The sequence below is a fragment of the Macrobrachium rosenbergii genome, chromosome 45 (genome assembly GCF_040412425.1).
Source record: "Macrobrachium rosenbergii isolate ZJJX-2024 chromosome 45, ASM4041242v1, whole genome shotgun sequence".
Lineage (NCBI taxonomy): Eukaryota > Metazoa > Arthropoda > Malacostraca > Decapoda > Palaemonidae > Macrobrachium > Macrobrachium rosenbergii.
The window spans coordinates 34,802,759-35,091,116 of record NC_089785.1 but is presented as its reverse complement, the minus strand read 5'-3'; the positions used below and the strand labels follow the sequence as shown (position 1 = coordinate 35,091,116).

Genomic DNA, 288,358 nt, shown 5'->3' with positions numbered 1-288,358 from the left:
GTCAACACCAGGATCATCGACTTTGGACTAACTGTGGAAAGGGGCACGAAAATCCAAATCTTGCAGGACATGGCCGATTCCATCTATCCACCGGAATATATAAAAGGAGCGGCCGCCCAACCATGGGGAGACGTCTACTCCATGGGACGTCTGATTGAGGACACGATCTACGCCTTCTCCGATCAAATCCCGGACCATTACCAGAAACTCATAAACATGGCGAAGAATCCAGACCGCAAACTTCGACCAACAGTGCCAGAATTGGTGAGGCAACTAGATGAGGCAAGGAGGAACCCCAACCTCCAATAAAAGGTCAGAGCCTCAGAGGAGGACAGGAGAGGCTGCAACAGACAGGCAGCCCTTTGGGAAGCAATCTAGAAACACCGCTTCTAGTATGCCCTGTCCCTTAATGAAGATTTTACATGTGGAAAATCTTTGTTATGCGGACAAATGGTCGCATTTCTAGATTATCTAGAAACATGGCTTGCAGAGGGAAGCGCCTAGACTACTTCTAGTATGCCCTGTCCCTAAATGAAGATTTTACATGTGGAAAATCTTTGTTATGCGGACAAATGGTCAGATTTCTAGATTATCTAGAAACACGGCTTGCAGAGGGAAGCACCTAGACTGCTTCTAGTATGCCCTGTCCCTTAATGGATATTTTACTTGTGGAAAATCTTTGTTATGCGGACAAATGGTCAGATTTCTAGATTATCTAGAAACACGGCTTGCAGAGGGAAGCGCCTAGACTGCTTCTAGTATGCCCTGTCCCTTAATAGAGATTTTACATGTGGAAAATCTTTGTTATGCGGACAAATGGTCGGATTTCTAGATTATCTAGAAACACGGCTTGCAGAGGGAAGCAACTAGACTGCTTCTAGTATGCCCTGTCCCTTAATGGAGATTTTACATGTGGAAAACCTTTGTTATGAATGGACAAATGGTCGCATTTCTAGATTATCTAGAAACACGGCTTGCAGAGGGAAGCAACTAGACTGCTTCTAGTATGCCCTGTCCCTTAATGGAGATTTTACATGTGGAAAATCTTTGTTTGACAAATGGTCGGATTTCTAGATTATCTAGACAAAGCAACTAGACTGCTTTCTAGTATGCCCTGTCCCTGAATGGAGCATGTGGAAAATCTTTGTTATGGACAAATGGTCGAGATTTCTAGATTATCTAGAAACACGGCTTTACAGAGGAAGCAACTAAACTGCTTCTATTATGCCCTGTCCCTGAATGGAGATTTTACATGTGGAAAATCTTTGTTATGTGGACAAATGGTCGCATTTCTAGATTATCTAGAAACATTAAATGGCTTTGCAGAGGAAACAACTCAGACTGCTTCTAGTATGCCCTGTCCCTTAATGGAGATTTTACATGTGGAAAATCTTTTTATGCGGAGACAAATTTGTTATGAAACACGGCTTGCAGAGGACAAATGGTCGCATTTCTAGATTATCTAGAAACACGGCTTGCAGAGGGAAGCAACTAGACTGCTTCTAGTATGCCCTGTCCCTGAATGGAGATTTTACATGTGGAAAATCTTTTGTTGGACAAATGGTCAGATTTCTAGATTATCTAGAAACATGGTCTAGACTGCTTCTAGTATGCCCTGTCCCTAATGGATTTTACTGGAAAATCTTTGTTAAGACAAATGGTCAGATTTCTAGATTATCTAGAAACAGGCTTGCAGGGAAGCAACTAGACTGCTTCTAGTATGCCCTGTCCCTGAATGGAGATTTTACATGTGGAAAATCTTTGTTAGCGGACAAATGGTCGCATTTCTAGATTATCTAGAAACATGGCTTGCAGAGGGAAGCAACTAGACTGCTTCTAGTATGCCCTGTCCTTGAATGGAGATTTTACATGTGGAAAATCTTTGTTTGCGGACAAATCGGATTTCTAGATTATCTAGAAACACGGCTTGCAGACAAATGGTTTAGTATTTCTTAATAGAAAATCTTTGTTATCTATCTAGAAACATGGCTTGCAGAGGAAGCAACTAGACTGCTTCTAGTATGCCCTGTTCCTAAATGAGATTTTACATGTGGAAAATCTTTGTTATGTGGACAAATGGTCGCATTTCTAGATTATCTAGAAACACGGCTTGCAGAGGGAAGCAACTAGACTGCTTCTAGTATGCCCTGTCCTGAATGGAGATTTTACATGTGGAAAAATCTTTGTTATGGACAAATGGTCGCATTTCTAGATTATCTAGGCTTGCAGAGGAAAAACTAGACTGCTTCTAGTATGCCCTGTCCCTGAATGGAGATTTTACATGTGAAAATCTTTTGTTATGTGGACAAATGGTCGCATTTCTAGATTATCTAGAAACACGGCTTGCAGAGGAAGCAACTAGACTGCTTCTAGTATGCCCTGTCCCTTAATGGAGATTTTACATCTTTGTGGAAAATCATTTTAGATTTTGACGGCTTTTAGTATTCTGGACAAATGGTCATTTCTAGATTACCTAGAAACACCCTAGACTGCTTCTAGTATGCCCTGTCATTTAATGGAGATTTTAAGACAAATGGTCAGATTTCTAGATTATCTAGAAAACACGGCTTGCAGAGGAACAAATGGTCTTAATGGAGATTTTACATTGGAAAATCTTGTTAGACAAATTATCTAGATTATCTAGAAACACGGCTTGCAGAGGGAAGCGCCTAGACTGCTTCTAGTATGCCCTGTCCCTTAATGGAGATTTTACATGTGGAAAATCTTTGTTATGCGGACAAATGGTCGGATTTCTAGATTATCTAGAAACACGGCTTGCAGAGGGAAGCAACTAGACTGCTAGTATCTTAATAGATTTTACATGTGGAAAATCTTTTTGTTATGCGGATTTCAGAAATGCGGATTTCCTGTCCTAGTATGCCCTGTCCCTTAATGGAGATTTTACATGTGGAAAATCTTTGTTATGCGGACAAATGGTCGGATTTCTAGATTATCTAGAAACACGGCTTGCAGAGGGAAGCAACTAGACTGCTTCTAGTATGCCCTGTCCCTTAATGGAGATTTTACATGTGGAAAATCTTTGTTATGCGGACAAATGGTCAGATTTCTAGATTATCTAGAAACAAATGGTCAACTAGACTTTCTAGATTATTAATAGAAATGTGGAAAACGGACAAATGGTCGGATTTCTAGATTATCTTGCAGAACAACTAGAGCTGGGATTTTACATGGAAAATCTTTGTTATGCGGACAAATGGTCAATTTCAGATTGCCTAGAAGCAACTAGACTGCTTCTAGTATGCCCTGTCCCTTAATGGAGATTTTACATGTGGAAAATCTTTGTTATGTGGACAAATGGTCGCATTTCTAGATTATCTAGAAACACGGCTTGCAGAAACACTAGACTGCTTCTAGGCCCTACCCTGTCCTAAGCAAGATTTTACATGTGGAAAATCTTTGTTAGACTTCTAGATTTCTAGTATGAGGAAGCAACCTGTCCCTGAATGGTCCCTTAAGAGATTTTACATGTGGAAAATCTTTGTTATGCGGACAAATGGTCGCATTTCTAGATTATCTAGAAACACGGCTTGCAGAGGGAAGCAACTAGACTGCTTCTAGTATGCCCTGTCCCTTGATGGAGATTTTACATGTGGAAAATCTTTTGACAAATGGGATTTCTAGATTACCTAGAAACACTTGCAGAGGGAAGCAACCAGACTGCATTTCCTTAATGGAGATTTTTGTGGAAAATCTGGACAAACAGATTACCTGAAACAGGCTTGCAGAGGCAACTAGACTGCTTCTAGTATGCCCTGTCCTTAATGGAGATTTTACATTTGGAAAATCGTGGAAAATCTTTGTTATAGAAACACGGCTTTGCAGACAAATGGTCATGTGGAAAATCATTTTATGGACAAATGGTATTTCTAGATATTATCTAGAAACACGGAAAATCTTTGTTGCAGAGGGAAGCAACTAGACTGCTTCTAGTATGCCCTGTCTAGTATCCTTAATGGAAAATCTTTTGTTATGCAGACAAATGGTTTTAGATTATCTAGTGGAAAATCTTCTAGTATTTTGTTATGATTTTACATGGACAAATGACAAATGGTCAGATTTCTAGATTATCTAGAAACACGGCTTGCAGAGGGAAGCAACTAGACTGCTTCTAGTATGCCCTGTCCCTGAATGGAGATTTTACATGTGGAAAATCTTGTTATGCGGACAAATGGTCGCATTTCTAGATTATCTAGAAACACGGCTTGCAGAGGAAGCGCCTAGACTGAAAATCTTCTAGACAAATGCCCTGTCCCAGAGGAATGGAGATTTTACATTTTTGGAAAATCTTTGTTATGCGGACAAATGGTCGGATTTCTAGATTATCTAGAAACATGGATTCAGAGGGAAGCAACTAGACTGCTTCTAGTATGTCCCTGTCCCTTAATGAAGATTTTACATGGAAATTTTACATGCTGGAAAATCTTTTTGGACAAATGGTCGATTTCTAGATTATCTAGAAACACGGTTTGCAGAGGGAACAAATGTATGTCCTGTCCGTTAATGGAGATTTTACATTGGAAAATCTTTGTTATGTGGACAAATGGTCGGATTTCTATATTATCTAGAAACACGGATTGCAGAGGAAGCAACTAGACTGCTTCTAGTATGCCCTGTCCCTTAATCGGCTTTGCAGAGGAAGATTTTACATGTGGAAAATCTTTGTGGAAAATCTTTGTTATGTGGACAAATGGTCGGATTTCTAGATTATCTAGAAACATGGCTTGCAGAGGAAGCAACTAGACTGCTTTTAGTATGCCCTGATTTTCATGTGGAAAATCTTGTTATGTGGACAAATTTAATGGAGCCCTGTCCGTTGATTTTACATGTGGAAAATCTTTGTTATGGACAAATGGTCGATTTCTAGATTATGGACAAATGTTCGGATTTCTAGATTATCTAGAAACACGGCTTAGAAACTCGGCAGAGGAAGCACCTAGACTGCTTCTAGTATGCCCTGTCTCTTAATGGAGATTTTACATGTGGAAAATCTTTGTTATGTGGACAAATGGTCAATTTCTGATTATCTAGAAACACGGCTTGCAGAGACAAATGTATGCCCTGGATTTGGAAGATTTTAGATTGGAAAATCTTTGTTAGACAAATGGTCAGATTTCTAGATTATCTAGAAACACGGCTTGAGGGAAGCAACTAGACTGCTTCTAGTATGCCCCTGTCCCTTAATGGAGATTTTACATGTGGAAAATCTTTGTTATGGGGGGACAAATGGTCGGATTTCTAGATTATCTAGAAACTCGGCTTGGAAAATCGTTGATGATTTTATGCGGACAAATGGTCGGATTTCTAGATTATCTAGAAACACGGCTTGCAGAGGAAGCAACTAGACTGCTTCTAGTATGCCCTGTCCCTTAATGGAGATTTTACATGTGGAAAATCTAGTATGCCTTTGTTATGCGGACAAACAAATGGTCTTGCAGAGGAAGCACCTAGACTGCTTCTAGTATGCCCTGTCCGTTGATGGAGATTTTACCTTTAGAAACAAATGGTCGGATTTCTAGGAAACTTGCAGAGGGAAGCAACTAGACTGCTTCTAGTATGCCCTGTCCCTTAATGGAGATTTTACATGTGGAAAATCTGCTTTGTTATAGGATGTAAATCTTTGTTATGTGGACAAATGGTCGGATTTTGATTGTGAGACAAATGGTCGGATTTCTAGATTATCTAGAAACACGGCTTGCAGAGGAAGCAACTAGACTGCTTCTAGTATGCCCTGTCCGTTAATAGAGATTTAATGGAGATTTTACACGTGGAAAATCTTTGTTATGCTTGCAGAGGACAAATGGTCCTTAATCGAGATTTCTAGATTACCTAGAAACACGGCTTGCAGAGGGAAGCACCTAGACTGCTTCTAGTATGCCCTGTCCTTAATGGAGATTTTACATGTGGAAAATCTTTGTTATGTGGACAAATGGTCGCATTCTGTTGATAGATTACCTAGAAACACGGCTTATCAGAGGGAAGTGACTAGACTGCTTCTAGTATGCCCTGTCCCTTAATGGAGATTTTACATGTGGAAAATCTTTGTTATGCGACAAATGGTCATGGTCGGATTTCTAGATTACCTAGAAACACGGCTTGCAGAGGAAGCAACTAGACTGCTTCTAGTATGCCCTGTCTCCTTAATAGAGATTTTACATATGGAAAATCTTTGTTATGCGGACAAATGGTCGGATTTCTAGATTATCTAGAAACACGGCAGATTCTAGATTAGAGGAAGCAACTAGACTGCTTCTAGTATGCCCTGTCCCTTAATAGAGATTTTACAAGTGGAAAATCTTTGTTATGCAGACAAATGGTCGGATTTCTAGATTATCTAGAACACGGCTTGTAGAGGAAGCAACTAGACTGCTTCTAGTATGCCCTGTCCCTTAATAGAGATTTTACATGTGGAAAATCTTTGTTATGCAGACAAATGGTCGGATTTCTAGATTATCTAGAAACACGGCTTGCAGAGGGAAGCAACTAGACTGCTTCTAGTATGCCCTGTCCCTTAATAGAGATTTTACATGTGGAAAATCTTTGTTATGCAGACAAATGGTCGGATTTCTAGATTATCTAGAAACACGGCTTGCATAGGGACAAATAAATTACCTAGACTGCTTCTAGTATGCCTGTCCCTTAATAGAGATTTTATGTGGAAAATCTTTTGTTATGCAGACAAATGGTCGCATTTCTAGATTATCTAGAAACACGGCTTGCAGAGGAAGCGCCTAGACTGCTTCTAGTATGCCTGTCCCTTAATAGAGATTTTACATGTGGAAAATCACATTTTTGTTATGCAGACAAATGGTCGGATTTCTAGATTATCTAGAAACACGGCTTGCAGATTTGGCTTGCAGGGAAGCAACTAGACTGCTTCTAGTATGCCCTGTCCGTTGATGGAGATTTACATGTGGAAAATCTTTGTTATGGACAAATGGTCGATTTCTAGATTACCTAGAAACACGGCTTGCAGAGGAAGCAACTAGACTGCTTCTAGTATGCCCTGTCCCTTAATGGAGATTTTACATGTGGAAAATCTTTGTTATGAGGACAAATGGTCAGATTTCTAGATTATCTAGAAACACGGCTTGCAGAGGAAGCAACTAGACTGCTTCTAGTATGCCCTGTCCTTAATAGAGATTTTACATGTGGAAAATCTTTGTTATGCAGACAAATGGTCGGATTTCTAGATTATCTAGAAACACGGCTTGCAGAAGAGGAAGCGTCCTAGACTGCTTCTAGTATGCCTGTCCCTTAATGGAGATTTTACATGTGGAAAATCTAGATTTTGTTATGTGGACAAATGGTCGGATTTCTAGATTATCTAGAAACACGGCTTGCAGAGGAAGCACCTAGACTGCTTCTAGTATGCCCTGTCCCTTAATGAAGATTTTACATGTGGAAAATCTTTGTTATGCGGACAAATGGTCAGATTTCTAGATTACCTAGAAACACGGCTTGCAGAGGGAAGCAACTAGACTGCTTCTAGTATGCCCTGTCCCTTAATGGAGATTTTACATGTGGAAAATCTTTGTTATGCGGACAAATGGTCGCATTTCTAGATTATCTAGAAACACGGCTTGCAGAGGGAAGCACCTAGACTGCTTCTAGTATGCCCTGTCCGTTGATGGAGATTTTACATGTGGAAAATCTTTGTTATGCGGACAAATGGTCAGATTTCTAGATTATCTAGAAACTCCGCTTGCAGAGGGAAGCACCTAGACTGCTTCTAGTATGCCCTGTCCCTTAATGGAGATTTTACATGTGGAAAATCTTTGTTATGTGGATTAAATGGTCGCATTTCTAGATTATCTAGAAACTCGGTTTGCAGAGGAAGCACCTAGACTGCTTCTAGTATGCCCTGTCCGTTGATGGAGATTTTACATGGAAAATCTTTGTTATGTGGGACAAATGGTCGGATTTCTAGATTATCTAGAAACTCGGCTTGCAGAGGAAGCACCTAGGACTGCTTCTAGTATGTCCTGTCCCTTAATGGAGATTTTACATGTGGAAAATCTTTTGTTATATGGACAAATGGTCGGATTTCTAGATTATCTAGAAACTCGGCTTGCAGAGGGAAGCACCTAGACTGCTTCTAGTATGCCCTGTCCGTTGATGGAGATTTTACATGTGGAAAATCTTTGTTATGCGGACAAATGGTCGGATTTCTAGATTATCTAGAAACTCGGCTTGCAGAGGAAGCAACTAGACTGCTTCCTAGTATGCCCTGTCCGTTGATGGAGATTTTACATGTGGAAAATCTTTGTTATGCGGACAAATGGTCGGATTTCTAGATTATCTAGAAACTCGGCTTTGCAGAGGAAGCACCTAGACTGCTTCTAGTATGCCCTGTCCGTTGATGGAGATTTACATGTGGAAAATCTTTGTTATGTGGACAAATGGTCGGATTTCTAGATTATCTAGAAACTCGGCTTGCAGAGGAAGCAACTAGACTGCTTCTAGTATGCCCTGTCCCTTAATGGAGATTTTACATGTGGAAAATCTTTGTTATGCGGACAAATGGTCGGATTTCTAGATTATCTAGAAACTCGGCTTGCAGAGGGAAGCACCTAGACTGCTTCTAGTATGCCCTGTCCGTTGATGGAGATTTTACATGTGGAAAATCTTTGTTATGCGGACAAATGGTCGGATTTCTAGATTATCTAGAAACTCGGCTTGCAGAGGGAAGCACCTAGACTGCTTCTAGTATGCCCTGTCCCTTAATGGAGATTTTACATGTGGAAAATCTTTTGTTAGACAAATGGTCGGATTTCTGTATTATCTAGAAACTCGGCTTGCAGAGAGAAAGCGCCTAGACTGCTTCTAGTATGCCCTGTCCGTTGATGGAGATTTTACATGTGGAAAATCTTTGTTATGCGGACAAATGGTCGGATTTCTAGATTATCTAGAAACACGGCTTGCAGAGGGAAGCAACTAGACTGCTTCTAGTATGCCTGTCCGTTGATGGAGATTTTACATGTGGAAAATCTTTGTTATGGACAAATGGTCGGATTTCTAGATTATTAGAAATTTGCAGAGGAAACACTTAGTATGCCCTGTCCGTTGATGGAATGGAAAATCTTTGTTAGACAAATGGTCGGTTTCTAGATTATCTAGAAACACGGCTTGCTTACCTAGACTCTTCTGTCCGTTGATGAAGATTTTACATGTGAAAATTTTGTTATGCGGACAAATGGTCGGATTTCTAGATTATCTAGAAACTCGGCTTGCAGAGGAAGCACCTAGACTGCTTCTAGTATGCCCTGTCCCTTAATGGAGATTTTACATGTGGAAAATTTTTGTTATGGACAAATGGTCGGATTTCTAGATTATCTAGAAACACGGTTTGCAGAAACACTCGGTTCTAGTATGCCCTGTCCGTTGATGGAGATGTGGAAAAAGACAAACGGATTTCTAGACTAGCTTTATATGCCCTGTCCTTAATGGAGATTTACATGGAAAAATGTGGACAAATGGTCGGATTTCTAGATTATCTAGAAACACGGCTTGCAGAGGGAAGCACCTAGACTGCTTCTAGTATGCCCTGTCCCTTAATGGAGATTTTACATGTGGAAAATCTTTGTTATGCGGACAAATGGTCGGATTTCTAGATTATCTAGAAACTCGGCTTGCAGAGGGAAGCACCTAGACTGCTTCTAGTATGCCCTGTCCCTTAATGGAGATTTTACATGTGAAAAATCTTTGTTATGCCGACAAATGGTCGGATTTCTAGATTATCTAGAAACACGGCTTGCAGAGGAAGCACCTAGACTACTTCTAGTATGCCCTGTCCCGTTAATGGAGATTTTACATGGAAAATCTTTGTTATGCGGACAAATGGTCGATTTAGATTATCTAGAAACTCGGCTTGCAGAGGGAAGCAACTAGACTTTTCTAGTATGCCCTGTCCGTAATGATGGAGATTTTACATGTGGAAAATCTTTGTTATGTTGGACAAATGGAGATTTCTAGATTATCTAGAAACTCGGCTTGCAGAGGGAGGCTTACCTAGAATACCCTGTCCGTTGATTTTACATGTATGATGGAGATTTTACATGTGGAAAATCTTTGTTATGGACAAATGGTCGGATTTCTAGATTATCTAGAAACTCGGCTTGCAGAGGGAAGCACCTAGACTGCTTCTAGTATGCCCTGTCCTTAATGGAGATTTTACATGTGGAAAATCTTTGTTATGATTATCTGACAAATGGTCAGATTTCTAGATTATCTAGAACACGGCTTACAGAGGGAAGCATTCTAGAGACTGCTTCTAGTATGCCCTGTCCGTTGATGGAGATTTTACATGTGGAAAATCTTTGTTATGGACAAATGGTCAGATTTCTAGATTATCTAGAAACTCGGCTTGCAGAGGAAGCACCTAGACTGCTTCTAGTATGCCCTGTCCCTTAATGGAGATTTTATGTGGTCGAAAAATTTGTTATGGAATGGTTTTACTTGTGGAAAATCTTTGTTAATGGTCGGATTTCTAGATTATTATCTTGCAGAGGATTTTACATGGGAAACTTTGTTAGATAGACTGCTTCTGTTTTTACATGTGGAAAAGCTTTGTTATAGACAAATGGTCGCATTTCTTTGTTCTAGTATGCCCTGTCCTTAATGGAGATTTTCATGTTGGAGCTTACCAGAGGAAGCAACTAGACTGCTTCCTAGTATGCTTGCAGAGGGAAGCACCTAAACTGCTTCTAGTATGCCCTGTTGGGAAAATCTTTGTTAGAGATTTTGATTATCACAACATGTGGAAAATAGACTGCTTTGTTATGCCGGACAAATGGTCAAATTTCTAGATTATCTAGAAACACATGGCTTGCAGAGGAAGCAGAGGGCTTCTAGTATGCCCTGTCCCTTAATGGAGATTTTACATGTGGAAAATCTTTAGTATGCAGACCTGGATTTCCTTAATAGATATTTTCTAGAAAATCTTTGGCTTGGACAAATGAGATTCTAGATTATCTTATAGACTGCTTCTAGTATGCTGTCTAAATTTTACATGTGGAAAATCTTTGTTATGCGGACAAATGGTCAGATTTCTAGATTATCTAGTCAACTAGGCTTTTTACATGTGGAAAATCTTTGTTATGCCGGACAAATGGTCGGATTTCTAGATTATCTAGAAACACGGCTTGCAGAGGGAAGCACCTAGACTGCTTCTGCAGAGATTTTATGCTGGAAGTACGCATTTCTAGATTATCTGCCCTAGTATGCCCTGTCCGTTGATATCCAAATGGTCGCATTCTGATTCTAGAAACACGGCTTTAATGGAGATTTTACATGTGGAAAATCTTTGTTATGCGGACAAATGGTCAGATTTCTAGATTATCTAGAAACACGGCTTGCAGAGGAAGCAACTAGACTGCTTCTAGTATGCCCTGTCCTGAAATTTTACATGTGGAAAATCTTTGTTTTGCAGACAAAGAGGAGATTTCTAGAGCACCTTAATGAAGATTTTACAGACTGGTCGGATTTCTAGATTATTGCAGAGGGAAGAAACACGTTCTGTCCCTTAATGAGAGATGGGAAAATCTTTTTGCATGTCCTAGACAAATGGTCGGATTTTAGATTATCTAGTATGCAGCAACTAGACTGCTTCTAGTATGCCCGTCTTTTGTCCCTTAATAGAGATTTTACATGTGGAAAATCTTTGTTATGGACAAATGGTCGGATTTCTAGATTATCTAGAAACACGGCTTGCAGAGGGAAGCACCTAGACTGCTTCTAGTATGCCTCTGTCCCTTAATGGAGATTTTACATGTGGAAAATCTTTGTTATGCGGACAAATGGTCAGCATTTCTAGATTTCTAGAAACACGGCTTGCAGAGGATGCACCCTGTCTAGTTGATGGAGATTTTACATGTGGAAAATTAATGGAGATTTTACATGTGGAAAATCTTTTGTTTATGTCGCATTTCTAGATTACTAGAAAATGGCAACTCTGTTTTCTAGTATGCCCTGTCTTTGATGGAGATTTTACATGTGGAAAATCTTGTTAGACAAATGGTCAGATTTCTAGATTATCTAGAAACACGGCTTGCAGAGGAAGCACCTAGGCTTCTAGTATGCCCTGTCCTTAATGGAGATTTTACATGTGGAAAAATCTTTGTTATGTGGGCATTTCTAGATTATCTAGAAACTCGGCTTGCAGAGAAGCACTGACTAGACTTCTCTTTAGTATGCCCTGTCTGTTGAGAGATTTTACATGAAAATCTTGTTATGCAGACAAATGGTCAGATTTCTAGATTATCTATGCCCCAGACTGCTTTAGTATCCTGTCCTTAATAGAGATTTTTATGTGGAAATCTTTGTTATTAATGGATTTCTAGATTTTAGAAACATGTGGAAAATTTGATTTTACAAAGGGAAAATCTTTGTTACAAATGGTCGGATTTTATCTAGAAACACGGCTTATCAGAAAGAGGGAAGCACCTAGACTGCTTCTAGTATGCCCTGTCCGTTGATGGAGATTTTACATGTGGAAAATCTTTGTTATGCGGGGACAAATGGTCGGATTTCTAGATTATCTAGAAACTCGGCTTCGGCTTGCTTCTAGTATGAGTTGAAGATTTTACATGTGGAAAATCCTAGACAAATGGTCGCATTTCTAGATTATCTAGAAACTCGCTTGCAGAGGGAAGCACTCTAGACTGCTTCTAGTATGCCCTGTCCGTTGATGGAGATTTTACATGTGGAAAATCTTTGTTATGTGGACAAATGGTCGGATTTCTAGATTATCTAGAAACACGGCTTGCAGAGGAAGCAACTAGACTGCTTCTAGTATGCCCTGTCCGTTGATGGAGATTTTACATTTGCGGACATAGTGCAGAGGGAAGCAAACTGTTTCTAGTATGCCCTGTCCGTTGATGGAGATTTTACATGTGGAAAATCTTTGTTATGTGGACAAATGGTCGGATTTCTAGATTATCTAGAAACACGGCTTGCAGAGGAAGCACCTAGACTGCTTCTAGTATGCCCTGTCCTTAATGGAGATTTTACATGTGGAAAATCTTTGTTATGTGGACAAATGGTGGATTACAGAAAACAAATGGTCAGTTTCTAGATTATCTGGTCGTCCTAGACTGCTTCTAGTATGCCCTGTATGTTGATGGAGATTTTACATGTGGAACAAATGGTCGGATTTCTAGATTATCTAGAAACAGAGGGAAGCACCTAGACTGCTTCTAGTATGCCCTGTCCCTTAATGGAGATTTTACATGTGGAAAATCTTTGTTATGCGGACAAATGGTCGGATTTCTAGATTATCTAGAAACACGGCTTGCAGAGGGAAGACAAATGGTCTGTTAATGGAGATTTTACATGTGAAAATCTTGTTATGCGGACAAAGATTTTATTATCTAGAAACACGGCTTGCAGAGGAAGCACCTAGACTAGTATGCCCTGTCCGTTGATGGAGATTTTACATGTGGAAAATCTTTGTTATGCGGACAAATGGTCGGATTTCTAGATTATCTAGAAACACGGCTTGCAGAGGGAAGCACCTAGACTGCTTCTAGTATGCCCTGTCCTTAATGAAGATTTTACATGTGGAAAATTTTTGTTATGCGGACAAATGGTCGGATTTCTAGATTATCTAGAAACACGGTTTGCAGAGGAAGCACCTAGACTGCTTCTAGTATGCCCTGTCCGTTGATATTTTCTGGAAAATCTTTGTTATGCGGACAAATGGTCGGATTTCTAGATTATCTAGAAACTGGCTTGCAGAGGAAGCACCTAGACTGCTTCTAGTATGCCCTGTCCCTTAATGGAGATTTACATGGAAAAAGATTATCTAGAAATGTGGAAAAATCTTTGTTATGATTTTACATGTGGAAAATCTTTGTTATGCGGACAAATGGTCGGATTTCTAGAAACTCGGCTTGCAGAGGGAAGATTATGCCCTGTCCCCTTAATGGAGATTTTACATGTGGAAAATCTTTTGTTACGGACAAATGGTCGGATTTCTAGATTATCTAGAAACTCGGTTTGCAGAGGGAAGCAGACTGCTTCTAGTATGCCCTGTCCGTTGATGGAGATTTTACATGTGGAAAATCTTTGTTATGGACAAATGGTGGATTTCTAGATTATCTAGAAACTGGGACAAATGGTCGGATTTCTAGATTATCTAGAAACTCGGCTTGCAGAGGAAGCACCTAGACTGCTTCTAGTAGTATGGAGCATGTGAAAAATCTTTGTTATGCGGACAAATGGTCGGATTTTCTAGATTATCTAGAAACTCGGCTTGCAGAGGGAAGCACCTAGACTCTTCTAGTATGCCCTGTCCGTTGATGGAGATTTTACATGTGGAAAATCTTTTTTGGACAAATGGTCGGATTTCTAGATTATCTTCGGTTACTTCTAGATGCCCTGTCTGCTTTAGTACTTCTAGTATTATGTCTGTGAGATTTTACATGTGGAAAATCTTTGTTATGCAGACAAATGGTCAGATTTCTAGATTATCTAGAAACTCGGCTTGCAGAGAGGAAGCACCTAGACTGCTTCTAGTATGCCCTGTCCCTTAATTGAGAGATTTTACATGTGGAAAATCTTTGTTATGTGGACAAATGGTCGGATTTCTAGATTATCTAGAAACTTGCTTGCAGAGGAAGCACCTAGACTGCTTCTAGTATGCCCTGTCCTTTAATGGAGATTTTACATGTGGAAAATCTTTGTTATGCGGACAAATGGTCGGATTTCTAGATTATCTAGAAACATGGCTTGCAGAGGAAGCACTAGACTGCTTCTAGTATGCCCTGTCCCTTAATGGAGATTTTACATGTGGAAAATCTTTGTTATGCGGACAAATGGTCGGATTTCTAGATTATCTAGAAACACGGCTTGCAGAGGGAAGCACCTAGACTGCTTCTAGTATGCCCTGTCCCTTAATGGAGATTTTACATGTGGAAAATCTTTGTTATGCGGACAAATGGTCGGATTTCTAGATTATCTAGAAACTCGGCTTGCAGAGGGAAGCACCTAGACTGCTTCTAGTATGCCCTGTCCCTTAATGGAGATTTTACATGTGAAAAATCTTTGTTATGCCGACAAATGGTCGGAGAATCTTTTGTAGTACACATGTGGAAAATCTTTGTTATTGATTTCTAGATTATCTAGAAACACGGCTTGCAGAGGGAAGCACCTAGACTGCTTCTAGTATGCCCTGTCCCTTAATGGAGATTTTTTTACATGTGGAAAATCGGATTTTGTTATAGACTGCTTCTAGTATGCCCTGTCCTTAATGGAGGACAAATGCAGAGGGAAGTCTGCTTCTAGTATTTCTAGATTATCCTAGTATGCCCTGTCCTTAATGGAGATTTTACATGTGGAAAATCTTTGTTATGCGGACAAATGGTCGGATTTCTAGATTATCTAGAAACGGCTTGCAGAGGAAGCACCTAGACTGCTTCTAGTATGCCCTGTCCCTTAATGGAGATTTTACATGTGGAAAATCTTTGTTATGTGGACAAATGGTCGGATTTCTAGATTTAGAAACTGGCTTGCAGAGGAAGCACCTAGAAATGCCCTGTCCTTAATGGAGGAAAATCTTGTTATGTGGACAAATGGTCGGATTTCTAGATTATCTGCGGCTTGCAGAGGGAAGCACCTAGACTGCTTCTAGTATGCCCTGTCCCTTAATGGAGATTTTACATGGAAAATCTTTGTTATGCGGACAAAATTTCTAGATTATCTAGAAACATGGCTTGCAGAGGGAAGCAACTAGACTGCTTCTAGTATGCCCTGTCCCTTAATGGAGATTTTACATGTGGAAAATCTTTGTTATGCGGACAAATGGTCGCATTTCTAGATTACCTAGAAACATGGCTTGCAGAGGGAAGCAACTAGACTGCTTCTAGTATGCCCTGTCCCTTAATGGAGATTTTACATTGGAAAATCTTTGATTATCTAGACAAATGGTCGCATTTCTAGATTACCTAGAAACACGGCTTGCAGAGGGAAGCAACTTTGTTAGGGACCTAGACTTAATGGAGATTTTACATGTGGAAAATTGTTAGTATGCCCTAGTAGAAACACCTATGTGGAAAACTGACAAATGGTCGCATTTCTAGATTACCTAGAAACACGGCTTGCAGAGGAAGCAACTAGACTGCTTCTAGTATGCCCTGTCCCTTAATGGAGATTTTACATGTGGAAAATCTTTGTGGAAAATCATTTCTGTTATGAAACACGGCTTGTAGAGGGGAAGACTAGAAATGGTTAATGGAGATTTTTTCTTTGTTATGCAGACAAAGATTATTACCTAGAAACACGGCTTGCAGAGGGAAGCAACTAGACTGCTTCTAGTATGCCCTGTCCCTTAATGGAGATTTTACATGTGGAAAATGTGTGGAAAATCTAGATTGTTATGCAGGGACAAAATGGTATGCATGTTCTTAATGGAGATTTTATCTAGAAAACACGGCTTCTAGATTATCTAGTCCCTTAATGATTTGCAGAGGGAAGCAACTAGACTGCTTCTAGTATGCCCTGTCCCTTAATGGAGATTTTACATGTGGAAAATCTTTGTTATGCGGACAAATGGTCGCATTTCTAGATTACCTAGAAACACGGCTTGCAGAGGGAAGCAACTAGACTGCTTCTAGTATGCCCTGTCCCTTAATGGAGATTTTACACGTGGAAAATCTTTGTTATGCAGACAAATGGTCGCATTTCTAGATTATCTAGAAACATGGCTTGCAGAGGGAAGCACCCAGACTGCTTCTAGTATGCCCTGTCCCTCAATGGAGATTTTACTTGAGGAAATCTTTGTTATGCGGACAAATGGTTAGATTTCTAGATTATCTAGAAACGGCTTGCAGACGGAAGCACCTAGACCGCTTCTAGTATTCTATGTCCCTTAACATCAGAACCCAATTCTAAATCCTTAGTTCTATCATCATTCGTAGTCGCTTGATTGCAGATGTTCCTCCGAGATAATTATCGATCAAAAGCGATCATTCTGACGTCTCCGTCGATTGCTATGAAAGCAAAGCTTCTGAAGACAATCACAGAGCAATTGAACGAGATCCAAACCAACCGAGTTCAAATGTATGGCGTCCCTATATACAGTATCCCTCAATTATCAAATCTGCCCGGACCCTCTGCTCTGAACAATTCGTGAAAGTCAACTTGTTCAGTTTGGGATGAAACTTGATCTCGGCAAGATGGATCTCAGGACATTCTAAATTCTTTGCAGTCATTCTGAACAACTGATGAATCAACGTGACGCTAAATCATTACCTCTTAAGAATAGAATAGGATGTAGAATTCAGGCCAAAGGCCAAGCGATAGGACCTATGAGGTCATTCATCACTGAAACGGAAATTGGGCTACATTGGCTACCAGTAGAAGCTAGAATAGAATATAAAATAGTACTCACATTCTTTAAGCAGTTTCTCAGATATGTTGGTTCATCATATTTTAGTGCTATAAGCTTCTTTAGACCGAAATGAATATTACAATCAGAGATGCAAGTGAAGCATATAGGCTATTTGAACCTAAAACAAATTGTAAGTCAGGCGAGAGAGCATTTGTACACTGCGCACCAACACTGTACAACAAAATACCTCATGAAGTACAGATCATACAATAAGAATGTAAATTTAAAAAGGAACTAAGGACTCTCCTATTCTGCAGGAGCTACGATACTGACGAGAAAACACTGAAAGACAATTATAAAATACAAGAAGCACCTTATTTTGAAAACGTACAAGGGCCCGCCAGAGAGGGAATTATCCCTGTGGAGGGCTGGACATAAAACCTAACAAAGTGAAACAAAGTGAAGTGGCGTAGATCAATTTTTTAAAAGCACAATAGCACAGCGTCAACTGCTTTCAGTGCGAATATCAAACTTCTCTTAGAAAATTGTTGTTACAGTGCCAAATATCTAATTAATTTTGTACAAAAACATACATAATATTTATTTGTATACCATTAAATTTTCTGTAATGCGTGAATCATATCATATTCCCTAAAACAGTAACTACAGTCGAGATTTTGGTGTCATGACTGAAGAGAACGGACCATCCAGCTATTACGGTACGTTGGACGTATGAGGAATTTCTAGGATTCTAATTGGTCAGCCAGGACGAACCTATTTCCTATTGGCTGACTGAAGCCACCTCGTTGACCAATGGCGAGTTACGAGAAATGTAAACAAACATCAGCTGACAGTCTCGGACGGTAGACACCAAGAATAGACGTCATTGTATTATTTGACAGCTTCTTTCTGTTACGAAAACCACATGACGGGTATTTATATGTGTTTCTGTTAATGTTTGTAGTTTAGAATATGAGTTTTTGCTCGATTTATGGAAAGACATTTTGTTATTTGCAAGAATAGAAGGGAATCTTTCCACAAATGACCATAGTTTGATGGTAAGTTGATAGACGATACCTTAATTCATAGCTGCATACATAAACCACATACTTTTCTGACTAGTCATGTGTATGTTTTTTTGCATTTCTAATTATTACTGCTCAGGCAACATACTCGTTTTTGTGTCCTCGTATTTTGGGTGACCTTGGTTCAGAAAACCAGACACACGGGATATGCACCGGTCAGGAAGGTATGGAATGCCAGATTTAACGTTCAGTATAATATAAAAAAATACTTTGGCTAGTTCATGTATATCTACAGTAACTACCACCTAAAAATTTGTTACGCAAGAAACTGCAGCAAGCGCAGTTACAGTGAGTCGCCCTAAGTTAGGTTAGGTAGGTAAGATCTGGTTAGGTTAGGTAGGTAAGATCTGGTTAGGTCAGGACCTGGCATTATAGGAAAGGTTATGTCTATTTATGTAGCCTATGAGGAACTTGTCCCTTTCGATGACTGGTGGGAGTCAGGCTGCACAACTAAAGTAAAGTTTTACCCTTAATCTAACATAGGGTTTGCTACTTGGAAATGATATCATTATGGCTCCCAGGGCTCTTCAGGTTTGTGACCCACAATATTTAGATGATGAAATTGCCCATATTCGAAATACTTTTAGTAAGTTGAGTTACCCTACCCATTTTATTGAGGATGCTTTGTCTAAGGCTAAGAAAAAGTTTTACAACCCTTCACTCAAGCAGATTGATCACAGCAAGAGATTCATAATGCTTCCATATCACGAAAAACTAAAATCAACAGCCCAGTTAATCAATAGTACAGGTAATGTTAAAGTAGCTTTCACATTTGAAAACTCAATCAAATCCAAATTCAATAAGAGTAATAGCCACAGAATTAATAGTGATAGTAACAAGAGAGACATAGGAGTATATTCTATAAAATGCAAGCTCTGTAATTTATTTTATTTTGGGGAGACATGTAGGGGGAAGAACATCAGACTGCAAGAACATAAAAAAGCGGTTAGGGACTTCGCTCAAAACAGCGCTATTGCTAAACGTTGTTGGGAGAATAATCACGTCATGGATTGGGAGGGAGCTAAAACTATATATAGAAGTAGTCAAGTAGGCCATAGAAGGGTAGTGGAGGGGGCTTTGATAAATATTTGCAATACATTAGATGGCAATAAAGCCTTTACGCAGGAGGACCTACATACAGACAGGCTAGTCTGTCATTCCATAAATTTAAATTTCAGGCAGTTTCTCGAGGCCCCTGATACTGTGTCTTCCTCATCTCTCCCCGCACAGGTTGTCGAAGTGGCAGTTGTCGCAGAAACAACAGGCACCGATGCTGAAAGTCGTTCTCCACCCACGAACCACCTAGTCACCAGTGATGAGCACCGTACGCTCGAACGACAGCCGTTAAGAAGATCGCAACGGTTGGCCCACAGATACGGGGAAACAGCCATTACGTAACTGCCAAGTCCACACTGAAAGAGAGTTCGATGTTTTCCTGAATCGACTATCACCAAAATTCTTTTCAACGTGTCTTTTTAAGAAAAAACTGGTATTTTGATTCAGTTGGCTGAAGAGGACCGTTGCGCAAACGGTCGAAAGCTCCCTCGTTTTTATCCCCTTTTTTTGTATATTTTTGTATCTTAAAATATACAGTTTATCAATTATATTATTGTGGCTTTTTCACTCAATACATTTTAAAGCTGCGGTTCTCGCTGACAAGTTTAGTATCACAATGAGCGTCTTTTTTTATGAGTACTCATCTTAGGAAACAAGCTGCTCTCAATTTAGCAATTTTCTTGTATTTCGACAGTGTCATCTGTGATACGGAAACCATTTTAACAATTAATTAGGAAGCGCGGAAGTTAGAAAGGAGAAAAGTAATTTGGTTGGGATTTCATTTAGCGCTGCGACTTTCTCCAGACGCATGAATCAAAGAGCTCCTCTTGGGAAGCTTTCTATTATGAGTCGAGCTCAGGAGAGTTCTGGTGCCGGAGTCGTCGTGGAAGAGTCTCTCATGAAAATGGGAATAATTGTTGCGAATTATTGTTATCGCTCGATTAACCTTGATTTAAAAAAAAAAAAAACTCTACAGGAATTGCACTATAGTTTTCACTTCTCGCTGCTGCATTGCACTTTTCGCAAAAATGAAGGTTAATAATTCTCTATCAGAATTCAATCTAAGTGCCACCACTGACATCATTCTTAACCACCTTACAACGTTTTATCTCTTTGCCTTAAATCGTTTCTGAGTCTACAGTATGTGGTACAAACTTTTCTACCTTTACCTTCGTCGTATGAAGTCTGTTCCGTCCTCGGCAAAGTCAAGTGAAATAAAAATCTCGGTATCCATGAAATGGTGAAATTTATTTGAATAAATCGGTTCATATAAAAGGCATGAAATGTTTAATATTTATCAGTTATATAATAAAAATTCTACATGAATTTATTAAGATTTACTGTAATATTTATCAATCTTATAATAAAAATTCGACATGAATTATTATTAAGATTATTTACTATTCTTCTTCTTGAATCTCTGTATAGGAACTATTGATTTTTATAACTTTATTTGTAACAAATAAAAATTTTGCTCGAAAATGGGTCATTCGGAAGTCTGTCCTCAATTAAGATCCAGGTTCCCTCGCTGCTTGTGTCAGTGCAATGTCATGTCTCGGCTGATGAGAGCTTCGTTATGATGAAAATCTCATCTCTTACTGGGATGTTCAGATTACCTAGCAGGTTTTACATAATTTCTTTTAACCTTATCTGTTCTTTTACGTTATTTATCTTTCACAATTCGGTTACATTACATTTTTTTAGATTTTATTATGAATTAAGTAAAAAACATTTGAAAAATCAAATAGTTATTCCATTCAATTATCTAACAGTTTGACCTCATTAAAAGGGAAGTATGGCTTTTGTAATGCTTGTTTTAGAGTCCGTTTTGATTCATAAAGAGCTGCTTGAATGTGTAAAGGAGATAATAATAATAATAATAAACACATAGATGAGACATTTAAGGAATACCTGGGAATAATAGAAGGAGAGGATATAAAACACCAAGAGATGAAGGACACGATCAGGAAAGAATATATGCAGAAACTTGAGGCGATACTCAAGTCAAAACTCAACGCCGGAAACATGACGAAGACCATAAACACATGGGCACTACCTGTAATCAGATACAGCATAGGAGTAATAGAGTGGACGAAGGCTGAACTCAGCAGCATAGACCAGAAAACTAGGAAACACATGACAGTACACAAAGCACTACACCCAAGGGCAAATACAGACACGAAAGGAAAGTGGTAGAGGACTAGGCTACTAAGCATAGAGGACTGCGTCAACATCGACAGCAGAGCACTGGGGCAATATCTGAAAACCAGTGAAGTCGATTGGCTAAGGAGTGCAAGGGAAGAAGGACTGATAAAAGTAGACGAAGACCCAGAAATATATCAGAGACAGGAGAATGGAAAACAGAACAGAGGAATGGCACAGCAAACCAATGCACGGGCAGTACATGAGACAAACTAAAGAACTGGCCAGCCATGAAACATGGCAATGACTACAGAGGGGAGAAACTCAAGAAGGAAACAAAAGGAATGCTAACAGCGGGACAAGATCAGGCCCTAAGAACCACGATATGTACAAAGAACAATTGATGGAAATAACATCTCACCCATATGCAAGAGGTGCAATATGAAAGACGAGACCATAAACCACATAGCCAGCGAATGTCCGGCGCTTACACTGAACCAATACAAAAAGAGGCATGTTTCTGTAGCAAAAGCCCTCCACTGGAGCCTGTGCAAGAAACACCAGCTAGCTTGCAGTAATAAGTGGTACGAACACCAACCTGAGGGAGTGATAGAAAACGATCAGGCAAAGATCCTCTGGGACTATGGCATCAGAACATATAGGGTGATACGTGCCAATAGACCAGACGTGACGTTTATTGGCAAAATCAAGAAGAAAGTATCAATCATTGATGTCGCAATACCATGGAACAACAGAGCAGATGAGAAAGAAAGAAAAAATTTATAAGTATCAAGACCTGAAAACCGAAATAAGAAGGATATGGAATATGCCAGTGGAAATTGTACCTATAGTCACAGGAACACTAGGCACGATCCCACAATCCCTGAAAAGGAATCTGGAAAAATAGATGCCGAAGTAGCTCCAGGACTCATGCAGAAAAGTGTGCTACTAGAAACAGCGCACATAGTGAGAAAAGTGATGGACTCCTAAGGAGTCAGGATGCAACCCGGAACCCCACACTATGAAAACCACCCAGTCGAATAGGTGACTGTGATAGACAAAAAAAAAAAAAAAAAAAAAAAAAAAAAAAACTAAGTTTCACAAAGTTTACAAACTCTTAACAATAAACTCTTAACATAAAATAATAATAATAATAATAATAATAATAATAATAATAATAATAATAATAATAATAATAATATCTCGCAATGATCAGACACCGTTCACTTGAGCATCAGAAACTTATAAATAATTTGAGTCAGCGCCGCTGTTATCAAAAATAAATTTGCAATCAAGCGTGACCTTTGCACAACGGGGAAACTGACTTGAATTCCTGAAAGGCCTTTGTAATTCCAATCCCGATTCTTCTTGTTCAATATTCTAATTTCAAATTATACTTCAACGGAGCACAACTCCTTTATGTCCCCAACCAGTTATTTATATAGATATATATTCATCCAAATATATTTATGCGAAACGAGAATTTGGCACGAAAAAAGTATTGGAGAGCTTTTATAAAAATTAAAAGCAATAAATAATAATAATAATAATAAAGACTATCACACAATATTCGATATGAAAACTGAAAATGAACGTGAAAAGGTTTCCATAATATCTGTGGATGTAATACGAAATACGTTGAAATACTAAATATGTGTCGAGAGTTATTTTGCTTATTTACGTGGAATAATGATAGCTTAGATATTTCTTTATTTTATATTGAAAATACTTCAAAAATCTTACGAATCATTATAAATAAAGTATTACATTTTTAGGTGTCATTTCAAAAGCATTTGCTTATCAAGCCTACAGGCAATTTTTTTTTTTTTTTGTATAAAAAGCTGTTGTACAAACCTACATTTTACAAAACACGAACAGTGTTCTTAGAAAATTCCTGACTAAAGGCGGCAAAGAAATGCTTAAATGGCGCTGTTAAGTAGTAACCAGGTCAACTGCTTTGTTGTGTAATACAGATAAACAATAGCTAATTAAGAAATCAATGTTTAATCCTCACTGCAGAGCAACGGGGGCCCAGCGGAGAAGCCAATCTACGGAGTGAAAGGCAAAAAAAGGCTTCCCAGAAGCCTTCTTCCTCACCGCCCTGGTTGCCCGTGCCAGGGTTGAGGGAGAGAACAGGCATGTCATTTCCAAGACTGTTATATGTTCTTTGTTGTCAATTTTAGCCTGATGATCAGGCTAAGATTAAGAATAAAAAACGTATAACAATCTTTGAAAATACTACAACAAACACCATTAATTATCGGAGTATTTGAATATGAATACGTATTAAAGGTCTCCCGTCGTGTCTGTTACAAATGGAGGCACCTTTTGGAAAATAGCCTCGTCACTCATTTTGAGTTTATATTGTGAAGAGAACCCAGCTATTTGACGGAAAATCTCTATTCACGTTGCGATAATAGGCCTTTTGTGCGCTCGGACGCAAAAAAGTATGGAAAACGGGAGTCCCAAAAATGTGAAGTCCAAGAAATGACAGATATTTTGGACGTCTTCTACTAAGATGCAGTGCCTGGGTGTTATGTCTGAAAGTTTTTATCACTATAATTTATAGGCGATAATGATATTTTGTTTGTAATTGCTTCTAGTTTGGACTTTCAGTATGCCGATGATGCAGCACTTGTGGGTGGTAGTAAGGTCTCCACTTATGAGAAATGAAGCTGCCCTCAGCCTCAGTCGGGACATGAACCGGATCAGGAAATGGTGTAATCGGCGGGGTATGAGGCTGAACGCCAGTAAACGACAACACTATTGATTGGGAGATCTCGTACAGATTTCATACCCCATCCTCCCCATCAGGTGGATGGAACTTTGCTGAATGAGTCTGAAGCTTTAACGATTATAGGTGTAACTTTTGACTCACATCTTACTTTTGAGAAACATCTCATGAAAGTTTCAGCAAATGCCGCACTAAAGTTAGGTATTGTTCCTAATGCCTCATATATTTATAACAGTGGTAAAATCAATGGAACCTGTTTTAGGTCATTTTTACTTCTTTTTCTGGAATACTGTTCTCCGGTATGGATGTCTGCCTCTTCCAGAGATTTATCTCTCTTAGATAGAGTGATTCGTGGTGGTAGGTTTCTGTTTCCTGATATTAGCAGTTATGACTTCGACCATCGACGGATGGTCTCTTGTTTGTCACTTTTTCGTAAGTTGTGTTTCAACAGAGATCTTTCACATTCACAATTGATCCCTGATCCTCTTCATCTGTCGAGAGCAACCAGATTGGCTGAACAGCAGCACCAATATGCAATAAATGTGCCTCGCTGTCGAACTTCTCAGTTCCAGAGGTCCTTTATTCCTCGCACCGCTGGACTGTGGGACAGCCTCCCAGAGGAGGTCGTGCAATTGGAACTTCAGAAGTTCAAGGGAAAATGCAGTGCATTACTACCCTTATAGCCTACTATTCCTCTTGCATTTTGATACATTTGTATCTATTTATCTATTTATTATATTTATTCTTTTTTAGTAAGTGAAGTGATATCTCTTCTTTCTGTATTTCCCTTTACTTCCTCTTACTTCTTCCTAATGAACACCTTAATATTCTTTGGAAGCTTGAATTTCGTGTCAGTGGCCCCTGTGGCTTGTTCCATATGACTAGGTTTCATCTACTGAATTATAAATTATTATTATTATTATTATTATTATTATTATTATTATTATTATTATTATTATTATTATTATTATTATTATTATTATTATTATTATTATTACCATATATCGGGAAAGAATCGTTTATAGTAATTTTAGTAAATATCGAAATTGCACTGTAGCTTTCTTTCCAGCCAGTCTGTCAAGATTCTTCTCTGTCTCACCTATGATGTCATACCATATTTCTCCTGTTGTCGTCGTAAATGGTGCAGTTTCCCAGTCGTTTCGGTTTAGAAATGTATATACATCACGCGCATAGCAATACTGATAAGTTTATGCCATTGAATAGATGTACTGTACTTTACAGTGATAGAAGTTATGATTATGCGAAGGAAAAAATCTTTGTGAAAATGACGCTTGAATGTATGGGAGCCCATATTTAAGCGCGTTCCTGCGTACTAGATGAGCAAATATTGCTCTCTCTCTCTCTCTCTCTCTCTCTCTCTCTCTCTCTCTCTCTCTCTATATATATATATATATATATATATATATATATATATATATATATATATATATATATATATATATATATATATATATATATATATATATATACATTTGGCCAGGTAAACGGTTGGGAATATACCAAACTCTTTCTTTGTTTTATTATTAAAGTCTGTTGAACAGTCCAACTCTTTCTTAACGTACCTTCTTTTGACAGAATACATAAGTAGAAAGGTATCAGCCTGTCCAACAAGACCTTTGGCCTGCTATGATATTTTTCTTTACCCAACTGGGCAAAATACCCTCAACGATACATATTCATTCGTAACAATTAAATTTGCAAACATAACGAGAGTATTTCATTCTGCACATTATTAGTATACCCTGAAATATGACAGCATTACCGAAGATATTAATTTAGAACTCTTGCATACAAAGCGTCCTTTGGGTCCGTCACAGAAAAATTGAAACAAAAACGAAATGAACAAAGTTGGTTGTGAGAACACCAGCTCTTTCCCTCATTCATTATGGAACTCGAATGCTAATGAAGAACTGGTTCCGGCGATTGAATGACATTTCGATTGACAGATATAGCTCCTTTAAATTATTCACTATTATTGTATGTTCAGCCGATTAGCCATCTATGATCGCTGTTTCTGTACCTGTTAACGTTTCTGCAATGTCGTCGGTCCGTTTCATAGCTGGAATAAGGCTGTATATTAAAATGGCCATTTGCATATTTAGATTATTGCCAAAATGCTGCAAATAACGCTGAATAATTATTTGGGAACGCGAAACCCAGAATTAGTTCCTTGTACAGTAATATAATGTAAAGGTCAGAGTTCTAAATTATTCAGAGGGGCCTTTTGGGAGCGTGGTCCGGTTTGGAACGCTCCCCAGTGGAACATTTTTTATTTCGAATTGTGCATCACACTCCAAGTAAGCAATTTCTTTTATTGTTATTATTATTATTATTATTATTATTATTATTATTATTATTATTATTATTATTATTATTATTATTAACCCAGAACCCATTGCGTTTTGGTCTTGAGTGCAGGTCAAGGCATCTTTATGGCAACTGGATAACAATTGTTGGTTTAGATTACCCTTGTGAGGACCTCCGGTCTCTGACACACCAACAAAGACCGAATAACAGTGGCTACAGTACCAGGGAGTTATGTCGTCAGGCGGACGGAAAAGGGGTTAGTGTTGTTGAACTAATCGAGGATCCTGATGAAGACTAGGCATCAAGGGTTAATCTGAGGTCAACTGTCTAATCTGCACCTCCAGCAATTCCGGTATTTTAATAATAATAATAATAATAATAATAATAATAATAATAATAATAATAATAATAATAATCAATAAGTAAATAAATAATAATAATAATAATGATAATAGTCAATCAAGTTGTGCCCTGTGAAAATGTTTCACTGTCCATTAGTGAATCCTTCTTGAACATAAATGTACAAACATTTTGGTAAACAATTGGAAGTACGGCCTTTATAAGAGAGAGGATATATTAATTTGTATACATAATCTCATCCTACTTTTTATTTGTCAGTTGTGATGCAATGATTGCTTTGCATAAATGTCTGTAGCTCTGTTAATTTTATGAAGTCTAAAGTAAAATAAATATGGAGAACGAAATGTGGGAAGAGTAGATAAACTATGAACAACTACAAAACATAATTTTATAAACACTGATTTGTTCCCTCTAAAGAAATAAAAGAGAAAAGCTCTTCAGGAGACACCAGTGGAACGCATCTAATCAGCATTAGCGATAAAACCACTGTTCAGGGAAGAATCACAATGCTCTTTGCAAAGGAACGATCTTAGATGGCGCTCTCGGGGAAAAGACCGTTGCAAGAGAATCTTTCAGAGAGAGAGAGAGAGAGAGAGAGAAGGAATATGTGATGAATTTCTTAACTAAATACTTGGGCAATTAATGAGAGTGTTTGTTTTTATTAGGTAAATATAATTAGAATAATTTCTTATATTGGTATATTTAGGAAGGTGCCCTCTTGTAAACACATTTCATTGAATATTATGCCTTCTTCAGCAAAGTTTAATTTGTAAAGATTCCTTTTTGTGTAGGGAGCAGATCACGTTATCTATTACATGATCTTTCCCTATACTTAAAAAGGAATCATAAAAAACAAATGAATCTTCTTTGATGCAGCCATAACGTTTCCTGAAACATGGAATTATTTCTTCAACTGTGATGTGATCTCCTTAACATACGGACCAAAGTCAGTCCCAGTAATAATGAGAAAAGGGAAAAAGCAAATGAATCGTGTCTAAGAAGTTCTCTCGATGACGGAATCCGATGTAAACGGATCAAGAAAGCCAACAAAAGAGTTGAGTATTAAACCCCATACGTCTCTCTCTCTCTCTCTCTCTCTCTCTCTCTCTCTCTCTCTCTCTCTCTCTCTCTCTCTCTCTCTCTCTCTGTGTGGTTGAACGTCAGTTGCGTTATTAAAGAAGCCTTTAGCCAGTCCACAGAAAATGTAGGTCTATAAACAAAAGGATTATTTTCTTTTCAGTGTAAACTGGTGTCAAGGAATTGGTAAATATATGTGTTGCTGTAGAAGAAGTGAACATTTATTAAACTGTATTACAGTTATTTGCTGCAACTTACTAATTCAAGTAATAAAATCTCTAGTTGTATAATAAGAACTTTTGTATAAATCAAGTTTTCAGAAGTAATATGTTATATTTACTTGACCAATGTGTATTTTTCTTACTTGGTGGGACCCTGTCAAATTCTTAGAGGTAGTTGCAGGTATTATTAATCACTGATTATGTGCAAAATATACATAAATAAATCCCTGTATTCGAGTCATTGTTTCTATTAAAAAGTTTCCACTTCAACCATTTGTCCTGTTTTTATGTAACACAGGAATAATTTGGGAATTTTAATCCTTTCCCTCTAAGAAACACATATCTTACCTTTAAAGGGTCTAAAGGTATGGCGTTCTATTTAGCAGTCTTAGGTACCTTTTATCCGGTCAGGGTCGATCTAGGATGTAGATCCTTGTTGACAGAGTGATGTCCTATGGTAATGACCCTCTCTTGGGAGAATGCTTTTGATAATAAATAACACCCCTTAAATGTCTCTCGTAATTCAGCCTCCTTTATGATTTTTATTTTTCTTAATTTATAAAGTTCAGCCTGAGAGAAGCGTCTTTTCCACTTACAGTTTGGTTGCTGCAACAATTTCTCCTTCGGCGACTTTTTCTCCATTGCTCTTATATCTGAACTGGGCGCCTATACAATGCGTATGGGGACTGTCATTGTAATACAGTGTGGCTGCGACACTGTTGACCCCATGATGACTGAAGGTTTTCTTAAGTTCGGATAATCTCGTTAGGTAAAGTTTCCCTTAAATAAGGTTTAATATAATCATTTCGGTGATTACGTTTATTCCTGAGTGCTCCCCAATGTTGGAATCCTCAGGTTCGAATTGACGAAAATACGCAGTATGAAGTAAGAAACTCAGATTGATTGACCAATTAGAACAAGTTCATCCATCGACTCGGAATTTACCCTCTATGTTATTATATTCCCATAAAGGGGAAAAATACATCAAATCCTCTCGCACAACAGCACACACAATCACACACCATTCAGGCAGACCTATAAATTCGTCTCTTAACTTTCAGCCAGGCAACTGCAGAAACATTTTGAGCATACAACATGTAGGTTGAATATTCATGAGAGCAAGTGGAAGCCTACTAGTCCGTCTGTGTCAAGTCTGATACTCCGAAGATTTATAATTACAGTTTTTACTTTTGCAAATGTAATCTGACGGATTATTTAAAATATAACTGTTTCCCAATATTGCTGTGTCCAGGTGGTATTGTGAAAGTTTGAAATGCATTAATTTTCCGGTAAAGTATAGCAGTGCGTATGATGTTGATGTGCTCTTGGAACTTTAAGAGATTTGTGATATCGTAAGTGGGAGATGGTGTAGCATTTTTAATTATGTTTTTAGGTCTCTTCACAAATATTTGAATTTTTTTAGTTTAAAATCATATGATGATGTATAATTCAAGATACAATAGTATTCAAACTTGTTTTGTTCATTGTTTTGGAACATTTTTCAAAGAAAATTGATAATTGTATTCTTGAATGACTTGTCAGAGGAAAACGGCTGTTTCTAAGTGGGCAACAAAAATCCAAGGTTTTAAATAACCCTTAACGAATAAAGTACGCCGAAACGCAACATAAGCAAGCATGAAGTATAAAACGCCACAGCTGTAGAGCCACTGGTGAAGAACATTCGCCATTAATGGAAGGAAAGGTCACCTGTGAGTGACCCTTTCACCCTGCCATCATCTGTCTCCCTTCACCTAACCTGGATGCGTGTAATGAGTCCTCCTCCCTCTGTGAAAGCCTTGGCCTGACCTAATCTCACCTAGTAGAGAATGTTGTAGCCTGATGGATTTTGGGGTGAGGGGGAGAGTGGTGATTCATATGCACCCCCCACCCCCTTCCCTTCCACCCACCTTTGAGAGCTCAAAGGCTGAGAGCCCGTGAGATATTTTTGGAAAATTCGGAAGCAATTTGCAAAGGGAAATATCAGTGTGTAAATGACTCATTAGTATCCACTTATCGTTGAAGTTTAAGGAAAAAAGTGCCAAAAATGGGCAGATCCAGAAATTTATAAAACAAAATTAGCGTCGCTTTTAACCATTTCTTTTGGTTTTTGCGAAAGAGGAGATTTGAGTGGAAATGACAAATAAAGCTTGGTAAGACTGCGATGTGAAAAATAACCAAAATAATTCTAAAGGACACACTGAGATATGGCAATGCTTTTTCATCCCTTTGGAAAATAGAAGAAGACCTTTATAATTCGACTGTTTGTGTATGTCTCTAACGCAGACACAATGAAGACGAGACACTGGCTGCAAAGGAGAAGCAGGAGTAGGACGCCTTCCTTCGTTGTGGCAACAATGCTGTTGCTTCGAAGTGGCCGTTTGAAGACTCGTTTGTGATGGATGTCGTCTCCTTCATCAATATTTTCAGTAAGGATATTTAGCTAAAAACTCTCTCTCTCTCTCTCTCTCTCTCTCTCTCTCTCTCTCTCTCTCTCTCTCTCTCTAAGATCTCCTTTGACATACTTATCTATGTGCTTTATAACGACACTAAACAGTAAACATTCAGTCTCATATTTTCAGTAAGGATATTTAGCAAAGGATGCTCTCTCTCTCTCTCTCTCTCTCTCTCTCTCTCTCTCTCTCTCTCTCTCTCTCTCTCTCTCTCTCTCTCTCTCTCATCCCCTCCTTGCATTGTATACACGGAAAGAACTTTGAGGCAGCTTTCCTTTCCCCAAGAGTGTCACTCAAGAGGTCTCCTCTGAAAAGAGCTTTCGAAGTCTTTCTGAAATGCTGTATTATCGCTAATGCTGCTTGCATGCGCTCCTTTATTCTTCCTGTGAGACTTACAGCGAAGTCTCTCTCTCTCTCTCTCTCTCTCTTTCTCAGGTTCGAAATTCCACTCCAGTTTTCGTTTTCTTGATTTTTGCTTAATGTAGACGAAGCGGTGCATGAAATAAAGAAGCAGAATTTATTCAAAAGTTAAATGCACTCTTCTGATTGCGTTTTGTATAAAGACAGTGTATTTACACACTCTAGAAAATACTTGTGTGCCTGGGTGTATACACAGGTAAATTTACACTTCGGAGATCTAAGACGTGTGTGCCTGGGTGTATACACAGATAAATTTACACTTCGGAGACCTTTGGTGTGTGAGCCTTGGAGTATACAGGTCATTTTACACTGCAGAGATCATACACGCTCCAATATTGATTATGTTACGCATAATATCTTTTAACATTTCTGTTCCTATAATCACATAAATTGTCTAGACAAGTGAAACACACAAGCACTGTCAGCATCACACTGTGAGGTCACACAACCCTTGCCAGCCACTTGGCGTCTGACGAAGATTTACATGGTTGGCTTTCTTGATCCGTTTACATCGGATTCCGTCATCGAGAGAACTTCTTAGACACGATTCATTTGCTTTTTCCCTTTTCTCATTATTACTGGGACTGACTTTGGTCCGTATGTTAAGGAGATCACATCACAGTTGAAGAAATAATTCCATGTTTCAGGAAACGTTATGGCTGCATCAAAGAAGATTCATTTGTTTTTTATGATTCCTTTTTAAGTATAGGGAAAGATCATGTAATAGATAACGTGATCTGCTCCCTACACAGAAAGGAATCTTTACAAATTAAACTTTGCTGAAGAAGGCATAATATTCAATGAAATGTGTTTACAAGAGGGCACCTTCCTAAATATACCAATATAAGAAATTATTCTAATTATATTTACCTAATAAAAACTAACACTCTCATTAATTGCCCAAGTATTTAGTTAAGAAATTCATTACATATTCCTTCTCTTCTCTCTCTCTCTCTCTCTCTCTCTCTCTCTCTCTCTCTCTCTCTCTCTCTCTCTCTCTCTCTCTCTCTGAAAGATTCTCTTGCAACGGTCTTTTCCCCGAGAGCGCCATCTAAGATCGTTCCTTTGCAAAGAGCATTGTGATTCTTCCCTGAACAGTGGTTTTATCGCTAATGCTGATTAGATGCGTTCCACTGGTGTCTCCTGAAGAGCTTTTCTCTTTTATTTCTTTAGAGGGAACAAATCAGTGTTTATAAAATTATGTTTTGTAGTTGTTCATAGTTTATCTGCTCTTCCCACATTTCGTTCTCCATATTTATTTTACTTTAGATTTCATAAAATTAACAGAGCTACAGACATTTATGCAAAGCAAGCATTGCATCACAACTGACAAATAAAAAGTAGGATGAGATTATGAATACAAATTAATATATCCTCTCTCTTATAAAGGCCGTACTTCCAATTGTTTACCAAAATGTTTGTACATTTATGTTCAAGAAGGATTCACTAATGAACAATGAAACATTTTCACAGTGCACAACTTAATTGACTATTATCATTATTATTATTATTATTTATTTACTTATTGATTATTATTATTATTATTATTATTATTATTATTATTATTATTATTATTATTATTATTATTATTATTATTATTATTATTATTATTATTATTATTATTATTATTATTATTATTATTAAATACCGGAATTGCTGGAGGGTGCAGATTAGACAGTTGACCTCAGATTAACCCTTGATGCCTAGTCTTCACCAGGATCCTCGATTAGTTCAACAACACTAACCCCTTTTCCGTCCGCATGACGACATAACTCCCTGGTACTGTAGCCACTGTTATTCGGTCTTTGTTGGTGTGTCAGAGACCGGAGGTCCTCACAAGGGTAATCTAAACCAACAATTGTTATCCAGTTGCCATAAAGATGCCTTGACCTGCACTCAAGACCAAAACGCAATGGGTTCTGGGTTGTTAATAATAATAATAATAATAATAATAATAATAATAATAATAATAATAATAATAATAATAATAAAAGAAATTGCTTACTTGAAGTGTGATGCACAATTCGAAATAAAAAATGTTCCACTGGGGAGCGTTCCAAACCGACCACGCTCCCAAAAGGCCCTCTGAATAATTTAGAACTCTGACCTTTACATTATATTACTGTACAAGGAACTAATTCTGGGTTTCGCGTTCCCAAATAATTATTCAGCGTTATTTGCAGCATTTTGGCAATAATCTAAATATGCAAATGGCCATTTTAATATACAGCCTTATTCCAGCTATGAAACGGACCGACGTATTGCTACTCATTAGGGTCAAACGAGCGACAACACATAATGACTTCAGTCAATTACAGAAAATTATAAATTACCAGATTCGTTTAGAGAATTCATGAACCTTTCTCTACTTAAAGAAAGTACTGCGTTGTGTTATAAAGATTTCCATAAAAGGACATACCATATTATATTATGTTTTACTCATAAATTATTACTTACTAATTTATATGATGTTATTGACGCAATTGCCGGGTTTGGATTATGATAGGCACGGGTAAACCACGATACCACTAATATATATATTCAATTTACTCAGTCCTGGAATCCCACGCGTAGATATGCATATCCCAAGCGACGTATCCCGATCAAGGCAAATCAAATATATGATACTTATCCAAACTTCGGCTGATTCATCCATCTACTTCATTAAGCGCTGGGAAGGAACGACATGTTTAATCCAATCGAAGCGAAATTCTGTTCACTAAATCCTCCGGCTTCCTAACCACACATTACAAAGTTGAGGAACGAACTGACTGTGGTCCGCGTGTCCACCTCTCACTATGAAAATAATTCGTTCGCTCTCTCACCCATACCCACGACTTTGGCCTCGTCCGCTCACGATAAGAGTCAACAACAAGACGAACTAAGCCACCAAAACAACACGAACCGAACGAAACTATCAAACAATTTACATCGCATTGTTAACCAATTATACAAACTATTCGCAAGACAATATTCTTTGGTAACAACGCTTATTACAACTAAATATAAATTAAACATTCATTTGTACACAAACCTGCACATCTCCACTTGACACCACGCGATATAAAAGAACACTTTCCATATACAACATAAACATATTCAATAACAATTGATTTTCCATGTCGTTATTGTAAGTAACGACATATTCCCCACCACGAAAAATTATAATACACTATTTACAACAGTCCCTTTTGAATCAAATCCTTTCTAGTTTCTGCAGCCACCCGAGCAGCCCTCCTGGATGGTCGTGTACTCACTTCAGGAATTTTGGCAGGATCAGGAGTCTCAACTTCTTGCCACAACTCTAACGGATACAATTTCACAATAGGACGCATGATCTGGCCATGGGAGGTTTTGAGGGTAGCTACTCTAACTACATTGTCAGACCCCACATGCACCTGAATCACCTGACCCAACTTCCATTTGTTTCTTGGCCCTTCATCATGTACAAGGACGACATCTCCTATTTTGGGCCAAGAATTATGTTGGACTCCAATTCGATGAGTTTCTCTTAAAGAAACCAAATATTCATGTTCCCATCTTTTCCATAATTGATCGCACAATTTGGATATGTAAAGGAATCTCTTTTCGACAATTTCAGTTTTACTATACAATGGATCTTCAGATACCTCCTCCCAATTAATTGTTTCCTTGGGAAAGGATCTTAATTTTCTACCCAAGATCAGATGATTAGGTGTTAAAATCTCCTTCTGATCAAGGTCCCCCGATGTGTAGCTTAGTGGCCTGTCATTTATGATAGATTCCAATTCCACCAAAATGCAGGATAATTCCTCATAACTGAGAAGAGCTCGACCGACCACCTTCTTCATACAGGTCTTCAATAGTCCGATCAGTCTCTCCCAGATTGCACCAAACCAAGGTGCTCTTGCTGGTATAAATTTCCACTTACACTCGATGTTCTCCAGATGTTTTTGAAAAAGGGGGCTATCTGCCATTGTTTTCAGATATTCAGATGCTGCTACGAAAGTAGTGGCATTGTCACTTAGCATTAGTGAAGGAAAGCCTTTACGGCTGCTAAACTTCCGGAAGGCCATGAGGAATGAGTCAGCGGACTGATTTCTGACTACTTCCAGATGTATACCCCTGGTGATCGGGCATGTGAATAGTATGACATACACCTTTTCCGGAATTTGCTTCCCTTCTTTTATCCATAACGCCCCGGTGTAATCTACTCCCGTAACACTAAAAGGTTGTTTCCGTTGTACACGGAATTCCGGCAATGGGGGTGTTATATTAGTTCTATATGGTTTTCCTTGAACTTTCTTACAGATCACACAATGATGTAACACGCTCTTGACCAGTTGTCGCAGCTGTGGAATCCAGAACTCCTGTCTTACACTAGCTACAGTAGCGTTCACCCCCATGTGTGCTTGCATCACATGATGTCGTCTTATTATTAACTTACTCAGAGCACAACCCTTTGGCAGTAAGGTAGGAAATTTGACTTCTTCAGGCAGTGTTGCGTGTTCCAACCTGCCTCTACATCTCATTACATTATTATCCAAAAACAAATTCAACTGGCGAATTAATGTCAATTTTTGGTTTGTTACCTCCCTCTTCAGGGCTTTATACTCTTCTGGAAAGTACTCTCTCTGCACGAGAACAATTGTTTTAACCTTTGCTTCTTGTAACTCTTCCAGAGTCAAACCACCAGTTTTTCTGTCATTGGTTGATAGTTTGCAATTCTTTATAAAGCGCATTATCCAAGCTATGGTCTTAAAGACTTTGTCAGCTCTGCTGAATCTTTCCCAATCCAGCAGACGTGTTTCATCTATGTCCCCTACAACGTTGACTACAATGTCCTGTTCACCCTGCATATGTGTACTCCCCACCCATGACCTATCGATTGGCAGAGTGTGATTTTTTAACCAAGGGGGTCCCTCCCACCAATAGGAGTTTTTTGCTAACACTTCAGCCCTCATTCCCCGTGTCAACCAATCACTGGGATTTTCAGATGAGGGTACGTAAGATAGGATTGACCCCGGAATCAAAGAGTTAATCTCAATTACTCTGTTTCTCACAAACACAGGCAGAACATTACTGGATACAATCCAGCTAAGGGCGACTTTACTGTCTGACCAGACATATAATTGTTTAAACTCCTTTTCATCAAAAGAGTCAATAATAAATTTGGCTATTCTTGCTCCTAGCAACAATGCCATTAATTCCAATTTCGGAATTGTTAATTCCTTAATGGGCGCCACTCTACCCTTTGCCATAATTATATTAGAGTTTTCACCATTTGCTCTATAGGCCACACAACCATATGAAGTTTTGCTAGCATCGCAGAATATGTGCAAGTTATCAACAGTTCCCAGGCTAGCACTCCTAGGAAAAGATATTTCAAGACACTTCTCTAAGTCCTTGCGTAATTCAGTCCATTCCTCTTGTAGCGGGTTCATGAGTTGTTCGTCCCAATCCAGATGTTCCTTCCACAATTTCTGTAAAAATATCCTCGCTTTCATAGTAACAGGGAGAAGCAATCCCAATGGATCGTATATTTGGGCAATGGTACTGAGAATTTCTCTCTTTGTTTGACTTGTTTTATTAATATGAGTTGGATTGATAGTTAAGACGTCTTTAATTTTATCCCAATTTAATCCCAATACTTTATGAATTGGTTTTGTTTGGCTTCAATATGATAAGCAGCAGCAATAGTTTGTATAGACTCGCTATTGCTAACCCACTCCTTCAAATATAAGTGAGCTTGAGCAAAAATTTTGTTGGCATTAAAGTATAAATCCATCAACTCAGATTCACTATTAGTCGTAAATTGCAAATTATCTACATACAGACCTCTCTTCATTTTTTCCACTACATCCACTGTATTGGACCGGGGTAACCACGAGACCACAGTGGTTAAGTGATGCTTGATGGTTGCATTTAGAAGAAAAGGTGAACATGTAGCTCCAAATAATACTACTCTAAATCTGTATACTATTAGTTTACTATTGGGATCTGTCGGATTTTCCAACCATAAAAAACGCGTATAATTGCGATCTTCTTCACGCAACTGAATCATTAAAAATGCCTTCTCAATGTCACTTATACAAGCAAAGGTTTTAGTTCTAAATTGCAGCAGGACTCTGAGCAGATCAGCCGTTACGTGTGGTCCAGTCCATAGACAATCATTCAGGCTTAATCCATTTTTACCTTGTTTTGATGAGCAATCAAACACTATTCTTATTGGAGTAGTGGCACTATCTCTAAGCACTCCATGATGTGCCAAGTAATGACAATCCACATCAGATTTATTATAGATCACCCTCTCAATGAATCCTCTATCTTCTTGCTCTTGCAAGATTTTCTGATAATGTTCCAAGTAATCCACATCCTTCTGAAACTTGATGCTCTGCTGTCGAAGTCTGCTCATGGCTAATCCAAAATTTGTCATCAATCTGAATCTATTGGTTTTCCATGGCAACGCCACAATATACTGTTTATCAATTTCAGAATAGGTAATAGTGCTCTCAAAGTCCTTTAAGACCCTCTGGTCTTGTTCTCGCAACTCACTGCAATCTATTCCCAATCTGTCCAAACTCCACAACGCGTCCAGATCAGTCTTGGGATTTTCATTATTAGTAGCTTCAATTTCTTCAGTTTGTACAGCTAGCTTCAAAACAGTCACATGAGTCTCCCTAGTGGGGGGAGCACTACATGTGCCGGTCACCACATAACCGAATATGGTCGGCAGCAATATTAAATTTCTAACCCTTTTGAACCCTGGATGCAAAATATTGTAAACATTATCAACCCCTATTAACAATTCAATAGTTGATTGATTTTCAACAGGCAAATCGAAATCTTTATCAGCCAAGCTGATCTTAGTTTTACATAACGACCTCAAACTTCTCTTAACGTCGAATTTCTTCGCATATTCTGGCAGCTCATCCACCACTATGCAGTCCATTATTATCAATTCACCTTTATGCGGTATGGCGACGCTTATCATCTCGTATTCATGAACAGGTTTACTAGTTAGATAACCTCTCAAGGCTATCTTTTCAACTCCTTTGGACCTATATTGCAATCTCTCTAGAGCTGATCTTTTAATGAACGTTCTCTCGGCGCAAGTATCCAACAGCCCTCTTAGTCGTACCATGCGACCTTTCTTCCCTTTCAAGGGAATTGTTGCTGTTGGTAATATGGATCGCTTACCCAACTTATTTGTTTTGTCCTGTTCATTTACTGATAGCGTTCCCACTTGTACACCACTTGGTTTATTCTTGCTTTGTTTTCCTGTTTGGTCCCTATCACACAAGATGCGATGATGTCTCATCTTACAACCCTTATTGCAACTTGGTTTGTCACAGTCCACACTAAAATGCTTCTTAGAAGCGCACACAAAACACAACTGCAAAGCTCTGATGCGATTCAGCCTTTCATTTCTTGTTGCGTAAGTTTTGCACTGTGTCCACCAATGTTCATTATCACAAAGAGCACATCTTCTGGATTGCTGATGACTGGACTTATTCACATTTCCTTTGTTTTTTGGTCTAACAGCTTGGGATTGATTTACTGTGAAGGTAGATATTGACGACAGAGTTTCAGATTTATTCACATCAGTTGAAACAAAAGTTCTTAAATTGCTAATTTCCTCTTCTAGGTATTTCTTAAAGGTGTCTAATACCAACCAATCGTCTCCACACCTACGCTTCACAGTCTCACTGACGCTTTTAGGCAATTTGGTATAGAGCAAAATAGTATAAAGCTCATTTAATTCCAGCTTTTCACTTTCAAGCGATCTTATTGAGCATTCAAAATTAGCTCTGAAAGTTTGCAGTGATTCAGAACTGGCAGCAGGAGACTCCATTTCCAGCAATCTTCTCACCAGAACATGCTTAATTTCATCTCTCTTCCCATAAGTAGATAGGAGAAGAGCTACAGCTTGTGGATAATTGGCAGCCTCAAATTTAAATCCCGAGATTAATTTCGAAGCTTCTCCTGTGAGCAAACTTCTTAGATATGAAAACTTCTGAATTGGTTCCAAGTCTTTCTGCTGGTGTATTGACACATTGTATAGTTCCCAGAAGGAATTCCATTCTAATATATCTCCAGAGAAATGCGGAAGATCCAGTTTGGGCAATCTAATACTGGCTTTAGGTAGTGGTGGTGGTTGCATTAGCGGATCGAATGGAGAAGTTATTAATTTCAAAATGCTAGTAATGGAGCTATTGAGTTTGCTGATACGTGTACGAACGTCTCTTGCATATTCAGCTTGATTTACCATTTCATCAGACATTTCTTCTACTGTAACTGAATCCAAAATTTGTTCATCCAAAGCAAGAACTTTCTTCAAATTATCTTCAATAGAATCCCTAAGGGAAGTTATAGCATCAATGTCTCCCGAATCGATCACTCCAGTCATCTTCCCAAGAAACCGTGTGATAACGGATTTATAACCGCCACGTCTACGCATCAATGACTCCATTGTGACAAGACTAAACTCAGAAAATACAAATACAATATAATATATTCACAATTTCAATAATTAATAAATATGCATCCAACTATAATAACTGGTTCAAAAGTTAAATTCGCAAAATTTCACAAAGGTGACTCATCACCCAATAATTTTCTCCCAAATTAAACAATCAATGAAAAGGAGAAATTTTATTATACGTGTGTAGTGGGATGTGCAGGCCCTGTACCATACTTAACCCAGCTCCTAATCTGAAGGGGAAGGACGGGGTAACCACGATCCTACTCACCTTCTACTGCCCTTTACTTTTCACATATTTACTTGACTCAACGCAAATACGTTGAGCCAAGGCCCTATAACTTTTATGATGAAAATGAATCCCATCTCTTGCTAAATCACATTCTGTTAATAGAGTAGGGATCACCCTAACTCTTGTATCTCGCTTTAATTTTTGTTTAAACAGTTTTTTCTCTTTTGATAGTTTTCGGCAGAGGTTCTAGATGGTGTTTTACGTATTTCTATTAACATAACAAAAACCTCTGAGTTATTAACTGTACGTAGACCTTCTACCAAACCTAGAATATTTGTGTGAATACTATTCACCAGGTTAGGATTATCTCCGGGTACATCTAAGTCATTGCTACCTATGAACAAGATAGTGATACTAGGCCCATAGGTGGTAAGTTCTGGTTATCAGGGCAGGTGTCAAAGGTTGGTTGTAACAGCCCTGGTCTACCAAATGTCTTATATTCTAAGGGTTCCAATAATGCTGATCTACCACTATTGAAAACAATTCTCCATTTGGGTGACATGAAAATGTCCCTAGTTTACTTTAATTCATTATTAAATTGATAAATGAGAAATAATAATATACTAAAAAAAGAGAAAATTTACATTAATTCAAAGTAAGGGAAAATTTTAAAACCAAAATTATAGGGCTTAAGTTTGCAAGCAGGACAAGGCCTTACTAATTTAATTAAACATCATATGAAAAAAAACTGTTTTAATTAAGCCTGAATACTCCCCTACCTACAAGTTGCACTGTGGAAAAAATGTAAATTTAATGTTGTTGAAACCCTTTTTGGGCACCTCACTAAAAAAAAAAAAAACTTCTGGAAGAGTTAACCCGTCTGTTTATGTAGGGTTACGATTAAACTAATTTTGTGGAAAGTTGATGCTATTGTGATACAACAAGGTTTTTAGGGAACAACTGGCAGGCATAATTCAACAAAACATCAACATAACATAAGTTAATAGCAAGAAAACCAGCGTAAATGTCCTATAGAATCAGTTCAACGGTGCTAATCAGTACCACATCACCTGACTAAACTGAATTACCATTGATCAATTTCAAAAACTAAGAAATACTTGAAATTATCTTTTTGGCTATTATTAATTTTTCCTGGTCAGTATTTAACATATTTTGCTTTTCATTAGGGTTTTCAAACTTCGACAATTTTGGATGACTTCAGTCAATTACAGAAATTTATAAATTACCAGATTTTTAGATGAATTTTGTGAACCCTTTCTCACCCAAAAAGAATGTGCAGGAACTGCGTTGTGTTATAAAGATTTGTTAAAAGGACATACCATATTATATTATGTTTTACTCATAAATTATTACTTACTAATTTTATATGATGTTATTGACGCAATTGCCGGGTTTGGATTATGATAGGCACGGGTAAACCACGATACCACTAATATATATATTCAATTTACTCAGTCCTGGAATCCCTTTGCGTAGATATGCATATCCCAACCGGATGCCATCCCGATCAAGGCAAATCAAATATATGATACTTATCCAAACTTCGGCTGATTCATCCATCTACTTCATTAAACGCTGGAAGGAACGACATGTTTAATCCAATGGAAGCGAAATTTCTGTTCACTAAATCCTCCGGCTACCCTAACCACATTACAAAGTTGAGGAACGAACTGACTGTGGTCCGCGTGTCCACCTCTCACTATGAAAATAATTTGTTGCTCTCTCTCACCCATACCCACGACTTTGGCCTCGTCCGCTCACGATAAGTCAACAACAAGACGAACTAAGCCACCAAAACAACACGAACCGAACGAAACTATCAAACAATTTACATCGCATTGTTAACCAATTATACAAACTATTCGCAAGACAATATTCTTTGGTAACAACGCTTATTACAACTAAATATAAATTAAACATTCATTTGTACACAAACCTGCACATCTCCACTTGACACCTATGATATAAAAGAACACTTTCCATATACAACATAAACATATTCAATAACAATTGATTTTCCATGTCGTTATTGTAAGTAACGACATATTCCCCACCACGAAAAATTATAATACACTATTTACAACAGTCCCTTTTGAATCAAATCCTTTCTAGTTTCTGCAGCCACCCGAGCAGCCCTCCTGGATGGTCGTGTACTCACTTCAGGAATTTTGGCAGGATCAGGAGTCTCAACTTCTTGCCACAACTCTAACGGATACAATTTCACAATAGGACGCATGATCTGGCCATGGGAGGTTTTGAGGGTAGCTACTCTCTAACTACATTGTCAGACCCCACATGCACCTGAATCACCTGACCCAACTTCCATTTGTTTCTTGGCCCTTCATCATGTACAAGGACGACATCTCCCCTATTTTGGGCCAAGAATTATGTTGGACTCCAATTCGATGAGTTTCTCTTAAAGAAACCAAATATTCATGTTCCCATCTTTTCCATAATTGATCACACAATTTGGATATGTAAAGGAATCTCTTTTCGACAATTTCAGTTTTACTATACAATGGATCTTCAGATACCTCCTCCCAATTAATTGTTTCCTTGGGAAAGGATCTTAATTTTTCTACCCAAGATCAGATGATTAGGTGTTAAAATCTCCTTCTGATCAAGGTCCCCGATGTGTAGCTTAGTGGCCTGTCATTTATGATAGATTCCAATTCCACCAAAATGCAGGATAATTCCTCATAACTGAGAAGAGCTCGACCGACCACACCTTCTTCATACAGGTCTTCAATAGTCCAATCAGTCTCTCCCAGATTGCACCAAACCAAGGTGCTCTTGCTGGTATAAATTTCCACTTACACTCGATGTTCTCCAGATGTTTTTGAAAAGGGGCTATCTGCCATTGTTTTCAGATATTCAGATGCTGCTACGAAAGTAGTGGCATTGTCACTTAACATTAGTGAAGGAAAGCCTTTACGGCTGCTAAACTTCCGGAAGGCCATGAGGAATGAGTCAGCGGACTGATTTCTGACTACTTCCAGATGTATACCCCTGGTGATCGGGCATGTGAATAGTATGACATACACCTTTTCCGGAATTTGCTTCCCTTCTTTTATCCATAACGAGGTCGGTGTAATCTACTCCCGTAACACTAAAGGTTGTTTCCGTTGTACACGGAATTCCGGCAATGGGGGTATTATATTAGTTCTATATGGTTTTCCTTGAACTTTCTTACAGATCACACAATGATGTAACACGCTCTTGACCAGTTGTCGCAGCTGTGGAATCCAGAACTCCTGTCTTACACTAGCTACAGTAGCGTTCACCCCCATGTGTGCTTGCATCACATGATGTCGTCTTATTATTAACTTACTCAGAACACAACCCTTTGGCAGTAAGGTAGGAAATTTGACTTCTTCAGGCAGTGTTGCGTGTTCCAACCTGCCTCTACATCTCATTACATTATTATCCAAAAACAAATTCAACTGGCGAATTAATGTCAATTTTTGGTTTGTTACCTCCCTCTTCAGGGCTTTATACTCTTCTGGAAAGTACTCTCTCTGCACGAGAACAATTGTTTTAACCTTTGCTTCTTGTAACTCTTCCAGAGTCAAACCACCAGTTTTTCTGTCATTGGTTGATAGTTTGCAATTCTTTATAAATCGCATTATCCAAGCTATGGTCTTAAAGACCTTGTCAGCTCTGCTGAATCTTTCCCAATCCAGCAGACGTGTTTCATCTATGTCCCCTACAACGTTGACTACAATGTCCTGTTCACCCTGCATATGTGTACTCCCCACCCATGACCTATCGATTGGCAGAGTGTGATTTTTTAACCAAGGGGTCCCTCCCACCAATAGGAGTTTTTGCTAACACTTCAGCCCTCATTCCCGTGTCAACCAATCACTGGGATTTTCAGATGAGGGTACGTAAGATAGGATTGACCCGGAATCAAAGAGTTAATCTCAATTACTCTGTTTCTCACAAACACAGGCAGAACATTACTGGATACAATCCAGCTAAGGGCGACTTTACTGTCTGACCAGACATATAATTGTTTAAACTCCTTTTCATCAAAGGAGTCAATAATAAATTTGGCTATTCTTGCTCCTAGCAACAATGCCATTAATTCCAATTTCGGAATTGTTAATTTTAATGGGCGCCACTCTACCCTTTGCCATAATTATATTAGAGTTTTCACCATTTGCTCTATAGGCCACACAACCATATGAAGTTTTGCTAGCATCGCAGAATATGTGCAAGTTATCAACAGTTCCCAGGCTAGCACTCCTAGGAAAAGATATTTCAAGACACTTCTCTAAGTCCTTGCGTAATTCAGTCCATTCCTCTTGTAAGCGGGTTCATGAGTTGTTCGTCCCAATCCAGATGTTCCTTCCACAATTTCTGTAAAAATATCCTCGCTTTCATAGTAACAGGGAGAAGCAATCCCAATGGATCGTATATTTGGGCAATGGTACTGAGAATTTCTCTTTTGTTTGACTTGTTTTATTAATATGAGTTGGATTGATAGTTAAGACGTCTTTAATTTTATCCCAATTTAATCCCAATACTTTATGAATTGGTTTTGTTTGGCTTCAATATGACAAGCAGCAGCAATAGTTAGTTTGTATAGACTCGCTATTGCTAACCCACTCCTTCAAATATAAGTGAGCTTGAGCAAAAATTTTGTTGGCATTAAAGTATAAATCCATCAACTCAGATTCACTATTAGCCGTAAATTGCAAATTATCTACATACAGACCTCTCTTCATTTTTTCCACTACATCCACTGTATTGGACCGGGGTAACCACGAGACCACAGTGGTTAAGTGATGCTTGATGGTTGCATTTAGAAGAAAAGGTGAACATGTAGCTCCAAATAATACTACTCTAAATCTGTATACTATTAGTTTACTATTGGGATCTGTCGGATTTTCCAACCATAAAAACGCGTATAATTGCGATCTTCTTCACGCAACTGAATCATTAAAAATGCCTTCTCAATGTCACTTATACAAGCAAAGGTTTTAGTTCTAAATTGCAGCAGGACTCTGAGCAGATCAGCCGTTACGTGTGGTCCAGTCCATAGACAATCATTCAGGCTTAATCCATTTTTACCTTGTTTTGATGAGCAATCAAACACTATTCTTATTGGAGTAGTGGCACTATCTCTAAGCACTCCATGATGTGCCAAGTAATGACAATCCACATCAGATTTATTATAGATCACCCTCTCAATGAATCCTCTATCTTCTTGCTCTTGCAAGATTTTCTGATAATGTTCCAAGTAATCCACATCCTTCTGAAACTTGATGCTCTGCTGTCGAAGTCTGCTCATGGCTAATCCAAAATTTGTCATCAATCTGAATCTATTGGTTTTCCATGGCAACGCCACACAATATACTGTTTATCAATTTCAGAATAGGTAATAGTGCTCTCAAAGTCCTTTAAGACCCTCTGGTCTTGTTCTCGCAACTCACTGCAATCTATTCCCAATCTGTCCAAACTCCACAACGCGTCCAGATCAGTCTTGGGATTTTCATTATTAGTAGCTTCAATTTCTTCAGTTTGTACAGCTAGCTTCAAAACAGTCACATGAGTCTCCCTAGTGGGGGAGCACTACATGTGCCGGTCACCACATACCGAATATGGTCGGCAGCAATATTAAATTTCTAACCCTTTTGAACCCTGGATGCAAAATATTGTAAACATTATCAACCCCTATTAACAATTCAATAGTTGATTGATTTTCAACAGGCAAATCAAAATCTTTATCAGCCAAGCTGATCTTAGTTTTACATAACGACCTCAAACTTCTCTTAACGTCGAATTTCTTCGCATATTCTGGCAGCTCATCCACCACTATGCAGTCCATTATTATCAATTCACCTTTATGCGGTATGGCGACGCTTATCATCTCGTATTCATGAACAGGTTTACTAGTTAGATAACCTCTCAAGGCTATCTTTTCAACTCCTTTGGACCTATATTGCAATCTCTCTAGAGCTGATCTTTTAATGAACGTTCTCTCGGCGCAAGTATCCAACAGCCCTCTTAGTCGTACCATGCGACCTTTCTTCCCTTTCAAGGGAATTGTTGCTGTTGGTAATATGGATCGCATGGATTACCCAACTTATTTGTTTTGTCCTGTTCATTTACTGATAGCGTTCCCACTTGTACACCACTTGGTTTATTCTTGCTTTGTTTTCCTGTTTGGTCCCTATCACACAAGATGCGATGATGTCTCATCTTACAACCCTTATTGCAACTTGGTTTGTCACAGTCCACACTAAAATGCTTCTTAGAAGCGCACACAAAACACAACTGCAAAGCTCTGATGCGATTCAGCCTTTCATTTCTTGTTGCGTAAGTTTTGCACTGTGTCCACCAATGTTCATTATCACAAAGAGCACATCTTCTGGATTGCTGATGACTGGACTTATTCACATTTCCTTTGTTTTTTGGTCTAACAGCTTGGGATTGATTTACTGTGAAGGTAGATATTGACGACAGAGTTTCAGATTTATTCACATCAGTTGAAACAAAAGTTCTTAAATTGCTAATTTCCTCTTCTAGGTATTTCTTAAAGGTGTCTAATACCAACCAATCGTCTCCACACCTACGCTTCACAGTCTCACTGACGCTTTTAGGCAATTTGGTATAGAGCAAAATAGTATAAAGCTCATTTAATTCCAGCTTTTCACTTTCAAGCGATCTTATTGAGCATTCAAAATTAGCTCTGAAAGTTTGCAGTGATTCAGAATTGGCAGCAGGAGACTCCATTTCCAGCAATCTTCTCACCAGAACATGCTTAATTTCATCTCTCTTCCCATAAGTAGATAGGAGAAGAGCTACAGCTTGTGGATAATTGGCAGCCTCAAATTTAAATCCCGAGATTAATTTTGAAGCTTCTCCTGTGAGCAAACTTCTTAGATATGAAAACTTCTGAATTGGTTCCAAGTCTTTCTGCTGGTGTATTGACACATTGTATAGTTCCCAGAAGGAATTCCATTCTAATATATCTCCAGAGAAATGCGGAAGATCCAGTTTGGGCAATCTAATACTGGCTTTAGGTAGTGGTGGTGGTTGCATTAGCGGATCGAATGGAGAAGTTATTAATTTCAAAAGCTAGTAATGGAGCTATTGAGTTTGCTGATACGTGTACGAACGTCTCTTGCATATTCAGCTTGATTTACCATTTCATCAGACATTTCTTCTACTGTAACTGAATCCAAAATTTGTTCATCCAAAGCAAGAACTTTCTTCAAATTATCTTCAATAGAATCCCTAAGGGAAGTTATAGCATCAATGTCTCCCGAATCGATCACTCCAGTCATCTTCCCAAGAAACCGTGTGATAACGGATTTATAACCGCCACGTCTACGCATCAATGACTCCATTGTGACAAGACTAAACTCAGAAAATACAAATACAATATAATATATTCACAATTTCAATAATTAATAAATATGCATCCAACTATAATAACTGGTTCAAAAGTTAAATTCGCAAAATTTCACAAAGGTGACTCATCACCCAATAATTTTCTCCCAAATTAAACAATCAATGAAAAGGAGAAATTTTTATTATACGTGTGTAGTGGGATGTGCAGGCCCTGTACCATACTTAACCCAGCTCCTAATCTGAAGGGGAAGGACGGGGTAACCACGATCCTACTCACCTTCTACTGCCCTTTACTTTTCACATATTTACTTGACTCAACGCAAATACGTTGAGCCAAGGCCCTATAACTTTTATGATGAAAATGAATCCCATCTCTTGCTAAATCACATTCTGTTAATAGAGTAGGGATCACCTAACTCTTGTATCTCACTTTAATTTTTTGTTTAAACAGTTTTTTCTCTTTTGATAGTTTTGTTGCAGAGGTTCTAGATGGTGTTTTACGTATTTCTATTAACATAACAAAAACCTCTGAGTTATTAACTGTACGTAGACCTTCTACCAAACCTAGAATATTTGTGTGAATACTATTCACCAGGTTAGGATTATCTCCGGGTACATCTAAGTCATTGCTACCTATGAACAAGATAGTGATACTAGGCCCATAGGTGGTAAGTTCGGTTATCAGGGCAGGTGTCAAAAGGTTGGTTGTAACAGCCCCTGGTCTACCAAATGTCTTATATTCTAAGGGTTCCAATAATGCTGATCTACCACTATGAAAACAATTCTCCATATGGGTGACATGAGAATGTCCCACAATAGCTACTTTACGATTCATTATTAAATTGATAGAGAAATAATAATATACTAACAAAAGAGAAAATTTACATTAATTCAAAGTAAGGGAAAATAACAAAACCAAAATTAGGGCTTAAGGCAAGCAGGACAAGGCCTTACTAATTTAATTAAACATCATATTCAAAAAAACTGTTTTAATTAAGCCTGAATACTCCCCTACCTACAAGTTGCACGAAAAAAAGGTAAATTTAATGTTTCTTGCGACACCTCACTAAGAAAAAAAAAAGAAGAGTTAACCACGTCTGTTTATGTAGGCAAGACACCGCAAACTAATTTTAAGGAAAACGCGCTATAAGTGATACAACAAGGTTAGGGAAGGCAGGCATAATTCAACAAAACATCAACATAACATAGTTAATAGCAAGAAAAACCAGCGTAAATGTCCTATAGAATCATCAACGGTGCTAATCGTACCACATGTGACTAAACCAAAGAATTACCACATGATCAATTTCAAAAACTAAGAAATACCGAAAATTATCACAAATTATTAATGATCCTGGTCACGGCACCATATATTGCTACTCATTAGGGTCAAACGAGCGACAACACATAATGACTTCAGTCAATTACAGAAAATTATAAATTACCAGATTCGTTTAGAGAATTCATGACCCTTTCTCTACTTAAAGAATGCACTGCGTTGTGTTATAAAGATTTCCATAAAAGGACATACCATATTATATTATGTTTTACTCATAAATTATTACTTACTAATTTATATGATGTTATTGACGCAATTGCCGGGTTTGGATTATGATAGGCACGGGTAAACCACGATACCACTAATATATATATTCAATTTACTCAGTCCTGGAATCCCACGCGTAGATATGCATATCCCAAGCGACGTATCCCGATCAAGGCAAATCAAATATATGATACTTATCCAAACTTCGGCTGATTCATCCATCTACTTCATTAAACGCTGGGAAGGAACGACATGTTTAATCCAATCGAAGCGAAATTCTGTTCACTAAATCCTCCGGCTACCTAACCACACATTACAAAGTTGAGGAACGAACTGACTGTGGTCCGCGTGTCCACCTCTCACTATGAAAATAATTCGTTCGCTCTCTCACCCATACCCACGACTTTGGCCTCGTCCGCTCACGATAAGAGTCAACAACAAGACGAACTAAGCCACCAAAACAACACGAACCGAACGAAACTATCAAACAATTTACATCGCATTGTTAACCAATTATACAAACTATTCGCAAGACAATATTCTTTGGTAACAACGCTTATTACAACTAAATATAAATTAAACATTCATTTGTACACAAACCTGCACATCTCCACTTGACACCACGCGATATAAAAAGAACACTTTCCATATACAACATAAACATATTCAATAACAATTGATTTTCCATGTCGTTATAAAAGAACACTTTACTATCCGGTAATATACAACATAAACATCATTTTCACAAAAGATTTTTTCCTTCGCATAATCATAACTTCTATCACTGTAAAGTACAGTACATCTATTCAATGGCATAAACTTATCAGTATTGCTATGCGCGTGATGTATATACATTTCTAAACCGAAACGACTGGAAAACTGCACCGCTTACGACAACAGGAGAAATATGGTATGACATCATAGGTGAGACAAAGAAGAATCTTGACAGACTGGCTGGAAAGAAAGCTACAGTGCAATTTAGATATTTACTAAAATTACTATAAACGATTCTTTCCCGATATATGGTAATAATAATAATAATAATAATAATAATAATAATAATAATAATAATAATAATAATAATAATAATAATAATAATTTATAATTCAGTAGATGAAACCTAGTCATATGGAACAAGCCACAGAGGCCACTGGCACGAAATTCAAGCTTCCAAAGAATATGGTGTTCATTAGGAAGAAGTAAGAGGAAGTAAAGGTGTCACGTTAAGTGATGGTTTTGCGGGAACTGCTGGTTCCCCGCTCATTCCCTTTTGTGGATTGCTGCCTCCTTACCTTCAAGTTTTTTTTTTTGTTTTGATGCTTTCGTGGTGAGCTGCCGGTTTTCTGTCGTCAGTCGGGTCTGGTAGGGCAGCGAGAGTATCGGCAGTGGCAGCAGCAGCAGGTAGTTTTTGGAGTCGACGTTGGTCGAGTTTTTGAGCAGCAAATTGGAGCACGCCTACGAAGTGGAGCACGACGTAGAGGTGGAGTGTGACCATGAGTAGTCGTGTGACCACGAGCTGCTCATCTTTGATGACAGCGTGAGGCTGTCCTGACCTCTCCATCGGGGTTTTCTGGTTGGTGGGTTTTTGTCCCTGTTGCACAGCTGAGGGCTGTCTTGGTGCCCCGATGGAGGACGTATGTTTGATATTTTTTTTTTTCTGCCTGCTGTTGTTTATTTTTGCATTTTTTTTTAAAGCTACTTTTTGTTTACTTAACTTGATTTTGTTTAGTGCTGCCTTTTGGCTTTTTTTTTTTTTTTGTATTTATGGTTTTTATCTTTTTACCAGACCTGACTCGCTTGTAAATACTTGTAAAAATAAATTAATATTAAGCTCATTTTATTGTTTTTGTTGTTTTCTCCTCCTTTGTTTGTTGCATCTGCCGTCAGTCATGACAGCCCCGTCCTGAGTATGTTAAAGAACCTGCATAACGGCCCACTCGGGTCGTTACAAAAGGGAAATACAGAAAGAAGAGATACCACTTACTAAAGAATAAATATAATAAATAGATAAATAGATACAAATGTATCAAAATGCAAGAGGAATAGTGTAAGGGTAGTAATGCACTGCATTTTCCCTTGAACTTCTGAAGTTCCAATTGCACGACCTCCTCTGGGAGGCTGTCCCACAGTCCAGCGGTGTGAGGAATAAAGGACCTCTGGAACTGAGAAGTTCGACAGCGAGGCACATTTATTGCATATTGGTGCTGCTGTTCAGCCAATCTGGTTGCTCTCGACAGATGAAGAGGATCAGGGATCAATTGTGAATGTGAAAGATCTGTTGAAACACAACTTACGAAAAAGTGACAAACAAGAGACCATCCGTCGATGGTCGAAGTCATAACTGCTAATATCAGGAAACAGAAACCTACCACCACGAATCACTCTATCTAAAAGAGATAAATCTCTGGAAGAAGCAGACATCCATGCCGGAGAACAGTATTCCAGAAAAAGAAGTAAAAATGACCTAAAACAGGTTCCATTGATTTTACCACTGTTATAAATATATGAGGCATTAGGAACAATACCTAACTTTAGTGCGGCATTTGCTGAAACTTTCATGAGATGTTTCTCAAAAGTAAGATGTGAGTCAAAAGTTACACCTAGAATCGTTAAAGCCTCAGACTCATTCAGCAAAGTTCCATCCACCTGATGGGGAGGATGGGGTATGAAATCTGTACGAGATCTCCCAATCAATAGTGTTGTCGTTTACTGGCGTTCAGCCTCATACCCCGCCGACTACACCATTTCCTGATCCGGTTCATGTCCCGATTGAGGCTGAGGGCATCTTCATTTCTCATAAGTGGAGACCTTACTACCACCCACAAGTGCTGCATCATCGGCATACTGAAAGTTCAAACTAGAAGCAATTACAAACAAAATATCATTATCGCCTATAAATTATAGTGATAAAAACGTTCAGACATAACATCCAGGCACTGCATCTTAGTAGAAGACGTCCAAAATATCTGTCATTTCTTGGACTTCACATTTTTGGGACTGCCGTTTTCCATACTTTTTTGCGTCCGAGCGCACAAAAGGCCTATTATCGCAACGTGAATAGAGATTTTCCGTCAAATAGCTGGGTTCTCTTCACAATATAAACTCAAAATGAGTGACGAGGCTATTTTCCAAAAGGTGCCTCCATTTGTAACAGATACGACGGGAGACCTTTAATACGTATTCATATTCAAATACTCCGATAATTGATGGTGTTTGTTGTAGTATTTTCAATGATTGTTATACCTTTTTTATTCTTAATCTTAGCCTGATCATCAGGCTAAAATTAACAACAAAGAACATATAACAGTCTTGGAAATTACTACAAGAATTGTCTTCTATAAATAAAACGAAGCAAATAGACGAGCTAAAATAAATATAGTAAAAATTATAACTGCAATTGCTCTTATTTTTTAACATTGCTACAGACACACATCTGAGCCAAATGGGCAACAATAACATTCTTTTCCAGAATTACCCAGAAGTGTCCAAAGGTTTTCGTTCGATGGAAATCCAAGTATATTTCACCCGGGTGAGTTTGATTCTCCTCCCCTCAAACGTGAATGCAAAGGGACAAATTCGGAAATGCTGCAACAGGAAACATTCTGCACGTTTTTCGACGCATTATCCCCTGCAGGGATGGATGGTCTTGCTGCAGGTGGATTGACTCTTCAATTTATTTTAGTCACAAGGGGTTTCATCCTATCCGTTGTCCCAACATAATTTTTCTTTTTTTGTTGTAGTCGTTTACCAAGGTTTTCATTTTTGCAATTTTGCTTCTGTCTTACTATTGATACTGTTTATATTTTTCTTTGGCAGAAAGTTAGAAATTTATAATTTCCAGGATGCAGATGAACATATCTTTGTACAATACTTTGAGATGGTTTTTTTTTAAATTAGAGTAATGAATGCGTTATTGGTTTGTGGCTAATTGATATATAGTTTATTTTTTATAAGAAAATATCAATTAATGAAATAATTTCTATCACTGAAGTATATATAAATATATATATATATATATATATATATATATATATATATATATATATATATATATATATATATATATATAAATAAATAAATATATATATATATAAATATATATATATATTTATATATACATATAATATATATATATATATAAATAAATAAATATATGTATATATAGTATATATAAATATATATATATATATATATATATATGTATGTTTATTTTATATAATATATGTATATATATATATATATATATATATATATATATATATATATATATATATATATATATATATATATATATATATATATATATATATATAGTATATATAAATATATATATATATATATATATATATATATATATATATATATATATATATATATATATTTATATTTATATATATATATATATATATATATATATATATATACATACATATATACATGTCTGGCGTATGCAAATGCATTTTAGTATATGAGTATGTTGATGATAGTAGTAATATGTTAAGAATGTCAAAAATAGAAAAACGTTTATTCTAGTAGTCGCGTGAAAATGTGTAGAAGGTTAAACGAGAGACCGATGCAGCCAATGGAAATGCGTTGCTGATAGATAAATTCGAAACACAGATTTGAAGCGATATTTCAGCTCCTTTTACAAATAAGGCTAGTTTTCTACATCTATGGTTTGTGTATCAAAAGTATAAAGCTGTGTGTGTGTGTATGAGAGAGAGAGAAAGAGAGAGAGAGTTTGCATGAGCCACATGCTGTTTAATGTGTGCTTGTGTTCTAGTGTTGAAGCATATACCTTTTTGCATATTTAATTTTAAAATTTCATTTTTAATTTATGTCCTTGTGTTCTAGTGTTGAAGTTCCAGCTTTATGCCTTTTTGATAGAGGGATTTAATTTTAAAATTTCATTTTTCATTCATGATTTATAAAGTCCCAGTGCTTGGAGGGATGAGGTCGTTGTTTGTTTCAACCTGGATTTTTCGGTTTTGGAGTGAGTCTTGAGTGAGCTAGTGCTGGTCTGTCGTTTGGTTTTGGACAGTTTTTGTGTGCTTTTCCAGTTTTTCCTTGTTAGTTACTGTCTCGACCATCTCTTCCGTTCCCTTGTTTTGTTTGTGGCATTTTTGCATGATCATGAGTACTGTTTTTGTGGTTTACGCCACAAGTCAGTCATGTGATACTGTTAAAACTGAAGAATTAACTAGAAGTATAATTAACCTGAAAGATATTATCTGTATACAGTAACACTATCATCTGTACAATCAAGCTGAAAAAATGTCAAATTTCAAGAATATATCCTACAACCGTTTTATGTAGATATAAAATTATCAGAACAAAACAATGCAACCCTTCCACTGAAAGTAATTTAATCTGAAACGCAGACTGTTAATGTTTTATCGCTTACAATACATTTACCATAAGACGATAAATTACTGAAATGAAGTGAAATCCACCTCTGACTTGACCTTCAACACCGCTATGCAAAAGTGTACATCTCTGAACGGAATTTATATTCGTGACAAGTCGGGGGAAAGAACCTCCAAAAAATTCCTTAATGGCCATTTCTTGTGAGAGGGCGACTGAAAGATATCTCCAAAGGGAAGTAAGGAGTCGCTAAAGACGCTTTTAAGCGGTTGGAAGGTTTGGACGTGTTTGTGTGGGATTTATGCTACGAAAATCCTCAGCGTCAGAAGGATTAAAAGATATGGCGGTTCTTGGCGCGAATGGGGAGGAGCTGTTTTATTGTAATTGGGGGTATTAGAGGCATAACTATAAAAAGAGTTTCTCTCTCTATCTCTCTCTCTCTCTCTCTCTCTCTCTCTCTCTCTCTCTCTCTCTCTCTCTCTCTCTCTTTTACACACATACAAAAGTTTGAAACACTTCAGACAATGGAAACATAAACCAACCAATTTTAAGACCTAAAATAATGGTATAACCTCTCTCTCTCTCTCTCTCTCTCTCTCTCTCGCGCGCGCGCGCACACACATACACATACAAGGTTTTTAGAAAAGCTTTAGAAAGAGAAACACTTAAATTACCCAAATTAAAACCAAGGAAATAATATACTCTTTCTCTCTCTCTCTCCCCTCCTAAACCATAATGCGGAAATCCCAAAGGAGACAAAATTTCTAATCTTCTCATGACGAGAAACACCCAGAGGAAAGCACGAATGTCACAAATTATGAACTCAGCGAATAAGCGCTGTCAACTTGTTTACCTGAAAACTGTTAGAAGCGCTGAGGAGAGCAGGAAAAAAATAATGAATAAAGCCTTCTTATAAAAAAAAAACCTGCAAGCCGTGTATCTTTTTTAATGGAATTTTTGTATTTTTGTCTTTATTGCTATTAGGAAATGTGACACCGTAGTAACCTTAGAATTAGTAAGTCAATTAAGTCTAAGGACTGTCACAAAAGTTTAGTAAGGCTCTCTGGGTATATGCCGTAAAAGAGTAATAATAATAATAACTATAACAATATTATTGATGATGCAATAATGGAGGCAGTGATCACTGTTAATAGTATTACTATTCGTAGCTGCAGTACTGGGAGAGGGAGTAGTAGGAATAGTTAACCATCGTTATCACCAAAACATTTGAGAACTTTTTTGTCTAATGATCGTTTACTGTTACTAGTAATTCACCTATAGTAAGATAGACAGATATATGGAACCAGAGAGAGAGAGAGAGAGAGAGAGAGAGAGAGAGAGAGAGAGAGAGAGAGAGAGACTTTCACACTCATTCTTCTCCTCACTCAGTCTTTCCTACCTTTTCTCTCTCTGTAAAACGACTCCTATTACTGGCTCCTCTTTCTGTGCCGTACCCAGATGCATCTGAATGTCTGCTGATAATAAGTGTTTATATTATGCTGCAAAAATATTTTACAAAGAATGATGCTACAAAATATTATAAGCCTCGTTTTTGGTTTCTTTGTCAAACCGGAAGAGGTCACGAATCGCTTTATTTGATGAAGAATAAAGACAGTGAAAATAAAACTAGTATATGGTAAAAGGTTTCAAAACAGGAGTAAACGGCAGACCCTTCCCCTAAAACCAGGACACCTTCAGGCATTATGCAAAACGGAAGAAGAAGAAGAAGAAGAAGAAGAAGAAGAAGAAGAAGAAGAAGAGAAGAAGAAGAAGAAGAAGAAGAAGAAGAAGAAGAAGAAGAAGAAGAAGAGGAGGAGGAGGAGAATTCCTATCACTTCGTAACAGTGAGCAGTGAACAAAGTTGGGGATACCTTTCAGCAATCAATTACTGCTTTGGAATTGAATGGATATATTAGCATTCCATCAAGTGAACAACTGCCAATATTCACTTTCCAAATCCCAAAGGATTACGACGTTCGCTGAAGGTGGCCTTGATTATACACTGTAGCGGCTGTACAGAAAACCTGATTGCGCCGAAGAAAGCTTTTTTTACTTGTTTATGTGAAGCCTGGTTATACTGCAACTCTCTGGGAAATCCATCATTTCTGGAAACTAAGGTCGCCTGGGTGGTCATGTGAATAATCATATTAATCATTTTCAATCTCTGAGAAAAATGGGATTTAATAGTACTTTCAATAATTAAGCATAGTATAAATATTCTCTGTGATGATTATCAACAAGAGACCTGAATGACATCCATATTAATAAATGCATAAAATAAAAAGAAGAGAACTTGTGGTACGACTGACTAACAAGAGGTTCTATTATTTAATCTACTTATTTGAATCTGGAACCCATGTTGTAATTGGTTTAAAATATTCTAATGGGAAACATGTCTGGCTCTTGTATAAATTTAGATTCCCGACCAAATAACATAAACGAGCATTATTCATACGGAGCGTTTGTATAAGAGTAATGTCATTTTTTTGCAAAGATATCATCGCATATTGTACCGTAGAAAAGCACACATTCTTTGCTTTGTATATATATATATATATATATATATATATATATATATATATATATATATATATATATATATATATATATATATATATATATATATATATATATATATATATATATATATATATATATATATATATATATATATATATATATGGGTGTGTGTGTGTGTTTCAACACGTGTTATGTTTGTTATTAAATTATTATACTTATTGTCAAAACTCGACCATTCGTTCTCCGTGTTGAGTTTGATGTGCAAAAGTTTCGTGGTTCGTATTTATTATTGTTTTTAAGACAAACTTCACTTCGCTATGAACTCTTGACTTACATGAATATAAAGAGATCGCTGTGATATTCTTAAAGTAAAAAAATTCTCATATCTACTGTTTACAATAATAGAAAGACAAGTACTGCTAGTTTATTGAGGTAATGACTCGCTTATAAAGCGGTGTGCGGATGTCGGCGTATACGCAGACGTCAGTACAAAATTTACAAGTGACCCGAGGTCAAAACTATTTCTCTACACAAAACAGGACAGGTACATAGCCTATAGATAACAGGATGATTAATAACAGTTGATTAGACACAAAAAATACTCTGACACATATATTATGTATAAGGGCAAATGAACAGGTAATAAATGTACAAATTACAATAATATGATAATAAGGCTGAGTGCCGTGACCTCGGGTCAGCTGTGAAGGAAAACGGGAGGTTCATCATAGAGAACCTGTTGAGCGGGGACTTTACAGACTGATATGGCAATGAAAAGGTAAAACGAGAGGGTTGAACGTTATTCAAGACAAAACGAAGATTTAGAACATTTCTTACCATATTCTTCGCCATTCATTACCTTTTGAAACTTGTAGAGTGACAAAAGAAGAAAAAATTGTGGAATGTCTACAGGAGCTACTTTCACAAAACCTAGGCGAGTGACGCTAGCCTAGGTTTTGTGAAAGTAGCCCCTGTAGTCATTCCACATTTTTTCTTCTTGTCACTCTAAAGTTTCAAAATTTAAATCAGATATTTTAACCATGTAACCCAGGTACAATATTGAATCCAAGGTTCTTTGTAAAGAAAATGCTCTTTCTCTATGTCACTGACTGCAGCATTTGCCTTTCTTCCAACACCTTTGATGCATCTCGGCCCATTATTGTGTATAATCATCCATTTCTGTGTGTGTAGGTACACTGTGTTGCGCAAGTAGGTTTTCTGAATACTTCATTATCATAGTTTCTCTTACAGTGTAGCTTAAAACACATTCAACATTCTACTCTTCCTTTGTTAAGCAGCCACTGAAGCACAGTTGAGATGGAAGTGACCTCACCTCCTCGGAGTTTATTCATTACTACTAGTTTTTCTACTACGTGGAATATATAAGCCTTGTAATCTCATACAAGCACTTTGGTGGGGAATTTTACAGCCCATTCCAGCCATCACAAACTGTAGTTAGTTATGCATCATTTTTTTTTTGTGTCTATATCCAATTTTTTTCTTATGTGTCTGTATCCAGATGTCGCTCTTTGAAAGCTACAAAGTTCCTGGATACAAATGTCATGTTTCATTCTGTACACTGAAGAATGTAATCTCTCTAGTTCAGGTCTTCCAGTTTGTGTTGCTACAGTAGGTTTCCATTGTCTGTCACAGCTGTCCTTTTGTTATCTATTTGCACGTTAGATATCAGGTCATTTTGCTTATTTTACACCCTTTTGTTATACAGCACATATTGTTCTATTAAAAAGTAAAAGTCCAGAACTGGAAAGTAGCCAGTTCTGACATGTCACACAAAAATTTTGTAAGAAAATGATAGATAATAGGTTATAAAAAATAACAAACACAGCTTCAGAGCTCAGAGAAACCCAGTGTCTAGCTCATATATCCAGAATTACTGCAGAGACAGATGACTGCAGTGGAATGGGTCACCCATGTACTGTACACAATGTTATTATAATTCCAAAAAGCAAGCGACTTAAAAGAAATTTAAAAAAGGAACTGCAGTAGGGTTTAGGAACGAAATTGAAAGAATCGTGGCACTGTTCTGTGCAGTAAAAGCCATAAAAAGTCTTATTTCTTATGAAAACAGCTAGTGAATGTGGCATAAACATAAACAGTGATAAAAGTAATATATTCATTGACTGGTACAGTATAGATGACGCATAAGACATGCAGTGCACTGAAGGAACGCTCCTTTATGAGGACATCTGGGACCAGTAAGGAATAGAAAAAAAAGAGATTTTGCAAATTAAAGAGTAGCCTACATGAAAGAGTTAGACTTTTAATCTAATCATAACCGAATGGGTTACAGAAAAAATTAAATAAATGAAAAGTCAGTATTGAAATTTAAAGGAAATTCGGGGAAAACATGAGAGAGGAAACTTGGCATGATATTACTGAACAAGCCATGCTGATGAGCAGTTAGATGAAACACGGGAACCAAATGAGAGAAAAAGATGAAAGGGCAAAATACTAATACTAAATGATTCTGTTTGAAGAAGGGATCGAGAACTTAGAGCAGAGCATCTCCTAACTGATTGGCCAGAATGCAACAATCTGTAGTAGGAGAATATGAATGGATTCGAGCAGCAGCCATGCCAGGAAGACAAAGAGGAACCCGTAGCCGACATCTTAGAGTTCGCACATCTGTCTACAGGGAAAAGAGGAAATAGAGAATCGTTTATCGGAAACATATGGTACCCATTAACGATAAAGAGGAAAGTGAAAAGGGCAAGAGGGTAAAACTGTCTTAAACAAGGCTGACCAGAGTTAAGGGGAACGAGGTGTGGAGCTGTTGCAAAGATCAATATTACCATTACTATTACTACTACTACTACCTCTGGGCGTAGTTGCCCGCGAAAAGATGGAGGTAGTATACTGTACTTACGAGTTGCTCCAGCAATAAGATCCTTCGCCAACACGGCTTAATTTTAAACAACAACCGTCCAGTAACTCTTGTCCCGTGTGTATTTTGGGCATCTTTATTGTCGTCGTATACAAAATTCCAGGTAAGTCAGCCCCCCCTGCTGTGCCCCAGGGCATGTTGCTGTCTCTTGTGTAGCCTGATGGCCTTCCCTGGCAGGGTATTCGGAGCCAGTTTAGGCGGGGGGTCACGTCGGGGTCTGGCCCAAGCTACCCTCTAACCGTAGTAGTGGGCATTTGGGAGGGAATACGACCTACCCTTACCTAAGTTTACATAGGATATGGTGCCCTGGGCTGGCCATGGGCGCCTTTGCCACCCTCCCCCAGGATCCCCCCAAAGTAAACCATTACCTCTAATCATATCTGTGAAGGAACTAATCATTGCTGTGATGGTTCCTTCAGCCCAAATGTTGTTCTTTTGGCATTTCTAAGCATCAGCGACGCACGGACTGTTACCTGGGAAATTGATTTTGGTAGAACTAAGCAGTAGCTCCGCATGGGGTGTTACTTTGCAAATTGCGGGGCGATTACGGTTTCGTATGATGTGGGTCTCCATCTGCCAATTTCCTAGCCGTGACCCACCACCAGGTGGCAGTGGGTACCGGCTAGAGAAGAGAAATCGACCCGGAAACCGAACACAAAAAGATGGCCTGGGGGCGAAACCTAACCTAACCTGTGAAACCGACCTAACTGAAAACAGGACAGCGTGTCCTCACCTGGTCGAGGGGGGGAGAAGGGCCGTACAATTAGTGTATCATAAACTGTTCGAAATAGCACGTACCTCATTCGAAGTCGGAATCGTCGGAGAAATCTGGAATGGCCGATATTGGTAACTCCATTTTTCTTCGTTTTGATGCTGGGACAGATGCGTTTAGCGGGATCTGAACAACTGGAACTGGGGGAACATGACAGCATGGAATCAATCAATCCATTTGGACGGCGGCGTCTCGTGATTGTTGTGATTCGGCGAAATTAGACCACATTTGTTCCGACACAATATACAAACCCTCAGTCCTTTACATTAGGAGATACTTTCAGGCGTAGGCTGGAAACGGCCGTTAAACTCTTGAACAAGGTGGTTAGGCAGTAACTACCTCCAGGTAGGCGGGGATACCCGCCTGCCCGGATGTAAACATTCCAGTTTGCTTTCGGCCGTCAGCCGTTGCTGACGTGTTTTTTGTTCTCTCTGCTGACTGTCGTTAAAGCTCTTTCGGTGGGATCTTTCTGTATTTTTGTTTGTATATTGCGTGTGTTTGATATTTGGTAATACAAACCCACGATTTGTGATAACCTTGTGTAAAGCCGTCGTTCCCCTGCCTGTGTCTGGGGTTTGACGGCCAAGGGCATAGCTGGAGTAGCGTAACCAAGTGGTAATGCTTCTCTCCAGCGGCCCTTTACATAATTCTGGGCGCCCCTGTACTTTCGGGATTAGTTTGGGTGTTTTTTCTTCACTTCCCCCCATCCATCGGGACTTAAGATTAGTCCCTCTTGGAGCTTCCGCCTCCGTGTGTAAGGGCATCACTAATTTCTTCCTTTATGCTGAGTGTTTTTCTCGCCGCCTGCGCTTAGAGATTTGCGGGCTGAGTGGGAGGTTACGGGGGGTCGTCGATAAGTTCCCTTCCCGGCGCCCTTGGTGGCCTCCCCCTCTGTCCTTTTTCTCTTCCGTAGGTTCTTCCCTCTCTCTCCTTCGCCCTCTTCGCTCGCTCGTCAGGTGAAGAGGGGAGGGGGGAGGAGACCGAGCAACCATGTCTAGAGTACTCCTCCTAACGCTGCGTAGGGCTGTTCCCCCTTGTAGCGGGAGGAGCCTCCTCTACTAATCATATTTGTTTTTCTTTCAGGTTGACAGTGAGCATTGCAGAGACAGCAGTAGTTGGCTGGATATCATATATCAAGAATATCTTGCATGAAGCAGTCCCGACTTTCATTCAGTGTTGCTTCAGGATCGACCACAATACCTGATTAGATGACATATTTTCCACGTCGGGATCGCTCTGACTCTGTTCCTGCCGATGTAGTTCGATCGCTGTCATTGCTGGTTTTCATGTATGCTGTTGCAATGCTTCCTGCATATCTGTGGTCTATCTGCTCCTGCTGTTCCCTGTGTTTTGCTCGTGTCAACTCTACGACAGTCTCGGGGCTGCTCTCCTGGTCTCCTGCACCAGCTGCCCTGATCGCTCCTGTCGATGCTGGTGACTTTCAATGACACTCTGTTTGTTGCATTAGCTCCTGCCTTCCGAACAGCTAACGTAGCTCCTGCATCGAATGTCATGATCGTGCCGCTTCTTCTCTAGTGGTCGTGCCGGGGCCACTTCCGTTGTGTTCCTGCCTGCTGCCATCCTGTAGAAAGCGTGGGCGTGAAGGGAAGGAAGTCGCCTTGTGGAAGTGCGTTCCTGGCCGTTGCACAGCTCCCGCTCTCCGAACCTTTGCCGTCCGAGCTCCTGCATCGGCTGTCCTGATCATTCCTGCTGCTTCTGGCGGTCCCACGTGCCCGGGTCCGCTTCCGTGTGTTCCTGCCAGCTGCCCCAGAGGTTCTGATGTCCCGCCATCCTGTAGAAGATGTCGGCGTGAAGATTTGGGAAGTGGTCCTGTTGAGGTGATGTTCCTGGCCGTTGCAGTAGCTCCTGCCCTCCGAACTGCTGCCGTAGCTCCTGCATCGGCTGTCCTGATCATGCTTCTCCTGGTGGTGGTGTCCTGGAAGCGTCCGTTGTGTTCCTGCCGGACTACCCTGGAGGTTACGATGTTTTTGTAAGGGTCCACCATCCTGTAGAAGATGGGGGGTGGTTGAAGGAAGCTGTCCTGTGGAAGTAGCCGCCGTCTTCTTCATCTTATCTTCGATTTCGTCTTCTGCTGCGTCTTCCCTTCCTCTCCCGAGGTCCTGGAGGTCCCGAGATCAGACAGACCTCCATCGGCCGAAGGAAGGATGCTGCTTCTTCCCTTGATGCCCTTGGACATCTAGGGACTGCCTCCTTCCGAGGAGGCAGTGGGTCTCGTTGGCTCTTCCCGACCTGCCGGGTTAGGAACCGATTCGCATAGCTGTGGGTTTTGTGTTTGGAGAAACAGGCGCAGACCTCAGTTTGCGTTCCGTTCCCGACTCTTAGAGGTTCCGCCTCTAAGATGGGGGCTGCCGGGCGCTCGTTCAGCCAGCCGCGTTCGAGTGCTCGAGATTCTATGGAATATCAGTATCCCGATCTGGTCTGGAGAGATTTTCCTGGGCCCAGTTCGGGAGCAGTGCGAGAGAAAGGGCTGAGGCACCCAGGTGTCTCGGTTCCTCTTCCTGCCAGCACCGCAAGCGCTCCCGAGTGTTTGCCAGTGCTCGGTCGGGTTCCCAGCCTGGTGTCTCGATCCTCTCGGTTCGAACACCAGAAGGGCAGGAAGAGATTCACTTTGGGAGTCCTGCGGGACTTCTAAGGGACTGACTCTCTTCCGGAGAAGACAAGTTGGCGTTTCGCATTTTCCTGTGGGATCTTGCGTTTCAGGGGCGCGACGAGCGCACGGCCTCTCGAGGCCATTCCTCGTTGCCAGTCTTGGAAGTCTGCATCTAAGACTGGTTCTGTGCTTGGCTCTTTTAATCTATTAGTAACAAAGCAGCCGCTCCCGATTTTTCAGAAGACGTGGGTAGCTCGAATTTATGAATCACGAGCGCTCTCCTTCTGAGGCATGGGACGAGAGAAAATGCCAGACACCCAGGTGTCTGGTTTGCCAAGACACCCAGGTGTCTGGTTGCCGAGAAGAGGTAGACACCCAGGTGTCTGGTTGCCGGGCGCCCATGTGTCTGGTTGCTGGGACACCCAGGTGTCTGGTTGCCGAGACACCCATGTGTCTGGTCGCCCGGACACCCAGGTTTCTATGTCCCGCGACGCCAGGTGTCTCGATTCTGCCCGCCAGCTGCTTCAGGTTGCTCGGGGGCTTCGTTCTTGTGTCTCGAACTTTAGGGTTCGAGCATGCAAGATAGCAGACACAGAATTCCCCTTGAACCTTCTTCTCGAGGGCCTCGGCCTCGAAGGAGTTTAGAGTTTGAAACTACCAATTGTTCACAGCAGACGAGTCTGGCCTGCCCAGTTATGAGTCTGGCTCTGGCTCGGACTCGACTTGGGCCAGACTGGCTCAGGCTGGAGGTAGGGCTCGACCTTGCTTGCCAGACTGGCTCGGCTCGGGCGACTTCGGCTTGCCAGACTGGCTTGGCTCGTTTGGCTCGCCCGTCTCGCCTGCCTCCCAGTCTGCCGCATACCGACCAGCTGGATGCGTTCTCGTGATCGGCGGCTTCGGCCCTACTCGGTTTTCGATAGGGTTCGTCTATGTTCGAGTGAACTTTTGCTCTTCCCAGGAAAGCACTTTGCCACGGCACAGGTGCTCTTCTTTCCCCGTGTGGCAGTAATCTCCTTCAGGTTGATTATTGCTCACGGTCCGCCTCTCCTGCTTATCATTCTGGCAGGACAGGTAGGGCTACTCTTTTCTCCTCACCTGTTCTCTTCTCCTTTCGGTTGTTCCGAGAGGGGCGAGACGGACAGAGAGAGCTCCGAAGAAATTTTCTTTCGGAGTTCGGCTGCCTGGCGTGCTTTGGGTATCGGTCCCCGATTCTCTCGTATTATAACCAGGTAGCTGAGGAGGGTTTCATGGGATCTGTCAGGTCTCCCTCCAAGGGGAAGTACAGGAGTTTCACGCATCGGAACAGAAGGTCTTCCTCTTATCTTTCACGATCGCCCCGTGTTCTCAGCAAGAAGTGAACCGCGCTGATTCAAGAATGCGCGAGGATCCCTGGGACAGGACCGGCTCCCCAATGAATAACTTTCATCACTTGCAACCCTTGCAGTTTCGAGGGCTGAGAATGTCAGGGGATGGCGGTCCTGTCTTCCGAGAAGTGTTCTCGACCTGATGGATTCTTTTCTTCGATGGAGTTAATTCAGGTCGAAACACCAAACTTTCACCCCTGCCTCGGCAGAATATGAATTCTTCTTGCCTCGGAGGGTCTTGCTGAACACAGTTTTTTGGGCAATTCTGGTGCTAAGAAAGGACTTTGTCCCAGTCGGATCTCTCAGTTTCGTAAGTCCCGAGTTGGCTCGACCCTTTGGGAATGAATCTTTACTTGGTTCTGCCTTTCTCTTTCAGAGATTTGCCAGATACCCTGGTAATCAAGGTTCCCACCAGGGCACTGCCTTGTCCTTTGGGCAATGGCCAAGAATTTTGGGTCTTAGTCTTTTCAACTCGACATTGAGTTCAAGCCAGCCCACAACAACTCCTTAGCTAAGAAGTCCTAGGCTTCAGAAGAAGATTGCAACTGCTGATGCCTGGACAAAATGATGCTTATCGAGTCTCTGGAGCTGGCAGCAACATTCTTTCCGAGACCTGGGAATGGATTCCTTCAGGAGAAGTATCTATTTCCCTTAGGTCTCGGCAATTCTTTCCATCGATCTCTCATCCCACCACCTCTCCCGTGCTCCCGATTCGGGAAATGCCAGCTGGCTAGAGCTAATTGTCTCGGTTCCCTGTCATCTTGCAGAAGCTTCCCCATGGTGGAAAATGGAAGTCTGCTTCCTTTTCCCCGTTCTTTCCTCTTCGAGGTATGAGGAAAGAGTTAGGCTAATGCTTGATTATAGGAACTTAATAGGATATGCCTTCATATTTCCCTCAAATCTTGTGTCTACTCACAGATTCACAGGTTGAGGAATAGGCGCACACTGGTAAAGACCTTGTCTTGAATTTGTGCGACCGAGATGATTAGTACCTTCCATCACCGTCCTGGGCTCAGGGCAGCCTTTTGGCTGTCCGAGAATCCAGGATGGGTTTTGCGGCACTCACTGGTTTCATTGAACAATAAAACCACAATAGTGACTTTTGTCGACAAACAGGAGGCAATCATTTTTTCCCCTGTTTTATCTTGACATTTGAAGGTACTCAAGTGTTGTTCTATTGCACACTCGACAGCTCAATTAACCAGATGCATCCTTGGTGGGGATGTATTGGTAGGCAAGCTTGGCCTCGGGTTTGAGTGATCGGGACAGAACATGCTGCTCACTCTTTCTTCACGAAGACTCATGCAGAGACTGCTGGACTGAGAAATCCCTACCATCCTTCTGTTGCCTACCTGCACACAAGTCAGTAGTGTTTTCTGCTCCTCATACCAGACCAGGGGCCGCTCTGTTGAGGCATGCTGTCTTTTGGTGAAAACTCGATATCACGTTTTTTCCCTCCGTATTTGTCCGTTTCGCTGGGGTTCACAAACATTGCTCACCCCGAGTTACAGACAAATACTTAAGACTGGCCCCTTCTTCCGACCTGATTGCCGAGGCATCGAAGAATTCCGCTTGACCCATCCTCCTGTGCAGCTACACAAGAAGCGGTTCTTGAGGCAGTACATCCCTGTGTGTTCAGGACTGGGAGTCTTTCCAGCTTTCCTTGCAAGCACAGGCTTTTCGCTGAGCGGCAACGGATATAGCTGGATATCCCTTGAAGTCCTCTGCAACACTGTCCCAGGGACTGGATCTTTCTTCGCTGGTGGTGTCGTTGTCGGAACTTCTTGTCGGTCAGAGTCGCTTCGTCAAGTCTGGACTTCCTCGTCTTCTCCGCCGAGGGCTGCTTCTCTCCCTTTCAGTTTTGAAGAATGTAGGCCCTTGCGACCTAGTCTTCTATCTGAAGTAGCCTTCGTCTCCTTAGTCGAGAGTTAGCTACGGACGAGAAGCTTCTTCAGTCATGCTGTCCCAGGGAATGTTTCCTGGGTGGCATGTGACTCGTTAGGGTTCCTGTCCGTGCTCTGCACTCGCGCCCTACGAGAGTCGTCGGATAGAGATATGCCCTCTTAGGTCCATCTCTCATCTTACCCTGGCCTTGGCGTAGAAGATGGAAGAACAGGGTGGGGATCATCCTTCTCGGATGTCGTAGGTGGACCAAATCCATTGGCATCGACTGTCGGGTTCGAGTCCTTCTTGTTCCCCTCCTCCTTGGACTTTGTATCGATGATCCAGATCATTGTTACTCTGTCCTATTGGGAGCTGTGGTACTTTCGAAAAGGTTTGACATTCCTAACCTGGATGTCGTCAACGTTTTCGCCAGTACTGTCTCTCCCAAGGAAGAAGTGTCTAAGGACACATCTTCCTCCTGACTTTGTGAAGCGATCAAGGAGGTACTTGGCAGCTGATGACGACGATACCGGTACCTTTCACCGAGAGCTCACAAAGTCGATGGCTTGGTCCATCCCTCGCATTCGGAAGAATATGTCGGTACCACAGGAGCTGAAGGCAGGCGTGTGGTCCCAACAGACTACCTTCACCTCCTTCTACCTCCGGGATGTTGCACACAAGTCCTTGGACACTTTTTTCCTTGGGTCCTGTGGTGGCTGCTCAACAAGTTGTGTAGCTTATCCAGCTCCCCTAAGAGGACAGGATTGCATCTCGCCTATGTTGTTCTGGCTGTGATGGGGAGAATGGAGGTTGAGTGACTGGCCTCTCTTCTTTCTCCCCATCCTGGCTCTCTTCCCACGGGCAGGGAGCGGACATGCCGTTACAAGCTGGACCGGCGATCGAGGCAGATAAGCACATAACAGGAGCTCCCGTTCTATTTCCGTTCAGGTTAATAGAAGCAACCCCACTCCTTCCTCTTGCAAGGGAGGAAGGAGACCATGACTATGAGACAACCCAATGCTTGTATTTGCCTTATTGTCATCCGACGTCAAATTCTTCCCAGCCTACTTTGCATGAACTGACATTTCCTCTTTCATGCAAAGGGACCAGAAGTCTGACAACTGATCCTGCGTTCTTACAACCCGATCTTTTGTCAGAGGCAGTTTTTTCCTTCCTCGCTCTTCGACCAGGAAGGGAAGACAAGGTGGTGAACTCCAGTCAGTTCAGAGAGACTTTCTCAGATTCCTCCCTCCAATCAGTGAGTCTCTAATGTAAAGGACCGAGGGTTTGTATATTGTGTCGGAACAAATAACAATTTTTGAAAGTAAATTGTATTTTTCCTAACTATACAAACCCGAGGTCCTTTACAATTATGCCCACCTCATGCCACCCCTCAATCTGTACCTGGGCGAAAGGCAAACTGGAATGTTTACATCCGGGCAGGCGGGTATCCCCGCCTACCTGGAGGTAGTTACTGCCTAACCACCTTGTTCAAGAGTTTAACGCCCGTTTCCAGCCTACGCCTGAAAGTATCTCCTAATGTAAAGGACCTCGGGTTTTGTATAGTTAGGAAAAATACAATTTACTTTAAAAATTGTTATTTTGAAAGGTCTTGAGCAATGAACTCTTCATTGCACAAAACACTTAAATCCATAAGGGTCACTGGATTCTTAGCTGCAAATTGAACATGGGCCGGATTTGACTCGGACATAGCCATATTAGCCTTTCGGACGAGACAGGTAGTCTCGGGACATGTCGGGTCAGGTCAGTAGGACTCGGGGCATTTTGGTCATCGTCAGCTTTTTAGGTGGAACTACTTGCCTTGGCGGAGGATTCGGCATGGGCAGAATGAGTTGCAGTGCATTCTGAAACTGTAATCTACCCCAAATTGCTTATCAAGAATGTACCCTTGTTTTTTTGTCAGTCGACTGTAAAAAGTTAAGTATACCTTAGAGTAACCAGACCACTGAGCTGATTAACAACTCTCCTAGAGGGGGCTGGCCCGAAGGATTAGACTTATTTGTTCCGACATGATATACAAACCCTCGGTCCTTTACATTAGGAATTACTCTAGGCTGAAACAGCCGTTAAACTCTTGAGCAAGGTGGACAGCAGTAACTACCGCCAGATAGTGAGGATAGTCTCGGATGTAAACATTCTGGTCACTTTCAGCTGTCATGATTTCATTCTCTCTCTCTGCCTGACTGATCGTTAAGCTCTTATTATCGGTGTGGGATCTTTCTGTATTTTTGTTTATATTGGTGTGTTTGATATATATTTATTAATACAAAAATTTGTGATAACCTTGTATAAGCCGGCCAAGGGTGTAACTGGAGTAAGCGTAACCAAGTGGTAATGCTTCTCTCCCAGTTCAGCAGCCCTTTACGTAAATACTGGGCGCCCCCTTTGAGATATAGTTTGGGACGGAAATATCTTCCTCCACTCCCCCTACATTCATCGGGACGTAAGTTATTTCCCTTCTTGAGCTTCCACCCTCCGTGTATAAGGGCATCACTATCTTCTTCCTATATGCTGAGTGTTGCTCACCGCCTGCGCTCAGAAAATTACGGCGGGTGGGAGGTTGCTGGGCATCGTCGATAAGTTCCTTCCACGGCGTAAACTGGCCTGTTTTCCGTCCTTTTTCTCTGTTATGTAAAAATGGTTCTTCCTTCTCCCCTTTAGTAGATCTCTCTTCTTTACCCTCTTGGGTTATGCTCGTGGGCGGACCAGAAAGCGAGGGAGCAGATAGGTGACCTCTTGTAAGTACCTCCTCCCGCTGCGTGGGCAGTTCCCTTTAAGCGGGAGGAGCCTCCTCTACTAATCATCTTGCTTTTCTTTCAGGTTGACAGTGAGCATCTTCTACAGCAGTAGTTGGCTGGATATATCAAGAATATCTGTAATGAAGCAGTTCTGACATTTATTCAGTGTTACTTGGGATCGACCACAATTCCAGGTTAGATGACATTTTTTCCATGTCAGGAACGCTCTGACTCTGTTCCTTTGATGTGGATCACATGCTGTCATTGCTGGTTTTCATGTATGCTTTTGCAATGCCTCCTCGTATCTTGTCCATCTGCTCCTGCTGTTCCTTGTGTTATGCTCTTGTCAATTTTAATCTACAGTCTCTGGGCTGCTCTTCCTGGTCTCCTGCGTAAAATTTTGTCGCTGCTGGTGACTTTCAAATGACATTTGTTCCGACACAATATACAAACCCTCGGTCGTTTACATTAGGGATTACTTTCAGGCGAGGCTGGAAACGGCCGTTAAACTTCAAACAAGGTGGTTAGGCAGTTAACTACTGTCGGAGGCGGGAGTACTGCCTGCCTGGATGTAAACATTCAATTTGCTTTCGGCCGTCGTAGCGTTCGGACGTTGTTCTTCATCGCTCTCTGCCTGACAGCTAAAATTTTTCTTCTCTTTTGGTGGGAAATTCTTTCTTGTTTTTCATTATCATGGAGAAATCAGCTAAACCCTCCTATCCCCATGGTGTGTGTCTGGGGTAGGGGGTAAAAATGTAACTCATTTAGATCTGAAGTCGATGTGGACCCCACGCGCCTCTGTACATCTTGCAGGGGCGTGTGTGTTCACTGTGATGATCCTGTAGTGAGTGTTGTTTGTGGTCCTCCGAGCAATGGGGCAAGTTCGAAGGGAGGGAGATGTTACCGTCGAAAGCCTACCAATGAGTCATCCGAGTTGAAAACGCCCCTGCGACTCCATTGGTGGCGAATGTGTCGGGCTCGTTTTTCTCCCTCGGCGAACTTCCCCTGCTTGCTCCCTCTCCCTCGGGTGAGACTCCCCTCCCCCCTTCCTCTTTCGTTTCATCGTTTGTGGAAGAAGCGCGCTGGGAGTTGGACCGCGACATCTCTCTGCGGTCTCTTCCCGTTCGGAGGAGTTTTCCTCCGGGAAAGTGGAGGCTTCGTGTATTGACCCAACTTTTGCTTCAGGTTCCGGACTGGATAGCCAGACAAGCTCATCCTGGCTACACCTGGGCCTACCTGGCTCCTCACTAGAGGGATTGGCTCCCCTGCCCCCCACCCCAGTCACAACCCACTCGGCAACGACAGTCACCACTACATCCGTCACCTATTCGAGGTTTGCCCAGATGCCGGTGTCAGTTGCATCACATCTGGACACCCAAGTGTCGGCGTCACCTGCGGTGCAGCACGCTGTTCCGCTGCCTCCCGGCTTCCTGGCTCCATTCACACGTGCTGGCCCCGCCTACATGGTGACGTCATCTTATCTTTATGTGACTGTCACTGCCCCTGTTGCTGACCCTGGCCTGTCTTCGAATGCTGTTCCTCGTCTGACCTTCCAGCCCAGCCCTTCGTCTGCTTTCGTCCCCATTCCATCGACCTTGCACGGCCCGACTTGAATCTTCACGCGGGAGGCGGCGCCTGCATCCCGGCCCCGCCCACTTTTTGTTCCTGGCCCGACCGCGGAGAACTCTACCCAGGCAAATGCTGGCCCGAGCTCCGCAGTCATTGCCTGGGATGTGCCTTCTGCTGCTGCAGCCCCTCCTGCTGTTCCTGAGTCTGCAGCCTCGCTTTCCTGGCTTGGGGACCTGACGGCGTTCCAGAAGCAGATGGTGAAGAAGAAGAAGAAGAGGTCTAGGAAGGTGTCGTCGTCTTCATCTTCATCTTCGTCATCATCGTCGTCTTCGTCTGCTGCTTCTTCCGCTTCTCCTTCCGAGGCTTCTGGCCGAGGAAGAAGAAGTCTGCCTCGCCTCCCTAAGAAATCTCTACTTTCGAGACTTCTAAGGGTCTGCCTCCTTCCACAGGGAAGGCAGTGGGATCTCTTGTTTTCTCTTCCCGATCCTCGGATCAGGGAACCGCTGCCTTGGCCTCCGGGCCAGGGGCACCGGGAGCCAAGGGCGTGCAGACCAAGGTCGGCACTCCCCCCGCTGCGCCTAAGAAACTTCCTGCATCTAAGGCCAGCGAGTCTGCGTCGGACACTCGTTCGCGAGTTGCTCCGAGTACCCGGGTACCCCAGTCTGATACGGGAGAAACTTCTCGCCGTACAGACCAGGGCGTGGGGCGAGAGAAAGAGCGGATGCTCCGTCTCTTCCTGCTGGCACTCCTTCAGGTGCCAAGTCAGGTTCGGGATAGTGCTTCAGCCCGCCCAGGTTCGAGCGCAAGGAGAGGTAGGGAAGAAGTCCCCTGCTCAGTCTTCCCGAGGCTCCTGCCTCGAAGAAGACTGGGGTGCGTCAGAGGACAGCGCAAGCTCGCGCCAGTCAGCCTCATGTTCGACTCCTCCCAGTCCCCGGCCACATCCGCGCGGCCAGCCTGGCTCGGGGGAGGCGAGTGCGCGGCTCGGCTCTCACAAGCCGCTCCGCTCTCCTCAGGAGATCGCTTCACCTGGGCTGAAGCAGTTTCCTCGACCCGGGGGCTCGTCATCACCGCAGGTTGGTGACCGCTGTCGGCCCACTGCCTCTGTTGGTTCTGCCAGTAAAGCCAGTGGGAGCGCCCGATCTTCCTTGCCTGTCCCCTCCGCCCCTTCGGTTCCTTCCAGGGGGCGCGAGTCGGAGAGGAGGAGCTCTTCAGGGAGTGTTCTCCTCAGAGTTCCTACTGCGTGGGGCACGCACCTGGCTCAGTTCTTGGCTCGACCAGGTCCCTACGCCCGCGTAGTTCAGGGAGATCACGTGGGTCTGCCGAGGTTCTCCCTCCTGAAGGGAGTAGTTGGGAGGACCGCACTCTGGAGGACTTGAGGTCCTCTGTCCCAGGATGCGGACACCCCCGAAATACAGAGGACTTTTGCAGAGGTTACCGCGCTGATTCATCAGCACAATGACCTTGGGAAGGGACCACGGCCTTGTCTGTGGATTGTCCGTCAGCCTCAGATCCTTCTGGGGACCCAGAAGGAACCCAAGGCCGGTGGGGCTACCGTGGTCGCGCTTGCCAAGGGTACTCGACCAGGTGAACAGTCTTGTGTCTGAGCAAGATAGTTACGCCGTTCGAGCCGCTCGGACAAGGTTCTTCCTCCTCCTCTGCCTGCGTCAGAAGTGTTTCTACGCTCCAGTGGAAGGCGCTGCTGACCAAACAGGTTGACCCCGGACCTGACTCGTTTGGATCCAGGTCTGTCGTTGCAGCAATTGACTGCAGAGAGCATATCCCCTCTCTCAGCAAGAAGCTGCAACCCTGAAGCCACCGCCATGGTGGCCTTCCAAGCAGTCTCCTGGCTCGATCTGTGGTCATTCACAGTATCGAAGGTAGCTGCTTCCTCAGGCGCTATTGTACCTGGGAGGACTCCGCCTTTGGGAGACTGTGCCAGTCTGGAGGTAGGGCTATTTCTACCTCGCCCCACCAGACTGCAAACTTGTGGGCAAACCTTGTGCTAAAAGCGGAGGATGCCGTTCTCTCTTGCTTTGCCAGGTCTGTAGGTCCCGAGTCAGCTATCGCCCTTCCAGAATGCACCGTTGCTGGGTTCCTCCTCTCTCTTCCCTAGAGAGTTTGTGGGCCTTGCGGTGGACAAGCGCCCGTGCCGATGACAGCGACCGGCTTGTTCACCAGGCAGTGGCCAAGACCTCGGGTCTTCGCACCCCCTGCGGCCAGGTCTTGGGCCAGGCTGGCACTTCCTCGACCGCTAAGAAGTCCCAGTCTTGAAGGGGCCCGAGGAAACACCAGCCTTCCTCTGCCCGAGAAGGGGGTGGTCCCTCCGCCCTTTTCAGCCCATGTTCCAAGCTGGTAAAGGGGCAAGTATGAAAGTAGAAGAAGGGGAAGCTAGAGCGGCGTTCCCCAAAAAGCTGCCGAAGGTGGGAGGTTGCCTGTCGAGCCATTGGGCAACTTGACAGCGACACGGGCCGAGACCTGGATAATGGATGTCCTAAGGGAGGGATATCTACTACCCTTGAGTCTCGGCCTCCCCTCACCTACTCTCCGGTCCATCTCCAAACATATCTTCCAGATTCGTCGAAGGACATTGCACTACAGCCGCGTCTTTCTCATAGAGAAAGCCTCAGGGGGATGGAGACCGATCATAGACCTCTCTCCCTTGAACCGTTTCGTTCGCCAGACTCGGTTCACGATGGAAACAAGCGCAAACTGTGCTGGCCTCCATCAGGGCGAACAACTTCATGCTACGGTGGACTTGAAGGATGCGTATATCAGATACCCATCCATCCGTCCTCTAAGAAGTACCTCCCGCTTTGTCCTAGGAAGTCGGTCTTCCAATTCTGGGCACTTTGCTTCGGGCTCTCGACTGCTCCCCAGGTGTTCATACTTAAAGTATTCTCTCTCGTGTCAGCTTGGGCCCACTCATACGGGGATATGTCTTCTGAGTTATCTCGACGACTGGCTAGTCCTGGCGAGCTCTCGCTTCAGTTGCTACAGGACAGGGATCGTCTCCTCGAGTTTCACTGGGATCTAGGGATCATGGTAAATCTGGAGAAGTCAGATTTCACCCCCAAGCAGAGGACAAAGTTACCTGGGCATGCTGATAGACACGGTGGCAGCGAAAGTCTTTCCCTTGGACTCTCGTATCAGCAAGTTCAGGCAGGCAGCACAGCTGTTCCTGTCACGGCAGGAGCAACCAGCTCGGCAATGGCAAGTCGTCATCAGTCACCTATCGTCTTTGGAGAAACTAGTACCTCACGGGCGTCTTCACCTGTGGTCTCTCCAGTGGAGACCAAAGGAGTATTGGTCCCAGTCCCAAGACCCCCAGTCCTTCCTCATTTCTCTTTCCGAGGAGGTGAGAGACAACAGGAACCTCTTGATAGGAGTATCCTTGCATACTCCCCCTCCAGACATGCTTCTGTTCTCGGACGCATCAACCGAGGATGGGAGCACACCTGGAGGAGTTGCTGACTTCGGGAGTGTGGCACTGAGGCGACGAGCACCTTCACATCAACATCCTAGAACTCAGCGGCCTTCCTGGCCCTCCAAGAGTTCAGGATCAGTGATAGGACACTCTGTGGTACTGATGGCGACAATACCTCGGTAGTGGCATACGTCAACAAGCAGGGGACTGGTGTCCACCAGCTTCACCAGTTGACGATGCAGGTGCACCAGTGGGCGTGGCTCACTCAGTAGAGCTGTCAGCCAGGTACATTCCAGGCAAGAGGAATGTCGTGGCAGACAAGCTCAGCCGCCAGAAACCAGGTGGTAGGGACCGAATGGTCCTCCATCAGGAAGTAGCGGAAAGGCTGTTCGACCTGTGGGGGCATTCAGCCATCGATCTGTTCGCCACCCGGCACAACCAAGCTCCAGGTCTTCTGTTCTGTCTCAGTGCCGGACCCATGGGCCGCTGCGGAGGGACGCTTTCCAGCACCCATGGGACAATCTCGGCGCTACGCCTTTCCCCATTCTGTCTGATTCGCCAAGTGATGATCACCCGAATCTCAGAATGACTCTGGTGGCACCCAAATGGCCCCAGGCCGTTTGGTACCCGGACCTGCTAGCTCTCCTCTCTGAGGCACCGAAGAGATCCCCTGGCCCAACCTTCTGCGTCAACCTCACGCACAGCGGTTCCACCTGGCGGTGCATTCCCTGTGTCTTCACAGCTGGAGGTTATCCACCATCTCTTGCGGCGAGAGGCTTTTCGCGCCGGCGCAGCAACAGAGATGGCAGGATACCTCAGATCCTCATAGCGGTATACCAGGAAAGTGGTCCGTCTTCTGTGGTTGGTGTCGTCGAAGGGTATCTCTCCGGTCGGAGCTACTGTTCAGCAGGTCACGGACTTCCTCGTCTTCCTTCGCCGAGAGAAAGCTTCTCTCCGTTTCAGCAGTAAAAAGGCTACGCGCCTAGTCTTGCGGCTGAAAGGAGTAGACATCTCTTCCTCTTCGAGATTTCTCTACTCATGAGAAGCTTGACGAGCGGTCTTGTCCACCCAGGGATCTCAGGCCCCCTGCGTGGGATGTGGCTCTCGTATTAAGAGCCTGACTCGTGCACCTTACGAGCCTTTAAGAGAGTCGTCAGACAGGGATCTGACCCTCAAGACCGTTTTCTTGCTTGCCCTGGCGTCGGCTAAGAGAGTTGGCGGAGCTTCACGGACTTTCCTTTGATGTAAAACACTCGAGGGGATGGGGATCAGTTTCGCTCGATTTCATCCTGGATTTTCGTGGCGAAGACTCAGAATCCTTGCCGGTCCCTGACGCGCGGTTGAGTCCTTCACGATCCCCTCCCTAGAGGACGTCGTAGATAATGATCCCAGGCGAGATGCTACTGTGTCCTGTTAGGGTGCTGCGGCGCTATCTGAAAGACTCGGCACCTCCGGCCTGAGTGTCGGCGACTCTTCGTTAGCACTATTCGACCAAGAAAAAGTGTCCAAGAACACCATCTCTTTTTGGCCGTGAGACAATAAGGAGAGCGTGCTCTGCTGCAGGAGAAGGCGACACCCGTGCGCCGTCCGAGAGCTCACGAGGTCCGCAGCATTGGTCCATCCCTCGCATTCGGAAGAATATGTCGGTACCACAGGTACTGAAGGCAGTGTGTGGTCCCGACAGACTACCTTCACTTCCTTCTACCTCCGGGATGTTGCACACAAGTCCTTGGACACTTTTTCCTTGGGTTCTGTGGTGGCTGCTCAACAAGTTGTGTAGCTTATCCAGCTCCCCTAACGGGACAGGTTGCATCTCGCCTATGTTTTGTACGGTAGGGATTGGGAGATGTTTGTTGAGTGACTGGCCTCTTTTCCTTCTCCCTATCCTAAGCTCTCTTCCCACGGGCAGGGGAGCGGACGTGCCGTTACAAGCTGGACCGGGCGATCGAGGCAGGTAAGCACATGCGTGAGCTTCCGTTCTATTCCCTTTCAGGTTATAGAAGCAACCCCCACTCCTTTCTCTTGCAAGGAGGAAGGGTAAATGACTTTGAGACAAACCCAATGCTTGTATTTGCCTTATTGTCATCCGACGTCAATTCTTCCTAGCCTACTTCGCATGAACTGGCGTTTCCCTCTTTTATGCAAAGGGTCCCAGAAGTCTGACATAGATCTTGCGTTTCTTACAACCCGATCTTTTGTCAGAGGCGATTTTCCCTTCCTCGCTCTTACGACCAGGAAGGGAAGACAAGGTGGTGAACTCAGTCAGTTCAGAGAGACTTTTCAGATTCCTCCCTCCAATCAGTAAGTCTCCTAATGTAAAGGACCGAGGGTTTGTATATTGTGTGGAACAAATAACAATTTTTGAAAGTAAATTGTATTTTCCTAACTATACAAACCGAGGTCCTTTACTAATTATGCCCACCTCATGCCACCTCTCAATCTGTACATGGGCGAAAGGCAAATTGGAATGTTTACATCCGGGTAGGCGGTGCTCCGCCTCCCGGACAGTAACTGCCTAACCACCTTGTTGAAGTTCAACGGCCGTTTTCCAGCCTACGCCTGAAAGTATCTCCTAATGTAAAGGACCTCGGGTTTGTATAGTTAGGAAAAATACAATTTACTTTCAAAAATTGTTATATTCATGAAGAAGTGTAACTTAATAGACAAAATATAAAACCAAGTAAATAATGAAAATACAGAAGCCCTTAGGGCATTTAATGAATTTAACAAAAAATATGTAATGTATTATGAAGTTTAATTTTTTATTGTTTTGAAATTTTATTTTATTCTTTTTAATCTTTAATTTTTTTGTATGCATGGAAACGAGCAAATGTATTTATCATATGCATGTGTTTCAGTGTAAAAGCATATTCATTATACAGTTTTTTCTTTTAAACTTCATTTTCATTTATTCATTATCATGCAAATGACCTATTTGGTCCCAGTTCTGGGTCTATGGCCTAGACCTGACATTTCACCCTAATCCTTCGGGCCAGCCCTATGAGAGCTGATAGTCAGCTCAGTGGTATGGATAAACTATCTTATTAATTAATTTTTACCTGTAAAGTAGATAATTTAAAATTGATCTAATTTTGCCTGTACTCTCTACAAACTGTAAATGCGCCTTTCTAAAACGTAAAGAAATAGAGCATTTCAGAACAAAGAGACAGAATGAAGTTTTTAAAACCGAGGATGAGAAGACTTCCAGAGATAGATCGGTGGAATGGAGAGAGAGAGAGAGAGAGAGAGAGAAATAGTATACTAATCTTCACACACTCCTATATTTGTACATCAACCATTTATTTCTTTTTTAAGGGTAATATACTAAGCTAACTTTTACATGAAATTACAGTAACTTTAATTTTATATAAAAGTTAGTTCAATACTTTGGGAGGATGATTAGGGTCATATTTAGTGTTTATATTCTAGAAATAAGCATTTATTAATATTTTTAGAGACTGTGCCAAACTTACGTGGAAATTTGCCTTGCCCGAGGGCATGACTGTATATATATACAATATGGTTAGGCACTGTCCAGCATAGGACAGACCGTATACAGGCAGTCCCCGGGTTACAACGGGTTCGGCTTATGGCGTTCAGAGTTTACAACGCTTTTCAATTATATTCATCAGCAATTATTTCCTGGTTTACAATGCATGTTTTGGGCTAACGATATTTCTCCAAAGAGTAGCAGTGAGAGGGGAATGGTTCAAGTACTAGGCTAACAAGCCAAAACTCAATTCGACCTAAGCTCAAAAGCTTACTAAGGAACAAGATGGGAGCAGACTGCTAGTATAAACAGTTGGCTCCAAGTGCCACTCTACCCAGGAAAAGCTGATGACCTGTGATTGTGCTTCCCTACCCTCCCCCTACGTAGAGAGCACGTGTAAAGAAGCCTATCCAGATTTTAAATAAGGGCTTAGACTTCCCTTCTCTATGCCTGCAGCATGAGGAATAAGTGGAAAGGAGTTAGAGACAGATGACAAAGATCAAGGGGAATACCAATGGCTCCCCTACCCTTCCTCTCCTGTTAATATTGCCTTCCCCACGGGCTGGGCGAGTCCAGAACCAGTCACACTCATCAGGAGAAAATATGCAGATATAGTCTTTCTTTACAAGGCAAAAAAAGAAGAAATATGACTCCAAAACGACAGAATAATCAAAATTTTGAGTTTTCTTTATGAAAAACTCAATAAAAATTCAGGTTACATCGTTGCCAAGACACCCAAAGAATTAAAAGTAAGGTTTTCTTATGATTTTCGATGATGTCTTGGCTTACGACATAGCATAGGAATGGAACCACCGTTGTAAACTGGGATTGCCTATATTCAGTTTCTCTCTTCTTTGAAGTTGATCCTCATTTATTATTGTATGACACACTGTGACATGAGTGTAAATAAACAATCTAACCCAACTTCTTTCTTCAGATGTTGTGGAAGCTGAGGCCCTTGGAGAGTTCTGTGCTTTTTTAGACCTCATGGGAGAGCCGAGTGTCTTTTGAACTTAATGATCACTCTTAGGCTATGAGGGGCCTGCAGGTATCCACTCTGACTGTGCTTGGGATGACTTACCAGCCACAGTATTCAATTCAGAGCGCTGTTTTGGCCTGTCGACAGCACCACAGGTCTTTACAAGAGTTCTCACCCCCCTGGCAAAGTGGTTTCACTTAATAAGCATCAACATCCTTCTATACCTGGACGGTTGTCTGATTCATTCACCCACGGAGCTGCAATGTATGGACGACCTTCAGAAAACCTTACTTTTAACCCAAGAGTTAAGAATGCTAATAAATCTTCAGAAATCCCAACTGACCCCATCTCAGAGGATTCTCAATTTGGGGATTCAGATAGACTCTCGGACTTTCTGATCTCAACAGAGATCAAAGACGGCCTACGGTGGTGGCTGTACGCAGGCAGATATGCAGAAGGGAAGTCTCTGCTTTTTCTGAACCCAGTCCTAAACTACTTCTCCAATGCATCGGACACAGGTTGGGGAGCCCATCTAGGAGACAGAGAGATGCCCAGAGCTTGGTCTCAGGAGGAGAGCACTCTCCATAACAACAAGGAGTTAAAAGCGATTCATTTGGGTCTCAGACACTTTCAGGAAGAAGTCCGAGGCAAAGTGATAGCAGTTCATTCAGACAATACCACAGCCTTAACTTACATCAGTCGTCAAGGGGGAACATATTCACATTCACTCTTCGGGTTTTCAAAACTCGAAGTCACTTCTCCTCTGGACAGACCAGATAGAAGCAGAGTTAGTCACCCGATTCATTCAAGGAAAACTCAATGTGTTGGCGGATGGGTTAAGTCGACGCCACCAAATCCTTCCCACGGAGTGGACTCTGGACTTTTGAGTATGCACAGATTTGTGGAAGCTGTGGGGGACACCACTCCTGGACCTCTTCACCACATCCAAGAATCACAGTCTTCCTCTATTCTGCTCCCCTTTTCCGGACCCTCTAGCATGGGCGACAGATGCCCTTCTGCAGGACTGTTCCAATCTGGACTTGTTCGCATTTCCCCCATTTAGTCTAATCAGGGAAGTACTAAACAAGCTTCAATCTCACCCGAATGTCAGAATGACCCTCATAGCTCCATTCTGGCACCAGAATGAGTGGTTTACAGATCTCCTTGCCCTTCTGGTGGATTCATTCCCACCATTACAGAGCTACTCAGACAGCCTCATTTCAGGAGGTTTCCTTAAAACCTGTCCACTGTGGCCCTGACAAAGTTTCAACTGTCGTCAAACTCCTACGATCAAAAGGATGTTCAAAGCCTGCGGCTCAAGCTATTGCCAGCAGCAGATGACAGTCATCTAATGAAGTCTGTCAAGCAAAGTGGTCCATCTTTAGACTTTGGTGCAGAAGACAAGACATTTAGTCTTCTAAGACACCTATGACGTAGCTAGCAGACTTTCTCCTGTATTTAAGATCCTCCAGAGGCCTCTACTCCTCTACCATCAGAGGTTTTAGAGCAATATTCAGTTCACTTTTTCACCACAGGGCTCTGGACCTTACCTCAAACCAGGACATCTCAGACCTCATTAAATCTTTTGACTCTTCGAAACCTAAAACAGAATCTATAGTTTCCTGGAGTCTTGATGTAGTTCTTAAATGGATTGCAGGACCGCGTTTCGAACCTCTTCACTCAGTGTCCCTCAGGGATTTAACTAGGAAGATGCTGTTTCTTTTGGCTCTAGCAACAGCTAAGAGGGTTAGCGAACTCCATGCCTTGGACAAAAGGGTGGGTTTCTCCCAGGGTGACACAGTCTGCTTGCTAACTTTGGGTTTTCTTGCAAAAAACGAAATACCCTCAAAACCCTTGCCCTGCTACTTTACGGTAAAGAACTTGATGGAGATTTTAGGCCCAAAGGAAGAGGAAAGATCTCTTTGCCCTGCGAGAGCCCTTAGATATTATCTACACAGGACTGAGAAGATCAGAGGCCAGGCTAGCAGTCAGTGGTATTCTGTAAAGAATCCTTCCAGACCTCTCTAAGAATGCTATCTCATTCTTTTTAAGGGACCTAATCAGGGAAGCTCATTCACAAATTGGAGAAGATTCTCTTCCCTCCCTGAGGCCACCTCCTTAGCCTTCAAGTATAGTCTGTCCTTATCTTCTGTCCTCCAAACTACATACTGGAAATGTAGGTCAGTTTTTGCAATGCACTATCTCTCAGACATTGAAACCACCTACGACAATTGCAGCACCTTAGGGCCCTTGTCTGTATCGGGTATGGTAATAGGGGAGGAAGCCTAGTAGGCAGCTCTTCCAATTGAATGTATTTCTGTCTGGAAGGTATGGTATACCCAAGTTACCCACCAGTTTTTTTAATGGGGTGACAATACCTTTATTTCTTTTTTTTTTTTTAATCGTTGATATAAGGTGACTAGGCATTATGGTTGGTTTTTTTCTTGGTTCCTGATACTTAGCCCAGGATTAAGGCAAGTTTTTAAGCATTGGAAGTTCCCTTTTAATACACAGCTTTGATTAACACTTTCACAGTAGCAGAATACTCCTTTGCTCGAAAGTCCTTGTGTCAGTAGAGGTGTCCCTAGGTTATACTGCCACACCACTATAGGTTGAGATGAGCTCTAACCAGAGGCAGTACCTTCCTACAGGTTCTTTCTCACCAGGTAAGGAACAACAAGCATTTATCGATGCAAACATCATGAATATATCCATAATTACTTTAATATTCTGGGTACAATACGAGTATGTCCATGAATCCCCACCATCCATCAATGTGGGATTCAGTGATGTAATTACTGGGTAAGTTACTTAAATAAAAAAGACATTTCTGAGTTCAGTCCCGTGTCAGCTGGTGAAATTCCATTACAGCACGAATTTCTAGGTATAATATGCTAGATATACCAGAGAAAAAAGAGCTTTCAGGAAAGCTGGGGTTACTACCCCCAGTCGAGCGTCTTCTCCAAGGAAGACGTCGGTATAACGAAGGGTGAGTGAAAGATCACTACCACGGAGACTTACTCGAAAGATCTCTCCCTATCAAAACCCCCGGAATAGAGCGGTGAGCCGTTACAGCCCCTGCACCCAATACCCGCCAGGACGGCGACACCAGCGCCACCTACCTCATTCCATTTTCTAGCACGTGATCGCTATCTTTTAATTTTGTGTGCTCGTGCCTTTTTGTGGTTTTTTCCATCTTTCACCATGTCATCGAGCAGCTTTACTATCTCCAAGTTAAGTACCATCTTATTGTGGGGTTTTTCGTTCTGTATTTTGGCTGTTTTGGTCTCGTTTATATATAAATATTGAGATCTTATTATGACGCCACGGCGTCCCCCGCCAGCCATGTCGACCGCGAGGCGACCCCATCAGTTCTTTTCTGTTGGGGTTGTCTCCTTGTCGTTATAGATGATATATTTTTGCCCCATGGTTCTCCTCCTGGCGGGTTTCCTGCGGTGGCCCCCTTTTTTCGAATTTTACATAATTTTGGCCTACCGGCCCTTTTGAGGTGATGCCCCGTCCAGGTACCCCCCCTCCAGGTTGGGTTCCCTATTATTTTAGTCTGTATTAGGCCAATTATTTATTTTATTCTTGGCGATAGTGCTCTCGGTTCTTTTATTTTACCATCGTTTACCTCCTCGTGGTAGCGGCAGCCTTAGATCTAACCGTTGCCCCGAGGTAGGCTACGCACCCTATTGAGCACATTTTTATTTCAATATTTTTGTGTGATGGTTTTTTAGTGGAGTAGGTTTATTTGCTTCCATCCCCTTGCCCTCGGCGTGGAGGTCCATCAGGTTGAGGGAGTTTTGGTTGCTGTTTCCTCCGGGGTCGTTTTTTGGTGGGCAGAGTGAGCCCCTTAGTTCTCTTCCTTCCTTTGGGGGAATAGAGTTCTTTGGATGTGTCTCCTCTAGGCTATTCGCCTTCTTGCCCCCTCTTCTCGTTCCCAGTTGGTTCTCGGCACAAAATTTCTCTCCTTGTTTGTTCCTCCTCCCCTCCGCACTCCTTCCATTTTCCTAGCCTATACTAGGTTAGGTCCCTATTAGGCTGTGCCTAGGCAGGAGTCGGGCATCGAGGCTTGGTCGCTTCCCTTCCTTAGTAGTAGGCCACCCTCCTAACCACAGTTCCCAAAAAGACTCAGATCATTCTTGGAGTGGTGTAATGCAGTTGAGCGGGTTATATGTTTCCCCCGTCTCCTATTCTCTTTCTTCGTAGCCTACCATTCTCCCCTACTCCACCCCCCCCCACCCTTCCAGCCTTGCTCTACTCGTGCGGGTGACGCTAGATGGCGTTTTCTCCGAGTTCAGGGACTTCTCCATTTGGTAGAGGATTCGCTCCCTCCCATACAGTCCCTAGCATCGCTGTGTTGGTGTTGGTGGTTCGTTCACTCGTAGCTCGAGCGTGTTCGAACACTCTATCCTGCACTCCTCCTCCCCCCGTCGGGTTACTCAGCTGGGTTATTATACTTGCTCCGGTTTATGTTATGAATATATGAGCATCTTGCCCACCTTGTTTCTCTGGCGGGGAAGTAAGTGAAGAGGATTTATTTATTTATATAAGGGGCGGATCCCTCCGTCTCTCGAGCATTACCCTTTATACCATCACTTGTTTAATGTTATTGTTCATGATATACGTATTTAAATATAAATATCTGTGTTATCTTGGAGTACTCTCCTTATTTTTATACGTGAGTCGGTTCGCCGGGGTTCCGCTGTTAATTTTACTGGCAACCCCTGCGGCGAGTTCCTGTTGTCTCATTCCTTTCATTCCCGGAGTATTCCGGGGTCTGGAAAATCTTGCCTTCCACTCTGTGTATTTTAGAGCTTATTGGCCTAGTTTATGATAAGGTATTTCTTCTCCACGGAGTATTCCGGCTGCAGTTGAAATTCCGGCCTTGCCGGCTTTAGATTGCTTAGAGTGGTAGGTTCATGTTCGTTTTCCACTTACAGACTGTTCGCTGTGAGGAGCGGGGTGTACCGGCGTCACTGCAACAACCTTATGGTCACGTAGTGTGCGGACCACGCTGGTTGTGCGGTCCGGCTCGACGATCTGGTAGTCTGGCACCCCGATGGTTGTGAGGTTTGCTTCGCCTTGTGCGCAACCATCCAGGATGAGTCGGTAAGTGACAACCTTCCTCCGTTTTACGCTCCTCATTTTGAATTTTGTTTATGTGGTTTCCGGACTGTTTTTTCGCCCTTAGCTAATTGCTGGCTTTCTTTCAGGCGGACGAGTCCTCTAAGAAGTCGGCCTTGGAATCTCTCCGGGCCTGGGTGGCTGGGTTTGGTAGGAATGTTCCGTCGGGGAAGCCCTACGTCCTCGACGCGAAGTTGAGGACCTGCTCTACCCGCGCGCACGGGTGGCGGCCGCAGTGCCAGAAGATCTTGCCACCCCCATCATCCAGCAGATCCGGGATGCGACCCAGCCACCCCAAGTGGATATCCTCTACGCTGAGGTTTCAGAGGACATCGCCGCCTTGGACTTAGACCTAGAACCTATGGCTACCGAACAGGACCAGGGGGTAAGTAGCGAGGTAGGTGAGGTTGTTGGGGCGGGCCCCCTTTTGATTCCCAGCTTCTTCTGTTTCTTCATTTTCAGGTTTTGGGAAGTCTTCCTCCTTGGGTGATAGAGCTCCATCAGCTATCCCCAAGTTGAAGTTGAAGACTTCATGGAAAAGCGAAGGGCTATAAGTCCTCGTCCTCCAAGAAAGCATCACCTTTCCCCCGTCGAAGGCTAAGGTCTCAGCACCTGTAGCCTCCGGGAGCAAGTCTGGTTCCTCCGGCAAAGGCGCGAGTAAGAGGGCAGCAAAACCAAGCCCTCCTCGCCAACCTGCCTTTGTTTCGGAGGCTTTTGCGAACCAGATGTTTCAAAGATTCTCTGAGGATATCAACAATAAATTCAATCAGATATCAGAAAAGTTTGCCACTTATGATAATAAGATATCCGAAAAGTTTGCCACTTATGACAACATGCTGGCGGGAATGGCTAATCCACCCCAGCGAACCCCAGTATGTCATTCCCGACACAGCGGACCTCCGCCTTTCAATCTTAGTAACCCTTGGCGTTTCGCCCTCCGGGCCATCCAACACGATGGCAAACTCACTATTGAAGGTCTTGGCACGAGACGGTTGGAGGAGTTAGAATTCTTCCCCGCCGATCTTTTGCCCCCGTATCCAGGCTTCGTAAGATTGACAGAGGAAGCATGGTATAGGGACCAAGCTCAGTCGTCTCTCCTGCGCACTCTGACGGAGTGGCAGGCAGACAACACAAAGTTGACTCCTTTCAAGGGCAACTTCACTATGTTTGCCCTGGGAGACAACTTACCAACTCCCTGTTTGAACAAAGTCGCCCTGGCTACGGCCCGAGCGTGCTTTGAAGGTAATCCGTTACCGCAGCTGAGAGAAACAGACCCCACTTCCTGGTGTTCCCGGGAAGTGATGAGTTCTGGATGGATGCTCCGTCCACCTTCATGGTCGGGAAGTTGGACCCCCTCTGTGCTTCCTCACAGTTTAGTGAGGAACTCCCCAAGCTGCCGGAATCTTTGTTAAAGGCGGAGTTTGATGCCCGGACTGAGCTAGCCCGGTCCCTGAACTCCGTCTGCCTCACGGAAGCCACTGCCGTCTCCTGCGCGGAAGAGCCATTTTTCCAGGTCTTGGCTAAGTCCCTGTTAGCTGGCTTTCAGTCTGACCTGTTTGAGTTCATCATGGCCAGACTGGAATGCAGAAAGTTTATCTTCACAAATGCTACTATCCGTCACGAGCCTAACAAGCTCGTAAAGAGCTCGATCTGGGGGCCTAACCTCTTCCCAGAAGAAGAGGTTACGAATGTCATGACTGAGGCTACAAGGGCCAACCAGAGTCTGCGCTCTCGCTGGGGCATCTCCGCCTACAAGCGCAAGACCCCAGAATCTGGCGGCCCCAGGCGAGAGAGGAGGTAAACGTTTTAGGAGGCATAAGAGGCCCCACCAGCAGGCGGTAGTTCAAGCCGTCCCGGTCTCGGCAGTGGCACAGCCCTCCACCTCAAAAGCTCACCCCCAACAATATGTGCTGGTCCAACCAGCTCATTCCCTTGCTGCGCCCTCGTATGTTACTTCACCAGCATACAACCCCACCTATGAGGGCCGGGGTTACTTTCACGGCCTTAACAGGATCGCAAGGGGGGGAAGAGGCAGGGCCCCTCACAGAGGAAAGGCGAACACCACCCCAAGAGGAAAACCTGGACGTGGTAGAGGGAACAAACCCGCTCCCTCCCACTGAGAAAACACAGGTAGGTGGTCGCCTGTATTGGTTCAGGGACCAATGGACCTTCAGCCCTTGGGCACACAGTATTGTGTCCAAAGGTCTGGGTTGGAGCTGGATCAAGGACCCTCCTCCTCTGAACAGGTTTTACCAGCCACACTCATCAATCCTACGAGATTATGTGGCAGAATTGCTCAACAAACGAGCAATAAAGAAAGTAAGGCACCTAAAATTTCAAGGCAGGTTATTCACAGTTCCCAAAAAAGACTCAAATCAGCAAAGAGTGATCCTGGATCTGTTGGCGTCTAAATCTCTACATAAAATCGACAAATTTCGCATGCTTACAGTAGCTCAGGCACGGACTCTACTTCGCGTGGAGCCGTCACCACCTCTATCGATCTTTCAGGCGCTTATTATCACGCCCGATTGCGCGGAACTTCTCTCAGTTCCTCGGTTTCAGACTCGGGAATCAAGCCTACTCGTTCAAGGTCATGCCCTTCAACCTAAACATTGCGCCCAGGGTATTCACCAAGCTGGCGGACACGGTAGTTCAACAACTCCGGTCCCGAGGGATATCCCTAGCAGCGTACCTAGACGATTGGATAATTTGGGCACCAACAGTTCTAGAGTGTCAGAAGGCTACGACCATAGTCATCAACTTCCTGGAATCGTTAGGTTTTCAACTGAACAGAGAAAAGTCCCGCCTGACTCCGGAGTCCCGGTTTCAGTGGCTGGGCCTCCAGTGGGATCTGTCTTCTCACACGTTATCTCTCCCGCCTCCCAAGAGGAAGGAGATAGCATCTCTCACCAGAAAATTTCTCAAAAATCAATCGGCATCCCGCCGATCCCAAGAAAAGGGTCCTTGGGTCCCTTCAGTTTGCCTCAGTGACAGACCTGCTCTTAAAAGCGAAACTAAAAGACATAAACAGAGTGTGGCGGAGTCGAGCCAATGTCAAGCTCAGAGACAAGGTCTCCTCCATCCCTCAAATCTTGAAAACAAGACTGCGGCCTTGGACCACAGTCAGGGGCCTCTCAAGTCAGTTCCGCTTCAATTTCCCCCTCCGGCACTAGTTGTCCACACAGACGCTTCCCTCAGCGGCTGGGGGGGATATTCTCAAAACAAAAGTACAAGGAACGTGGTCCACAATGTTTCAGCAGTTCCATATAAACACCCTGGAAGCTATGGCAGTCTTTCTAACTTTAAAGAAAATCCGCCCCCAACCGGATTCATATCAGGCTGGTATTGGACAGCGCAGTGGTAGTTCATTGCATCAACAGGGCGGCTCCAAATCAGGTTGAGTAAACCAAGTAATGGTTGCTATCTTCTCCCTGGCGAACAAGCACGGCTGGCACCTGTCAGCTACCCACCTAGCGGGTGCGGGCGTGGTGGCGGATTCCTGTCCAGGGCTACTCCGTTTGGTGGTCCCTGGGCGCGGAATCTTTCAAATGGATTTGCCGCCGGGTTCCGGGTCTCCAGGTGGATCTGTTCGCGACGGAGAGCAACTTCAAGCTCCCCTGTTATGTGGCCAACCTGGACCCTCAGGCATACGCCACGGACGCAATGACAATAGATTGGAACAATTGGGAGAAAATTTATCTGTTTCCTCCAATAAATTTACTGCTGAAAGTATTACACAAACTCAGGGCATTCAAAGGTCAACCAGCCCTAGTAGCCCCTATTGGCCGAAGAGCAATTGGTTCCCTCTTCTTCAGGAACTGGGATTACGGAGTCTTCGGATTTCAAGCCCATACCCCAGTTTTATGGACTTTCAGCTTCCTCAAGAATTCAGAATGCCCTAGTTTTATGGACTTTATAAAATTCGCAGCCCAAAAAGGGGCAAACATTGACCCTGTCAACACTCTATTTCTTGAATCAGATAAAAGAGATTCTACTCTTAGACAGTATGATTCAGCAGTCAAAAAGTTAGCCTCCTTCCTAAAAGCATCTGAAGCCAAAATCATGACGACTAATTTAGGAGTCTCTTTCTTTAGATCACTGTTTGAAAAAGGCCTTGCTCCGGCCACTATTACCACAGCCAAGTCAGCCCTGAAGAAAGTATTTCTATCGGCTTTAAAATCGACCTTACAGATTCCTATTTTCATCCATCCCAGAGCATGCGCTCGTCTGAGACCCGTATCACGCCCACATTCCATTACGTGGTTTCTCAATGACGTCCTTAAGTTAGCATCAGAGATAGATAACTTTCAATGCTCTTATCAGGATCTGTTAAGGAAGACCTTATTTCTGATTAGCTTGACTTCAGGTGCTAGAATCTCAGAGCTGTCGGCTCTCACTAGAGGTGATAATTTTGTGAACTTCCTCCCTTCCGGAGAGGTCCTCCTTTCCCCTGATCCTAGATTCTTAGCCAAAAACGAAGACCCACAAGACAGGTGGTCTCCTTGGAAGGTGGTGCCCCTTCCACAAGACCAGTCTTTATGTCCAGTTTATACACTTAAATCTTACCTTTTAAGAACTCCACAGAGTAAGTCGGGTCCTCTTTTTATCAGGGAGAAAGGTGGTACTCTTTCACTGAATGGTATAAGACAACAAATTCTGTATTTTATTAAACAGGCCAACCCAGATTCAGTTCCTAAGGTTCATGATATTCGAGCAGTTGCTACCTCCATTAATTACTTTCATAATATGGATTTCTCAGAATTGTCTAAATACACGGGTTGGAAATCACCTCTAGTGTTTAAACGCCACTATTTAAAATCGCTCGAAGCCCTGAAATTTTCTACCATAGCTGTGGGAAGTGTCATCTCCCCACCTTAACCAATCATATCCTTATCCTCCTTTCCCCCCCGCCCGCCTGCCTCATTTACTTCTCTGCTTATCCTCCTGGTTGATCATGCCTCACTGCCTTGCTCCTCATATTGATGTATATTGTCTCTGTTGGCTGGAAACTGTAATCTGACATGTTACGATTGTATTTTCTTGTGGGGTACTGGGCGGTTTTTATTTTGCTCCATGTACCCCAGATATATGTATATGCACTGTATATTTTGTTTACCAATTGGTTGATCTCTTACGTGTTTAGCTTAAGTTTGCGTGTGTAGCTTTAAGATTGTGTATACCAGTTAAGATTGTATGTGCCGTTGAACCTATCCAATTTTCGTGTGATATTGTGCTTTAGTAGTGTTAAGTGGTTTTGGGGACCCCTTCCCCGTCGTGCTGGGGACTTCCCCCACTCTTTACTGATTTTAAGTCTTTGATGTGCCTTAGGTTTAGTGTTCTTCTCACATGTAAGAGATTCCCTCATTAAACTGCTTTCGTAATTTATGTTTTTTCTTCAGATTACCCTGTTTCCTCGTAGTTTGCAGCCTTGGCATGATTCTCTGTCACTATTTCACCGGCTGACACGGGACTGAACTCAGAAAGGGATTTTGACAAAGGAAAAATCTATTTCTGAGGAAGGTCCCGTGTCACCCGGTGACCCTCCCTGACTCACCTATAGCTCCCCCCCCCCTTTCTTGCACATGCCAAGTCTGGGGTTAGTGCTAGCATGGAATGAGGTAGGTGGCGCTGGTGTCGCCATCCTGGCGGGTATTGGGTGTAGGGGCTGTAACGGCTCACCGCTCTATTCCGGGGGTTTTGATAGGGAGAGATCTTTCAAGTAAGTCTCCGTGGTAGTGATCTTTCACTCACCCTTTGTTATACTGACGTCTTCCTTGGAGAAGACACTCGACTGGGGGTAGTAACCCCAGCTTTCCTGAAAGCTCTTTTTTCTCTGGTATATCTAGCATATTATACCTAGAAATTCGTGCTGTAATGGAATTTCACCGGGTGACAGGGGACCTTCCTCAGAAATAGATTTTTCCTTTGTCAAAATCCCTTTTTTATAATAAAATAAAGTTTTATATATACTTACCCAGTAATTACGATTCGAGCCCTCCCTCCTCCCCTCACATGGACATTTTTTATTGCAGCCAATAAATTGATCCTTCTTTCAAGGCTTGTTCCTCTCCTTCCCAAAGAGTGGGTGGGGCCTAGTCACTGTCTCGGACGGAAGAAGAAAAGTATTGCCACGAATTTCGAAAATTCAAGCTGCCGTCAAATAGAAAAGTACAGCGATGTAATTGCTGGTTAAGTATAAATTAAACTTTATTTTATTATAAAAATGTCATTTTCCATGTCCTGAGGATCCATGAATAGTCATGCTCACACCTGAAGTCAATCCTCTCGTGTGAGACATGTCTTCCGAGTTTTGCAATTTAGTACAATTTAGATGTTGGCACCTTTCCCAGATTTGATTCATAAAATCTTAAATTAAGTTGGGGTATTGTGTAGATGTGGCAGATACAGTGACATCTTTTGTATACCAGGTCAGGGAGGCTAAACAGCTTGACACTTGTCCTGTTTATATAACCATGAAGACAAAATTACCGAAGGAACTGAAATTGATGACAAGTAGAGGATGATTTATAGTGAAGAAAATAGATAGTAAATTAAGAATTGAAATCATACATAAACTGTGTTCATCACAAGGTTGGGTAAGGAAAGTTTATTTTCTAACCATCTAAATGAAGGATAAAAATCCCCACAATTTACTCAGTGAGGTAAAAATAAATAGTTGAATAGTTATGACTCCTTAAGTTGTGGTAGATTGTAGATTAAGTTGGCCTTGTCTCTTGCTTGCTCCTGTAGGCATTCCTTAAGGTACTTTGCAGCGTCCCTTCAGTCCCTAGCTGCGTCTCCTTTCATTCCTTTTACTGCACCTCCTTTTATATTCTGTCTCCCATCTTACTATCCATCCTCTTCTAGCAATTGTTTCATAGTGCATCAGTGAGATTTTCATCCTGTTACATCCTTTAAACCTCTTAATCTTCATTTCCTTTCAGCGCTGATGGACCTCATAGGTCCCAGTGCTTGGCCTTTGGCCTAAAATGTATATTCTATCTATCTATCTGGCCAGCCCATGGAAAGGGTAAGTAGGATTTTATGACCAGATTAAAGAACCCTGAATTGAGCTAGGTAGATTAGATGTAGTCATGTTATAAGTCAGGAATAAGTTCAGCAACATAGCTTATGACAGCCATGTTCTCTAGTCAATGTGGTTTTACTATAGCCTATAATCAACATTGATTATAGGCGAGCCTCGTAGACCAACATAGAGGGGGATAGCATTCAGTCTCTTTGTTCTCAAGTCGGGCTCAGTCTGCTGGGCCTTGGATAATAATGATTGAGAATTGGCTTTCTGCAGTGTTACACAGTTGGCTGGACTTGTGGAGGCATCCAAGAACATGTTCTTCACAGACCTCAAGAGGCTCCAGCATGCATAGCAGTTGTCCAGCGAGTGGAACAAGTAAGGGTTCTGCATTTGAGCTGCAAAGCCCTTGTTATGCACCATGCTAATTGTTCTGGAGGATATTTCAGTATCGGATATTGAGGACATGAGTCTGTCATGGGCACCTGACTTTTTATCTGCTTCTGTTTAGGGATGTTGCCCACTAATCCTTGGATTTCATCACCTTCAGACTAGTTATAGTTGCTTAGCACATTGCATAGCAATTTGCTTAAGGTTCTTGGTGGAGTTTAGAAGAGCAAAGCGATTCATACTAAAGTCAGTTCCCACTCCAGTTATTGTCATGAACGTAAGAAAGCTCCTAAGAATGTGGTTGTTGGTGATCTGTGCATTTGATCACTGGTCCAAAGATTACTGTTGTAGGTTGCTTCAGATGTACCTGGATGTATAAGAGGTTCCAGGAGCCATCTATCCCCTATACATGTTCATGACAGAAAAAGGCATCTCTAATTTGTGATGGACCTTCTTGTCAACATCTAGCTACCGACCTCTGGCCCTCCTCCTCACTCACTGGTTCAGGCAGTGGTTGATCAAATTTGCAAGAGTTATGGAGGTATGGTGCAAGTGAAACGTCGTAGGATGCCATCTCCTTCTTCATCTTCTTTGTCTTCATCTGCTTCTGTCAAGCAGTGGCAAATTAGACTTTGTCTCTTCCCGTAGTGGGAAGCATCCCAAACCTATCATATCTTTGTCTGCTTTGGACCACAGCCATGCTTCTCCCCCTCCTGATGTCTAGGTTTCTGACATCAAGGATTTATGCAAATTGAAGAAGTAGTCTGTGGTTGTTCCTCCCTCTGCCAAAGTTCATAGGAAGGATGATTTTACTCCTGTTAAAAAGACTCGTCCTGATGTTCTTGTCCATGAAGAGAGCTCTTCTGATGCGTGTCCACATCCCCTTTGCCCTCCTTCACATCATCCTGCAAGTCCACGTTATTATAAGGATGTCCAGAGCTCACGTTCTGGAATTTGTCGTTCCAGGAGCCCTGTTGTTGGGCCTAGACGTACCTCTCGTTCTCCTGACAAGACCCACAGTAGGCACTCCTGTTTCTGCCTTCAGATGGTTGGCACGCTTGTGCAGAAGATCACACGCATGTTCCTGAGCACGATCATGCCCGTACAGAAGAACATGTCCGTGTTACAGAGCACGGCCATGCTCCTACTCCAGTTCCTTTACAACCTGGCAAGGAGCGCAGTGTCAGCCCTACACGTCCGCGCATAGGTTCTCGTCTGTCTCCTTGTTCTCATCCCTCCAGAGCAGATGGAGTTCATCTTTCCAGGTTAGTGGCTTATAATCGTTCGGTTACCCCTCACGTCTGTGCATCAACCCACGGTGTGTTGTGTCCCATTCTATCAAGAGGAATGCTGCTCAAGACAGTTTCTGCTCAACATCCGCAGATGTTCTTTCTCCAAAGAAGGTTTTAGGTCCGAAAAGGGCCTATGCTCCAGTCTTAGCCAAGAATGTTTTGGATTCTTCTGAGTTCGTTGACAGATTAGGTAGGGACTCCTAGGGACAGGAAGTGGAAGACATATAGAACCAGGAGTTTTTTACAACTTACGGAGAGGTGGTTGGGTTAATCCGCGAATATGGCAATTTTGTGCAAGAGTACGTGACAGATCCTTAGATTTTCCCACAGGAATAGAAGCTCTCCTTTGACTGAGGAAAGAATCAAAGGCTTCTATTGGACTGCCTTGTTCTAAGCATGCAGAATTTATCCTTAGTCATGTAAATTCTCTCGTCTCTGGATGGGACAATTCCTTGCATTCTAGCAGAACATTCAAGCTTCTTCCTACTCCTCTCCTTCGGCACAGACATTTCTACACTACCCCTAATGTTGCACTTCTACCTCGACAGCTTGACGCAGATATGGCTCAGTTGGCTCCTGGAGTTTCTTTAGATGAGATTTGGGGAGAAGGTCCTTCCTTCACCTTTCAGGAAGCTGCCTCTTTGGAGTCATCGGCCTCTTCTGCCTTCCAAGCAGTTTCTTGGTTAGACTTGTGGTCGATGGAGGTGGCCAAGATTTTGCTCTCTTCTCTTGGGGATTCCGAAGATAATGATTTGTACCTTAGGCTTTTGCAGTTGGGTGGTAAAGCCATTTCGTATTTGGATCATTTAACCACGACTATTTGGGTGAATATTTTGCTCAAGAGATGGGACGTGGCATTTGCTAAGGTCTCTAGATTCATTAGTCTGGATTCTGTTAGCCCTGAGTGATGGTGACATCCTCAACACTTCATCTCTTTTCCCTAGAGATCAGTTGCACTTTGCTATAGATATGCGATGAGCTGATAATAATGATCAGCTGGTTCATCAAGCTGTCTCGAAGTCTTCTAATCCTCCTCGTCCTGGTACTTAGAAACCCACATCATAGGTTCTGCCCAAGAAGACAGCAGTTGCCTTTTCATCCAGCAGATCTGGGCAGGCTTCTGCTGCAGCAACCAGCAAGAGTTCGCAGCAGCGTCCCTTTCAGTCCCGTTCCTCTAAGCTGGCAAGAGGCTCCAGAGGTAAGGCAAGCGGTTCCAAGCAAAAGAGTAGACACCCCTCCTCATAAGTCGTCACCAGTGGCAGGCCTTCATGGCGGGAGAATGGGTAATAGACGTCCTTTGGGTAGGGTACCTACTACCCTTCAACCCTGAACCTCTACATCAAGAAGACCCGATCCAGGATGGAGAACAACTTTCTACTTTCAATAGACCTGAAGGATGCATACTTCCAGATTCCGATTCATCCTTCCTCCAGGAAGTTTCTCCGCTTCAGCCTGGGGGAGGCAGTTTTCCAGTTCAAAGTCTTGTGCTTCAGCCTCTCAACAGCCCCTCAAGTTTTCACGAGAGTATTCACCCTGGTTTCATGGTGGGCCCACTCCCAGGAAATTCGCCTTCTCAAATACCTCGACGACTGGCTGGTCTTGGCGGGGTTTTGTGAAAAGTTAATCCAAGATAGGGACTGTCTTCTTCAGTTTTGTCATGACTTGGGCATCATAGTCAATTTGGAGAAGTTGCATCTCATCCCCATTCAGCCATTCAGAAGATTCTTTACCTGGTGATGGTCAGAGATGCAGTCTCGTCTAGGGTTTGCCCATCGGATCAGAGAATGGAAAAGTTCAAGGCTTTATCTCGGTCCTTCCTCTTGGAGCAGTCCAAGCCAGCTCATCAGTGGCAAGTGATGCGGGGTTTGTTAACCTCCCTAGAGAAGTTGGTCCCTCACAGTGTGTCTACAGCATCGGTCTCTGCAGTGGAGGCTGAAAGAGTCTTGGTCCCCTGCAAGGTATCCTCCTCATATTCTAGTTCCGCTGTCACAGGAAGTAAGAGAGGACCTGTCGTGGTGGTTGGACAACAGGAGTTTGGCCATAGGAGTTCCTCTTCATTCTCCTCCTCCACAGATCCTCCAGTTCTCAGATGCCTCGTTTGAGGGTTGGGGAGCACATTTGGGAGGTTTTGTAACCTCCAGAGTGTGGATTCCACAAGAGAAGCTGCTTCATATCAACATTCTGGATCTCAAGGCTGCCTCCTTAGCTCTTCAGCAGTTTGAAGAGAGGGAGATGGGCACTCCGTGGTGCTCATGTCAGACAACACCACGGTGGTGGCATATGTAAACAAGCAGGTGGGGTTGGTGTCATGCCAACTACACTCCCTGATGGTGCTCCTTCTTCAATGGGCGATAGATTATTCAGTGGATCTCTCTGCCAGGTATGTCCCGGGCAGGAGGAACATAGTGACAGACAGTCTGAGTTGTCGAAGTCAGGTCATAGAGACAGAGTGGTCTCTGCACCAGGACATTGCAAACAGGCCCTTTCATGTGTGGGGAAGACCCTCAATAGACCTGTTTGCAACAAGGTTCAGCTGAAAACTAGAGGTCTTCTGTTCCATGGTTCCAGATCAGTTTGCAGTTGTGGAGGATGCCCTGCAACACTCCTGGGACAATCTGGAGGTCAATGCCTTCCCTTCATTTTGCCTAATCCTTCAAGTTCTGGACAGGATAATGGCCTCTCAGAACCTCAGAATGACCCTAGTTGCTCCCTTTTGGCCCCATGTGGAATGGTTTCCTGATCCCTAACCCTGCTGTCAGAAACTCCAAGAGAGCTCTCCGTGGCACAACCTAATGTGTCAACCCCACTTCCAGAGATTCCACCACTCAGTAGAGTCCCTATCTCTTCACAGCTGGAGACTATCCAGTATCTCCTCCGAGTGAGAGGCTTTTCTTGCAGAGCAGCATCGGAGATGTCTGGCCATCTCAAAAGATCTTTCTCAGCCGTGTACCAAGGCATGTGGGCTGTGTACTGTGGTTGGTGTCATCAACGGGGTCTCCCTCCAATCAGAGCTTTTGTTCAGCAAGTAGCAGATTTCATTGTTTTTCTCTGCAGAGAGAAATGACTTTCCATGTCTTCTATCAAGGGCTACAGAGCTGCCTTGAGTGCAGTTTTACGAATGAAGGATGTCAATCTTTATTCTTCATGGGAGATCTCAGTGCTTCTCAAGAGTTTTGAGCAGCCTTGTCCTCCAAAAGAGCTTAGACCACCCAGTTGGGACCTGACTTTGAGCCTAAACCACCCAGGTGGGACCTGACTTTGAGCCTCTGCATCGTGCGTCAGATAGGAACCTGACTATCAAAACAGTTTTCCTGCTGGCTTTGGCCTCCTTGAACTAAGTTGATGAACTCCATGGCCCATCCTATGATGTCAAGATACAAGGTGTTGGACGTCCGTATCCTTCGAATTTGTCCCAGAATTTGTGGCTAAGACCCAAAACCCCTCTTGTCATAATGACAGATTTGATTTCTTCTCAATTCTGTCTCTTAATGACTTTGTTGATAACGATCCAGACAAATTGCTCCTTTTCCCTGCTACCTGAAAGGGACTCGCCATCTCCGACTGGGGTGCCAAAGACTTTTCCTTAGCACTGACTAGAACAAGAAAGAAGTGTCCAAGAATACTATCTCCTTTTGGCTGTGTGAGAATATCAGACAAGCCTATGGTTTGACTTCATGCACCAATCCTAACACAGTGCATGCAAGAGCACGTGATATTAGGGGGCTAGGCCCTTCTCTGGCATGTAAAAAGAGCTTGTCAGTTCAAAGGATTTTGAAGGCTGGCACATGGCTTCGTCAGACCACCTTCACTTCCTTCTATTTGCGCGCCGTTGCCCACAGGTCCTTGGACACTTTTTCCTTGGATCAGATGGTGGCTGCTCAACAGGTTGTTTAACTCATACAGTGCCCCTAGCGGGACAGTTTGTATCTTACCTAAGATGATGGTATGAAAGTGAGAATGAATGGGATGGTTAGTCTCTTTCAGTTTCCTTTCTTCTCTTCTTTACCCAGTGGACGAAGAAATCATTCCTACCTGGTGAGCGAAGAAATCATTCCTACCTGGCGGGCGAAGAAATCATTCCACTATGCGTTGGATCAGGTCTGATACAGGTGAGACTGCAGCCTTTTTGTTTAAGTTTTGCCCATTCCTACATGAATATAAAACTTTGGCAAAAGCAAGTCGCTCCTCTCTCTAGCAAGGGGAGAGAGGATTGATAGCAAACTGTTGGTGGCCACGAAGGTTTGTTATTTACAGATATAGTTCTTTAACTTCCTCCTACATTATCTCATCACATTGTACAGAATCCCAGAAGTCTGAATGCTAAATAATCACTTATTATGTCAGAGGGTTTGGTTACCTTCCATAGGCTTCTGTAAACCAGGAAGAGTTACCAGGTGTGCTGAACCTCCAGTCGGTTCCAGACTTTCTTTCCTCCCTCAAAAAGTGACCATCCATAAGTTGAGAGCCAGGTTTGTTCTGCATATGAACAAATGACAGATTTATTAATCAATTTGTATTTTTCATAGCTAACAAACCTGCAGTCTTAACTTATATGGCCCACCTGTAGCCACCCTTCAATCAAGTTTCCTGGGATGGAAGAAACTGAAGGATCATTTCCTCCGATACATGTGCGAAGGGACTGGACGGTTGCCACCTAGGCCTATCGGCCTACCTCGTTACCACCAATTCCTTGTTTGTTACTTTTACCGGTTTCCAGCCGGTGCTAGGAGAATTATCCATAAGTTAAGACTGTAGGTTTGTTAGATATGAAAAATACAAATTGATTAACAAATTTGTCATTTTTCATAGATATACAGACTGAAGCCTTTTATCATAATCCCACCTTTAACCAGCGCTATGTTTGTCCCTGCATCAGTAGGAAGAAAAATAATGACAAGCAAAAATTTGGATGGGTAGTTACACTCACTCTCCCACCTACTTTCAGTTGTAACTACCATGCCGATAGGTTTATAATGCTCAAGTCAGTTTTGTGCCAAAGAATACTTTTATTCAGCTTTGATTAATATATATGGAAAAGGGCAAGAGACCTTGAAAAATTGCTTTTCATTTTTATAGACATACTTATATCATTGTTTTCTTTAATTGTGTTGTATTTTCTCATTACAGACATAGCCTTCCATCAAGATTATGAAAATTTCTGAAGATTTTTGCAAGAAATTTAGGACTGAGGGAGAAAGGAGACAGGTACATTTGTTTACATTACCAGATATTCTTGTCAAGTTTAATGTCCTGGTATATGAAGTTTAGAGTCTGCTTTTGTTCTATAGCACATTGAGAGTTATGATAAGTGTACACTTTCCAGGATTAGAAAAATTTAAGTGAATTCTGAAAAATCTCTCTATTCATGAAAGTGGTCCCAAAACTCCTACTGCTGTTCATATGAGAGAGGAACCTTTTGGTGTGACATTGCAAAAATCAATTTAGTTGGAAACGCCACGTCAGAACTTAAATGTCAGTTCACACTGGAGGGAGGCAGTTCAGATTCCGTGAATGTGGCAAAGCATTTTCCCAAAAACAAATTCTCTTGAAGCATATTAAAACTCACGATGAAAAGAAGCCCTGGAAGTGGGAAAGCTTTTTCTCAGAAAACTCATCCTAACAGTCATATGAGGTCTCACACTGTGGGGAATCCGTTCAAGTGTAAATACTGTGGGAAAGAATTTTGTCAGGAAGCTCATCTTGAAAGTCATATGAGGGCACACACTAGAGAGAAGACATTTAAATGCAATGACTGTGGGAAAGCATTTTCTCATAAACGTAATCTTATCAGACATATGAGGGCTCACACTGGGGAGAAGCCATTTCAATGTAATGACTGTGGGAAAGCATTTCCTTGGAAAACTTGTCTTGAACGTCATATGAGGGTCCATACCAAAGAGAAGCCATTTAAATGTAATGACTGTGGAAAAGCATTTTCTCATAAAGATAATCTCAACATTCATATGGGGGTTCACACTGAAGTGAAGCCATTTAAATGTAATGACTGTGGGAAAGCATTTTCTCAAAAATGTAATCTTAACAGTCATATGAGGGTTCACACTGGAGAGAAGCCATTTAAATGCAATGACTGTGGGAAAGCATTTTCTCGTAAAACTCATCTTAAAAGGCATATGGGGGTTCACACTGGAGAGAAGCCATTTAAATGTAATGACTGTGGGAAAGCATTTTCTGAGAAAACTTGTCTTGAAAGTCATATGATGGTTCACACTGGAGAAGAGAAGCCATTTAAATGTAATGACTGTGGGAAAGCATATTCTCATAAAGGTAATCTTAACAGGCATATGACGGTTCACACTGGAGTTAAGCCATTTAAATGTCAATACTGTGGGAAAGCATTTTCTCTGAAAACTTGTCATGAAAGACATATGAGGCTTCACACTGGAGAAAAGACATTTAAATGCAATGACTGTGGGAAAGTATATGCTAGTAAGACTAATCTTCAAAGGCATTTGAGGGTTCACACTGGAGAGAAGCCATTTAAATGTAGTGACTGTGGGAAAGCATTTTCTCATAAAGGTGATCTTAATAGACATATGAGGGTTTACGGTGGAGTGAAGCCATTTAAATGTAGTGACTGTGGGAAAGCATTTTCCCATAAAGGTGTCCTTAACAGGCATATGATGGTTCACACTGGAGTGAAACCATTTAAATGTAATGACTGTGGAAAAGCATTTTCTCAGAAAACTTTTCTTGAAAGTCATATGAGGATTCACACTGGAGAGAAGCCATTTAAATGCAATGAATGTGGGAAAGCATTTTCTTGTAAAACTTATCTTGCAAGTCATATGAAGGTTCACACTGGAGAGAAGCCATTTAAATGTAATGACTGTGGGAAAGCATTTTCTCATAAAGGTGATCTTAAGAGGCATATGAGGGTTCACACTGGAGTGAAGACATGTAAATGCAATGACTGTGGAAAAGCTTTTCCTTTGAAAGCTCATCCTCACAACACAATCATATGAAGGTTCACTGGACAGAAGTCATTCAAATGTAGTGCCTGTGGGAAAGTGTTTCTCCTGAGAACTCATCTTCACAATCACATGAAGGTTCACTCTGGACAGAAGTCGTTCAAATGCAGTGATTGTGGGAAAGCATTTGTTCTGAAGGCTCATCTTCACAATCATTTGATGGTTCACTCTGGACAGAAGTCGTTCAAATGCAGTGATTGTGGGAAAGCATTTACCCAAAAAGTTAATCTTTTGGGGCATAAGGAGGTCTACTTATTGGGCAGTTCTTTACTAGAAACCTGAGAAGAGATGTCACATTGATGACCACAATTTGTATTCCTTAGTGATGCTAGATGCCATCTGTTAGGAACAATCGTTTGCTGATTGTTCCCTTGGTGGGTTGTTGCCTCCTGTGTTCGTGTTTGTTTTTCTTGCTGGCGAGTTGACGTATGGTGGATGGTGTCAGACTTTGCCAGTCAGGTCATGGCAGCAGAGCAGCGGAGAGCATTCTTTTGGACACGATGGTTGTCGTCTCGACTCTGTCGTGGGAGTCCAGTCTTGGAGAACTGTTCCTGAGGACTTGATGGTTGCCGTGTTGGCTCTGTTTAGTTGTCCTGCAGTTTTAATGATTATGCTGTTTGATTTTCTGTTAGTTTGCTGATGTATTTATTATGCTGCCTATTTTTTTGTATGTTGCTGCTCCTGATTTGTTAAATGGATTTATGTAAAATTTAATTACGTAAATTTTACCTTGCTGCCTCTGTTATTTATTTTCGATCATTTTAAGTTTTTTTTTTCTCTCCTGGACCTGACTCACTTGTAAATTTTGTAAATAAATTAATATTAAGGTAACTTTTTGGTTTTGTTCTGCCCCTCCCTCCTTTGTTTGTCACCTCTTGTCAGTCATTACAGCCCAATTGCCTGTTTTTTGTAAGAACCTGTTGATCTCGAGAGGCGAGATCGTAATACCATCAAAGTCAAGGGTGTCACAGCTTCCAGCACTTTTATCTTCCATGATCTCTCAAAATAGTATATACAGAGTGGCATGAGGAATTGCCTGTATTATTGGTCATGTTGGTGTCCTTAAAGAGGAGATTTCAGTCCCCAGTCAAGTTCTTAAGATATAACCTTATTTGGGAATTATACACTCCCTCTCCTCTCCCAAAGAATACTTACAAATGCTCTAGCCACATTCTCAGCACAGGCCTATCTACTTCAATTGTCAGCCTTCACCTTCCTCATAAACCATCCCAGTGACCAACTCATTCAACTCTCAGTATTACAATTAATCCTACAATTATTAGAGATTTTATGGAATATTTTGAGTCAAGTGGAACATGCTTACTTTAACATGTTCTGTAAAACTTCAAAAATATCTTTGCATCGTAGTATACTCTCTTTTGGCCACATGACCTTGTCATCTGTGGTTCATACCTTGAAGACTTCGAAGCCTTTGCAAACTCATCAATGCAAGTTATAGGTCATCATAGCAGGTCCCCAGAAAGGTGACCTATCGTTCTTGTGGCAAAATTTGCTAGATAACATTGAACATGAGTAATTATTGGTACTACATGTTACTCACTTTAAATGACTGTATGTGTTACTAAGGTCCTAATTATTAATATTTATGAGCCCAGTATTGCATGATCCTTGTGAGTTACACAGTACTATTCTTCGTTTTTCTACTGCTGATCATATTTGTATATTTGGGCGCCTGAATTCTCATACCTTGGAACAGCTCTGCAGGTGACGAATACCCCATTCCTCTCTGCTCTGAACCCCTCAGTTGAAAGATGACTGCTGTTGGCTGGGACCCAAGAACCACCTGAAAGTCTTGTTGTAGGGGCGTTCTTCTCTTACACAATTGGAGCAGGATGATAAGAACAAATTTAGAGGTTACTAAATAAAACTCTGACTTTCCTTAACATAGTTTATTATCTTAATATTACTGTGGTCTATGACCTTCAACCTTAACTCAACCTATACCTAACTTAGCCTAACGTAATACTGTAGCTCATCAAAACTTAACCTGTATTGAATCTTAATACAGTACTACAGAAAAAAACAGCAAAATACTTCAACTGCGTACAGTATCAACCAAACAGTGTACAATATATACAAAAGATATTAGAATAATAGTCTGGTGCAAATTATTAACCTTAATATGCAAACTTGAAAGATAAATTTTTATCGAGTCTACTTGGAATTTTCTAGCATTGAGTTAGTATACAACTTGGAGGAAAGATTAGGGTGGAGGCGATGCCCCGCGGAAAAGGTGAAGTCAGGTTGACAGCTGGGCAGCCATATTGGTCGTGGCAAGAAGCTCTGGGACACTCACGGGAGTAAACCAAGAGTGACCGACCTTCCTTGTCAGTCAGATCCATATTATCATTCGAGGCAGAAGTGTGGAGTTTTTTTATAGCTAATTTTTACAGAATGCCAAGCTCTTGTTCAGCATTTGGTTGCACAGCAAGATACAACAAGTTACAAGATCCTACTCGGACATTTCATCGGTAAGTGAATTTCAAATTATGCATTTCTAATTTCCATAATTTACTCATAGAATTAGTGTACAATAACGTCTAGTAAACCTTGGTGTATACAGCTTTTTAAAAAATCCAGGTGGATATGTTCATGACCCTATAAATGTGTACAATCATCTCCCCTACATTTTCTTATTTAGTACCTTTACAGACAATTCATTGGTTTTGTTGTAGCATGACAGAACTTTTTCAAGCCAGGTAAAAATAGCTAAGAATATTTAACTTAATAATAATAATAATAATTGATGTCGAAAATAGAAGTTTCAGAAGTAAGGGTTAGTGTGTGCGTTTAAATCATTGGACGGTTATTGTAAGTTGTTTTTACTTGTAGTTGACTAGGGGAATCGTCCAGCTTTTAATCCTAAAACCCATGTGGACTAATCCTATGGTCAGTATAAGCAGCTCAGAATTTTTTGACCGAGATTAGCAGATGCCATAAAATTTGCCCAGGTGATTACTGTTTTGGTTTAAGCTCTGTTGACGTGTTGGCTTTGTATTCAACAGAACTCTTCAGAATTTTATATTTTGTAAGCCACCCGCTTTGTCGTCTTCCTGCTGAGTTTTGATTAAAATAAAACGGAGATACTGAAGAAATTCGTTTTTCTTTCTTTCTTGAATTCTTTTTAGTTTCAACGAAATGAAAAGAGAAAATATGTATACATACATACATACACACATGTATATATATATATATGTATATATATACATACATATATATATATATATATATATATATATATATATATATATATATATATATATATATATATATATACATACACATATATATATATATATATATATATATGTATATATATACATATATATATATATATATATATATATATATATATATATATATATATATGTGTGTGTGTGTGTGTGTGCATGCCTGTAACTACTTGATATACATATCAATCAAGTTGCAAAGATTAAATAAAAATAAGCAACTGCTTTTACACATGGTGAGCAATAGAATTATAATTTGCTCACTCCACAACCCACTAGACCTATTTTACCATCTTTATCCTAATTTATATATATATATATATATATATATATACAGTGAATATATATCGCTACTATCATGTTCAACGGTTCAACTATCACGGATTCACGACTCCATGGATTTTTTCCATTACGTATGTATATTATAAGAGAAAATATATAGCGGATTTTCCGGAAATTTCAAAAATAGTCGCGATATATGAAGAACCAAATATTTCATTAATTCCATTAATAATTATTAATATCTGCTAGTACTGTTGGTTCATTGCATTATGACATATAATTCAGTACAAAATGAAGTTAAACAAAAAGATGCTTCACTGCATCGCGGATTTTTCAGAAATATTCATCGAAAAATTAAAATGAAAAAGTACCACCATATCGGCAGCCATATTTGGAAAACAGCGATGTTTCATCATGTTACGTGAGAAGAACGACTTGCGAGACCGACGCGCAAGGACTGGAAGCTTCAGATATACCCACAGGCACTCGGACAAGGCATGTGAGTGGTACATAAGAGAATATCTTATCACTGTTGAAGTTTCATCTTAAATCACTGTAAAAATAATTAAAATCCGAATTTCATACGTAAGCAACTCAAGGATACTGTATACAGTCTCGTCCCAAGCTACTGTGCTGTACAGTACACACCATCTCTCTCTCTCTCTCTCTCTCTCTCTCTCTCTCTCTCTCTCTCTCTCTCTCTCTCTCTCTCTCTCTCTCAATGAAATATGAATTACTGTATCATAAACTTTTATGTACAGAATTCAGTCAGCTGATTCTCAAAACGTAAACATTACAAATATGGGACGATCTTTTTTTTTATGCATATTACTGTGATAGGAGATCAAAATACTAATACAGGCACTCGGACAAGGCACGTGAGTGGTACATAAGAGAATATCTTATCACTGTTGATGTTTCATCTTAAATCACTGTAAAAATAATTAAAATCCGAATTTCATACATAAGCAACTCAAGGACACTGTATACTCTCTCATCACCAGCTTGTCAAGACTTAGTCAAGACTTAGTCTCGTCCCCCAAGCTACTGTGCTGTACAGTACACACCATTTCTCTCTCTCTCTCTCTCTCTCTCTCTCTCTCTCTCTCTCTCTCTCTCTCTCTCTCAATGAAATATGAATTACTGTATCATAATCTTTTATGTACAGAATTAAAAATAATTTCATTGATAAATTTGTTTCTTTTGGCAACTAAAAATTATTTTCCTAATTCTTTCGTTAGTAGTGAGCAGCTTCAGTCAGCTGATTCTCAGAACGTAAACATTACAAATATGGGACGATCTTTTTTTTTATGCATATTACTGTGATAGGAGATCAAAATAGTAATACAGTGTTTAAGTGCATAGGAAGTGTTTATAACAGTGTGGGAAAGGCTATACAGTAAAGCCTTTAAATATATACCATGTATATACAGTATATGCCTCCCTAGGAGGGGCCAATGCTACTGCTGAATTTCACTTATCGCTGGGGGTTCTGGCCCCATTATCCGCGATAGACGAGGATCACTGTATATGTATATATATATATATATATATATATATATATATATATATATATATATATATATATATATATATATATATATATGTGTATATGTGTGTGTGTGTGTGTGTGTGTTTTAAACTTATTATTAGGTTTTTATGTTTTATCAGGAATATCTTTTAACTGGTTGTATCTCTTTTTACAGTTTTCCAAAAGATGAGGCTCTGAAGCAGGAGTGGGTTCGGAGGATGAGACGAAAGAAAACTTCACCCCAACGAAATATTCATTGATATGCTCAAAACATTTCCGTGAAGAAGACATAGATCGGACATCTCAGTCAGTGGTTCGGATTCAAATGGTGCTGTTCCTCGTATCTTTAAAGCATTTCAAGCATCTCCAGGAAAATCATCCTCCAAAGAGAAAGGCGTCAACGAATCGTACTGTCACTGACAATTGTAATGATTCATCTGTATCAGTTGATGTGCTTCCTTTGCAACTTTCCCCTAATGTTCTGACAGAAGTGGAATCATTGAGAAAGGAAAACGAAACATTAAAACGTAAGCTTGATAACAGTGAGAGTGAACTTATTGCTTCAAAAAAGAAAATCAAAGTGCTTCAACAATCGAAGTGGCGTCTGGCAAAAAGAAATGCTGATTTAGTTCTATCAGAGCTTGAGAAAAAAAGGTTCATGAGTGAAGATAGCATAAATCTACTATTTTTTGATAGCAGGATTAGGGGCAAGCGAAAAGGGAAATCTAGTCCAACAGTGCTTGACTAAGCTCCATTCAGTTGGAGTTACAGTTATATCTTTAACTTGCGATGGAGCATCCTCAAATTTGTATATGATTAAATACCTTGGTTGCACTTTTGAAAGTGATACCGTTGAATCTGCCTTTCCTCATCCTGTGACAAAGAAACCTGTCTGCATATTCTTAGACCCATGTCATATGCTTAAGCTTGTGCGCAATTGCTTTGGAGATAAGAAAACTTTAATTGATAAAGACAGTCATTTTGTGAAATGGAAATACATTGAATTGCTGCACGACCTCCAAGAAAAGGAAGAACTTCATTTAGCCAACAAACTACGGGCTGCACATATTGCGTGGATCAGGAAAAAATGAATGTTAAGTTAGCAGCACAATTGCTTAGTGAATCGGTTGGAACCTCTTTGAGATATTGTCTCGATGAAAATATAGGTGAATTTAGTGGTTGTGAAGCGACTATTGACTTTATTGTGCTCTTTAATAACCTTTTTGACCTAATGAACTCTAGAAATTTGAAATCTAGGGGCTACAAATGTCCAGTTCAGAAGAGAAATATTGACCAAATCACGGATTTTCTTGTAATAGCTGAAACGTATATTAGATCATTAAAATTTAGTGATGGCCAAGATATAATAAACACAAAAAGAAAAACTGGATTTCTTGGTTTTCTTTTGTATAAGAAGTCTCCAAATTATATATGAAAGATATATTTTGGCTTTTGAGGCACCATTGACATTTCTGTTGACTTACAAATTAAGTCAAGACCATATTGAGCTTTTTTGGACAAATAAGGAGTATGGGGAGCTAACAACAATCCCACGGTTAGACAATTCTCAGCTGCCTATAAAAAGCTACTTGTGCATAACGACATAATGGATGTTGTTAAAGGCAACTGTTTACCATTAAAACTGTGCCAATATTAACAGTTGCAAGTACATATGGAAATAATGCATCTATAAGAGATATAAATATGTCTCTTTTGAGAAATAAAGTTTTAGATGACTGTGATACGGATGAGACAAACAACGGTGATGATGAATATGTTTACATTCGAAGCAATAGCCATTTGACAAAATGTGCAAACCACATTGTTGTATATATTATGGGTTTGTGGCATTTTCTTTGAAAAAGGGTTTACATTGTGAAATATGCATTGATGATTAACCATGTCGAATGGCAGTGATCGCCATTCTCTTATTAAACTGAAAACCAAAGGAAAATTGATAAACCCATCAGATGATGTAATAGACATATGTATAATTTGTGAGAAGAAACTAAGAGAAATGATGTCCTGTACAAAATCTTTAGTAAAAACAGATTTTCATAAGTTAGTCACATCAGTTTTAGCAGTCTATAAAGACAAAGAAATCTTTACTAACTTTGGGTATCATATGTACGATACTGATCCTTTGGACAATCATATACATTTATTAACAAAAGCAATTGCTGAAAATATTTGATTGTAAGGTACCATTACATTGAAAACGACTAACTGCTAAGCTGCAAACTCAAGTTTCAGTGAAGAGTAGACAATCATACACAAAACTTATCCAGTTTAGCGGCCAATGATTTAATGTGAATTGCATGTTTTTTCTTTCTTTCTTTTTCATGAGTAAAATGATTGTGCTTTGATTTCTTATGTTTTACCAGCACTATTGTAAATATTTCCTTAATAAACAACAGTAAATACTGACGTATTTAGTGAAGAGTTTGAGTTACCCAAAGTGTCCCACTCCTGCTTCTTGCCACGACTGGGCGTGGCCGAGTACCTGTCAAGCTGGCTTCACCCAGGAGTACGGCTTAATCCCCTCACCCCGTCTCCAGGCCAATATTCTACCTCTATGGTATACAACTTCACTGTCAACCTGATTCACACTCTGATTTATCTCACAATGTTTTTAATTTCCTTGTAATATTTCTACAGTCTTCACTTGAAAATGTTTTGCTAAAAGCATACTAGACTGGAATGATCAGGTTCAAGACCTGTAATCACATTCTTGCAGGAAAAACAATAGCGCAAGAGACACAGGTAAAAGCACACTTCAAACTTGCTCAGAGCACTGTTGAGTAAATGAAGCAATTAGTAGCAGATGTAATGTCTAGGAAGTTAGATTCTTGTCTTTGGAATGACATTAAATCCCTAAATCCCAGTACTAGGATACTAACAGATTAGAGGCCATTGGAGATGAGGCTCTTGCAAGAATGTTTGACAATCATTTGTTCCGACACAATATACAAACCCTCAGTCCTTTACATTAGGAGATACTTTCAGGCGTAGGCTGGAAACGGCCGTTAAACTCTTGAACAAGGTGGTTAGGCAGTAACTACCTCCAGGTAGGCGGGGATACCCGCCTGCCCGGATGTAAACATTCCAGTTTGCTTTCGGCCGTCAGCCGTTGCTGACGTATTTTTCGTTCTCTCTGCTGACTGTCGTTAAGCTCTTACGGTGGGATCTTTCTGTATTTTTGTTTATATATTGCGTGTGTTTGATATTTGGTAATACAAACCCACGATTTGTGATAACCTTGTGTAAGCCGTCGTTCCCTGCCTGTGTCTTGGGTTTGACGGCCAAGGGCATAGCTGGAGTAGCGTAGCCAAGTGGTAATGCTTCTCTCCAGCGGCCCTTTTCGTAATACTGGAGGCGCCCCTGTACTTTCGGGATTAGTTTGGGACGCTTTTTCTTCACTTCCCCTACATCCATCGGGACGTAAGATTAGTCCCCTCTTGGGCTTCCGCCTCCGTGTGTAAGGGGCATCACTAATTTCTTTCTTCTTATGCTGAGTGTTTCTCGCCGCCTGCGCTTAGAGATTTGCGGGCTGAGTGGGAGGTTACGGGCGTCGTCGATAAGTTCCGCTTCCACGGTGCCCTTGGAGGCCTCCCCTCTGTCCTTTTTTCTCTTCCCATAGGTTCTTCCTTCTCTCTCCTTCGCCCTCTTCGCTCGCTCGTCGGGTGAAGACACGGGGGAGGGGGGAGGGAGCGAGCAACCTCGTCTAGAGTACCTCCTAACGCTGCGTAGGGCTGTTCCCCTTGTAGCGGGAGGAGCCTCCCTCTACTAATCATATTTGTTTTTTCTTTCAGGTTGACAGTGAGCATTGCAGAGACAGCAGTAGTTGGCTGGATATCATATATCAAGAATATCTTGCATGAAGCAGTCCCGACTTTCATTCAGTGTTGCTTCGGGATCGACCACAATACCTGATTAGATGACATATTACCACGTCGGGATCGCTCTGACTCTGTTCCCGCCGATGTAGTTCGATCGCTGTCATTGCTGGTTTTCATGTATGCTGTTGCAATGCTTCCTGCGTATCTGTGGTCTATCTGCTCCTGCTGTGCCCTATGTTTTGCTCGTGTCAACTCTACGACAGTCTCGGGGCTGCTCTCCTGGTCTCCTGCCGCAGCCGCCCTGATCGCTCCTGTCGATGCTGGTGACTTTCAATGACACTCTGTCTGTTGCATTAGCTCCTGCCTTCCGAACAGCTAACGTAGCTCCTGCATCGAATGTCCTGATCATGCCCGCTTCTTCTCCTAGTGGTCGTGCCCGGGGCCACTTCCGTTGTGTTCCTGCCTGCTGCCATCCTGTAGAAGACGTGGGCGTGAAGGGAAGGAAGTCGCCTTGTGGAAGTGACGTTCCTGGTCGTTGCATAGCTCCTGCTCTCCGAACCTTTGCCGTAGCTCCTGCATCGGCTGTCCTGATCATTCCTGCTGCTTCTGGCGGTCGTGCCTGGGTCCGCTTCCGTGCGTTCCTGCCAGCTGCCCCAGAGGTTACGATGTCCGCCATCCTGTGGAAGATGTCGGCGTGAAGATTTAGGAAGTGGTCCTGTTGAGGTGATGTTCCTGGCTGTTGCAGTAGCTCCTGCCCTCCGAACTGCTGCCGTAGCTCCTGCATCGGCTGTCCTGATCATGCTTCTCCGGGTGGTGGTGTCCTGGCTGCGTCCGTTGTGTTCCTGCCGGACTACCCTGGAGGTTACGATGTTTCGTGTCGACCATCCTGTAGAAGATGTGGGAGTGGAGATGAAGGAAGCTGTCCTGTGGAAGTAGCCGCCGTCTTCTTCATCTTATCTTCGATTTCGTCTTCTGCTGCGTCTTCCCTTCCTCTCCCGAGGTCCTGGAGGTCCCGAATCAGACAGACCTCCATCGGCCGAAGGAAGGATGCTGTTTCTTCCCTTGATGCCCTTGGACATCTAGGGACTTGCCTCCTTCCGAGGAGGCAGTGGGTCTCGTTGGCTCTTCCCGACCTTCGGGTTAGGGAACCGATTCGCATAGCCCTGGGTTTTGTGTTTGGAAGCGGGCGCGCCAGACCTCAGTTTGCGTTCCCGTTCCCAGTCTTAGAGGTTCCGCCTCTAAGATGGGGGCTGCCGGGCACTCGTTCGCGAGCCGCTCGAGTGCTCGAGATTCTATGGAATATCGAGTATCCCGATCTGGTCTGGAGAGATTTTCCTGGGCCCAGTTCGGGAGCAGTGTGAGAGAAAGGGCCGAGGCACCCAGGTGTCTTGGTTCCTCTTCCTGCCAGCACCGCAAGCGCTCCCCGAGTGTTTGCCAGTGCTCGGTTATGTTCCCAGCCTGGTGTCTCGATCCTCTCGGTTCGAACACCAGGAGAAGCAAGGAAGAGATTCACTTTGGGAGTCCTGCGGGACTTCTAAGGGACTGACTCTCTTCCGGAAGACAAGTTGGCGATTCGCATTTTCCTGTGGGATCTTGCGTTTGGGGTCATGACTGCAGCGGCCTCTCGAGGCCATTCCTCGTTGCCAGTCTTGGAAGTCTGCATCTAAGACTGGTTCTGTGCTTGGCTCTTTTAATCTATTAGGTAACAAAGCAGCCGCTCCCAATTTTCGGAAGTCTCGTGGGTAGCTGAATTCTATGAATCACGAGCGCTCTCCTTCGAGAGGCATAGGGACGACAAGAAAGTGCCGAGACACCCAGGTGTTTGGTTGCCGAGACACTCAGGTGTCTGGTTGCCGGGACGCCCAGGTAGACACCCAGGTGTCTGGTTGCCGAGACACCCAGGTGTCTGGTTGCCGAGACACCCAGGTGTCTGGTTGCCGGGACGCCCAGGTAGACACCCAGGTGTCTGGTTGCCGGGACGCCCATGTGTCTGGTTGCCGAGACACCCAGGTGTCTGGTCGCCGGGACACCCAGGTGTCGGTGTACCGCGACGCCAGGTGTCTCGATTCTGCCCGCCAGCTGCTTCGGTTGCTCGGCGGGCTTCGTTCTTGTGTCTCGAACTTTAGGGTTCGAGCATGCAAGATAGCAGACACAGAATTCCCCTATGAACCTTCTTCTCGAGGGGCCTCAGCCTCGGCCTCGAAGGAGTTTAGAGTTCGGGAAACTAGCAATTGTTCACAGCAGACGAGTCTGGCCTGCCCAGTTATGAGTCTGGCTCTGGCTCGGCTCGACTTGGCTTGCCAGACTGGCTCGGCTCGACTCGACTCGGCTTGCCAGACTGGCTCGGCTCGACTTGATTCGGCTTGCCAGACTGGCTTGGCTCATTTTGGCTCGCCCTGTCTCGCCTGCCTCCCAGTCTGCGCGTGATACCGACCAGCTGGATCGCGGCGTTCTCGTGATCAGCTCGGCTCGGCTCGGCCCTACTCGGTTTTTTCCGATTCGGGTTCTCGTCTATGCTCGAGTGAACTTTTTGCTCTTCCCAGGAAAGCACTTTGCCACGGCATAGGTGCTCTTCTTTCCCCGTGTGGCAGTAATCTCCTTTGGTTGATTATTGCTCACGGTCCGCCTCTCCTGCTTATCATTCTGGCAGGACAGGTAGGGCTACTCTTTTCTCCTCACCTGTTCTCTTCTCCTTTCGGTTGTTCCGAGAGGTGCGAGACGGCCAGAGAGAGCTCCAACGAAATTTTCTTCCGGAGTTCGGCTGCCTGGCGTGCTTTGGGTATCGGTTCCCCGATTCTCTCGTATTATAACCAGGTAGCGGAGAAGGGTTTCATGGGATCTGTCAAGGTCTCCCTCCAAGGGGAGAAGTACAGGGGTTTCACGCATCGGAACAGCGAGGGTCTTCCTCTTCAAGTACGATCGCCCCCGTGTTCTCGGGAAACTTCGCACTGATTCGTCAGCGCGAGGATCCCTGGGACAGGACCGCGGCTCCCCCAATGAATAACCTTCATCACTTGCAACCCTTGCAGTTTCCGAGGGGCCGAGGATGTCAGGGACCGCCGCGGTCCTGTCTTCCGAGAAGCGTTCTCGACCTGATGGATTCTTTTCTTCGATGGAGTTAATTCAGGTCGAAACACCAAACTTCCACCCCTGCCTCGGCAGAATATGAATTCTTCTTGCTTCGGAGGGTCTTGCTGACCACAGTTTTTTGGGCAATTCTGGTGCTAAGAAGAAGGACTTTGTCCCAATTCGGATCTCCAGTTTCGTAAGTCCCGAGTTGGCTCGACCCTTGGGAACGAACCTTTACTTGGTTCTGCCTTTCTCTTTCAGAGATTTGCCAGATACCCCGGTAATCAAGGTTCCCACCAGGGCACTGCCTTGTCCTTTGGGCAATGGCCAAGAATTTTGGGTCTTAGTCATTTCAACTCGACCTTGGGTTCAAGCCAGCCCACCTCAACTCCTTAGCTAAGAAGTCCTAGGCTTCAGAAGAAGATTGCAACTGCTGATGCCTGGACAAAATGATGCTTATCAAGTCTCTGGAGCTGGCAGCAACATTGCCGAGACCTGGGAATGGATTCCTTCAGGAGAAGTATCTATTTCCCTTAGGTCTCGGCAATTCTTTCCATCGATCTCTCATCCCACCACCTCTCCCGTGCTCCCGATTCGGGAAATGCCAGCCGGCTAGAGCTAATTGTCTCGGTTCCCTGTCATCTTGCAGAAGCTTCCCCATGGTGGAAAATGGAAGTCTGCTTCCTTTTCCCCGTTCTTTCCTCTTCGAGGTATGAGGAAAGAGTTAGGCTAATGCTTGATTATAGGAACCTTCGAATATGCCTTCATATTTCCCTCAAATCTTGTGTCTACTCACAGATTCACAGGTTGAGGAATAGGCGCACACTGGTAAAGACCTTGTCTTGAATTTGTGCGACCGAGATGATTAGTACCTTCCCGTCACCGTCCTGGGCTCAGGGCAGCCTTTTGGCCGTCCGAGAATCCAGGATGGGTTTTGCAGCACTCACTGGTTTCATTGAACAATAAAACCACAGTAGTGACTTTTGTCGACAAACAGGAGGCAATCGTTTTTTCACCGTTTTATCTCGACATTTGAAGGTACTCAGTGTTGTTCTATTGCACACTCGACAGCTCAATTAACCAGATGCATCCCTGATGGGGATGTATTGGTAGGCAAGCCTGGCCTCGGGTTTGAGTGATCGGGACAGAACATGCTGCTCACTCTTTCTTCACGAAGACTCATACAGAGACTGCTGGACTGAGAAATCCCTACCGTCCTTCTGTTGCCTCCCTGCACACAAGTCAGTAGTGTTTTCTCGCTCCCTCATACCAGACCAGGGGCCGCTCTGTTGAGGCATGCTGTCTTTTTGGTGAAAACTTTATATCAACGTTTTTTCCCTCCGTATTTGTCCGTTTCGCTAGGGGTTCACAAACATTGCTCACCCCGAGTTACAGACAAATACTTAAAGACTTCCCCTTCTTCCGACCTGATTGCCGAGGCATCGAGAAGAATTCCGCTTGACCCATCCTCCTGTGCAGCTATACAAGAAGCGGTTCTTGAGGCAGTACATCCCTGTGTGTTCAGGACTGGGAGACTTTCCAGCTTTCCTTGCAAGCACAGGCTTTCTCGCTGAGTGGCAACGGATATAGCTGGATATCCCTTGAAGTCCTCTGCAACACTGTCCCAGGGACTGGATCCGTCTTCGCTGGTGGTGTCGTTGTCGGAACTTCTTCCCGGGTCAGAGTCGCTCGTCAAGAGTGGACTTCCTCGTCTTCTCCGCCGAGGGCTGCTTCTCTCCCTTTCAGTTTTGAAGAATGTAGGCCCTTGCGACCTAGTCTACTATCTGAAGTAGCCTTCGTCTCCTTAGTCGAGAGTTAGCTACGGACGAGAAGCTTCTTCAGTCATGCTGTCCCAGGGAATGTTTCCTGGGTGGCATGCGGCTCTCGTTTAGGGTTCCTGTCCGTGCTCTGCACTCGCCCTTCGAGAGTCGTCGGATAGAGATATGCCCTCTTAGGTCCATCTCTCATCTTACCCTGGCCTTGGTGTAGAAGATGGAAGAACAGGGTGGGGATCATCCTTCTCGGATGTCGTAGGTGGACTCCAAATCCATTGGCATCGACTGTCGGGTTCGAGTCCTTCTTGTTTCCCTCCTCCTTGGACTTTGTATCGATGATCCAGATCATTCATTACTCTGTCCTATTGGGAGCTGTGGTACTTTCCGAAAGGTTTGACATTCCTAACCTGGATGTCGTCAACGTTTTCGCCAGTACTGTCTCTCCCAAGGAAGAAGTGTCTAAGGACACATCTTCCTCCTGACTTCGTGAAGCGATCAAGGAGGTACTTGGCAGCTGATGACGACGATACCGGTACCTTTCACCCGAGAGCTCACAAAGTCGATGGCTTGGCCATCCCTCGCATTCGGAAGAATATGTCGGTACCACAGGAGCTGAAGGGGTGTGTGGTCCCAACAGACTACCTTCACCTCCTTCTACCTCCGGGATGTTGCACACAAGTCCTTGGACACTTTTTCCTTGGGTCCTGTGGTGGCTGCTCAACAAGTTGTGTAGCTTATCCAGCTCCCCTAACGGGACAGGATTGCATCTCGCCTATGTTGTACGGCTGTGATGGGGAGAATGGAGGTTGAGTGACTGGCCTCTCTTCTTTCTCCCCATCCTGGCTCTCTTCCCACGGGCAGGAGCGGACATGTCGTTACAAGCTGGACCGGGCGATCGAGGCAGATAAGCACATAACAGGAGCTCCCGTTCTATTTCCGTCCAGGTTAATAGAAGCAACCCCACTCCTTCCTCTTGCAAGGGGGAGGAAGGAGACCATGACTATGAGACAACCCAATGCTTGTATTTGCCTTATTGTCATCCGACGTCAAATTCTTCCCAGCCTACTTTGCATGAACTGGCGTTTCCTCTTTCATGCAAAGGGACCCAGAAGTCTGACAACTGATCCTGCGTTTCTTACAACCCGATCTTTTGTCAGAGGCAGTTTTCCCTTCCTCGCTCTCACGACCAGGAAGGGAAGACAAGGTGGTGAACTCCAGTCAGTTCAGAGAGACTTTCTCAGATTCCTCCCTCCAATCAGTGAGTCTCCTAATGTAAAGGACCGAGGGTTTGTATATTGTGTCGGAACAAATAACAATTTTTAAAGTAAATTGTATTTTTCCTAACTATACAAACCCAAGGTCCTTTACAATTATGCCCACCTCATGCCACCCCTCAATCTGTACCTGGGCCAAAAGGCAAACTGGAATGTTTACATCCGGGCAGGCGGGTATCCCCGCCTACCTGGAGGTAGTTACTGCCTAACCACCTTGTTCAAGAGTTTAACGGCCGTTTCAGCCTACGCCTGAAAGTATCTCCTAATGTAAAGGACCTCGGGTTTGTATAGTTAGGAAAAATACAATTTACTTTAAAAATTGTTATTTTTCATTTGTTTTAGCTTTCATAAATCACCAAGACTCCCAAGGGTACTGATAATTAAGCAGTGTCAATGTCAAAAGAATCATCTGAATGTGGTGGTCTCCCTGCAGAAGCTCTCAAGTTTTTCCACCCAGTATGTTGTGAATGATGACTACATCTAGGCGAGACTATACTCATTTACATATATGTGTCAAAATGTGGTTTAGCCCTTTGGTGATGGTTGAGTCACTATATGGTGAGAACTTAAAGCAGCAGCCAAAAACCTAAAAATTAAGACTGACATCACCATACTTAGGTCAGAAAAGTCAGTTGCACTTGTCCCCTTAATCAAGGACAAATAACACTGTAAATTACAGTAGATGCCACCCCCAACACAAGTCCAAAATTCAGTGCCTCACACAAAATCCCACAGATAGCATCAAGCAGGAGGCTCACTACCTCTTGTTCCTGTGGAAATACAAACCACAGCCTTTTATGTAGGAGTATCGTTCAGCGCGATTTGGGAGATAATCATTGAATTTGGTAACAAGGTAGCCAGTAGGTGGGTATGGTAGGTGAGTGGGGAGTACCCCTCACTTACCTGCCAACTCCAAGCACACTTCCTTCAACTTTCTTGCAGAGTCAAGTTAGTGTTTGGTGCACTGTCTCTCTACTGTCCTTTAGGTTTTGGGTGAGTATTCTGATTTTTGTGCGTTTGCACTGTTTTTTAGGGTTTGTTTCTTTTCTGAATTGCAAAGAAGACAAGCAAGACTAAACATGTTGTGGGGGACATGGACACTTTGTAGGCATTTCATGTCTCCTCTAAGTATTAACCCTTAATTTTTGTTAATCCTGAAGAGGGAAATCTTGCACCCATATTTCTTCCTGCAATGAGTTCATTGGTTGACCTGTCTTTTGGTTGCAGTATGGAAAGACAGGAACCGTTTGTTTGCCTCACAGGGGAAATGGGACACACCTATGCTGGTAATGCTGAATCCAACCAATCCCTTCCCCCCTGCTCCTGCTGTACCTCTCCTACAACCACCTGAGAGGACTGCTCCCTATCAGGTTGGGAGGATGGTGGTTACTCATGGTAGGAGGGGTGCTAAGCCACTTGGGCTGAGAGTTCCCCATGGCCCACTCCTTTTTTGTGCCAGTCACACATTTTGAGGTATCACCAGGCAGTGTAGTCCCCCCAGCTCTAGCTTGGAGGTTATCCAGAAGATTCTGTGAGAGAGAGGCTTTTCTCACGGGATTGTTCAAGAAATATCTTGGAACCCCTCCCTTTCCTCTGCAAATGGTATCAAGGAGAGTAGGCCATCTTCTGTGATTGAGGTCATAGAAGGGCTCTCTACAATCAGAGCTCATGTTTAATAGATCTTGGACTTCCTCGTCTGCCTTCTTCAAGACAAGCTCCTCTCAGTCACTATGGTGAAAGGCTATTGCAGCCTTGAGCCATGCCTTAACATTGAAGGACATAGATCTATCAGTTTCAGTTGACCCATTTATGCATGTAAAGAGCTTCAAGCAGCTTGCCATCCTGAGGGTTTCTGCCTCTGGAGTAGGGTGTGACCTCTGTACTGTACTTTACAGCAATAACTCAGGTGCTATATGAGTGAGAAAGACCTCAGTCTGAGATCTCACTGTCAAGAATGTCCTCTTGTCTTCTTGCTAGTCTTAGCCTCAACAAAGCATGTTGGTGAGTTATATGATTATATTGTGGAACTCCAGAACTCATCAGTTCCTGATGAGAGACATAAGAGTTTTTGTTTCCTCTCTTTGGGACCTTAAAAGGGGATCAGCAGAGGCTTTTTGGGACCTTAAAAGGGGATCAGCAGAGGCTTCTACTGTATGCTTGGTGTAAGCCATAGGTGCTACCTCTTAGGCCAGAGTGCTAGTGGCTCTTGTTAGTACTACTGGTGAACACACAAAGTGGTTATCATGAAATGCCTACATCTCTCTGGCTTTGTGCCAAATCACATACGCTCACAATAGTTCCTGTGAAGTAGATGGTCATACAGTCTAGGCAAAAATTCATGAAGTCAGAAAGCATGGAACTACTGCTGGTCTATCTGAGTAACCTATTGGTAGTACAGGTTACAAGGGCAGGTGTCTGAAGTAACAAACCACCTCTACCCTGTTCTATATAAGGGATGTCACCAACAGGCTAAGGCTTAGGACCTGTGGCTGCTATTCAGGTCTTGTAGCATCCAAGCTTCTTTCAGACAGGCAAACATCATCCCTAAGGTATTTGTAGGGTGTAATCCTGGGGTCAACTGATAAAGTGACTGGCTTCTCTCCATTCTTGCTCATTTATCCTTCTGTGGGGCAGCAGATCATGTAGGTGGCTACTTAGTTGAACACCCAGTCTTAGAACTTCAGCTCTCTCTCTCTCTCTCTCTCTCTCCCTCTCTCTGCTCTTTTACAAAAGGTCGGGGATGAGTTAATCTGAATACATCAGTCATTTAGGCCAGAACTAGTTGCCTTCTGACTCATGTCCAGCCTTCTGACTCATGTCCAACCTGATCCTCCAAGAATTTACTCAACTGCGCAAGACTCCAGACATAGTTACTCAGGCTTTGAGCCCCACTACTTTGGCATATGTATTACAGACTAAATAGGGATTACAGGACTGAAAGCACAGCCTTGGACATGGCATTTCCAAGTGGTTTTCAACTCCCAGTCAGTTAAGAGAGATCAGGTCATTTAAGAGAGATGAAGTCCCACCAAAGGAGTAAGTCTCCTATATGAAAGCAGTGGCTTATATTCCCATAGGAACCAATCACATTTTTGAAGTAATATTCATTTTTCCTAGATATACAAACCATGGCCTTTTACTACTTAAACCTACCTTAGCCACCCCATCTTGACGCTGTGGCTGAAGGAAAAAGTTACTAGTGATGGTAGGTGAGGGGTACCCCCTGCATGCTCCCCCTTAAACAGTTAACCTTGTTCCCAAGTTTCAATGAATGATTCCAACTCTTGCTGAGGAACACTTTTACATGTGTTTGTACCTATGAAAAATACAATTACTTTTAAGAATTTGCAATATTTCTACTTTGTGTAATTCTTTGTGTAATTTCATTAGCCAATTGAAAATTTACTTAAAAACATCCATACCCTACGATGAATGAAATGAACATAGGACAACTTTAGTGTGACTATTGCAATACACTCCCTGAACACCTGAATTAGCCCTTAATCCCACTAGCCCGAACAACTATCAATTACCCGTCCCACTATAGTGGGAATTTTAACAGCCAGCGTTACCAATGCTGCAGGTAAAATCCTGTCACTTGAGCTACCATAACAAACGGTTGGCAATGCTGACACAGGTGTGTGGTGACACGCCCCATTTTCGTCAGTTGCTTTTTGTTCACACTGCTGGAAGGTTGTTTCCTTCTGCAGTGCAAGGTTTTAATCCTACTGCCTGACTTCTCTTTCTATTTTGGACTTCTGGTGAAGACCTGGATTGTATTTAACAGTTTTTCTCCTGGATTTTCTGGATCTCTTTGGCGTGGAACGTCTTTTGGATTTGGATTCGCTGGTTCCCAGTCTCAATTGTTCATCATGGACTTTTTCACCTACTACCGCGCCATTGGCTTAGATGTTGACCTCGACTGCCCCTACGACGGTGGACGCTGGCACTCATCGCTTCTTCTTCCTGCAAGAGACGGATGAGTACCTTGAGGCATGATAGACATTCTGTCAGGCAATAGGAAGGTTAAGTGTGATGTGCAGACTCACTGCGATGAATGTTCTGATTAGAAGGCACAAGAGATGGAGGATTACATTTGTCATCGCAAGTCTTTGGCTAGTAAGGGTGGCAAACGTTGATCCAATTCTTCGTGGACTCAAGTATCTCAGGCTTCTGCTACAGATCAGTTGATGGATTTAGAGAGTTCAGAATTAGTCAAACAGATAGAGGATAAGATTGCAAGTAGCATGAAAAAAAAAATTAAGAGCTAGTCTTTTTTTCAGCATTTCTCAGATAGGGATAGTAGTAGTGTTAGGATTTCTAATCCTTCTTCCTTTTCAGCTCCCCTGCCTGTTCCAGAACCAGCCCTAATGAGTGCTGAGGGTAATGGCAGAACCACAAGCCTCCGAGTGGGTAGGGTCTGCCGGCCCTCTTGGTGCGGAGCAGGCAGTGAAGGACCCCCCCAACCACCTTGTAGTATTGATATATTTAATGTTGATAATGTTAGTCAGGATCAAGATCTATGTGTGATGAAGGAGGATAGGTCTGGGTTAGGTAGTGAGGAGAAGGTATTAAGGGTGCAGAGTCATTCTCCTGGACTAGTTCGTTTTGGGTTCCAGTGGTTTTTGGTGCTCTGGCAAAAGTTTCACCTTCATTGCTTCTTTTCGGTCTGGTTCAGTCTCAAGTCAATGTTTTCAGTTCCGGTGGTGCAAAATCCTTCTGCTCTAGCTCCTAACTCACTTCCGACTGTTTCTGAATCTTCTACTGTAGTTTTCCCCTTCTCTGTGTTTTCTACTCCTCCATCTAGTAAGGCAGATTCTGGGGTGTCCTTTCGGCTTCTAAAAGTAGTTTGCGGGACCTGCAATTGGATGTGGCGGAATATACAGTAAGGCGGATTTGCTGGGTTTTTCAAACGGGTACAGACCTATGGTGTGAGGTTAATTTTTTTAATGGTTTCTCTAACATTAGAGAGAGTGTGACACAGTAGTGTCCAGAATTCATGTCGAATATGTTTCAGAATTATCGAGTGGGGGCGGATTCGGTGTACCTTCAGTCCTTTTAAGAATTCATGTCGGATATGTTTCAGAATTATCGAGTGGGGGTGGATTTGATGTACCTTCTGGCCTTTCAGAATTCATGCCAGATATGTTTCAGAATTATCGAGTGGGGGCGGATTCGGTGTACCTTCTGTCCTTTTGTTCTAAGTTTTCTTCAGGGTTATCTTTTGCTTCATCTCCTGCTCCCACATTCTCTGTTGCTCCTTTTTCAGTCTCCTCTTCGGTCTCTTCTTCTGCTCCGGTCTTTCCTGCAGCTTCCGCATCTTCTGTTTCCCTCCTTCTTCGACTCTTGGCTTTTCCTCTTCTCAGGTAACCTTTTTTCATGTGTCTGCTATTCCTCTGTCTCCCGCCTTTCCTTGCTCAGTACAGTCGGGTTATCTGTCGCTTCATCTCCTGCTTCCACATTCTCTGCTGCTCCTTTTTTTTCAGTCTCCTCTTCAGCCTCTTCTTCTGCTCCGGTCTTTCCTGCGGTTTCCGCATCTTCCTTTTTCCCCTCCTTTGACTTTTGGCTTTCCTCTTCTCAGGTAACTTTTTTATGCATCTGCTATTCCTCAGTCTCCCGCCTTTCCTTCCTCAGTACAGTCTTCTCCGGTAGGAGGAGCTTCCAGACAGGTGAAAACGCAGTTTCAGCAGAATTTGGCTGCAGGAGTTTCATGTTCCATCCCTTTGGGTATGCGCAACCCCTTGCTTCCGCTTCAAGCGGCTGTTCTGGTAGTATCTGGTATTTCACAGGGTTTGCCTGTCACTTCCAGTTCGGGTTTGCACTCCGCGGTTTTGGCAGAGCTTGCGGTACCTTCTTTGAGCGGCCAGCAGCTTTCATCGCCTGCATTTTCCTTGGCAGTAACTCTGAGGGTAGCTTCTACCTCTTTCATTCTCCCTCCTTCTTCATTTTCTTCTGTCCTTCCGCAAGCAGTTTTGTTTGCGCATCCCCCCCTCAGGGTTTAGCAATGTGGGTTTGGCTACTCTCACTTGTCTTCCCCCTGGTAATAATGGGGAATCGGCTCGGGGTTTTCTCGGTTCAGCCTTCTCTTCTTCCCGGTGGGTTCAACAATGTAGATTCAGCTCCGAGCACCCGATTAGGTGTGGGTGCTCAGCATTCTGGTTAGGATGGTCCGTTTGCGGACTCTTCATCGTTGTCCGGGCTTCGTTCAGTTCCTCCTCCTTCGTCGGTCTTAGACCGTTCAGACATTGCGGAACAGGATTCTTATCCGGAGGTGCAGGAGATTCTGGCGGCCGTAGAATGTCCTCTTGCCAGCAGTAACTATTACGGACGCATGCTTGAATATGTTACTTCTTCGTACTCCTGATTTCGTCAATTCAGTCTCTTTTTTTTTTTTTTTTTTTTTTTTTTTTTGAGACCTTTTATGACACTAAGCCAGCTCCTGCCTTTTTTTCGTGTTGGCTGGTTTGGTTCGATTAGATTAAACAGGCTTCAGAGGAGGCGGACGGTCGTTTAACGTTGATAGTGGCTTCTAATAGACAGGACTCTTCTCTGTCTGTGTAAGACGATTTATGCAGTTCGAGGTAACCCTTCAGCAGGTGTCAGGTTGCCATTCAACGAATTGGCTGAGGCAATCCTGTCTAGGTCTCAGGCGTCGTCTCAGCTCGTAGGGACTTCTCTTAGGGAAGCAGGTGCTTAGAGGATGTGTTACGCAATCAGACTGTGGCTCTTGCGCATTCTCTCTCGGATCTGTGGCTGCTTGCAGCCTTATAAATTTATCTCGAGGGGTCTGGCTCACCTCACCAGGTGAATGCTTTGGCTTCGTCTACGACGTTTGGAGTAAGAAAGTTGAAATTTCTATCTTGGTCATCTTCCCCCTCAGTATCCGGACGTTCATAAGAGGGATTGCTTAGAACACCTTAGCCTTAGCAAATTCCTTGTTCAAGGATGATGACGTAGCCAGTATGACGAACATTGTTGCCTTTAATTCATGTCTCCTGTGTCAGTAATTATGCAAAGTCGAGGGAATTCTTATGGACTCTTAACCTATTTAGGTAGGAGGATTCCCTCTCTTCCTTGAGGGTTTTCCCAACCCTAGAGAGGATCCAGTAGGTCCTTCAGCAGGTAGAAGGGTTCCTGTTCAACAGGGAATGGATGGTAACAGCTTGGAGAAGACTCATAGGGAGAATGTCTCTCTCTCTCTCTCTTTAATTCCAGGGTCCTGTTTCTGGGTGCACTCTCTTCAGGTATGTCTCAGGAATTGCTGGGACTTCCGCAACGAGAACACAGTTCTAGTCGGGAGCAGTTCTTGCTTGTTGGATCGTCTGTGGTAGTCAGAGAAGTGCATCTGACACTAGGAAGGTCTATCGACTCCCCTCTTCCTGACGTTCATCTGTACACAGATGCCTCAGATCTGAATAGCCACATGGGAGGTTCATCGTACTCCTCCATACATGAGAGGTTCTGAAGAACCACATGGGAGGTCGACGGACTGAGACAGTACAGACCTGACGGGCGATCAAAGTACTCTCCAGCATGTCTCGTCACCAAAAGCAATGATTGATAAGGTGAGCTGCCATCCCCGCTGTTGTGAAAGGGGGTGTGCCACAGACTTAGATGGTTCTCCCAGAAGGACAGCGGCGCTGCACTCTGCCTCATTCTCCTCCATACTGAGAGGTTCTGAGGAGCCACATGGGAGGTTGACGGACCAAGAGTACTGACCTGACTGTCGATCAAAGTACTCTCCAACATTCTCTTCACTGAAAGCATTGACTGATATGGTGAGTGTATGACTAAACGGATATCTTATGCAGAGCAGATTGGTGAGCTACCATCTCTGCAGTTGTCGAAGGGGCGTGCAATAGAATTGATCACTCCTCCTCTAAATGTTGTTAATCGGGCTAATTCAGGTGTTCAGGGAGTGTAATACTTAGCTGAACACCTGAATGATTCCCACCCTCCTTTCCCCACACCAACTTTGACCTTGAATAAAGCAATTGATGAAAATGGGGCGTGTTGGCACACACCTGTGTCAGCATTGCCAACCGTTTGTTATGGTAGCTCAAGTTATAGAGGGATGAATAAACTTGTTTTTATTTAGCATTTCCCAACGTTTTGAGAGAGAGAGAGAGAGAGAGAGAGAGTGTAATTGTCGTATGTGAGTGCTTCGGTTGTTGGAAGAGGGATGAGGTCGTTAGTTTGTTTACGGCGCTGTCTGTCTGTGGAATATGTGTGAGGATTTTTCGGTTTTGAAGGAGTTTTTTTTAGTCTTGAGCTGAGTTCTGTGCAAGGCGGATATTGGTGGTAGATTGTTGTATGTTCCGTGAGTCGAGTGTTTTCTGTTGGATGTTATTGTTGTCTGTGCATGTGTCTCTTTCTTTTGCTGGTTTTTTTGGTTGGAAGTCTGTTTTCCGGGTTTGTTTGTGTAATTTTGTCTACTGTGTTGGCGACCGTGGACATCCTCAACCATCTCCCAGCAACCAAGGATCATAGTGAGTATTGTATGTGGTTATATGTTCAGTGTATCTGTGTTGTGTATTTTTTTTTGTGTTTTAAAATCCCGCCACATAATATTTGGCGCCCAACGTGGGGCAGCTGGTATTTCAGCTGCAATTGAGGTTGGTGGCTGGTAGTGTGACTGAAGAGAAGGATGGAAGAGGAACTAGTGAGGTTGCGAGAGGAGAATACGTGGTTGAGGGGTGAGAATGAGAGATTGAGGAGTCAGTTGGAGGAGATGGGGGGAATGCTAAGAAGTGCAAAAGAAGAAATGAAAGGGGAGATGAAAGAGTCAGAAGAGAGAATGGAAGAGAGGGTGGATAAAACGTTGGAGGGAATGATGAAAAGTGTGGAAGAAATGATGAAAGGTATGTTCAAGGGTGTTTTTGGAGAAGGGGCTGTTGGAGGCAGGTTCTCTGGAACGTGTGAAGGGGCAAGAGAGAAAGAAAAGGAGGAAGAAGTGAATGGAAGCGTGAGTGATGAAAGTGATATGGGAATAGGAAGTAAGAAACGAGGGAATGAGAGGCAGGGTAAGGAAAAGGGGAATGAAAAGCAAGGGAAGGAACAGAGGAAAGTAAGGATAAGTCAGGGGAAGAAAAAGGGAAGAAGGGAAAGGAAAGGAAACTGGTAAGAAGGGTAAGGAAGTGGGAAAGGCAGGAAAGAAGGGAGAGGGTGAAGGCAGTAGTGATAGTGAGGTGGATGGAGGTGAGTGGATAAAAGTGGGAAAAAGAGGGGAAGAAGAGTGTAATGAGTAAGATGAATGTAAGTGCAGAAGTGGACTCTTTGTATTCGGAAGAGGGTATGAAAGGACAGAGCGAAAGTAGCGAAAGTGAGAGTGAAAGTGAGAAAGAAGTGAGAAAGGCTATGTATGTGAGGAGGTACCCGGTGTGAAAAGTATAATGAGTATGGAAGTAGGGATGTGCATGATTTCTTTAGGGAGTATGAAAGGTTTTGTCAGGATAAGTATGGGGAAAGTAAGAGAGTGTGGGCACGAGAATTAGGAGAGTATTTGACTGGGTTTTACTTGATATGTATAGGGTTATTATGAGTGTGGGGATGTTGAGTATGACAAGGTGAAAGCTAGACTAGTTGAGCAAGCGAGGCGTATGAAAGCGAGTGTTAAGTATAAGAGGAAGAATGAATTTGATGAGGCAAGAATGAAAGCTGGGGAAACCTTGTCACTGTATGCTTGTAGGCTGGAGACGTTGGCAAGGAAGAAGTTTGGGGATGATGGGATAGATGAATGTAAGGAGTTAGTACGGAAGTTGTTAGGGACAGTGCCAGATGGAGTTAGAGAATTTGTGAACTTGAAGCGGAAGGAGAAGAAAAGATGGACGAATGAAAGGTTGACTTGGGGAGAAATTTTGGAAATTGTAGAAGATTATGAGCTTGACAGGGTTATAAAGAGAGCAGAAGTGTAAGTGTAAGGGCTGGGGTAGATGAGAGGGTACCAGAGTTCGGAAGCTTTAGGGATGCAGTGTTGAGGGGCCCAATGAGAATGGCCGATAGTGTAATAGATAGGAGTGTAAGAGCAAGTAATGTGGAGGTGCCAGGGAGGATGAATGATGGGTTTGTAAGGGAACAACGGGTTGGACGGGTTAGGGATAGTAGTGTACAAAGGGGAAGGTCGATGAGTGGAAGTCGAGCGAAGTGTTTTAGATGTGGAAAGGAAGGACATACAAAGAATGAGTGTAGGTGGGCTTTAGGAGCGTGTTTGGTGTGGGCAACCGGGACATTTGGTAAGGGAGTGTACGAAAGATAGGGGGGTTAAATGCTACAGGTGCGGACAGGTGGGTCATATTGCTAATGGTTGTAGGGGTACCCGAGTGAATGTAATATGTGGCAACTGTGGTAAGAATGGGCATTATGCGAGAATGTGTTCAGAACCGAGAGCGAAGTGTGACGAATGTGGAATGGAAGGGCATGTATCAAGTGTATGTAGACGAAAGAGGGTGACTGTGACAGCGAATTCGGGAAACTGAGTGTGAAGGGGGTTCAAATGGGTGGATCCTCTAGGATGCAAGCGGTGCGTGTGATGCATGTACGTGAGGGGTTGTTGCATGAGGGAGGTTTTGCTGGAAAGACTGACGAGTGCATGAAGCAATTTGTTTTGATAGAGTATGGTAGGAAACGTAAGAAAGGGAAGAACGTAAGTAAGCTGAATGGCCGTAAGTTGTGTGATAGGGGTGTGAGTGCCAAAGTGGAAATGAGTGATAAAGCGTGTAATACGGATGAATGGGATGGTATGAATAGAACGTATAGCATATGCGGGTTTCATATAACTGAGTTGACTGAACATGTAGGGGTTAGTGAACGGTTGGAGGTGAGCGAAAGTGTAAGAGTAAGAGAGCGTAGCAGTAATATACGAGTGATTGAAAGCATGAATGAATCGTTGCAAGAATTGGAAAGGTCAATGAGCGAATGGGATGGGTTAGTTGAAGAATTGGGGGAGGTATTCGGGAACGAGTTAGAGGGTATAGATGAGATTGTGGATGAAATTGAGAGTGGTAATAGTGAAGAAGATAGCGTGAATCTGAGAGAGAATGGAGGAGAAGATGTGAGTTTGAATGTTGCTAGAAGAGAGAATGATTCTGAGAGAATGATTGCGTGCCCGCGAACGCGATCTAGAGGACCTGCTAGTGAGCATCCGTTGGTGTTGCGTAAGGCGATTTGAATGCAGTGTGGAGGGTATTGGTTGGGAAATGCTAAAAAGGGGGGAGAAATATAGAGGGATGAATAAACTTGTTTTTATTTAGCATTTCCCAACGTGAGAGAGAGAGAGAGAGAGAGAGAGAGAGTGTAATTGTCGTATGTGAGTGCTTCGGTTGTTGGAAGAGGGATGAGGTCGTTAGTTTGTTTACGGCACTGTCTGTCTGTGGAATATGTGTGAGGATTTTTCGGTTTTGAAGGAGTTTTTTTTAGTCTTGAGCTGAGTTCTGTGCAAGGCGGATATTGGTGGTAGATTGTTGTATGTTCCGTGAGTCGAGTGTTTTCTGTTGGATGTTATTGTTGTCTGTGCATGTGTCTCTTTCTTTTTGCTGGTTTTTTTTTGGTTGGAAGTCTGTTTTCCGGGTTTGTTTGTGTAATTTTGTCTACTGTGTTGGCGACCGTGGACATCCTCAACCATCTCCCAGCAACCGAGGATCATAGTGAGTATTGTATGTGGTTATATGTTCAGTGTATCTGTGTTGTGTATTTTTTTTTTGTGTTTTAAAATCCCGCCACAAAGTGACAAGATTTTACTTGCAGCGTTGGTAACACTGGCTGTTAAAATTCCCACTATAGTGGGACGGGTAACTGAGAGTTGTTCGGGCTAGTGGGATTAATGGCTAATTCAGGTGTTCAGGTAAGTATTACAATAGTTTTATTATGAAAACTTCATATCCTATCACAGAAAAGGCAATCATCAGAAAAATTGAGAAATGTTATTAATGAATAATTCTGTTGAAACAAAAGTAATTTTTAATGAAGTATTAGGTCTTTCTCAGATATTATTATTATTATTATTGTTATTATTATTATTATTATTATTATTATTATTATTATTATTATTATTATTATTATTATTATTATTATTATTGTTATTATTATTATTATTATTATTATTATTATTATTATTATTATTATTATTCTAGTTGGCCCTCACAATACACGGGGTTACTTTACAGTTTCACTCTTGCCCAGTTGTGTTTACTTGAAAATGTTTTCGCTTCTTAACACTGTACTATATAATTTTCAGCCTTGTATAACCAATATGGTTATGATAAGAGGTATATTTAGAGTTTCTATGGGCATAAACAGGTTGCTTGCATGATTGGCATGTGTACAGTTTTCTGTTACATAAGGGGTTTGCAATCATGCAGGATTTCAGGGTTGCACGATTGGTCCAGGAACGTATTACCTGTGTATGTATGCTGGGGACCAGCTGTATTATTATCTCTCACATAGGACAGAAGTGATACGAAATGTGGAAAGCTATGTTCCTAGGAAAAAAATGAGCCTGTGATGGAAGCTCAATTGCAGCTTTATGGAAAACTATTTTAACAATATCAAAGTGTGTCTGGCTATATGCACAACATCAGTGGCGATTCTAGGGGGCCAGGGGGCCATGGCCCCCAGTTTTTTTGGCTGGCCCCCAGCTTGGCCCCCAGTTTTTGTTTCCATATCCTAATTCTAAATAAGCTTAGTTTAGGCATATATGATAATATAATATAATATATAATATAAATATATACCTTATAAATTATACAGTATACTATATATACACTCAAATATCCCATCCTATCACAATAACTAGACGTAATCACAAAAAAAAAAAATGGTAACGTTGCTAGATTAAAATTATTGGAATTTTTTTTACACCTCCGTCCTCCTCGCCCGCTTGTGTGTGTGTGACGCGAATCAGACGCGTATGTTTCACGTCCATGTATGATGTGATGATGTGATCAGTACATGTAGTCTGTTTCTGTGAGACTGTGAGCCGGTCAAGTCAGTTTTTACCCGATTAGTGTCTTATTGAGTGTCTAAAGCATAATTATTTGTGCATAAGTGCATTTGAGCATAAGTGGTATTCATTATTTCGTCTCATACAAAGTGGGAGTAGACTAGTGGCTATGAGATATTCGATCTTTATGTACAGTATGTGGGTGTTTCACATAAGAAGCGGATACGAAAATAGAGTAAAAAAATAATTATACGAAATCTTAGAAAAGAATGAGAAGAATCTGACAGGCGGGTGTAAAGTAGCAAACAATGTACACTAATTTTTTTGTTATATGATGTAGGTCTATATCCCAACTCAAGTTTTAACCCTTCAACCCAGTGTTAACCTTTTCACAAACAGATCTGACAAAAGCCAAATATAAATATTGTCGTTAGCCATATTTGAAAGAAAATAACTAAATAGGCCAAAATACAAGTAGCTGGTGAGTCGGTGACAATTAACCCCATTTTATTTTTACATAGAAAACACTTCCTATAATAATAAAAATCGTCTAATTGTATCATAATTTTTGTGATTCGTGAATGTTGGCAGTGATAGTGTAGGCCTATATGTGCATATATTTATTATACTGTATACATGTTATACACACACACACACACACACACACACACATATATATATATATATGTGTGTGTGTGTGTGTGTGTGTGTGTGTGTGTGTGTGTGTGTATGTGTGTGTGTGACAGTGTGTGTGTGTGCGTGCTGTCATCATCTTCCAGTCAGTAGTCAGCAAAACCTGCAAATTTTATCACATTTTTCTGTGGTGACAGGTGTGTTGTGTTAATTGTGAATTACGTGTGATTATTTAATTTAATTTTTTTTTTTTTCAAAACTTACTATCACAGATAATTTTATTGTACTAAAGACAATCATGGATAAATTTGTAATTAAAAAACGCAGTGAATGTGATGCACCATTGACAGTAAACCTTGAATCTGATAAACCTGCTAAGAAGTCAGAGGGAGACTGTGATCGTGAAAGTATTGGCAATCCTGCAAGATCAAGTTCACATGATCATCCAACAAAGAAACAGAAAAAGGAAGATTCTGCACCAGCTGACATTTCTCAATCTGCTTCTGAGAATCCTATTCAGGTACGCTTAAAAAGAGTATCCAAGGCATAGTGAAGGAAAGTCTCATGCTCGGTCTTTTGTGGGGCTTGGTTCGACAAATATGAATGGGCTGAATATTCTAAAGAACGAGATGCAATGTTCTGTTTTGCATGCAGGCACTTTGCTCCACCAACATATGGCAATGCAGATGAAGCATTCATAAAGAGTGGCTTTAGACGATGGAAGAAAGCACATGGAAAAGATGGTGCCATCGAAAAGCACATTTCCTCACAGTGCCACAAAACTTCTTGTATTGCATGGGCGGACTATCAACGAAATAAAGCTGATAAAACATCAATTGCTCAGTGTATAACTAGTGAGGCATACCAGAAGAAAGTTCGTGAAAATCGTCATTACATAAAGACATTAGGTGAAATAATCCTGTTGACTGTAACACAAGACATTTCGCAGAGAGGACATAGAGAAGGTGATGATGAACTGAATCCAGGAAATGTTCGTAAGATTCTCAGATTCACTGCTAAACGTGATCCTATTATAGCTGATAGAGTAGAAAGTGGTCCAAAAATGAAAAATACACTTGTTCTGCAATACAGAATGAGATGATTGACACACTTGCATGTATGGTGAAGGAAGAAATTGCAGAAAAAAGTTAGGTCATGTCATTACTTTTCTGTTCAAGCTGATGAAGCCAAGGATGTTAGTAAGGCAGAGCAGTTGGCATTAGTTATTAGATTTTATGATGAAATAGCAAATTGTATTCAGGAGTGCTTCATTTCTTTCACTCAGATGGACTTGTTGGATGCTGCCTCTATCACAGATATTATTTTGAAGAGTTTGGATAAACTGGGGTTGGATTACAAATCTTCTCTTGTAGGATTAGGATTTGATGGGGCATCAGTGATGAGTGGAGGGATTAGTGGTGTTCAGAAACGAATTCGTGATAAAGCTCCTTTTGCATATTATATACACTGCTATGGACACAGGCTCAATTTAGTGTTGATAAATGTTGCAAAGTATGTACCCCAAGCTGCTGAATTCTTTAGTTTGCTTGAAGAACTCTATATCTTTGCTAGTAACTCGGTAGTTCATGAGAAATTCATTTTGATACAGCGTGAAATGTTGCCTGAAGAACAAGTACGAGAACTGCAGCATCTCAGTGACACAAGGTGGTGGTGTCAGGCCACTTCGTGTGAAAATGCTCTACTCCGTCTGGAATGCATAATGAGACTTTTGAAGGAAATTTCTGAAGATGACATTGGTGCCTGAGCTGTATCCGCTCGCGGTTTGCTTGCCCAGATTGATGCAGTTTGTTTACTTATTGCAATTTTTCACAGATATTCTTGGAAAAGTTAATAAAGTGTCTACACAGCTACAGGATAAACAAGCAGACCTAGGAAAAGCAGCAAATCTAATTTCGTCACTCCATGAACATTTAGTTAATGTACGCAACTCTGACTTGAATGACCATTACTCTGAGAAGGTTAATGAACTCTGCAGGAAATGCTGCATTACACCAACAACAACAAGAAAACGGGTAAAGAAACCTCGTAAGCTTGATGGATTTATCGTGTTTGAAACAAGTGGTCAAGGATCTTCTGTTCCATGTCATGTGCAACACATCAGGATTTTCTATGAAGTCCTAGACTGCTTAATTAGTGAATTAGATCGTCGTTTCTCCAAAGAGTCAAATGCAATTTTCTGTGGTATTTCAGCTCTCTGTCCTGGAGGACAGACATTCTTGTTAGAAGAAGACTTGAAGGCATATGCAATGGCATACTCGGTCAGTCAAAATGATTTACAATATGAGATCCCTCTGGTGAAGAAATTACTCACGAAAGAGCCAATACAGCCTACATCCATTACACAGTTCCTGTCATTCCTTAGTCCTTATAAGGCTGCATTTGACTGTTTGTACAAACTATTGTTAATATCTGTCACTCTTCCTGTTACCAGTGCTTCTTGTGAGAGAAGTTTTTCAAAAATGAAATTAGTGAAAACATTTCTCAGAAATTCCATGACCAGTGCTAGATTGAGTAATATCGCATTACTGTCCATTGAAAGTGCACATGCCGAGGGAATTGATTTAGACTGTTTTGTTGATGAATTTGATAGCCGGCATGATAATCATAGAATTAAGCTGCACTAAATATACGTACTATACTCTACTTCACCTCAGGAAAGGGAAACTCGCCCTGTTGGCAACACTGCATTACTTCATGCATGCTTGCATGGGGTTTTAATATCAACATAATATTTACATTACATTCATAACTCATGATTCATTTTTGTTTTGAAGATAGTTTTTATGAATTTTTGAAGTAGGCTACTTAGGTTTGTCCTTTCAACATAATTATGTAGAAAGTAAAAGTGGTTGCCTAGCAGCAACGGGTGTTACCAGCAGGGTGATTTTCACTTTCCTGAGGTGAACTCTACTCGACTATACTAGCCTATATGAAAATCATGTCATTCCCACAGCATGCCATTGCATGATTGCTCATGCCTTGTGTCTCAGTATTTTTTATCTAGATTACATACGTTGCACGAGGTCATAGTTTTATTGTTGATATAGTCATATAGGCCAATAGCGATATAGTCACTCATAACATTTTGTGGACCTATTATGCTGTACATAAGTGCTATGCAATTATAGGTGCAGTCACGTTAAAAGTCTGACCAAGGGTCAGGTTGTCAATCCGAAGAACTTAGTAAAATCAAACACCAAAATAATTTCCTTTATTTGTAGTTTATAATGAAAAATTGTTAATTATAAGGATTCACAGATGATTTATAGTAATAAAAAGTACTGAAATGTCAAGCAAATCACTGTTTGTTAAGTGACACGCCTACAGTTTGCCAATGGAGATTTTCTCTGCTATTTCATTATTGTGTATGAAGGGCAGTTGAAACTCTTATCCCGGACTTACAAACATTATTAAATTTTACAAGACAATTGTCAATTGGCCATATTATTTAACTACTGCATACCGGTATCAAAACAGACATCTATCCCACCTATATAGTTTCCCTCATATCGAAAATTCAAGGAATACATGCTATATTCAGGTGTCCAACTGTACATTGGAGAAACATTGCCATATTTTTGCGATTTTGTTAAAAATATATTGCAAGAAATACATATATATTTTTTTTTAAATAATACGAATAACCTCCATTATCATAATGTTTGTGTAGGCATACATGTATATGTTTTACAAATGCAAGTTATGAAAGTAATGAGGTGTTATTATTGTCATTTGTTATTTCATTAATGACATAATATTGTCTTCAGAGTGCCACCTAGCCACCAACGATAAATGCCCCCCCAAAATTTATATTGGCCCTGAAGTGGCCCCCCCACTTTCAGAGTCCTAGAATCGCCACTGCACAACATAACAAGTTCTTTTCCTGAAAATAAATATGAAGAGGATTTTCTCTTATGAAAGTGTAACATTTATGGAAAAATTTTGCTGATAATCTAGAAGAGAGTTTTGTCAAAGAATCTGTAATGCAGTTGTTCTTCATTAGAGTTTTTGTCCAAACTAGGTATAATGTAGCAAATTAAATCTCTTGTGTGTCCATGGTGATTATCTAAAGGATAATACACTGAGGGTTCTGCTTTCTTTCTGATGTGAGAATAGCAGCCAAGAAATTTATCTGGAGAACATGGTCAGGGACTCTGGTGGGCCAAATGACATAAGTTCAACAAAGAATGAAATAGCAAGAAACTTGTTAAGCGTGTTTTTGTTTTTAAGCTCTTGGTCAAGCTGGACTAGAATTGAAGGGAAATTTAGGTTAAAATGTACATTAGGTTCCTATGTGACCAAAAGATATGCTTGAAAACAGTGATATAGGATCTGTAGCTTTATGGCCACAACCTCTGTGAAAGCTGAGAGGGAAAGGGATGTAGCCTGCTTCTGAGACTTGAATGATGGTTGGAAAGTGAAGCAGAAGAAAGAATTAAAGGCAATTATTTTGTCGATGCACTCTTTGATTTGGATAAGTATTGATTAATTTAATGCCACATGTTTTGATAATATTATGCTTAAGAATTTTCATTAAATTATATTTATAGAATGTTAATTTTTTATTAAAATATTTTATAATCATGTGCCTTTTTCATTATCACTGTTCTGTTCTGGAGAAACTGTGCCATTTTCCACGTTCACGCCACTCTCAATACCCAAACCTCGAATGTGTTGAGTAACAACCTAAATAAATTTTTGCCAACTTTGAGGTGAATGAGGCATTTGTAGTTAACAAAAAGCTTGTTTTACGGAATATGCAATTGAGCATTGGCTTGCAAAGCCATTTAGGGACAAATCCTTGGTCAAAACATAAGAACACACTAGGATCTATTAGTAACTTTGAGCTTGGAGTTGTATCTCATGCAGTGTTGAACAGTAATTTACCCAGTTGCTATTGCACCTCTATCTGTAGTCTGTAATGAGAGGCATGAATTAAACAACTGTATTGTAAAGCCCATGTTTATGCTGTCCTAACAAACTGTATGAGAAATGCAGGTAATGATAAAAACAGAACATTCCACTGAAAACCTCCCACCATTTCAAAATGTTGTATGTTGCTACAAAATGCAACCATCACCATATATGCAGAAGGAATCCTCAGCACTACCTGGAAATGGTCTCCAAAACTTGGCAACAGGGTTTTTAATTGGCGGTAGGCAGGTGAGTGGAGGAAAGCCCCCTCTGCAGTAGTCGAGTTAAGAGATAGTGCCATGCTCTGACTCACTATCCATCAAATTGAAGCTCCTTTCATCTTTTTTTTTTTGTCTTTATTAACAGCATTTGTTTTTTTTTTTCTTTTTTTGGTTTGTTTTGTTCAGGGTAGGTTCTGATGCGAGTGCGCTGTTCTACAGAGGTAGGTCCTGAGGCACATGTACTGTTCTAAAGTGGTAGGTCCTGAGGGAAGTGTGCTGCAGGGGTAGGTCCTGAGGCGAGTGTGCTGTTCTGCAGGGGTAGGGGTAGGTCCTGAGGGGAGTGTGCTGTTCTGCAGGGGTAGGGGTAGGTCCTGAGGGGAGTGTGCTGTTCTGGGGTAGGGGGTCCTGAGGGGGTGTGCTGTTCTGCAGGGGTAGGAGGGAGTGTGCTGTTCTGCAGGGGTAGGTCCTGAGGCGAGTGTGCTGTTCTGCAGGGGTAGGGGTAGGTCCTGAGGGGAGTGTGCTGTTCTGCAGGGGTAAGGGTAGGTCCTGAGGGGAGTGTGCTGTTCTGCAGGGGTAGGTCCTGAGGGGAGTGTGCTGTTCTGCAGGGGTAGGTCCTGAGGGAGTGTGCTGTTCTGCAGGGGTAGGGGTAGGTCCTGAGGGGAGTGTGCTGTTCTGCAGGGTAGGTCCTGAGGGGAGTGTGCTGTTCTGCAGGGGTAGGTCCTGAGGGGAGTGTGCTGTTCTGCAGGGGTAGGGGTAGGTCCTGAGGGGAGTGTGCTGTTCTGCAGGGGTAGGTCCTGAGGGGAGTGTGCTGTTCTGCAGGGGTAGGGGTAGGTCCTGAGGGGGGGAGTGTGCTGTTCTGCAGGGGTAGGTCCTGAGGGGAGTGTGCTGTTCTGCAGGGTAGGTCCTGAGGCGAGTGTGCTGTTCTGCAGGGGTAGGGGTAGGTCCTGAGGTGAGTGTGCTGTTGTACAGGGGTAAGTCCTGAGGCGAGTGTGTTGTTCTGCAGGGGTAAGTCCTGAGGCGAGTGTGCTGTTGTAAAGGGGTAGGTCCTGAGGCGAGTGTGCTGTTCTGCAGGGGTAGGGGTAGGTCCTGAGGCGAGTGTGCTGTTCTGCAGGGGTAAGTCCTGAGGCGAATCTGCTGTTTTACAGGGGTAGGTCCTGAGGTGAGTGTGCTGTTCTGCAGGGGTAGGTCCTGAGGCAAGTGTGCTGTTCCACACAGGTAAGTCCTGAGGTAAGTGTGCTGTTCTACAGGGGTAGGTCTTGAGGCAAGTGTGCTGTTGTACAGAGGTAGGTCTTCTACAGTGGTAGGTGATTATATGTTAGTTTTAGAAGTTAATCATTATTATTTTATTTTTATTTTCAGCATTAGTAAAATGTTATGGGCATTACAGAATGTATAAAAAGCACATGTTTAATTTTATAAGATGTTTTTATAGCAAAGCATTCTTTATGTTTAAAAGTATCTGTCCTTGTTGTGATATCATAAGATGAAAATGGTGGGTGGGTGGGGGTGGGGGAGCAAAAGGTAAGCAAATGCAGTAGGGAGTGTTGAATAGTGTGGTGTGGTAGAGAGAGGTCTGTGATGGTTAGGTTATTAATTTTGGGTTACTTCTAAAGGAAAAGCTTTAGAAGTAACAGAAGGAATATATAGAGATGAACTTAAATATAAAGAGGGTTCAAAGATAATCCTATCTAAACTAGATGAAGTGTATCTAAAAGATACATTAGTGGAAAATTACAGTAAAATGAAAAACTATTTTACAATAGGAAGAGAATCCAGTGAAAAGATGAGAGATGTTATAATTAGGTATGAAAAGGCAGAGTCAGAGTGTAGTAGAGCGATAGGGAAAAGCATGCTAGAAGGAGAAGCAAAAGGTTTTCATGTACTACAACAAGCGAATCTCTCAGAAAATTTAAAAAAATGGTATTAGCAGCTTGTGGTCAAGAAAAGTTGGGATATAAAACTGTCACAGATAATGAAAAGAATATTTGGGGGAGTAGGGAATAAAGGAGGGTGAATGGTTGGGGTCAGAAGGTTACACGAATTTTGGGAGAGGGAGGGAAAACCAAAGCCATTGGGGAAAAGTGAATCAAGGTAGAGGTGGAAGAAATCCTACAAATGGAGAAGGGAAAGTAACGCTGTGTGCAATATGCAAATCGGAATGGCATTGGGCTAGAGATTGTCCTCAGAATTTTCAAAATAAAAAGAAATCAGAAACTGGACAAGAAGAAAAAGTTTATATAGGAGAAGTTAGTAAAATAGAGGAAGAATCTTGGGAAGAGGGTGACGCAATTTTAGACACGGGATGTAAGTCAACAGTTTGTGGGGAATTGTGACTTGCACGCATTGTCGTGAGTTTGAATCAGGAAGAGTTGAGGAGAATGAATGATACTAAGAAAGAGTTTAATAAAGTATTTAATTTCGGTGAGTCATCATACAACTCGAAAGGAGTAATAGAAATACCAGTGACACTGAAAAACAAAAAGTTTTATTTGAAGACAGAAATTTTGCAGGGTGATGTACCATGGTTACTAGGTAAGAAAACCATGAGTAAAATGGGTATGACTATAAATTTAAAAGAGAATTGTGTTGAAATAGAATTATTAGGGAAAGTGAAGGTAAAGTTAAAAGAAGACAAACAGGGCCACTTAAGAATACCAATTTAGAGGAGGAAGGTAGAAGAAGAATTGTTACTGGAGGGATGGAAACGAAATCAAAGGTGCAATGATGAAGTTACTCTACAATTTGGTCACGGAAGTGGAGATAAAATATGGAAGCTAACAGAAGAAGCACAGTGAAGTGATTGTTTGAGAGAGAAAGAAAAAGAGGAAATAAAAAGTTACTAACAGACTTAATCACAAGTTGTGTTCTGAGGTATGTCAAAGATACAAAAGAAACCCTGCTAAACCAGTAATGTAGTGGGATTTTCTTCGAGTAAGACATTTAATGAAGTTGTAGCAAAGCAATGGATGTGGGAGAGATAGAAAAGAAAAGTTCTTGGTAATGGTAGATATGGCAACCAGGTATTGTCAGGCTTTTTGGATAAAAGACAAGAAATCAGAAACTATTATAAAGACACTTTTTGATGGGTGGTTTGCTATATTTGGAGCACCTTCTAAAATATTACCAGACAACGAGGGAGAAGTTCAAAGGAGCCTCGATGGCTCGGTTGGTAGAGCAGCAGACTCAGACTTCATATGAAGTCGGTGCCGCGGGTTCAAATCCGCAGCCGGCCGGTCAGAGGGCGGACACTTTGCTATCCGTGTAGACACCCCGGGATTATGTATGTAATCAACGGATAGGTTTGCTGAAAGCAAATGGGTGTTACAGACAAATACACACACAAACAAAGCCACTCCAACATCTTCTAAATACATAACAGACGCCTTACACGTCTAGAACTGCCGGCCTAACCACTCACGTCTCTTCGCTGCTGGGAGAAAGGGAGCTGGGATTTGGCACGATACATATACACATGTGCTACCGGGGTCTAAACGATGTCAGGCAGGGCAGCCAATCGAGGCTACGGCCTACCCCAATGCCAAATCAAAGCCCTTCAAAAGAAGGCATCGTGCTTACCCCATATGAAAAATGGGAAAAAGCACGTTAAACGAAGAAGAAGAACGAGGGAGAAGTTCAAAATGAAAAAGTAAGGAGGCTGGCAGAAAGATGGAATATTAAAGTATTGGCCACAGCATCTGAATATCCATGGGGCAATGGATTGTATGAAAAGACAGTAGGTATCACTCTGAGATGGAAAGGCACTGTGCCAAGGAGGCACGAGTGCTAGGGGTGAGCTTGTGGTTCTTGCAACTACTTGGCTCTCTTCCGCCACTTCTTCTTCTTTGGGTTCCTCCAAGGCCTATCTATGACAGTCCTAGGAGGTGATGAGGGCACCGACTGTCAGGTGACTTCTTACAGAATCACTTCTTTAGGAATGTCAGAATCGGGTCGCTATTTGTCTTCGTGACTGGCGCTGCCACTGACAGTTAAGCACAGTTTTTGCATGGAAATATATGCATAGATTTAGTCTAAAACTACTTCGTTCCCTCCATGCATTATGAAGAAAAAGCTAAAAATTAATAGCATAAACACGTAGAAATTTATTTACGGCAATTTAAAGAAGTAAACTGTATGTTCAAGAACACTAAATTTCTCGTGATGAACGTGTGGATGTTTCCCCTCTTCAGCTTCTATAAGAGTGGGGAGCTAATGTCTGCCGATAATGACGTCATACAATGAGAATATGGCAATGTTATTAATGAATAAATATGGCTCCGGAATTTGTCGTCAGTATCCGCTGTTTTCCATTTGTTTGCTAAATGCAGCACTTACAATACCTTCGCCAAACCATTCTCTGCTTCGTTTTCCCTCATGATCACGTGGGTAACAATAACAAGCGAGATGATTTCCATCAAGACAGTTCGTCAAGGTTTCATCAAGAGCCGCTTGTCGGGAAGGATTCCCCTATGGAATATGTTCATCATCTTTCATCTAATTCCGTTGATTCGTTCTTGAGATTTCTCGCAAAAACACGCGACCACTCATCCACACGTTGGTGACAATAAAATCAAATAAGCTTTCTTTACACGCATTATTATGGACAAGAACGTACCCCTATTTCACAAAAACCAACTTCTCACTTTCCCTCATTAAGAGAGGGCCGCCTTCATCGAAATACGTTCATTCGTTCTCAAGATTTTCTGCCAATGCACAAACAGATTTACAAATACTACTGTCAGCCACGGGAGAAAATAACCCCTTTCACAATTAAGCTGACGGAGATAACAATGAAGCCTGCTTTCACAAGAACTTCACAGCAGTTTATAATGAAGTCCCATTTTTCCTTTTTGGATTTTCTTCCTAAAGACCCCCACCCCACAACCATAACTCCCAAACCTTGCTACTTTCTTTCTTTCTTCCTTTCTCTCTTTTTGTTGCCTCCGTGTAAAAACGAATGACTATCCTTTTACGGTCAGTCATTGCCCAAACAATAACATTATCCAACGGTTTTAAAGGCTCTCGTCCAAATCAAGGCCTTCATACCAACCATCAGGTTTTCCCAGAGGCATCTTGTCTTTACGGCTGAAATATTGCTTTAATTAACTGCCGCAGTTATTCATCGGGACTGAACAATATTTGTCTGCACAAGAAAGAGCTTGAGGGAACTCGCCATCGGATCCTTTCTCTTGGAAGTACGCTGTTGGGGTGCTTTCCTTTCACTGGGGGAGGGGTGGGGGGGGCGGAAATCTTAAAGTTTTCATTTGTTTTCTGTCTCGGAAATTTTCATTCCATGTTGTTCATGAACCTTTGACTCGCTGATATGTTGTGTTTGCAAAAAAAAAAAATAATATTCATAATAATGACACTATAAGCCGCTGAGCTTTTATTGCGCCTTCTCAACTTGGCGTTGAAGTTTCTTTATTTCAGCAGGTAAATTATAAAGCAGCTGTCTGAAGTTCATCGATCATCCTGACGCTTTGGTAGTTCTCGCTACCATCTAAAACGGATGAATGGCACCAGGGGTACATGCATGGAATACTTTCACCAAAACGGATTTACAAGGAAGAAGGAGGTGGGGGGGGAGGATTTTTGATTGGTTGCTTATATTCAGGAAGCTCTTCTATTGGCAACGATTCTGGCTGAGGAGGAGGAGGGTGACTGCAGCGTTACCTTGGGGGTCCACCTCGTTGTTCTCCTAACAGTGGTCGGCAGGAGGAGGGTCTCCTGAGTAAAACTGAGAGTAGATTTTCACCAAAGAATGGCGAGGGCCTCCTTGTAATGGAGGCGGTGGTGGCTCATGTTGCTGTCAAAGACTGTGGTGCTCCTTCATGCAGTGTTGGTATGCTGTGGCTGCCCTTTCATTCAGATGGACTGTGATCCTCTCAGAAAGGTGAGTCGTGGTCACAATAATGTAAGAATGGTGGCATCCATTATCAGTGCACAGGATTTGGTAGACCATTCCTCTCCTCTTCATGGGACCGCCGCTGACTGAGGGGCTGTTCTTCACGAGGTACTGAGTAGTCCTCCGATACTTACATAGGTCGATCGTTGTGTCTACTTCGAGAGGGGTTACATGAGCCGAAATTGTGTTCTTCAGGGGTGCCTAGTCCTTCTTATACTCCACATTCATATATCCACCGTCGATAATTTTAGGGTCATTGCGCCCTTCCAAGGGGCACAGATCTCCTTCCGATACCACCATCGACGCCATTCCCCGACATTCTTACTACTTGATGTAAGAATATCCGTCGTCAACTAGCATCTGGGCGACGTGCTCAGGAAAAGCAGTGGGAGAGGCACGGGGTGCCCACGTTGGCATTTATGAACAATGTTTTGAATTCATGCGGGCGCTTTCCACTGCTGTTGAGTCAGAGTCTTTGATGTCTGTTGGTTTCCTGTACATCTTCGTCTCGAAGCCGCGGGGAGCATATAGGGAATCCGCCTATCACGCTCTGAGTCATAATTACCATTGTTGTGATAAATAACCCGCCGTGTTGGAACAGCCATGTTCAGGAGATAGATTTATTCCGAAAGTATAGAATGCCTCAAGAATATTACTTAAATCTTCGATAGCATTAGGTTACTTGTTTAAGGCGCTTCAGAGATAAAGCTCAAAGTCGAACGTAGCACCAGATTTTTTCCATGTAACCAGAATCTTAATTGCACTTCGATTAATGCTAATGAATCATCCAGTCGAAGCTTAGTGTGAGAATACTGTTCAATGAGCTCAGGTTAGAAGCCTATATTGCCTAAAGCGATTACAGTATACTGATATTACCACAATATATTTTCATGTCTTTCTGTTTCATTTCCATCACACTCACTTCAAAAAAAAAAAAAAAAAAAAAAGGACTCTTATTAAGCCTTATACGATTCCAGCCGACTCATTTTATGATATTAAGAGATGAATGCGAAATTAAAATTCAGTTATCATCAGCGAAGTTGCAATGCAAAAATTCAAATGTTCGCTATCAGCTCATTAATAAAATAACAGTTCAATATCCTGTGTAGAGATACAGAGGGTATTAAAGAGTGTGTATGGGTGTGTTTTATCAATTTTTTGTGACATTACGCTCCAATGATTTAGGTAAGAATGTGTCGAACTTAGAACTCGAAAACTTGAGTAAGTATTGCAACCTGCAACATATTGCAAGCTGATTATTTGATGCAAAAAATCTCTTAATAAGATTTTGGACTAAAACACATAACTAATACACATATAATTCTGGTATTCACTAACGACGAATTACATCATTTTGTCATTAGGACAAATGATTATTAATGAGCAGAGCATGAGCACAATTTTCAGTTCATCATCAGCATCGCACCCAACGTTATGTAACGCAAAGGGTCTCTGCTCAATTCCTGCCTTCATGCACTCCTGTGCTTTCTCTTCCACAAAGCGCCTCCACTCTTCCTTCTCCTGCTTCCCCTCCCAGTTTGCATCCAAGGAAGGCACAACAGAAACACGTTATCAGACCACAATGAAAGGAATGCTCTCTCTCTCTCTCTCTCTCTCTCTCTCTCTCTCTCTCTCTCTCTCTCTCTCTCTCTCTCTCTCTCTCAATGCTAACGATCTGGCCTGAATTTTTTGCCTGAGTATTCACGATATTGAATTTTTTTTTTTTTTTTTGAACGTTTTCTATATATTTTAGCTTTTCGTTTGACCGTATTAGTATTTGCAACCTTTGATGAAAACCTTTGTTTTCTTTTTTAAAAAGAAATACACACACACACACACACACACATATACACATATATATATATATATATATATATATATATATATATATATATATATATATATATATATATATATATATATATATATATATATATATATATATATATTGGTTTCATTAACGACTTTCATATATATATATATATATAAAATCATAATTTCATTAGTTTCATTAACGACTTTAAGTAATAAAATCAATTTCCACACTTAAGTCAATAAACCACGTATTCCTTCCGACGTCTCATAGCATAGTGATAAAATATCATAATTTCATTACAAAGGTGTAAAAGGAGAGACATCCTAGTTAGCGCATGAGTGTTCTGCCCCTTTTATGAGCGGCGTTCATTTCTCCCCCTTTGATTTCCCCATTTGGCGTCATCTCTGTCTTCTCAAGATCTTCTGTAGTGTTTGTCGGAACTCTCCTCCCGCACATCTCTTCAGTGTTCACACATCGAAGGGTTTTTATTGATGAGGATATTCGCAGCACATTAATCCTTCGATTACCACACGCATAATGTGTCATCACACAGCTGATCATTGTTATTTCACATGAATGATTGTTAAGTGCTATCCCTGACACCATTATCACTATTATGGGCACTATTATCAATTAGTGAATATGTCATACCAAGTGGGCAGAGCCACAACGAAGAGGCGTTTTCCCCATACGTAAACTTCTCTTCACTGTGGGTGGAGCCTCGTGACGTCATAGGTTAACGTCACTATTGTGTTTAAAACCCTCACCTGCGATTTTGATGGCTCTGGCATAGGAAACACACTTTTACTCTGATAATTATCGGAACTATTGAACTTAGGTACTAAATAACACTTGCAAAAATTAGGTAGGGTTATAAAATATACACTTACCAACTTTCACTTATATCCGATGCTTTGATAAAAAGGTGCTGCCGAAAAACCGTGTTTCATCGGCTCTGAATCCCTTAGTAGCTTTTATATACATTAGAAAAAGGACTTCCTAACAAGTCCTGTATTTCAAGTACATTCCAAACCCTTTCTATTAACATATGATACTGTGCCCCGTTCTACTATACACAAAAACTGCAAAAAAATTTGTATGTGAAAATCTTCAACCAGCTAACGAACACATCAGCCAAGACAGAAGGAAGAATAAGCAACATGTCTTCAATCTTTTCTTTCAAGAGGATCCTATGCTTTCAATTTTCCTCCCTTCTCGGTATTACCAGATGTATTTTAACTTCACTGGGAATTGCCTCAACGAGTACTTTGAGTTTTTGCCCCATTTTTTATTAGATGATGATATTTCTAACCATTTTAAGGTACAAAGACATATTTTGTTATTTCTGTCCGAAATTCCTGTAAGTTTTGATACATTTATATCTTCTGAAGAAGTTAACAGCGATTTTATCTTCAGTTACGGAACTAACAATTGTTTTTGGTGTACACACACATACACACCTTATATAAAAATATGTGTATAATATATATATATATATATATATATATATATATATATATATATATATATATATATATATATATATATATATATATATATATATATATATATATATATATATATATATATATATATATATATACAGACAAAACAAAGCCACTACAACATCTTCTAAAAACATAACACATCTCACACGTCTCGAACTCTCGACCTACCCGCGCAACAACTCGCTGCTGGGAGAAAGGGCTTTGGGTCTGGTATGATACATGTAACATACGCTACCGGGGTCTAAGCGATGTCAGGCAGGGCAGCCGATCGAGACTACGGTCTACCCCAAAGCCAAATCAAAGAGTCCTTCAAAAGAAGGCATCGTGCTTACCCCATACAAAAATGGGAAAAAAGCACGTTAAAAGAAAAAGAAGAAGAAGAATATATATATATATATATATATATATATATATATATATATATATATATATATATATATATATATATATATATATATATATATATATATATATATATATATATATATATATATATATATATATATGTATATAAAAAGTCCTTCAAAAGAAGGCATCGTTACCCCATACAAAAATGGGAAAAAGCACATTAAAAGAAAAAGAAGAATATATATATATATATATATATATATATATATATATATATATATATATATATATATATATATATATATATATATACATATATATATATATATATATATATATATATATATATATATATATATATATATATATATATATATATATATATATATATATATACTGTATATACAGTGAACCTCGCTATGGCGGTTCGACTATTATGGATTCACGACTTAGGGATTTTTTCCATTACGTGCGTATAAGAGAAAATATATAGCGGATTTTCCAGAAATTTCAAAAATAGTCGCGATATATGAAGACCCAAATATTTCATTAATTCCATTAATAATTATTAATATCTGCTAGTACTGTTGGTTCATTGCATTATGACATATAATTCAGTACAAAATGAAATTAAACAAAAAGAGAATGTGATCATACGATAATTCATTATAGTACTAGTAAAATTAAACTGAACATGAAACGCTAATCAGATGCAGTCTGACATTGTCATATTTGAATGGTGTAAGGCTGCTGATGGCTACATATATACTAATTATAAAATACAAATGTAATGAATGTGCATCTTTTCCATGAATCTTTTGTACTGCATCCAATAATATTGTTTGTTGCAAAAATCACATCTCGAATAAACCTATACTACTACAACAAAAAAGCATAAAATAGCGTAAAGTATATTTGAATTTGAAACTAGCATGTAAGATGGGCTGTGATTGGTTCCATTGGTGATAGATGACGAATCAGCTCCCAAGTTTTGTAATCTCGCCTGTGATTGGTGTTTTGACCGTTTCTCCGACCCGCAGCAGCTTCCCTTGTCTCTGACCCGCAGCATCTTCTCGCGGCCACCGTTTCCCGCTCTCTCGGTAGATAGTTGCTGTTTACATTACCAGTGCTGTGTGTGACAGTGTGTGTTTGAAGTTGAACTTTTTTTAACTTTGTTTAACCCTACAATGGCTCCCAAGCGCTCTGCTTCTGCTAAGGCTGGTACTGAGCCTAAACGCCAACGGAAAATGATGACGATTGCTGAGAAGGTGACACTTCTCGATATGTTGAAGGAAGGGAGAAGTTACGCGGCCGTGGCCCGCCATTTTGGAGTGAACGAATCCACCGTTCGCTACATTAAGAAGGATGGCGAAGATTAGGAAGACGGCTGCCATCACCTTTAGCAAGTCAGCAAAGCGAGTTGTTACGCTCGTAATAAAACGATCGTCCGTATGGAAGGTGCTTTGTCAATCGGGATTGCCCGACTGCCGAAGAAGAAAATAGCCTTGGATACGAACACCATCCGAACCAAGGCTTTGAGGTTGTATGAGAATTTCGCGGCAAAGGAACCTCAAGATGATGGCGACCACGCTGAAGAAGAAGAGGATACCAGGCCATTTGGGTGCCACCAGAGTCATTCTTAGATTCGGGGTGATCATCACTCAGCTGATCACACGGCGAATCAGACAGAATGGGGGAAAGGCGTAAGCGTCGAGATTGTCCCACGGGTGTTGGAACGCTGCCCTCTGCAGCGCCCATGTGGGTCAACGACAGAACAGAAGACCTGGAGTTTTCTGTTGTGCCGGGTGGCGAACAGATCGATGGCTGGACGCCCCCACAGGTCGAACAACCTTTCCGCTACTTCCTGATGGAGGGACCATTCGGTCCCTACCACCTGTCTCTGGCGGCTGAGCTTGTCTGCCACGACATTCCTCTTGCCTGGAATATACCTGGCTGGATACCATCGAGTGAGCCATCGCCCACTGCGGGCACCTGCACCGTCAACTGATGCAGCTGGTAGGACACCAGTCCCCTGCTTGACGCATACTACCGTGGTATTGTCGCTCATCAGTACACGGAGTGTCCCATCACTGAACCTGAACTCCTGGAGGGCCAGGAAGGCCGCCTGGAGTTCTAGGATGTTGATGTGAAGGTGCTTGTCGCTCGGTGCCATTACACTCCAAGTCAGCAACCTCCAGGTGGGCACGCCCCATCCTCGGGTCGAGCAAGGTCCGAGAACAGAAGCATGTCCGGAGTATGCAGGGATACTCTTATTAAGAAGTTCCTGTCGTCCAACCACCAGTGAAGGTCCTTTCTCACCTCCTCGGAAAGAGGAATGAGGAAGGACTGGGGGTCTCGGGACTGGGACCAATACTCCTTTAGTCTATACTGGAGAGACTGCAGGTGAAGACGCCCGTGAGGTATTAGTTTCTTCTAATGCGACAGGTGACCGATGACGACTTCCACATTAACGAGGTGGTTGTTCCCGGCCGGACAGGAACAACTGTGTTGCCTGCCTGAACTTGCTGGATACGAGTCCGAGGGAAAGACTTCACTGCCAATCGTGATTCATCAGCATGCCCAGGTACTTTGTCCTCTGCTTGGGGCAAGTGAGATCTGACTCTCCAGATTTACCATGATCCCTAGACCCGGCAAAACTTGAGATCGATCCCCTGTCCCAGCAACCAAGTAGCAAGAGCTCACCAGGACTAGCTGTGTCATCGAGATACCCCAGTAGACGTATCCCGTGTGAGTGGGTTCAGCGACACGAGAGAGATAACTCTCGTGAACACCTGGGGAGCGGCTCAGAGCCCGGCTAAAGTGTTCTGAATTGGAAGACTGACTTCGAGGACGAAGCGGAGGTACTTGCGCTGGAGCGATGGATGGATGGGTATCTGGAAATACGCTGGCCCTCAAGTCCACCGTAGCATGAAGTCGCCCTCCTGATGGGCGGCCAGCACAGTTTGGCGCTGTCGCATCGCGGAACCGAGACTGGCTTAATGAAACGGTTCAAGGGAGAGGTCTATGACCTGTCTCCATCCCCTTAGGCCTTCTCTTACGGAGAGAGATACAAAAGCCTGGAGACTGGTCCAACATGACTTCTGGCAGCATTCTTGCTCAGCATGGCTTGCACTTCTTGCTGTGAAAAGGAAGCTCTTCTGGACGAAACCGGTAGATGAGTTTGGAGATTGGACCGGAGGTAGGTGAGGAGGTCGAGACTAAGGGTAGTAGATAGCCCGAAGGACATCCACTATCCAGGTCTTGGTTCGCGGTCGCTGCCGCGTTCAATGGCTCAACAGGCACCCACCCCACCTTCTCGGTAGCTTTGGGAGGAACGCGCCTAGCTGCTTCTTCTACCCTGCCCCTTTACTGGCATGGAAAGGGGGCTGAAAAGGGTAGGAGGACCCCTCGGGAGGAAGAAGAAGGTTGGGTGTTTCCTCGGGACCCCTTCGAAGACTGGGACTTCTTAGGGGCCCAGGAAGTGCCAGCCTGGCCCGAAGACCTGGCTGCAGTGGGGTGAGAAGACCCGGAGGTCTTAACCACTGCCTGGTGAACAAGCCGGTCGCTGTCATCGGCACGGCGTTTGTCCACCGCGGTGTCCACCAGCTCCCTAGGGAAGAGAGAGGAGGAACCCAGCAACGTCCATTCAAGGGCGAGAAGGACTTCCGGGACCTACGGACCTGGCAGTTGAGAGAGAACAGCGTCTCTCCTCTTTAGCACTAGGTTTACACAGGTTTGCAGTGTCTGGTGGGAAGAGGTAGGAAATGGCCCTACCCAGACTGGCACACAGTCTCCCAAAGGCGGAGTCCTCTCCCCAGGTACGCTTAGCGCTGAGGAAGCAGCTACCTTCGATACTGTGAATGACCACAGATCGAGCCAGAGATTGCTTAAGCAAGCCGCCATGGCGGTGGCTTCCATGGTTGCAGCTTCTGCTGAGAGTAATTCACTGCAGTAATTGTTAAACAACGACAGACCCGATCCAAACGAGCCAGGTCCGGGCCAACCTGTTTAGTCAGCAACGCCTTCCGCTGGTGCGCTGCAGAGAAACGCTTCTGACGAGGCAGAGGGGGGGGAAGAAGCTTGTCCGAGCGGCTCGATCGAAGCGAGCTGTCCTGCCCAGACACAAGACCGTTCACCTGATCGAGAACTCCCTCGGCAAGCGTGGACCACGGCAGCCCCACTGAAGCCTTGTCTTCTTGGGTCCCCGGGTGGTTCGAGGCGCGACGGACGATGCACAGACGAAGCCGTGGTCCCTTCCCCGAGGTCATTGTGCTAACGAATCAGCGCGATAACCTCAGCAAAGTTCTCAGAGCTCGGGGGTGTCCCCATCCTGGGGCAGAGGACCCCGAGTCCTTCCAGGTTGCGGTCCCCGAACTACTCTCCCTGCAGGAGGAGAACCCCGCAGACCCCCGAGGACCTTCCCAACCAACTGGTGGCATACCCCCACTCAGTAGAACTCTGAGGAGAACAATCCCCAGAGTTCCTCCTCTCCGACTCGCGCCCTCTGGAGGAGACCGAAGGGGTGGAGGAGACAGGCGAGGAAGATCGGGCACTCCCACTGCCTTTACTGGCAGAACCAGAAGAGGCAGTGGGCCGAGAGCGGTCACCAACCCGCGGTGATGACGAGCCCCCAGGTCGAGGAGACCGCTTCAACCCAGGTGAAACGATCTCCCGAGGAGAGCGGAGCGGCTCAGCGAGAGCCGGTCGACCGCCCCCCGAGCCAGGCTGGCCGCATAGACGCGGGTCGTTTACCTGGGAGAGCCGAGCGCGTGGCTGGCTGGCGCGAGCTTGCGCTGTCCTCTGGACGCGCCCCAGACTTCTTCGAGGCAGGAGCCTCTCGGAAAGACTGAGTAGGGGACTTCTTCCCTGCCTCTCCTTGTGTTCGGCCCCGCGGGGCTGAAGCACTGTCCCCGGAACCTGACTTGGCACTGGAAGGAGTGCCAGCAGGAAGAGGCGGAGCACCTGCATGTCCCGGCTCTTTCTCTCGTCCCACGGCCTGGTCCGTACAGCGTGAAGTGTCCACTGTATCAGACTGGGGTGACCGAGTCTCCTTGGGAACCCGGGTACTCGGAGCAACTCGCGAACGAGTGTCCGACGCGGACTCGATGGCCTTAGAAGCAGGAGGTTTCTTAGGCGCAGCGGGGGGAGTGCCGACCTTGGTCTGCACGCCCTTGGCTCCTGGTGCCCCTGGCCCGGGGGCCGGGGCAGCGGTTCCCTGATCCGAGGTTCGGGAAGAGCCAACGAGATCCCACCGCCTTCCCTGTGGACGAGGCAGACCCTGGGGAAGTCTCAGTACGAGGTTTCTTAGGGGAGAGGCAGATTCTCTTCTTCTTCGCTGCGTAAGCCTTTGGTAGAAGGAGAAGAGGAAGCACAGCAGACGAAGACGATCACGAAGATGAAGATGAAGACGACGACGACACCTTCCTAGACCTCTTCTTCTTCTTCACCATCTGCTTCAGGAAAGCAGTCAAATCCCCAAGCCAGGAAAGCGAGGCCACCGACTCAGGAACAGCAGGAGGGGCTGCAGCAGAAGGCACATCCCGGGCAGTGACAGCGGAGCTTGGGCCAGCATTTGCCTGGGCGGAGAGAGCCGCACGCCGTGAACCGGCGGGCGGGCCAGGATGGCGCGCTGCCCTCCCGCGTGAAGATTCGTCGGGCCGCGCCAAGGTTGCTGGGATGGGGATAGAAGCAGACGGCGTCGGGCTGAGAGTCAGACGAGGAACTGTATCCAAAGACAGGCCATGGTCAGCAACAGGGGCAGCAAATGCCAGTCACATGGAAACAATGACATCGCCCATTTAGAGGGGCCAGCACGCCGCGGAAAAGGAGCCACGGCGCCAGGCGGCAGGGAACGCTTGTTGGCCTGGCGGTAGATGCCGACACTTGGGTGTCTACGCGGCCACTGAAATCGGCATCTGACCTAACCTAAATGGTGACGGTTGTCGTAGTGGCTGCCACTGCCGTGTGGGTCGTGACTGGAGGGGGGGGGGCAGGGGAGCCAATCCCTCCAGAGCCGAGCCAGGTAGGCCCAGGTGTAGCCAGGATGAGCCGGGATTCATCGCCTGGCTATCCAGTCCGGGACCTGAAGCAAGAGTCGGGTTAGAAAAAGAAGCCTCCACCCGCTCCGGAGGAAAAACCTCCCGTCCGGAACAGGAAGAGACTTCCGAGAGGATGTCGCGGTCCAACTCTCCCCCGCGCCCTTCCACAAACGAAGAAACGTTAGAGGAAGGGGAGGGGGAATCTCACCTGAGTGGAGAGGGAGCGATAAGGGGGAAGTTCGCCGGGAGGGAGAACGAACCTCGACATATGCTGTTACCAACGGAGTCGTCGGGGGCGATTTCCCCAGGGACGACTCCTGGTGGCCACTGCAACTTCCTCCCCTCGAACTTGCCCCATTGCTCGGAGGACCACAAACAACACTCACTGGTGTATCGCTATGCGGAACACACACGCCCCTGCAAGATGTACAGAGTGCGCAAGGGTCCACGCTGACTCTAGATCTGTAAAATGAATTACACTTTTTTCCCCCTACCCCAGGACACACACGCTGGGGATAGGGAGGGTTTGATGGTTTGCTAATTGAAGCAAAAATAAGAATTTTCCCCACCAAAAGAGAAGAAAATGTCAGGCAGAGAGCGCTAAGAACAACATCCAGGCGCTACAACGGCCGAAAAGCAAATTGAATGTTTACATCCAGGCAGGCGGTACCCTGCCTCCTGACAGTAGTTAACTACCTAACCACCTTTGTTTGAAGTTCAACGGGTTGCTCTGGCCTACGCCTGAAAGTAATCCTAATGTAAAGGAATCGAGGGTTTGTATATTGTGTCGGAACAAATGGACTGAAGTGTATCCTCAAGACGATGTTAGAGCCTCCTTGCTGCGCTTGTTCTCAAAAAAACCACCTGCAGATAAAATGACATGCACAACTCTCCCACAACCTTAGCCTAGCCTAGGCTATATAAGGTAGCCTGGCCTAGCCTAGGTTATATAGGGTAGCCTAGCCTAGGCTATATAGGGTAGCCTAGCCTATCTAGGATAGCCTAGCCTAGGCTATAGAGGGTAGCATAGCCTAGACTATAGAGGGGTAGCCTAAGCTACAGTTTCAGGCAATCATACCTAATCTGGCGCTCCTTGAGGCGACCAAGGGATCCTCTCCTCTGCAGAAAATGGTGATAATACTCAACCTAGGCTAACAAATGCCACAGGAGGAATGAGGAACGTCTTTAGGGGTCACCCTTAGTTAGGTTAGGCTGGGACGCCTCCCCTGTGACCTTGTAAGAGACCGCATCACGGTCTTTTCTCATTGCTGCATGTGTGTGTGCGCTATCCATCGGAAGAAACAAGGGTCTTTCGGCTGCACATGTGTGTGCACCATCCATTGGAGGAAACAAGACAAAGCAAGTATCTCCTGCTTTCTCAAGGAACGCAACTTCTACCATACAATATTTCCGTCTGTTTCTCCCTAACCATTGTTGTCTCAATTCATGTACAACCACCACTATTTGCACTGCCATGCAAGCATTCCAATCATGTACTCATAATGTTACAGCGAATCTCCTGTATCAAACTGTATGTATGTTTCTGTTTGTGAAGACGCCAAACGTCTCGCCATTTCACATACATTATGCTACTGCATTGTATTCATTAATCTATATCAAATCTCATGCAACTGCCAACATGTAGAATTTTCTGGCTTTCCATTGATATATGTTTGGTAATTTATATATTAGCTCTGCACCTGTTTTTACCTTTTCAACTAGTATTTTCACTAATTTTTAGGGGTTCTGATACTGGCGGTGCATCTGTTTGTTGCTTCCACAAAATGGGAATATGAAAACCCCTTTGCTGGATGGACTTCGAGGGTTAATTACAGGTTAATTAGACTCAAGCGCCAAAAATGAAATGTAAATTCATAATCAGCAAACAAAAAACTGTAGAAAAAATCAAGTTATAGTGCCGTCGACGATGCAGAGCTACGCCCCCTATAGTTCTACCATATGTTTTATCATTGAACGTTTATTATGTCTCTCACAATTGCCATCTGTTTGTCTGTCAACAAACACAGATGTCCAAAATATCTGTTTTGCCCTGTCTGTGTGTAGAAACTACTTTGCAGCTCGCACCAGCCAATAACAACTTTGAAGATTCTGTACATTCATTCAGTAAGGAACAACCAATAAACCAGACAACACCCAGCCAGTATGTCACTCTATACCATCCTTACAGCCTAGCCTAGCCTGACCAGCCTATGATGGAATTAAGGCAATTTCAGTTATATAAGAGGGGTATCCGCCCCCTTGGACCCATGATACCTATCTAGTTCCCTAAAACCTAAACTGGGGTTAAATCAGCACCTTACATCGATCCCCTAAGGGAAGCTTCGTCGTACATCACGAGGTGGAGACCACGTGCGCCGTCACTTACATCTGAAAACCCCTTATTTATTTCCGTCCCGCGACGCAAAACCGACGTCTTTTGCTGCAAAGAGGTCAAGGGATAAATGGTGAGATAGTCAAATAAGTCACCGACGCACTTCCGGCGAAGTCGTTGCGACGAAACGAGGCGGGAAATACGACGTTTTCCCTTCAAATAGGGAGAAGAAATGTTAACGTCCCTCAATTACGGGAGAAGAAGAAACGTAAACAAACCGAGGGGGAAGTTATAGTATAGTATTACTAGGCTGGATCTTCCTTTGCAACGGCTTCTCCTCCTCCTTTATTCCTCCTTTCTTTGTCTGCTTAAGTCTTCTGTCTCTGTAAAGCCATAATTCTATGTATATATATTATAAACTATATATATATATATATATATATATATATATATACACATACGCTACCTCGAGGCATTTAACCAACTCCGGTAACCAAACTTTCCATTAATATTTATTAATTATACCTTTCTGCCACCCATCCTAAACACCTCTTTAAACCTTACATTATCATATACTTATAATTATAATTATTATTATATGGAAAGGAAGCCTAAACCCCCCGAAGAACGCATTGTGTTCCGCTTGCGTCGACCACACGAATGTTAGTAAATGAACACTTGATACTAACGTCCACTTTGTAGTGAACCACAGTCCACCAGCCTTCGAAAACACTTCCACCACGACCACCGTGCAGATAATGAGTATACAGTAATATATTATTTTATATATATAAAATGCTAATTTTAGCGTAATGTCGCAAAATAAGGTCATATATATGTCAAAATTCTACGGGCAGTACGTATTTTGGTTCTAAAGGGGCCGGATGATTTTGCTTCGTTTCGGTATGAAATCGATTAACATAATATTATATATATTAATAAAATTTTAAAACAACATAATATAATCTTTTTTTATATAAAATATTCCGAAAAAATGTAAAATTGGGCTCGAATGTTACGTTAAAAATGTTGAAAATATGGCAAATGTAAATCGTTATATTGTATCTCAAAGAATGTCATTTAATTTCGCTTCATTTTGTGACAGAATCGATCAAATAGTACCCTTATATCAAATATTAATTTTAAAATATTAAAAATGATATTTTATTATTTAAATATCCCGGAATTAATGTTAATTTTACCTGAAATTCTAGAAATATTACTTTAAAAAAGGATGCAAAACGCCAACATGTTTTTAAGGCGAAACCCCAAGACTCAGACGTTGGTTTGTTTACATTCCTCTGTGAAGTGAAGTGAAGACTCTCTTATGTCGTCTTATTTCTCCGTAAATAAGCTGTGTAAAGCTTATTTAAGCTTATAATATACTTGATTATACCAAATTATACGTATTTGTGCTTCGAAGTGAGAATTAATTAGTGTTTTAACGGCGCGGGAGTAGGTTAAATAGGCAACGGTGAGTGCTCGGCGGTGTAGATGACCTCATATTTGTGTATATATTATTTGTTCCGACACAATATACAAAACCTCGGTCCTTTAGCATTAGGAATTACTGTCAGGTAGTTGGAAACGGCCGTTAAACTTTGGACGGCGGCGGCAGTAACTACCGCCAGGTAGGCGGGGATACCCACCTGCCCGAAGACGTAAACATTCCGCTTAGCGCTGACCGTCGCGCGTTGCTGACCGATTTTGCCCTTCCGCCTGACTGTCGTTATTTCGTCATCCTGGTGGGATATTTCGTTTTTTGTTTATATATACGTGTTTGATATTTATTAATACAAACCCACGATTTGTGATAACCTTGTATGCTTAATGTGCCCTGCCTGTGTCTTGGGTTTGACGGCTAAGGGCGTAACTGAGAAGTAACCAAGTGGTAATAAGCTTCTTTCAGCAGCCCTCTTACGTAAATACTGAAGGCGTTCTGTACTCTTCGGAGATATATTTGGGACTCAATATCTTCACTTTCTCTTCCATCGGGACGTAAGAGTAGTTCCTTCTTGGGCTTCCGTCCTCCGTATGGGCGGGCCATCACTAATTTCTTTCTTACTTATGATGAGTGTTGCTCGCCCGCGCTTAGAGAATTGGGCGGTCGAAGTCGGGGTTGCTACGCCGCGATAAGTTGCGCCCATCGCGCCCTTGGTATTCCCTCTGTCCATTTTTTCTCTTTCCGTAGGTTCTTCCTTTCTTCCCTTAGTAGATCTCTCCTTCGCTACCTTTGCTCGCTCGTCGGGCAAAGACTGCGGGGCGGAGCGATCAGGCGACCACGTCTAGAGTACCTCCCGCCATGTGAGGGTGTTCCTCTCGTAGCGTGGGAGGAGCCTCCTCTACTAATCATCTTTGCTTTTCTTTCAGGTTGACAGGAGCATCTCAGACACAGCAGTAGTTGGCTGGATATAATAAAGAATATCCACATGAAGCAGTCCCGATATCTGCTCAGTGTTGCTTCGATCACCACAATACCTGATTAGATGACATATTTCCACGCCGATCGCTTCTGACTCTGTTCCGCGATGTAACGATCGTCAGCTGCTGGTTTTCATGGCGTTGCTGCAATGCCTCCCGCGTATCTGGTGGTCCATCTGCCCTGCTGTTCCCTGTGTTATGCGCTGTTGTCAACTTGACGACAGTCTCTGGGCTGCTCTTCCTGGTCTCCGTCGCAGCCGCCCTGATCGCTCCTGCCGTTGCTGGTGACTTCATATGACATTCTGTCCGCTGGTAGAAGCTCCTGCATCGGATGTCCTGATCGCGCCCGCTTGTTCTCCTAGTGATCATGCCCGCCGCCTGTGTTCCTGCCAGCTGCCCTGGAGGTTACGATAGCCCGCCATCCTGGTAGATGATGCTGGCGTGAAAGGGAAGGAAGTTGCCTTTGTGGAAGTGACGTTTCCGGCCATTGCACAGCTCGCCCTCTCTGATCCTGTGTCGTAGCTCCTGCATGGGCTGTCCTGATCATTCTGCCGCTTCTGGCGGTCTCGTGCCCGGCCGCCTGCATGCTCCTGCCAGCCGCTCCCAGAGGTTACGATGTCCACCATCCGGTGAAGATGTCGGCGTGAAGATGTAGGAAGCGGTCCTGTTGAGGTGATGTTCCCGGGCCGTTGCAGTAGCCTTCCTACCTTCCGAACCTGCCGTAGCTCCTGCATCGGGCTGTCCTGATCATACCTGCTGCTTCTCCCGGTGGTGGTGTCCTGGCTGGCGCCCGCTGTGTTCCTGCCGGACTACCCTGGAAAGCTACGATGTTTCTGTCCACCATCCTCAGAAGACGCCGGAGTGGAGGTGAAGGAAGCTGCCATGGAAGTAGCCGCCATCTTCTTCATCTTATTTTCGATTTCGTCTTCTGCAGTGTCTTCCCTTCCTCTCCTGAGGTCCAAGGGGGTCCCGAGAATCGGACAGACCTCCGTCGGCCCAAGGAGAGGAATGCTGCTTCTTGCCCTTGATGCCCTTGGACGTCTAGGGACTGCCTCCTTCCGAGGAGGCAGTGGGTCTCTCGTTGGCTCTTCCCGACCTTCGGGTTAGGAAACCGATTGGCATATCCCTGGGTTTTGTGTTTCGGAAGCCGCGGGTGCTCAGACCTCAGTTTGCGATCCCGTTCCCGAGTCTTAGAGGTTCCGCCTCTAAGATGGGGGCTGCTTCGGGCACTCGTTCGCGAGCCGCTCCAAGTGCTTGAGATTCTATGGAATATCGAGTATCCCGATCTGGTCTGGAGAGATTTTCCTTGGCCCAGTTCGGGAGCAGTGCGAGAGAAAGGGCCGAGGCACCCAGGTGTCTCGGTTCCTCTTCCTGCCAACAACACAAGTGCTCCCCAAGTGTTTGCCAATGCTCGGTCGGGTTCCCAGCCTGTTGTCTCTGATCCTCTCGTTCAAACATCAGAAGAAGCAGGAAGAGATTCACTTAGGAGTCCCAAGTGGATCTCCATGGATCTGACTCTCTCTCCGGAGACAAGTTTCTCCTCGTTATTCTTTCACTCATGTGGGAAATGATCTGATTCTTCTGTGGGATCTTGCGCTTCGGGGCCACGAGCGTGGGCTCTCGGGAGGCCACGCTCTCGTTGCCAGTCTTGGAAGTCTGCGCGAAGACTGGTTCTTGTGCTTGGCCTCTTTCAATCTATTAGAAACAATCAGCTGCCTCGAGTTTCGAAGTTCCGTGGGTGCTCGAATTCTAGGAATCACGAGCGCTCTCCTTACGAGAGGCACAGAACGAGAGAAAGTGCCGAGACACCCAGGTGTCTGGTTGCTGGGACGCCCGGGTGTCTGGGTGCCGAGATGCCCGGGTGTCTGGGTGCCGAGACGCTGTGTCTCGATACTGCCCACCAGCTGCTTCGGTTGCTCGGGCGGGCTTCATTCTTGTGTCTCGAAATTTAGGGTTTGAACATGTAAGATAGCAGATACAGAATTCCCTTGAACCTTCTTTCAAGGGACTCGGCCTGAAGGAGTTTAGAGTTCGGAAACTAGCAGTTGTTCACAGCAGACGAGTCCATCCTGCCCAGTGCCACGACATTGTGTTCGCGCTTGTTGGCCTGCTCGCCCCGGTCGCACTTACGAGACTGGCTCGGCTCGGCTCGCCCCGCCTGCCTCCCAGTCCACCGAATACCAGCCAGCTGGATCGCTCACTGATCAGCTCAGCCCCACTCGGTTTTTCCGCTCTGGTCCTCGGCTATGTTCGGATTGAAATTTTTGCTCTTCCCAGGAAAGCGCTAGTTTAATGGCACAAGTGCTCTTCCCGCGGTGGCAGTAATCTTTGCTGATTATCTTCACTAGTCCGCTCCTTCTGCTTGTCTTATCAAGTAAGGACAGGTAGGGATACTCTTTCTCTCACCTGTTCTCTTCCTCTCGGTTGTTACGAGGCGTGAGACGGACAGAGAGAGCTCCTACGAAATTTTCTTTCGAAGTTCGGCTGCCTAGCGTGCTTTGGGTATCGGTCCCCCGATTCTCTCGTATTATAATCCTAGAATCCTTTTATTTCCATTTACTTCCAAGTTTTGTCATTTTCACTTTGCTTTCGTGTTCCCCAATTTATATGTCTGTTTTTTAATAATTTCAATTACCAGGTAGCCGAGGAGGGTTTCATGGGATCTGTCAAGGCCTCCCTCCAAGGGAGAGGTACAGGAGTTTCACACATCGGAAACAGCGAAGGTCTTACGATTGCCCCGTGTTCTCAGAGAACTTCGCGCCGATGCGAGGGTCCCCGGGACAGGACCGCGGTACCCCCAGTGAATAACCTTCATCACTCGCAACCATTGCAGTTCCCGAGGAACCGAGATTGTCGTGGACTGCCGCGTCCTGACTTCCGAGAGCCGCTCTCACCTGATGAATTCTTCTTCGGCGCAACTCAGGTCGAGACACCGCTTCCACCCCTGCCTCACAGGCGATCTCTTGCCTTGGAGGTCTTGTCACCGCAGTTTTGGAGCAATTCTGGTGCTAAGAAGAAGGACTTGTCCCAATTCGATCTCCGGTTCGTAAGTCCCAGTTGGTCGACTCGGGAATGAACCTTACTTGGTTCTGCCTTTCTTTTCTCAGACATTTGCCAGATAATTCTCTCGTAATCAAGGTTCTACCAGGGCACTGGACTTGTCCTTTGGACAATGGCTGCAACCTTGGGTCTTAGTCACCCCAACTCGCCTCTGAGTTCAAGCCATTCCTCTCAACCTCTTAGCTAAGAAGTGCTAGGCTTCAGAAGAAGATTGCAACTGCTGATGCCTGGACGAAATGATACTTATCGAGTCTCTGAACTGGTAAGACATTGCCGAGACCTGGGAATGGACTTTTAGGCAGTATCTATTTCCTTAGGTCTCGCAATTCTTTCCATCGTACTTCCATCCTGCCACCTCTTCCGTGCTCCTGATTCGGGAAATGCCAGCCGGCTAGAGCTAATTGCCTTGGTACCCTGTCATCTTGCAGAAGCTTCCCCATGGTGGAGAGTGGAAGTCTCCTTCCTTGCCTCCATTCTTTCCTCTTCGATGTATGAGGAAAGAGTTAGGCTAATGCTTGACTGAAGGAACCTTCGAATATGCTTGCATATTCCCCTCACATCTTGTGTCTACTTACGGATTCACAGATTGAGGAATAGGCGCACACTGGTAAGACCTTGTCTTGAATTTGTGTGACCTAGACGATTAGTACCTTCTCATCAGGGCAGCCTTTTGGCCGTCCGAGAATTCAGGATGGGTTTTGCGGCACCCACTGGTTTCGTTGAACAACAAAACCACAGTAGTGGCATTTGTTGACAAACAAGAGGCAATTGTTTTTGCCCTGTTTCATCCTCGACATTTGCAGGCAAGTACTGAAAGTGTTGTCTATTGCACACTCGGCAGCTCAATTAACCAGATGCATTCCTGGTGGGGATGTATTGGTAGGCAAGCCTGGCCTGGGGTTTGAGTGATCAGGACGGAACATGCTGCTCACTCTTTCTTCACGAAGATTCATGCAGAGACTGCGCGACTGAGAAATCCTACCGACCTTCTGTTGCCTTCCTGCACAAGTCGGTAGTTTTTTCTAGCTCCTTCATACTGGTGACCAGGGCCCGCTCTGTTGAGCATGCTGTCTTTGGGTGAAAACTCGATATCGACGTTTTTTCTCCGTATTTGTCCAGCTGCATAGGGGTCACAAACATTGCTCACCCCGAGTTACAGACAAATACTCTGTACATCTTGGCCTTCATCGGACCTGATTGCCGAAGCATCAAGAAGAATTCTGCTTGACCCAACCTCCTGTGCGGCTACACAAGAAGCAGTTCTTGAGGCAGTACATCCCTGTGTGTTCAGGACTGGGAGACTTTCCAGCTTTCTTTGCAAGCACAGGCTTTCTCGCCAAGCGACAATGGATATAGCTGGACATCCCTTAAAGTCCTCTGCAACACTGTCCCAGGGACTGGATCCGTCTTCGCTGGTGGTGTCGTCGTCGGAACTTCTTCTCGGGTCAGAGCCGTCATCAAGTCTGACTTCAATTTTCTGCCGAGGGCTGCTTTCTCCTTGGATTTGTGAAGAACGTAGGCTCCGGTGACCCAGTCTTCTATCTGAAGTAGTCTTGTCTCCTCAGCCGAGTTAGCTACGGACGGTGAAGCTTCTTCAGTCGCGCTGTCCCAGGGAACTGTTTCGGTTGGCATGCGACTTCATTTAGGGTTCCTGTCCATGCTCGCGACGCGCCTCTACGAGTCACCGAATAGAGATATGCCCTCTTAGGACCATCTCTCATCTTACCCTGGCCTTGCATAGAAGATGAAGAACAGGGATGGGGACTGCTCGGGTTCAGTCCTTCTTGTTCCCCACCTTGACTTGGTGTCGATGATCCAGATCATTGTTACTTTGTCCTATCAAGCTGTGGTACTTTCCGAAAGGCTCAACATTCCTAACCTGGATTTGTTCCGACACAATATACAAACCCTCGGTCCTTTACATTAGAGATACCTCAGGCGTAGGCTGGAAACGGCCGTTAAACTCTTGAACAAGGTGGTTAGGCAGTAACTTCGCCAGGTATGGGATACTCCGCTGCCCGGATGTAAACATTCCAGTTTGTGCTGGCCGCCAGCCGTTGCTGACGTATTTTTCGTTCTTCTGCTGACTCGTCGTTAAGCTCTACGGTGGATCTTTCTGTATTTTTGTTTATATATTATGTGTGTTTGATATTTGGTAATACAAACCACGATTTGTGATAACCTTGTGTAAGCCGTCGCTCCTGCCTGTGTCTTGGTTTGACAGCCAAGGGCATAGCTGGAGTAGCGTAGCTAAGTGGTAATGCTTCAGCGGCCCTTACGACGTAATACTGGAGGCGCTCCTGCACTTTCGGGATTTGTTTGGGACACTTTTTCTTCACTTCACATCCATCGGGACGAAGATTAGTCCTTCTGGCTTCCTTTCCGCCTCCGTGTAAGGGCATCACTAATTTCTTCCTTCTTATGCTGAGTGTTTTCACGCCGCGCCAGAGATTTGCGGGCGAGGAGGTTACGGGCGTCGTCATTAAAGTTCCGCTTCCACGGCGCCCCTTGGTGCCTCCCTTCTGTCCTTTTTCTTCCCCGTAGGTTCTTCCTTTTTCCTTCGCCTCTCGCCGCCGTCGGGTGAAGACACGGGGAGGGGGAGGGAGCAAGAACTGCCTGTAGTACCTCCTAACGCTGCATAGGGTTGTTCCTTTGCTAGAAAGTGGGAGGAACCTCCTCTACTAATCATATTTGTTTTTCTTTTAGTTGACAGTGAGCATTGCAGAGACAGCAGTAGTTGGCTGGATATCATATATCAAGAATATCTTGCATGAAGCAGTCCCGACTTCTCATTCAGTTGCTTCGATCGACCACAATACCCGGATTAGATGATATTTCCACGCCGGGATCGCTCTGTCTCTGTTCCCGGCCGATGTAGTTCGATCGCTGTCATTGCTGGTTTTCATGTATGCTGTTGCAATGCTTCCTGCGTATCTGTGGTCTATCTGTTCTGCTGTTCCTGTGTTTTGCTCATGTCAATTTAATGACAGTCCCGGGCCGCTCTCCTGGTCTCCCCGCCGCAGCCGCCTCTGATCGCCCTGTCGATGCTGGTGACTTTCAATGACACACTCTGGCTGTTGCATTAGCTCTGCCTTCCGAACAGCTAACGTAGCTCCTGCATCGAAATGTCCCATCGTGCCCGCTTCTTCTCCTTGTGGTCGTGCCTGGGGCCATCTGTGTTCCTGCCTGCTGCCATCCTGTAGAAGACGGGCGAAGGGAAGGTCGCCAGGAGGACGCTCTGGCCGCATAGCCTTCTGCCAACCTTGCCGTAGCTCCTGCATCGCTGTCCTGGTCATTCCTGCTGCTTCTGGCGGTCGTGTTCGGTCCGCCTTCCGCATGCTCCTCGCCAGCTGCCCAGAGGTTACGATGTCCGCCATCCTGTAGAAGATGTCGGCAGAAGATTGTGAAGTGGTCCTGTTGAGGTGATGTTCTGGCCGTTGCAGTAGCTCCTGCCTTCTGAACTGCTGCCGTAGCTCCTGCATTGGCTGTCCTGATCATGCTTCTCCTGGTGGTGGTGTCCTGGCTGCGTCCGTTGTGTTCCTGCCGGACTACCCTGGAGGTTACGATGTTTCGTGTCGACCATCCTGTAGAAGATGTGGAGTGGATGAAGGAAGCTGTTCGTGGAAGTAGCCGCCTTCTTCATCGTATCTTCGATTTCGTCTTCTGCGCCGCGTCTTCCCTTCCTCTCCGAGGTCCTGGAGGTCCTTAGAATCGGACAGACCTCCATCGCCGAAGGAAGGATGCTGCTTCTTCCCCTTGATGCCTTGGGACATCTAGAGACTGCCTCCCTTCCGGGAGGAGGCAGTGGGTCTCTGCTGGCTTTTTCCCTGACCTTCGGGTTAGGAACCTGGGTTTTAGAGCCGAAAGCCACGGGCGCGTAGACCTCAGTTTATGCCTGCTCTCAGTCTGAGAGGTTCCGCTAAGATGGGGGCTGCTTCGGGCGCCTGTCTGCAGCCATTTCGAGTGCTCTGAGATTCTATGGAATACTGAGTATCCCTATCTGGTCTGGAGAGATTTTCCTGGCCCAGTTCAGAGCAGGTGAGAGAAAGTGCCGAGGCACCGAGGTGTCTCGGTCTCCTTCTCTCTCGGCCAGCACCGCAAGCGCCTCGAGTGTTTGCCAGTGCTCGGTTGTTTCAGCCTGCGCGTCTCGATCCTCGGTTCGAAACACCAGAAGATCCAAGGAAGAGATTCACTTTGGGAGTCCTGCGGACTTCTAAGGACCGACTCTCTTCCGAAGACAAGTTGGCTGACCGCATTTTCCTGTGGATTCATAAGCCGTCACGATAGCGGCCTCTCGAGGCCATTCTCTGCCAGTCTTGGAAGTCTGCATCTAAGATCTATTCTGTGCTTGGCTCTTTAATCTATTAGGTAATGCAAAGCAGCCGCCCCGATTCTCGAAGTTCGCAGGTCAATTTATGAATCACGAGCGCCTCCTTACGAGAGGCATAGGACGAGAGAGTGCCGAGACACCCAGGTGTGTCTGGCTGTCGAGACACCCAGGTGTCTGCCGCCGGGACGCCCAGGTAGACACACCCAGGTGTCTGGCCGTCAGGACACCCAGGCGTCCGGGTTGCCGGGACGCCCCAGGTAGACACCCAGGTGCGTCTGGGTTGCCGAGACACCCAGGCGTCTGGCCGCCGGGACGCCTGCGTACCCAGGTGTTCGGTTGCCGAGACACCCAGGTGTCTGGGCTGCCGAGACACCCAGGTGTCTGGTTGCCGAGACACCCAGGTGTCTGGGCTGGGCCGGGACGCCCAGGTAGACACCCACGGGTGTCTGGTTGCCGACGCCTTACAAAAATCTGGCTTTCATGGGACACACAGGTGTCTGGTTGCCAAGACACCCCAGGTGTCTGGTCGACACCCAGGTGTCGTGTACCGCGACGCCTGTGGTGTTCCGATTCTGCTCCGCCAGCTGCTTCGTTGCTCGGGCGGGCTTCGCTCTTGTGTCTCAAACTTTAGGGTTCGAGCATGCAAGATAGCAGACACAGAATTTCTATGAACCTTCTTTTCCCCGAGGCCTCGGCCTCGGACTCGAAGGAGTTCAGAGTTCGGGAAACTAGCAATTGTTCACAGCAGACGAGTCTGGCCTCTGCCCAGTTATGTGAGTCTGGCTCTGGCTCGGTTCGACTTGGCTTTGCCAGACTGGCTCGGCTCGGGATCGATTCTCGGTTTCTTGCCAGACTGGCTCGCTCGACGGACTGGCTTGCCAGACTGGCTTGGTTCGCTCGCTCCTCGCCTGCCCCGCCCGCCTCCCAGTCTGCCGCATACCCACCAGCTGGATCGCTGCTCGTGGATCGCCCGGCCCTACTGGTTTTTTCCGATCAGGTTCTCGTCTATGCTCGAAAGGGAACTTTTTGTTTTCCCAGGAAAGCACTCACGGCATAGGTGCCTTCTTTCCCGTGTGGCAGTAATCTCCTTCGGTTGATTATTGCTCACGGTCCGCCTCCTGCTTCATTCTGGCAGGACAGGTAGGGGCTACTCTTTCTCTCACCTGTTCTCCTTTCGGCTGTTCCGAAGAGAGCGACGGACAGAGAGAGCTCCGACGAAATTTTCTTTCGGAGTTCGCTGCCTGGCGTGCTTTGGGTATCGGCCTCCATTCTCGTATTATAACCAGGTAGCTGGAGAAGGGTTTCATGGGATCTGGTCAAGGTCTCCCCTCCAAGGAGCAGAAGTACAGTTTCACGATCGGAACAGCGGTGGTCTTCTTCGAAGTACGACGCCTCTCGCGTTCGGGAACTGCTGCTGATTCGGTCGGGCGCCGAGATCCCCAGGACAGGACCGCGACTTCAATGAATAACCTTCATCACTTCTGCAACCCTTGCAGTTTCCGAGGCCGAATGTCAGGGACCGCCGCGTCCTGTCTTCCGAAAGCCGCTTCCGACCTGATGGATTCTTCTTCGATGGAGTTAATTCAGGTCGAAAACACCAAACTTCCACCCCTGCCTTGGCAGAATATGAATTTTCTGCTGGATGGTCTTGCTGACCACAGTTTTTTGGGCAATTCTGGTGCTAAGAAGAAGGACTTTTGTCCCAACTCGATCTCCAGCTCGTAGTCCCGAGTTGCTCAACCTCGAACGAACCTTTACTTGGTTCTGCCTTTCTTCAGAGATTTGCCAGATACCCCGGTAATCAAGGTTCCCACCAGGGCACTGCCTTGTCCTTTGGGCAATGGCCAAGAATTTTGGGTCTTAGTCATTTCAACTCGACCTTGGGTTCAAGCCAGCCCACCTCAACTCCTTAGCTAAGAAGTCCTAGGCTTCAGAAGAAGATTGCAACTGCTGATGCCTGGACAAAATGATGCTTATCGAGTCTCAGGAGCTGGCAGCAGCATTGCCGAGACCTGGGAATGGATTCCTTCAGGAGAAGCATCTATTTCCTTAGGGTCTCGGCAATTCTTTCCATCGATCTCAGTCCCACCACCTCTCCCCGTGCTCCCGATTCGGGAAATGCCAGCCGGCTAGAGCTAATTGTCTCGGTTCCGCTTCATCTTGCAGAAGCTTCCCATGGTGGAAAATGAAAGTCTGCTTCTTTTCCCCGTTCTTTTCCTCTTCGAGGTATGAGGAAAGAGTTAGACTAATGCTTGATTATAGGAACCTTCGAATGCTCTCATATTTCCTCAAATCTTGTCTACTCACAGATTCACAGGTTGAGAATAGGCACACACTGGTAAAGACCTTGTCTTGAATTTGTGCGTAATCGAGATGATTAGTACCTTCTCGTCACCGTCTCTGGGCTCAGGCAGCCTTTTGGCCGTCTGAGAATCCAGGATGGGTTTTATGGCACCACTGGTTTCATTGAACAATAAACCACAGTAGTGGATTCTTTGTCAGACAAACAGAGGCAATCGTTTTTTCCCCTGTTTTATCCCTCAACATTTGAAGGTACTCGAGTGTTGTTCTATTGCACACTCGACAGCTCACTAACCAGATGTAATCCCTAGTGGGATGTATTGGTGGCAAGCTCTGCCTCGGGTTTGAGTGATCGGGACAGAACATGCTGCTCACTCTTTCTTCACGAAGATTCATACAGAGATCAAGGACTGAGAAATCCTACCGTCCTTCTGTTGCTTCCTGCACACAAGCTGCAGTTGTTTTTCTCGCTCCTTCATACCAGACCAGGGGCCGCTCTGTTGAGGCATGCTGTCTTTTTGGTGAAAATTCGATATCAACGTTTTTTCCCTCTGTATTTGTCCGTTTCGCTAGGGGTTCACAAACATTGCTCACCCCGAGTTACAGACAAATACTTAAAGACTTCCCCTTCTTCCGACATGATTGCCGAGGCATCGAGAAGAATTTTACTGACCCACCCTCCTGTGCAGCTACACAAGAAGCGGTTCTGGAGGCAGTACATCCCTGTGTGTTCAGGACTGGGAGACTTTTCAGCTTCTTGCAAGCACAGGCTTTCGGCTGAGCGCAACGGATAAGCTGGATATCCCTTTGAAGTCCTTCTGCAACACTGTCCCAGGACTGATCCGCCTTCGCGGTGGTGTCGTTGTTGGAACTTCTTCCGGTCAGAGTCGCTCGTCGTCTGGACTTCTCGCCTTCTCCGCCGAGGGCTGCTTTCCCTTCAGTTTTGAAGAATGTGGTGGCCTCATACTCAGTCTTCATCTGAAGTAGCCCTCTGCCTCCTTAGTCGGTAGAGTTAGCTACGGACGAAGCTTCTTCAGGTCATGCTGTCCCAGGAATGTTTCCTGGTGGCATGCGACTCTCGCTTAGGGTTCCTGTCCGTGTTCTGCACTCTTCGGCCCCTACGAGGAGTCAAAGCCGGATAGAGATACCCTCTTAGGTCCATCTCTCATCTTACCCGGCCTTGGCGTAGAAGATGGAAGAACAGGTGGGGATCATCCTTCTCGGATGTCGTAGGTGGACTCCAACCATTGGCATCGACTGCCTGGTTCGAGTCCTTCTTGTTCCTCCTCCTTGACTCTTTGTATCGATGATCCAGATCATCTGCTACTCTGTCCCATTGGGAGCTGTGGTACTTTCCCGAAAGGTTCTAACATTCCTAACCTGGATGTCGTCAACGTTTTCGCCAGTACTGTCTCTCCCAAGGAAGAAGTGTCTAAGGACACATCCTCCTGACTTCGTGAAGCGATGAAGGAGGTACTTGGCAGCTGATGACGACGATACCGCACCTTTCACCCGAGCTCACAAAGTCGATGGCTTGGTCCATCCTCGATTCCGAAGAATATAAATGTGTACCACAGGAGCTGAAGGCGGGTGTGTGGTCCCAACAGACTACCTTCTCTCACTCCTTCTGTCTCCGGGATGTTGCACACAAGTCCTGACTTCTTTTCCTTGGGTCCTGTGGTAGCTGCTCAACAAGTTATGTAGCTTATCCAGCCTCTAACGACAGGATTGTATCTCACCATGTTGTACGGCTGTGATGGGGGAGAATGGAGGTTGAGGACTGGCCTCTTCTTTCTCCTCTATCCTGGCTCTTCCCATCGGGCAGGGAGCGGACATGCTGCTACAAGCTGACCGCGATCAAGGCAGATAAGCACATAACAGGAGCTCCCATTCTATTTCCGTTCAGGTTAATAGAAGAACTTGTCTCCTTCCTTCTTGCAAGGAGAGTGAAGGAGACCATGACTATGAGACAACCCAATGCTTGTATTTGCCTTATTGTCATCCGAATGCCACCTCTTCCCAGCCTACTTTGCATGAACTGACATTTCCTCTTTCATGCAAAGGGACTCCAGAAGTCTGGACAACCGATCCTGGCTTTCTTACAACCCGATCTTTTGTCAGAGTAGGTTTTTCCCTTCCTCGCCTCTCACGACCAGGAAGGGAAGACAAGGTGGTGAACTCCAGTCAGTCAGAGAGACTTTCTCAGACTCCTCCTCCACAGGAGTCTTCCATCGTAAGGGACTGGTTTGTATATTGTGTCGGAACAACAATACTTAAAGTAAAATTGTATTTGTTCAGACACATATACAAAACCCTGGTCCTTTACATTAGAGATACTTTCAGGCGTAGGCTGGAAAACGGCCGCTGAATCCTCAACAAGGTGGTTAGTAGTTACTGTCCGGGAGGCGGAGCACCGCCGTCCGATGTAAACATTCCACATGCTTTCGGTCGTGAGTGCACGGATGCTGTTCTCGCTCTCTGCCTGACTGCATCTTTTCTTACTTCATCATTCTTGGTGGGAATTTTCCTTTTTTTGTTTTTTTTTGTATTATGGATAAATCATTTAAATCCTCCCATCCCCAGCGTGTATGTCCCGGGGTGGGAGGAAAAAAATGTAATTCTTTTAGATCTAGAGTCGATGTGGACCCACACGCCTCTGCACATCTTGCAGGGGCGGTGTGTTCACGCAAACTCTACTTGTAATGAGTGTTGTTTGTGGTCCTCCGAGCAATGGGGGCAAGTTCAAAGGGAGGAGATCTTACCGTCGAAGCCTACCAAGGAGTCGTCCGAGGAAATGCCTCACGACTCCGTTGGTGGCCGATGTTTCAGGGTTCGCTTTCTACCTCCCAGCGAACTTCCTCTTCTTGCTCCTCCCTCGGTGAGGATTCCCCTCCCCCCTTCCTCTTACGTTTCTTCGTCTGTGGAAGGGCACGGGGAGAGTTGGACCAGGACAAATCTCTCGAAGTCTCTTCCGTTCGGAGGGGAGTTTTTCCCTTCGGAGCGGGTGGAGGCTTCTTCTATTAACCCGACTTTTGCTTCAGGTACCTGGCTGGATAGCCAGACGATGATACCAAGTTCACCCTGGCTGCACCTGGGCCTACCTGGCTCGGCTCTGGAAGGTTTGGCTCCATGGCCCTCCAGTCACGACTTCACGGCAGCAACAGCCACTACCACGACTGTCACCTTCTCGCGGTTTGTCCAGATGCCGATTTCAGTTGCTTTATCTGGACACCCAGGTATCGGCGTCATCCGCGGGCCAGCACGCTGTTCCCCTGCCACCTGGCTTTCTGGCACCATTCTCGCGCACTGGCCCCTCCTATGGTGACGTCATCGCACCACGTGTGACTGTTGCTGCCCCGTTGCTGAACATGGCCTGGCCTTGGACTACGGTTCCTCGTCTGTCTCTCCAGCCCGGCCCTTCGTCTGCCTCCAGTTCCCTTCCCAGCGACTCTTGGCGCCTACCACCAGATCTCCGACACGCCGGGAGGGCGGCGGCAGCATCCCTGGCCCGCCCACTTTCTTCCCTGGCCGACCCCGCTCCTCCTGTGCCCAGGCAATTGCTGGTCCGAGCTCCGCCGTCTCTGCCCGGGTTGCACCTTCTGCTGCTGTGGCCCCTCCCGCTGTTCCTGTTCCTGCTGTTCCTGAGTCCGCTTCGCTTTCCTGGATTGGTGATCTGACTGCTTTCCTGAAGCAGATGGTGAAGAAGAAGAAGAAGAAGAAGAGGTCTAGGAAGGTGTCGTCGTCTTCGTCTTCATCTTCATCTTCGTCTGCTCTGGCTGCTTCTTCCTCTTCCTCTTCCAAGGCTTCGCAGCCGAAGAAGAAGAAGTCTGTCCTCTCCCCCAAGAAACCTCGCACACTGAGATTTCTAAGGGTCTGCCTCCTTCCACACAGAAGGCAGTGGGTTCTCTCAGTTGGTTCTTCCCGATCTTCGGATCAGGGAACCGCTGTTCCGCCTCTGGGGCCAGTTGCAGCGGAACCAAGGGTGTGCAGACCAAGTCGGGCACTGCCTCCCCTGCTGTGCTAAGAAACCTCCTGCTTCTAAGGCCAGCGAGACTCACGCTCGGACTCTCGTTCGCGAGTTGCTCCGGTACCGGGTTCCAAGGAGACCAGGATACCCCAGTCTGTTACGGTGGACACTTCTCGCCCACAGACCAGGGCGTGGGGCGAGAGAAAAAGAGCCGGGCATGCAGGTGCCCCTTCTCTGCCTGCTGGCACTCCATCCAGTGCCAGGTCAGGTTCCTGGATAATGCTTCAGGCCCCGAGGGGAAAGTGCATGGAGAAACAGGAAGAAGTCCACTGCTCAGTCTTCCCGAGAGGCTTCAGCCTCGAAGAAGTTTGGGGCGCGTCTAGAGGACAGCGCAAGCTCGCGCCAGCCAGCCGCTGCGCTCGACTCCTCCCAGTCCCAGGCCACGCCCACGCTGCCAGACTGGCTCAGGGGAGGCGAATGCGTGGCTCGACTCTGCGAGCCGCTCCGCTCTCCTCAGGAGACCGTTTCACCTGGGATGAAACGTTCTCCTCGACCCGGGCCCGTCATCACCACCCGAGGGTTGGTGACCGCCCTCGCCTGCTGCCTCTGCTGGTTCTGCCAGTAAGGGCAGTGGGAGCGCCCGATCTTCCTCCCCTGTCCCCTCCGCTCCTTCGGTCTCCTCCAAAGGGCGTGAGTCGGAGAGGAGGAACTCTGGGGAGTGTTCTCCTCAGAGTTCAACTGCATGGGGTATGTTCCTGGCTCGGTCCTTGGCTCGACCAGGTCCTATGCCCGTGTTCAGGAAGATCGTCTGGGGGTCTGCCGAGGTTCTCCTCCTGCAGGGAGAGTAGTTCGGGAGGACTGCACCCTGGAAGGACTTGAAGGTCCTCTGCCCCAGGATGCGGACACCCCCGAAATACAGAGGACTTTTTCGGAGGTTATCGCGCTGATTCACAACACAATGACCTCGGGGAAGGGACCACGGCTTCGTCTGTGGATTGTCTCTTGCGCCTCGAATCCTTCTGGGGTCCTAAGAAGGAACCCAAGGCTTCGTGGGGCTGCCGTGGTCCACGCTTGCCGAGGGGGTACTCGATCAGGTGAACGGTCTTGTGTCTGGGCAAGACAGTTCCCTTCGATCAAGTCGCTCGGAGAAGCTTCTTCCTCCCCTCTACCTCGTCAGAAGCGTTTTACTCTCCAATAGAAGGAGCATTGCTGACTAAACAGGTTGACCCGGACCTGACTCGTCTGGATCCGGGTCTTTCGTTGCAGCAATTGTCGGCAGAGAATGTTTCTCTCCCAGCAAGAAGCTGCAACCCTGGAAGCCACCGCCATGGCGGCCTTTCAGGCAGTCTCCTGGCTCGATCTGTGGTCCTTCACAGTATCGGGTAGCTGCTTCCTCAGGCGCTATCATACCTGGGAGGACTCTGCTTTGGGAGACTGTGCCAGTCTGGGAGGTAGGGCTATTTCCTACCTTGCCCACCAGACTGCAAACCTGTGGGCAAACTTGGTGTTAAAGCGAGAAGAGACGCTGTTCTCTCTCGCTTCTGCCAAGTCTGTAGGTCCCGAGTCAGCAATCGCTCTGCGGAATGGACCGTTGCTGGGTTCCTCCTCTCTTCCCTAGAGAGTTGGTGGATGCCGCGTGGACAAACGCCGTGCCGATGAGAACGACCGGCTTGTCCACCAGGCAGTGGTTAAGACCTCCGGGTCTTCTCGCTCCACTGCAGCCAGGTCTTCGGGCCAGGCTGGCCCTTCCTCGCCCCTAAGAAGTCCCAGTCTTCGAAGGGGTCCCGAGGAAACACCCAGCCTTCTTCTTCCTCGAAAAGGGGGTTACTCCTGTCCTTTTCAGCCCCCTTTCCAATCCGGTAGAGGGGCAAGGGTAAGAAGAAGAAGGGGAAACGCTAGGGCGCGTTCCCAAAGCTGCCAAAGGTGGGGGGTGCCTGTCGAGCCATTGGGCAACGTGGCAGCGACACGGAGCCGAGACCTGGATAGTGGATGTCCTTCGGGAGGGATATCTACTACCCTTCGAGTCTCGGCCTCCCCTCACCTACACTCGGTCCATCTCCAAACTTATCTTTCAGGTTCATCCGAAGGACACGCACTACAGCAAGAAGTGCAAGCCATGCTGAGCAAGAATGCTGTAGAAGTCGTGTCGGACCAGTCTCCAGGCTTTTACAGCCGGATCTTTCTCGTAGAGAAGGCATCAGGGGATGGAGACCAGTCATAGACCTCTCCCTTTGAACCGTTTCATTCGCCAGACTCGGTTCACGATGGAAACAGCACGATCGGTGCTGGCCTCCATCAGGGAGAACGACTTCATGCTTACGGTGGACTTGAAGGATGCGTGATTTTCAAATACCCATCCATCCGTCCTCGCGCAAGTACCTCCGCTTTTGTCCTCGGGAGTCGGTCTTCCAATTCAGGGCACTTTGTTTCGGGCTCGACCGCTCCCCCAGGTGTTCACGAGTGTTCTCTCTCGTGTCAGCTTGGGCCCACTCGCACGGGGGATACGTCTTCTGAGGTATCTCGACGACTGGCTAGTTCTGGCGAGCTCTCGCCGCTGTTGCTACAGGACAGGGATCATCTCCTCAAGTTTTGCCAGGATCTAGGATCGTGGTAAATCTGGAGAAGTCAGATCTCACCCCAAGCAGAGGACGAAATACCTGGGCATGCTGATAGACACGGTGGCAGCAAAAGTCTTTCCCTCGGACTCTCGTATCAGCAAGTTCAGGGAGGCAGCACAGTTTTTCCTGTCTCGACAGGAGCAACAAGCTCGGCAATGGCAAGTCGTCATCGGTCACCTGTCGTCATTAGAAAAGCTAGTTCCTCACGGGCGTCTTCACCTGCGGTCTCTCCAGTGGAGACTAAAGGAGCTCTGGTCCCAGTCCCGAGACCCCAGTCCTTCCTCATTCCTCTTTCCGAGGAAGTGAGAAAGGACCTCCACTGGTGGTTGGACGACAGGAACCTCTTAATAGGAGTATCCCTGCATACTCCTCCAGGACATGCTTCTGTTCTCGGACGCATCGACAGAGGGATGGGGCGCACACCTGGAGGAGTTGCTGACTTCGGGAGTGTGGCACCGAGACGACAAGCACCTTCACATCAATATTCTGGAGCTCAAGGCGGCCTTCCTGGCTCTCCAGGAGTTCCAGGATCGAGTGATGGGACACTCCGTGGTATTGATGAGCGACAATACCACGGTAGTGGCATATGCCAACAAGCAGGGGACTGGTGTCCCATCAGCTTCATCAGTTGGCAATGCAGGTGCACGAGTGGGCAGTAGCTCACTCGGTAGAGCTGTCAGCCAGATACATTCCAGGCAAGAGGAATGTAGTGGCGGACAAGCTCAGCCGCCAGAGCCAGGTGGTAGGGACCGAATGGTCCCCCATCAGGAAGTAGCGGAAAGGCTGTTCGACCTGTGGGGGCGTCCAGTGATAGATCTGTTCGCCACCCGGCACAACAGAAAACTTCAGGTCTTCTGTTCGGTCGTGCCGACCCATGGGCCGCTGCGGGAGGACGCATTCCAACACCGTGGGACAACCTCGACACGCACGCCTTTCCTCCATTCTGTCTGATTTGCCGGGTGATCAGCCGGTGATGATCACCCCGAATCTCAGAATGACTCTGGTGGCACCCAAATGGCCACAGGCCAATTGGTACCCGGACCTGCTAGCTCTCTCTCCGAGGCACCGAGAGATTCCCCTGGCCCAACCTTCTGCGTCAACCTCACGCACAGCGGTTCCACCTGGCAGTGCATTCCTGTGTCTTCACGGCTGGAGGTTATCCACCATCTCTTGCGGCGAGAGGCTTTTTCACGCCGCAGCAGCAACAGAGATGGCAGGATACCTCAGAAGATCCTCCGCAGCGGTATAACAGGGAAAGTGGTCCGTCTTCTGTGGTTGGTGTCGTCGAAGGGGTATCTCTCCGGTCAGAGCTACTGTTCAGCAGGTCGGACTTCCTCGTCTTCCTTCGCCGGGAGAAGCTTCTCCCATTTCAGCAGTAAAAGGCTACCGCACCGCACTCGCCTAGTCTTGCGGCTGAAAGGAGTAGACATCTCTTCCTCTTTCGAGATTTCTCTACTCATGAGAAGCTTCAAACGGTCTTGCCCACCCAGGGATCTCAGGCCCCTGCGTGGGATGTGACTCTCGTTCTAAGGAGCCTGACTCGTGCACCTTACGAGCCTTTAAGAGAGTCGCTCAGACAGGGATCTGACCTCAAGACCGTTTTCTTGCTTGCCCTGGCATCGGCGAAGAGAGTTGGCGAACTTCATGGACTTTCCTTGATGTAAAACACTCAAGGGGATGGGGATCAGTTACGCTCGATTTCATCCCAGATTTCGTAGCGAAGACTCAGAATCCTTCGGTCCCTGACGCATGGTTCGAGTCCTTCACGATCCCCCCCTAGAGGACTTCGTAGATAATGATCCAGACGAGATGCTACTGTGTCCTGTTAGGGTGCTGCGGCGCTATCTGAAGAAGACTCGCACCTCCGCCTGAGTGTCGACGACTCTTCGTTAGCACCGGCTCGACCAAGAAAGAAGTGTCCAAGAACACTCTCTCTTTTGGCTTCGTGAGACATTAAGGAGAGCGTGCTCTGCTGCAGGAGAAGACGACACCGGTAGATTCGTCCGAGAGCTCACGAGGTCCGCAGCATTGGTCCATCCTCGCATTCCGAAGAATATGTCGGTACCACAGGTACTGAAGGCAGGTGTGTGGTCCCGACAGACTACCTTCACTTCCTTCTACCTCCGGGATATTGCACACAAGTCCTTGGACACTTTTTCCTTGGGTCCTGTGGTGGCTGCTCAACAAGTTGTGTAGCTTATCCAGCTCCCCTAACGGGACAGGTTGCATCTCGCCTATGTTGTACGGTAAGGATTGGGTTACTGTAAGGATTGGGGAGATGTTTGTTGAGTGACTGGCCTCTTTTCCTTCTCCCCATCCTAAGCTCTCTTCCCACGGGCAGGAGCGGACGTGCCGTTACAAGCTGGACCGGGCGATCGAGGCAGGTAAGCACATAACGTGAGCTTCCGTTCTATTCCTTTTCAGGTTATAGAAGCAACCCCACTCCTTTCTCTTGCAAGGGGAGGCAAGAGTAAATGACTTTGAGACAAACCCAATGCTTGTATTTGCCTTATTGTCATCCGACGTCAATTCTTCCTAGCCTACTTTGCATGAACTGACGTTTCCCTCTTTCATGCAAAGGGTCCCAGAAGTCTGACAAAAGATCTTGCGTTTCTTACAACCCGATCTTTTGTCAGAGGTGATTTTTCCCTTCCTCGCTCTTACGACCAGGAAGGGAAGACAAGGTGGTGAACTCCAATCAGTTCAGAGAGACTTTTTCAGATTCCTCCTCCAATCAGTAAGTCTCCTAATGTAAAGGACCGAGGGTTTATATTGTGTCGGAACAAATAACAATTTTTGAAAGTAAATTGTATTTTTCCTAACTATACAAACCTCCAGGTCCTTTACAATTATGCCCACCTCATGCCACCCCTCAATCTGTACATGGGCCGAAAGGCAAATTGAATATTATAAATTGTCTTTAGTACTTTCTTACTTTCTATATGCACGACCTCTGTTGATTGCTTTCTTCACTTTTTGATCCTTCCTGGTCCAGAGCAAAGTCTCTTTTCCCATTATTCCTCCTTTATGTTCTTAATTTTGTTTACTTGGGTACTTCAAACTTCTTGTTAAGTTAGGTGTATTCTTCCTGTTTTGAAGACAGTGTTTGTAGCTCTTTCTCCTTTTACTAAGTGCATTTTGTTATTTAGATATTACGTTTAATTGTGTTGAATTATTGAACTATTTGCTATATGTTTAATGATTCTAGTGAAGTGTTTTGTTGAAGCAATTTTGTTCACGTATAAGTGTTAAATAATTAAAGTGTTAATTTGTATGATTAGTAATTAATAATTATAATAAGAGATTGCTGAGTTTCGTTCACCCGACCATGGTTTCGCACAGATTGGATTTTATTTTGGTGGAATATTATTTTTTTATGCTTCCTACTGAGTGTTAGCTAAGGCCATCTATAAGCTAAAGTATTTACCACTGAATACGAGGACATTCAGCTTAGGCATGTCATAATTTGGGGGCCTGACCGGGATTCCAAATCTGTTGTGTGACTACAAACTGTTGAAATGTTTTTGGTGAATTTTTAAGAACAGTTGGTGAACGAAATGTCCTGATATTGTGCTTCATTAATTTGTAAAGTTAGTGCTACGCTACGCTGTTCTTCGCTTTCATTAAACTGTGTTTGACAGTAGCTACCAGGCAAGAATACACCTCATCTCTCCTTAAACCAAGGTAAAGTATTTTTGAAGAATAAGTTTTATAACAAGTGTTAATTGACAGGGATCTCTGCGTGTATCGTCTCTTATACCCGCCTCATTAATATTTTCCGTAATAAAGGTCACCCTTGCTATCATATAAAGTGATAAGTTACGTTAATCTTACGTTACCTTGTACATCGTTGATTAGCTCCCGACCTTTCGGATTAGCAAAATCCACTGTACTCCTTTTAAAGTCTTCATTGCGGAAGTTTTAGTTCATTCTCGCAGTTTAGTTACCTCGAACACTCCGCGATTCCAGACTTTCTATAATTACCGAATTGCGCTAGCTTTCTGCCAGAGCATAACTCCAGATTATTTTAAGATTAGACAAAACTGATTAGAAATGGTTTAGCCAGGTTGCTGCGTAAATCCTTAGGTAATTACCATTCCGTAACTAGCAGTTGTCGTTATTCGTATTTAAATACTCTTCTCGCTTTCTGTTAGCGTTCTATTATAAGTGCAGTAATAGCGTTGGGCTGCAGTTACCTTAAATTCATCAGTATAGGTTCTCGGTAGTAAATATAACTTGTTGCGTTTGTTTACGTGCAATGTAATCTTAGGAGCAATGTACGTGTAGCTACTGATAACTTTGTTTTATAAATACGAATACTGTTTAGAATGATTAACTTTAAGTTAATGTATTCGCGTTTAGTCAGCCATTCATTGTTAGGAAGGCCATTCATTATATTTGTCATTTACATAAGTGTTGTGTAGTGAGTGATTAACCCTCGTTCAAAAATGCCTTTTGATCTAGATAGCTTTGTTGGAAACCCCAAAGAGAAGTTGTCTACGCTCAGGTATGCTACTAAACAGGATCTGCGGGACCTTGCAGCAAAATGTAGCATTGTGGTTGATCCTACTTATGTGAAGGCTAGAATACTGAGTGATATTTTAGATTATTTAATCAACCAAGGGATTATTGCAGATGATGAGGAAGCACAAGCACTCAAAATTGCAGCAGGAGTACTTCCGCCTGTTCCAGTAGACACAGAATTAGAGAAAATAAGGCTTCAATTGCAGCTAGAGAAGGAAAAGAAGGAAACGACCCTATCTAACGGGAGCTCTATCTAGAAAGAAGAGAAGCAGAAGCGAGAGAGAGGAGGGAACGAAAGCGAGAGGAACGAGAAGTCTGCAGAGACTCGAGAGGAACGAGAAGCGAGAGAAGGAACAGAACTAGCGCGGAGATAAGACACCAGAAAGAACTCCAGGATCTTTCTTCAAGTAACAGAAAGGAAGCCACACTCCCTGCTACGTTTGAAGTTTTTAAAGCAAGTAAGCTTGTACCTGATTTCGACGAGAAAGATCCCGAGGTTTTCTTCCAGAACTTTGAACAAATCGCAGAAACCTTAAAATGGCCTGTAGAATTCTGGTCTTTGCTCATCAGGAACAAAGTGAAGGGTAAAATGCATTTGTTGCTTCACAACTAGTAAGTGAAAAGACTATACAGTGTTAAAGAAAACTATCTTGGATGCGTACTCCATTACCATAGAAGGGTATAGACAAATTTTTAGAAATTCTGTTAAAACTTTCAATCAAACTTTTGTAGAATTTTATTTTGTGTAGTGTCAAAAATAGGCAGTTGAATAAGTGGTTAGAAAGAGCAGGTGTTGATAACTTCCAATCATTTAAGAATTTGATTCTTCTAGAAGAATTTTGAGTAAAGTGCCCAACTCATATCTCAACCTTCATTCATTTTAAAGGTGAAACACTGGTAAAGAAGGCAGCTAGTCTCGCAGATGATTACCACTTAATCCATAAATCACAAAAGGTCAAACTAACAAATCATCTCCTTCCTTTTCCAAATCGGCCAGGTATCCTGTGCTTATTTGCAAGAAAGAGGGCCACACTATTGAAAATTGTCCACTTCCCCAGTGCAAAACTTCAAAAGCAAAAGAAATTAAAAATGCCCAGGTCAAGTTCATAGAAAACGCAACATGCCATGTGACTACTCCCATGGAAGGGTTGCAGCCGTTTGAAGGAATTTGTGATGTTACTGTTTGCTAATGGTACTTCACTGAAGTGCCTTAGAGAATCTTGTTCCTCTCAGTCTATATTGGCAGACTTAAGTTTAAGAATTTAACTTATACTAAATAATTTATAACCATTTCAGATTTAACCTCTTCCAGGACTCTGCCTCTTGCTGAAGTGGAAATTGTTATTTTTATGCTTTACAGGAAAGGCTAAAGTAGCTGTGTTAGAGCAAGCCTTGCCACTGTTCTCCAGTTCAGCTGATCTTGGGTAATGATTTAGCAGGGTCACAGGTGAAAACTAATTTTATTATTTCAGATCCTGAAATTCGTAATCCAAGAAGAATGTAAGTCCCTGATATTGTCTCCACCAATTTGTAACTTGTGACTACGAATACTTTCAGGTTTCATTAAACTGAGAGTAAAACTACCAGGCAAGAATAGGCTACACCTCATCTCTCCTTAAACCAAGGAAAAATAAAAAACTACTTTTGAAGAATAAGTCGATAACAAGACTTAATAAACCATCTAAGAAAGAGTTTACTGAGCTATTAATAGAAAGAGGACCCCAGCCTTAGAGAACTTTGGAAAAGGTGATTAATTCCAGATGAAAATCCTAAATTGCCATATTTCTATGTGAATAAAGGTATTCTCTGCAGGCATTTCAGGTCACCACAGACTAATTCTAACCATACTTGGAGGGATTGCCTAGTTTCAAATGGTTCATTCCTCAACCTTTTAAGACAGTCCTTGTTTGGACCTCGCTCATTCTTCCAGAATTTTTGGACATACAAAAGTTTTTTGGCCAACGATTTTTTTGACCAAAAATAAGAAAATATTATTGGCTGTCTCCTTGTCAGGTTAAAGGTATTCTGAGAGAATAGAAAATGCCTGTTACTACTAACTGCTTATTTATCTGTTTCTCTGTAACTGCCTAAACTATCTGTTTCTCTTTAACTGCCTATCTAGATCTGTTTCCCACCACTTGACAGCAATTTCCAAGTACAGAAACAGCTACTACCAAAACTCCATGTTAAAACTCAAGAATAGTTGAGTTGAACCCATCTTGGCTAAACTTATTCTAAGTAAAAAACCCAAATTTCGGAAATGATATCTTTATGTGTCTGATAAGCTAAGAAGGAGCCTTACAAAGTTTTGGAGATGTGAAAATAAGAATGAGTTCCAATCAAAACAATAAATGATAAATGAAATAAATAACATTCCTGGTGCTTCAAAGAAGTGTTTTACTGTTTTAAAACTAGTTTAAAGAGTTACAATGCTGAAGACTGCCAAGATCATGTCTTCAAACAATTATAAGTTCTTGTACAGAGAATATTCTCTCCATCCACAGACAAATGAAAGCACTTCCAAAATTTAGATTTAATGAAGCATCCACAGACAAATGGTGCCCTGGAAAGAGAAGGAGAAATCAGTACAGCCTCGATCCTCCTAATCCTGTCAATGTTTTTTTCGATGCATTCCAGTGATCCCAGATGAATATCTCCCTTTGATGCATTGTTTGAGCGTCGACCACTTTTTAATTGTGACAATGGGTATCAGTGAAAGAAAATTTTGCATCAGAAACCAGAGCTGAGACTACTAATTCTGACGTTGCAATATAACATTAAATTTTCTTATTTTAATGTAAGATATTTTCATCAGATAAAAATTTGGTATGTTCTAACCTCCTTTCCGCACAAAAAGTGGATGCAAGAAACAGGCGCCAAAAACGAAAAATTACCACCCATATACCCCGCTAGTTTAACTGACAAGATTAGACATGTGGTTTAGCCAGGTTGCTGCAAATCCTTAGGTAATTACCATTCCGTAACTAGCAGTTGACCAGTCGTTATTCGTATTTAAATACTCTCCATTTTCTGTTAGTGTTCTGGCCCATTATAAGTGCAGTAATAGTCTTGGGTAAAGTTACCTAAATTCATCAGATAGGTTCTCGGAAGTAAACATAACTTGTTACGTTTGTTTACATGTGTAACTTAGTTGCAATGTACGGTAGCTACATAACTTTGTTTTATAAATAAATACTGTTTAGAATGATTAACTTTAAGTTAATGTATTGGTTTAGTCAGCCATTCATTGTTAGGAAGGTAGGATTTGTTGTATTTACATAAGTGTTGTGTAGTGAGTACTAACCCTGAAGAAAAATGCCTTTGATGAAGATAGCAGAAACCCCAAAGAGAATCTTTTAGTGAGGTAACTAACTCTGAGATAATGGGTAAGCTTGACTCCTTCTTATCACACTTGCCTACAAATGAAAGCAAAGAACTAAGCTCCTTACTCACCAGTTTTCAGGACTTGTGCACTGATGATCCAGGAACCTGTAACCTGATTCAACATGACATCTCGCTGGAGCCAGGAACACAACCCATCAGACAACCATTTTACAGAGCGATAGGAAAGAAGCTTGAATCCCTAAGGTCAGAGGTACAGTACTTGATAGATCACAAGTTAACAGTCCCAAGTACCTCTCCTTGGGCTTCACCTTGTATACTTGTACCAAAAGCAAACGGTAAGTTACGGCTATGTACAGACTACCGCAGACTGAATAAGGTCACCATCAAGAATTCTTTTCCTTTGCCACGGATCAATGATATTTTAGACAACATAAGTAATTCAAAGATTTTGACTCAGATTGATTTGCTAAAAGGGTACTATCAAGTAAAACTGACCCCAAAGGCCCAATCAATCTCTGCTTTTATAACACCCTTTGGCCTATTTGAATATGTGGTTATGCCTTTTGGGCTCTCCAATGCCCCTGCTACATTTCAGAGGCTGATGGCAGAGGTAATCAGAGATTTACCTAATGTCTATGTGTACTTGGACGATATAGTCGTAGCAAGCATGACTTGGGAGGAACATCTGCAGACACTCTCAAAACTGTTCACACGACTACGTACCGTAGGTCTCACCATCAACTTAGCCAAGAGTTCATTTGGGCAAGCTAAGGTTATATACCTTGGTCATTATTTGGGCAGTGGAGAAATAATGCCAAAAGATGCTAATATTGAGAGAGTAATGAACATACCTGTACCCCATTCGAAATCTCAACTTAAGACCTTTTAGGTATGGTCTCTTATTATTCCAAATTCATAAAAAATTTCGCCATTCTTGCTGCTCCATTATATGCACTACTATCTAACAAAGTAAACTTTGTTTGGACCAAGGAATTAGACAACCTTTTTCATCAGCTTAAAGGTATCTTGATCTCTAAACCAATTCTAAGGGCACCAGACTTCTCAAAGGAATTTTTATTACAGGTAGATGCCAGTGGCACAGGTTATGGAGCTGTACTTCTACAATCTTATGCTCCCAATGACACCAGCTGTATTCCAACACTGCATTACCTACCAGTAGCCTATCACTCGAGATTCTTCAGAGGAGCACAAACCAGATGGGCTACCGTAGAGAAGGAGCTTTACGCGATCGTAGCTTCTTTACAACACTTCCAACCCTATCTTGAAGGTCATCGTCGGGTCATTGTCTTTACTGATCACCGACCACTCACGTTCCTCAACCGTGCCAGACTCAAAAATCTAAAACTCTTACGGTGGTCTTACATCCTTGGCACCTTTAATATTCAGCTTCAAAGCATCAAAGGAACTAACAACACCATTGCAGACACCCTATCACGCCTTCCATCAGCATCTTCAGCTGGATCCACCGCTATGGACCCATCTTAGTGGGGGGGAATTGTAAAGTTTTCGCTCCACTATTGTACATATTGAATATTATAAATTGTCTTTAGTACTTTCTTACTTTCTATATGCACGACCTCTGTTGATTGCTTTCTTCACTTTTTGATCCTTCCTGGTCCAGAGCAAAGTCTCTTTTCCCATTATTCCTCCTTTATGTTCTTAATTTTGTTTACTTGGGTACTTCAAACTTCTTGTTAAGTTAGGTGTATTCTTCCTGTTTTGAAGACAGTGTTTGTAGCTCTTTCTCCTTTTACTAAGTGCATTTTGTTATTTAGATATTACGTTTAATTGTGTTGAATTATTGAACTATTTGCTATATGTTTAATGATTCTAGTGAAGTGTTTTGTTGAAGCAATTTTGTTCACGTATAAGTGTTAAATAATTAAAGTGTTAATTTGTATGATTAGTAATTAATAATTATAATAAGAGATTGCTGAGTTTCGTTCACCCGACCATGGTTTCGCACAGATTGGATTTTATTTTGGTGGAATATTATTTTTTTTTATGCTTCCTACTGAGTGTTAGCTAAGGCCATCTATAAGCTAAAGTATTTACCACTGAATACGAGGACATTCAGCTTAGGCATGTCATAATATACATATATATACACTATATATTTAGATATAGATATATTTATATTATATATATATATATATATATATATATATATATATATATATATATATATATATATATATATATATATATATAGAAAGAATTCTGTAATTTGACACTCTTAAGACCACAGTGTTATGCATCTTCTTGAACTCCGAAAAAATTGTTTAACTTTGTTTTCGCTCATACAATCGACAAGAATTCATAGTTACCATTTGGAGAAAAATTCATAAATGTCAAGAGGAAGCTTTGACGTCCATTCATTCTCTATATATTGAATAATGTTGATGAAGTGGCTTCCATCTGTTGTAAATGAAAATTAATTGACCTGTGGATTTCTACAACGAGTGTTTTTATTTTTATTACATCTTTCAGCGCAATTATTCCTTTAGGATAAAACCCGATGGTTTGCCTAGGAGGTGGATAATTTATTAGCATTCCTGTGCTTTCATTCTCAAATGATAACTGTTATTTGGGGTAAAAAAAAAAAAAAAAAAAAACCCTGGCGAACAGCCTGGATGTTCATTGGTCACGTATCTGCTATGAAAGGCATACTGCTTGCTTTATATCCAAAAGCAAATCATTTTTATATTTCTGTATCAATGGTCATGAATAATTCTGAAAATCATAAGTGATTTATTTTTACTCTCTGTTTCAGCTTATATACAAAGAATTGGTTACCTCGTTATCCGGGTTTCTTTCCTTGAAAGCCTAAATTATTATTGGTGATGAAAACATATTATGCTCTTATTACTGCCTTTCGGAAACATCATTCTATAACCATTCCAGCACTGAAAGAGAAGTGATTGGTTCATCCATCAGAGCCAGAGAATAGAAGGAGTCTTTCTATTTCCTTCTCTCCTCTGACATTTGAGGATGAAAAATCGGTATCCGAAATAATTTAATTAAGAGCCCTTGGCAGGGGACGAATTCCACTCCAATATTCCATGGAGGCAGACAGGTATCCGATATAAAGATTTGTTCAGGTCTCGTTTATAACAGATTTCACTCGAAATACATAATATCATGATGTGCGCAACCTCAATCTATTTGATCTAGTAATTAATGTATTACAGCAACAAAACAGTGAAGCAGGTTTCAAAAGAACATTTGGGGAGAAATATGAATTCCGATTTATCAGGAATCATTCTTGGTCCAGATCACAAGTGGAGTCGTGTGTCAATTATCCTCTTCATTCCCCTCTTGTCTCCCGTAATTATGTGCGGGTTTTTCTCCTCATCCTGCATCCCCTTCCTTTCCTTATCATTACCTTTTGGACTCTCACTCTCTTTCTTCACTGTTCTTTATTGATAATATTAACATGGATATTGATAACATATTATCTACAGAGAAAAGCAAGCTTTGTTCCCGGGAACATTTTTAGCTTTGCAAAAGGATTCTATCTCTCAGGTTTAGAAAGAAATAAAATCAAATTTGATAAGGACATTTCGCATCAAGCACTACTTTTTAGACATCGGTCAGTATAAATGCATACATGTCATATCTTCAATTAATTCACAGATAGATGTCAGTACCTTTCTTCTTATTTTACCATGCGTCATTTGGACAGCCTTTCCCCACTTGGTGTCATCACCACAAAATCTAAAGGGTTGAACCACAATTGTATGAACACATTTTGGTTTGGAAACATGAAAATGAAATTTATATCTTTTTCTCATACATATATCTAATATATATATATATATACTGTGTATATATATATAAATATATTATTATATATATACACATATATATACATATATATATTCATTAATATATATACAGTATTTACACATTATATATATACATACATACACACACACACACACATATATATATGTATATATATATATATATATATATATATATATATATATATATATATATATATATATATATATATATATATATATATATATATATATATATATATATATATGCTGTTAAGGCATATTTCCTTCTTATGCAATTCCTATTGAATTCCATGGCATTATTAACGTTATCTTTTTATTTGACTTTGAATCAGTCTATACTTCTTTTTCTCAGCAGCCAAGCTTCTTAGGAATAAGGAAAAATTATTCACGTTTCTTTCCACTTACTTATTATAGTGGACGGACCGTTTCCTCGCCTATCGGCGACGTCTCCAGGATTAAGTTCCAATATAACACACACAGCTTTTTTTTTTTTTTTTTTTTTTTACTACATGCGGACTTTGCAGCAACGCCTAAAACTTGAAACATGACGTCACTGGTGTGTGGTAGCAAGGGCATTCATGGTGTTCCATAGGACGCCCTATGCCACGGCGTGCAACGAAGGGTGTGGGCAAGGGCATTTTTCCCATCGCTGGCCAATAGTCTTGATTTGCTCCATTTGTCAGCGGTCGTGTTCAGGGGTGTTGTGTCGCTCGTGTCTCCCTTTGGATTCCTACAGATGTCGTGTGGTTTCCTTGAAGAAGGGAGGATGAAGTCCATGTTCCTTTGTGAGCTGAATGCTGGCCATTGTTAGTTTATACTCACAGCCTCTGCTTTTGCAATATGTTCCGTAATATCATTTCCAGAAACTGAAATGCACTTTGTGCTTAACAGAATTAAGACTTGTTTCCTATTAAATGAGAGGAAATCGCGCGTTATTTTGTCTGCATTGAAAGTCTGATTTTCGGCATTGTGGCCGAGTAGTTGAATGATAAAGTCATTATGAAAGGTTACTGAGGAATAGATTTACCGAACCAAATCCAAATAACATCTCGAATTACAGAATTCAAAGACTGTTTTATCCCTCTCCTGTCTCAGTTTTTCTTTTGCTTATCGCAGGTCTGGGCTACAAAAGTATATTGGGATGAGCGGCACAACTTTACCTTTGCACATACGAACAGTATTTGAGAACAATTTGGAAACTTTTCAGTCGACTTCTTAGATTTTCAAATGAAAACTCGATGCTCTTCAGGTCTTTCTAAACAAGAAACTTCCCTTACTCGCACAACTTTGAAACGTAATTATGAATAATTTTTCGTACCAATTAACCCTCACTTTTCCACCTACGTTTTAATAAGCCCTTTCGCCTGTGTAGTGCGAAAGTCACGTGATTAGCCCACGGATGTTTCCAGGTTGAAGTTCTCTGTGTGCTGTGGAGGATTAATAAGCGAATTAAGAGAAAGAAAGTAATCAGCTGCAACATTTTTTTGAAATTTTATCCCAGCTCTATCGAGAAATGTTAGGGTAAAAGTAATTGTTTATCATATTCCAGTTTAGCGGCAAAGGAAAAACGCTCTCGGAACGTGTTTCGGAAAAAACCCAAAACTTGAATTGTTTTTTACGTGTCAAACAAAGGTTTGCTGTAATGTTAATCTCCATGAAATAACAACAGAAGTCCTCCAGTTCCCATCAGCTGTCGTCATTCTGAGAATTCACTTTCGAACAAATAACATGAAAGAACATTATTCTCCGAACAGTAAATGACAATTTCCTCTCTCCCGAAGGTGAAAGTGACTTCGTGCTAGATTTATGCTACAGTATTTAGTGCCGTTAGAACACCTCACGTGGTGCACTGTAGGCATTACTATAGGGTGTTTGTAGTGTCCCTTCGGCCACTCGATGGACCCACTTTTTAGCCTTTTGCCTAACCCCCATTCCCAATTCCTTCCTTCAGTCCTCTGTCCACCTCCTCTAACTATTACATCTGAGCATGACCTTGAGGTTTTCTCCCGTTCCTCCTGTAGCTCCCTGTGCTGCATCTCGGGTATTTTCTAGTCCCTCTACCTTGCTGTCCAACCACTCCAGCTCCCGTTTTTCACTGTCTTATGTGCTGAATGGCCGAGAGTGTAACAGTGCTCGTCTTGACAGCCGGGATTTCATCAAATCAAATCAAATCAAATCAAGAGCCGAGCTGTTATAGAGGAAAGAAACTTGATCCACAAATATTCAATTATGGTAATGAGAATTTCGTGAATCCATGTGAACGGTAATATTGTTTGTGGTGACCAGTAGGGAGGAGGAGAGAGAGAGAGAGAGAGAATGTTACGCTTATACGTAAAGGTTTCGACTTCTGGTTAAGTTTTTAGTGTGAGCAAATTTACCCAAGAGACAAACTGAAAGCGATAGTGCAGCTCCTTCCTCATAGCAGTCTCTCTCTCTCTCTCTCTCTCTCAGAAAGTTTTATAATAATAAATTTCTGTAATTTGAAAAAAGCGGAATGTCTTTCCTTTTTGCGCATTTGTATAAAAACCGTTTGAAGTTTTATCATTGACACATGACAAAAAAGAAAAATGATCATTATCCGACCATGGCTTCACAGTCTTTGTGGAAAAACGAGTTCTTAACAATAAGTTCTCAGACTTTCTTGTTGAATCGGTGAATCTAGATAAGCCCAGTGTGGCTGCCATTTTCCCCAACTGGAACCGCTCTCAACACTGATTGCGTCTGTGAACTCAGTTCAAATGAACGATATCGATGTTGGCGTTGCATGAGAGAGAGAGAGAGAGTCCCAAAAGTAATTACAAAAAGTTTGCTTGGAAATAATAGTAAAATGTCATCTGAGTGTTTTCCGCGAGTCTGTTCTGTTTCAACACATCTATAGAAAGCTCAGGAAAATTCGATGTACATGCTTCACGCGAGTTATTATTACTACGGATGATTAAGACATCTTCGAATGACGAGTTTGTAACCTGGGAAATAATCTGAAGCTGAAAGGACGTTAGAATGTTTTGGCTAATTCTATTTCGAATATACTTTTGTCTTTGATATTCTGATTGGCTTAATACATTAATTTTCATTTGGTCATTCACTGCCCTCCAGTACAGCTTTTGTTTTCTCCCCAGAGTACTTCCCAAATCGATCCCTGCGTTCTCGTTGCCTCCAGCATTATACAGTTCCACAATCATCTCTTCTGCAGCTACGCCTCAGATGTTTTCTTTTCTTCACTTAACATTTTCTTTCATTTTCCCAGCAATTATTTATTTTATATGTGCTTTTTTGAAGTGTATAACAGCAAAAACACCCCCACTGACTCATTGAATAACTTTGTCATATACTCATACTCGTCTCAAACTCCTGACCCTTTGGTATGTTTGAACCTAACCCGTTTAAAACTTTGTGTGTGTGTGTGTATGTGTGTGGAATTATCACTTCTTTCCTATCAGATTTTTTTCCATGATTACATCAATGACTCTATTACCAAATCTTCCATTAAATGTAATACTGAACTCTCTCAGATATACCTCCGGTTCCTCTTTATAACCAGCTGTGAGTTTACAGGTTCCTCTCCTAAACATTTTCCGTTTCCACAATGTATCTACGAATATAATTGATTTAAAACATTTCATTCTCAAGAGTGGAATCCTTTCAGAGAACGCTTCAAAAGGAATCTGTTCATATCCATTGACTTTAGAGAATCCATAGCAACCTGCGAAGCTTCCAGAAACCTCTTTCATTCATCTTCTTCTCCATACGCTTAATACCACTGGTTTCAACCTAACAGACATTAACATACATTTGCACTCGCATAAATCTTGAAAATCTTCCTGACAAGATAAGTACTCACCCTTCTTTGTCCTGCACCTTTCAGCCACCTCAGATATTATCAATCTTGTCTCCTAGTCCTTTAACACCTAGGGTTTGGAGAATGACAAGCCAGATGTCTGAGAAGGACAGGTATCTACATGAAAGGCAACATATCCATTATGTTTCTAATGCGGCATCTTGACTGTTTACATTTGCTGTGGAAAAGTGGTATTTGATCGGAGATCCTCCAGTTTTGCTTTTCGATTGGAGCTAAACTTCCTCTGGAGAGTGATGAAACAATGTGAGTTCATAGAGATTTTTAAGTATCAGACAAAGATAATAAATTAACAGAATTTAGAGTTTAACATACAAAATTAGTCTTACTTCTTCTGTACTTTAGATCATGAAGCGCAGGTAACGACAGTGTATTATAATTAGTGGATGTATGAGCACTAACACACACACACAGAGAGAGAGAGGAGAGAGAGAGAGAGAGAGAGAGAGAGAGAGAGAGAGAGAGAGAGAGAGAGAGAGAGAGAGAGAGAGAGAGAGAGAGACCCATCTTGCCAGCCAACCAGAGACCATATTTTAGATGTTAGAGGAAACATTCCAGAGAGGGTTAGAAAGAAATTAAATTGGTCCCCCCGCATTATAAAGTTCAAGTTTTTGTTTTACAGAAATTTACAAGTGAGGGGAAGAATCCTACTGAAAAGAGACAGACATTAACCACATGTATTATTGCTTAAAAGGACTACAGACATTCATCTATATTCGAACAATTTTGAGCTGTTGAAGAATTCACTGTGAAAAATAAACACCTCCAGGCGAGCATTAACGAAGTGCCATTGAAACAGAAGTCCAGTATGGGACCGATGGCCAGTGCTTATTAATCTCAGCGTAAAGTTTTGAGAGCAAAAGTTCAAGGTGGGTAACACAGGAACCGGGAAACGAGAGTGGAAAAACCTCATTGAAATGAAAAAAGCAATCTCCGGAGGCGCTCTAACTTTTGATGAGGGAGGAAAATGAGCGCCTGCCAACGAAGTCATGGGGGTGAAAGGGCAGCGTTCATAAACGCAAAAGACTTTTGCCTGTCACTGGGAGCTCTTAGTCACACATCAGACCATTGCACCCAAGATACCAGGAGGGTGGAGGTCCCGTTAATGGTCTGTACTTGACATTTTACACTGAGGTGAAGGACCCTCAAAAGGACACGTGCTCTGACTCTTGAATAATGGCTGACCAAATTTCTGCTGAAGGAGAGGAGGATGTCATTGCTGAACTAAAGCACCTGCAGTTTGCTGGGAGTCTTATCTTGGCTACAGCTAAAATGCAGAATAGTTTGCCTCCTAGTGCAGCTGTGGAATCTTTTCATCTTTAGCTGTTTAAGCATGGAGCAAATTCATCCCTGCTTGCTGCTGACGTCTCTCTCCTGAATTGGTGTATCGGTTTTATTTTGTATTCCCGCTCACTGCTTTATTTATTACCGTTTCCTATACCTGTCTTTCTCTGCAGACTGATTACCCAGAAGACTTCAAGAAAGAGAGAGAAGAGGAGGAACATAAAGCAAAGACCAAGACCGCCCAAATTCGGTTAGCAGATATAGGCAAACAGGAGGACCCCTAAGATGTCAAGTCCATTTCACAGGATCCTCAACAAGCACTCCATTGACCGAAACATAGAGTTGGTGTTGCAAACTATAAAAGAAAACTTTGGGTTTGAAATTACCGCATCTCCGATATTGATGTACAAGAAGGGAACAGGTTTTTGTGGGACGAAACTCGTGGTGGGCGGGGCTCCGATGTGATTGCAGCCCGCCTGAAGAAACGCCCACAACAACCAGCTGCAACGAGTTCCTTGGGGGAATTTATATAAAGGACGACCTTGACCTTTGCAACCAGGTCGTACATGAGGGGAACGCTGTTTGAAACAAAGATTAAAGGTCGCTGTGGGTCCTCACATCCAGCCCTCAGTCTCTCCAGTACGACCTTCCTCCACTATATCTAAAAGAAAGTTCTCGAAAAGAAGACAGTGAAATACCTACATTCACTCTTACCATATTCCCATTCTCATTTCCAAGAAAGAAAAGGCTCGAAGGCCTCACCACCACTAATGGGCGAGAGGGTCAAGGGAAACTGGGCACGATGAATCCCAGGACAAGGACCCTGGTGAGACCTCTTGGAGCATGCAAAGGTCTTCATATGCCATTCCTAGTCCTTCCTCTCTCTTCCGGACCTTTGTTGTCGACCCTCTTCGCTTTGATAAACAATACGGAAACGACTCATAAATATCATTTTGCCAAATGTCTTAAAGAGAGACAGAAAGAGGGAGAATAGAAACAAAGGGTAGTGACACAATGACTCATGTTAATAAAACTAACGTCAATCTTATTCTTTTTTTCAGGATTTTCTGCGCCGTCTCGGTTTTGGTGAGTAGGCTATTCATATACTAATATTTGATTTTCTGATGAACAACATTTTTGGAAGGTATTCATTTTTATGATTAGGTTGTTGTTTGATACTGTTCATGTTTAACAGTCGTTTGTTTTCTTCCCATGTATTGCAGCTTATTCTCTTTAAAGTTATTCGTCAGGTTATAGTTTTGTTAGTTTTTTATTACATGTGGTTGGTTCCCTTTTATTATTACCATTTGTTTTGATGAAAAGTATGATCGAAGTTTATTATTTTCTTTATTTGCACTAGCAGCTGTCATCATTCATCTTATGAGTGTTTATTTAATGGATATTCATGAATTGCAGAAACTATGCAACACCGTTTTCTGATAGGCTAAAATACTTTCCATTTCGTAGGTATTTCTAGGGGTTTGCATGTGTCATTCAAATATTTTCATTTTCATCACTTCCCATTATACAGCAATGTCAATGTCGTGTCTCATAACAAATTATAGGGTGGCATGGAAAGGCATAAAACATCATTAAAATTCATTCACGATTTTAAAAATCTGCCACTCATCCACTTTTGAAACTGACAGTTATTTTTTTATACTAAAAACGAAAAATGGGAACATACTCTTCAGTTCCATCTTTAAAGAAATTAACTCAGCACCCCAAAAATAACGGAGTTGTGGCATTTTCAGACTCAGAAAACTTGTAATGCATTTTCCGAAAAACTTTTTTCCTTTTATTTTTTTTTTTTAGGCGAACGACTCTTGTTGCTCGGGGCTCCTCATTTGAGTCAGTTCCTGTCCTTATTTTCCCGTTCCAAAACTCTCCCTTCTGCTCAAAATCTGAAACAGGCCGATGGAAAACAAAACATCGAATTACTTACAAAAACCCTAAACAGTTTTTAATTTTGTTTTGCTGCAGTCAGTGTTATGACGCCCATGTTTTGCAATGTATGATGAGAAAGACGCATGCGTAGAAAGCGAATTACCACAGAAACCCACTGAAAGATCTCTCCTATCAAAATCCTGAACAGAGCTGTGGTGAGCTGTTACAGCCCCCACACTAAACACCCGCCAGGATTCTGCGACACTAGCGCCACCTTACCTTTATTCCATTTCATTCCATTCCATTCCATTTTCAGCACGTGACTGGCTGTTTCTTTTTTTGTGTGCTCGCTCATTATTTTGGAATTTTCTGCATTCTGTGATGGCTGCTGAGCATTTATCATTTCCTGGTTAAGTACCATCTTCTGTGGGGTTTGTTCTATTTTTGCTGTTACGGTCTCGTATTTTCATAAATATTGGAGATCTTATTATATGCTACCAAGGCCCCCGCCAGCCATGTCGATCATTTGCGCTTAATTTCTTCTGTTCTTTCAGCTGGAGTTGTCTCCTCGTCGTTATAGATAGATTTTGCCCCTGGTTCCCTTCCCAGGTTCCGCGGTGGCTCCCATGAATTTCTGCTCAATTGGCCCACCGGCCTTGTGGGAGTGATGCCCCGGTTTCTTAGGTACTCCTCCAGGTTGGGTTCCTGTTTATTTTTGGTCTTACTAGGCTAATTAATTTTTAACTGAAGATGGTGCCTCTTTTGTAGTTTTATTTTTATATTTTATTGGGTGGTTTACTCGGTGTGCTGGGCGGCAGCTCAGATCTAACCGCCCGTGGTAGGCTACGCTTCTGTTGAGCACTTTTTAGTTTTTTATGTGATGGTTATTTTTGTGGAGTAGGCTTGTTTGCTTCCATCCCTGCCCTGGTGGGGAGTTCAGGTTGAGGGAGTTTTAGTTGCTGTTTCCTCCGGGATCGTTTTTCGTGGGCAGAGGAGCCTCTCTAGTTCTCTTCTCACTTGGGGGGGAATCGAGTTCTTTGGATGTGTTTCAGGCTAGTCACTCTGCCCGCCATTCCTATCCTGCTGGTTCTCGGCACAAAATTTCTCTCCCTGTTGCTTCCTCCTCCCTTCTGCCCTCTCCTTTCCTAGCGCCTACAGTTAGTCCATATTAGGCTTCGCTAGGTAGGAGTCGTGGGTTGCTATGCTGCTTCCAGTCGTAAATACCTCCAAGATTCATTGTCTGGGAGGTATGGTGCAGTTGAGCGGTGAGTTTCTCCCCCGCTCTGTTCCTTCCTGGTAGCCTACTCTCCTTCCCCTCTCCTCCTCTCTCCAGCCTTGCTCTACCAAAGCGGTGACGCGATGGCAAGCCCGGAAGTTCAGGGACTTCTCCTGTTGGTTGAGTGGATTCGGGCCCTCCCATATCGCCCCTAGCATCGCTGTATTGGGGTTGGTGGTTCGCTTATCAAACGTGTTCAGTCACTATCCATTCCTCTCGCCTCCCGCCGGGTTACGCTGACACGGTAATATATATATTGCTTCAGCCTATGTTATGAACATACCGGCATTTTACCCGCCTTGTTTCCTCCGGCGGAAGTATATGAAGGTTTTTCATTTTATAGGAGGAGCCAGATCCTTCCGTCCTCTTGAGTTTTTACCATCACTTGTTACTGTTATTATTTTTGTTATTGTTTTTTAGATAAGTCTGTTTATCTACAGGAGTACTCTCCTTAATTCATTATATCTATTATATACGTGAGTCCGGTCCTATACCCGGGGGCTCCGCCGTTATTTTACTGGCAGCCCTTATGGTTAGTTCCTGGTCTCTCTTTCCTTCATTCCCCGGAGTACTCCGGGGTCTGAAAACCTTTACCTTCCACTCTATGCACTTAGAGCCTGGCTGGCCCAGTTTATGATAAGGGAGTTCTTCTCCGCCGGAGATTCCGGCAGTTGAGCTTCTGCCTTGCCAGCTTTAGTTTGCTTTAGGTGGGAGGTTCATGTACTTCTTTCTACTTACAAAGACTGTTCGCTGTGAGGAGCCGGGTGTACCGCCTCCCCTCCAACAACCTTGACGGGTCACGCAGTTTGCCGGACCCACGCTGGTTGTGCGGTCCGACTGGATGACCTGGTTGTCTGGCACCCTGATGGTTGTGAGGTTTGCTTCGCTCTCTGCACAACTGTCCAGGATGAGTCGGTAAGTGACAGTCTTTAAATTACTCCTGCTTTATGCTCCTCATATTGTATATTGTTTATGAGGTTCCCGGAATGGTTTTCGTTCTTAGCTAATTGTTGGTTTTCTTACAGGCGGACGAAGCTTCCAAGAAGTTCGCCTTGAATCCTCCGGCCTGGGTGGCTGGGTTTCTGGCAGGAACGTCTGGCCGGGAAGCCCACGCCCCGACGCCAGGTTGAGGGACTTGCTCTCTACCTCAAGCGACGGGTGAAGTGTCGCAGTGCCTGGAAGACCTTGCCACCCCTATCATCCAGCAACCGATGAGACCCAGCCACCCCAGCCGATATCCTCACGCTGAGGTCTCGGAGGATGGCCATTATGGATCTTAACCTGGAACCGATGAACATAGAGCAGGACCAGGTGGTAAGTGGTGAGGTAAGTGAGGTTGTTGGGGCGGGCCCCCCTTTATTTGACTCCCCTGCTTCATCCATTTCTTCTTTCGCAGGTTTTGTGAAGTCTTCCTCCTTGGGTGATAGGAGCCCGCCTGCTATCCCCAAGTTGAAGTTGAAGACTTCATGAAGGCGATACACAAGTCCTCGACTTCCAAGAAGGCACGCTCTTCTCGCCGAAGTTGGGCGTTTCAGGACCTGTAGCCTCCGGGAGCAAGTCTGGTTCCTCCAGCAAAGGCGCGAGTAAGAGGGCTGCAAAACCAAGCCCTCCTCGCCAACCTGCTTTCGACGCAGAGGCCTTTGCCAATCAGCTCTATAAGCGATTTACAGAGGACCTAGATTCGAGATTTAATAAAATCTCTGAGAAGTTGGCCAGTCATGATACCTACCGGGCGGGAATGGCTCACCCACCCCAGCCTCGTCCACAGTATGTTATCCCCGACACCGCGGACCTCCCGCTGCTCGATGTCGGTAACTTGGCGCCAGACCGGCCATCCAACATGATGGCAAGCTGACACTTGATGGTCTTGGCACGAGACGGTTGGAGGAATTGGAGTTCTTCCCCCCCGATCTCCTGCCCCCTTACCCAGGCTTCGTGAGGCTTACGGAGGAAGCTTGGATTCGGTCAGACAAGGTTCCTAGGGAGACTGTCATCGTCCCTAGGGACCAAGCTCAGTCGGCTCTTCTGCGCACTCTGACGGAGTGGCAGGCAGATAATACAGTTGACCTTTCAAGGGCAATCCTTACTATGTTCGCCTGGAGACAACCTACCACCCCTTGCTTGACAAAGTCGCTCGGCTACGCCCGAGCGCGTTTCGATGGTAATCCGCTATCACAGCCAAGGGAGACAGACCCTACTTCCCCGGTATTCCCAGGAAGTAATGAGTCAAGGACGCCCGCCCGACTTTTCACGGTCGGTTGACTCTTCTGCGCTTTCCACGCACTCCAGTGAGCAGCTCCTGCTGCCGGAAGCTTTATTGAGCCGGAGCTTGATGCTCGGTTAAGTTAGCCCGGTCCTTGAACTCCGCATTCACGAAGCTACCGTCGCCTCCTTCGCTCGGACGAGCCATTCTTCCAAGTTTTGGCTAAATCTTTGTTGCTGGCTGGCTTCCAGTCTGACTTGTTTGAATTTATCATGGCCAAACTGGAATGTAGGAAGTCTCGCCCGCTTCGATGCGACCATCCGCCACGGTAGCCTAACAAGCTCGTTAAAAGCTCGATCTGTGGACCTAACCTCTTCCCTGAAGAGGAGGTCACGAACGCAGGCCAGGCTACACGGGCCAACCAGAGTCTTCGCTCGCCAGCATTTCTGCCTATAAGCTGCAAGACCCCAGAATCGTGGTCGCCCCCAATCGAGAGGAGTGTAAACGCTTCAGGAGGCATAAGAGGCTCCCACCATCATGTGTAGTCCAAGCCGCTCCGGTCTCGCAGTAGCACAGCCTTCTACCTGCTCACCTCAACAGTGTGCTGGTCCAAACCAGTTGCACCTCCTATGTGGAGCCACCGGCGTACAACCCGATATGAGGGCCAAGCTACTTTCACGGCCTTAATAGGGCTGTAAGGGGAGAAGAGGTAAGCCCTCAGAGGGGAAGCCCAACACCACCCCAAGGGGAAGACCTGACGTGGTAGGGGGAATAAACCCACTCCCTCCTCCCACTGAGAGAACACAGGTAGGCGGTCGCTGTTTTGGTTCAGGGACCACGGGACCTCAGCCCTTGGGCACACAGCATTGTGTCCAAGACTAGGATGGAGCTGGATCAAACCCTCCTCCTCTAACCAGGTTTTACCACACCTACATCAATCCTAAAGGATTACGTGACAGAATTGCTCCAACAAACGAGCAATAAAGAAAGTAAGGCACCTAAAGTTTCAAGGCAGGTTATTCACTGTTCAAAAAAGACTGATCAGCAAAGAGTGATCCTGGATCTGTCGCTGCCTAAATCTCTACATAAAATGCGCCACCTCGCGATGCTTACGTGTAGCTCAAGTACGGACTCTACTCGCGGAGCCGCCACCACTTATCGATCTTTCAGACGCTTTATCACGTTCCGGTTGCGCCGAACTTCTCTCGTTCCTCGTTTCAGACTCGAATCAAGCCTACCTTCAGGGTCATGCCCTTCGGTCTGGAACATTGCGCCCAGGATATTCCACAAAGCTGGCGGACACGGTAGTACAACAACTCCGGTCTCGAGGATATCCCTAGCAGCATATTTGACGTATTGGATAATTTGGGCACCAACAGTTCCGGAGTGTCAGAAAGCTACACGCCCATAGTCATCAATTTCTGGAGTCGCGTAGGGTTTTCAACTGAACAGAGAAGTCCCGCCTGACCCGGAGTCCCGTTTCAGTGGTTGGGTCTCCAGTGGGATCTTTCATTCCCACACGCTGTCTCTCCCGCCTCCCAAGAGGAAAGAGATAGCATCTCACCAGAGATTCTCAAATCCATCAGCATCCCGCCGGTCCCAAGAAAGGGTCCTTGGATCTCTTCAGTTTGCCTCAGTGACAGACCTGCTATTAAAAGCGAAATTAAAAGACATGCAGAGTGTGGCTGAGTCGAGCCACGCCGTCAGAGACAAGGTCTCTCTATTCCTCAAATCTTAAAGACAAGATTGTGACCTTGGACTCGGTCAGAGGCCTGTCCAATACAGTTCCGCTTCACCTCTCCCCGGCACCAGCTGTTCACACAGACGCCCCTAAGCGGCTGGGGGGCATTCACCAAAACAAAAGTACAAGGAACGGGTCCACAATGTTTCAGCAGTTCCGTTATAACAAGCCCTGGAAGTTATGGCGGTCTTTCTAACTCTGAAGAAAATCCGCCCCAACCGATTCATATCAGGTTGGTATTGACAGCGCAGGGTAGTTCATTGCATCAACAGGGGCGGCTCCAAATCAGGCCGAGTAAACCAAGTAATGGTTGCTATCTTCTCCTGGAGTAACAAGCACGGCTGGCACCTGTCAGCCACCCACCTAGCGGGGTACGGAACGGCAGTGGCGATTCCCCGTCCAGACTAATTCGTTGAGACGGAGGGTCCCCGGATCGTGGAATCTTTCAAAATGGGATTTGCCGGTTCCGGCCTCCAAGTGATCTGTTCGCAACGGAGCAACTTCAAGCTCCCCTGTTATGTGTGGCCCTAACCTGACCTCAGGCGCACGCCATAGACGCAATGACAGTAGATTGGAATAATTGGGAGAAGATTTATCTTTTTTCTCCAATAAATTTACTGCTGAAAGTTTTACACAAACTCAGACATTCAAAGGTCAATTAGCTCCAGCCCCCTATTGGTCAAGAGCAATTGGTTCCTCTTCAGGAACTGGGATTACGGAGTTCGGATTCCCAAGCCCATTCTGACCAGACAGTACAAACCAAGACTGTGTCAGCTTCCTCAAGAATTCAGAATGCCCTAGTTTTATGGACTTTATAAAATTCAGAGCCCAAAAGGAGCGAACATTGACCCTGTCAACACTCTGTTTTTAGAATCAGATAAAAGAGATCTACTATTAGACAGTATGACTCAGCAGTCAAAAATTAGCCTCCTTCCTAAAAGCATCTAGCCAAAATCATGACAGCTAATTTAGGAGTTTCTTCTTGTGATCATTGTTTTGAGAAAGGCCTTGTCTGCCACTATTACCACAGTCAAGTCAGCGTTAAAGAAAGTATTTCATTGCTTTAAAATCGAATTTTATTAGATTCCTTTTACTTTTCATCTATATCCCCAGAGCATGCGCTGTCTGAGACCAGTATCACGCCCACAGTCGTGTTACATGTGGCTTTCAATGACGTCCTCAAGTTAGCATCAGAGATGGATAACTTTCATTGCTCTTACTGTGATCTGTTAAGAAGACTTTATTTTTGATTAGCTTGGCTTCAGGTGCTAGAATTCAGAGCTGTCGCCTAATAGAGGTGATAATTATGTGAACTTCCTCCCGTCTGGAGAGGTCCTCTTTCCCTGACCTCAGATTTTTAGCTAAGAACGAAGACCACAGGACAGGTGGTCTCCCTTGAAGGTGGTGCCCTTCCTCAAGACCAGTCTTTATGTCCAGTTTATACACTTAAATCTTACCTTTAAGAACTCCATGAGTAAGTCTGGTCCTTCTTTATCAGGGAGGTGTACTCTTCACTAAATGCTATAAGACAACAAATTCTATATTTCATTAAACAGGCCAACCCAGATTCAGTTCCCAAGGTTCATGATATCTTGAGCAGTTGCTACTTCCATTAATTACTTTTCATAATATGGACTTTTCGGAGTTATCTAAATTTACGGGTTGAAATCACCTCTAGTGTTTAAACGCCACTATTTAAAAATCGCCAAGCCCTGAAATTTTTCATCATAGCTGTGGGAAGTGTCATCTCCCCACCTTAATTAATCATATCCTTATCCTTTCCTTTCCCCGCCCGCTCGGCCCCATTTACTTCTCTGGCTTATTCTCCTGGTTGATTATACCTCACTGCCCGGCTCCTCATATTGATGTTTCTTGTATCTGTTGATGGAAAAAGTGTAATCTGACATGCCATGATTGTTTTTCGATGGGGTACTGGATAGTTTTTTATTTGGCTCCATCGACCCCAGATATATGTATATGTTAATGCTCATTGATTTTGTCTCTACTTGTTTAGCCTAAGTTTACGGTATAGTATTAAGGTTATATTTGCAGTTATTTTGTGCGCCATGTTTCAATTCTTGCTTTAAGTAATTTTAAGGTTTTGGGGCTTTCTCCGTGTGCTGGGGACCTCCCACGTTTCATAGTATTAAGTTTTGATGTGCCTTAGATTTAGTATGCCTTAGTCTTAGTATTCTTACTACACGGAAGAAGAGATTGCTTAATTAAAATTATTTTGGTAAAACTTTTGCCTTTTTCTTCAGATTAATTCCCATTTCTTTTTCCTGGTAGTTGCAGCCTTGGCATGATTCTCTATCACGATTAATCGGCCGACATCGGACTGGACTCAGAAAAGGGATTTTGACAAAGGAAAATCTATTTCGAGGAAGGTCCCGTCACCCGTGACCTCTCCCTGAATCACCTGGGGTACTCTCCCTCTTGCACATGCCAAGTTCAAAGTTAGTGCTAGCATGGAATGAGTGTAGGTGGCGCTTGGTGTCGCCGGCCCTGGCGGGTGTTTGTGGGGTTGTAACGGCTCACCGCTCTGTTCCGGGATTTTGATAGGAGAGATCTTTCGAGTAGGTTTCCGTGGTGGTATTTCACCACCCTCTTATACCGACGCCTTCCCAGAAGACGCCGACTGGGGGTAGTAACCCCAGCTTTCCTGGAAAGCTCTTTTCTCTGGCATATCTATGCAATGTTATACCTAGAAATTCGCGGCTGCAATGGAATTTCAATCGGTGACACGACTTCCTCAGAAATAGATTTTTCCTTTGTCAAAATCCCTTTTCTGGTGCTGGAGCACTGGGAGGTGTAGGGGGTCCTCCTCCCAGGGCCCACAGCATTAGATCTATAGCCACTAGTGCGGCTTTTCTTAAGAATTGTTCTATCTCTAGGGTGCTGGAGGCTGCATCCTGGAGATCCAATTCTGTCTTTTCTCTATTTTATTTTAAAGATATTTCATGCAGTTTAGATATTGTCTTCTCTTTTAGACCTTTTTGTTGTTGTGGGTCAGGTCATTAATTAATTAATCCTCATTATTTATTTTATATATTTATATGGTTAAATATATATTTTAAAAAATTATTATATTTACGTTTGGATTGATTAATAAGCAATTTATTAGGTTAAGACATTAACTTCATTATTGCACTTCCCGCAGTATGTTTAAGTTATGCCTTAGTCTCTGGCAGGGAGGAGAGACTAACTTGACATGAATAGACTGTTCTCATATAAGAGCAAAGTGATGTAGGGGCCATGTTATCTCCACACTCTTATCCCTGAGATCATATAAGAGCAAAGTGGATGTAGGCTGTTGTTTCCACACTCTTATCCCTGAGACGCCAGACCTTTCTATGCATACCTGACCTCCATGAGTCGGCAGAACTCTGAGTCTAGGTGAGTACTTAGCCTTCTATTCTTTACCAAGTCAATGAGTAGAATAGTTGGATAGGTCACTAATTAACCTCTCTAGTACGATCGATCCCACCTCCAGTAAAATTTTAGATCAGAAAGCAGATGAAGTATCCAGGGAATGTATTTTGAAATGGAATTTTCATTCTAAAATTAATTTCAATATACTTACCTGGATACTTCATACATCCCACCCACCTCCCCACTCTCAATGTTGGGATTACTGATGATCAGCTGAGCGGGAGAGGGGGGCGTGGCGCTGTTTACCGGTCGTTACCAGAGGTGATAATTGGTGGTTTAAGAATTTTTTCTTTATGGGTTAGTGGTATTAAGGTGATAATGTTAAGTGTTGTTTTTCATACAGGCGTAACTAAGTGCTGCAAAGGCTTTAGTATCCAGGTAAGTATATTGAATTAATTTGAATGAAAATTCCATTTCCAGAGAGTGGTAAGGTAAGCACACAGGTGAGACGTGTAAACATTCCTTAATGATTTACATAGATTAAGCTTGCGCCCATGTTTTGGCTATGCAATCATAACACTTCCTGTTTTGCTATTCCCTCTCTCTCTCTATATATTGTTTCATTGTTATTCCTTCTCTTTCTCTCTTTATCAATGGGTTCTCTTCTCATTTCTTTTTTTTTCCTCTATTTTTACGCTCTTCATAATTAATATTCTCAGCGCTATCATTACATATTCTCAGCCTCGACAAAGCATGTTTAAGGAGTTATGTGATTTGAGTCTTCAGTCTTGTTAGTTCATGAATGCATTGTGAAATCCAGAACTCACAGTTCCCGCAAGAGACATCAGAGTTTTTGTTCCTTCCTTTGGACCTTACAGGTGTTCAGTAAAGAGGCTTCTATGCCTGGTGTGAGCCAGGTGCCACAATTTTTTAGGCCAGAGTGCCAGTGGCTCTTGTTAGTACTATGAATATGTATGAGGTCCAGGAATACCTACATCTGTCTGGCTTTGTGCTGATTCACAGATGCTCACAATAGTTCTTGTGAAGCAGATGGTCATACATTCTAGGCAAAACCTCATGAAGTCAGGGGGCATGGAACCACTACTGCTTTTCTGAGTAACTTTTTGGCAGTACAGGTTATGAAGGCAAGTGTCTGAAGCAACTAACCGCCTCTACCTGTTCTACGTAAGGGATGTCACAGACAGTCCCTGGCTTAGGTCCTGTGGTGGCTGCTCATCAGGTCTTGTAGCATCCAAGCATCATTCAGACAGGCAAGCATCATGCCTAAGGTATTTGTAGGGTGCAACCCTGAGGTCAAATGGTAAAGTGACTGGCTTCTATCCATTCTTGCTTCTTTATCTTTTTGTGGGGCAGCAGATCATGTAGGTGGGTACTTAGCTGAGCACCCAGTCTTAGAGCTTCAGCAGGCACGCTCTCTCTCTCTCTGATCCTCTGAGAATTTACTAACTGCTAAAGACCTGCGACACCTATTTCTCAGGGTTTGAGCCCCACTGCTCTGGTGTTCCGGTTGTTCATAGTACACAACCTGGAACATGACATTTCCAAGTGGTTTTCAACTTCCAGTCAGTTAGAGCTCCCACCAAAGGAGTAAGTCTCCTATATGGAAGGCAGTGGCTAATATTCCCATAGGAACAAATCACAAATTTTTGAAGTCATTTTTATTTCTCTTAGATATACAAACCAGGGCCTTTTACTACTTAAACCCACCTCAGACACTCTACCTTGACTTTGTGGCTGAAGGAAAGCACAAGTACTTGCAGTGAGGCAATTCTCTGCCTGCTCCCCTAACCAGTTGGGACTAATCTTGTTCCCAAGTTTCAACGAAAGATTTCAACTCTTGCTGAGGAATACTCATACATGTGTTTACAGATAGCTTTTAAGTTAATTGCGGTATTTCTAATTTATGTATGATTCTTTGTGTAATTACATTAGCTAATGAAAATTTACTTTAAAAATGTCCATACCTCTACGATGAATGAAGTGAACATAGTACAAACTGTTATGTGACTTTCCCAATTACAGAAGAGTGTGCATTAATCAGAATAACTGAGAAATGTTATTAATGAATAAATTCTGTTGAAACAAAAGTCATCTTAACTGAAAGATTGTGTCTCTTTCTGCGGTATTATTAAAGCCATTATTATTATTATTATTATTATTATTATTATTATTATTATTATTATTATTATGGAAGCTGACCCTCACAGTGCCACGGGTCACTTTTACACTGAAAGCCAATCTTGCACAGTTGTGTTTTGCTCGAAAGTGTTTTTTCTAACACTGTACTGTGTAATTTTTCTTGCATTGCATAAACCAATAATGGTTATGATAAGAGTTATACCGTGTTTATATGGGCATATACAGGTTGTTTGTATGATTGGACATGTGTGTAGTACTATGTTAGCTTTTAAAGGGGTTGCATACAGGATTTCAGGGTTGCATGGTTGTTCTTGGAACATGTTACCTGTGTGGATATGCTGGGGGCCAGCTGTATTATTATCTCTCACACAGGACAGAAACCACATGGAATGTGGAAAGCTATGTTCCTAGGGGAAAAAATGAGCTTTCAATGGAAGCTCATTTGCAGTTTTATGGAAAACTATGTCAGTAGTATCAAACCATGTCTGGGTGTCTGCACGAAGATAAATTCTTTTCCTGAAAATAAATATGAAGAGGATTTTCTCTCTATGACAGTGTAACTCCTTGTGGAAAATTCTTGTTGATATCTAGAAGAGAGTTTTGTCAAAGAACCTGTAATGCAGTTGTTGCTTTATTAGAGTTTTTGTCCAAACTTGATATAATGTAGCAAATTAAATCTCATGTGTGTCCATGGTGATTATCTAAAGGATAATACACTGAGGGTCTTGCTTTTTAGATGTGAGAATAGCAGCCAAGATATTTATCCGGTAGATGGTCAGGCTGGGGACTCTGGGGCGCTGAATGACACAAGTTCAATGAAGAATGAAATGGCAAGAAACTTGTTATGTGTTTTTGCTTTAATCTCTTGGTTAAGATAGGACTAGAATTGAAGGGAAATGTAGGTTAAAATGTACATTAAGTTCCTGGGGACCAAAGGATGTGCTTGAATACAGTGATATAGGATCTGTAGCTTTATGACCATAAACCTCTAGAAAGCTGAGGAGGTATGACCCTCTAGAAAGCTGGAGTTATGACCACAAACCTCTGTGAAAGGAGGTTTGAAGGGATGTGGCCTGCTTTAGAGATTTGATTGAAGTTTGGAAAAGTGAGGCAGAAGAAAGAATTATGGACAATTTTTGGCTCCCAAATGTTAGAACATTGGAAGGTATTTTGTTGATGCACCTTTTGATTAAGTAGATAAATGCTGATTAATTTAATGCTTCATTGCTGATATTATGATGCTTAAGAATTTTCATTAAGATGTTTTATAGAATGTTCGTTAAAATATTTCAAAATCATGTGCCTTTTTCATTATCACTGTTCTTTTCTGGAGAAACTGTGCCATTTTCCACAATGACAACACTACTCAATACCCAAGCCTCAAATGTTACTTTTTACCAATTTTGAGGTGAGTGAAACATTTGCAGTTAACAAACAGTTTGTTTTACAAAAATACAATGGAGCATTGGCCTTGCAAAGCCATTTAGGAGAAACTTATGTCAAAAACAAAAGAACACAACAGGATCTATTAGCAACTTTAAACTTGGAGCTGCATCTCATGCAGTGTTTGTTAAACAATAATTTGCACAGTTGCTGTTGAACCTCTATCCATAGTCTGTAGTGAGAGGCATGAATTAAACAACTTTATCGTAAAGCCCATGTTTGTGCTATCCTAACAAACTGCATGAGATGTGTAGGTGAGGGAAATTACATTAATTCCTTGAGGAGGAAACTTGAAGGAATCACTCAGCCTCTTCTGTGGTGGACCAGTTGGCATCATCTATCTTTGGATCAGGCTCACCTTCTATTCCACCACTACTAACAGATGATGGTAGATTGGTTACTGGCCCTAGGGAAAAGGCTGAACTGCTTCATGGAACTTTTGAAGCCAAGCAATCAGCTGAGGATGTCCTTGCCCTGACAGTAAGCCTCTGATTAGTAGAGCCAAGGGCTCATAGGATAATGGCAAGTAAACAAATCTAGGGGTGTTCTAGGGTGTTCTTGCCCTTCTTTACCTAACCTTGTCAACACCACATAACTGTAAACACTCAGTTATTTTTATAAACAACAACCATTACATTATAAACTGAAATCTTTTTGCAAAAGGCAATTATTTACCTTTTTTCCCTATATTCGTAATGAAATATAATGCATAAACACACTTTGACAAAAAAATGGAACCTCTTCTTTTTCTCCCAATGACACAGTTCAGTAAGCAAGTAGCCTGCCTACCTGTGGGCTTAACCACAGCCTAACATGGTTTTATGACCAATAATGTATTTTGAGTCCAGCCCCGTGCCACAGAAATCTATTAATTAACATGAATTTCTAGGTATAAATTGCTAGATATACCAGAGAAAAAGAGCTTTCGAGGAATGCTAGTTACTACTCCCCAGATCGTGCCGCCTTCCTAAGGAAGATGTCTGTATAACCAAGGGTGATAAAGGATCACAACCACAGAGCTACACTCGATAGATATCCCCATGTCAAAACTCCTCGAAGAGAGCGGTGAGCCGTTACAGCCCCCACGCACAGGCGTCCGCCAGGCCGGCGACACCAGCGCCACCTACATCATTCCATTTTCTAGCACGTGATTATCATCACCGAGATTTTTGTGCTTGTGCTATTTTGGGTGTTTTCCTGCTTTTCGCCATGTCTTCTAGCAGTTTCACCATCTCTAAGTTAAGTATCATCTTATTGTGGGGTTTTTTCATGTTGGCCAGATCTGGTCCATATTTCACAATTATGAGATTGTTGTTATGACGCCACGGCGTCCCCTAGCCAGCCATGCCGACCGTGAGGTTGCCCCTTCAGTCTTTTCTGTCGGGGGTTGTCTCCCTTGTCGCGCATATTACTTATCTTTTCCCTCGATCTCTTCCTGGCGTGTTTCCTGGGCGTGGTTTATTGGAGTTTTGTTTAACTGACACTCCATAACGGTCTACATTTTATTATTATTATTATTATTTTTGGCGTTGGTGCTATATATATATTGTTGCTCTTCGGGTAGCGCCAGCTCTATGTCTGGCCGCTCGAGCATAATAATTAATCTCGTGATGAGCACATTATTCGGAATATACTTTTTTTATGTATATTGTGATGGTTTGTATTCTATATTGTGTGGGTTTTTCTCCCTTGCCTTCATAATGTTAGGGCTCAGAGTTGTTTCCTTTCTTGTCCTCTCGCCTCCCTCATAGGTTAGGCGTAGCTGGATCATCGGTTGAGGGAGTTTGTTGCTGTTTCCCTCCAGTGGCCAGTTTTTGGGGGTGGCAGAGTGAGCCCCTTTTGTCCTCCTCCTTCTTTCAAGTGCAGAGTTCATTGGGTGTGCCTCTAGCTTATTGCCTTTTTGCCCCCTTCCGGTCCTGGCTGGTTCTCAGCACAGAATTTCTCTCCCTGTTTTTCCTTCCTCCACCTCCCCTTACTCCCCTTTCCGTTAGCCTAGGCCATGCTCTAAGCATCGGTGTTTACTCAGGCTTTGCCTAGTCAGAGTCGGGCGCTGAGTTCTGGTCGCATCCTTCCTCAGGAGTAGGCTTGTCCTGCCAAGCTCAGATATGTTTCTTTGGCGCAAGGTGATTGTAGCCTAGCGGTGAATTACTTCTTTGTCTCCTGTTTTCACTCTTTCTTAGCTCATTCCTCTTTCCCTACCCCCACCACCCTCCCTGCAATTTCCCCTCATCCTTCACAGGCCAGCTCTTGCCTTTTCTCAAAGCGGGTGATGCTAGATGGCGCTTTCTCCGAGTTGGGGATTTCTGGTGGAGAGATTCATTCCTCCCAGAACTAGTCCCTCGCAGCGCTGTGTTTGTTGATGAGCTGCTGCCACTCTCTCCAAGATCGAGCTGGTTTCGAATATTCTTTCTTTTGGTCTTGTCCACTCTCTGTCGGGTTGCTTCTTTGGTTGGCCGTTGGCACCTGCCCGCTTATATTATACTTGGCCTCATCGACGTGGCACCTCACCCATCTTTTGTTTCCTTCAAGGGAGGTTCTATGAGAGAGAGGAGAGGGAGAGGGATACCCGGTCTCCAAGAGGTGATTTTCACATACCATCACTGTAACTCATATATATTTATATATCTGGCGGAGGAGCTTCTCACCCACTTTTCACTACACTTATTTTATGTGTTTATTGATCCGGTGCCCACCCTGGGTTCCGCCGCTTTTTGCTGGCAGCCCTTGTGGTGGGTCCCTGTTGTCTCAACCTTCCGCTCCGCCGAGCATTCCGTGACCAGTATCTTGCCTTCCACTCTGCTTTGCTATGGCTTGGTGGTCTCGCTTCGACGCAGGGGCTTTTTCTTCCACCGAGCATTCCGTGGTAAGCGGAAATACCCTGCCTTTCCAGCTTTAGGTTGCTTAGAGTGGTAGGTTCATGTACTTTTTTACACTTACAGACTGTTCGTTGTGAGGAGCCGGGGTGCACCGCTTCTCTCCAGCAACCGTATGGGCATGTGGTGTGCCGGACCCACGCTGGCTGTGCGGTCCGGTTGGATGACCTCATTGTTTGGCACCCCGACGGCTGTGAGGTTTAGCCGCTTCTGTGCGTGGGCACCGTGACAAGTCGGTAAGATATAGCTTCTCATTTCTCTACGTTCCTGGTATCTGTAGTGCTTATATGGTTTTTCGGGCTTATATTTCCGCTCAACCTTAATTGTCTGTTTACAGGCGGACAGAGTCCTCCAAGAAGACTTCCCTTGAGCCCTCTCCGCGCCTGGGTGGCTGGGTTCGGAAGAAATGTTCCGCTTCGGGAAGCCTTATATCCTCACCTATGGACTCCACGACTCTCAAGCGCCTCGTGGCTGCTGCGTTCCCAAGAGTTGGCCAACCCCATCATTCAGCAGATCCGGGATGACCTAGCACCCTAAGAGGACATCCTTTATGCGGAGGTGTCGGAGGGATGTCGCTGCAAGTAGACTTCTTGGACCTGGAACCGATGGAACACAGAGCCGGACTAAGTGGTAGGTAGTTGTATAGGCTGCAGGGGCGGGCGCCTCTTTGATTCCCCATCTTCCTCTTGTATCTTTCATTTAGGTTTTGTTAAGTCTTCCACCAAAGTGACAGGGCTCCATCAGTTGTCCCTAAGTTGAAGCTGAAGACTTCATGAAGGCGAAGGGCTTAAGTCCTCGCTCTTCCAGAAAGCATCTCCTTTCCCCGGTCGGCCAAGGTCCCCGCACCCAGCCTCCGGGAGCAAATCTGAACCTCCGCAAAGGCGCGAGTAAGAGGGCATCAAAACGAAGCCCTCCTCGCCAGCCTCAGTTTTGACTCGAGGCTGCAAAACCTGTTCGAGGTTCTCGGCGGAGGTCGAGTCGAAGCTTCCCAACTTTCTGAGAAGCTTCACAGCCATGATAATATACTGGCGGGAATGGCTCGCCCCGGCGGAGTCGAACCACAGTATGCTATCCCTGACACGGCTGATCTCCCTCCTTTCGATGTCGGGAACCCTTGGCGTTTTGCCCTTCGTGCCATTCAACACGAGGGTACTTTGATGGTTGAAGGTCTTGGCACGAGACGTGTTATGAACTTGGAGTTCTTCTCCCATCTCCTGCCCCTTACCCAGGCTTTCGTTAGGCTGGGACGGAGGGAAGCCTGGGCATTTGAGACAAGGTCCCTAGAGACAGTGATCTTCCTAGGACCAAGCTCAGTCGGTTCTCCCGCGCACCTACGGAGGGCAGGCAGACAACAAAGCTTACACACCTTCAAGGGCAACTACAAGCACCATGTTCGCCCCAGGTGATAAGTTGCCGACTCCATGCCTAAACAGAGTGGCTCTGGCCACGGCTCCTCGAGCATGCTTTGACGGCAACCCTTGCCTCCACTATGACTCCACATCCCTGGTATTCCCAGGGGTGAGGAGTTCTGAGATCGCCTGTCCACCTTTACTGTGGGAAAGCTGGACGCTACTGTGGCCTACCCAGTTCAGCGAACAGCTTCCTAAGCTCCCGAGCCTTGCTGAAGACAGCATTTGAGGCCCGGACTAGGCTAGCCCGGTCCTTGAACTCCGTCTGCCTCACAGAAGCGACTGCCGTCTCCTGTGCAGATGAGCCCTTCTTTCAGGTTCTACGAATCCCTGTTAGCAGGTTTCAGACAGACCTTTTTGATTTTATATATGGCTAAGCTAGAATGCAGGAGATTCATCTTTGCTGAAGCTACCACACGGCCATGAGCCTAACAAGCTCATGAAGAGCTCTATCTGGGTCTCTAACCTTCCCAGAGGAAGAGGTAGCCAGTGTGCTGAGTGAGGCTACTAGAGCCAACCAGAGTCTTCGTTCTCGCTGGGGTATCTCAGCTTACAAGCGTAAGACCCCAGAATCTGGCGGCCCCCAGACTAAGTCTGCAGCGTTCAGGAGACACAAGAGGCCTCATCATCAGACGGTGTCTGCTGTCCTCCGGTCCCAGCAGTCACAAGCAGCCCTCCACCCCAGTGCTCATCCCCAACAATACGTATGGTCCAACCAGCCCATTCCCTTTGCTGCACTGCGACGCTGGGCCTCACCGGGCATACACGCACTCTATGAAGGCCGTGGGTTCTTTCTAACGGCCCATTAGAGTGCAAGGGGGAAGAGGTCGGACCTCACAGAGGCAGTCCAACACCGGCCCAAGAGGTAAACCTGGACGTGGTAGAGAAAACAAACCCGCTTCCCTCCCACTGGAGAACAGTCAGGTAGGTGGTCGCCTTTACTGTCTAGAGACCAGTGGTCCTTCAGCCCTGGGCAGCACAGCATTGTGTCCAAAGGTCTAGGTTGGAGCTGACTAATGACCTCTCTGATCAGGGTTTACCAGCCACCTCAAGAGTCCTAGTACAGGACTATGTATGAACTGCTCAACAAGCGAAAGTAATAAAGAAAGTATGGCACCAAATTTCAAGGCAGGTTGTTCACTGTCACCCACAAAGACTCCGATCAGCAAAGAGTGATTCTGGATCTGTCGCTTCAAATCATTACATAAAATGCATACCCCTCGTGATGCTTTACGGTAGCACAGGTACGGACTTCTACTTCCGCGTGAGCCTACCACCTCATCGATCTTTCAGACGCTACTATCATACCCCAGTTGCGCCGGAGTTTTCTCCAGTTCTGGGTTTCAGACTCGAATCAAGCCTACCTTCAGGTCATGCTTTCGGTCTAAATATTGCACCCAGGATATTTACAAAACTATGACACAGTTCAGCAACTCCGGTCCCGAGGGATATCCCTAGCAGCGTACCTAGACAATTGGATAATTTGGGCACCAACAGTTCTAGAATGCCGGAAGGCCACGGCCACGGTCATCAACTTCCTGGAGTCGTTAGGTTTTCAACTGAACAGAGAGAAGTCCCGCCTGACCGAGCCCGTTTCAGTGGCTGGGTCTCCAGTGATCTGTCTCAGACACGTATCCCTCCCGGGCCTCTGCCGAAGGGAGATATTTCCCTTACCAGGAAATTCCTGAGAGACAAGCAGCATCACGGGCCCAAGAAAGAATCCTCGTTCCTTTCAATTTGCCTCAGTGACCGGACCCGTTTCAAAAGCAAACTAAAAGACATAAACAGAGTGTGGCGGAGTTGAGCCAATGTCAGGCTCAGAGACAAGGTCTCCTCCATCCCCCGGATTTTAAAGGCGAGACTGCGGCCTTGGTCCACAGTCAGCGGCCTGTCCAAGACAGTCCCGCTTCAGTTCCCTCCTCCCGACGCTGGTAGTTCACACTGACGCCATTAAGTGGCTGGGGAGGGTATTCGCCAAAACAAAGTACAAGAACGGGTCTACAATAAGTCAACGGTTCCATATAAACACCTTGGAAGTTGCGTATGTATTTCTAACCTTAAAGAAAATCGCCCCCAACCGATCCATCAGACTGGTGTTGACAGCGCCGCAGTAGTTCATTGCACTACCAGGGCGTGCTCCAAATCAGGTCGCAGAAACCAGGTTATGGCAGCGTTTTCTCCTGGCGAACAAGCACAGCTGGCATTCGTCAGCCACCACCTAGCGGGTGCAGAACGGTGGTGGATTCCTTTGTCCAGGACCAATTGCTGGAGACGGAGGGTCTCTGGACGAGAGTCTTTCAATTGGATTTGCCGCCAGGTTCCGGTCTCCGCGGATCTGTCACACGGAGAGCAACTTCAAGCTTCCCTGTTATGTGGCCCTAACCTGGATCCTCAGGGCGCATGCCACGACGCAATGAGAATGGTGACTGGAAACAATTGGGAGAAGATTTATCTGTTTCCCCAATAAATTGCTGTTGAAAGTATTGCACAAACTCAGGTCATTCATGGGTCAACTAGCCCTGCAGCCCCGTACTGGCCGAAGAGCAATTGGTTCCTCTTCTTCTGGTGGAACTCTGCCGCGGAGTCTTCGATTCCCAATCCCAAACTGACCCAAACAGTACAAAACTAAGATCAGTCAGCTTCCTCAAGAATTCAGAATGCTCCAGTTTTATAATTTTATAAAGTTCTCGCAGCTCAAAGGGGAGCAACATTGACCTGCTTAACACTCTGTTTTTAGAATCAGACAAGAGAGATTCTACTGTGACAATATGACTCAGCAGTCAAGAAATTGGCCTTTTTGAAGAAGATTCAGCTCCAAACCATGACTACTAACCTAGCAGTTACACTTAGATCATTGCTTGAAAAGGCCTTGCCCGGCCAATTACTACTAATAGCTAAGTCAGCCTGAAGAAGGTATTTTATATGGTTTTAAATTGAAGACCCACAGATTCTTACTATCTATTCCTAGAGCATGCGCTGCCTGAACTGATCGCGCCCACATTCTGTTAATACGTGGTTCCTCAATGATGTGCTTAAGTTAGCATCTGAGATTGACAACTCAATGCACTTATTTGGATCTGCTAAGGAAAATCTTTATTTCTGGATTAGCTTGGCTTCAGGTGCCAGAATTTCAGAGTCGGTTTCTCTCTGAGGTGATGATTTTGTTGCTCTTCCTGTCCGGAGAAGCCCTTTCTCCTGATCATAGATTTTTAGGTTAAAACAGACCCCATGATAGTGTCTCCTTGGAAGGTGGTGCCCTTCCACAGGACCAGTCTCTGTGCCTGTCTATAATTTTAAAGTCTACCTTAAGAACTCCACAGCGTAAGTCGGGTCCTCTTTATCAGAGAGAAAGGTGGAACTCTTCGTTAAATGCAATAAGGCAACAAATTCTGTATTTCATAAACAAGTTAACCCGATTCAGTCCCTAAGGTTCATGATATTCAGGCAGGCTACTTCCACTAATTATTTTCATAATATGGATTTTTCAGAACTTACTAACATACGGATGGAAATCACCTCTAGTGTTTAAACGCCATTATTTAAAAATCACTAAGCCTGAATTTTCTACAGTGGCTGTGGGGAGGTCATTCCCCCAATCTTAGTCATCCATTATCCTTTATCCTTCCCCTCCCCGCTCCTCGCGCCTGCATTTACTTCTGCCTTGCCCTTCTGGATGATCATGCCTCACTGCCTTGCCCTCATATTGATATTATTATTGTCTTTATTATCTTTGGGGACTGCATTTTGACATGCTGTAATTTTGATTGTCTTAGGGTACTGGGCTGTTTTTATTTTGCTCCATGTACTCCCATAAATTTTCGTATGTAGATGTCTCTCTTATGTTTAGTTATAAGTTCATATTTACTCCTTATAATCTTACTATTTTGAATGTATTTTGCCTATAATCTTAAGTAGTTTTGAATGTATTTTGCCTGCCATATTGTTTGGTGTATTGACTTTGTATTCTACTTTTAAGGTCGTATTACTGTATTTTCATGTTAATATTCATTTTTTCATGTGAGAGATATCCTCATTAAATCCGTTTCATAGCTTGTGTTTTTCTCTCAGATCACCTTTTGTTTCTTTGTAGTTTGGTAGCGTCTTGGCATGATCTTATCACTATTTCACCGGCTGACACGGGGCTGACTCAGAAAAGGGATTTTGACAAAGGAAAAATCTATTTCTGAGGAAGGCCCCGTGTCACCCGGTGACCCTCCCAGAAGTGGCTTCCGCTCCCCCCCTACTTGCACATGCCAAGCCTGGGGGTGGTGCTAGTCTGGAATGATGTAGGTGGCGCTGGTGTCGCCGGCCTGGCGGACGCCTGTGCGTGGGGGCTGTAACGGGAGCCAACGCTCTTTCGAGGAGTTTTGACATGGGGATATCTATCGAAAGTGTAGCTCTGTGGTTGTGGATCCTTCTCTCACCTCTTTGGAAGATACCGACGCCTTCTCCTTTAGGAAGACGCCGATCTGGGGGTAGTAACCCCAGCATTCCTGGAGCTCTTTTTCTCTGGTATATCTAGCAATGTATACCTAGAAATTCGTGTTAGTATGGAATTTCACCGGGTGACACAGGGCCTTCCTCAGAAATAGATTTTTCCTTTGTCAAAATCCCTTTTTTATACAGGAATTTTTTTATCAGTTGTTACCATATTGTGTTACCATACACGAGATACAAAATGTATGTTTGGACTACTGTATTGACGTAGGCTAGCCTAGGTGTTACACTTGTAGTAACCATTTGCATAAGGCAGATAGGCTATTACAACTGTATTTAAGATAAAAGTAATGTAATGAAATGGTTGTTTTACTTGCAGACCCAGTTATACTTTATTACATTGTTATCATATCATGATCATAATATGTATAAAAAAAAAGCAACTGTCTGTCTGCCGTTTGTAATGTTTACGTTCTCAGAATCAGCTAATTGAGCCTACTACCGAAAGAATTAGGAAAGTAATTTTTTAGTTGCTAAAAGAAATGTATTAATGGAATGATTATTTTTATCTTTGTACATAAATGTAAAACGGGTACGCAAAGGTAAACTAATATACTGCACAGTATGTTAAAGTAAAATTCCTCAAAATTGCAAAACAGCTGTTTCCCGATTGGTTTGCTTACCGGTGTAAGCATGCCTCAGTTGCTCTCTCTCTCTCTCTCTCTCTCTCTCTCTCTCTCTCTCTCTCTCTCTCTCTCTCTCTCTCTCTCTCTCTCTCTCTCTCTCTCTCCGTGAGAATTTCATCACTTGGTATTTCATCTCTGAGTACTGTAAAAAAAAGAGATTTTGACAAAGGAAAAATCTATTTCTGGAAGTGAGTGAACCTTCCTCTCTATATTTCCCCTGAATAGCTAAAAAGCTTGGGTGCATTCATGCCAGTGAACCCTTTGCCCATCCTATAAGGTGCCTTAATCCACTGTATAAGTATGTAGAATCTGAAGGATTGTTAGCTGATAGTCAATATAGAAAAAACAGTAAGGTGTCTGGGATGCTCTTTTAGACTTGACATACCATTTGCAAGAGAGTCTTTGAGTGAGTGGATATGTTAAAGGATTGCTTCAAGATTTTCTTACAGGCGGGCTGCAGCAAATTGCTGTTGATGGGACCTTTATTGTGTCCGTAGTTCCACAGGGTAGTGTTCTTGGTTCACAATTGTTTTGGTGTATACAAGCAATATGGTTGTTGGCCTGGAAAACAAGATTGTTCAGTATGCCTCAATCGGGACATGGACTGGATCAGTGAATGGTGTAATTGATGGGGTATGAGGCTGAACTCCAGTAAACTGAAAACATTATTGATTAGCAGATCTGGTACAGATTTTCCACCCCTTCAGGTGGATGGGACTTTGATGAATGAGTCTGAAGCTTTAACTATTTTAGGTGTAACTTTTGGCTCACATCTAACTTTTGAGAAGCATCTAATGAAAGTTTCAGTAAATGCTGCATGAACGTTAGGTATTATTCGTAAAGGTTAATGTATTTATAACAGTGATAAAATCAGTGCAACCTGTTTTAGGTCATGTGTGCTTCATTTACTAGAATACTGCTCTCCAGTGTGGGAATCTGCTTCTGCCAGAGATTTATCTCTGTAGAAGAGTGGTTCATGGTGGTAGGTTTGTTTCCTAATTTTAGCAGCTATGTCTTGGACCATCAACAGGTGGTCTCTTGTTTGTCACTCTTTCATAAGCTGTATTTATTTAATAGAGATCTTTCACAGTCACAACTGATCTGTAATCCTCTTTTGCTGCTGAGAGCAACCAGATTAGCTGAACAGCAGCACCAATATGTAGTAAATGTGCCTTGTTGTCGAACTTCTCAGTTCCAGAGGTCCTTTACTCCTCACACCATTGGACTGTGGAACAGTCTCCCTGAGGGTGTCGTGCTATTGGAACCTCAGAAGTTCAGGCGAAGATGCAATTCATCACTGTACTACCCTAATGCTATTCTCCTTGCATTGTAATACATTTTTATCTATTTATTATTTTATTAATTTATTCTTTTTAATAAGTCAGGTCTTTTCTTTGTGTATTTCCCTTTACCTTCTGTCACTTCCTAATGAGCACCATATCCTTTGGAAGCTTGAATTTTGAGACAGTGCCCCCGTGGGCTTGTTCCATATGAACAGGGTTCATCTTCTGAATAATAATAATAATAATAATAATAATAATAATAATAATAATAATAATAATAATAATAATAATAATAATAATAATAATAATAATCTGGTAAAGTGCAAGAGGCTTTAAAAAATTGCTGTTCAATTTTTAATAGACATACTTATTTCATTGTTTACTTTAATTGTGTTGTATTTTCTCGTTTCAGACATAGCCTTCCATCAAGATTATGAAAATTTTGGAGATTTTGCAAGGAATTTAGGACTGAGGGAGAAGTGAGAAAGATCCATTGGTTTACGTTGTCCTGGTGTATGAAGTTTAGAATCTGCTTTTGTTCTGTAGCATATTGAAAGCTGTGGTAAGTGTGCACTTTCCAGGATTAGGAAAATTGAAGTGAACTCTGAAAAATCTCTCTTGTGAAAGTGGTCCCAAAACTCCTAGTGCTGTTCATATGAGAAAGGAGCCATTTGTTTGTTAAATTCTGCGACTCAGTTTAGTTGGAAACCACCTAAGAACTTGGATATCAGTTCACACTGGAGGGAGGCAGTTCAGATTCCGTGAATGTGGCAAAGCATTTTCCCAAAACATATTCTGTTGAGGCATATTAAAACTCACCATGAAAAGAAGCCCTAGAAGTGGGAAAGTTTTTTCTCAGAAAACTCATCCTAACAGTCATATGAGGGATCACATTGTGGGGAATCCATTAAATTGTAAATACTGTGGGAAAGAATTTTGTCAGGAAGCTCATCTTGAAAGCCATATGAAGGATCACAGTAGAGAGAAGTCATTTAAATGTGATGACTGTGGGAAAAAGTTTTCAAAAACTTATCTTGAAATCCATATGAGGGTTCACACTGGAGAGAAGCCATTTAAGTGTAATGACTGTGGGAAAGCATTTTCTCAGAAAACTCATCTTGAACGTCATATGAGGGTTCACACTGGAGAGAAGCCATTTAAATGTAAAGACTGTGGGAAAGCATTTACACAGAAAACTGATCTTGAACGCCATGTGAGGATTCACACTGGCGAGACGCCATTTAAATGTAATGACTGTGGAAAAGCATTTTCTCGGAAAACTTGTCTTGAAAGTCATATGAGGTTTCACACTGGAGAGAAGCCATTTAAATGTAATGACTGTGGAAAAGGGTTTTCTCGGAAAACTGATCTTGTACATCATATGAGGGTTCACACTGGAGAGAAACCATTTAAATGTAATGACTGTGGGAAATCATTTTCTCATAAAGGTCATCTTAACATTCATATGAGGGTTCACACTGGAGAGAAGCCATTTAAATGTGATGACTGTGGGAAAGAATTTTCTCGGAAAACTCATATTGAAAGTCATATGAGGGTTCACACTGGAGAGAAGCCATTTAAATGTAATGTCTGTGGGAAAGCATTTTCTCAAAAAGATTATCTTAAAATTCATATGAGTTTTCACACTGGAGAGAAGCCATTTAAATGTAATGACTGTGGGAAAGCATTTTCTTGGAAAGTTCATCTTGAAAGTCATATGAGGGTTCACACTGGAGAGAAGCCCTTTAAATGTAATGATTGTGGGAAAGCATTTTCTCATAAAGGTAATCTTCACATTCATACGAGGGTTCACACTGGAGAGAAGCTATTTAAATGTAGTGACTGTGGGAAAGCATTTTCTCATAAAGGTAATCTTAACATTCATATGAGGGTTCACACTGGAGAGAAGCCGTTTAAAAGCAATGATTGTGAATCTCCTGCTGGTGGTGTGACAAAGAAGAAGCATTCCATCACTTTAGAGCAGAAAATGAAAATTATCAACCAGCATGCAGCGGGAAAGGCAGTCATGACCATGGCACATGACGAGCATCTATCACAGTCAACAGTATCCACCATCATTAAAACCAAGAAATGGATAATGGATGCTGTAGAGGTATCCGCTTCAATTCATCCCACGATTATAACAAAGAAAAGACCAGGGCCTTTGGACGAAATGGAGCAGTTACTGGTCACGTGGATGGAGGACCAGATACAAAAGCATATGCCACTCAGCCTCTTGACCATTCAAACAAAGGCGCACTTGTTTTTCGAGGAACTAAAGAAAAACTATGATGATACCCACACCAAAGATTTTGTAGCGAGTCATGGATGGTTTCAGCGTTTCAAAACACGCCATAATTTTCATAGTGTGAAAATTAGCGGTGAAGCAGCAAGTGCTGATGCCGAAGGCGCTGCTAAATTCAAGGATGCTTTGCATAAGATCATCGTTGATGAAGGTTACTTGCCAGATCAAATCTTCAATGTTGATGAAATAGGGCTGTATTGGAAGTGGATGCCTGAATGGTCCTACATCCACAAAGAGGCAAAAATGGTGACCGGGTTTAAGGTATACAAAGATCAACTGACTCTTCTGCTTGGGGGAAATGTGGCTGGGTATAAACTCAAGCCATTCATGATTTATCACTCTGCAAATCCAATGGCATTAGCAAGAATCAGCAAAAATACCCTTCCTGTGCATTACCGGCATAATAAGAAAGCCTGTATGACTGTGCTCCTATTTGAAGACTGGTTTGTTCATTGCTTTATTCCAGAAGTGAAGAAATATTGTATGGAAAACAACATCCCCTTCAAAATTCTTCTGATTCTTGACAATGCTCCTGGCCACCCTGAGCACATCGGAGATATCAGTAAGAACGTGAAAGTTGTGTTTCTGCCACCAAACACAAATTCTCTCATACAACCCATGGATCAGGGTGCCATGGCTACATTCAAGGCATATTATCTTCGGAACACATTTGCTCAGGCTGTTGAGGCTATAGATAATGAGGACAAAGAGCTCAGAACTTTCTGGAAGGAATTCAATGTTTTGAATGCCATTCTGAACATCGGAAGGGCATGGATGGAGGTAAAGAAAGAATGTATGAATGGGATTTGGAAAAATCTGCTGCAAGTGTATGTGAACTCATTTAAAGGTTTTGATAAGGATAGAGCAATTATGGAAATTAATAAAATGATCGTGTCACTGGGGAAAAATTTAGACTTAGAACTTGAAGAGGAAGATATCCAAGTGCTCATAGAAGTACAAGATGTAGAGCTAATGGCAGAAGATTTAATTGAGCTTGCAGAGGAGAGAAAAAAAGCAGAAGAGGAAGAAGAAATTGAGGAAGAGACAGAGCAAAAGTTTATGACAAAGACAATGGCAGAGGCATTTGCCTCAATTGAACATGGTATGAAACTGTTTAGTAAAATGGATGTGAATTTGGAACGATTTGCTAAAGTTGAGAGAGGGCTTCAAGACGTTCTTGCATGTTACAGAGTCATGTATGAAGAAGGAAAAAAATGCACTGTGCAAGCTACAATGGATGCAGTCCTTAAGAAAATAACTCCAGTGCTATCCCCTTCCACCATGCCTTCTACCACATTTGAGCCACAACCCTCCACATCTCGTGAACTAACAGCCGAAGAAATAACAGCTGAAAAGGAGCAAATTGATGAACCTGCTGCTTTATCTTCTCCACCCTCTTTTTCTGATATTTACTAGCTCAACGTAGCCATCAACAGCCTGACACCAAATGTATGTCGATGATGGACCAAATCTTGAGGAATCTTGTGTTATGCAATTTTTTTTTTTGTACTTTATTATCATAAGTCATTCTGCACTGAACCTCTAGAATTAGTTGATATTGATAATTAAAAGTAAAAAGAATTACCAGTACTGTACAGTACAGTACCAAATATGTATAGAGTATACTGTATAGTGTAGGCTAGGCTACTGTTTATGTATAAATTATACTGGCTAGTGTAGTAGGATAGGCTGCCTCCGACTTACATGTTTTTGACTAATGATGGGTCTGTTGCAACTCACCTCCATCATAACTGTGGGAGTTAGGGACCACAACCATCCACGAATAGCTAAAATCCGCAATATCTTGTTGCCCTCCTCAGAAAACCCTTGTAACTGCCTACTTTAATAGTTCAAACACCAAATATGCCTTAAACTAAAACACTTACAACAGCCTAGTTTAATCATTCAGTGCCTATTTTAATAGTTCAGACACCAAATATTCCTTAAACTATCATTCTAAAACATTTCAATATCATTTTAAAGTCGTCTTACAACATTACCATTAAAAATATATGGCTTAAAGCTACTAGTGAAAACTAGTCAAGGTAATCCTACGTTCAGGTACAGATAGAGAGAGAGAGAATAAAAATACATATACATGTTAAAAATATTTAATACACTAGTGACAGTACGTACACAAAGAATCTGAGCTACAAGCCAATCAGCAACTAGGAAAACTGGTACTCTGCTGTGTGATTGGCTACTTTCAACCCTTTCAGCCAGCAGCATGTCATGCTACAAGTCAGTCAGCACTGAGGAATGCTGGTACCCTGCTGTGTGATGGGATGGGCTACTTCCAACCCTTCCAGCCAATACAGGCAATTCCTGGTCATCGGCTGGGGGTTCCATTCTGAGGGTGCGATGATAACCGAAAATCGGCGATTTTCGGTGCCTTTTCAGTGATTTTTGGGTGTCGTGCTACAAGCCAATCAGCATTGAGGAAAGTTAGTACCCTGCTGTGTAATTGGCTACTTTCAACCCTTCCAGCCAATAGCGTGTCTTGGAGAGAGGGAGAGAGAGAGTGAACTGAGGTATGTTTACATTGGAAAAACAATTACAACTGTTGGGACGATCGTTTTTGTTGTTTGAAGTAATTAGATTAAAATGACCTTGTTTTGACTGTTTTAACTGCCCTCCTGCATGTCGTGTGCAGAGGCAAGGTGAAGTTTATCTCTTGCTTTTCATCATGGACAGTCAGGATTTGGAAAGCAGATCGACTGCTTCTTGACCAACCTCAAGTCGGGAATGGAAGCAGCAGCAACTCTTGAAATATTACCTTGCAGTTGGTAATTGTTGTTGCCTGAGGATGGTAATGGCTGAACACTGATCATTGGAAAGGAAGACGTGTTCTTCATTTGGCAACGAGCATTGTTGTTCCATCGGCACCATGGAGTTAACCGATGGAGGATTGGTGATGTCTCAGCAGTGTGGCGATGGTAGTCCTCGAGGTTCTGCAGTGATGACGTGGATGGATACTGTTGTGATGAGTATGTCAATTCAGTTCTGAGGATGGTGGTGACTGAACCCTGGTCATCAGTTTTGGAAGATGTGTTCTTCTTTGGCAACATGGTTGTCGCATCGGCGCTGTGGTGATCGTGCGGTAGAGGATATCTGCAATAGTTCAGCAGTGTGGCGATGGTTGTTCTTGAGAATCTGTGGTTACAACGTTAGGGTATACAGTTTTTTTGGATACCGTTATTACTCCAAAGGATACTGTTTACCATTATTGATTATTGAACAAGTATCATTATTATTATGATGGAATACGAGTACGAGTGTGACTCATGTTGAGCAGAAGTAGCTCATGTTGATTAATCATGTTTGATGTTGATGAGTTGTTCATTTTGTCTGTTATGTTGCTGTGTAATGTTGCTATTATTTATAATGATGGTTTATTTTACTAGTTTATTGATTGAGGAATTGTTGAAGTTAGAATATGGTGAGTTTATGGAAGTTTGATAAAATTAAAGTAACGTGAAGTTATTTTGAGTTTTTAAGTAAAAATGATTAATGATCGTGATTATGATTATTTTTGTCTCTGCTTTCTGAATCCTGGTCTCAATGTAAATATATGTAAAGTAATTTTAGGATTAATAAACTAGGTGTAAGGTACCAGAGTATTTTATTACATTCTCCTTCAATTGTTTCTCTGTCCACCAGTCCACTCCAGTCCTCTTTGGCATAAATTAAGAACCTAAAATCTTCTGGAAAACTTCCTGTGAGGTTAAATATAATGGAATTTGTGTTACGGTTCCCTGGAGAGAGAAAGGGACCATGACAATATAATGATACAGTATAAATGGATTCTGTAAGTGAAATAGCATTTTATTGATATTTTGCTATTTTTTTCAATAAAGGATATGTCCAGTACTGAGAGAAAGAGAGCTGTTTGCTGAGGTGCTATCCTTCATGGTCATTATGCACATTAACCCCTCTGTTTGTCTAAGATGATTGACAGTTAGGCCTTCATCCCTCCCCCAAAGTGGGAAGACTTGTAACAGTAAAAATTGGGAAAAGCAAAGTATTGGGCTAAATTCTTACCTAATTTACTATATTTTCTTTAATGAATATATATTTTCCTGTGTTTACATTAACATTAATATTTGAAAATTAATAAATCATTTTTTTCATAAATGTGTTTAGTCACGAAAATAAAATGAAAGTACAGTAGTTAAGTGAATATTACTTTACGAAAAAGTCTGTGAGGAAGCGAATTTACTGCGACATTCCACAGAAAAATCTGCAACTATCTGAAGCCACAAATGCTGATCCGCGATCTGGTGGGGGTCCACTGTATGCGTCAAAATGTAGTTTAGTCTCTTTGTGATGGATGAGAACTTAAAGCAGCAGCCGAAAACCTAAAATTAAAACTGGCATCACCATTTGTATGGCAGATAAGTCGGTTGCACTTGTCCCTATAAGTGAGGGCAAATAACACTGTAAATTAGATACCATCCTCCAGGACAAGTCCAAAATTCAGTGCCTCACACAAAATATGTAGGAGTATCCTTCAGCACGACCTGGGAGATAGTCGTTAAATTTGATAACAAGGTAGTTAGTTGGTAGTTATGGTAGGTGAGTGAGGAATACCCCTCACTCACCTGCCATCTCCAAGCACTCTTTCTTCAACTTTCTTGCAGAGTCAGGGTTTGCTGCACTTTCTCTCTACTGTCATTGAGGTTTTGGGTGAGAATTCTGATTGTTGTGTGTTTGTGCTGTTTTTAGGGTTTGTTTTTCTTTTCTGAATTGCAAAGAAAAAAAAGCAAGACAAAAGGTGTTTTGAGGGACATGGGAACCTTGTTGGTGTTTCATGTCCCCCCATAAGTATTGACCCTCATAATTTTTGTTCCTCCTGAAGAGGAGTGTCTTGCGGCTGTGTTTCTCCCTGCAATGAGTTCATTGGTTAACCTTGTTCTCAGTTGCATTATGGAAAGGCAGGAAGCATTTGCTGGCCTCACAGGGGGAGGGGGACATGCCCATGCTGACAACACCGAACCAGCCATTCCCTTCCTCCTTGCTCCTGCTGTGCCTCTCCCACCATCATCTGAGAGGACTACTCTTTATCAGGCTGGGAGGATGGGGGTTACTCATGATAGGAGGATTGCTAAGTCTCTTGGGCTGAGAGATTTCCCCAAGGCCCACTCTCTTTTGTCTGCCACACATTTTGAGGTATCACCAGGCAGTGTAGTCCCTCCAGCTATTCTGAGAGAGAGAGTGAGTAAATGGTTCCAAGGAGAGTGGACCATCTTCTGTGATTGAGGTCATAGAAGGGCTCTACAATCAGAGCCTCTGTTTAATGGATCTTGGACTTCCTCATCGGCCTTCTTCAAGACAAGCTCCTCTCAGTCACTGTGGTGAAAGGCTATTGCAGCTGTAAGCCATGATGTTGAAGGACATAAATATCTCAGTTTCAGTTGACCCGTTTATGCTTGTAAAGAGCTACAAGCAGTCTTGCAATCCTAAGGATTTTGGCCTCCAGAGTAAGATGTGACCTCTGTATTTCACAGCATAACTCAGGTGCCATACGAGCACTTGAAAAAGGTCTCAGTGTGACATCTGAAAAGGACCTTAGCCTGACATGCCAATGTCAAGAATGTCCTCTTGTCCTCCTGCTATTTGTGATGTTTTGTCCTTTTTGTAATTCTTTACCACCTTCTATTATACTGTTCCTTTCTTATTATTTATTTTATTCGTTGCCCATGTAAAGAAGTTTATTATTTCCTTCAGTTGCTTTATTGTTTCTGGCTTTGTTGTTGTAGTGGCGTTTGAGTCCCAGGAGGCTTCAGAAAGACACAGTGTAGTTTTCTTACTTCATTATCACACTAGTAAAAATAACACTGTACATATACAAGTTAACTATATATGTAAGTTGAGTAGTATGAATACGAATCAAAGTATGAGCTTTGCTTTCTTCTCAACCCACAACTGGTGAGGCTCTTGGATCTTCTCTCTGCTTCTCTCTATCTTTTCTGTTCTCTACTTCTCTTCCTGCCTTCCTTGCCTTCTTCAAGGTTTTTCAAAGGAAATGCCCATCCCATCAATAGGTGGGCAATAGCTTCTGTCCCACCTTGTTAGATGTCTAATTGGCTGAGATTATCTAATTTCGTCCCTTTGGATGGATTAATTGAATTAATTCCCTCCTCCGTAGGAGAGACTTTTGACGTCACCAGAAGTCTAGTTTCCGGTGAGAGTGGTAAGGTAAGCACACAGGTGAGACGTGTAAACATTCCTTAATGATTTACATAGATTAAGCTTGCGCCCATGTTTTGGCTATGCAATCATAACACTTCCTGTTTTGCTATTCCCTCTCTCTCTCTCTATATATTGTTTCATTGTTATTCCTTCTCTTTCTCTTTATCACTGGTTCTCTTCTCATTTCTTTTTTTCTCCTCTTATTTTTACGCTCTTCATAATTAATATTCTCCTAGCTATCATTACATATTCTCAGCCTCGACAAAGTATGTTTATGAGTTATGTGATTTGGAGTCACTTCAGTCTTGTTAGTTCATGAATGTATTGTGGAAATCCAGAACTCGTCAGTTCCCGACAAGAGACATCAGAGTTTTTGTTCCTCTCTTTGGGACCTTACAGGTGGTTCAGTAAAGAGGCTTCTATGCCTGGTGTGAGCCATAGGTGTTACCTCTTTAGGCTAGAGTGCCAGTGGCTCTTGTTAGTACTATGAATATAGAAAGTGAGTGTCCAGGAATACCTACATCTGTCTGGCTTTGTGCTGATTCACAGATGCTCACAATAGTTCTTGTGAAGCAGATGGTCATACATTCTAGGCAAAACCTCATGAAGTCAGGGGGCATGGAACCACTACTGCTTTTCTGAGTAACTTTTTGGCAGTACAGGTTATGAAGGCAAGTGTCTGAAGCAACTAACCGCCTCTACCTGTTCTACGTAAGGGATGTCACAGACAGTCCCTGGCTTAGGTCCTGTGGTGGCTGCTCATCAGGTCTTGTAGCATCCAAGCATCATTCAGACAGGCAAGCATCATGCCTAAGGTATTTGTAGGGTGCAACCCTGAGGTCAAATGGTAAAGTGACTGGCTTCTATCCATTCTTGCTTCTTTATCTTTTTGTGGGGCAGCAGATCATGTAGGTGGCTACTTAGCTGAGCACCCAGTCTTAGAGCTTCAGCAGACTCTCTCTCTCGACTCCGTACACCTATTTCTCAGGGTTTGAGCCCCACTGCTCTGGTGTTCCGGTTGTTCATAGTACACAACCTGGAACATGACATTTCCAAGTGGTTTTCAACTTCCAGTCAGTTAGAGCTCCCACCAAAGGAGTAAGTCTCCTATATGGAAGGCAGTGGCTAATATTCCCATAGGAACAAATCACAAATTTTTGAAGTCATTTTTATTTCTCTTAGATATACAAACCAGGGCCTTTTACTACTTAAACCCACCTCAGACACCCTACCTTGACTCTGTGGCTGAAGGAAAAAGTTACTGGTGACGGTAGGTGAGGGGTACTCCCCTGCCTGCTCCCCCTTAACCAGTTGACCTTGTTCCCAAGTTTCAACGAGTGATTTCAACTCTTGCTGAGGAATACTCATACATGTGTTTACAGATAACTTTTAAGAATTTGCAGTATTTCTAATTTATGTATGATTCTTTGTGTAATTACATTAGCTAATGAAAATTGACTTAAAAATGTCCATACCCTACGATGAATGAAGTGAACATAGGACAACTGTTATGTGACTTTCCCACCACAGAAAAGGTAATAATCAGAAAAACTGAGAAATGTTATTAATGAATAATTCTGTTGAAACAAAAGTCATCTTTAATGAAAGATTAGGTCTCTTTCTCAGGTATTATTATTATTATTATTATTATTATTATTATTATAGTTGACCCTCACAGTGCACGGGGTCACTTTACACTGTTTCACTCTTGCACAGTTGTGTTTACTCGAAAGTGTTTTTTCTTCTTAACACTGTACTGTGTAATTTTCTGCATTGCATAACCAATAATGGTTATGATAGAGTTATAATGTGGTTTATATGGGCATATACAGGTTGTTTGTATGATTGACATGTGTGTAGTACTATGTTACTTAAAGGGGTTGCAATCATACAGGATTTCAGGGTTGCATGGTTGTTCTTGGAACATGTTACCTGTGTGGTTATGCTGGGGGCCAGCTGTATTATTATCTCTCACACAGGACAGAAACCACATGGAATGTGGAAAGCTATGTTCCTAGGGGAAAAAATGAGCTTTCAATGGAAGCTCAATTGCAGTTTTATGGAAAACTATGTCAGTAGTATCAAAACCATGTCTGGGTGTCTGCACAAGATAAATTCTTTTCCTGAAAACAATTATGAAGAGGATTTTCTCTTATGACAGTGTAACCTTTGTGGAAAAATTTTGCTGATAATCTGGAAGAGAGTTTTGTCAAAGAACCTGTAATGCAGTTGTTGCTTTATTAGAGTTTTTGTCCAAACTAGATATAATGTAGCAAATTAAATCTCATGTGTGTCCATGGTGATTATCTAAAGGATAATACACTGAGGGTTCTGCTTTCTTTTTAGATGTGAGAATAGCAGCCAAGATATTTATCTGGAGAAGATGGTCAGGCTGGGGACTCTGGGGGCCGAATGACACAAGTTCAATGAAGAATGAAATGGCAAGAAACTTGTTAAGTGTGTTTTTGTTTTTAATCTCTTGGTTAAGATAGACTAGAATTGAAGGGAAATGTAGGTTAAAATGTACATTAAGTTCCTGTGTGACCAAAGGATATGCTTGAATACAGTGATATAGGATCTGTAGCTTTATGACCACAAACCTCTGTGAAAGCTGAGAGGTATGACCCTCTGTGAAAGCTGGGAGCTATGACCACAAACCTCTGTGAAAGCTGAGAGGTTTAGAAGGGATGTGGCCTGCTTTAGAGATTTGATTGAAGTTTGAAAGTGAGGCAGAAGAAAGAATTAAGGGACAATTTTTATTCCAAATGTTAGAACATTGAAGGTATTTTGTTGATGCACTCTTTGATTATGATAAATGTTGATTAATTTAATGCCTTACGTTTTGATATTATGATGCTTAAGAATTTTCATTAAGATGTTTTATAGAATGTTCGTTAAAATATTTCAAAATCATGTGCCTTTTTCATTATCACTGTTCTTTTCTGGAGAAACTGTGCCATTTTCCACAATGACAACACTACTCAATACCCAAGCCTCAAATGTTACTTTTTACCAATTTTGAGGTGAGTGAAACATTTGCAGTTAACAAACAGCTTGTTTTACAAAATAAGCAATGGAGCATTGGCCTTGCAAAGCCATTTAGGGAGAAATCCTATGTCAAAATGTAAGAACACAACAGGATCTATTAGCAACTTTAAACTTGGAGCTGCATCTCATGCAGTGTTTGTTAAACAATAATTTGCACAGTTGCTGTTGAACCTCTATCCATAGTCTGTAGTGAGAGGCATGAATTAAACAACTTTATTGTAAAGCCCATGTTTGTGCTGTCCTAACAAACTGCATGAGATGTGTGTCGGTAATGATGAAAACAGCATAGTCCACTGACAAACCTTCCACTATTTGAAAATGTTGTTTGTTGCTACAAAAAGCAACCATCACCATTTATGTAGGAATATTCCTCAGTACTACCTGGAATGGTCGTCAAAACTTGGCAACAGGTTGTTTAATCGGAGGTAGGCAGGTGAGTGGAGGGAAACCCCCTCTGCCTAGCATTAAGCCAGTGCTTTTTCTTCAGCAGCGGTCAAGTTAAGACATTGTGCTGCACTCTGGCAAACTATCCATCGAGTTGAGGCTTCTTTCATCTTTTTTTTATTCACAGTGTTTTTTTTCTACAGGGATAGGTCCTGAGGTAAATGGGCTGTTTTACAGGGGTAGGTCCAGAGGCAAGTGTTTTGTTTTACAGGGGTAGGTCGTGAGGTAAGTGTGCTGTTCTGCAAGGGTAGGTCTTCATGCAATTGTGCTGTTGTACAGTGGTAGGTCCTAAGGCAAGTGTGCTGTTCTACAAGGATGGGTCCTGAGGTGAGTGTGCTGTTCTGCAGGGGTGGGTCCTGAGGCAAGTGTGCTGTTGTATAGGGTTGGTTCCTGAGGTGAGTGTGCTGTTTTACAGGGCTAGGTCCCGAGGTTGTTATACAAGGGTAGGTCCTGAGGCAAGTGTGCTGTTCTACAGGGGTAGGTCCTGAGGCAAGAGTGCTGTTCTACAGAGGTAGGTCCTGAGGTGAGTGTGCTGTTCTGCAGGGATAGATTCTGTTTAGAGTATTTTCTAACTATTGGTCCGCAAGTATGCTGTTGTATAGGGTTAGTTCCTGAGGTGAGTGTACTGTTTCACAGGGCTAGGTCCCGAGGCTGTTGATACAGGGCTAGGTCCTGAGGTGCGTGTGCTGTTCTACAGAGGTAGGTCCTGAGGCGAGTGTACTGTTGTTGTACAGGGGTAGGTCTTGAGGCAAGCGTGCTGTTCTACAGGGGTATGTCCTGAGTGCGAGAGTGCTGTTCTACAAAGGTAGATCCTCAGGCAAGTGTGCTGTTCTACAGGGATAGATTCTGAGGTAAGTGTGCTGTAGTATAGGGTTAGTTTCTGAGGTGAGTGCGCTGTTTTACAGGGCTAGGTCCCAAGGCTGTTATACAAGGGTAGGTCCTGAGGCAAGTGTGCTGTTCTACAGGGGTAGATCCTGAGGCAAATGTGCTGTTCTACAAGGGTAGGTCCTGAGGTGCGTGTGCTGTTCTACAGGGGTAGGTCTTGAGGCAAGTGTGCTGTTGTTTCTGGGGTACCTGAGTGAGTGTGCTGTTGTACTGGGGTAGGTCCTGAGGTGAGTGTGCTGTTGTACTGGGGTAGGTCCTGAGGTAAGTGTGCTGTTGTACTGGGGTAGGTCCTGAGGTGAGTGTGCTGTTGTACTGGGGTAGGTCCTGAGGTGAGTGTGCTGTTGTACTGGGGTAGGTCCTGAGGTGTGTGCTGGCTGGAATCTTTCACATTGGAGAGGTTAGGAAGCAGCAGAGGAGGGGCCAAAGAAATCAAACAAAATTATACAAGAGTGTCGTTCTCGAATAGATGTGGTTCTGTTATATACAAAAATGTGATTAGTCTTTATCATTAGTGACAAATTCCCCAAAGAATTTAAATGTGGCATTAATAACAGTGATAAAAACAGTTGGTAAATTTAAATTAGGCAATGGAAAAATGATCACGTACAACTGTGGCATGCTGGAAGAATGAGGCCGAGCAGAAAAACCAAACAAAATCGGACAGCCGCCGGATAGGAACAGTGTTGTCCCCTTCATCTGGGTGTAAATCTAATGAGCATTTCTGTTTCATTATCTCGTTTACTTCATTCATTTAGATACGAATATCACACAAAGATGTTCAACATATTTGATAAAAATTATCATGGGAGAGATGAAATTAAATTTGTTCCGACACAATATACAAACCCTCGGTCCTTTACATTAGGAGATACTTTCAGGCGTAGGCTGGAAAACGGCCGTTGAACTTCAACAAGGTGGTTAGGCAGTTACTGTCCGGGAGGCGGGAGCACCGCCTGCCCGGATGTAAACATTCCAATTTGCTTTCGGCCGTCGTAGCGCACGGACGTTGTTCTTCGCTCTCTGCCTGACTGCATCTTTTCTTACTTCATCATTCTTGGTGGGAATTTTCCTTTTTCTTTTTTTTTGTATTATGGATAAATCATCTAAATCCTCCCATCCCCAGCGTGTGTGTCCCGGGGTGGGAGGAAAAAAGTGTAATTCTTTTAGATCTAGAGTCGATGTGGACCCACACGCTCTCTGCACATCTTGCAGGGGGCGGGTGTGTTCACGCGACTCTACTTGTAATGAGTGTTGTTTGTGGTCCTCCGAGCAATGGGGCAAGTTCGAAGGGAGGAGATCTTACTGTCGTAAGCCTACCAAGGAGTCGTCCGAGGGAAATACGCCCCTGACGACCCCGTTGGTGGCCGATGTTTGGTTCGTTTCTACCTCCCAGCGAACTTCCTCTTCTTGCTCCCTCTCCCCGGGTGAGGATTCCCCCTCCCTTCCTCTTACGTTTCTTCGTTTGTGGAAGGGCACGGGGAGAGTTGGACCGCGGCTTCATCTCGAAGTCTCTTCCCGTTCCGGAGGGGGAGTTTTCCCTCCGGGCGGGTGGGAGGCTTCTTCTATTAACCCGACTTTTGCTTCAGGTACCGGGCTCGATAGCCAGACGATGATACCAAGCTCACCCTGGCTGCACCGGGCCTACCTGGCTCGGCTCTGGAAGGTTTGGCTCCCATGGCCCCCTCCAGTCACGACCACACACGGCAGCAACAGCCACTACCACGACTGTCACCTTCTCGCGGTTTGTCCAGATGCCGATTTCAGTTGCTTCGCATCTGGACACCCAGGTATCGGCGTCATCCGCGGGCCAGCACGCTGTTCCCCTGCCACCTGGCTTTCTGGCACCATTCTCGCGCACTGGCCCCTCCTACATGGTGACGTCATCGTACCCGTATGTGACTGTTGCTGAACATGGCCTGGCCTTGGATACGGTTCCTCGTCTGTCTCTCCAGCCCGGCCCTTCGTCTGCCTCAGTTCCCTTTCCAGCGACCTTGGCGCGCCCGTACCAGATCTGCACGCGGGAGGGCGGCGCTTGCATCCCTGGCCCCGCCCACCGGTTCCTGGCCGACACGCGCGGCTCGCTGCCCAGGCAATTGCTGGTCCGAGCTCCGCCGTCTCTGCCCGGGTTGCACCTTCTGCTGTTGTGGCCCCTCCCGCTGTTCCTGTTCCTGCTGTTCCTGAGTCCAGCGTCTTCGCTTTCCTGGATTGGTGATCTGACTGCTTTCCTGAAGCAGATGGTGAAGAAAGAAGAAGAAGAAGAGGAGGTCTAGGAAGGTGTCGTCGTCGTCTTCATCTTCGTCTTCATCGCCGTCGTCGTCTGCTGCTTCTTCCTCTTCCTCTTCCAAGGCTTCACGGCCGAAGAAGAAGAAGTCTGTCTCTCCCCTAAGAAACCTCGTACTGAGATTTCTAAGGGTCTGCCTCCTTCCACACAGAAGGCAATGGGTTCTCTCGTTGGTTCTTCCCGATCTTCGGATCAGGGAACCGCTGTTCGGCCTCCGGGCCAGGGGCAGCGGGAGCCAAGGGTGTGCAGACCAAGGTCGGCACTCTCCCCCGCTGCGCCTAAGAAACCTCCTGCTTCTAAGGCCAGCGAGACCGCGTCGGACTCGTTCGCGAGTTGCTCCAGTACCCGGGTCTCCAAGGAGACCAGGATACCCCAGTCTGTTACGGTGGACACTTCTCGCCGTACAGACCAGGGCGTGGGACGAGAGAAAGAGCCGGGCATGCAGGTGCCCCTTCTCTTCCTGCTGGCACTCCATCCAGTGCCAGGTCAGGTTCCCGGGATAATGCTTCAGCCCGAGGGGCCGAGTGCATGGAGAAACAGGGAAGAAGTCCCCTGCTCAGTCTTCCCGAGGCTTCGGCCTCGAAGAAGTCTGGGGCGCGTCTAGAGGACAGTGCAAGCTCGCGCCAGCCAGCCGCGCGCGTTCGACTCCTCCCAGTCCCAGGCCACGCCACGCGCGGCCAGACTGGCTCAGGGAGGCGAATGCGGCTCGACTCTCGCGAGCCACTCCGCTCTCCTCGGGAGACCATTTCACCTGGGATGAAACGTTCTCCTCGACCTGAGGCCCGTCATCACCGCGGGTTGGTGACCGCCCTCGCCTGCTGCCTCTACTGGTTCTGCCAGTAAGGGCAGTGGGAGCGCCCGATCTTCCTCCCCTGTCCCCTCCGCTCCTTCGGTCTCCTCCAAAGGGCGTGAGTCGGAGAGGAGGAACTCTGGGGAGTGTTCTCCTCAGAGTTCAACTGCATGGGGGTATGTTCCTGGCTCGGTCCTTGGCTCGACCAGGTCCTATGCCCGTGTAGTTCAGGAAGATCCTCAGGGGTCTGCCGAGGTTCTCCCTCCTGCGGGAGAGTAGTTCAGGAGGACCGCACCCTGGAAGGACTTGAAGGTCCTCTGCCCCAGGATGCGGACACCCCGAAATACAGAGGACTTTTTTTCGGAGGTTATCGCGCTGATTCTGTCGGCACAATGACCTCGGGGAAGGGACCACGGCTTCGTCTGTGGATTGTCCTTCGCGCCTCGAATCCTTCTGGGGTCCTAAGAAGGAACCCAAGGCTTCGGTGGGGCTGCCGTGGTCCACGCTTGCCGAGGGGGTACTCGATCAGGTGAACGGTCTTGTGTCTGGGCAAGACAGTTCCCTTTGATCGAGCCGCTCGAGAAGCTTCTTCCTCCCCCTCTACCTCGTCAGAAGCGCTTTTACTCTCCAATAGAAGGAGCGTTGCTGACTAAACAGGTTGACCCGGACCTGACTCGTCTGGATCCGGGTCTTTCGTTGCAGCAATTGTCGGCAGAGAATGTTTCTCTCTCCCAGCAAGAAGCTGCAACCCTGGAAGCCACCGCCATGGCGGCCTTTCAGGCAGTCTCCTGGCTCGATCTGTGGTCCTTCACAGTATCGAAGGTAGCCGCTTCCTCAGGCGCTATCGTACCTGGGGAGGACTCTGCTTTTGGGAGACTGTGCCAGTCTGGAGGTAGGGCTATTTCCTACCTTGCCCACCAGACTGCAAACCTGTGGGCAAACTTGGTGTTAAAGCGAAGAGACGCCGTTCTCTCTCGCTTTGCCAAGTCTGTAGGTCCTGAGTCGGCAATCGCTCTGCGGAATGGACCGTTGCTGGGTTCCTCCTCTCTCTTCCCTAGAGAGTTGGTGGATGCCGCGGTAGACAAACGCCGTGCCGATGAGAACGACCGGCTTGTCCACCAGGCAGTGGTTAAGACCTCCGGGTCTTCTCGTTCCACTGCAGCCAGGTCTTCGGGCCAGGCTGGCCCTTCCTCGGCCCCTAAGAAGTCCCAGTCTTCGAAGGGGTCCCGAGGAAACACCCAGCCTTCTTCTTCCTCGAAAAGGGGGGTTACTCCGTCCTTTTCAGCCCCTTTCCAATCCGGTAGAGGGGCAAGGGTAAGAAGAAGAAGGGGAAACGCTAGGGGCGGCGTTCCCCCCCAAAAGCTGCCAAAGGTGGGGGGGTGCCTGTCGAGCCATTGGGCAACGTGGCAGCGACACGGAGCCGAGACCTGGATAGTGGATGTCCTTCGGGAGGGATATCTCCTACCCTTCGAGTCTCGGCCTCCCCTCACCTACACTCCGGTCCATCTCCAAACTTATCTTTCAGGTTCGTTGAAGGACATCGCACTACAGCAAGAAGTGCAAGCCATGCTGAGCAAGAATGCTGTAGAAGTCGTGTCGGACCAGTCTCCAGGCTTTTACAGCCGGATCTTTCTCGTAGAGGAGAGAAGGCATCAGGGGATGGAGACCAGTCATAGACCTCTCTCCTTTGAACCGTTTCCTTCGCCAGACTCGGTTCACGATGGAAACAGCACGATCGGTGCTGGCCTCCATCAGGAGAACGACTTCATGCTTACGGTGGACTTGAAGGATGCGTATTTTCAAATACCCATCCATCCGCCCTCGCGCAAGTACCTCCGCTTAGTCCTCGGGAGTCGGTCTTCCAATTCAGGGCACTTTGTTTCGGGCTCTCGACCGCTCCCCAGGTGTTCACGAGAATGTTCTCTCTCGTGTCAGCTTGGGCCCACTCGCACGGGATACGTCTTCTGAGGTATCTCGACGACTGGTTAGTCCTGGCGAGCTCGCTCGCAGTTGCTACAGGACAGGGATCGTCTCCTCGAGTTTTGCCAGGATCTAGGGATCGTGGTAAATCTGGAGAAGTCAGATCTCACCCCAAGCAGAGGACAAATACCTGGGCATGCTGATAGACACGGTGGCAGCAAAAGTCTTTCCCTCGGACTCGTATCAGCAAGTTCAGGCAGGCAGCACAGTTGTTCCTGTCTCGACAGGAGCAACAAGCTCGGCAATGGCAAGTCATCATCGGTCACCTGTCGTCATTAGAAAAGCTAGTTCCTCACGGGCGTCTTCACTTGCGGTCTCTCCAGTGGAGACTAAAGGAGCTCTGGTCCCAGTCCCGAGACCCCAGTCCTTCCTCATTCCTCTTTCCGAGGAAGTGAGAAAGGACCTCTACTGGTGGTTGGACGACAGGAACCTCTTAATAGGAGTATCCCTGCATACTCCCCTCCAGACATGCTTCTGTTCTCGGACGCATCGACCGAGGGATGGGGCGCACACCTGGAGGAGTTGCTGACTTCGGGAGTGTGGCACCGAGACGACAAGCACCTTCACATCAATATTCTGGAGCTCAAGGCGGCCTTCCTGGCTCTCCAGGAGTTCCGGGCTCGAGTGATGGGACACTCCGTGGTATTGATGAGCGACAATACCACGGTAGTGGCATATGTCAACAAGCAGGGGACTGGTGTCCCATCAGCTTCATCAGTTGGCAATGCAGGTGCACGAGTGGGCAGATAGCTCACTTCGGTAGAGCTCACAGCCAGGTACATTCCAGGCAAGAGGAATGTCATCAAGCTCAGCCGCCAGAGCCAGGTGGTAGGGACCGAATGGTCCCTCCATCAGGAAGTAGCGGAAAGGCTGTTCGACCTGTGGGGGCGTCCAGTGATAGATCTGTTCGCCACCCGGCACAACAGAAAACTTCAGGTCTTCTGTTCGGTCGTGCCGGACCCATGGGCCGCTGCGGAGGACGCGTTCCAACACCCGTGGGACAACCTCGACACGTACGCCTTTCCTCCATTCTGTCTGATTCGCCGGGTGATCAGCCGAGTGATGATCACCCCGAATCTCAGAATGACTCTGGTGGCACCCAAATGGCCACAGGCCAATTGGTACCCGGACCTGCTAGCTCTCCTCTCCGAGGCACCGAGAGAGATTCCCCCCTGGCCCAACCTTCTGCGTCAACCTCACGCACAGCGGTTCCACCTGGCAGTGCATTCCCTGTGTCTTCACGGCTGGAGGTTATCCACCATCTCTTGCGAGCGAGAGGCTTTTCACGCCGCGCAGCAACAGAGATGGCAGGATACCTCAGAAGATCCTCCGCAGCGGTATACCAGGGAAAGTGGTCCGTCTTCTGTGGTTGGTGTCGTCGAAGGGGTATCTCTCTGGTCAGAGCTACTGTTCAGCAGGTCGCGGACTTCCTCGTCTTCCTTCGCCGAGAGAAGCTTCTCTCCATTTCAGCTGTAAAGGCTACCACGCCGCACTCAGCCTAGTCTTGGCGGCTGAAAGGAGTAGACATCTCTTCCTCTTTCGAGATTTCTCTACTCATGAGAAGCTTTGAACGGTCAGTCTTGCCCACCCAGGGATCTCAGGCCCCCTGCGTGGGATGTGACTCTCGTTCTAAGGAGCCTGACTCGTGCACCTTACGAGCCTTTAAGAGAGTCGTCAGACAGGGATCTGACCCTCAAGACCATTTTCTTGCTTGCCCTGGCGTCGGCGAAGAGAGTTGGCGAACTTCATGGACTTTCCTTTGATGTAAAACACTCAAGGGGATGGGGATCAGTTACGCTCGATTTCATCCCGGATTTCGTAGCGAAGACTCAGAATCCTTCGGTCCCTGACGCACGGTTCGAGTCCTTCACGATCCCCTCCCTAGAGGACTTCGTAGATAATGATCCAGACGAGATGCTACTGTGTCCTGTTAGGGTGCTGCGGCGCTATCTGAAGAAGACTCGGCACCTCCGGCCTGAGTGTCGACGACTCTTCGTTAGCACTGGCTCGACCAAGAAAGAAGTGTCCAAGAACACCATCTCTTTTTGGCTTCGTGAGACAATAAGGAGAGCGTACTCTGCTGCAGGAGAAGACGACACCGGTACGCTTCGTCCGAGAGCTCACGAGGTCCGCAGCATTGGTCCATCCCTCGCATTCCGGAAGAATATGTCGGTACCACAGGTACTGAAGGCAGGTGTGTGGTCCCGACAGACTACCTTCACTTCCTTCTACCTCCGGGATGTTGCACACAAGTCCTTGGACACTTTTTCCTTGGGTCCTGTGGTGGCTGCTCAACAAGTTGTGTAGCTTATCCAGCTCCCCTAACGGGACAGGTTGCATCTCGCCTATGTTGTACGGTAAGGATTGGGAGATGTTTGTTGAGTGACTGGCCTCTTTTCCTTCTCCCCCCATCCTAAGCTCTCTTCCCACGGGCAGGGAGCGGACGTGCCATTACAAGCTGGACCGGGCGATCGAGGCAGGTAAGCACATAACGTGAGCTTCCGTTCTATTCCTTTCAGGTTATAGAAGCAACCCCACTCCTTTCTCTTGCAAGGGAGGAAAGAGTAAATGACTTTGAGACAAACCCAATGCTTGTATTTGCCTTATTGTCATCCGACGTCAAATTCTTCCTAGCCTACTTTGCATGAACTGACGTTTCCCTTTTCATGCAAAGGGTCCCAGAAGTCTGACATAGATCTTGCGTTTCTTACAACCCGATCTTTTGTCAGAGGTGATTTTTCCCTTCCTCGCTCTTACGACCAGGAAGGGAAGACAAGGTGGTGAACTCCAGTCAGTTCAGAGAGACTTTTTCAGATTCCTCCCTCCAATCAGTAAGTCTCCTAATGTAAAGGACCGAGGGTTTGTATATTGTGTCGGAACAAATAACAATTTTTGAAAGTAAATTGTATTTTTCCTAACTATACAAACCCGAGGTCCTTTACAATTATGCCCACCTCATGCCACCCCTCAATCTGTACATGGGCCGAAAGGCAAATTGGAATGTTTACATCCGGGCAGGCGGTGCTCCCGCCTCCCGGACAGTAACTGCCTAACCACCTTGTTGAAGTTCAACGGCCGTTTTTCCAGCCTACGCCTGAAAGTATCTCCTAATGTAAAGGACCTCGGGTTTGTATAGTTAGGAAAAATACAATTTACTTTCAAAAATTGTTATTCTTTCTGCATTTTCCGTTACCCTCTGTTACTTCTTTATAATGAACACCATATTCTTTGGAAGCTTGAATTTTTTTCAGTCAGTCGCCATTGCGGGCTTGTTCTGTATGATACGGTTCATCTTCTAAATTATAATTATTATTATAATTCATATAGGTCTACACATATCACTGCTCCCATTTTAACTTTCATTTCACAATGGCAGTTGGACGAAGATAAAATGATTAGGTCAACAAATTGTTGACTTAGAGAATGAGAGCCACATCACCTCTGCCATCAGACTTTCATAATTACTACATTCATTTGTAGGTAAAGAAAGAGTTCATAAAGAGAGAGAAAGTACGTACAGTATAGAATTGTGTTTGAAAGCTGTCTAGTGTTAATACCTTGTTCTATAGTTTTAGGTATAGGCCTACTTCCTGTGTGGCCCTGTATGACTTCTTGCCTTATCATGTCTGTCAACGGAGTGAGTGGAAACAATTGCTTGGAATGCAAAATAATCATCACTAAAGTCACTTTGGTCTATTCTGAGTGTAGACTTACAAACAACTCAGCCTCACTTTCCCCATGGCTAGCTGAGCTTGCAAAGACAAAAGGAGAACATTTTAAACTAATACGAAATCGTAAGTATTTATCATGCTTTAACCACAGTCATTTCCTTAAATAATCTCAGAGAAAGGAAGGAGTTTGTCTGTAGCCATATTTGTAGTATCACAATTTTTAAAAGTAAATTGTATTTGTTCCGACACAATATACAAACCCTCGGTCCTTTACATTAGGAGATACTTTCAGGCGTAGGCTGGAAAACGGCCGTTGAACTTCAACAAGGTGGTTAGGCAGTTACTGTCCGGGAGGGGAGCACCGCCTGCCTGGATGTAAACATTCCATTGTTTCTGGCCGTGTAGAGGACGTTGTTCTTCGCTCTCTGCCTGACTGCATCTTTTCTTACTTCATCATTCTTGGTGGGAATTTTTCCTTTTCTTTTTTTGTATTATGGATAAATCATCTAAATCCTCCCATCCCCAGCGTGTGTGTCCCTGGGTGGGAGGAAAAAGTGTAATTCTTTTAGATCTAGAGTCGATGTGGACCCACACGCTCTCTGCACATCTTGCAGGGGCGGGTGTGTTCACGCCCCTCTACTTGTAATGAGTGTTGTTTGTGGTCCTCCGAGCAATGGGGCAAGTTCGAAGGGAGGAGATCTTACCGTCGTAAGCCTACCAAGGAGTCGTCCGAGGGAATATCGCCCAACGACCCGTTGGTGGCGATGTTTCGGGTTAACTACCTCCCAGCGAACTTCCTCTTCTTGCTCCCTCTCCCCTCAGGTGAGGATTCCCCCTGTTCCTCTTACGTTTCTTCGTTTGTGGAAGGGCACGGGGAGAGTTGGACCGCGGCTTCATTTCGGAAGTCTCTTCCCGTTCGGAGGGGAGTTTTTCCCTCGGAGCGGGTGGAGGCTTTCCTAGGCCCGACTTTTGCTTCAGGTTTCCGGGCTCGATAGCCAGACGATGATACCAAGTTCACCCTGGCTATACTGCACCTGGGCCTACCTGGCTCGGCTCTGGAAGGTTTGGCTTCACATGGCCCCTCCAGTCACTTTACCAACACACCGCAGCAACAGCCACTACCACCACTGTCACCTTCGCGGTTTGTCCAGATGCCGATTTCAGTTGGTGGCTTCGCATCTGGACACCCAGGTCTCGGCGTCATCCGCGGGCCAGCACGCTGTTCCCCTGCCACCTGGCTTTCCTGGCACCATTCTCACGACTGGCCCCCTCCTACATGGTGACGCGTCGCATTTCTTATGTGACTGTTGCCTGCCCCGTTGCTGAACATGGCCTGGCCTTGGACACGGTTCCTCGTCTGTCTCTCCAGCCCGGCCCTTGTCTGTTTCTCAGTTCCCTTTCCAGCGACCTTGGCGCGGCCCGCCTGATCTGCATGCGGGAGGGGCTGCGCCTGCATCCCCTGGCCCCGCCCACTTCGGTTCCTGGCCGACACAAGCGGCTCGCTGCCCCCAGGCAATTGCTGGTCCGAGCTCCGCCGTCTCTGCCCGGGATTGCACCTTCTGCTGTTGTGGCCCCTCCTCTGTTCCTGTTCCTGCTGTTCCTGAGTCCGCGTCTTCGCTTTCCTGGATTGGTGATCTGACTGCTTTCCTGAAGAAGATGGTGAAGAAGAAGAAGAAGAAGAGGTCTAGGAAGGTGTCGTCGTCGTCTTCATCTTCGTCTTCATCGCCGTCGTCATCGCTCTGTCTGCTGCTTCTTCCTCTTCCTCTTCCAAGGCTTCGCGGCCGAAGAAGAAGAAGTCTGTCTCCCCCCTAAGAAACCTCGTACTGAGATTTCTAAGGGTCTGCCTCCTTCCACACAGAAGGCAGTGGGTTCTCTCGTTGGTTCTTCCCGATCCACGGATCAGGGAACCGCTGTTCCGGCCTCCGGGCCAGGGCAGCAACCTACAAGGGTGCAGACCAAGGTCGGCACACCCCCCTGCTGTGCCTAAGAAACCTCCTGCTTCTAAGGCCAGCGAGACCACGCCGGACTCGTTCGCGAGTTGCTCCGAGTACCCGGGTCTCCAAGGAGACCAGGATACCCCAGTCTGTTACGGTGGACACTTCTCCCCGTACAGACCAGGGCGTGGGACGAGAGAAAGAGCCCGGGCATGCAGGTGCCCCTTTTCTTCCTGCTGGCACTCCATCCAGTGCCAGGTCAGGTTCCCGGGATAATGCTTCAGCCCCGAGGGCCGAGTGGATGGAGAAACAGGGAAGAAGTCCCCTGCTCAGTCTTCCCGAGAGGCTTCGGCCTCGAAGAAGTCTGGGGCGTGTCTAGAGGACAGCGCAAGCTCACGCCAGCCAGCCGCGCGTCGACTCCTCCCAGTCCCAGGCCACCCCACGCGGCCAGCCTGGCTCAGGGGGAAGCGCGAATGCGCTGCTCACACGAGCCCTCCGCTCTCTCGGGAGACCGTTTCACCTGGGATGAAACGTTCTCCTCGACCCAGAGGGCCCGTCATCACCGCTGGTTGGTGACCGCCCTCGCCTGCTGCCTCTACTGGTTCTGCCAGTAAGGGCAGTGGGAGCGCCGATCTTCCTCCCCTGTCCCCTCCGCTCTCTTGGTCTCCTCCAAAGGGGCGTGAGTCGGAGAGGAGGAACTCTGGGGAGTGTTCTCCTCAGAGTTCAACTGCATGGGGTATGTTCCTGGCTGGTCCTTGGCTTCGACCAGGTCCTATGCCCGTGTGGTTCAGGAAGATCCTCAGAGGTCTGCCGAGGTTCTCCTCCTGCAGGAGAGTAGTTCGGGAGGACCGCACCTGGAAGGACTTGAAGGTCCTCTGCCCCAGGATGCGGACACCCCAAATACAGAGGACTTTTTCAGAGGTTATCGCGCTGATTCATCAGCACAATGACCTCGGGGAAGGGACCACGGCTTCAACTGTGGATTGTCCTTCGCGCCTCCAATCCTTCTGGGGTCCCAAGAAGGAACCCAAGGCCTCGTGGGGCTGCCGTGGTCCACGCTTGCCGAGGGGGTCTCGATCAGGTGAACGGTCTTGTGTCTGGGCAAGACAGTTCCCTTCGATCGAGCCGCTTGGAGAAGCTTCTTCCTCCCCCTCTACCTCGTCAGAAGCGCTTTTACTCTCCAATAGAAGGAGCGTTGCTGACTAAACAGGTTGACCCAGACCTGACTCGTCTGGATCCGGGTCTTTCGTTGCAGCAATTGTCGGCAGAGAATGTTTCTCTCTCCCAGCAAGAAGCTGCAACCCTGGAAGCCACCGCCATGGCGGCCTTTCAGGCAGTCTCCTGGCTCAATCTGTGGTCCTTCACAGTATCGAAGGTAGCTGCTTCTCAGGGCGCTATCGTGCCTGGGGAGGACTCTGCTTTTGGGAGACTGTGCCAGTCTGGAGGTTGGGCTATTTCTACCTTGCCCACCAGACTGCAAACCTGTGGGCAAACTTGGTGTTGAAGCGAAGAGATGCAGTTCTCTCTCGCTTTCCAGGTCTGTAGGTCCCGAGTCAGGCAATCGCTCTGCGAATGGACCGTTGCTGGGTTCCTCCTCTCTTCCCTAGAGAGTTGGTGGATGCCTGCGGTGGACAAACGCCGTGCCGATGACAGTGACCGGCTTGTCCACCAGGCAGTGGTTAAGACCTCCGGGTCTTTGCATTCCACTGCAGCCAGGTCTTCGGGCCAGGCTGGCCCTTCCTCGGCCCCTAAGAAGTCCCAGTCTTCGAAGGGGTCCCGGAAACACCCAGCCTTCTTCTTCCTCGAAAAGGGGTTACTCCTGTCCCTTTCAGCCCCCTTTCCAATCCAGTAAAGGGGCAAAGGTAAGAAGAAGAAGGGGAAACAGCTGTTCCCCCCAGAAGCTGCCAAAGGTGGGGGTGCCTGTCGAGCCATTGGGCAACGTGGCAGCGACATGGAGCCAAGACCTGGATAGTGGATGTCCTTGGGAGGGATATCTCCTACCCTTCGAGTCTCGGCCTCCCTCACCTACACTCCGGTCCATCTCCAAACTTATCTTTCAGGTTCTCCGAAGGACATCGCACTACAGCAAGAAGTGCAAGCCATGCTGAGCAAGAATGCTGTGGAAGTCATGTCGGACCAGTCTCCAGGCTTTTACAGCCGGATCTTTCTCGTAGAGAAGGCATCAGGGGATGGAGACCAGTCATAGACCTCTCTCCCTTTGAACCATTTTCCTTCGCCAGACTCGGTTCACGATGGAAACAGCGCGATCGGTGCTGGCCTCCATCAGGAGAACGACTTCATGCTTACGGTGGACTTGAAGGATGCGTGTTTTCAAATACCCATCCATCCGTCCTCGCAAAGTACCTCCGCTTTGTCCTCGGGGAGTCGGTCTTCCAATTCAGGGCACTTTGTTTTGGGCTCTCGACCGCTCCCAGGTGTTCAAGTGTTCTCTCTCGTGTCAGCTTGGGCCCACTTGCACGGGATAGTCTTCTGAGGTATCTCGGCGACTGGCTAGTCCTGGCGAGCTCTTGCTCGCAGTTGCTACAGGACAGGGATCGTCTCCTCGAGTTTTGCCGGGATCTAGGGATCGTGGTAAATCTGGAGAAGTCAGATCTCACCTCCAAGCAGAGGACGAAATACCTGGGCATGCTGATAGACACGGTGGCAGCAAAAGTCTTTCCCTCGGACTCTCGTATCAGCAAGTTCAAGGAGGCAGCACAGTTGTTCCTGTCTCGACAGGAGCAACAAGCTCGGCAATGGCAAGTCGTCATCGGTCACCTGTCGTCATTAGAAAAGCTAGTTCCTCACGGGCGTCTTCACCTGCGGTCTCTCCAGTGGAGACTAAAGGAGCTCTGGTCCCAGTCCCGAGACCCCAGTCCTTCCTCATTCCTCTTTCCGAGGAAGTGAGGAAAGGACCTTCACTGGTGGTTGGACGACAGGAACCTCTTAATAGGAGTATCCCTGCATACTCCCCCTCCTCCGGACATGCTTCTGTTCTCAGACGCATCGACCGAGGGATGGGCGCACACCTGGAGGAGTTGCTGACTTCGGGAGTGTGGCACCGAGACGACAAGCACCTTCACATCAACATCCTGGAACTCAAAGCGGCCTTCCTGGCTCTCCAGGAGTTCCAGGATCGAGTGATGGGACACTCTGTGGTACTGATGAGCGACAATACCACGGTAGTGGCATATGTCAACAAGCAGGGGACTGGTGTCCCATCAGCTTCATCAGTTGACAATGCAGGTGCACGAGTGGGCCGTGGCTCACTCGGTAGAGCTGTCAGCCAGATACATTCCAGGCAAGAGGAATGTCGTGGCAGACAAGCTCAGCCGCCAGAGCAGGTGGTAGGGACCGAATGGTCCTCCATCAGGAAGTAGCGGAAAGGCTGTTCGACCTGTGGGGCGTCCAGTGATCGATCTGTTCGCCACCCGGCACAACAGAAAACTTCAGGTCTTCTGTTCTGTCGTGCCGGACCCATGGGCCACTGCGGAGGATGCATTCCAACACCCGTGGGACAACCTCGACACGTACGCCTTTCCTCCATTCTGTCTGATTTGATCAGCCGAGTGATGATCACCCCGAATCTCAGAATGACTCTGGTGGCACCCAAATGGCCCCAGGCCATTTGGTACCCGGACCTGCTAGCTCTCCTCTCCGAGGCACCGAGAGAGATCCCCCCCTGGCCCAACCTTCTGTGTCAACCTCACGCAGAGCGGTTCCACCTGGGCAGTGCATTCCCTGTGTCTTCACGGCTGGAGGTTATCCACCATCTCTTGCGAACGAGAGGCTTTTCACGCCAAGCAGCAACAGAGATGGCAGGATACCTCAGAAGATCCTCCAGCAGCGGTATACCAGGGAAAGTGGTCCGTCTTCTGTGGTTGGTGTCGTCGAAGGGGTATCTCTCCGGTCAGAGCTACTGTTCAGCAGGTCGCGGACTTCCTCGTCTTCCTTCGCCGAGAGAGAAGCTTCTCTCCATTTCAGCAGTAAAGGCTACCACGCCGCACTCAGCCTAGTCTTACGGCTGAAAGGAATAGACATCTCTTCCTCTTTCGAGATTTCTCTACTCATGAGAAGCTTCGAGCGGTCTTGCCCACCCAGGGATCTCAGGCCCCTGCGTGGGATGTGACTCTCATTCTAAGGAGCCTGACTCGTGCACCTTACGAGCGTTTAAGAGAGTCGTCAGACAGGGATCTGACCCTCAAGACCGTTTTCTTGCTTGCCCTGGCATCGGCGAAGAGAGTTGTCGAACTTCATGGACTTTCCTTTGATGTAAAACACTCAAGGGGATGGGGATCAGTTACGCTCGATTTCATCCCGGATTTCGTGCTAAGACTCAGAATCCTTCAGTCCCTGACGCATGGTTCGAGTCCTTCACGATCCCCTCCTAGAGGACTTTGTAGATAATGATCCAGACGAGATGCTACTGTGTCCTGTTAGGGTGCTGCGGCGCTATCTGAAGAGGACTCGGCACCTCCGGCCTGAGTGTCGACGACTCTTCGTTAGCACCGGCTCGACCAAGAAAGAAGTGTCCAAGAACACCATCTCTTTTGGCTTCGTGAGACGATAAGGAGAGCGTACTCTGCTGCAGGAGAAGACGACACACCGCACGCTTTCGTCCGAGAGCTCACGAGGTCCGCAGCATTGGTCCATCCCTCGCATTCCGGAAGAACATGTCGGTACCACAGGTGCTGAAGGCAGGTGTGGTCCCAACAGACTACCTTCACTTCCTTCTACCTCCGGGATGTTGCACACAAGTCCTTGGACACTTTTTCCTTGGGTCCTGTGGTGGCTGCTCAACAAGTTGTGTAGCTTATCCAGCTCCCCTAACAGGACAGGTTGCATCTCGCCTAAGTTGTATGGTTGGATTGGGAGAATGAATGTGGAGTGACTGGCCTCTTTTCCTTCTCCTATCCTGGCTCTCTTCCCACGGGCAGGAGCGGACGTGCCGTTACAAGCTGGACCTGGCGATCGAGGCAGGTAAGCACATAACGTGAGCTTCCGTTCTATTTTCCTTTCAGGTTATAGAAGCAACCCCACTCCTTCCTCTTGCAAGGGGGAAAGAGAAATGACTTTGAGACAAACCCAATGCTTGTATTTGCCTTTATTGTCATCCGACACCATTTCTTCCTAGCCTACTTTGCATGAACTGACGTTTCCTCTTTCATGCAAAGGGGACCCAGAAGTCTGACAACTGATCTTGCGTTTCTTACAACCCATCTTTTTGTCAGAGGTGATTTTTCCTTCCTCGCTCTTACGACCAGGAAGGAAGACAAGGTGGTGAACTCCAGTCAGTTCAGAGAGACTTTCAGATTCCTCCCTCCAATCAGTGAGTCTCCTAATGTAAAGGACCGAGGGTTTGTATATTGTGTCGGAACAAATAACAATTTTTGAAAGTAAATTGTATTTTCCTAACTATACAAACCGAGGTCCTTTTTACACTATATGCCCACCTCATGCCACCCCATCAATCTGATACATGGGCCGAAAGGCAAATTGGAATGTTTACATCCGGGCAGGCGGTGCTCCCGCCTCCCAGACAGTAACTGCCTAACCACCTTGTTGAAGTTCAACGGCCGTTTTCCAGCCAACCTGAAAGTATCTCTAATGTAAAGGACCTCCGGGTTGTATAGTTAGGAAAAAATACAATTTACTTTCAAAAAATTGTTATTTTCCTAACTATACAAACCGGAGGTCCTTTACATTAGGGATTACTTTTCAGGCGATAGGCTGGGCTGGCCATTGAACTTCAAAACAAGGTGGTTAGGCAGTTAACTACCATGAGGAGGCTGGAGTACCGCCTGCCCAGATGTAAACATTCCAATTTGCCTTTCGGCCCAGGTATCAGATTGAGGGGTGGCATAAAATCATGGGCATGAAATGTAAAGGACCTCGGGTTTGTTTAGTTATGAAAATACAATTTACTTTTTCCTCCAATTGTGATTTGTTCCGACACAATATACAAACCCTGACCCTTTACATTAGGAGACTTACTGTATTGGAGGGAGGAATCTGAAATGAGTCTCCTGAACTGACTGGAGTTCACCACTTTGTCTTCCAACTTCCTGGTTGATAAGAGCGAGGAAGGGAAAATTGCCTCTAACAAAATGATTGGGTTGTAAAGAAAACGCAGGATCAGTTGTCAGACTTCTGGGTCCCCTTTGCATGAAAGAGGAAACTGTCATTCGTGCAAAATAGGCTAGGAAGAACTTTGGAGTCAGATAACATAAAGGCAATCACAAGCATTGGGTTTGTCTTATATGTCACGGTCTCCCTCCCCCTTTGCAAGGGGGAAGGAGTGGGGTTGCTTCTATCAACCTGAACAAAAATAGAACGGGGGCTCCTGTTGTATTCTACCTGCATCGACCGCCAGATCCAGCATGTAACAGCACGTCCACTCCTGCCCGTGGGAAGAGAGCCAGGATGGGGAGAAAGAAGAGAGGCCAGTCATTCTACATTCATGCTCCCAATCATGATACGACATCTTGCCCCGAGATGCAATGGTGTCTTGTTAGTGTTAGAGCTACACAACTTGTTGAGCAGCCACCACAGGACCCAAGGAAAAAGTGTCCAAGGACTTGTGAGCAACATCCTGGAGGGAGAAGGAGGTGAAGGTGGTCTGTTGGGACCACATGCCTGCCTTCAGCAGCTCCGCTGTCTCTTCCCAGGATGTGCCTTCTGCTGCAGCCCTCCTGCCGTTCCTCGAGTCTTCAACTGCTCGCCTGGCTTGGGGAATCAACAGCATCCTGAGGCAGATGTAGAAGAAGAAGAAGAAGAGGTTTAGGAAGGTGTCGCTATCTTCGTCTTCGTCTGCTGCCTCTCTGCTTCCCTCTTCTGGGCTGCAGAGCCAAAGAAGAAGAAGTCTGCCTTCCTAAGAAATCTGCACAGAGGCTTCTAAGGGTCTGCTCTCCTTCTACAGTGAGGCAGGGATCTCTATCGCCTTTTCCCGACCCTCGATCAGGAACCGCCGCCTGGCCTCTGGGTCAGTTGCATCGGGGAGCCAGCGCGTGCAGACTGGGCTGTCTGCACCCCCGCTGTGCCTAAGAAAATTCTGCTTTGAAGGCCACGATTCGCCAAGTACCATTCACGAAAGTTAACGGTACCGCAGGTCCCCAAGGAGACCCGGGTACCCCAGTCTGATACGGGAGAAACTCCTCGCCGTACGGACCAGGACGTGGGGCGAGAGAAAGAGCCCGGGCATGCAGGTGCCCTGGCTCTTCCTGCTGGCACTCCTGTGAGTGCCAAGTCAGGTTCTCGGGATAGCGCTTCAGCCCCTCGGGGCCGAACGCCAGGAGAGGTGGAGAAGAGGTCCCCTGCTCAGTCTTTCCCGAGAGGCTACGGCCTCGAAGACTGGGCGCGCCCAGAGGACAGAGCAAGCTCGTGCCAGCCAGCCGCGCGCTGACTTCCTCCCAGTCCCCGCCACGCCTGCGTGGCCAGCTCGGGCAGGTGAGCGCGCGTTTGGCCGCTGGCCGCCTCCGGGCCTCTCTCGGGAGATTGCTCCCAAGTGAAAGCAGCCCTCGACCCGGCTGCCATCACCACCACCTGTTGAGATCTCCCGCCCACTGCTCCTGCTGGTTCAAGCAGCAAGCCAGTGGGACGCCCGGTCCTCCACGCCTGTCCTCTGCCCCTTGGCTTCTTCCAGGGGCACAGTCGCACAGGCACCTCCGCAGTTTTCTCCCAGAGTTCTACCGTGGGCGCATGAACCTGGTCTGTCCTTGGCCTGACCAGGTTCACGCCCGTGGTCCAGGAGGGATCACGGGGTCTGCTGGCGTTCTCCTCCTGCAGGGAGAGTAGATCGAGGAAAGCACCCTGGAAGGACTCGAGGGTCCTCTGCCTCAGGATGCGGACACTCCTGAGATACAGAGGACTTTTGTAGAGGTTATCGCGCTGATTTGTCAGCACAATGACCTCGGGGAAGGGACCACAGCTGCTTCTGTGGATCGTCCATCGCTCTAACTTTAGGGGACCCAAGAAGGAACCTGGGCTTCGGTGGGTCATGGTCCACGCTTGCCGAGGAACTCCACCTCGCGAACAGTCTTGTGTCTAGGGCAAGTCAGCCTCACTTCGCAGGCGCCGCCGGACAAGCTTCTTCCCATCTCTGCCTCTACCAGAAGCACTTCTATACCCAGCTGAGTGGCCACGACCGCCAGGCTGACCTCGACCTGGACTCGGCCTGGATTCAATTGACGTTGCAGCAACTTCATCGGGTGAGAGTATCTCCTCCCAGCAAGAAGTTGTAACCCTGGAAGCTCGCCATGGTGGCCTTCCAAGCAGTCTCCTGGCTCGATCTGTGGTCCTTCACAGCATCGAGGGTAGCTCTTCCTGCGTTATCGCATCTGGGAGGATTCCGCCTCTTCGAGACTGTTGTCCGGGGTAGGGCTATTTCACCTCGCCCACCAGACTGCGAACCTGTGGGCAACCTGAATTCTGAAGCGAAGAGATCGCTGCTCTTCTCGCTTCTCCAGGTCTGTAGGTCCCGAATCAGCAGTCGCTCTAGAATGGACCGCTGTTGCCTCTCTCTTCCCTAGAGAGCTGCTGGACGCTGTGGTAGACAAACGCCGACTCCATGATTTACCTAATCGTTTGTCCACCAGGCAGTGGTTAAGACCTCTGGTCTTCTCATCCTACTTCGCCAGGCTGGCACTCCTCAGCCCCTAAGAAGTCTCAGCCGGAAAGGCTTCCCCGAGGAACACTCCAGCCTCTTCTTCCTGGAGAAGGCGTAATACTCCTCCCTTTTTCAGCCTACTTTCCAAGCCGGTAAAGGGGCAAAGGAAGAAGAAGAAGGAAACGCTTAGGCGTATCTCTCAAAGCTGCCGAAGGTGGTGCCTGGCGAGCCATTGGGCAACATGGCATGCACACGGAGCCGTAGACCTGATATGGATGTCCTTCGAGGATATCTACTACCCTTCGAGTCTCGGCCTCCCCTCACCTACTCTCCGGTCCATCTCCAAACCTACGTTCTAGGATCATCGAAGGACTCCGCACGACAGCAAGAAGTGCAAGCCATGCTGAGCAAGGGTGCTGTAGAAGTCATGTCGGACCAGTCCCCAGGCTTTTACAGCCATGTCTTTCTCGTGGAGAAAGCCTCAGGGGGATGGAGACCAGTCATAGACCTCTCTCCCCTGAACGGTTTCGTTCGCCAGACTCATTTCACGATGGAAACGACGCAGTCCATGCTGGCCTCCATCAGAGAGAACGACTTCTTAGTTACGGTGGACCTGAAGGATGCGATTTTCAAATACCATTCATCCGCCCCTCACAAGTACCGCTGTCCTTGGGAAACGGCTCTGCTCAGGGCACTTTGTTTCGGGCTCTCGACTCACCTCAGGTGTTCACAGAGTCTTCTCATCAGCTTGGGCCCACTCGCACGTTGATACGCCTACTGAGGTATCTCGACGACTGGCTAGTCCTGGCGGGCTCTCGCTCGCAGTTGCTACAGGACAGGGATCGGCTCCTCAAGTTTTGCTGTTATCTAGGGATCGTGGTAAATCTCGAGAAGTCAGGTCTCACACTCTAGCAGAGATAAAGTCCTGGGCATGCTGGATAGACACGGTGGCAGCCAAAGTCTTTCCCTCGGACTCTTTGTATCAGCAGTTCAGCTGGCACAACTGTCTTGTCACGACAGGAGCAACCAGCCCGGCAATGGCAAGTTGTCATCGGTCACCTGTCTTCTTTGGAGAAGTTGGTTCCTCATAAGGGCTCACCCAGGTGTCTTCAATGGAGACTAAAGGAGTATTGGTCCCAGTCCTGAGATCTCCCTCAGTCCTCCTCATCCTCTTGCCGAGGAGGTGAGGAGGACCTCGGCTGGTGGTTGGCACGATAGGAACCTCTTTGATAGGAGGGTCCTGCATACCCTCCGGACATGCTTCTGTTCTGGACACATCGATCGAGGGATGGGCGCACACCTGGAGGAGTTAAGACCGAGTAAAAAATTGGTGGTGACAAGCACCTTCATTATCAATATCCTGAACTCAAGGCGCCTTCACCCTCCAAGAGTTCAGGGATCGAGTGATGGGACACTCCGCGGGTATCGATGAGCCAAGCCAAATACCACGGTAGTGGCATATGTCAACAAGCAGGGGGCCTGTCGCAATCGCTTCATCAGTTGATGATGAGGTGCACGAAAGTGGGCCACGACCCACCGGCAGAGCTATCAGCCAGGCATATCCCAGGCAAGAGAGGAACGTCGTGGCAGACAAGCTCAGCTGCCAGAACCAAGTGGTAGGGGACCGGACGGTCCTTCCACCAGGAGATAGCGAGGCTGTTCGGATCTGTGGGGGCATCCAGCCATCGACCAGTTCGCCACCCGCACAACAGAAAGCTCCAGGTCCCTCTCTGTTCTGTCGCAAGCCAGACCCATGGGCCACTGTGAGGACGCCACTCCAGCATCCGTGGACAACCTCACGTGCACGCCTCCCGCTCATTCTGTCTGGATTCTCCAAGATCAGCCGAAAGGATGATCACCCCGAATCTCAGAATGATTCTGTGGCAACCAAATGGCCCCAGGCCATTTGGTATCCGACCAGCTCTTCTCTCCAAGGCGCCGAGAGAGTTTCCCCCCTGGCCCAACCTGCTGCGTCAACCTCACGTAGAGCGGTTCCACCAGGCAGTGCATTCCCTGTGTCTTCACGGCTGGGGGTTATCCACCATCTCTTGCGAACAAGCGGCTTTTCGCGTCATGCAGCAACATAGATGGCAGGATACCTCAGATGATCCTCCGCAGCGGTATACCAGGGAAAGTGGTCCGTCTTCAGTTGTGTTACCGAAGGGTATTCCGATTGGAGCCTCTGTTCAGCAGGTCGCTGACTTCCTTGTCTTCTTCACAGAGAGCCCGCTTCAGCCGTGAAAGGCCACCGCGCCACACTCGGCCTAGTCTTATGGCTGAAAGGAGAGATGATCTCCTCCTCTTTCGAGACATCTCTACTAATGAGAAGCTGAAAGCAATCTTGCCCACCCAGGGGATCTCAGGCCCCGCGGATGACTCGCCCTGAGGAGCCTGACTCGCGGCACCTGCATTTAGCCTTTACGAGTCGCCAGACAGGATCTGACCTCAAGACCGGCCTTTCCTGCTAACCCTGGCATCAGCGAAGAGAGCTGGCAACCACGGACTTTCCTTCGATGTTAAACGCCGAGGGGGGATCATTACGCCGATTCATTCCTGGATTTCTCAGAGTGAAGACTCAGGAATCCTTCGGTCCTCTGACGCATCGTTCGAGTCCTTCACGATCCCCTCCTAGAGGACTTCGTAGGTAAAATGAACCAGACGAGATGCTACTGTGTCCTGTTAGAGTGCTGCGCGCTATCTGAAGAGGACTTGACACTCCTGGCCTGGAGTGTCGCATTTAGACTTTGTTAGTACTTGGCTTGACTAAGAAAGAAGTGTCCAAGAACACCATCTCTTCTGGCTTCGTGAGACGATAAGGAGAGCGCATTTCGTTGCAGGAGAAGATCGACACCGGCACGCTTCGTCTGAGAGCTCACGAGGTCCGCAGCATTGGTCCGTCCCTCGATTTCCTGGAAGAATGTCGTATCACAGGTGCTGAAGGCGGAGTGTGGTCCCAGACTACCTTCACCTCCTCTACTTCCGGGATGTTGCACACAAGTCCTTGACACTTTTCCTTGGATCCTGTGGTGGCTGCTTTGGGTTGTGTAGCTTACTCCAGCTCCCTCTAACAGGACAGGTTGCGCTCACCAAGTTGTACGGTTGTGATTGGGGAATGAAATGTTGAGTGATCCGCCCTCTTCCTTCTCCCATCCCGGCCTTCTTCCCACGGGCAGGAGCGAACGTGCCATTACAAGCTGGATCTGGCGACGAGGCAGGTAAGCACATAACGGAGCCTGCTCGCTCAGGTTGATATGAACCCCACTCCTTCCTCTTGCAAGGAGGAAGGAGACCATGACTGTAAACAAACCCAATGCTTGTATTTGCCTTTTATGTCATCCGACGCTCTAATTCTTTCCTAGCCTACTTTGTATGAACTGATGTCTTCCTCTTTTCATGCAAAGGATTCAGAAGTCTGACAACTGATCCTGCTGCTTCTTACAACCCGATCTTTGTCAGAGGTAGCTTCTTTTCTCCCTTCCTCGCCTCACGACCAGGAAGGGAAGACAAGCAGAACCCAGTCAGCCCAGAGAGACCATCAGATTCCTCCTCCAATCAGTGTTTCTAATGTAGATCGAGGGTTTAGATATTGTGTCGGAACAACAACACCGTTCCGACAATATACAAAACCCTCGGTCCTTTACATTAGGAGATACTTTCAGGCGAGGCTGGAAAACGGCCGCTGAACTCTTCAACAAGGTGGTTAGTCATTGTCCGGGAGGCGGAGTACCGCTGCCCGGATGTAAACATTCCAATTTGCTTTCGCCGTAGCACACGGACGCCCTTCGCCTCTGCCTGACAGCATCTTTTCCTTTTCATCATTCTGGTGGGAATTTTCCTGTTTTATTATGGATAACATTCAATCCTCCCATCCCCAGCCGTGTGTGTCCTGGGTGGAGAAAAGTGTAATTCGTTTAGATCTAGAGTCGATGTGACCCACACACTCTGCACATCTTGTAGTGCGTGTCTACAATTTACTTGTGATGAGTGTTGCTGTGGTCCTCTGAGCAATGGGGCAAGTTCGAAGGGAGGAGAACTTACCGCCGAAGCCTACCAAGGAGTCACCGAGGGAAATGACGCTCTCGACGCACCTGGTGGCCGATGCTCGGGTTCGCTTCACCTCCCAGCCGACCTTCCTTCTTGCTCCTCTCCCTCAATTCCCTCCCCTTCCTCCACGCTTCTTCGCTGGTGGAAGGGCATAGGAGAGTTGACTCGGCATCCTCGAAGTCTCTTCTCCGCTCCGGAGGGGAGTTTTCCCTTCGAGCGTAGTGGAGACTTCTTCTATTAACCTCGACTTTTGCTTCGTACCGGGCTCGACAGCCAGACGATGATCCCAAGCTCACCCTGCTGCACCTGGCTCACCACTACCACGACCGTCACCTTCTCAGCGGTTTGTCCAGATGCCGATTTCAGTTGCCGCATCTGGACACCCAGGTATCGGCGCTTATCCGCGCCAGCACGGGTGTTCCTCTGCCACCTGGCTTCCTGGCACCATTCTCACTGGCCCTCCCAGGACGCCATCGCACTCCAGACGCGACTGCTGCTGCCCCGCTTTCTGAACATGGCCTGGCCTTGGATACGTTCCTCGCTCACTTCTCCAGCCCGGCCCTTCGCCTGCCTCAGTTCCCTTCCCAGCGACCTTGGCGCGGCCGCACTGCATCTACACGCTGAGGGGCGGCGCTTGCATCCCCGGCCCCGCCCACTGTTCCTGGCCAACACGGCGCCCGCTGCCCAGGCAATTGCTGGTCCGAGCTCCACCCTGCCCGGCTGCCTCTGCCGCTGTGGCCTCCCGCTTCCTGTTCACTGTTCCTGAGTTCGCGCCTCGCTTCCTGGATTACAGGATCTGACTGCTTTCCTGAAGCAGATGGTGAAGAAGAAGAAGAAGAAGAGGTGGTCTAGGAAGGTGTCGCTGCCGTCTTCATCTTCGCTTCTTCATCGCCACGTTGTTCGCCGCTTCTTCCTCTTTCTTCTTCCGAGGCTTCGCGCCGAAGAAGAAGAAGTCTGTCTCTTCCCCTAAGAAACCTCGCACTGGAGATTTAAGCGCCCGCCTCCTTCCACACAGAAGGCAGTGGTTCTCTCGCTGGTTCTTCCCGACCTTCAGATCAGGGAACCACTGTTCCGGCCTCCGGCCAGCGGAGCCAAGGGCGTGCAGACCAAGGTCGGCATTCTCCCGCGCGCCTAAGAAACCTCCTGCTTAAGGCCAGCGAGACCGGGCCGGACTCTCGCCAGCGGCTGTTCGAGCACCCGGGTTCCAAGGAGACCAGGATACCCCAGTCTGCGCCACGGACACCCCTGCCAGACGGACCAGGCGCACAGAGAAAGAGCCGACATGGCAAAGTTCTCTTTCTTCCTCTTCGGCACTCCATCTAGTGCCAGGTCAGGTTTCGATAATGTTTCCACCGGGTCGAGTGCATGGAGTCAGGGAAGAAGTCCTGCCCAGTCTTCCGAGGCTTCGGCCTCAAGAAGTCTGGAAGGCCTAGAGGACAGTGCAAGTCACGCCAGCCAGCCGCTCGCTCGACTCCTCCCAGTCCCCGGCCACGCCCACGCGGCCAGACTGGCTCAGGGGAGGCGACGCGCGTCCTCGACTCTCGCGAGCCGCCTCCGCTCTCAGGACCGCTTCACCTGGGCTGAACGTTCTCTCGACCTGAGGCCTGGCCATCACGCTGGTTGGTGACCGTCTCTTCGGCCCGTTGCCTCTACTGGTTCTGCCAGTATGGGCAGTGGGAGCACCCGATCTTCCTCGCCTAACTCCTCCGCCTCCTTCGGGTCTCCTCCAAAGGGCGTGAGGTTTGAGAGGAGGAACTCTGTGATTGCCTCTCAGAGTTCAACTGCATGGGGGTATGCACCAAGCCTGTCCTTGGCTCACTCAGGTCCTACGCTCAGAAGTTCAGGAAGATCCTCGGGGTCGCCGAGGTTCTCTCCTGTTGGGAGAGAGCTGAGGACCGCACCCTGGAAGGATTCTGAAGGTCCTTCGTTCCAGGATGCGACATCCTCAAATACAGAGGACTTTTTCAGAGGTTATCACGCCAATTGGCCAGCACAATGACCTCGTCTGTGGATTGTCCTTTCTCGCCAATCCTTCTGGGGACCTAAGAAGGAACCCAAGGCTTTCGTACAATGTGGTCCACGCTTGCCGAGGGGTACTGGACGGACGGTCTTGTGTCTGGGCAAGACAGTTCCTCTCGATCGAGCCGCTCAGAGAAGCTTCTTCCTCCCTTCTACCTCGTCAGAAGCGCTCTTACCACCGGGCGAAGGAGCCGCCAGCCGAACAGGTTGACCCGGACCTGACTCGTCTGGATCCGGTCTTTCGCAATTGTCGGCAGAGAATGCTTCTCCCAACAAGAAGTTGCAACCCTGGAAGCCACCGCCATACGTGCCTTCAGGCACCCTGGCTCGATCGGTCCTTCACAGTATCAAGGTAGCCGCTTCCTCAGGCGCCATCGCACCTGGGCACTCTGCTTTGGGAGACTGTGCCAGTCTGAGGTGGGCTATTTCACCTGCCCAGACTGCAAATCCCAAATCTTGGTGTTAAAGCCGAAGAGACGCTGTTCTCGCTTTTGCCAAGTCTGTAGGTCCCAGTCGGCAATCGGCCTGGGCGGAATGGACCGTTGTTGCTCCTCCTCTCTTCCCTATTGGTGGATGCCGCGTAGACAAACCGGTGTCGATGAGAATGACCGGTTTGTCCACCAGGCAGTGGTTAAGACCTCCGGGCCTTCTCGCTCACTGCAGCCAGGCCTTCAGGCCTCGGCCCCTAAGAAGCAGTCTTCTAAGGGGTCCCGAACACCCAGCCTTCTTCCTCGAAAGGGATTACTGTCTTTTCAGCCCCCTTCCAACTGCAAGGGCAAAGAAGAAGGTGAACGCTGGGCGCGCGTTTCCCCAAAGCTGCCAAAGGTGGGGGTTTGTCGAGCCATTGGGCAACGTGGCAGCTACATCGGAGCGACCTGGATAGTGGATGTCCTTCGAGGGATATCTCCTACCTCTTCGGAAGTCTCGGCCTCCCCTCACCTACACTCCGGTCCATCCCAAACTTATCTTTCAGGTTCGTCAAGGACATCGCGACTACAGCAAGAAGTGCAAGCCATGTTGAGCAAGAATGCTGTAGAAGTCGTGGTCGACCAGTCTCCAGGCTTTTACAGCCGGATCTTTCGGTAGAAGGCATCAGGGGATGGAGACCAGTCATAGACCTCTCCTTTGAACCGCTTCTCACAGACTGGTTCACGCATGGAAACAGCACGATCGGTGCTGGCCTCCATCAGGGAGAATGACTATGCTTACGGGTGGACTTGAAGGATGATTTTCAAATACCCATCCATCCGCTCACAAGAAATACTCCGCTTCGCCCCGGGGAGTCGGTCTTCCAATTCAGGCACTTTGTTTCGGGCTCTCTAACGCTTCCCAGGTGTCACCAGAGTGTTCTCTTGTCAGCTTGGGCCCACTTGCACGGGACATCTGAGGTATCTCGACGACTGGTTAGTCCTTGGCGAGCTCGCCGCAGTTGCTACAGGACAGGGATCGTCTCGGAGTTTGCCAGGATCTAGGGATCGTGGGTAAATCTGGAGAAGTCAGATCTCACCTCAAGCAGAGGACACGGGCATGCTGATAGACAGGCGTGTAGCAAAGTCTTTCCTCGACTCGTATCAGCAAGTTCAGAGGCAGCATGCTGTTCCTGTCTCTAGAGCAACAAGCTCGCAATGGCAAGCCGTCATCGGCCACCGTCGCCATTAGAAAAGCTAGTTCCTCACGGGCTGCCTTTCACTGCGGTCTCTCCGGTGTGGAGACTAGTGGAGCTCTGGTCCTGAAGACTTCGTCCTTCCTCATTCCTCTTCCGAGGAAGTGAGAGTGACTTCACTGGTGGTTGGACGACAGGAACTCTTTAATAGGAGTATCCTGCATACTCCTCCGACATGCTTCTGTTCTCGGACGACGATCGGTGGGGATGGGGCGACACCTGGAGGAGTCGCTGACTTCGGGAGTGTGGCACCAAGATGACAAGCACTCTCACATCAACATCCTGAGCTCAAGGCAGCCTCTACCAGGAGTTCAGGGATCGAGTGATGGGACACTGCGTGGTATTGATGAGCGACAATACCACGGTAGTGTACATGTCATCAAGCAGGGGACTGGTGTCCCATCAGCTTCATCAGTTGGCAATGAAAAAGTACGAGTGGGCAGTAGTTTCACTTCTGGTAGAGCTTGCCAGCCAGGGCATTCCAGGCAAGAGGAATGTCGGCGACAGTCAGCCAGAGCGCGGTAGGGACCGAATGGTCCTCCATCAGGCGTACGTTGTTCGACCTGGGGGCTCATTGATAGATCTGTCGCCACCCGCAACAGAAAACTTCAGGTCTTCTGTTCGGTCGTGCCGCCCATGGGCCGCTATGAGATCGCATTCCAACAATTCGTGGACAACCTCACGACGCACGCTCTTCCTCCACTTTGTCTGATTCGTCGGATGATCAACAGGGTCACCCCAGATCTTAGGATGACCTCCCAAGTGGCCACGTGCCAAATGGTATCCGGATCTGCTAGCTGTACTTTCTGAGGCACCGAGAGAGATTCCCCTTGGCACAACCTGCTGCGCCAATCTCACGACAGCTGTTCCATCCAGCAGTGCATTCCTGTGTCTTCACGGCTGAGGTTATCCACCATCTCACAGCGCAGAGGCTTTTTAAGGCCATGCAGCAACAGATGGCAGGATACCTCAGAAGATCCTCCGTAGCTGCATACCAGGAAAGTGGTCCGTCTTCTGTGGTTGGTGTCGTCAAGGGGTATCTCCGTCAGAGCTACTGTCTGGCAGGTCGTGACCCTCTGCCTTCCTTGCCGAGAGAAGCCTTCTTCTATTTCAGCAGTGGTGTAAAGCACACCGCACGCACTGCCTAGTCTTATGCTGAAAGGAGTAGACATCTCTTCCTTTTCGGAGATTTCTACTCATGAGAAGTCAACGGTCTCACCCACCCAGGGATCCCAGGCCCATGATGTGACTCGTGATATGGAGCCTGACTGCGGCACTCCACGTGCCTTTAAGAGAGTCGTCAGACAGGATTCTGACCCTCAAGACCGTTTTCTTGCTTGCCCTGCATCGGGCGAAGAGAGCTAATAGTTTGACGGACTTTCCTTTAATGTAAAACATCGAGGGGATGGGGATCAGTTACGCCGATTTCATCCCGATTTCGTAGCGAAGACTCAGAATCCTCTCGGTCCTGGACGCACTGTTCTCGAAAGTCCCCACGCATCCTCCCCTAGAGGACTGTAGATAATGATCCAGACGATGCTACTGTCCCGTTAGGCAAGGCGGGGCAGCTATCTGAAGAAGACTCAGCACCGGCCCGAGTGCTTCCATTCACTCTCAAGAAGCACCGGCTCCTACTGTTAGCGTCCAAGAACACCATCTCTCTTTTGTCTTCTGCGGAGAATAAGAGACGCATCCGCCGCAGGAGAAGACCACACCGCTACGCTTCGTCCGGTATACCACGAGGTCCGCAGCATTGGTCCATCCCCATTCCCGAAGAATATGTCGGTACCACAGGTACTGAAGGCAGGTGTGTGGTCCCGACAGACCACTCTCACTCTCTTCTACTTCCGGGATGTTGCACACAAGTCCTGGACACTTTTTCCGGGTCCTGTGGTGGCTGCTCAACAAGTTGTGTAGCTTATCCAGCCCCTAATCGGGACAGGTTGCATCCGCCTATGCTGTACGCAGTAGGGACTGGGAGATGTTTGTTGAGTGACTGGCCTCTATTCCTTCTCCTATCCTAAGCCTCTTCCCACGGGCAGGGAGCTGACGCAATACAAGCTGGACTGGGCGATCGAGGCAGGTAAGACACATAACGTGAGCTTCTCCGCTCTATTCCCTTTCAGGTTATAGAAGTTGAACCCCACTCCTTCCTCTCTTGCAAGGGAGGAAGGAGTAATGACTTTTGAGACAAACCCAATGCTTGTATTTGCCTTATTGTCATCCGACGTCAATTTTTCCTAGCCTACTGCATGAACTGACGATTCCCTCTTCATGCAAAGGGACTCCAGAGGTCTGACAATAGATCTTATGCTTTCTACATCTTGTCAGGGCGGTTTTCCCTTCCGGCCTACGACCAGGAAGGAAGACAAGGTAGAACTCCAGTCAGTTCAGAGAGACTTTTTCAGATTCCCTCCCTCCAATCAGTAAGTCTCTCAATGGGGGTGGGACCCAGGGTTTGTATATTGTGTCGGAACAAATAAAAAATTTTGAAAGTAAATTGTATTTTTCCTCAACTATACAAACCTGAGGTCCTTACAATTATGCCCACCTCATGCCACCCTCAATCTGTATATGGGCCGAGCGGCAAATTGGAACGTGTTTTTGCCATCCGGGCAGGCCTGGTACCCCCGCCTCCCGGATGCACTGCTCTCAACTTCACCTTTGCTGAAGTTCAACGGCCATTTTTCCCAGCCTTACGCTGAAAAGTAGCCTTCCTTATCGGCAGGACTCGGGTTTTTATTAGGAAAAATACAATTTACTTTAAAAATTGTTATTTTTAAAAGTAAATTGTATTTTTCCTAACTATACAAACCCGAGGTCCTTTACACTTTATGCCCACCTCATGCCACCCCTCAATCTGATACCTGGGCCAAGGTCAAATTGAATGTTTATATCCAGGCAGGCGGGTACTCCCGCTCCCGGATAGTTAACTGCCTAACCACCTTGTTTGAAGTTCAACGGCCATTTTCAGCCTACGCCTGAAAGTAATCCCCAATGTAAAGGACCTCAGGGTTTGTATAGTTAGGAAATACAATTTACTTTTTAAAAATTGTTATTTTTTCAGCGGAGCGTAACTTTTCTATACAAGTTGACATGAACGGTGTCATGAGCACTATCATACTCCTTCATATACAAAGTGCGGCACTTCTCTCAATCTGTAGTTCCTAAGGCTGCCGCTGCACGTCCCCCCGGCCTGACCGCAGGAAATTTAATTCTGTCCAATTGTATCTCAGGCAGACCCAGGTCATGCCCTAGGGCTTATGGATTAAATACTTCGAACCAATCATAATGTGTTCTATCGATATGATTCATAGGCCTAGGCCAACACCAGAACCATGCTTTCTTTCTTTCTTGAACCGCCGCGATGGAAAGTCACGATTTAAGTTTGTTTCCAAAGGTCGACGCCGAGCAATTTGCAAAGAAACCCTAGTACAGTAGGACCTACGAAGCCGATACTGTTACCTACATGATCGGACAGCAGCGACTTTGAATAAGGTAAACACAGTATTTACTTGCCTTTTTACATTTGTTTTGTTGCTAGGTTAGGTAGGGTTTTGGAACTGACCCTAGTGTGCAGTTGGTATTTCTAAGTAATAGATACACTGCGGGTATTTAGCGAGAAATGGCAGTTTCTTATAGTATTTTGGTTGCTTATTTACAGTTAAACGTTATGTTTTGGCGGTCGGCTGTAATTAACCTGTAATTAACCCCTTAAGTCCATCCAACAAGGGGTTTCCATACGCAATCTGCACAAGACAGAGCACGGCTACGCCTGTTTCGAACGATTCATATCCTGTCTGGCGCGCGGTACCTTGGAAAACTGGTTTGTTCCCACACAATATACAAACCCTCGCTCTTTACATTAGAATTACTTTTTCAGGCGAGGCTGAAAACGCTGTTAAACTCTGGAGTAAGGTGGTTAGGGCAGTAACTACCGCTAGGTAGGCGGATACCCACGTCTCGGATGTAAACAGTCCAGTTTGCTGGCCTTCTTGCTAAGCGACGTGTTTTTGTTCTCTCCGCCCGACTGTCGCAAGCCTTATTATCCCGGTGGGGTCTTTCTGATTTTTGTTCATATATACGTTGTGTTTGATATTTATTAACACAACCCAATGACGGTGGTAAGACAAATACATCGAGCACCTGTTCTATTTTTCTCATAGAATTCATAGGGGCAATTCCGCTCTCCTTCTTCAGCAAGGGAGGAAGGAGAGACTGGCAATAAGGGAACCCTATCTCGGCTTTTCCTTACTGCTCGAGTCTAGATCCTTCCAGCCTATTTCAGAGGAGCATGCTTTCCTCACTCATGCTAAAGAGTCCAGTATCTGACATTTGATCTTGCAGTTCCTACACTCCGATCAATATGTCGAGTGCACGGCACTCCTCCTCACCCTTTGACCAGGAGGAAGAACCTGTGTGTGCAGAATCCCGTTCAGGAGACTCACCTAGATTCCTCCTCCAACAGTAAGTCTCCTAATGTAAAGGACCGAGGGTTTGTGTATTGTGTCGAACAAATAACAATTTTGAAAGTAATTGTATTTTTCTTCTAACTATACAAAACCCGAGTGTCCTTTACACTTTATGCCCACTTCATGCCACCCTCAATCTGAACCTGACCGAAAGCAAATTGAATGTTTACATCCGGGCAAGGCAGGTCCCTGCCTGCCTGGCGGTAGTTACTGCTCAACCACCTTGTCTGTAGTTTAACGCCTGTTTCAGCCTACGCCTGAAAGTAATTCCTAATGTAAAGGACCTCAGTTTGATAGTTAGGAAAATACAATTTACTTACACATATTTTTTTACACTTTATGTTTCTGACACCGGCGTGCATTTGCTCGTTGTCGCACAAATGGAGTGTCCCTTCGCCATGTTTAGTACTGGCCCGGGTGATACCATAGCACGTTATTGCATTCTGCCAGACAGATATGAACTTCGGAATGACGCAAGCTTGTTCGTGAAGATCGCGTATGGAAACCTTCGATTCTCATCGCAGGTAGAGCTCGTTGCAATTGTAAGTTAATACGCACGCTGTGGTTTTCTTTCTAGTCACTCTTATGACTAGTTTTACTGCGTAGTTTATCGCTTGTAACCTGTATCAGTTAGTGAATACAGATATTATCGCTAAGCCAGAAATATGAGCTGTGCCAAGAATTCCAAATGCGATAGCGCGCAGCGCCATTTGCCCACCTTCTCGACGAGCAGATATAAACAAACATCGCTGTTAATGACGCCGTTTCTAATGTGGAGGTATTACCATCCGCCAGCCTTTATGTACGAGTTACCGATACCGCCCCATCAATAATGCGATGTAGTGTAGCGGTCAGTTTATGCGTTTAGTTTGTGCGGTCAATATCACGCATGTAGTAGTCATGACAGTTTCAGCGTAGATTGAACTAGCTTGGCTAGATGTTACAGTCGCAGGAAACTCGACGTTTCTGGGAGTTTGCGGTCGCTTGTATTTGAACGAGCCGGCCCCAGGATAGAGACAAGAAAGTCAGGGCCCGCGAAAACTTTGTTTGTTCCACAATACTAAATCTGTAACTTACATTAGAATATTGTATACAAACGTCGTTTTGTTGTGGTTAGGCAATCATCGCCAGGTAGGTGATCATTCGCTCGACAAAACATCTCGTTTGTTGTGTCGCATGCGTTGCCGACATAGCTGTTTTTCGCACCCGACTGAAATGCTAAGCTCTTATTTCGGTGGGATCTTCGCGGCTTGTTTATAGTACCCGCGTCTGACACGCCAATACAACCATAATTTGTGATAACCTTCCGCTCACGTCCGTGCATCGCCTATAGCACCGGCGTTCGATAGTTCGGCAGTTCGGAGCATCCGAAGTCAGCAGGTTCAATAGTTCGGCAACGATAGTCCAGAAGAACCGGAGAATCACCCACATAGCACGGCAGGGCACTGCACCAGTAAACACGAATCAAGCGACCTCACGACGACCTTTCGACCACGCCCCACCATCGCCTTCGATCAACGATCGTGTCGACCTATATGACCAAGTGGTAATGCTTCTTCAGCTTCACGAACATACCGAAGGTGCAGCCCGTACTTCAGAGGTATAGTTTCATCACCCCACGCCGCCCGCTTCCTCACTTCCGGGCATCACTAATTCTCCTAATTGGTGCTGAGCAGCTAGCCAGCGCTTTCGGAGAATTATCATCGCGCCTCGGTGGCCTCCTTTTCTCCTCGCATTTTCCTCAGCACTTTCACCGCCGCGAAGATCAGGGCGGTGCTATCGCATCTCGCTCAGAGTACCTTCAGGGCAGTTCCTCTGTCGTGGAGGAGCCTGCCTACTGGCTCATCTTCGTTTTTCTTCAGGTTGACAGTGAGCACAAGCCGGATATATCACAATAGTCGCATGAAAGAAAAACCAGTGCAGCCAACACAATACTCTGTTAGATGAAATATGCCCATCGCCGACCGCCGACTTCACCACGATGTGACCCATCGCTGTCATTGCCGGTTTTCATGTAGCCGTTGCACAACACCCCGCGTATTCGTGGTTCATCTGCCTCGCCAACACCCTCGTGTTGCTTCCGTCAATGACGACAGTTCGTGGGCCGCTCTTCCGGTCGCCTCACTGCGCCAATAAGACTTTACTTCGTCCGTAGTAGCTTCCAGCCTTCCGGTCTCCATAACGCCAGCCAGTATCAGGTGCCTTTAACATGTTCGTTTCTAGTGTCGTACCAAGTCATCGGCTGGCCTAAAACAGCGTTCACCTGACATCCCGTGAAGATGTTATGAAGAAGGAAGTTCGCCCGGTCGCTGCAATAGTTTCCGTTTCGAATTTCTGCAGTTGATTATCGTCTCTGATCATTTCTGCACAAGCTTGAAGCCAGCAAGCTCGCTAGTTATGATGTCGCCATCCAGAAGATGTCGCATTAGGCCATTTAGCGAAGTTAAACCAGGAGGTGATGTCTTGTCGCTGCAAGTTTCCTGCCTTCGAACAGCGTCAGAATTCGCATTTGCTTCGTCCGATCATGCCTGCCGCTTCATGGTGGTGGTCACCGTTAATGACTGGTTCCCGCTGTCATTTACGCCACGTCCACCATCCTGTAGAAGATGGTGAGCGGCGTAGCGAAAGCTGCAGTCACCCGATTTCGTCTGCCGCGCCTTTCTTCCCCGAGCCTGGCAGCAGACCGCCGCCCAGGAGAGAATGCCGCCGCCCGATACTGGGATCGTCGACTCGTTCGTTGGTCACCTACCTGGGTTAGAGTCGACCCGGCATAGTTTGCTTCGGAAGCGGCAGACCCGCCTGGCGACATCCATTCGAACTGCGTTCAGCTTCTAAGACAAGCAAGCATGCTGCTCGCCCCAAAGCCTCGTGTTCCATGGAACATCGGCAGCCGGAGTCTGTTGGAGAGATTTTCCGTCTTCGCCGTAGTTGCGCGTCGAGCAATCCAGGTGTCTTCGCTCCTTCTTCAAATATCAAGACGCGCCTCGAGTAGCTTAGCCAGCTGGAAGAAAAATTTCAGTTCGGTTCGATTCAAATGGTTCGAAACACGAAGAAGACTTCTGAAACCTGCTGACTTGCAACTTTCTTCCGAGCCGTTTTCACCGCAGTTTCACTAAAAATTTCAGATCCTCAGATCTGCTTAGTCACGAGACAGCAGTTCGGCTGCCAGCCAGTCTTGAAGTTCGCGCTCAAGACGTTACCTTCATTCATTGTGAAACAGCAGTCGCCTCTCCCGCCAGCAGTCGAATTTATGAATCACGCTTCCAGCATAGATCTAAAGCGCACCAGGTACCTGGCCAGTCGACACCAGGTACCTGGTTGCCGGACACACCCAGGTAAATTGGTTGTCGATCGACCCATTCGGCCGTCGACCAAATTGGGCGAAGGGCGTCCGACACCTGGGCAAATGGCACGCCAGGTACCCACACCGGCCAGCCTCAGTCGGAAGTCGAACTTTGTGGTTCTGTTATCGCAAAGAGCACAGCACCCCTCGAACCTTCTCAGGCCCGGCGAGCCAGATTCGAAACAGTTGCTCGTTCGACGGAGCACAGTGCCTGTTCGCCCACCGTTGTCAGGCTCACAAGAATGCCATACCTTCGGTCATTTCACTTACTGGCTCAGCTTCTCGACTGGCTTGCGCCGATTGTTGCCGCCGCTTCCGCCGCCTTCAGTCCATCATTATACAACAGCGGATCGCTGCTCATATCGGGCCAGCTCGCCTACCGGCGCTCGACCGCAACGCTACCGGCGAACCCAGCCTTCCCAGAAAGCTGTCATCAGCACGCGTTCTTCCTGCGTGCGGCAGTATTTTCCTCTCGTTGACATCGCCACGCTTCCTCGTTAGACAGGCACTTTCTTCCTCACTCGTTCTCCTGTCAGCCTTCCTCGGCAGGCGCCGAGATTCATCAGAGGTCACGAATCTTCGAAGGCTCATAAAAGCGGCATAGTCTCTCTGATCAATATTAGCAACCGTAAGCTGAGCAGGAGCCATGACTGCCGTCTCTCCGCGAGGCCGAGTTCACGCATCGCTCTTCGCATTGCACCCAGCTGGCCAACGCCTGCGCCGAATCTCGACAGATTAAAATCAACCCATCACAACCCCGCAGTTTTCCGAAACAGGCCGCGAACCTGCTTCATAAAATGCCGACTCGATGAATATTTTCGAAGGAGCCACCAGGTCGAAAGCTCACTCAAACTCCACAGAACATGAATGCCTGCACCAGTCGACCGCAGCGTTGGAGCAGCCTTCGGTGCTACAGGCCAGACTGCCCACCGATCTCCAGTCGTGTAAGTCTCGAGTTGGCTCGACCCTTGGGAACGAACTCATTGGTTCTGCCTTCTTCAGAGATTTCCAAACAGATACCTCGTAATCAAGGTTTTCAAGCATCAGGCGGCCTCTTTGATTAACGGCCAAGAACTTCGTCTTAGCTGTTGTCCTTCAACTCCCCGCTGTTAGTCCCAGGCTTCAGAAGACAATGCCGATGCCCGATCAAAATGATACTATCGAGTTCACCAGCTATTATCACCCAGACTCCGGGAATGCCCAGGAGAAGCATCTACTCCTTGGTCCTCGGCAATTCTTTCCATTGAACTTCACCGCCATCTTCTCCGACTGAGCCAGCTCGCTGACTACCGCTTCGTCATGCAGAAGTTTCACGGCGGAAAATGGTTCGCTCTCTTCTCCTTTCTTCTCTCGGATGTATGCAGAAAGAGTTAGCTGGCCAGCTGATTGAAAGGAACCTTAGTCATGCCAGTATTATTTCGCTACGACTCATTGCACCGAGGAAGAAATGGTAAGCATCTGTCTGAATTGTGCGACCGGCATCACCGCCGTCATCGCCCTGCCGGGCAGTTTTGCCACCGGCAATTGTCGTGTTTTGCGCATCACGAAAGCTCGCTGAACAACAAAACAGTAGTGGCATTTGCCCATAAAGAAGACAGTAACGTGCTTCTCTCAGCCCGACATTTGCAGGCATACCGAGCAGTTGTTCTTATTTCGCACATCTTCGACGAAGCTCACCAATCAGATGCAGCTTCCTGGTTGGGACGCTGGTAGGGTAAGTCACCGGCTTGGAGCGAACAGAACGAATATGTTGTCACTTTTTTTCTTCACGAAGACTCATGGTAGACCGAGAAATTTGCCGTTCGCCAGTTGTTCTTCTTCGTAACACAAGTCAGTAAGCTGCCATCAGACCAGGGGTTACTTCGTTAGCATGCTGAACTATAAAAATTTATTATTTTCCACGTTTTTTCCCTCAGACTGCTGCTAGTTCAAACACGTCATCACAGATAAACACTGAAGACTTCCTCACGACGGCGCACACACTCGCTGACTCGTCTCTTTCGTGCAGCCAGTTATGTTCTGCAGCAGCACTGTGTCAGGATCGGTGTTTCGCTGTCACAGCACCCAGCTGACATCTCGAGGTCAGTCCTCTGCACATTGAATCCCCAGGGACAAGGATGGTGTCGTTGTCGAACTTGTCAGAAACGCCCGACTTCTTCTGTTGCTTTCGCCAGGCCCCTTTCATTTGCAAAGAACTTAGCCCCGCACCCAAGTCTTCGCCCGAAGTAGCTCGTTCTTCAGCCAGCAGCAGCTACGATGCCAGTCGTAACACCAGGAACTGCTTCTGGTAAGTACATGCCGCTTGTGTTTGTTCCACGCATTTCCACGAAATGTCGACTGAGAAACGCCTCTGTATCATCTTCATTTCGCTTGGCGTAGAAGACAGAAGAACAGGATGGGGCCGACAAATGCAGGGACTCCGACCATTAACCGTTGCCCGAGTCCTCAATTCTCTCCCACTTGTGTCGATGACCCATATTTCGTTACTTCTTGTTCATTAAAGCCAGAAGTCGTCGACATCTTCCGTCGCAGCTTTTAGCAGCCGTCTTCCCAGCTGAGCAACGGCGACATCTTCTTCCCGACTTCTGGAAGTTTATCAGAGTAGCCGACTATCACCAGTCGCACGGCTTGTCCATCCTTCACTTTCTCTCCGAGCCATAAGTCTGAACCAAGACGTCTTCAGACCACACTTTACCTTCTTCCTTCAGTCTGCTCACACTTTTTCCTGGCTCGTGGTGGCTGCTCAACAGCTGTTACTATCAAGCCCTGGAAGAGATACACCCAGTAAAAGCATCTCGCCAAGGTGTTCTGAGCGCAGCGACGAGAGATCGCTCCTTCCTGCCCTCCATCCTCTCTTCCTTAGATGAGAATAGATTTGAATCAATAGCCGTTGGACCAGCATCGATGCCGTAAGATCACATACGAAAGCACCGTTTCATTTTTTTCTTATAGAATATAGAAGCAGGTTCTTTCAGCAAGGGGCATCGTTGCGTAGTCTTCGCTTTTTGCGTCCTGTTCATTACACATCATTTAAAAGCAGCAGAGCTCCGATACTTTTGACTCAGTAGCCTTCACATCCCATCGAGTAGTCAGAGGCAGGTTTTCTTCCCCGTTTAACCAGAGACTAGGTGCAGAATTCCGTCAGCTCAGAGACAGACTTTCTTCCACCAGTGAGTCTTCTCATCAGGGATTATGTTTGTAGAAGAACAAATAACAAGTAGTAAATTGTATTTTTCATCTGAGGCAACTCGAGGTTCTTGATACTTTATGTTCTCACTATGCCACTACCTGAACTTCCGATTTGAAAGGCAAACTGAATAAAGCATATTCAGGCAGGCAGGCATAGCCCGTCGGTTACTGCCAACCATTTACCCAGAGCATCCGGTTGTTTTCTGGTTTACGCCGAAAAGTGGGCCTGATGTAGTACCCGGTTTGTATAGTTAGGAAACATACTATTTCTAAAATTGTTAGTAAAGGCCAGTAGGAAAACCTGTGTTGCCTCTGGGAGTTTACATGGCTTGTTTATGTATAGATAGCCGGGACAAACTACTTGTTGGGTTTCGACCGCTAGTCTGCATACAAATGGTTGTCCCGCTATGCAACACACATAAGGCTGACCCGCTAAACTACAGAGGCAAAATTTGGGTTTCCTGCTGGCCGAAACATAACAATTTTTAAAGTAAATTGTATTTTTCCTAACTATACAAACCCGAGGCCCTTTACATTAGGAATTACTTTCAGGCGTAGGCTGGAAACAGCCGTTAAACTCTGGAGTAAAGTGGTTAGGCAGTAACTACCGACAGGTAGGCAGGGATACCTGCCTGCCTGGATGTAAACATTCCAGTTTGCCTTTCAGTCCAGGTTCAGATTGAGGTGGCATGAGGTGGGAGATAAAATAGGGAAGGACCCGGTCAGGAGAATAGGAAAATGCAATTTACTTTAAAAATTGTTATTTGTTTTGACACAATATACAAACCATCGGTCCTTTACATTAGGAAGACTCACTGGTTGGAGGGAGGAATCTGAGCGAGTCTCCTGAACTGACTGGAGTTCTACATTATTCAAGTTACCTCCCAAGTTAAAGAGCGAGGAGTATCGCCTCTGACATATTGATCGGAGTGTAGGAACTGCAAGGTCAAATGTCAGATACTAGACCTTTTCTCGCATGAGTGAGGAAACGAATTCCTGTGAAATAGGCTGGAAGGATATAGAGTTGGAGGCAGTAAAAAAAAAGCCGAGATAGGGTTCCCTTATTGCCAGTCTCTCCTTCCTCCCCTTGCTAGAGGAAGGAGAGGAATTGCTTCTATGATTCTATAAGAAAATAGAACGGTGCTCGGAGCATGTAGTCTTACAGCATCAGTGCCAGTTCCAGCAGCTATTGGTTCAAGTCCTATTCTCATCCCTAAGGAGGAGAAGTTGGAGGATGGGGAAGGAGGAGGAAGAGAGGCCAGTCACTCTCGGAATCCTTCTCACTTCCAGAACCAACACCTTAGGCGAGATGCTACTCGTCCTCTTGAAGGAGCCGGGTAAGACAACACAACTTGTTGAGCAGCCACCACAGAGCCAAGGAAAAAGGGTTCCAAGGGCCTGTGGGCAAGACTGAAGGAAGAAGACAAGAGTGTGGTCTAAGAGACCACGTCTTAGTTCCAGACCCACAGAAACTTCCGGAAAGTGAGGGATGGACCAAGCCATTGACTTCGTGAGCTCTCGGGTGAAAGGCACCGGTATTGTCGTCGTCAGCTGCCAAGTACCTCCTTTGATCGCTTCAAGAAGTCAGGAAGAAGATGTGTCCTTAGACACTTCTCTTCCTTGGGAGAGACAGTACTAGCAAAAACGTTGACAACATCCAGGTTAGGAATGTCGAGCCTTCGGAAAGTACCACAGCTCCCAATAGGACAAAGTAACGAATGATCTGGGTCATCGACACAAAGTCCAAGGAGGAGGGGAACCAGAAGGACTCGAACCCAACAGTTGATGCCAATGGATTCGGAGTCCACCTACGACATCCGAGAAGGGGTCAAGGTATGATCCCCATCCCTGTTCTTCTATCTTCTACGCCAAGCCCAGGGAAAGATGAGAGATGGTCCTAAGAGGGCATTTCTCAATCCGACGACTCTCGTAGGCCGCGTGCAGAGGACGGACAGGAACCCTAAACGAGTCGCGATGCCACCCAGGAAACAGTTCCCTGGGACAGCACGACTGAAGAAGCTTCGTCCGTAGCTAACTCTCAACTGAGGAGACGGCGCTACTTGGTAGATAGGAAGATCAGGTCGCATGGGCCTACGTTTCTTCAGCAAATGAAAGGGAGAGAAGCAGCCCTCGGGCGGAGAAGACGAGGAAGTCCAGACTTGACGCAGCGACTCTGACCCAAGAAGAAGTTCCAATAACTATTACCATCAGCTTAAGACGGATCCAGTCCCTGGGACAGTATTGCAGAGGACTTCAACTTCAAGGGATATCCAGCTATATCCGTTGCTGCTCGGTGAGAAAGCCTGTGCTTGCAAGGAAACCTGGAAGTCTCCCAGTCCTGAACACACAGGGATGTACTGCCTCAAGAACCACTTCTTGTGTAGCTGCTACAGGAAGTTGGGTCAGTTTAATTCTTCTCAATGCCTCGCAATCAGGTCGGATGAAGGGGAGTCTTCAAGTATTTGTCTGTGACTCAGGTGAGCAATGTTTGTGAACCCCTAGCTTAAACGGACAAATACGGAGGGAAAAAACGTCGATATCGAGTTTTCGCCAAAAAGACAGCATGCCTCAACAGAGCAGCCCCTGGTGTATAAAAATACATTATTGGTCATAAAACCATGTTAGGCTGTGGTTAAACACAGGTAGGCAGGCTACTTGCTTACTGAACTGTGTCATTTACAGGAGAGAGAAAAAGAAGAGGTTCCATTTTTTTGTCAAAGTGTGTTTATGCATTATATTTCATTACGAATATAGGGAAAAAAGGTAAATAATTGCCTTTTGCAAAAAGATTTCAGTTTAAAATGTAATGGTTGTTGTTTATAAAAATAACTGAGTGTTTACAGTTATGTGGTGTTGACAAGGTTAGGTAAAGAAGGGCAAGAACACCCTAGAACACCCCTAGATTTGTTTACTTGCCATTATCCTATGAGCCCTTGGCTCTACTAATCCAGATAATTGAAGGCTTACTGTATCAGGGCAAAGGACATCCTCAGCTGATTGCTTAACTTCAAAAGTTCCATGAAGCAGTTCAGCCTTTTCCCTAGGGCCAGTAACCAATCTACCATCATCTGTTAGTAGTGGTGGAATAGAAGGTGAGCCTGATCCAAAGATAGATGATGCCAACTGGTCCACCACAGAAGAGGCTGAGTGATTCCTTCAAGTTTCCTCTTCAAGGAATTAATGTAATTTCCCTCAGCTGTATGGTAAGTTCTAATCGCAGCTCGGCGAGACTCTACAAAAATAGTGTAATTTTCATCTGAACGATTTCGTCTCCATGTGTTGAATTTGGTCAGTTTCTCACGGTAAACTCTTCATGTATTATCAAACCATGGCTTTTCTATGGACATAACTTATTAAAATAGCCATCAGCATTTCATTTTATTTCTTCTTGGAATTAGTATCTAATATAGCAACTGAAATATTAAAAGCCAGACAAGCTTCAATAATGCGATCCCAATTGGCTGTAGATTTAAGCCTGGCCTTTTTTCCCATCGTGGCACTGGGAATATACTGATTGACAGATGTGTCCATCTCAATGGTGCAATGATCAGAAATGCCTATATATTCAGACCTTGGACTTGACAATAGATGGAACATATATAAATATGAGGTCTAATCTATTACCAGAAACATGCGTGGGTTCCTCAATTAACTGGACAAAATCAGAGGATACACAGAACTCAAGAGCAGACCAGAATTTTAATTTAGTCATTCGGTGTGCTTTACATTAGTCTCCACTATTAAAGAATGAAGCTTTAGAATAATGAGACTGAGCCATACTAATTCTTTCCAAGAGACAGTCATATATAGAATCACTGATATTTGGATTGGTAAACAGCAACTATGTACACATTGTAGAACTTACTGAAAATTTTAAAACAGAACTTCGTGGCAACTACACTCCAAATTTTTCTGACGATAAACAGCCATACCTTGCACATGTGGGATGATGTAACGATAAATGAAACCAGGGCAATCAAATGCTGGGATTGAAAACTCAACCTCAGACTTGTTACTACTTACGAGTCTTGGATAAAAACATTAAATAGCAGTTATGGGAGCAAACCTAGAAATCAAGATGATTTGACCTTTTGCTTCAAATATTTTTAAAGTACTCTCCAATTTTTCTTACTGTAATGAGTAACAGGCCCAGGGTTCAGTTCAATGTCTCTCACAAAAATTAAAATTAACAGAAAATCAGTAGCAAAACTTAAATACAGTCATACCCTGAACTTCCGCGAAGTTAGGTTCCAGAACCCCCTCACACAAGGCGAATTTTTGCGTAAATTGGGCATAGTCAGCTTAATACATTACCCTCAAAAAAGAAATAAAAGGCTGACATAAAAATAGAGAGTTGGAAGAGAATTTCTGTCTATCTCCCCTTCCAACCGATCTATTTTTAGAAGTCTTCTCAACCTCTTTTTAATAACCTCTTTAGTCTACGTCTCTTTCTCTTTGTTCTGAAATGCTTTTTCATGAACAAACAGTGTTTTTCATTTGGACTAATTCAACTCTTAGTTAATATGTCTCTATGTTTTGGAACGTATTTGCCACACTAGCACATTTACAGTTCATAGGCGGTACAGGTAAAAATAGATCAATTTAAACTATCTACTGTACAGGTAAAGACACACAGAAAAATAATAAGATGTGAAAATGTGTAAGCGCTAACTATGAACGAGAGAGAGAGAGAGAGAGAGAGAGATAAGGGTTGTCCTTACTTAAGAGAGTGGAATTATTTATCAGTTATTAGACACAGAGAATAACACGAGAGAGAGAGAGAGAGACAGATATTGTCCTTACTTGAAATATCAAGTAAAATTATTAATGAATTATATTACAGAGACAGAGAGAATAATATGAGAGAGAGAAAGAGAGAGGTTATTCTTGTGTTAGATATCAAAAGAAGGAAATTCAACATTAAACTAACTTTTAAATGAAATTAAGTTACTGTAATTTCATTTAAAAGTTAGCTTAATACATTACCCTTAAAAAAAAGAAATAAATGGTTGATGTAAAAATACAGGAGAGTGTGAAGATTAGTGTACTATTCCTCTCTCTCCCCATTCCACCAATCTATTTTTAGAAGTCTTCTCAACCTCGTTTTTAAAAACTTATTTATTCTGTCTCTTTCTCTTTGTTCTGAAATGCTCTATGTCTCTATGTCTTAAAACGGCACATTTACAGTTTGTAGATGGTACATGTAAAATTAGATCAATTTAAAATTACCTTCTGTACAGTTTAAGACACATAGAAACAGTACTAGGTAGGTTGCACTAATAACGAGAGAGAGAGAGAGAGAGAGAGAGAGATAACAGTTGTCCTTACTGAAGAGAGTGAAATTTTTAATGAGTTATTACGGACAGAGAGAGAGAGAGAGAGAGAGAGAGAGAGAGAGAGAGAGAGAGAGAGAAACCTTTGAGAGAGAGAGAGAGAAGAGAGAGAGAAGACTTGACCTCCCTTCTTACTCTGTCTTATGACAGTTGTGCCTTCGAGATCAATAAAAGATGAGGGAAAGATATTTGTTTGTTTAAAATACATATCGAACATTCAGTTATATTAATCTTTGTAATTATTATTATTATTATTATTATTATTATTATTATTATTATTATTATTATTATTATTATTATTATTATTATTATTAACATTTGAAAATTAGTACTTATTATTAGGTAAAACATTTATTTATCATACAAAACAAATAGACATATACAAGTACCATAAAAATTCTTTCACCTCAGTAAAAGAGAGAGCGAGAAATTATTATTTTTATTATTTAATGTTAGTTAATTTATGCATAAAAGCTTGAAAACATAAATTACATACAAAATTAAACATAAACACTTTTGCAGGGTTTCTCAGTATTCGCAAATGTTTGCATGTCTGTGAAAAGCTGGTGTATGACAATTTGTTAGGTTCCAATGAAAAGTTTGCGTGTCTGTGAATTCGCGTAACTCAAATCATGCAAGTTCGAGGTATTACTGTATACTCATATCAACAGAAACACTGTAAAATCCAACACAATAAGCAACAATACCATCAACAACAACAGTACAATGAGTCATTGACTTACAGCGACACCAACTTACTGCGACACCGACTTATGGCGGATTCGATCTTACGTGCTTTTCAGTGCCATTGATGCATTTTACAGCACCGTAACTTGATGTTGTATTAGGTTACGGCGCTAACGGCAAGAATAGGCATCAAGTTAACAGCGCTTATGGAACTGTAGCTTGATGCAACATCAAGTTACATCCCCGTAAGCATTAAAGCGCCGATAACTGCAAAAATCAACTTATGCCACAGTTATCAGCGCCAAAAACTGGGGATTGGCTCCAAAAATCCAGTTATCGTCATTGCTAGACAAGCACCGTAAAACCGGAGTGCCGATAACCGAGGCCACCGATAACCAGGGACTGCCTTTATTTACATTTACAAAAATTCTGTTGAAAGTACATATAAAAGTGACCAAATGTTGTGGTGGCATTCAGAATTTTGGGTTTATATGATGAAATTTGTGTTTTTTTTGTTTTCTTTGTATGTTTTTATTTGAAAATGCTTCATGTTGTTTTTTCTTTTTTTTACTTGCAGTTTCCTTGAGCGAGACTTTTAAGATAGGATCTGCTCCCCTTCACCTGAACCATGGGAGCCTACAGATATAATAGGATTTGCATTGGCAATTGCCCGATCAAGCTAAGAGCTAGAGAGGACGAAACACGCCAGTTGTGTCTGCGGAGCGCCACTTCCTTGGCCATCGGAATCGGAAAGCACTGATGGACTGGGAGGATGAGAGATAAAAGGCAGATGGGACATGAGTGGTCATAATGTGAGGCAAGTGGAGGAAAGTTGGGAGTAAATTTTCGGGGGCACATCTGTAGTTCACTCAGATTTTTGTGCTCAAGTTCAGTTCCTGCAAGGAGGTGTAGTGTTTGGAAAGAAGAAACAGAAAACTGTGCCAGATTGCAGAGGCAGGGGCACTTGGTCGGGAAGTTGTTGAGCTGGGCATAAAAAGTTAGTGAGCTCTCGGCTCCATTAGAAGCCTTAAGTAAAGTACTGTATAGTGTAGAAAAAAAAAAAAGGAGAAATCACCTCAAAGAGGGAGACAGAAAAAGAGTATGACTGAGAAGCTTGAGCTGAATCAAGAAAGTGAAAAGGTTACTGAAGAAGTTGATGCTGACAGTGAAAAACTATGAAAGTAAAAATATAACATTGGATTTCCTGATTTATTGACAGCAACACTTAAAAGGTTCTTTTTCTTGTGGTCGTGGTAGTTAGGCTGATGAATTTCAGGAAAGTTTATTGTTTGTGGTCATTATAGATTTAGGTTCTTTGGGGTTGTGGTAGTATTAAGTTAGGCTAAGCTAGGTATAGGAGGATAAGTTTTGATGAACTATAATGATAAGGTTTGGTAAGTTTCTGTTCTGTAGATTAAGACTTATGAATCATATTAACATTTTTTTGATAGCCATTCTGGTATTAAGGTAATAAATTGGGTTAAAGAAGTCGAGTTTCATTTAATAACCTCCAAATCTGTTCCCATCATACTGCACCAATTGTGTACTAAAAGAAAAAGCTCCTACATAATATTTTAGCGCCCAACGTGAGGCCTTTGATAGTAAAGTAAGAGTGGGGTGCATAATTGGAGGTGGCAGAGGGAGCAGGTTTGTTAGGTGTTGGGTCAGGTGAAGGGAGCAAGGCTGGAAGCAGAGGTTGGATAGGCTGATGTGCATGATGGTCAACATGCAGGATAGGTTAGAGGATGCCCCGGTAAGGGAAAATAAATTGGTTGCAAGAATGTAGGCAATGGATGAGAAAGCCCAGGCAAGGGAAAGTAAATTGGTTGCAGGAATGGAGGCGATGGAGAAGATGGCTGAAATGGCTAAGAATGGGCCAGACGTTGAGAAGGGAAGGGAGAACGATGAGGTAAAAGGTGCAAAAGAGGAAATCCCTAAGAAAGGAAGGGAAGTACCTGGCATGAGTGAGCGAAAGTGATGAGGAAGAGAAAAGTAAGAAAAGAGAGGGAAAGAAGAGAACACAAAAGGGGAAAGGTGTGAGGAAAGAGGAGCTGGTTCACGGATTTGGAGGGACAGCTCGGAATCGGAAGTTGAGAATAACTGGAAGTAGTAGCAGTAGTAGTAGTTTGAGTGAGGCAGAGGGGAAAGAGGCCAAGACAGTGTTCCTGAGGGAGGTTCCCCTGATTGAGAAATTTTGCATCGGGAAGGGAAGAGACATATGTGAGTTTTTTGATGAGTAGGAGAAGTATCGTAGGCAGAAGTATGGAGAGAACGAAAGTGTGTGGATGAAGCAGCTGGGCGAGTTCTTGGACGGGCAGTTAAAGATGTGCTATAGAAGTATGTGTGAGGGTGATCCAGGGTATGAGTCAGTGAAAGATAGAGTGATTAGGCAGTTGAAGAGAATGAAGGGAAGTGTTGTATACAACAAGGATGATAGGTTCGAGGAGGCGAAGATGAAAGTTGGAGAGGAAGTGGGCTAGTATATCCACAGGTTAGAAGCTTTGGCCAGGAAGAAGTATGGAGAGGAAGGAATTGAAGAAAACAAACACCTCATGCAGAAGTTCTTGGCCACCATTCCAGAGATTAGGGTAATTTCGAATGAGAAGAAAAAAGATCGGTCGGGGAAGATCTTAAATTGGGAGGATGTTTTAGAGATCCTAGAAGACCTGAGAGTAGAGGATGATGAACCAAAAGGAGATGTACGTTGGGTCTGAGGTGGTACATGGAAGGACATATAAGGACGCTTTGGAGAGTGAGGAGACAGGAGCAATGCGAGTTTGTTGGAGGAGTGTATAAGAGACCAGATGGAAAGAGGAAGAAAGAATGTGCAAGCGAAGGTGGGGAATAACGGGAAAAGGAACTGGAGCAAAAGCCAAGAGAGGTTTGGGAGTGGAAGTGTAAGCAGAGTGAATGGAAATATGTGGGGAAGCCAGATGAGAATGAGTACTGTAGTAGTGATAAGGAGTGTTACAGGTGTACAAGGACTGGGCATGTGAAAGCAGACTGCAGACAGGCCAATGGTGAGTGTTTTGGCTGTAGAAAGAGAGGCCATATGTTGGTGAACCGTCCACAAGCGAAAGAGTTGAAGTGTTTCGGCTGCGGAAAGGTGAGACATTGAGTGAGAGACTGCCAGAGTGGAAGGAGAGTAGGAGTAAGTGAAGTCATTGTGGAAACTGTGGAATGGGGATTTTGCCAGGACATGTGAAAACCCTCTGAGCAAGTGTGAAGGATGTGGAATGGAGGGTCACATGAAGGAAGTCTGCCGTACCAAACCCCAACCCCAGGAAAACTAAGTGCGAAGGGGGTTTACCATGGTCAGCCCTCTGGTATGGAAGGGGATAGATGTATTGCATGTGAGAGAAGGGTTTGTAAGTGGAAATGTCTGTTTTGGGGAACAAGTAGATTATTGTTTGTGTGTTAAAGTAGAATGTGGTCAAATGTTGTTGAAGGCACTGATTGATACTGGTTGTAGCAGAAGTGTGCTTTTCAGAAAGGCATATGGGAAAATAAAAGAAAATGTAGCACAGAAGCAGGAATGTGCTGGAAATGTATAAGTGATTGGAGGATTGGAAGTAAAGGTGTGTGTGAGGTTTGTTCAGTCGGTTACGGCTGCAGGAATAAGGCTGGAGGAGGAGGATTTTTACGTTGTGGATAGAGTGAATGAAAGGTATAGGTTGTTGGGGTTTGCAGTTTTGAAGAAAAACAGGGTAAAAGTGTACTCAGAACAACAAATGATGGATACAAATGGGGAGTGAAACAAGTGTGAAGTTGTATGGGGAGGATGATGGACAAGTAAGTTGAAGATGGTTTCTGGAGTGGAAGTGTATGCAATGGAGGACATACAATTGCCAAGAGATTTAGGGTGTGTGTGGAGTGTTAAAGTAGGGTGGAGAACCATTGTTAGAGTCAGAGCAGAAAGTTTTGGTGAAATATTCATGCTGGATGGGAGCCCTGCTTGCTATGAGATAAGGCGGGTTGCACATGTGTTTGATGGAATTATAGATGTAAAGGACCCAAAGATATGTGCACAGGTGTGTGGGGATGTGAAAAAGAAAAGGTGGAGAGGAATACATCTGGGTGATAGATTGGGAAGCTTAAAAAGTGTGGTCAATTTGAGTAATAATAAACACATTACGGGATATGATGTGGATGGCCAAAAGGGAAAAGTCAGAAGAGTGGAGTACACAAAAGCTTAGGGAAAAGGTGAGACTGAATGAGAAGTTCAGTGAGAAAGAGCAGGTGTATGAATTGCTGTGGGAAAGAAAGGGCGTGTTGGGTCAAGGAGATGAGGACCCTGGGACAGCTAGGTTGCCGGAATTCCGTATTTGGCTGACAGACGACACACCGATTTATCAGAGACCCTGACATTTCCTGGCGGTAATGAAAGAGATCGAAGAGCAGCATAAGGAATTAGAAAGGATAGAAGTAATTGAACCCAGTAAGAGTGCTTGGAACAGTCCAATGGTGCCAGTAAGAAAGCCTGATGGGAGACTGAGAATGTGTGTCGATTATCGGAGAGTAAATGAAGTGACAGTGAAAGAAAGATTCCCTATGTGTGTGGTATTTGACTGTGTGTACAGCATGCATGGGATGAAAGTGTTTAGCAAGATGGATCTGGTAAGGGGGGTCTTAGATGCCAGTGGCGGAGGATTGTAGGCTGATAACTGCTTTCTCGACTATGAAATAACAATTTTTAAAGTAAATTGTATTTTTCCTAACTATACAAACCCGAGGTCCTTTACATTAGGGATTACTTTCAGGCGTAGGCTGGAAAACGGCCGTTGAACTTCAAACAAGGTGGTATAAGCAGTTAACTACTGTCCGGGAGGCAGGAGCACCGCCTGCCCGGATGTAAACATTCCAATTTGCTTTCTGACCCAGGTACAGATTGAGGGGTGGCATGAGGTGGGCATATTGTAAAGGACCTCGGTTTGTATAGTTAGGAAAATACAATTTACTTTAAAAATTGTTATTTGTTCCGACACAATATACAAACCTCGGTCCTTACATTAGGAGACTTACTGATTGGAGGGAGGAATCTGAAAAAGGATTTTGACAAAGGAAAATCTATTTCTGGAGAGGGGCCAGTGTCACCGGGGTGAAATAGTCCATTCAGCACTTATTTCTAGGTAATTCCGTTGCTAGATACCAGAGAAAGCTAAATGAAATGCTGGAGTTACTACCCCCAGAGCGAGCTCCACTAGATGGAGTCGTGTATGGAAAAGGGTGAACTACAAAACACGGAACCTTATCCTATAGAGATTCCCAATGTCAAAAGTCCCAACGAGAGAGGTGCCGATACAAGCCCATGCACTACTCATGGACTGTATACAAGGCAACACTAGCCGCATTCCATGTTAGCACCCACCTCACTAGAATGAAGTTTATCAAGGGAGGGAGAGAATGAAAACAGGGTGGGTCACGGGTGACACGGGCCCTCTCCAGAAATAGATTTTTCCTTTGTCAAAATCCTTTTTCTGGATCGGGGTCCCGTGTCACCCGGTGAAATAGTAACAGAGAAATAAACATCATTCTTATGCTATTAAAGACTTAAATAGAAACGTTGAAAACTAGGAGAATTCTACCCTGAACATTAGTAAGGTCCTCTAAGTTCATGTAATGAAAATAATGTAAGTGGTCACCGTCTAAGATCATGAGCTTAGAATAGCACCTGAATAGGCTTGTATTAAGAAAATACTTCCTGCCTAATAGCAGACCCAATGACAGTGCCCCTTTTTTTTTAAAGGAGAGGACCTGACAAAATTGCGAGGTCCTGTCTAAAAAGCCTGCAAGGAGAAAACTGGACACAGAAACAGACCTTGTAAAGGGGAGTACTTTCCAAGGTGACCACCGAAAATGAGGACCTTCAATTGTAGATAGAAAGTTAGGGTGAGGAATTCACAACACTACCCCTGATGAGGGGAAACCAAACTGATTGGTTCCAGACAAACCAAACTGATTGGGCAGACAGTACAGGAAAACTAACACTAGAAGCTAAGCTGATTAAAAATTTTGGGACTTCCTTAACAAGGAAAGGTAAGAACAAGATGATTGTTGGTTACCGAAGCTAACTCCGATACATTACTCAAAGACCAGGAAACCGAATGTGGACGGAGTACTGTTCTTAGACGAACACAGACCTTAGGGATGAAAGTTAAGGGCCTGTGAGTCTGGTTCCAACAAAACACTTTCCTCGAGGCCAATGCGGCCGCATCAGTACTGTAGCTTCGAAAACTATGTGAAGAGTGCTAGTTACTTAACTGCAGAACCATACTGCAGTAGAGTAGGATCCCTTAACTGATTTCAGGAAAACAGTAATAACAGGACCAATATCAGTTTCCTCCCTAAACTGTAAGATTCACAAAGACCACAAAGCCAGGACATCAGAGTTTGAGGGGCTGACGCAGGCTGAGTTTATACCAGACGGGACAGCTTGATAGTTTGTGGCTGAATTGGGTTGCAAACAGACCTACTTCCAGGCCCAGGAAAAGGTCACAAGACTACCTGAATGATGCTCCGCTAAGGACTATTCCGACACCAGGGGAGGCCCTGGATAGGGAAAAAGCAGTGACCTTTTGGACCCCTACGAGAAGGGTGGTAGACAGAGGCACCTGCGTCTGTTGGTTATGGAGAAGAATGAACCATAACCTGAACGAAGCAATTCGGAGTCCAAAACCACTTGTTTACGCAGCGCACTATTGCTGTTTTGTTCAGAACCAGCCTAAAAGGAAACCTCTTGGGGGAAGAGTTTCCCAAGGACAGGAAGACTGTCACCGCCCCCCAAAGCGTTGATATGGAACTGTCGGAACGTGACCGACTAAGTACCATGTACTTCATTGGGCCAAAAATATCCACCTCACCCGCCCAGAGAGGTGACGGTGTGGGAATACTGAGGCCGGAGGGGAAAGCTGGAGAGGAACTGACTTCGGTAAGCACTTGACAGTTGTGCAAGGCCGAGGCCACTATTCAAGCAGGAGGAATCAAGGAGACACGTCCCTGACTCCACCATACCCGGTCATAAACTCCAGCCTTGACTTCAGAAGGAGAACCGTCACTGAAGCAAACTGGAGAAAACCCAGGACCTTTTCTTGGGCCCGGGGAGAGGTACGCTTGAGATGATGAAATGATAGGATGCCTTTGCTATCTCTTTCCACTTCCACTGGCTTCATAACTACGGAAGGCTACCCTCCTGAATCAGGTGGGATTCCTTCCTGGTTACCTTAGAAGCCCAAAGACTAGAAACCGATTATAATGACCGCGCCCTCAGGCAATACCCGACGCTGGGTGCCCAAATGAGCCAGGCAACTAGATATGCAGCTAGCATAGCCTCCTAATACCGGAGCTGTTGAACTACGGTATTGTTCAAACTGGCAAAGACTCTGGAGCCGCATTGAGGAGGGCATGAACCTGAAGGGGTACGCCTGCTCCCCGAGTCTGAATCCCAAGAAGGGATAGGACCTTTCTGCAACCAAGATGTGAAAGGAAGCGTCGGAAAGGTCTATAGAGGTGGTTACGGCTCCACGCGCGCAGTAGGATCCGAACCCACAAGACTGTAAGCAACCGAGACTTGCCGCATGAATAAGGAAAACAAACGGGACACGCCCGGAAAATTTTCCAGTGGAAGGGAACTTCCTTGGCAGACTGAAAAGGCCTGACAGGCCATTCACAAAGACCCCCAGAACTCTGGCCGGAGGCTGATTGAACCTGATGGGGGAACAACAGTCCAGCTCCACCCCGGGCCCTGATAACTATACTCTGGGCCCAGGAACTGAAGTTCCAGTGGCCCCGAAAATGGTACAGCCTCCCACCCATATGAGAAATACTACAGGGAGGAGGCTTGATTGCCTCCCGTGAAGCGAATGCCTTCCCAATTTCTCGGAGAGGAGTAGGATGCATCCCTGCTCCTATGATAACCCCGAGGGTCAGAGCCTCTGGCCAAATGTCTAGTGAAAATTTTTTCCTTAGGTTTTCGTGATGAAGCAAAGAAAACCCGGGCGGAGGCACTCTTTGGGGAGGCAGAGACACACGGGGTGTTACAAGGGGCTGATGTGTTGGCTGAACCCGCACACATCGAGGTGGAGGCTGGGAGTGAGAGCTGACGGCTGTCTAGGGGCAGAGACCTGAAGAGCCTGCACCACCGCCTGAGCAGGGGGGCTCTTGAACTACATGAACTTCTTGCCGGACTTGGGACAGGTCCCAGCAAGATCAGACCTTTTCTGCTCGTAGGGTAGACACCCATGAGAACGGAGGCTCTGGGTAACAATAGTAGCCCCAGACGGGTCAGAATAACGCCCACCTGGGAAAAGATTAATTCTCCAGGTGAAACTGTTCATAAGATTTTTCAGCTCAAGGCGGAACGGGCAAGCCTGACTTACACCCTGTTTCAGCTTCCAAAATTGACTCGGAAGCTTAGGAGCTGTACGCTGAATAAATTAGAAGCGTAGTCCAGGGTTAGAAGATTCACTGTGAATGTATCTGTGATATCTGTCTCCCGGAAATGCCTCAGCGATACATTTTCAAAACAAGCCTGTTGATAAGAGGGGCTACATTCGGAGCACAAGGGGTAAGAAACAGGGCTCTCAAAGAGAGCACGGTAAGACCCCACAGCTGGCGTGAACTTGGAATTCTCCGCCTGCCACTCCGTTAGAGTCCTCAGGAGACGATGTTTTCAGCTGAGGGAGATCCTGCCAGACAGATGCCATGCCTCGTTCTGACAGTCTGGTAAAACCCGGATAAGAGGATACCAGCTGAAGGGAAGGCTTCCACCAACCTCCGTGTGCCCACACCCCCGATGGATCCTGCATAAAGGGAAGGCACCAAGATTCCCCAGACTGGAGGGGAAAAGAGGTGGAGATGTCCGGAACGATAGAATTCCGGAACGGAGCAGGACTTAACAGGTGATCCATTGACAATGAGTCTTGAGATTAATCTCTTGGGATTTAAGCTCCTGGGAAAGGGAAGGCATGGACCATGAGGTAGATAGTTAGTTTAATAGGTTGACAATGACCCTCAAATCGAGCTCCTTATAAGGAGACCCGTAAAAGAGTTTTCAACAAAGGAAGGAGGGGGTAACCGCTTTGCTTTGCTTGGGCCGTGTCCTTTCCAGAAGACGAGGCCAAACTCGTAGATGGCACCGGATTAGAGATCCGAGACGTCCTGAGGGGGCCCCGGAGCGGTCTTCTTGGTTTAAAAAGGGTCTTTTTTTTTTTTTTTTTTTTTTTTTTTTTACTGACTTCACCTTAGGGACGGTAGACCAGGAACCGTCGAAAAGGGATGAGAAGGTAACGAATCCCCTAAAGGAAAAGTTTGCCTCACCTAATTCCGAGCTAAGCGGAAAAGGTTTGCCTCAATTATTCCCACACCTACTTATCGCTCCGGGACGATGTTCACAGGTCCGAGAACGAGACAGAAGGCCGCAACGTCTTCAGAAAACTCTCCGTAAACAATTAACTTGAAGCGAAGAGTTACGAGACTTGCGGCTGGCCTCCAGGAGGGGGAAAATTAGGACCCCAGACACCGGAGGAACAACTATTAATAAGTTATATAAGACGGAGTTTGGCGTGAAGGAAAACCGATAGGTGTATATGAAACCTACCAATTTACCGAGAATCTCGTTCGGAAACGGAGTTTGGCGGAGGAAATCGATAGGTATATGAAACCTACCGATCCACCGAGAATCTCGCCCGGAGAGAGCCCAAACACCGAAAGATTAACTATTAATAAGCCACAAAACTGAACTGGAGGTTTATACCTTGAAACCTTCCTGGTCGCGAAGAGCGAGGAAGGAAAAAACTGCCTCTGACAAAAGATCGGGTTGTGAAACTAGGATCAGTTGTCAGACTTCTAGGTCCCTTTGCATGAAAGAGGAAACGTCAGTTCATGCAAAGTAGGCTAGGAAGAATTGACGTCGGATGACAATAAGGCAAATACAAGCATTGGGTTTGTCTCAAAGTCATGGACTCCTTCCTCCCCTTGCAAGAAGGAGGGGGTTGCTTCTATTAACCTGAAAGGAAAAGAACGGAAGCTCCCGTTATGTGCTTACCTGCCTCGATCGTAGGTCCAGCTTGTAAACGGCACGTCCGCTCCCTGCCCGTGGGAAGAGAGCCAGGATGGGGAGAAGGAATAGAGGCCAGTCACTCAACATTCATCTCCCAATCACACCCGACAACATAGGCGAGATGCAACCTGTCCGTTAGGGGAGCTGGATAAGCTACACAACTTGTTGAGCAGCCACCACAGGACCCAAGGAAAAAGTGTCCAGGACTTGTGTGCAACATCCCGGAGGTAGAAGGAGGTGAAGGTAGTCTGCTGGGACCACACACCCTGCCTTCAGCACCTGTGGTACCAACATATTCTTCCGGAATGCAGGGACGGACCAATGCTGCGGACCTCGTGAGCTCTCGGACGGAGCGCACCGTGTTGTCTTCTCCTGCAGCAGAGTACGCTCTCCTTATTCCACGAAGCCAAAAAGAGATGGTGTTCTTGGACACTTCTTTCTTGGTCGAGCCAGTGCTAACCAAGAGTCGTCGACACTCAGGCCGGAGGTGCCGAGTCCTCTTCAGATAGCGCCGCAGCACCCTAACAGGACACAGTAGCATCTCGTCTGGATCATTATCTACAAAGTCCTCTAGGGAGGATCGTGAAGGACTCGAACCATGCGTCAGGGATGAAGGGTTCTGAGTCTTCGAACGAAATCCGGGATGAAATCGAGCGTAACTGATCCCCATCCCCTGAAAGTGTTTGACATCAAAGGAAAGTCCGTGAGCTTCTCGCCAACTCTCTTCGCCGATGCCAGGGCAAGCAAGAAAGATGGTCTTGAGGGTCAGATCCCTGTCTGACGACTCTCTTCGAAAGAGGAAAGAGCTCGCAAGGTGCAGGCTCAGCAGTCAGGCTCCTTAGACGAAACGAGTCAGTTGAACATCCCACCGGAGAGACAGGGGGCCTGAGATCCCTGGGTGGGCAAGACCGTGAAGTATCCTGCCAAGCTTCTCATGAGTAGCAAGAAATCTCGAAAGAGGAAGAGATGTCTACCAGAAGGTTTTCAGCCTGGAGTAAGACTAGGCCGAGGGCCATTTGGGTAGCCTTTGACAGCTGAAATGGAGAGACAGAATTCTCTCGGTTGTCCCACGGGTGTTGGAAGACGAGGAAGTCAGATTTTAATGATATGGTAACCTGCTGAACAGTAGCTCTGAAATAACAAAGATACCCAATTCGATTGACACCAACCACAGAAGAGCTGGACCACTTTCCTGGTATACCGCTGCGGAGGATCTTCTGAGGTCATCCTGCCATCTCTGTTGCTGCGTACAAGAAGAAATCTTAAGATTTCAAAGCCTCAATGAAATAACAGCCCAACAAGAGATGGTGGATAACCTCCAGTAAAAACCGTGAAGACAACAAAAACACTGCCAGGTGAAACAAATAAACTAACTAGAAGTATGAATAAGTATGTGAGGTAAGTATAGGTAATAACACACTTATCACATAAGCATCGATAGGCAGGAATAAAAGTTAAGATCTCAGTTTTAAAAACAAAAGGTTGGGCCAGTGGGGAGGTAAGCGGGTTCTCTTTGGCAGGTCGGGTCTCGGTGCCTCGGAGAGGAGAGCTAGCAGGTCCGGTACCAATTGGCCTGGGGCCATTTCTGTCACTTGCCACCAGAGTCATTCTGAGATTGGGTGATCATCACTCGGCTGATCACTCAGTAAACCAAGAAAAATCAGACAGAATGGGGAAATTGGTGGTTTGTTTGCCAATACATAAACAAGGACTTGACAAAAAGGTTGTTATAAAAACGGGTGTTAAAATTGACTAATTAAGTAACATCCTCCGCTGAGCCCATGGGTCCGGCACGACAGAACAGAAACAGAAGAAGTTTTCTGTTGTGCCGGGTGGCGAACAGATCGATGACTGGACGCCCCCACAGATCGAACAGCCTTTCCGCTACTTCCTGATGGAGGGACCATTCGGTCCCTACCACCTGGCTCTGGCGGCTGAGCTTGTCTGCCACGACATTCCTCTTGCCTGGAATGTACCTGGCTGACAGCTCTACTGAGTGAGCTACGGCCCACTCGTGCACCTGCATCGCCAACTGATGAAGCTGATGGGACACCAGTCCCCCCTGCTTGTTGACGTATGCCACTACCGTGGTATTGTCGCTCATCAGTACCACAGAGTGTCCCATCACTCGATCCTGGAACTCTTGGAGGGCCAGGAAGGCCGCCTTGAGCTCCAGGATGTTGATGTGAAGGTGCTTGTCATCTCGGTGCCACACTCCCGAAGTCAGCAACTCCTCCAGGTGTGCGCCCCATCCTCGGTCGATGTCGTCCGAGAACAGAAGCATGTCCGGAGGGGAAGTATGCAGGGATACTCCTATTAAGAGGTTCCTGTCGTCCAACCACCAGTGAAGGTCCTTTCTCACTTCCTCGGAAAGAGGAATGAGGAAGGACTCAAGTGGGACTGGGACCAATGCTCCCTTTAGTCTCCACTGGAGAGACCGCAGGTGAAGATGCCCGTGAGGTACTAGCTTCTCTAAAGACGACAGGTGACCGATGACGACTTGCCATTGCCGAGCTGGTTGTTCCTGTCGAGACAGGAACAACTGTGCTGCCTGCCTGAACTTGCTGATGCGAGAGTCCGAGGGAAAGACTTTGCTGCCACCGTGTCTATCAGCATGCCCAGGTATTTTGTCCTCTGCTTGGGGTGAGATCTGACTTCTCCAGATTTACCACGATCCCTAGATCCTGGCAAAACTCAAGAAGACGATCCCTGTCCTGTAGCAACTGCGTTCAAGCGAGAGCTAGCCAGGACTAGCCATCGTCGAGATACCTCAGTAGATAAAATCCCCATGCGAGTGGGCCCAAGCTGACACAAAGAGAGAACACTCTCGTGAACACCTGGGGAGTGGTCGAGAGCCCAAAAGCAAAGTGCCCTGAATTGGAAGACCGACTCCCGAGGACAAAGCGGAGGTACTTGCGCGAGGACGGATGGATGGGTATTTGGAAATTTGCATCCTTCAAGTCCATGTAAGCATGAAGTCGTTCTCCCTGATGGAAGCCAGCACAGATCGTGCTGTTTCCATCGTGAACCGAGTCTGGCAAGAAGAAACGGTTCAAGGGAGAGAGGTCTATGACTGGTCTCCATCCCCTGATGCTTTCTCTACGAGAAAGATCCGGCTGTAAAAGCCTGGAGACTGGTCCGACACAACAAACAGCATTCTTGCTCAGCATGGCCTGCACTTCTTGCTGTAGTGCACGATGTCCTTAAAAACCTGAAAGATAAGTTTGGAGATGGACTGGAGTGTAGGTGAGGGGAGGCCGAGAAAAAGGGTAGTAGATATCCCTCCCGAAGGACATCCACTATCCAGGTCTCGGCCCGTGTCGCTGCCATGTTGCCCAATGGCTCGACAGGCAACCCCCACCTTTGGCAGCTGTTGGGGGAACGCCGCCCTAGCGTTTCCCTTCTTCTTCTTACCCTTGCCCCTTTACCGGTTGGAAAGAGGGCTGAAAAGGACGGGAGTAACCCCTCTTTCGAGGAAGAAGAAGGCTGGGTGTTTCCTGGGACCCCTTCAAGACTGGGACTTCTTAGGGGCCGAGGAATTTAGCCAGCCTGGCCTAGAAGACCTGGCTGCAGTGGGACGAGAAGACCCGGAGGTCTTAACCACTGCCTGGTGGACAAGCCGGTCGTTTCATCGGCATGGCGTTTGTCTACACCGCGGCATCCACCAACTCTCTAGGGAAGAGAGAGGAGGAACCCAGCAACGGTCCATTTAAGAGCAATTGCTGACTGGGACCTACAGACCTAATTAAAGCGAGAGAGAACAGCATCTCTCCGCTTTAACACCAGGTTTGCCCACAGGTTTGCAGTCTGGTGGGCAAGGTAGGAAATAGCCCTACCTCCAGACTGGCACAGTCTCCCAAAGGCAGAGTCCTCCCCAGGCGATGGCGCCTGAGGAAGCAGCCACCTTCGATACTGTGAAGGACCACAGATCGAGCCAGGAGACTATTGGAAGGCCGCCATGGCGGTGGCTTTCAGGGTTGCAGCTTCTTGCTGGGAGAGAGAAATATTCTCTGCCGACAATTGCTGCAACGAAGACCCGGATCCAAACGAGTCAGGTCCGGGTCAACCTGTTTAGTCAGCAACGCCCCTTCCAAAATTGGAGTAAAAACGCTTCTGACGAGGCAGGCAGGGGAGGAAAAGCTTGTCCGGCGGCTGTTCGAAGGGAACTGTCTTGCCCAGACACAAGACCGTTCACCTGATCGAGAATTCCTCGGCAAGCGTGGACCACGGCAGTCCCACCGAAGCCTTGGGTTCCTTCTTGGGTCCCCAGAAGGATTTGAGGCGTGACGGACAATCCACAGAAGAGGTGGTCCCTTCCCGAGGTCATTGTGCTGCTGGTATGAATCAGCGCGATAACCTCTGAAAAAGTCCTCTGTATTTCGGGGTGTCCGCATCCTGGGGCAGAGGACCCTCAAGTCCTTTCCAGGGTGCGGTCCTCCCGAACTACTCTCCCTGCAGGGGGGAGAACCTCGGCAGACCCCTGAGGATCTTCCTGAACTACACGGGCATAGGACCTGGTCGAGCCAAGGACCGAGCCAGGAACATACCCCCATGCAGTTGAACTCTGAGGAGAACACTCCCCAGAGTTCCTCCCTCCGACTCACGCCCTTTGGAGGAGACCGAAGGGGCGGAGGGGACAGGGGAGGAAGATCGGGCGCTACCCACTGCCCTTACTGGCAGAACCAGTAGAGGCAGTGGGCCGAGAGCGGTCACCAACCTGCGGTGATGACGGGCCCTCAGGTCGAGGAGAAACGTTTCATCCCAGGTGAAGTATCTCCCGAGGAGAGCGGAGCGGCTCGTGAAGCAGCCCGCATTTGCCTCCCTGAGCCAGGCTGGCACGCGCGGGCGTGGCCTGGGACTGGGAGGAGTCCAACGCGCAGCGGCTGGCTGGCGCAGAGCTTGCACTGTCCTCTGGACGCGCCCCAGACTTCTTCGAGGCCGAAGCCTCTTTGAAGACTGAGCAGGGGACTTCTTCCCTGTCTCTCCTTGCACTTAGTTCGGGGCTGAAGCATTGTCATTGGGAACCTGACCTGGCACTGGATGGAGTGCCAGCAGGAAGAGAAGTGGCACCTGCATGCCCCGGCTCTTTCTCTCGTCCCACGCCCTGGTCTGTACGGCGAGAAGTGTCCACCATAACAGACTGGGGTACCTGGTCTCCAGGGAGACCGGGTACTGAGGCAACTCAGGAGACCTGAGAGTCCGACGCGGTCTCGCTGGCCTTAGAAGCAGGAGGTTTCTTAGGCACAGCGGGGAGAGTGCCGACCTTGGTCTGCACGCCCTTGGCTCATACTGCCCCTGGCCCGGAGGCCGGAACAGTGGTTCCCTGATCCGAGGATCGGGAAGAGCCAACAGAGAACCCACTGCCTTCCCTGTGGAAGGAGGCAGACCCTTAGAAATCTCAGTGCAAAGTTTCTTAGGGGAGAGACAGACTTCTTCTTCTTGGCCCATGAAGCCTCGGAAGGAGAAGAGGAAGAAGCAGCAGAAGAAGTCCGATGATGAAGATGAAGATGAAGGAAGCGACGACACCTTCCTAGACCTCTTCTTCTTCTTCTTCTTCACCATCTGCTTCAGGAAAGCAGTCAGATCCCCAAGCCAGGAAAGGAGGCGGACTCAGGAACAGCAGGAGGAGGGGCAGCAGCAGCAGAAGGTGCAACCCGGGCAGAGAAGGCGGAGCTCGGACCAGCCATTGCCTGGGCAGGGAGAGCTTGGGCGTCGGCCAGGAACAGAAGTGGGCGGGGCCAGGGATGCAGGCGCCGCCCCTCCCTGCGTGCAGATCAGGTCGGGCCGCGCCAAGTCACTGGGATGGGGATTGAGGCAGACGAAGTCTCCTTGGGCTGGAGAGTCAACGAGGAACCGTCATCCAAGGCCAGGCCATGGTCAGCAACAGGGGCAGCAACAGTCACATAGGGAAAAGATGACGTCACCATGTAGGAGGGGCCAGGAACGCGAATGGAGCCAGGAAGCCAGGTGGTAATGGAACAGCGTGCTGGCCAGCGGATGACGCCGATACCTGGGTGTCCAGATGCAGAAGCAACTGAAACCGGCATCTGGACAAATCTTGAAAAGGTGTAGCAGGGTGGTCCTGTTGCTGCCGTGTGGGTCGTGACTGGAGGGGGCCAGGGAGCCAAACCTTTCCAGGGCCGAGCCAGGTAGGTCCCAGGTGTAGCCAGGTGAACTTGGGAATCATAGCCTGGCTATCCAGTCTGGAACCTGAAGCAAAAGTCGGGTTTATCAAAGAAGCCTCCACCCGCTCCGGAGGAAAAATTTCACCTCCGGAACGGGAAGAGACTTCCGAGATGATGCTACTGGTCCAACTCTCCCCTGCCCTTCCACAAACGAAGAAACGTAAGAGGAAGGGGAGGGGGAGTCCTCACCCGAGGGAGAGGGAGCAAGAAGGGAAGTTCGCTGGGAGGAAGAAACAAACCTGAAACATTAGGTTTGGCCTGTCGTTGGGCGTATTTCCCTCGGACGACTCCTTGGAAGGCTTACGACGGTAACGATCTCCTCCCTCGAACTTGCCCCATTGCTCGGAGGACCACAAACAACACTCATCACAAGATAGAGTCGTGAACACACACGCCCCTGCAAGATGTGCAGAGTGCATGTGGGTCCACCTCGACTCTAGATCTAAAAGAATTGCACCTTTTTTCCTCCCACCCCGGGACACACACGCTGGGGATGGGAGGGTTTAGACATGACTTATCCATGATAAAAAAAAAAAGAAAATCCCACCAAGAATGATGAAGTAAGAAAGATGCAGTCAGGCAGAGAGCGAAGAACAACGTCTTCCCACGCCACGACGGCCGAAAGCAAAAATTGAATGTTTACATCCGGGCAGGCGGTGCTCCGAGCCCCGGACAGTAACTGCCTAACCACCTTGTTTGAAGTTCAACGGCCGTTTTCCAGCCTACGCCTGAAAGTAATCCCTAATGTAAAGGACCGAGGGTTTGTATATTGTGTCGGAACAAAAAATAGTATCAATTCTGCAATCTTAGTTTTGGATATGCTAATGCCCCAGCTGCAGGAGAGAGCAATGAATGGGAGACTGAGAAATGTATTAATTATTGCTGATTTTTGAAAGAAAAAACCATGTGGTGTCTGACTGTTCCTGGCAAGATGGACTTATGGGGGTAAGGTTTTCAGTACTGATAACTGCTTTTGAGAAAAAAAGTATCAGCTTGTTTCAGAGAGCAATGAATATGGTACTCAAGACAGTTTTCCCTGTGAAAACAGTTGGTATTTCTTGACAACATTTTTGTGGCCAGTAAGACTAGAAGAGCACCAGAGAAGGCAGTGTGAAAGAATTTAGGGAAGTGGGGGTGAAAGCAAAGTAGAGTGGAGTGGTTCATGGATAGAGGTGGAGTTTTTCAGAAGGTTTGAGTCATGGTGTCGAAAGGCAGAAAAGTTTGTGGAGAAAGAGGATTGACCCCAGACTGTGCAAGAGTTGGAGATTTTTGGATTGATCAAGTTTGAAGGAAGTTTATGGAAGATTGTGGATTGCAAACCTTTATCAGAATGGACAGGCTGTTCAATGAGTACAATTTGGGATGAAAGATGGTGAAAGTGCTGAGAAATTGAAAGAGGAAATGATGAACATATGGAGTTGGCTTTTGACCTAGCACAGAAAAGGGTGATGACAATTTGTCTAGGTTCCAAGCCCATGTGAAGCTCCTGAATCATGAATCTTTCATGCAAGTTGAGTTATTTCTATTCCCATAACAAAGAAACACAAAACCAACAGGCTCAACAATACCATCAACAACAACACCTGATGTACTGAAAGACTTAACATGCCAACTTATAATGCACGACAACATTTCTCTGTTCTGAAATGTTCAGTGCCAACCATTTACCATACTTAACTTGATTTTATTAGGTTTTGGCTCCTGGACAAGAATATTATCATGATTTCTTATGGAACTGATGCAACATCCAGTTACATAAGGAAATGCAATGTGTCGATAACTGCAAAATCAACTATGCCCATACAGAGGCAGTGCCAAAGTTGGGATTGGGGAGAACAAGCATCCTGTCTTCCCATTTGGAAAACCGAGCCCTTCCATACCACTATATAGCAGGGACTGGAACTTTATTTACATTTCATAAAATTCCTTTCCAAAGTACATATAAAAGTAGGAAAATGTTGTGTGGCATTCAGAATTTTGGGTTTCCAGATGAAATGTGTTTTTTGTTTTCTTTGTATGTTTATATTTGAAAATGAAAGTTGTTTTTTTTTTTTTATGCAGTTTTTATTTAAGATAAGATCTGCTCCCTTCACCTAAACCTGGGAGGACAGATATAATCCTGGGAGATTGGCAACGTCATCCATAGATTATTTTTTAAGCCAGTTGTGTAAATGGACGCCACTGAGACTATCGTGAATCGGATGCCATTGATGGACTGGGAGTTTGAAAGATAAAAAGATGGGACAGGAGTGGTCATAATGTGAGGCTTGATTTTGAGGAAAGTTGGGATTACAAATTGTTGGACAAAAAGGATACTCAGATTTTTGTGCTCAAGTTCAGTTCCTCAAGGAGGTGTAGTGTTTGGAAAGAAGAAAACAAAACTGTGCCAGATTGCAGAGGCAAGGGGCTTGGTCTAAATGTTGAGCTGGGCATGAAAGTTATGAGCTTTATGCTCCATTTATGATTTGTACTGTTACTAGAAAAAATGGAGAAAATTCAAAGAGGGAACAGAAAAAGAGTGAAAAGTTTCAGCTGAATCAAGAAACAAAAAGGTATACTAGAAGTTATTAACAAAAAAATAACAATTTTTGAAAGTAAATTGTATTTTTCCTAACTATACAAACCCGAGGTCCTTTACATTAGGAGATACTTTCAGGCGTAGGCTGGAAAACGGCCGTTGAACTTCAACAAGGTGGTTAGGCAGTTACTGTCCGGGAGAGGGGAGCACCGCCTGCCCGGATGTAAACATTCCAATTTGCCTTTCGGCCCATGTACAGATTGAGGGGTGGCATGAGGTGGGCATAACTGTAAAGGACCTCGGGTTTGTATAGTTAGGAAAAATACAATTTACTTTCAAAAATTGTTATTTGTTCCGACACAATATACAAACCCTCGGTCCTTTACATTAGGAGACTTACTGATTGGAGGAGGAATCTGAAAAAGTCTCTCTGAACTGACTGGAGTTCACCACCTTGTCTTCCCTTCCTGGTCGTAAGAGCGAGGAAGGGAAAATCACCTCTGACAAAAGATCGGGTTGTAAGAAACGCAAGATCTATGTCAGACTTGGGACCCTTTGCATGAAAGAGGGAAACGTCAGTTCATGCGAAGTAGGCTAGGAAGAAATGACGTCGGATGACAATAAGGCAAATACAAGCATTGGGTTTGTCTCAAAGTCATTTACTCCTTCCTCCCCTTGCAAGAGAAAGGAGTGGGGTTGCTTCTATAACCTGAAAGGGAATAGAACGGAAGCTCACGTTATGTGCTTACCTGCCTCGATCGCCCGGTCCAGCTTGTAACGGCACGTCCGCTCCCTGCCCGTGGGAAGAGAGCTTAGGATAGGGAGAAGGAAAAGAGGCCAGTCACTCAACAAACATCTCCCCAATCCTTACCGTACAACATAGGCGAGATGCAACCTGTCCCGTTAGGGGAGCTGGATAAGCTACACAACTTGTTGAGCAGCCACCACAGGACCCAAGGAAAAAGTGTCCAAGGACTTGTGTGCAACATCCCGGAGGTAGAAGGAAGTGAAGGTAGTCTGTCGGGACCACACACCTGCCTTCAGTACCTGTGGTACCGACATATTCTTCCGGAATGCGAGGGATGGACCAATGCTGCGGACCTCGTGAGCTCTCGGACGAAGCGTACCGGTGTCGTCTTCTCCTGCAGCAGAGTACGCTCTCCTTATTGTCTCACGAAGCCAAAAAGAGATGGTGTTCTTGGACACTTCTTTCTTGGTCGAGCCAGTGCTAACGAAGAGTCGTCGGCTAACGAAGAGTCGTCGACACTCAGGCCGGAGGTGCCGAGTCTTCTTCAGATAGCGCCGCAGCACCCTAACAGGACACAGTAGCATCTCGTCTGGATCATTATCTACAAAGTCCTCTAGGGAGGGGATCGTGAAGGACTCGAACCGAGCGTCAGGG

General features: G+C 44.8%; 4 protein-coding genes across 4 annotated transcripts; 1 reads left to right on the top strand and 3 right to left on the bottom strand.

Annotated features, from left to right (window-relative positions):
- Positions 1 to 34,396: 34,396 nt before the first annotated feature.
- LOC136830009 (uncharacterized) lies at positions 34,397 to 36,706 on the bottom strand. Its single transcript, XM_067089186.1, has one exon. The coding sequence runs from the start codon at positions 36,704 to 36,706 to the stop codon at positions 34,397 to 34,399; it is 2,310 nt and encodes a 769-aa protein (XP_066945287.1).
- Positions 36,707 to 36,837: 131 nt separating this feature from the next.
- Positions 36,838 to 39,672, bottom strand: LOC136830008 (uncharacterized). The gene has a single exon (XM_067089185.1). It carries the CDS (start codon positions 39,670 to 39,672, stop codon positions 36,838 to 36,840), a length of 2,835 nt encoding a protein of 944 aa, XP_066945286.1.
- A 6,304-nt stretch (positions 39,673 to 45,976) lies between these two features.
- On the bottom strand, positions 45,977 to 46,984 carry LOC136830007 (uncharacterized). Its single transcript, XM_067089183.1, has one exon. It carries the CDS (start codon positions 46,982 to 46,984, stop codon positions 45,977 to 45,979), a length of 1,008 nt encoding a protein of 335 aa, XP_066945284.1.
- A 50,774-nt stretch (positions 46,985 to 97,758) lies between these two features.
- On the top strand, positions 97,759 to 217,228 carry LOC136829921 (zinc finger protein 721-like). Its single transcript, XM_067089094.1, has 3 exons — positions 97,759 to 99,221; positions 99,393 to 99,476; positions 212,282 to 217,228. Exons 1-3 carry the CDS (start codon positions 97,893 to 97,895, stop codon positions 215,030 to 215,032), a joined length of 4,164 nt encoding a protein of 1,387 aa, XP_066945195.1. The 5' UTR covers positions 97,759 to 97,892; the 3' UTR covers positions 215,033 to 217,228.
- The last annotated feature ends 71,130 nt before the right edge of the window (positions 217,229 to 288,358 follow it).

Coding starts and splice junctions, on each gene's coding strand:
- LOC136830009 (XM_067089186.1), bottom strand. CDS start 36,706: ATGAAAGCGAGGATATTTTTACAGAAATTGTGGAAGGAACATCTGGAT.
- LOC136830008 (XM_067089185.1), bottom strand. CDS start 39,672: ATGGAGTCATTGATGCGTAGACGTGGCGGTTATAAATCCGTTATCACA.
- LOC136830007 (XM_067089183.1), bottom strand. CDS start 46,984: ATGCAACCACCACCACTACCTAAAGCCAGTATTAGATTGCCCAAACTG.
- LOC136829921 (XM_067089094.1), top strand. CDS start 97,893: ATGAAAAGAAGCCCTGGAAGTGGGAAAGCTTTTTCTCAGAAAACTCAT. Junction 99,222..99,392: donor ATCTTAAGAGGCATATGAGG/GTTCACACTGGA, acceptor AATCACATGAAG/GTTCACTCTGGACAGAAGTC. Junction 99,477..212,281: donor ATCTTCACAATCATTTGATG/GTTCACTCTGGA, acceptor AGCCATATGAAG/GATCACAGTAGAGAGAAGTC.